Source organism: Python bivittatus, unplaced genomic scaffold, assembly GCF_059951505.1.
Source record: "Python bivittatus isolate LINGU-HERP-01145 unplaced genomic scaffold, Pbiv_v1 ctg000850_np1212, whole genome shotgun sequence".
In the NCBI taxonomy this organism is placed as follows: domain Eukaryota; kingdom Metazoa; phylum Chordata; class Lepidosauria; order Squamata; family Pythonidae; genus Python; species Python bivittatus.
This window is the reverse complement of record NW_028277112.1, coordinates 26246765-26535122: the sequence shown is the minus strand read 5'-3', so window position 1 is coordinate 26535122 and position 288358 is coordinate 26246765. Positions and strand designations below refer to the sequence as shown.

The 288358-nt window shown below is 39.1% G+C and overlaps 1 protein-coding gene, 1 long non-coding RNA gene and 1 pseudogene across 3 annotated transcripts; 2 read left to right on the top strand and 1 right to left on the bottom strand.

Moving 5' to 3' along the window:
* The first annotated feature begins 61466 nt into the window (after positions 1 to 61466).
* LOC148213794 (uncharacterized) lies at positions 61467 to 62600 on the top strand (annotated as a pseudogene).
* Positions 62601 to 80622: 18022 nt separating this feature from the next.
* On the bottom strand, positions 80623 to 270342 carry LOC148213792 (uncharacterized). Of its 2 annotated transcripts, XR_015793817.1 has the most exons (6): positions 270137 to 270342; positions 266178 to 266301; positions 142040 to 142160; positions 134811 to 134904; positions 133814 to 133981; positions 80623 to 85902 (listed from the first exon to the last, which is right to left on the bottom strand). It is a non-coding gene; the product is annotated as an uncharacterized LOC148213792 (long non-coding RNA). The 2 variants fall into 2 exon arrangements; XR_015793818.1 differs by lacking the exons at positions 266178 to 266301; positions 270137 to 270342 and adding an exon at positions 154757 to 157048.
* LOC148213793 (uncharacterized) lies at positions 89234 to 99475 on the top strand. Its single transcript, XM_088130164.1, is given in 3 exon segments — positions 89234 to 90071; positions 90074 to 90982; positions 99378 to 99475. Coding segments are annotated over 3 exon segments (1845 nt in total).
* Positions 270343 to 288358: the final 18016 nt, after the last annotated feature.

Genomic DNA, 288358 nt, shown 5'->3' with positions numbered 1-288358 from the left:
TTTAGTCATGCACATTCTTTTCTTCTAGCATCTGTTACAAGAAACATTTTAAAAACACAAAAACATCGTGTGAACGTTACAGTTCAATAGTCCTTTAGAATTGAGCTACTCAACAAGCAGGACCACATGGTATAGTTTTTGAACGTTCCCCAAGGAAAAATACCTTGTGCATATAGAAATCTTGACATCAGGAATGAAACTAGAATTATTACTGGATAGTTTTTACGGGATTGTTAAAACAGAGCATGAGTTTCTCCATCAGCACTGGAGATCAGATACTTCTCCAATGGAATTGGATGATGTGATTCTACAGATGTGAGGTTTGATGCTTATATATAAACTTACAAAACAATGATCAAAACACCTGTGTGTGTTGATTAGAGGTGCAAAGTTTACTTGATTAATTACTTAGCACAAGTATACCTTTTCACCAGCAAAAAAGGTGTCCTAATTAATCTGGCAGAAGATTTTAAAGAAACACTGTTAACTATGTCAAAGTAACAATATTCCAAAAGTGGTATGCAGTTTAAACATTTCTCCTTCGAAAGATACTAATGGAACAAACATGAGTAGTTTTCTTCACTATTGTTTTCAATAGTGTTACTGTGTGCAAAGTTATGACCCAGGTTCTGCCCTTTATGTATTTGTGTGTGACATTGTGTGACATTGTGATGCAAGAACAGAAAAGCAGAGCTTGCATCGTGATGTCAGAATGCACATTTTGTCATTTTGATCAATCATGCTTAGGAACAGACATTATGTGTATATATAGTATGACACGAGTATTTTGTCACCAAGACAATTGTAGATGTAGATTTTGTATTTGGCAGAGCAAATGGTCCACTGATGGAAGATGGATGTTATGGATTAAACAGTTCAGTACAGGAATCTCTTCTATGCATCAAATCTAACCCCTCTCACAGAAACTCAGGTACATTCAAAACTAAATGACAAATACCCCAATGCACTTACCATTGCACTCACAACCAATTTACAAGTGAAGTTTCTCTGGATTCTTTATTCTTGCAAGATAATTTAAGTAGATTTAATGTGCTTATTATTCTTCCTCCTTGACATGATTTATTTAAACTGTTTCATGAAAACACTTGTTCAGCCTTAGTTTATTAATAACAAGAAGAAGAACCACAGTAATCTATAATTAGAATGCTTGACATTGGTATGAAAATGGCAGCTATAATCAAGAAATAAATTGCTGCTAAACAAATGTAACTTGAGATATTGATTAACTGTCACTAAAAAATAAAATTAGGAATTTTAAAACACTGGGTTAGATTACTGATTCAGTTAGAGCTGTTTATGTTGCTGAATCAGTTAACAGAACTGGTTTATGTATGTGAGTTTATGTGTGGAACAGAGGAATCTTGGTGTCTTCAGAAATGACAGAACTACAGCTTTCGGTATTCTTCATCAGTCACTGTGCTGGCTAGGGTATTAAGGTGCTGGGTATTGAAGTTCAACAGCATCTGGAGGACTTCATGTTGCTTAGCCCTAATTGAAACAAAGACAAGATGTAGCCACTTCCCCCAAATAAAGCAAAGCTTATCATTCATCAAATTGAATGTGTAACCAATAGAGAACAGGTAGTCCTCACTTAACAACTACCCTGTTAGTGACCATTCAAAGTTATGACGGCACTGAAAAAGTAACTTTACAATTGGTCCTTGCACTTACAACCATTGTAGCATCCCATGTCACATGAAATTGCAAGTTACGGTCATGTGATGTCTCAATTATCTTGTTGCTTAGTGATGGAGTGGCCATCAAGCAAGAACAACCTGTACTGGGAATAATTTTAGTGCTACTAATTCATCTCTTTAAATTCTCATCTTCCTGAATATTTCATGTGGTTAATATATATATATATATATATATATACTTTAATGACCAAGTATAAAATACATACAAGGAATTTGTCTTCGGTGACAAACAGCAAGATCAACGGTTTTCATTTGTTTGTTGATCTAATGCTAATCATACCATTAGAGTTTGCATCATCTCTCTCACCTCTACACCTATCAGACCAGAGAGCAAATGGCAGAAGAGAGAGAAGTGGAAGGGACTTCACTCCCTGTCTCTCACTTGGCCTATTCTTAGTTAAATAACTCTGTGTTTTTAAGAAACAAAGGGAATTTCCTCTATTTCTCATGCTGCAGTTTCATTACAGTCTTCCTGCTTTTCAAGATGTAAAGCATTAAGATTAAAATAGAAGTAAAGCTTTTCTATTTTCATGCATTTCTTAATACATTTAATTTTTATTTCAAAGACAATGAAGTTCTGCTAGCATTCATTGATAGCTGGGCAAAATCTATATCTTGCATCCAAGAAAACCAGGTGATGTTTGTTCTTTTCATGAGATGTCCTGTTACCTGATTATTCAGTATTCTTTCAGCACTCTGCTTATATTCAGGAGCATATCTTCTCACAAGGGCTCTTTCTGATTTCAGATTGACAACATATGGGTTACTATGCAAGCAGGTCATTTAGCCAAAAGCAAACATATCACACGGAGACCTGCACACACAGAGACACATACAGATACTCATTAGTTCTTGCCGGTTTGTTTACCTTCTCAGTATTTCTACTCTCTCTTAAACAAATGCATAAAATGGCAGGGGCACGTTTTGTATTTTATCTGTTCCAAGATTATCTGTGAAAGTGCCTGCCAAGGGCCATTAATCTGTTCCTGTGCCAAAAGGAAGGTAAGTCATTCACATAGTATGACTTTACAGTGTAAATGTCTGGACCGTGAATTATAACCATGTACCCAAAGAAATAGCTTTTCTTACACATTCTCCAGTTCTGTCTGTAGCAAAGTGACCTGTCATCCCTTTTCTTTTTCTGTGTATGTTTTATTTCTGGCCTTCTCACCAGAACAAATGTTATCTCTTCAAAAGCGATGCATACCTTCCTCCAATGTATTAGAATACGCATCTTGCACTTTCCAACATCCTGATCATTGTTCTGCCCATCTTCTTTTTACTTTATTATCTATGGTACATTCTTTCCCTAGCTGGCTACGATGTTTTATAGAGCAGAATAGCTTTCAGCCATATGAACTGGAGCTTATCAGGGAATTGCGAGGCATGCCTTCATGCCTCAGAAGGGTCCAGATTTTGCTATGTAATACTCAGTTAATCCATGTGCTTCACAGCAGGATATTCTAGTGTCTTTTCTTTAAAATAAAATAGCATCTGCTGGCCTCATAATGAACAACACAATTTCTTGCAAGCTTTGCCATATTGTATAAAACACAGTGACAGATGGGTGATTCTTATGGAATATTCTGTGATTATTCTCTTGCTTGAAATGTCAAATGTAAATAATAAGGCCTTTTTCAATAATATGTTTTTGAGAATTAAATCAGCGTGAGACATACATCTAACAGAGTTCCTGGATGATTTTTCTTTGCCATTCACAGATCTCAGACTGAGAATTTTCTCAGGATTTTTTTAACCTGTTAACAAAGATGTGATCATTTAGTGGCACTCCCTAACAAACGCCTTCAAATAATAACAAAGGAAGAAGCCTGTATCCATGATTGTTCACACTCTTAATGTAAAAATTCAATCAATGCTGAAGTGCCTATGTTCATGCTGACTGAGAGCAGCAATATCACCAAAAGGATTAGTAGCACCTAAAGACTGATAAATGAGGGCCAGTTTGGTGTTAAGGCATCAGGCTAGAAACTGGAAGACTGGGAGTTCTAGTCCCACCTTAGGCACAAAGCCAGCTGAGTAACCTTGGGCCAGTCACTGTCCCTCAGCCCTAGGAAGCAGGCAATGGCAAGCCACTTCTAAAATATTGCCAAGAAAACTGCAAGGAGTTGGCCAGACAGTCACCAGGAATCAACACTGACTCAAAGGCACATCATCACCATCATCATCATCATCATCATCATCATCATCATCATCATCATCATCACCATCAATTAATAAATTTATAATACCAGAAACTTCCCCCCTACCTCACCAGCTTTTTGACTACAATTGGTATTAAAATGGCTGCAGTGCCAGAATGTTGCTTTGCTTGACTGTCTGTCTGGATTGGATTATGCTTATGCTACCAGATAACTGGAAAACATTAAATATAAGGGCTGGAAGGGATCTTATGTATCATCTAGCCTAATTTCCTGTCTAGTTCAGGAATTTACTACTACAGTACTGCATTCTGACAAATGGCCATTTTTGGTTAGAAATATTCAATAAAAGGAAAGTCCATCACCACTCAAGGTAATCTTATCAAATCTTAAGAAATTTTCTCTGATGTCGAACCAAAATCTATTTTTTGTAGGTTAAATCCTTTGTATCTTTCCATATGTTTTGAACAAGTGGACAATTCTGCCCCATTTTCTGTATGGTAGCCTTTAAGTTACATGAAGGTAGCTCTCATATCTCCAGGAATCTTCTCTTCATCTAAATCTACCCAGTGCCTCCAAGCATTCCTCATAGTTTTTCTTTCCAAAACCTTATATTTCTGATTGCTCATTTCTGGACATTCTCCATTAGGCAATACCATTCCTAAAATATATTGCCTAGAAGTGGACACAATATTCTAGTTATAGTCTGGCCAATGTAGAATAGAGAGGAACAATGACCACTCCTGATCCTGACACTATACTTCTGTTGATACAGCCTAGGATTGCATTTGCTTATTTCAGAATGCATCACACATTGGTCCAGGTCCAGGCTGAGATCCACCAAGATAGCCAGAACCTTTTCACATGTGTTTCTACCCAATGTGGTCTCTCTCATCCTATATTCTGGTCATTAGTTGTTACTATCCAAATGTAGGACTTTGCATTTCTCCCTGTTGACATTCTTCTTATTGGGTTCTGCCTTTTGTTTCATCTTGTGAAAGATCCTCCTAATCTTAATATTCTAAGATGTTTGCTTATCCCATATCTTTATGTTTGCTGATCTGATAATCATATTTTCTAACTCCTCAGCCAAATTGTTTTGTTTCAGTAGAGGCTAGGTGGCATCTGCTAGGGATGCTGCTATACTGTAGTGGATTTCTACTCTGAGCAGGGGGATAGACTAAATGATCTCAAAACTCCTTTCTAACCCTTATATTTATAATATTATAATAAAGTTGAGCCAACATTTTGCCATCTTCTCTACTAGATTCCAAAGGGAGACTTTGTCTAATGCTTCTTTGAAGTCAAAGTACAATATATCCACTACATTCTCATGTTCAGCTAAACTGATCACTTTACTGAAAAAGAAGATCAGCTTGGTTTGGGATGACTTGTTCTTGATAAATTTATGCTGGCTTCTGCCAAGCATTATTTTCATTTCTAAAAGCTGACAAACCAACTGCTTCATAACATTTTCCATAGCTTTGTGCAGTACTAATGTCAAGCTGACCATAGTTACCCAGGTCCTCTAGTTTCCTCTTTTCAAGGTTAAGAGTAACATTTGCTTTTATCCATTTCAAAGTCATGAAGTCCATCCTCCATGATTTCTCAAGGATCATTGAAAGAATCTCCAAGATGACATCAAACTCTGAAATGTGATTGGTCTTTTCTTGGAAATTTAACCTTGTTTGTGGTAGCTCTGTGCTTCCTAATTATATTGTTACTTACTTTGAGTGGCTAGTCTCTCCTTTTGTCAGTTACTTTGCTTGAATCCATTTGAACACAATTTCTCTTTGGGAAGAAGACTGAAGCAAAGTAAGAATCAAGGAGTTCTGCCTTCTCTTCATTACCTTTTACTATCCTACCTGTTATTACTGACACATTTTGATGCTTTAGCTTCTCTTGCAAGACTAAGTTCCTTTTGTGTCTTAGCTTTTTAAACTTTCTTTACGCAGACATTAGCTACTTGTTGATCTATCAGCCATATCTATATCTATTGTATCTGTCCTTACATATCCAATTTTCATTCCTTGGTAATTTCACTCATGTTCCATTTCCTACAAACATCCCTTTTAACTCTTAGTTCAGTCAAAAGGTCAATGTGCATTCTCAGGTTTCCTAAACTGCTCTCATTTTTTTCTTATTGGAATGCTACACAATTGTATTCCCAGTTTCTTATTTCTGAGCAGTTCCCAAGCCTTTAGAGGTGCCTGTGACCCAGTTATTTCTGTTCATGTGGTCCTACCTAGTACTTCTCTAAGTCTGAAGCTGGTGTTTTAGAAAGCTAGTATACCTACCATATTCCTTATCTAGCTATACATTCTGGATGGAGACTGCAGTGTGTGGTTTGTATCCATTATCAGTACTTCAGCCTTGCCTTGTGGCAGAAGAGATTATAGTCAGAGGGCTGCTGCTGAGACACCCCAGTGTTTTTTCCTCTTCTAGCTATAAAGAAGATCACAATACCTCTCCCATTTACCTGCTGTATACAATGCCATGTTTCTCAGCTGTCCATGTGTTCACTAATAGCAGAATTTAATGGGATGAAGGGACCGAAGGTTGATGAGTGAACCTGTTACAAATATGACACCCATGAGCTTCATGATATGGGATTATATGACTTGAATGTATGTACAATATCACTATAAACTTTGTGGACCAATGACTTGAGTTACTACAAGGCAGTTTCCAGTGTTTGATGTACTAAAATTGTATATTGGGTCATTGTTATTATTATCATATGCCCATATTGTATATGGAATAGATGATGAATGTTTTCCAAATGCAATCTAATATGTTCATGTTAGAGTTGTGGTTGGAGCTTCCATTACATCACACCAATGTTAATATCGTAGTGTAAGTTCCTCAGCTCAGCAATAGGATCCAACATGGAAATAACAAGTATGATAGAAAAACCACTCTTTCCACACATGTGGTGTGTTTCCCCTCATGAGATGGACAGATGGCAGAGAAGGGAGAGTGGGAATGGTACCCCACATTCCTCCCACAAAGGAAGACACAATTGCAACCATCTTAATCAACTAATATCAAGCTACTGCCCCTGCCAAAATTACCCACCCAGCTCCTGGTTCGCAGTGCTTAACATCCAAGTGACCAGCATAAGGTCACCCTTCTAACCTGGAATGTGGCTGGATGGTTTGCATCCACCAGAGATCCTTGTTTTACTGACTTCCTCTCCCACCATGACATCATATTGATTCAGGAAACATGGACTGCTGAAGAACTGTTATTAAATGGATTTCATTCATTCTCAGTTGGGGCAGAATCAGGGGTAAAGGATGGAAGAGCGAAAGGGGGCCTGGGGGTCCTAGTTTCCACCATGCTATGTGCTATATCAAGGCCCCTCCCCACATTCAAGTCATATGTCATGGCAGTGTTAATCCAATTCAGTCACTGTGCTCTGCTGATAATAAATGCTTATATGCCCCCAATGAGGCAGAAACCCCAGATCAGAATGTTGTGGGCTGAACTGGAAACTTATGCTGCTGACCTAATACTGCTGAATTCAAATGCATTTGTAGTCCTGGGAAGGGATCTCAATGCTAGATTGGGCCCCAATGACCACACCCTCTATGCACAGCACAAATGTCCCCCTCCCAATCCTGAAGACAACAGATTCCTCCTCACACATTGTTCAAAAGAATTCAAACTTTGCAGGTCTCTGCCTGGCTCAAATGGCCTTCAGGTTAAACCTCCACATTCTAAATGGTGCCCTTGAAAGTGAATATCCAGCTGAATTCACCTACCTATCTGGCTCCATAATGAGTGCAATTGATTATATAATTGTCTCTAGGGACCTTATCCCTTATGCCAAGGCTCTGGAAGTTATGCCTAAGTGTCAGTGATAATTTCCCAATCCTGCTCCAGTTAAATGTCTTCACTCAAGAAACACATACTGGGGACTATTACCAACCTGTTCTAATGCCAGCAGGAAGAACTTACTACTGAGCCAAGTGGACCCCCCACCCATCTCAATCAAATGATAACTGAGCTACTGGCCTCAGATCATCTACAGAGCTTTCAGTCTGCCCTTACATTAGCTGAGTCTCCTGATGCACTCTTGGAAAACTATAACTCCTTTACCCAAGAGCTCCACCAGCATCTAAATTGTAGTAACAGTGCATCCTTGAAGCAACAGCAGCACCACTCCAAGCCATGGTTTGACAACGACTGTGATAATGCCAAAAAAGCTCTTGCTACCACTTACCAGGCTTCTGCACAGCTGCAACAGCTGCACTGGATCTCTTCCAGCAGAAGAGATACTACAAACAACTGTTGGCATGCAAGAAAAGGGAAGCCATGAAAAACAACTGGACACAACTCATTCAAGCAGTCAAATCTAACGACTTGGCCTCTTTCTGGCATATCACATCAAGCTCCCAAAGCAATCATCCATCCATGGTGAACTGTCACATTCCCCCAGGAACCTGGGGGGCATACTTAAAGGCACTCTACATGGATACCTTTGTTGGAAATGGACGCCCTAGCCAAACTATAGAAAATCTGCCAATGTGGGCACCAGTGACAGTGACAGAGATCAAGAATCTTGTTGCTCAACTAAGACCAGGGAAGACCCCAGGAGAAGACCTAATCCCTTCAGAGGCCATTAAAAACAACTTGGGCTTCTGGGCCCCCACTCTGGCCTCACTCTTTACCTGCATCAACACCTATGGTCAGGTCCCTGAGGATTGGGGGCTTGCGATCATTGTCCCTATATATATAAAAAGGGGAAAAGTATGATCTTGCTAATTATAGACCGATCAGCCTCCTCAACACAATCAGCAGACTTAATGCAAACCACCTACAATGGAAATTCTAGGACTGGCTGGAACAGGAAAACTTACTTGCAGAGGAGCAAGCCAGCTTTAGAGAAGGCCAATCCACCATTGATCAGTGCCTAGTACTCCAACATCTCATGGAAAAATACTTCTCCTGCAACACAACCTCCCTTTATGATGCTTTCATAGACTTCAAAGCAGCTCTTGATTCCATATCCCGAGCTAAACTATGGGAAAAACTGGAGGCCTCCTCGATTGACTGGTGTTTACTTCATCTAATGCGTATGCTTCATGAAGGGACCTCACTCAAAGTAAGATGTAACCCCCAGGGCCATCTCACCAGTGCCACTGGAACTGAGAAAGGTGTCAAGCAGGGCTGCATATTACTTATTCAATTTCTGTATCAACTCCATAGTGGGCCATCTCAACACAAACTTTCACTCCCTAAAACTTGCTGTAAGACACTCTGTTCTACTCTACACAGACGATGCAGCAATACTTTCAAGAACACCTATTGGCCTTAAGAAAACACTGAGAGCACTAACACAGTACTGCAAGGAAGACCAGTTTGAACTCAGTTATCAGAAAACAAAAATCATGGCATTTTCCAAAAGGCCCAAGAGCCATTCCTGGAGCATAGATGGCCACATTTATGAGCAGGTCTCCTATTTCAAATACCTGGGAGTGGCCCTTTATTCTGCCAGCATTAGGAAAACTCATGGTGACTATATTGCTGAAATGCTCAAAGGAGCTCATTTGCCATCCTTAAATTTCTCAAGACAAGAGGTGGCCACTATATTCCTGCAGCACTCAAAATATTCAAGTCAAGCCAATCGCAAACTTTCTTATGGTGCCCAGCCGGGCCCCTTCTCCAATTTTGTACCATTAGAACTTGTACAATCCAAATTTTTCTAAACTCAGCCCTTCAGGTCCCAAATTGTGTCTCTAATGCCACCCTGTGACTAGAGACAGGCCTCATGAAACTGGAGGCAAGAGTGTGGGTGACCATACTTAACTATTGGCTCAAACTTTCTTTTTTTCCGCTTGGCCTTGCCCCATTAACTATAAGAGATGATTTTCAATTCATATGGAAACAGGCAGAGGCAACTAAAATCTCATTCTTGGGCTTCTCTCCAGGTCTTCTACTCAGCATGGAATATGACCAGGCCAAAGCACTAATTAAACAGCGTATAGCAGACATAGAGCACCAGTTGCATCTAGCCAGGACCCCAATCTTTGTTGCCAATGAATCCAACAGGTACTCTGCCTCCCCTATGACATACTTAATTAAACTCAAAGTACCTAACCACTGGAGGGCCTTTACTCTGGCACGAAGTCATGCCCTCCCCTCAGCTGCCCTTGAAGGCTGACAGAGGAAGATTCCTTATCCAGAGAGACAATGCCCCTGTGACTCTGGACAGACAGAAACCACAGAGCATGTGCTTCTCCAGTGCCTGTACTACAGAAACATTTGTACTAGCATCATTTCACCATTACTGCATAAATAACCAAGGTGCACAGGCAATTCTACACCACCCTGCTGCTTTCAGATACCAACCCTGCTACAACTTATAATGTTGCCAGGTTCTGAGCAGTAGCGATTAAAATTTGTTAGATGATGACCTGTGCCATATCCTAGTCTTAATGAGCATCTAATTCATCATACTAGAGTGCTCTGTAATTTGATAGATATAATCTGCTATATAGTAGCCTTTATGCTCCCCTATACCCATCTAATGCTCCTACCCCTCCTTTTTGATTTCTTTTAGATATATATACTTTCTGTTTTATATCTTTTAGCTTTTTATAATTGTTATGTATTTTCTGTGCTTTTTAACTGATTGTACTCCACCCTCCTTATGTTGGTCTTTGACTGTAATAAAGATTTGATTTGAACTGACATGTGACATGTACGAAGTCCTATTTCAATTTCCAGTTATGCTCCACTATGTTCACAGTTCTTGACTGATACAGTCTGATACAACACCAGAAGATGCTTTGCTCAAGAGAACATACTATAGGTGGCTGCACATTCATACTGAGCACTGGAAAGAGGAATTGCACTGGGTGCTTGAAGCTAAATGCAGAAGGAATAGCCCTATTTGTCTTTTCAAAAACAGGAAACAGACCTATGACACCTCTAATAAATGTATTATGCTACAAACTTGAAGCCCATGCAGCAGAGGAAATAATATGAATACAACAGGGGGGGTTTCCATTCAATTTTTGAAGTCTGTACTCTATAAAGAATAGCTGTAATAGATGTTGTCCAGCAATATTAAGTACCTCACATGGCAAGGTATCCTTTCAGTGCAAGCACAGCATGATTAGAGAAAGGGAGTGTGTGTGTCAAACTGGATTAGAGATGCTGTCCACTTTAAAAGGTTACCACAGCAAATGGGCAATTAGTGCTTCCCTCTGCAGATATGTTTTAGCTTATAGAAAGACTTCTTAGACATAACACAATAGATGAATAAACCATCTTTGTAACCCCACTTCTCACAAATCCAAAAGTCTCTGGTTTCTCCTGCATCATCCAAATATAAATAGCTAGGATGATAAAAGATTTAAAAAAGAGACAGAGTGGAAGAAAGAAAAAAAGACAAAAAATCAGTGTGATATATGTGATATTATACTTCTGTAGGCAACTGAATATGCAACGCATTGTGACCATCTATAGGGAGGGCGTCCTTGTAGGCAAGATTTCTATTCTCAAGGAATCCTTCTCAAGTATAAAAGAACATGCAAAAGATTCTCAGTGCAGCCATTTGTGCTGAATTCATGTATTGCTGAGGAAAGGTTTAATGTCAGAATATGGAATACTTGATATGGTTCCTCTCCTGATTCATGTATTGGCAGAAGTAATTTTCATAATGTCTATATGGGACTAAATAATGTAGCTTTCTATTTCATGAGAATAAAAAGAGTTTATTTTTGGCAGTAAACATCTCTATGGTACTTTCAGAATGAAACTTGTTGTACCCTCTTCAAAATATCCATCCTGACACTGTTGGAAAGACCACCATAGCCAAACTAATTCCATGTGAAGCCCTGGATGGCATGAAAACTGCCTTCCTTTGGTTTAGAGTAGAAATGAAAAGGCTTCCAAGATTATCAATTTAAAGGAATTAGGCAGTTGACGCTTTTCAACTTTTTCCAGCTTGGTGTGTGTGTCTGTGTGTGTGTCTGTGTGTGTGTATGAAAAGAAAAAAAAGATGGATAACCTGAAGGAATGCCACTTGAACTCTTCATAAAATTGAGTGAATGGAGTAGAATGAATGAATAATAAATAATTCTAGCTTCTTGTGGTGGTAACTCCTCAGGAAAACTAAGGATACAAAGAAGCTCCTTGAGTGTCAGCTTAAAACAAGACTCCTAGTCTTGTTAAAACAAGACTATTCTTCTCCCAGCCTTCATCAAAAGACTGGCTAAGCTCCAGTGAATAATTTGGGTCACTTTCAAATGGTGGCTCTCTGCTAGGTCTCTCCTTGCTCATCACCTTTCCTAACAGAGCGGATGAGCCACAGACAATGTCAGTTTCTCCGAGGACTGTCACCTGAAGCCTCCAGAGCACCTTCAAAATTCTGGATCTTGTAGCCTTCTGAGAAGCTGATTCCACAACAGAAAGCTTCAAAGAGCTACCACTGAAAAGTCATGGGCTATGATTATTTTAAGCCCCTTTATTTTATTATGAAAGCTGAAATTTAAGTCCTGACCCATTTCTGATTTTCTGGGTTTGTATCATATAATCACAAAATAATGGAAGTTACTCTCCCAGGGCCTGACCTTCCAAAGGATCAGTTGACTTCTTTTGCCAAAAGTAGTATTTTCTTGTCAGTCGTCAGTTTGGCAGCACCACATTAGTATCACTGTGTCAACAGAAACGACATTTAAAAGCGCATAATTACTGTTTAATTTTAATATTTGCTTAGTGCTTTCCAACTCTCAGAGCACTCCACAGGGGGAAAAAAATAGACAACAATACATCAAAGGAAAAATGAAAGCACAAGGCCCAATATAATCTGGCCGTATATTTCAGGAGAAATTAACCAGCTGCAAGATCTACAAACAGTATCTATTGTAAATACGGAACCACATTGCTCTAATGTAATAAGGGATACGGTGAATTGAAACATTGTCTAAAACCAAATTACATTCATTTTTCTAAGCAAACAAAGACAGCTGGCCCTTTCAAAGAGAATGATCAGTTGCCTTAGATCTTTTCCTTTTGTGACCCAAGGCATGAATCAACAATAATTAGACAAATTATCAACCTCAGAAGAAGCAGACTTAATTCAAATGAAAACCAATAAAAACAGTTAGTTTCATATGCGCCATGATAAAGCCACACAAGTGAAATGCTTGAAATAAGTGGTAATAGGGCAAACATGACAACTGTAAAAGAAAAATAGTAATCGGCATCTCTAATGGTTAACTTAAATTAAGAAAGAGCTATGCTTGATAGCAGAAGAGGAAGAAATTATTATTATTATTTCTTGTGGACAACAAAAATTATGAGCTGATAAGCTCTGTGTGAATTTTGTTCAGCAGCAGGTGACATTTCCCCAAAGTGGGGCTTCTAAAGTTCAACTGTATATGTTCCACCCCCACACTTAAACTCCTCCTTTTAATTGTGCTTGATTACTGTCTCATGGGGTGTTTATCCCAGGAACTATACACTAAACATATCACAAACATCTGATTTTCATTAAAATCTATTTTATAGAGAGGCCATTTAATTATGTGAAGGTAAGGGACACGTGTTTAAAACATGGTATCTTTTACAGTGTACATTCCCATCACTACCACATTTGCTTTCACAGCACTTTCTCAGATACAGTATTATTTCCAAGAATTCTAATAATTTTTATTATTGATTTGAATTATTATTAGTTGGTTCCTAGCAATTCCTTTACTTCTCTCTGTGTGTGTGTGTGTGTGTGTGTCTGTCTCTCTGGTGTGTGTGTGTGTGTGTGTGTGTGTATGTACACGACCTTTGAAGCATCTCTCTCATCTCTGTCATATATGTATTTCTGTACCACCAGTCTCCCAAGACTCCAGATGTTGGATCACCTGAGCTTCTTTTACCCTATTTATTTATTTAAAACAAAGATATAGCTCTAGAAAAGATATCAATACGTACACAAAGAAAATTTCCTAAATTAATGCTCAATATAACAATAAAGATAACCATACCAGAAAAAGTATATTAAGTTGCTTTTGTGATTTTTTTAAAAAAAGAATAAGTCCTTGAGCCTACTCTCAAATCTACACTGAATTATTAGGTATAAATACTGAAAAAAGGAAAATTACTAAAAATAATATAAATATTTAATTTCTGACTTCCCCGTTCTTTGTGCTCCAACTGATTTTCAACATTAACATTAACTTTAGAAACAATACTCTAAATGTTCATATTTGCCTCACCGTGTGATATATAGTATACATGGAAGTTTTCTTGCTTAAATTTAAATTTCTGTTATACACACACACACACACACACACACACACACACACACATATACATACTGTTAGTTTCACCATTGCTATGTATTCTCCAAGTTTAAGTTTCCAATCAGATATCATCAATACTACAAGTAGTCCACATTTAACAGGCGCAATTGGGACTGGCAAATCGGTCAATAAGCAAAATGGTCACTAAGTGAAAAATCACAATTGTGCTTATGATTTTACACAGGACAACACATACTGAGTAACTTTAATGGCAAATACATAACTCAGAGAGAGATGCTGCAAAGGTTGTAAATGCAGGTACTGGTTGCAAAGTTACTTTTTCAGCACTGTTATAACTTCAAAGGATCATTAAATGAGTCAGTCACTAACTGAGAACTACCTATATGTCTCTTTTCCAATTTGTGCAAAGTTTGTCCTTGCAGACATGAACATGTCTCTTATAAATTATGATATTTTATTTTATGTTCTGGAATTATACCTAATAAAAAGAATGGTGGTCTCAATGCAAATTTGATTTTTAAGATTCTTTGAATGGTGCTATGCATATTTTTCTAATACTTTTGAGGTTTTTTGCATGTCTACCACATGTGATAGAATGTCCCTTCTGTCTCATGGCATTTCCAACATTTATTGCTGTATGATTTGTCTATTTTGGCAATTATTGATGGAGTTATATGACATCTATAAAACATTTCTACTTTGACATCCATCCAGATTTAGTATCCAGCTGAGTTTCTTTTAATTATACTTTTATACTGGCCAATAATTGTTCTCTGAAGGGTACATAAGCCATTAATATGTATTATAAGCATGTAAACTAAATGCAAGCAATGTTTAAATGAAAATGGAAAAAAAAAACCAATATAAGTACTCTAAGTGTATACAAAACCTATTTCCAAGAACAGAATACATCATTTTATGAAAATGTTCTCTTAAATTATGACAAAGTATAAATTTAATACCAGTTACCCACATTCTTACCCAAGTGTCCACTGTAATATTAAAATTAATAGCCCATTTTGTCATGCAGTCTTTAACCTGTTCTTCTTCTGTTTCAAATCTTAACAGAAGTTTATACATTTTTGCTATTACATGTTCATAATATAATTGTACACAATTCAATTTCAAAATCCATTTTGTTTTTTTTTCAATTCCAATTATCTTTTTATCCATATTAAACCTTTCTTCTAAGTGAGCATATGAAAACCATTGAAAACTATGCCCCCTTGACTTCATCTTAAATTTTCATCCTCCTGTACTAAGTCTTGGTATGTTAACCATTTCTCACTATCTGCTGTTTGTCTTCTATAAAATGCTTCTTGTGCTTATAAAATGCTTATATTTATTCCATACTCTCAAGATGGCACTTCTCACATAATGATTTTTAAAATCTACATTAACTTTAACTTCATGGGAGCATAAAAACCCATGCCAACCAAACCTCAGGTTATGAACTTCCAATTCTAACATTCTTTTGTTTCTCAGCAAAACCCATTATTTCATCCAAACTAAATACCAGGCTGCAAAATACAACTTAAAGTCAGGCAGTCCTAGTCCTCCTCTATCTTTTGCATCTTGCAGAATTTTATATTTAATCTTTGGTTTATTGCCCTGCCAATCTGGATAAATCTTTTGCCATTGTTTAAAATGTGCATCATTTTTCAAAACTGGTATTGTTTGAAATAGAAGCATCATTCTACATAATACATTCATTTTTATCACAGAAATTCTTCCAAGCAATGATAATTGCAACTTTTCCCATCTTAGTAAATCTTTCTTAATTTCATTCCATACCTTAACATAATTATTTTAAAATAACAAACTTCATACTGGACATAATAATATCCAGATATTTTACTTTTTTCTCAATCTGAAAACCAGTTTTTTTCAATCAGTTTTTTTTTCATCACCTTCCTCATATTTTTTGTTAACATTTTCATTTTCTCTTTATTAATTTTAAATCTTGCTAATGCACCAAGTCAGAGTTTGAATATTTTTCTAATCAGCTGAAGAGCGAAGGTTTCACCCCCAGCTCCCAAGCGATCCTTAGGGTTTATAATCTAGCCGAGGCTATTGCATCTGGAATTCAGCAGCTTCTGAACATCCACAGATTCTACACAACCTGTTTTCTTATTACCTTTCTGACTAAACATGTGTAGAATTGCTCTTTAAATGTATCTCTTTTTAATATCTAATTATTGTAACATTATAAATGTTAAAATACCGTCAGTCTTATATGCAGGAGCACAGATTGTAGCACCTAGCTATGTTGTGGGTATGTATGTGTGCCAATTGTCTGATTGAATTACTGTGAAAATATAAATATGTTTCATTATTTATGATACATTGCTAGCCACCCAGAGAGGAAAATTACTGAAGGGGGTGAGGCATATAATTTAAAATACATAACATAAAATAAAATCCAAACATCTATTTCATCAAAGGGAATTTTCAGACTCATTTTATGCACATTTGGAGCAGAGCTTTCTTGGACATAAATAGAACAAAGCTTAAATGCTCATAATCATAATGGTGATGTTAGTTCACATTGCCATGACAAATGAAAGGCTAAGAATTCTGCCAGCATCACCAACCAAATGGGATGCTTCAGTAGTTGTGAAGTACAGTGAATCAGTGTTTACTGGGAAAAAACAAAACCAAACCAGGATATACAACAGCAATTAAGGTGGTGGGTGGCTTGCTGTTTAAACTACTAGTGTTCAGAAACCCTTCAGAGACTGTTATGCCTGAGAACTCTCAAGATTATGGGGTTTACTTCTGACCGTTTTAAAGAGCTTATACAACCATGTTCACTAGCAAAAGCTTGATAGTTTTTTCAAGACAATTTAACTGTTTGGACATGTCTTATCAAAGGACTCTGTCCCATCAAATTAAACTGGAAGTTCATGCAGAGGTTGAGCTTCTGGCTTCTGTCAGTGTTGAGAAAGTTTATCAAAGGGCTCAGTGTTGGTCTAAGTAGATGGTCTGAGGCAGATGCAGGAAACTATGCTTCTTGAAGTGTGTTAGATTACAAGAATCATAAAGCTAACTGAAGGTGTACATTGCAGTGGGCATCTTGGCAGTCATGGATTCCAGACCATCCATTGCTCCCTAAAAGTTGCCCATATTCTTAAAACTGAGTTGAAATAAAAAAATAATGGATATTTTTAAAAAATATATTGCAAGTTTGCCAAATTTGCCAAATGTTGGTGATCTCAGAATGTCTGTGATTCAGTGACTTAGAATGCTGAAATATTTTATGAGATCTCATGAGATCTTAGTATACCTGGACAAGATATCAACAGATCCTAGAATGAGATTGGCAAAACCTTGCAACACTTGGTGATCTCTACTTCAGGAGGATATATGGATTATAATACATGATCACAATGCCCTAGTCCTCAAAATGTTGTTGTTCATGCTGCTACCTGAATGAATTGAAAATTCATTCTTGTGTATTTCACAGGAAAAGTAAGCAAGCAATAGGAAAATGTAATAACACTTATTGTTGGACTGTATGAAGTTTGAATGAGTAATTCAGTTCAAAGAAAATTTAGTAAAATTACCCTTCAAACAAATTGTTGAATCAAATTAAGGCACTATATCAAATAAATCAGTTTCAGATTGCTTCAGAGAGATTTGAATGTGATTCAGAGATATGACAGAAATTCTGTTTTTTTAACAAGCACTTTCTTTCCATATATTGGTAAAGCTAAAGGGGTTGAGTGATCTGTTGGGCTATCTGATAGTCACATGAATATCCTATTGATAAGTTTTAGCTCCTTGGTAATCCAAGTGTTTGCAGGATTGTTGTTCATGACTCTCACTCTTCTGCTACAATTTGTTCAGACAGATTTTCATGAAGGGGGGGAGGACAGAGGGAGTGAAGGTGTGCTTGTGCGTGTGTGTGTGTATGAGAGAGACAGAGAGAGAGAGAGAGAGATTGTGCTATACATTATGCATTTGCTGTTTCTTGTGGGAATGTTTTTCCGTAGATTCATATCATTTTATCCTTGTCTTTAACTTTTAAACTATTTATCTGTCTGTGGTCTTTCTTTGTGTCCAGTCTGTCTGCAGTTTTCAACATTTTCAATTTCTTCCTTTTTTCCCACCCCTCCCCTTTTAAAACAACAGCAACACCCAACTGTTTCCTTTCTGGTACTTATCTGTTCTGACTTGACACTGAATGAGTTTTCTTTATTGGCTGTGTTCACATAACATATTTAACCTAATTACTGAATTAACCCATTTTCCGGGTTCATGAAATACATTGACTATAAAGTTACAAACAGGCCTAGCTAGTCTGCACAATTCCCAAGCCACAAATATCTAATGAAAATTAACATCAACCAATCTTAGCATGTTGGGTGAATGAAGCTACAAGGTTTGTAACCAAGCTTCTTGTTTGTACAGAACAATACTATGAGTTGGTTTGAGATAGTGTACTGGCTATTAGGCTATTTCATAAAATACAAACTATTTATATAATAGCATATTATAAACACAATAGCAATTACACTGTTGCACACAAACGGCTACAAGTTAAACTGAACGTAAAATTTAATGAAAGAGATTTAAAAAAATACAAACTATGTATTTAAAATAGTTTTATCCAGCTTGTAAAAGTCAACCATTGGCATGAAAATAACACAAGGTACCAGATACGCTTTCTCGGGACAGAGTTTCTTGATGCTTAGCCTGATGGCACGGTGGGCGTCTCCCTCCATCCTTGCAATTCTTGAAAGCAGTAAAGACACTTTTTTTAAGAAGGAGAATTTACACATATTTCAGTGGTGACTGGGTAACCACTCCATGTTGTTGGTTTTATACTAGGATGAGTTGCACTGATTTTTGTGGGAAGTTGATGGGTTTTATTTATTGATACTTTAGACCATATACTAACCAGGTTGTTGAGGTTTGTAGTATAGAAATGTGTAAAATAAAGAAATAAAGTGCTTCATAACCTGAACGCCACTACTGCTTTTTTTTCCACCAGTAGCATGTCCATTGGATTACTATGTTTTCAGTGAATTTCCAACAGTATAAGGAACGGCAAGGCAGAGGATATATTAATTAGCACACACTTTCACTTCCATGAACCTCCACATAAAGGAAGGGAAGAAATCCAGAATCACTACAGGCAGTATCTTTTTAGGAGTGCTGGAATTGCTGGAAACTTTTGAGTTTTGAGAACTGTTTATCCAACTGGTTGGTTGGGAGGGGGAACAGAGGAAAATGAAGCTGATCCTGGAGTTATGTCTCTATCAGGTTATGCTGAGAAAGCTATTGGTCCCAGAAAATAGATTTAAAAAACATTACGGGTACCGAGGAATGTTGTAGGATTAGATTATAATAAGGGCTCTCCCAAGTTTGCCAGTGAGACAAATCAACCAAATTTTTTTATGCTTTTCATTTTTGGAAAGATACACTCCATGCTGTTAGTCAAACCTTTTTCCATTCTGTTAAGATATGCAGAACTTGGTAGACTGAAAAAAGACCAAGTAGGAGAATGATCTACCCCTCTCCCTCATCCCCTTTTACCTGTTTTTGAGCTGATCAGCCTGAATGTAGAGGACCAAGACCGTAATTTAAGGAAGCATATGCCTTGAGAAAAAAATGGTTGCTGTTTACAAAATGTCCAAAAAATAATTCCAAGCTGAAAAATAATTTTTGCTTTCCCTCCCTTCTGATTGTGTGTGTGTGTGTGTATACACATGCACACATACATACATACTTGTCTTGATAGCTCCAGCAGTGCTCTGCTTGGCCCCCACCCCACTTGACCATGTAACAATCCTCAGCTTGATTGTCAAACACAATTATTGCTTCGGGTAACAATATGAAAGACAGCTGCAGCAAGGACGGCCGTCAAGCCAACCAGGCCACGTCTGCCGTGGCACCTGTCTTTCGCATGCAAAAGACAGAACAAATTACAACGTTTGTCGCCCAGGAGCTGAGCATCAGCCCCACATGCGATGGTCTTGCAAGCACCATTTTCATCCTGTGCCTGGGTTCTGCTTTTCAAATCTCAAGCAGGGAACAGATGTTTCATCAAAAGACACATTTAAAATAAAGATAATTATGCAGTAAGAAGCTTAATTACATAGGATTATTCAGGTCCACTTAATTGCTTGACAGCCTGAAAGCCTCCACGGATTGGTGACAGAGGAACACATCTTTTACCAAGATGCTCAAGTCTCTATGGCTGTGGGACAAATGTTGCTGCTTTATAATAATCCATCCCTGCTATAATCAGGCGGAAAAGAAGAGGAATAATTCTATCAAGAACCATAAGCCTTACATTTACATAGGCATTGTGTTTGCTTGCATCAAATATTAATTGCCTAAATTGCAAAATGGAAACAAAGTGGTTACTGAGAATGAGCATTAGCACTGCTTATAGTTTTTTAAGTATTCTTTGAGCAATAAAATATCAGCCATCATAGGAACCTTTAATGGCACAGAGCTGTGGTATTTTTTTCACCAAGGGTAGCTCGCATGTGATGGGTGGGGAGAAAAAAGATAGGTGGGATCCTGATTGAAAAGTGGCAGAAGGAAGCCTGCTTTTAACCAAGAAAGCCCCCCCCCAAAAAAAATAGAAAGGAAAAGAAAGGGTGCAGCCTGAAATACACTAAAAGAAAAATGTTTTTAAACCAGCAGATTACTACTGAATTTTGGGAGCAAAGTATTGCAGATTTTTACTGGCAAATTATGACAAAGTGGCAATTTGCAGAAGGACTATGAAACATTTCTGAGGGCACATTCTTGGTACACAGGTCATGGACTGAGAACCCCTGTCCACAAGTCTGCAGGGGCGGGGCTTGCTACAGAAAAGGGGTGGAGCTTTTCATGGTTCTGCATGGATTGCTGATGTGTTGCAACTTCTACTGCTGAGGTTGCCATGGCTGTCATACTTCTTTCTGTTACTCATTCAGACCATTTCTGCCTTTCAGCCCCTGTGTATATTATGCGGAAAGAGGAAAATTTAAAAGGATAAATGATTTATAAAGTCGTACAACTTTGATGAGGTCCAGAGGCTCCAGAAATCACCTGATTTTTTGTTTTATATAATTTGATTTAAAAAATCAAGAAAGAAGATAAAAACTAACAGAAACTAATATAGAGTAAGAAAAGGGGGGGGGGGAATCGAAAAAAATCAAAGAAAGAGCTAAAAGTGTGAAAGCAAAGAAAGAAAAAAGATACAAAGAAGTACAATTATAAATTTACCTCTTGCTCTATGATTACAAAATAATTCTATTTTTCTATAATCTATTTTGTTCTAATCATCCTAACCATAAATCGTAAGTTCATTTTTTTCTGTTTCATGCAAAAAGTCCATAAGGGGTTTTCAGTCAGCAATAAGCATAGATATTGTCTTTTCTCTGATCAGAGAAGTCAATCTGGCCATCTCAGCAAATACCATCATCTTCACCAACCATTCCTCCATTGTGGGTAGTACCGAATCTTTCCACCTTAGATATAATAATCTTGCTGCAGTTATCATATATAAAAGCAAAGTTCCATGACTTTTTTCCAACTGTTTGATCATCAGTCCCAAAAGAAAAGCCTCCAGTTTCAATTGTAATCTTTAAAATCCTCTGTATTAATATATCAAATATAGAGTCATTTGCTGAGATGAGTGGCTATAGAAATAAAAAAAATAAGTAAATAAATAAATGTGTATTTGAATCCAAAACTTTCTGGCTTTTTTACACATCCACCAAACATGATAAAATGTTCCTTTTTGTTGTTCACATTTCAGAAATCACCTGGTTTTGATTAAGTCTCATTCATAAAATGCAGGACTCAACAAGATAGGGCAGGTCAGAGTGGAGGAACTGGGATTCCATTTTTATTCTCACAACAGCAGTATGAAATGACTTACTCAATACAGGTGTCCTCGATAGTAACTGCCCCATTTAGCAACCATTTGCAGTTAGGACAGTGATGAAAAAGTAACTTTACAAATAATCCTCACAGGTCTGTAAAGCAAAGGAAAGCTGAAGTAAGATTGTAAGTACAGTCACAGTTTCACTTAGTGATCGCATTGCTTAATTACTAAGTTGCCAGAGCCAAATGTGGTCGCTAAATGAGGACCGCCTGTACCAATGCTGGGGAATTCTTGGAGTTGAAGTCCACACATCTTAAAGTTGCCAAGACTGAGAAACCCTGCCATATACTACACTACACTACACTACACTACACTACACTACACTACACTACCCTACACTACACATCACTTGCAGAGGTGAACAGGATGAATGGGATAGTTCATGTACATTATCTTTCCCTAACTCTGAGAAGCTTTTGTACTAGCAGCTAGCTTTACATATCTTGCTAGACTCCTTTACAGCATACAGGATCATGCCACCTAAATATATATTTCTTAGCTGGATAGCTCAGTTCACTTCAGTTGATTTTTTTGTTGTTCAGCAAAGGTTATAAATAAAGATTTATTTTCCATTTTAGTCATATTAATCATACAAGAAAGCATTTCTCACAAGCCCATCCTGGATGGGTTCTTTGCATGCATTTGTCAAAAAAAAAAAAAAAAAAAAAGGAATCAGACTCAGTAAGGATGAATATCAGAGGGAGAAGGAAATGGAGTGGAGAGGAAGCGTTTTATACATTATTATTTATTTTCTTTCTGCAAGCCCTTCTTTACATGAATTCTTATAGATAGGCTATCTTAGAGGGAAAAAATACTCATTTTTGTTAAAAAAATCTTAGTGGGCAATAAGAAAAGCCTCTGTTTTGGATACATGGATGCCTCATTGTTCAGCATTCCACAATCGCTTTAATGGCTCTGCATCCAGAGACAGAGATTATAGCAAAAGCTCTCCCACGCTTACATTTTTGGTGAGTGTTTCGTTTTCTCAACCAACACCTCCTGTATCTTAACCTCTCAATGGCAAACTACACAATACAGTCAACACATAGTGTGCAGCTGCTCTTCTAGTCTTTTTTTTTTTTTTTCTTTTTAACGTGGTAGGCTAGTTATGGTTATGAAGCTGGTTGGTCCTTGCAAACTCCGGGCACAAAGGGGGACTTGGCCCTTCCATATTGGTGTTTCTGTTCTATTGTACTATGTGTGTGTATCCTCTCTTTACTTTTAGGAGACCGCTGTGCTTAGTTTAGGGGAAAACAACCAACGTTGAGCTTTATTAAATAGTTATTTATTATTGTCACTTCATATTTTATATGTGCAATTTAGACAAGTGACCTTTATTTTCAACGACAGTATTTTGAAAATAATTTCTATTGCTATTTGCTCTTTCATGTAGAGAGCAGGTAAGACACATACGTAGATACAGTATATGCATTGTAACCTTTGGATTAGTAACAAGGGGAGACTGTGCTGGACAGCTTGGGAAAGTCAAAGCTTGCATTTTTCCGAATTCTAAAGCCACCTTTCTTTCTTACAGTAAGCTGCTACAGCACCAGACCTGCAATTGCAGACTTTAGTATTGGTGTTGGTTTGGCTTTTAGACTTCTTTCTCTCAAGCCTTGCAGACATCACTGGCATATGAAGTTGTGCCTTAAAAAATTAAGTATTTGTTTCTGCTTTGTTTTTGAATTGTTTTGTTGAGCAGCAATTAGCATCGAAGACAAAAGAGAGAGCGCCTCTAAAACCCATTTTCCCCTTCTTTCCCCAATTTGGAATCTCTGTCTGACTTATCTGGCTGCAGGGCAAGAGAAAGGAAAGAGTTCTGCATTTTTGTAAAAAAATTGAGGAATAAATGAAAGCATAGCAGTTCAAATTCATTAGCTGCTTGGGCATTCTTTTCCTAAGAATTTGTTTTCACTTGTAACAAAATGCACATTGAATTTAAAAATTATCCATTTGAAAAAAGGTGGCAGCTTTACTTGTCATTTTACCTTAAACAGTTTATTTATTTATAGGCTGCCTCACTCCTATCCTATTCTAGGCAGCTTATAACTAGGAACCTATCTCTCTCTCTCTCTCTCTCTCTCTCTCTCTTTCTTTCTCTCTCTCTCTCTCTCTATATATATCAAAAGATACAACAAACTGAAAGAGCAAGTAATCAAAACAAAACAATGCAAGCAAAAAACAAAAATGGGGCTCCATAACCCCAGCCTGGAGGATGTGAATGCTTCTCTGTTTCAGAGATACAGTATGGAAGCATACAATGTTGAACAAAATAAAAAGTAAGTTAAACCAAATGATCCACATTAGTATAAAGAGGCAAGCCATTCCCATCGGTAGTTTAGAACCATTGCCCCATAGGTGTCTGTCTGTCTTATGAAATCATATTCCAGACTAATTCTCCAAATAGATAATTACCTGCTGAGGAAAAATCAGTCTCTTTCTCTTAGTTATTGAACACTTGGAAAATGTATCATTCCAGATATGAAAGGACTCCCTTTGATTCTCTGGAGAAATAAACAGGAACGGGGTGTTTGTTGCTGAGTATATTAGTCATCTGCAATGTCTTTAATGAAACAGTTCTGTGACTTACTGGTTTTTTTATGCTGCATGCTTTATTTACTTATTTTGATAAAGTTGCTTGCCTGAAGAATTTTTGATGGGCATGAATTCATTCAATCAGCACTAAATAAACAAGATTTCCATTGATGTGTGTGTGTGTATGTAAGTATGTGTGTGTGTGTGTGTGTGTGTATGTATGTATGTATGTATATGTGTGTATGTGTGTGTGTGTACACACACACACACATACACATACATACATACATACATACATACATGTAATCCATTCAGCAGAGACAACAATGTCATGTTCAGGTTGATCTTTCAGATTTTTCTTGGCCAGTTAGAATTCCAAACAATAAGAGCCAGAATTCGCAATGCAGGGAAATTGATTTCAGAACAGTTATGGAGAAAAAAGATGTTTCTTTCATTATTTTGTATCATTTCGTATTGACATTTTTAAAGAGAACCAAAATCTTTCCCCAGGTCAGTTACTTGCTAAATACACGAAGGTGAAGGACTGTAATTCAGGAGGAATACAAAGAAACCTTTCATTTTCACCACTGCAAAATAAACCACAAATAACATTTTTAGCACATTACAGTTCAAGTCCCAAGTGGCGGTTTCTTTCTCAGCATCATCTTGTAATTCTCCTGTGTGCTACGGGGGAACAGTGATGCAGCTGAGAAAAGGGAGAAAGAATTGACACTTGTCTGAAGGTACTTAATACAAGATATTTTTCTTTTTCATGCAAGCACAACTAAATCAAATACTTGCCTTCTAGTTGCTACTGGAAGCTACAGGCTGCACAAGCATATTGCTTAGGTTCTGTTCAGAGGCTGAGCTATCTCAAAGAGCCCATGTAATCATGAATGATGACTATAAAGCACTTCTACGGGTAGATAGATTTTGATTGCAGGGCTTGGTGACAAAGCAAAATGTGATATCAAAACTGACAGTAAGTTATATTTTAAAGGTATTTCTCCAATTGATGCAATCTCAGCAAATCCAGGTATAACTGGGGAATTATGGTGGCAAAGACCTTGCTGTTGATAGCATTAGGCTGCATAATATTCACTAATGCCAATTTACATTTGATTTTCTTCTTATTATTATTATTATAATGCAGTTTCACTGCAGATACAAGCCAAAATGCGGCTACTACTAATGCTCTGTCAGTAATGTGATGCACACGCTTACATAACTATTTCAACAATTTCAACAATTAGTACATAGGAAAAAGTTATTCCATAAAAGGTTAAACCTATTATTAATGTTTCTTAAAATGTATAATTTGCTTTTTAAACAATGAATAAGGAAATGCAATTTTTTTTATTAAAAATGCATTTCTTGCTCAGTTCTTTTTGTACATACAAAGTTCACACTTAGGAAAATGTTTCTTTCAGCATTCTGATCTTAGCATATACTAGTTGGTGTTATTTTATAACAATTTTTAATACTGGCTATTTCCTGATTTTATAAATGCCAATTTTAATATTAAAGAATCAACATAATCCTATCCTAGTAATTTTATTAAATAGCAACATTTATTAGTAAATGAACAAATGCATCATAAATATGGACAGATCCTTACAGTTTATATGTTCTAAATATTATAAAAATGTGAGGATCTGCCTAGACAGAGATAGGTATCTAGAACAAACAATTATAAGTAACTGTAATAAAAATAAACTTACTTTGCTGACTTTCCCCACGCTTGTTAAGGGATGGATGGTGTAAGGGGTGGGCCTTCAAAGAGTGAAATCTTATTTTGTCTGAAGCCTCCCTTTCTGTCATCCTCCTCCTATTGCTGTTGTTGTTATTATTTTGTACATAGTCTTTGGAGAGTCTGCCTTTCAAAGTCTTTTATAAATATTTTAAACAGACAAGGAAACAAACATTAGCATAAAATTATAGTCTCCTTAACATGATATAACATTTTAAAATTGCATTAAACTTTCAAGTAAATCTTATTATACTTCAGTTCTATGATTTAAACCTCTCCTTAGACCATAGAAATTGATACTGTCTGTGTTCAATATTTAGCAGCTCTCCAGACCATACAATTTTAAAATGAGGAGTGTAATTGTTAGCACAATGCAAGCTGATGATTATGACCAGGAACCAGGCTAAACAATACAGTCAAAGTTTTCTTGTACTCAGGTTACCCTGTGCATCTGTCACTGTGTCCCACTTCACATCACTGCCAAGTCTCTCAAAATTGGGACCCATTTTTAATGAATGGGCAAAAAGAAAGAAGAAAACTTTCATTGGAACACATACACATACAACAAGCAAGAACTGGATAGAACCACCACTCTAGCTGGTGTTGACAGAATTTAGTGGGACAGAGGATGGAATCATGGTAAGTAGAGTCAAGAGGTTAACATAGATAAAGCTGATGAAGTCTAAATTTCTACTGTCCTCCTTTTTTACAAAGATCCTAAAGACAATTACCATTTTTCTCAAGAATTACCTTTTAACATGCCTTATACTTGAGTCAAAACTTGGCAGGAGTTACTGCATATAGGAACTGACAACAACCTTCCTTCCTTCCTTCCTTCCTTCCTTCCTTCCTTCCTTCCTTCCTTCCTTCCTTCCTTCCTTCCTTCCTTCCTTCCTTCCTTGCCGTAGAGAAGACTTTGTTCAAAATGCATTAAAGATATTATTCATATATCATATTTGGAGTTTTCTCCTTTCTTTTTGCCCAGTGTACCTTGTCTCACCATCTGAATACTGTTGACTGAAATGCCTTGTGTCCTGAGCTTGGCCAGATAAAACTGTGACATCCACAATATGAAGAATTCACCCTCTAGCTTGGCAAGGTCATTCTGAATGGCCCCTCTCAGAATCCCATTGGGAACCAGTCAATATGATCAAGCTGATGAGGAAGGTGGTGGGAAGAATGTAAGTGAATTGTGGATTATTATTCCATACCTACACAATAGAAGGCCAACTCAGCATTTGAATGATTTTGTTCAACATTGTTCTGTTTTGGGTTTATTTTTTGGGTTGTTTTGATTTGTCTTGCTTTGTTTTTTGTTTTATTTTGTTATTAATACCAACAAATGTATCAAGATAAAAAATATAGGGCTAAAATAAAAAAACAACAACATGAAAGCAAATGTAAGAAATACAATTCCCCACAAAATTTGGAAGAAGACAAGTAATTTTAAGAAGAGATACAGTAATGTTGAACATCCATGTCCAATCATCTCTATTTAGACATCCCTATATTTAGTTATGTCAATAAAGAAATCACTGAAGACCAAGTTAGAATAAGAGCTTTAGACTGTCTATTTAATATATTTATTTTCATATATTCACAAAGAATAGACATGATTTATGCCAGAATATGCACTCCCTTACCCCTGCCATCTATCCCTACCATTATGGAATTATTTTCTGGAATCAAGGCCACCTGTAAATGTTCAAAAAATGGCTGTAAAAAGAAGTAGGCTTGGGCTACAGTCCACTGGGAAATTTTTCTAAGCATGCTCTTGGAAAAGAAAGGAATCTGTGCCAAGTTTTTATTCAGTTTTGACCAAAGAGCTTCTTCAATGGACCCTGCTTTTCAATTTCAACTTTTATTCTTCATTTGACTCCCTCTCCCTCCCTCCCTCCCTCCCTCCCTCCCTCCCTCTCTCTCTCTCTCTAAGTTCACATGTAGAGGTTATTAAAGAACGGCTATCTGGTTAGCAGAAAACAGCTGCCTATTATAGAAAATAGGTGGATCTGTTTCCTAAAGCTCAGCAGAGTGTATATGTATGTCTACATTTACTTCTGCCTTTTCTTTGTGAACTGGCTTCTAGTAAATATGTTCCCTACAGAGATGATTTGGCAAACTGTCTATGCTGAGAAAACACATTCTTTTCTTTCTAACGTCACATGGGTATTGTCAAGCATCCATTTCCAATAACAACTGTAACATGGTCTCCCCCGTTATACATCTTATTCTTTTCTTTTTTAAAAGAACGGTAGTCTGTTTTACTCTAATATTTGGACACCTGAGACAGTAATTTTAAGTAAAGAAATACTTAGAATGAGGCAGTTTAAGATGACTTCTTATGTATCTGTATTGACAATATACATAATAAAGGCTCCTGAACCCCACTGAAATAAACAGGGTCTGCAAAAGGCCATCATTACATATTCCCCATTTGTTTCCATTGATTTTCTTTGAAAGAAGTTCTGATAGACTGCATTGTCATTTAGTTTAAAAGTCTACTGTGGTCTTTCAGTACATATTTTTAAATGTAAGTGACCAGCAGGGATGATTGCTACTTGAATAGCAAGGCAACTTGAAGAACATCAGGAAGAAGGCCCAATCACAACAGATTTCAGTGGGGTTCCAAGCTGAATAGAAGAAGAAGCCAGGATGGAATTAATGACATGAAAGAAGAGAGGAAGCAATGGTTCCACAATAGAAAAGGATCAGAGAAATATAAGGCTGAGATAGTCTGGGTACAGAATAAAATGTGGGCAGCATGGATTCAAGGGCAGTTAACTGGGTGACTTGGAAATGTATTACTTAGGGAACAGCTACCTTGGCCTTTGAGACACAGAAGAGGTAAGTCAGGCAAAGAATTCAATATCCCAGCTATAATGGGCAACAAAAATGCTATATCAATTAATATAGGCATGGTGGCCCATTACAAAAGTTTATAAAGGCAATGCAAAAAATAACTTTATTGTTACATGGATTGAGGGCCTGATAAATGGACTACTTTGGAATATGATGATATGGATCTGCCTGCAACTAGATCAGAACTGACCATAGATTTTATATACAGAAATTTACTTACTAGTATTGCACAATATGTTCAGCTAAGTGGCAGGACCTAGTTGGTCTTGACTGATCTTGTAAAGCTAAGCAGGGCTTGACTTAGGTCTGGAGAACATCCCAGAATTGTGGGTAGCTTGAGAACAAAGAGAAAAAAAAACCCAGAGGAAGGATGGCAAATGACTTCTATATTTTTCTCAAGAAAACTACATGCACATCGAGTTGAATGTAAAATCAATTTTTGCTTGAGAGACTTTACTTTTATAGCATCATACACTGAAGCCTGATGCTTCTAAACATTTTAGAAAATTCTCAATCAAACACTGATGCATAATTGTAAAGATTTGCATAGATTTATCCATTTACCATTTCTGTTCTGTTCTCTAATAGTTTTGATCCTTATTGTAAGGATGTATTATGTGAATAGAATGGCAAAATGAATGAATGGATGAATGAATGTGTGTGTGTGCATATATATATGGGTGGTACGTGTCTTCCTCAATCTTGGGTCCTCTACCAGAGGCCTGGGGGTCTGAGGGTTCTGCACAGTATCTTAGCTGTTCCTAGCCCTGCACTCTTCTGGACAGAGAGCTCTGATGTTGTTCCTGGGATCTGCTGGAGCCACTCTCCCAGCTTAGGAGTCACAGCCCTGAGTGCTCCTACCACCACTGGACCACTTTCCACATCCTTTCTATTTCCTCCTTCAGACCCTGGTACTTCTCCAGCTTCTCATACTCCTTCTTCCTGATGTTACTACCACTTGGTACCACCACATCTATCACTACCGCTGTCTTCTGGTCCTTGTCTACTACCACATTGTCTGGTTGATTGGCCAGTACCTCCCTGTCCATCTGGATCTGGAAGTCTAACAGAATTTTAGCCCTGTAATTCTCCACAATCTTCTGTGGAATCTCCCATCTGGACTTGGGAGGGTCTAGCCCATACACTGTGTAGATGTTCCTATATAGAATGCCAGCTACTTGGTTCTGCCGTTCAGTATATGCTGTTCCTGCTTGCATCTTACACCCAGCCACTATGTGTTGGACTGTCTCTGGGGCTCTTTTTATACAATCTGCAGCTTGGATCCCATCTACTGTGGTAGACCCTTGCTTTTATGGATCTGGTGCTTAGTGCCTGTTCTTGTGCAGCTATGATCAGTGCCTCAGTGCTGTCTTTCAGTCCATCCCTCTTCAGCCACTGGTAGGATTTCCCAATGTCAGCCACCTCAGCTATCTATCAATGGTACATCCCATGTAGGGTCTTGCCTTGCCATGGCACTTCCTCTGCTTGAACTCCCTTCCATGTCTGCTGCTGCCTCAGGCATTCTCTCAGCAGCTCATCTTTGGGTGCCATCTTGATGATGTACTCCTGGATGCTCTGAGTTTCATCCAGGACAGCAGCTTTGACACTCATCAGACCCTGCCCAACCTCTTTGCGGCTGGTGTACAATTTCTGGGTGTTGGACTTGGGGTGGAAACTTTAGTACACTGTGAGGAGCTTCTGGGTCTTCACATCAGCAGCCTATATGTCTTCCTTTGGCTAGCTCACTATACCGGCAGGGTATGTGATGACTGGCAGGGTGTACAGTAAGTGTTGATGGCATGGATCTTGTTCTTCCCATTGAACTGGCTCTTCAGGATCTGTCTTTTCCTTTGGTGGTACTTGGATGTTGCTGTCTTCCTGGTTCCCAGTGACTGTGGGATACCAAGTTACTTTAGCTGGTTTGTATGTCTATGTGCCCCACTAGTAGTTCCACCCCATTGGTCTTAACTACCTCCCCTCTCTTTACTGCCATCTGGCCATACTTCTCCACTCCAAATGACATCCCAATGTCCTCACTGTAGATCTGTGTCAAGTGGATCAGCGAGTTGATGTCTTGTTCACTTTTAGCATACAGCTTGATGTCATCCATGTAGAGGAGGTGGCTGATGGTAATTCCACTCTTGAACTTGTATCCATATCCAGTCCTTGTGATTATGTGGCTGAGGGAGTTCAAGCCTATGCAGAACAGCAGCAGGGACAGTGCATGACCTTGGTATATACCTCACTTGGTGGCCACTTGTGCGACCTGTCTTGAGTTGACTTCCAGTATTGTCTTCCACAGTTCTATTGAATTCTTGAGGAAGGTCCTTAGTGTCCTGTTGACTCTGTATAGCACCTGGCATTCACAGATCCATGTGTGTGGCATTGAGTCATAGGCTTTCCTGTAGTCAATCCAGGCTGTGGTCTGTCTAGACCTTGAGTCTCTGGTGACTGCTCTATCTATGAGCAACTGGTGTTTTGAGCCTCTGGTGTTGTTCCCAATGCCCTTCTGAGCTGTGCTCATGTACTGGTCCATATGGCCTTGTAACTTGGCGGCTATCATGCCTGATAGAACTTTACATGTTGTGGGGAGGCAGGTTATTGGCTGGTAGTTGGATGGTGCTGTTCCCTTGTGGGGCATCTTTCATGATCAGCACTGTCCTCCCTGTGTTAGCAAGTCTGGGTGGGAGCCTGCTGCTAGCAGCTGGTTCATCTGTGCTGCTAGGCGTTCACACATTGCTGTTAGTTTCTTTAGCCAGTAGGTGTGGAACATATTCAGGCCAGGTGCTGTCCAGCTCTTCATGTTCTTGACCCGCTGTTGGATGTCTGCTACTGTGATGGTGACTGGTTCCCATTCTAGGAGATTGCTATGGTCTGCTTTCAGGTCCTGCAGCCACTTTGCACTGGTGTTATGTGTCTTCTCTTTCTCCTATATGTTCTTCCAGTACTGTTCAGTTTCCGCTGTTGGTGGCTCTGCTGTTACTGTGTTGTTGCACTGCAGTTGGGAGTATACCTTGGCTGGTTCTTTGGAGAACAGGCATTTATCTTCTTGGCCTCTGCTTCTCTAGTGTGTCTCCTTAGCCCGGTAGTCAAGGCTGTGAGCTGTGCTTAGCAGTCTCTAGGGCTTCAGATGGAGTCAGGCCCTTGTATTTTTTCAGTAGCTGAGCCTTATCCTTAATCTCCACACCCTTCTGTAGTTCCACCAGCTGACCAACTTCTCTCTGAGTTGCCTTGATCTTAACCTCCAACCTCATTTTCCAGGGGAGGGGAATGTTCTTCTTGATCATGTAGCCAAGCATCTCCAGGATTACAGCAGATGTAGTGGTCTCAAGGGTTGACTGTAGCTAACTTATCCATGATTTTATACCTCATATCAGCTGCTGTGTTCTGTAATGGAGGGAGTGGCAGTGGCGTTCCAATTTAAGGTGTTGGCTGCACATTTAGTTGTTCTTCCAGGTCTTCTTGAGTCTGAGATGTAATGTATAGTTGGTCTATCTCAAGTTGTGATAGCAGCTTCCTCTTCACTATGTTGAAGTGTTGGGTAACTAGCTGTTTTTCAGTTAGTGTAGCTGTAGGTCTTCTGTCCATCCATAGTTCCCTCATAGGTTTCATATATCCCCTCTCATTAGGTCTACTGTTGTAGTAGCATTCCATCAGTTCCAGGTTCTCTTGCCTCGTCCATGTATGGTTTGTTCCAGTGACCCACTTATCGTCAGATTATCCTGGTTCCCCAACATCTGGCGTGGAGCTTTTTAATCCAGGCAATGTCCAAACTGGCATGACTCTCTTAGTTCGTGTCACTCTCATATTTGGGATAGGCAAGTGAAGTGTTAGGGGGTCTTTGCCCAAGGACCCCTAATGGTAAGGTAGGTACCAGCCAGGATTCAAACCCTGTCTCCCAGTCTCCCATGTCAAAGGGCAGCTGTAACTACTTTTCATCACCTCTAATTTATTTTCTGCCTTATTCTTTGCTATTTCTTCCTCCCTGCTCCCTTGGCTGTCTTTCTTTCCCTGCTCTCTCTGCTATCTTCTTAGCTTCTCCTCACTCCTTTGCCTTCTTGCCCATACCTCTTTTCTCATTTTTGCATTCATCTTTTTCTGCTTTCTTTTCCCAGTTGCACTTCCCTTCAATCTTCCTCTCTATTCTGAGCATGCATTTCCTCTCTCTAAAATGTCTTGATCCAATTCTGGTTCCATTATTCTTTTTTCTCCTTCCTCCTCAAATTGCCTCTGTTTTAGTCCCTTCATTCAGCTCCCTTCAGGACTCCAAGATCATCTACTGCTTTTCTTCCTGCCAGCAGCCAGGGACCTGGATAATTACTTTTGCATCCTGGATTCCTAAAAAGAAAGAACAAGGCAAGGCAGCACTCATGATTTTTTTACCCACTGGAACTCAAAAAATATAGATATTCTTCTTCCCAGTTTTGTTGTACTTCTACAAGTATCCATGGACCACCAAACAATCTGGCATCTCCCTCTTGTTTTTCATTTTAGTCTAATTTTGACTGGTTCTATGGTAAAAAAAAATATATTGTGGGTTTTTTTCCCTACTAGCTTGCATTGAGAAGTCACTAGGTGCCCTTGGCCCCAGTCTGTAGACACCCATAGCTGCCTACACCCAGGAAGGAGCCAAGGTGTGAAAAACTCATTCCTGTGGTATATTGTAGTCTAGCTCATGCTGATCAATGATGGATTACAGGATGGATGGTCCCACACATAACCATGTTTGGATAAAATAGATACTGAGACACTTTTCATATACTAGGAACTTGAGAAATTTCCATTTGCACAACACACAGTACAAGGATTTCTTCCTCTACCTTCCATTGGTTCGATGAAAGACAATTGGCTTTCAAACTTGTTCAAGGGGAAGGACATTTCATAGGTTGAATGTGGTATTTTTATACTCCTTTTAGTCAGGATGTGATTGCATTATAAGAGAATTTGACAGAACGTTTCAAGCAACTTAATAAAATAGAAAAACAGAAGCCTCTTTTGCAGTAGAAAACCTTTGAGAAACTGCAAAGCAATTTACAAAAAAGCATATGTTTACTAAAACCTGTCAGCCTGAGATAATTAGAAGGAATAGCATAAACATTTTTAAAAGCCACATGGATATTATTTATTGATATTTTATATTAATATTTAACTTCAACAGCTTCAGAAGAATTGCTCTGTAATACAACTGAGATCAGTTCCTCTAAACTATTATTAATGTAGTTAATTACATGTAAATTTCACTTAAGGTAGAAAGGAAACGCTGGACAACATTCTAAGCTTATGTCACAAAAGTACGTAAAATTAATTTAATATTTTACGAAGTGATAAATACAAGCATAATAATCAAATCAAAGTGTGGCCATTTTTAGTGCAGTGCTGTTTCAGATATAGTCCTTCAAAACAAGAAGGACTATTTCTGTAATGAACTTCTAAGTGTGTTTGCTGAGATTGTATGGAAAGCTTAAAACTTTGCTTAAAGAATAAAGGGTCCAGAATCAATTACAGTGCAGACCTTCCTATCTAAGCTAGACACAAGGAGACCACAATGCTATCTCATCAGGGAACACATTGCATCCAGGTGTGCCTTTTGGAAGAAAGATGTATGAACATGTTCTTTTGCTTTTGGGAAATGATTCAAGGGGGTATTTTTGAATGAGTAATTAAAAGGAATCAATCTTCTTTGCATTGCCACTGCCATGAAAAGCACTATAGCTGTGCAGTAATCGCATGCAATTATTCAACTATCCCTCTGGCAAGGACAACATAATTAGTCCTGGTGGTATCGAGAGATTCCCTTTTATATCCACAAATTGGCAGTTTTAATCAAGTGTTGCTGAAAATGTCTCATAACACAATGAAAACAATAAGTGAAGGTACAAGGACCCAAGCTGCATGACTCCTATCTACAATGATATAATTTTACAATGCTAACAACATAGTACCAGTCTCTGCATAAGCTGAGTATAATGGCATATCAGTATCAAGTCACTGTTGGGTTCCTGGTGTTCTCTGAGATTGGGCTTCTTGCAGACATTGCATTACAGCCCAGGTAACATTTTCAGTGCTCTGAGATGGGGAAAGTGAGGTGTGGTAGCTGTTTATATATGGCAGGTTGTCCTACCAACCTTGTGTGAGTTGGACAGAATAAGGGAAATATGCTCAGGCCTATTTGCCCCTTTCTTTGGCTGTTCCTTTTGAATGTTTTTTAAAAAAGGGGGGGGGAATTATTTCTATATATCTGTGGGTTGCTCATTTGTCAGAGTGCCAAGCTTCTAGGAATTCTCTTGCCTTCTTAGACCTGGCCTGGCCTAAAACGTCTACAGTTTCTCAACTGAAATTGTGACTGAATTTGTGCTGTGAAGTTCAGTAAGTTTTATTATGTCTTCTGACTGCCAGCTGAGGTTCATGGATGTGTTCTGACAATCTTCTACTTGTTTGTTCTACATAGTCATTTGCAAAATCTTTATATTGCATGTTGTAAATGATTTCTGCTTTGTCTTTTTTGGCTACTGGGTCTTTGGGTTTTCTTAGGAAGCTTTGGAAGGATTTATTGGTTTGTGGACTACAAGGATGCCAAGGAATTGCAGAAACCTGTTGGTGACTTTTGGTGTATGGAAGAGTTATTGTTTTCCTAGTTTCTGAATGTTGTGCTGTGATTGGTTATAGAGATAGACACTTTTTATGAAGTTGTGTGGATATCTATTACATCAGAAAATGTTATATAGATAGTTTATTTTTGCTAACTGGAGTTCTTACATAGTTTGTTTTGTGTGCTGTGGTAATTGAGTACTTGGTGAGCGTAGAATGGTTTACAACTCACTTCGGTTTCCAGTTTGCCATTGTTTTCTCTGCTAATGAGCATGTCCAAGAAGGGTAGTCTGTTATTGTTCTCTTCTTCTCATCTGAATCTGATTCCATTAAATATGGTCTTGATTGTTCTATATTATTATTATGGGTGGTTGCACTGTCAGCCAAACGTTTAGACTGGATTTGGTGTTCTTATCCACCTATCGAGTCCTTCCCAAGGTTGTTGTCTATGGTGTTAAAGGTATCATTGCAGGATGTAAGCTGTTCCAAGTAAAGCTGATTTTTGCAATTGACTGATGGTGATTTTGTCAGTGCTGATGGTGTTCAAGTAGTGTTCCAGTTGTTTTGGGATTGCACTCGAGGTGCCTATTACTATTGGTACTATCTTTGCTTCCTTTTGCCGCAATTTCTATTTCTATTATTTATTTCATGTTTTGAGTTATACATGTGGAAATACTATTGCTTGCAGATGTTACATCACTGTCTTTACTATGAGTCCTGAGATGGGTGGTCACATGGGTGTTCCTTCCTGATTTGTTTGTATATTTGTCCATCAGATTGGGCATATGTGGTGAGGCAAAGATCTATAAGCACTCCAACCAACACTTCCTGATCAAACCCACATAAGATTGGTAGGATAACCTGCTATATATATAACAGCCAACAAACCTCACTTTTACATGTCAGAGCACTGAAGATGTTACCTAGTCTGGTAATGGAATGTCTTCAAGAAGAAAACTAGCTCAGATAACAGCAAGAACCCAATACTGATACTTGATGCTGATATGCCATTATACTCAGCTTATGCAGAGACTGGTAGAAGAAATCCAAGCTCAGAGAACACCAGGAACCCAACAATTCAATTCTGAGCTATATCTATTTTCCATGATTGTACCAAGTCACCATAGTGCTTATGTGTGGAATCTGGGATGTCACCTTATTTATGTTTGGGCAGAAGAATTACTTTGAGATATTAGCTATCAGACATTGTTTCCAGATACCACTCTAAGCTAAGAATTAGAATAGGAGGGAAGAACAAGCCTGAAACTCTCTCCAAATATCTTGCTGGGCCATCAGGAAATGTCAAATAGCCCCAAACGTATTGCTGCTGAAAGCATATGGCAGAGTTAAAAGTGAGATCACTGTATAGTATTCTTTTGGCCAGGTGGAGGAAGAAATCCTTGTATGTTGCACACATAGGAAATTTCTCAAGTTCCGGGTATATGAAAAGTGTCTCAGTGCCTGTTTGATCCAAAAACAGTTATGTGTAGGACCATCTATCCTGCAATCCATCACTGATCAACTCACATGAACTAGACTGCAGTATGCCACTCAAATGAGTTTTTTCACACCTTGGCCACTCCCATGCAGCTATACGTTCTACAGAACATGACCATCTTTGTAAGTAGTTGTGTTCATTAACATTGGCTGATGGTTCAGTAACTTACTGTCCAAATCCCAATTATGCATGCAATTCTATTTATTAATTTCTATTTGACTATTTATAGTCAAAACTTCAGTCAGCCTATCATTGGTTCTACTACAATGCACTGATCCAACAAGTTAGCATTTATTAACCAATAAGCATGCAGGGGTCTTTTTGTAACAATGAGCACACTTACACACATTTCATTCCAAAGCCTAACTGGGAAAATGAATGGTTCAATAGGTGGATGAATAGTAGCTGGACAGATGTCCCAAATGACTACAAATGAAAGTTTGTATCATTTCCATATACAAGGGCAAAGTGTGATGGAATGGAATTATGAAGGCCAAGCTCAGGGAGATAAACATTTTCTTAGCTCACCAGAACTGTGTGAGAGGAACAAGAGGATGAGACTGGCACCTCCCTGAGGAATTCACACTGTTGTGGCTGGAGGACTTTGGGAACTGGGGTTTTAGTCTGGGAAGATTCTTGCTAGAGGTTGTAGCTAATAAACATAGCTGGACTGAATTGGCATTGTCTCTTGGAGTTCCTTGGGCTAGGCCTGACATCAATCTTCCCAGACTCTATTCTACCTTCAAGACGAAGGAGTTTGAATCATGGCAACGGATCCCCAGGGAGCTAATTTGACATCACAGTTATTGGCAGCAGCCCTGCTACAGCATCAACAGCAACTGGATGCACAAATTAATAACCTACAAGCAGCTATGTTTATTAGCTACAACCTCTAGCAAGAATCTTCCCAGACTAAAACCCCAGTTCCCAAAGTCCTCCAGCCACAACAGTGTGAATTCCTCAGGGAGGTGCCAGTCTCATCCTCTTGTTCCTTCCACGCAGTTCTGGTGAGCTAAGAAAATGTTTATCTCCCTGAGCTTGGCCTTCATAATTCCATTCCATCACACAAAGGTATCTGCAGAGCTATCCACATAGAAAAGAAGCGAAGTTTTGATTGTATAGTTGTGGACACTTTATTGAATTTTTTAACCTTCCTGTGGAGACCCCTGGACAAGGGAGGGGGAAAAGTCATGGATTATGTTGTGTTATAAAAGCTTTTCGTCTTGTGTTCTTTTTAAATATGAATGTCTTCCCATTTGAATTGTGCTCTGTATACTCAAAGTGTATTTGTTACCAAAAAGTGCCGAGGGGGGGGGGGCATTGCTATTAGGCAGAGTGAGCTGGATGCTTCAGGTGAAAAATACTAGATGATGGTAGCCAAGTGTAGTAGTGACTGGACACTGGCAAGGAAGGAGGAGACACAACTCTTTGAAGCACTGAATCTACCCTGTACTCTGAGGGGGAAAGGCTTCTTTGTGGTGCATTTGAAGAGACCTTCCCATCTCTAATACTGAAATATCTTGTCATTGGTTGAGACTAGAAAATGTCTTGGACTGTAAGTATGTAGATATGGAGTGTATTTATTTATGGGTGGGTGGGTGTGCACACATGTATCCATCCTGCATTTTATCTCCTGTATTATAGTACCTTCCATATGACTGTACAAAACAGAATAACACACTTAAAGATATACAGAACTTGATAGCAACAAAAACACAATTCTTATCATTTGTTAGCTGTTGAACCCTGACAATCACAAGTGGTTGGATCTTGTACATATTTTAAGATCTTCCTTCCTTCCTTCCTTCCTTCCTTCCTTCCTTCCTTCCTTCCTTCCTTCCTTCCTTCCTTCCTTCCTTCCTTCCTTCCTTCCTTCCTTCCTTTCCTAAACTAGCTAGGGCCTCTAAAATTATCTTTGAGTATAAAATGCAAAAATCTTTCCTTGGGCTGTATTCCCATTTTCAGTGTTTTATAACTGCAAGCAGAAGTGTTTTGCTTTTGTGCACTGACAGAAACATCCATTACTTGCGGCAAAGTGGTGATTTGTTACTTTTTCTTCTTCTGCCAGCAATTTGAGAGACCAAAATAGAATGGGGAGGGAAAGGAATAGAAGCCTTGCAGGATATATGCACAAGAGGTTTGGTGTATAATCTGAGTAACTTCCTTCCCTGCAGAGGTCTGTTATCTTAATGACTTTGCTTAAGAAGTTGTCTTGTCAAACACATTTAAAAGCTTTTGCCTTATATGAATAATGCACAAATGGAAGCAATTTGGCAATAGTCTGACTAGAGATTTTTTTTAAAAAAATTGCTCTCAGTTTGGCAGACACTTGGAAATATTAAAAACATATATAGTTATATACTAAAGAATTTCTTCTTTTTTAAATAGCCATTCATCAGTGTGATTCTTAATACCACCACTGCCCATGGAAAGCATGCAGGAACTGATTGGTGGTCATGTAATAAATGAGGCGCTGTCTGGCTTGGTAATCTGGGGGGAGTTTGATACTGTTGAGCCTGCTGAAGTGGGGTTCTTGGGACCTTTAGCCTGGCCACCTGTTTTAAATCCATGTCTCTTCTGGTTGGCTAAGGCCTCCTAGGAAGTGATGTGTGATTGGGGCTTGGCAGTGGTGAGTTCCTCTTTGAGAAAAGGGGTAGTTCCACTGTCCCTTAAGGAGGTGGTGGTCCACCCCATCCTCAAGAGGTTATTGCTGGATCCAACTGTTCTGGAAAATCTTTGTCCAGTTTCTAGCTTTCCCTTTTTGGGGAAGATTGGAGAAGGTGGTTGCACAGCAGCTTCAGAGCTCTGGAAGAAGTCGATTATCTGGACCCCTTTCAGTCAGGATTCAGACTTGAGAATGGACCTGATAGCACTCTTGGATTACTTCTGGTGGGAGTGGGATGGGGAGTGGTTCATCCATCCTTGCTCTTCTTGAACTCTCAGTGGCTTTTAATACCACAGTTATAGTATCCTTCTGGACCAGCTTTTGGGGGGGTGGGGGTGGCACTGTGTTGTGCTGGTTCTCTTCCTTCCACTGGGGCCAGTTCTAGTTAGCCTTGATAGTGGAGGAGAGGTCTATCCCACGGCGCCTGCTTTGTGGAGTGCCACAGGGCTTGGTACTCTTTCCTCTCCTGTTTAACATCTACAAGAAGCCCCTGGGTTATCCAAAGGTTCCAGAAGATATCATCAGTATGCGGTATTATATCTCCACCCCGAGTTATCTGAGTGACACTGGGGTGACCCTATCTTGGTGTCTGGATGCTGTGGGGGTCTGAATGGGGAAAAACAGGCTTCAACTCAACGCTAGCAACCCTAGCAAGATCATGTGCTTCTGGGTTTTAGGATCCCCTGCCTCTGGGTGCCTTCCATCTCTAGTTCTGGATGGGGTTGCATTACCCCAGACAGAACCTGTGCACAATCTGGGAGTCCTCCTGGACTTGCAGCTCCTGCTCCAAGAGCAGGTAGCAGCCATGGCCAAGAGGGCCTTTGCACAACTACATGTTGTATGCCAGTTGCACCTATTCCTGGACTAGGAAGCCCTGCTCACAGTCACTCATGTATTGGTCACCTTCCAATTGCACTACTACAATGTGCTTTGCATGGAGCTGCCTTTGAAAAGTATTTGGAAGCTTCAGCTGTTGCAAAATGCAGCAGAGTGGGCCTGCCATTTGGCACATGTGACATCTGTGCTCCATGAGTTGCATTGGTTGCCAGTATGCTTATGGCTTCAATTCAAGATAATGGTAGTTACCTTCAAAGCCATTAAGGACAAGGGGCTGGGTTACTTATGGGACTGTCTCTTCTCAGTTTATCTACCCATCCTGTTAGATCCAGCAGGAGAGGCATGCTCCAGGTCCTGTCCATTAGGGAGTGTCATGTGGCAGGACCCAAGAAGACACCCTTTTCTATTGGGGCACCCACCCTCTGGAACATCATTACCCAGGGGATCAGACTCACTCCAGCCCTGCTGGCCTTTCACAAGGCCTTGAACACCTGCTTTTGTCATGGAGCCTGGGACTCTGGATGTGTGATTAACTTGCATCACGGTAATATTAATTGTTGCTGTTGATTGGTTTTTTCTCAGCTGTTATACACATTATTCATAATTTTGTTATATTGTTTTTTATCTTGTTTAAGTATTGTTAGCCACCCAGAATCATTTATTTGAATGGGCAGCCATATAAATTCAAATAAAATAAAATAAAATAAATAACAGTCTTCACAATATGTGGCTGCTTTGTGCAGAAGATAGAAAAACTGCATAGGGTATATTCATTAGATAGTGTGTTGTTGTTTTTTAACCCTACAGATATGCCTGTTCCAAAGCTTAACATGCTTCTATTGGTATGGTGTTACTGTGAAATGGCTACACTGTAGAAATTAAAACAAAAATAGAAGGAAGTTAAGGAGATGGTAGCACTAAAGAAAAAAAAAACCAAGATGTATAATCTATTAATTTATTCAGGAACAATGCCTGCTGAATTCAGTAGGACATACTCTCACTTACTTGAAATTAGGACTTAATGAATTCAGGGAAAACATTTCTGATTAAACATGGATCGGATGGGTTTTCTAGGTGTTAAAAGTGACTTCTTTCATAAACATTTGCACAGGATTGGCTTGCATAAATAAGTATAGGCATATATACTACATATACACCTCCAGCCCTTTTAGTGGTGATGCAATTAAGTTGGACTTAATCCTGAGTAACTATGCACAGAATTGCATTGGAAACTTGGCTGTATTACAGGGCTGCACCACCTTGAGACTACATGTCTTCCAGAAGCTTTGTAAAATGCCCTTCAAATCGACGCTTGAGATAGTTAATGTGAGTAAAATACAAGTAAAATACATAATCATAAAAGTCAAGAAATAGAAACATTTCCCTAAGTTCAGCGGCCGAAACCAATGTACTTTAAAGCAGGGTTCCTCAATCTCAGCAACTTTAAGATGGGTGGACTTCAACTCCCAGAATTCCCCAGCCAGCCATGCTGGCTGGGGAATTCTGGGAGTTGAAGTCCACCCATCTTAAAGTTGCTGAGATTGAGGAACCCTGCTTTAGAGGTTTATCTAAATAAACTTGGTTTTGCCTATTGGTGGAATTATAACAAAAAAGGAAGTTATCTTGATCTTCTTGATGGATAGTTCCTAAGTATTGGAACAGCCCTATAGAAAGAAGTACAGTGACTGGTCTCACTCAGACCCCTCTGCCTTGTTCTCTGATTGTGCAAAAGCTATTTGTTTTACTACCCCAACTTGGAGCAACAAGGCATTCCCTGAAGTGGGAAAGAACAGTCCATTTTTAGCTGTTCTTGAGCTATATATTCCACACTTTCCTTTTTAAAAAGCCAATCTTGTTCTCCAGAGTTTCAACACAGTCCTCCACAGTTCTGCTTTTCAGTACATCCCACTGAATTCATCTGATGGTTTAAAAAATGTTTTGAAGGGCCTTTAAAAATAAGCTGAATATATATTTTAAAAAATAGATTACTAACCATACTAATCGAATCACAGATATTTAAAAGACTGAGTTTGAACATTAGGATTTTTTTTTCTTTTTTACTGATTTTTTTAATGATTACCAAATAGATGGTTTTTTTCCACCCTTTTATTGTTTTTATTACAAGATTACAAAAAATAGAGTACAAAAATATCAAATATAAACAATGAAAAAATGATGATGATGGTGATGATAATGATAATGATGTTGATGATATTTTTATCCCTCCTTTCTTTATATATATAACTCAACCTGGTGAACTTACCTAATACTCCTGTCTCCTATTTTTTTCCCCACAACAAAAATGATGAATATTAAAGTAAATTAATAAACAACAAATAAAAATAAACAGAACCAAGAAACAGAATAAAAAAGAAACCCCCAAAATTACCTCCCCCAAAATTAAGAATACCAGTACTAAAAATATATATTAATACCATATATACCATATACCATATATATTAATTAAGAATACCAATACTAAAAAATATATATTGAGCATGTCAAAATCACTGGTTTACAACCCTTCCCCCTTATAATAGCATATTAATTAGAAAATGATACTAAAAATTAAGTAACATTTTAGAATTTTAAAATATATTTCTAAATGCTATTTGTAAAACTGGTATTATTCCTCAAAATTGAAAAAAGATACAGAAGAATATATTTGGATTTTGACAAAAGTTTTAAAATATACTCACTTTTTGGCATTCTACCATTACAAAATTCAAATGCCGTTATAAAGGTAATATCATTTTCTCTGTCAAAATACATTTTGTGAAGGGAAGCTCCTTATGAAGTACACTAGCTATTACTAAAACTGAAAACAGATTGATTAACAGAAGTTTTAAAATGATGCCTGCAGGAGTTAAGAGGTTCTTCTTCTTTTTTAAAAAATCTAATTAATTCTTGCCAGAGAATAGTATATTGTAATACATTAAAGTGTTTGGAGGCTGGCTTCAAGCATACAAATGTTCTGCTGCCTGTGTCTTTCATTGGTCTGGCACAAAAATCACAGAGTTAATGAAGACTTTAGGCCAGTGTTGTCCAAACTTGGCCACTTTAAGATGAGTGGACTTCAACTCCCAGAATTCCCCAGCCAGCACTGGCTGGGGAATTCTGGGAGTTGAAGTCCACTCATCTTAAAGTGGCCAAGTTTGGACAACACTGCTTTAGGCCTTTGATTTCAAATCTCTGCCCTGTGCAGATACCCAAATCGAAACATCCCCAACAGACATCAATCCAGCTTCCCCTTTAACACATTCAGCAAACAGGACCCTGCCGCTCACTCTTGAACTGGACATCTTCCAGATTACTCTCTTTTTTCCCTGGCTTCGAAATGTCTTGCAGCTGGGACTGTGCATGCTTTGAACATGATTTCGTTCTTGCATGAGTGCAACACCTCTCTGCTGCTCATTAAAGTAGCCTGACTTTCTCCAGAGTTCTAAAAAAGCCCCGCTGATTTAAGAATCATTAATTTTAAGAGTTAATGCTAATGAGGAAGAGAAGGACAAGGAGGGGAGAAAAGGCCTGAAAATTATATTATAAACAGAACAACTTCAAAAACTTCAGCAAAGTACTTGAAAGTCTTTTTTTCCCCTTATGCTGAAAAAAGACTTATTCAAATGTCGGCAAACAGCATATATTGATAATCCTTTGTTTCCAATCAGGATTAGATTTCTCCTTCCTTGTTTTAGACAAACCCCATATCCAGAAAATCCAGATTCCTCAATACCTTTATAGGCTAGACCCAAATACTAGTGATACAACCAGGAAGACGAAATGCATATCCTCATCTATGTCTGTAAGAAAGATTTGATTTGATTTGAGAAAAAATGCATGCTTAACTTATAGCGATCGATCTAGGCTCAAGTTAATAATTCTGCTGATGTCAGCAAAAACTATCTGAAGGCTAAAGAAGGATTACTGGTTTAAGAGCCACATCTAATTCCTCCAGAATATCTAAACATGGTGGAGCTTCAGAAACAGCAACTGCATCTGGAGCAAATAAACCAAATAATAAGTGTTTAAATTGAATATACTGCCACAAAGCATTCTGAGGTAAATCAAACTCTTAAAAAAAAAAAACATGCAAAAGTTTTAAAAACAGCTTCCTCAGAGCTAAGTGGGCCCAAAGTAATGATAAGAGATCCAGTTTACCCACAAACCAATTTTTTAAATGTCTGTATTCCATAATTAAACTTTTCATGGTTAAACAGAACAATGATGTGATGGCCTTAATCCACATTATTTCCCCAAAGTAAGTTTTAGTATACCCTCCTTTATTTGAAAGGAACATAGACTGTTAGCACACATCCTGGTGGTTGCTGAGATATTCAGCTTCAGTATCTACAAGGCAGCAGTGGGCAACTGAGGCTCCAACGGCTATTTGCAGTGGCCAAACGCATCCCTTATTCTAGTTGTTGAAAACTGGTGGCATAGATTCCTTTCGGAGGTGGGAGGAAAAATTAATATTGGTGTGTAAGCTTTAAAGCAAGTTTAACACAGTTTTCAAACTAAGAAAAGTGCTTACTGAATCTTTCCCAGTCCAGCAGCTTGTTGTTCAATATTGATAGATTTATTTATTAGGTTATGAATAGATTTCTTATTCTCTAATTACTTTTAGATCACAAGTGATTAAATTATTGATATTTATTGTCATGCTTAAAACAAGGATTATGTAATATTGACATTAAATATTATATTGGTGTGACTAATTTAGATATCCCAAGATTCCAGGGTTTAAGCATAACAATCCAGAACTTAGACATATTATTTGAGATTGTTTCTGATCAGTGGAGAATGGAATTATTATTTCCTATATATGAAAACATGGTTGTATTTATCCTTTTTAGATACCTTTCTTAATTTATATCATATAGTGACCCACAATTTATAATCAACTATAATTCTGAAATCTTTCTCATGCTATCTGTATCCTAAATGTATACATTTGATTCCTTTTCCAATGATGAAAAAAGTAGTTATATAGATATTAGTCCATGCAGAGAGGGACTGAGCAGTTTATATAGCATATTTGAAGATACTTTATAGCTGGTTTAAAAAATCCAAGATTTCCTGTAATCTCAGAACTGTAACTAAAACAAGCAAGAACAATAACATTATCCTTAAAATTTGAGTGAAAATATTCAGCCCCTGGATCAAAATTAATAATTTAATGAATTAGAATTACATTATCACATTAAAAAAATGAAGACATTCTTCCTTTGGTATTTAAAATTTGGGGGGTTGCAGTTGGGATCAAGATATTTGATATTAAAGTTGAAGAAATGTTGAAATCAAAATTAAACTAGAGAAATACAGGCTCCTCTGAAAGTGATACTGGAATGTAATAAATGATTTCTTACACTGTACTGAATTTGCATGAAATATTTGTTTCCTGAGCTGAGTTTATTAAGTGATGCATAGCTTTTAGCATGTTCTGCAGCCGCTCCCAGGAATCATATCAAAAACCACTCTGAGACCTACAAAGGATACAAATAATCTCCTTTTGGCAGAAACAGAATACCTAGATGCACTATATCTGCTAAAACAAAAATTATGTTCTGTAATAGAAAGTCGATGTGCTAACACATAACAAAACAATGACATATATAATAAAAGTATTTTTTCCTAAACCAAATCTGTTTCTAAACTCAGAATATTTTCTGTACCAAGCAAATTCACATATGCATTTTAACAGAAAGCAAGCATGTAATTTTTATATCAGCCAGAAGATTTACTGGCCTATAGCTAGAAACATCAGATTTACTTCCTTTTTATGTCAATTTTATTAATAAAGAAAACAGACAAAGGTGACCATATGAAATTCAGAAGGAATAAAATCAACACAATGTGCTTTCCCAAATATTCAAGTATAAGATTAGATGGCAAGAAAGGCTTGAAAGGGATGCTTAAAATGGATTCTTGCACTGAGCAAGAATGGACTTAGTGGCCTACACGGCCCTTCCAGGCATTAACAATTTCCTGAGAGATTTTATTTATTTATTTATGTGCACCTTGAAGTTAGCATTGACTCCTGGACTAGTCCCTGCATTTTTATTGGCAAGATTTTAGAAGTGGTTTGCCATTGCCTGCTTCCTAGGGCTGAGAGAGAGTGACTGGCCCAAGGTCACCCAGCTGGCTTTGTGCCTAAGGCGAGACTAGAACTCATGGTCTCCTGGTTTCTATCCTGGTGTCTTAACCACTACATGAAGCTGGCTCTCTTCCTGAGAGATACCTGATGCATATTATGGAACCAATGGGCACCCTCTCTTGGACTTGGGGCTGACTGCCATAGCCTTCTAGCCAATTACATCTGTTCCCTTAGCAGATGGGGGGAGGTCTGGGGTGTTGGGGAGTATAAGGGAGCTGTTGTAGCAACCTGTCTTCCCTCCTTGGGCTGTCAAATGCCATGGGCAGATATAGCCTGAAGTAGGATTGTTGTGCTGCTGTGAAGGCCCAAAGTGAATGTGAGTAAAGGTATGAGTGAATATCAGGTGAATATAAGTGGGTGAGAGGAATAGATGCCTTGACTTGGGGGAGGAAAGCGAAGGGTGGAGGGACCTGAGGAGATGTGGGTGGGCAGGTTGAAATATCAGGACCATGACAGGTAGAGGGAGATCCTGGGAGAAGGCCACTATTGGCTCATTGTTTAACAGCAATCCATTGTCCAGGATCTCTCCTTGGGGCCAAGTTACCAGATCCTTGGTGGTCCTGGGTTCTGTCTGTTGCTGTTCATTGCCAGGCTGTGTGATGGAATGGACTTATGAAGGCCATGCTCAGGGAGATAAGCACGTTCTTAGCCCCCAACAGGAGCATGGAAAGTTCAAGAAGATGAAGCTGGCACCTCCCTAAGGAATTCACGGTGTTTTGGCTGGCTGGCTTGGGAACTTGGGTTCAGTCTGGTGAGATTCTGTCTTGAGGTAGAAGCTAATAAACATAACAGAACTGTATTTGCATTGTCCCTTGGAGTTCTTTGGGCTGAACCTGACAGGCTGGCCTGTAATAAAGGTGTCCTCATCCATCATATGTGTATGAGGTAGCCAACCTAGCTTGCATTACCAAAATCTGGGAGGACCACGTGGGGGGGGGGGTTTCCCTTCTTGGAGTTGTGCCCACCTGGGTTTTGGGTCTTCTGGGAAATAAAGAACAGGAAGAGATGCCTAGAGTACCCTTAGAGGAAGATGAAGAATGAATTCAATTCAGCATAAGTAAAAACCCATATTAGAAATAACATCATGGCAATAAGAGTAGCAAAACCTTCTTATTTCTCTGCCTTATCACATCTGCTGATAGCTGCCTGGAAGGCCTGCTTAGGTGACTTGGCCCCTGCTGGAGAGGGATGAGCCCCAGGACCATCTGCAGGGCCACTGTGAGGAACATTCTTGCTATCTAGTAGATAAAGTCACTTGGATTTGCTCAGAGTTGGACTCTGACTGGATAGCTCCAGTTGAGGCGCACAGGGCAGGGCCCTGGGTTTTGGAGCAAGTTTGATCCTTTGACTCCTGAGGAAGTGGAGAAGGTTCTCCAGTCTGTTAGCTCAGTGATTTGTTTGTTAGATACAGATCTGTCTAGATGATTAAAACTGCCCATGAGGTTGGGTTCATATGTTGGTGTCAGGTTCTTTGAGTGAGGTGGTGGTCCCCTTAGCACTGAAGGAGGCTATGGTACACCCTTTCCTCAAGAAGACATAGCTGCACTCAGTGGTCCTGGACAATTAACATCCAGTCTCCAACCTTCCCTTTCTAGGGAAGTGGAGAGTGTGACTGGGCTTCAGCTCTAGAGGACCTTGGAGGAAGTAGATTATTTTGGATCCTTTTCAGTCAAGTTTCAGGCCACAGTTTAGTATGGTTACAGGATTGGTCACCCTTATTGATGCATTTTGGCTGAGCTGGGATGGGAGTGGTACATGCATTGCTGTGCTCCTTGAATTCTCAGGAGCTTTTGATTCCATTGACCATGGTATCCTTTCAGACTGGCTTTGGGGGTTGGAGGTGGGAGGCACCATTTTACAGTGGTTCTTCTTTCTCTGTGGCTGGTTTCAGTCAATGTTGACAAGTGATAAGAGATCATGACCATGGCCTGTCGCTTGTAGGATACTGCAGAATTTGAAACTCTCTCCCCTTCTGTTAAACATGAAACTGCTGAATGAGGTCATTTGCTAGTTTGGGGTCAGATATCATCAATATGAGGATGATACCCAACAGTACATCTCAACCCAGGCTGGCTGAGTGATGTGGTCATAGTCCCAACCAAGTGACTAGAAGCTGTGAGGGTCTGGATGGAGGCACAGACTGAGACTCAATCCTGACAAGACTGAATGTCTATGTCTGTTTGCCCCCATCCCCACATCTGGAGGTATTCTATCACTGACTCACGGTGGTGCACTCTCCCATTTGAGACTTGTGTGCAATTTGGGAGTCTTCTTGGACTCTCTGTCAGAAGCCTCGCAATGCATTAAATAGTTAATCAGCTTGCTTGCTTCATTTCTGCCATTTTGAAAAGGGGGAGAGGGAGAAAGATCCGTTAGGCACAGGTGGACTGTTATCAGGTTCCTAGAGACCACCAAGGTTGTACCAGCCTGAGACCCAAGAGGAGCTGAGATCATCAACATGAAAGGGATGGACTGGGGAAAGGGGGGTGAAGGCAAGGGAAAGAAAATGAGGTTTGGCATGCGCGGGCTTTTAGTCTTGGCAATAACTTAGAACTGTAGACTGCTTTTCAATAAAGAAATTCTTCTTTGAATTATTCTCAAGATTCACTGAGATTTACTTTATTGGGGATTGAGTTTGGCAGAATCTTACAGTCTCATCTCCTGCTCATAGAACAAGTGAAAGTTGTAGCCAAGAGGGCCTTTGCACAGGTACATCTAGTGTGCCAGTTAAGGCCTTTCCTTGACGAGGAAGTCCCTTAGATAGTCACTTATGCCCTAGTCACTCAAGATTGGATTACTGCAATGTGCTGTAGATGGGGCTGCCCTTAAAGACCACCCTGAAGCTTCAACTGGCCCAGAAAACGGTGGCACAGACAGTGATGTGGGCACTGTGTTATGTGCATGTGACCCCACTGTTCACAAGCTGCACTGGTTGCTTGTTGGCTTCCAGGTGCAATTCAAGGTACTAGTTATCACCTTTAAAACTCTTCATGACATAAGGCCTAGCTATCTGAGGGCTGCTTATCTCCAGTTCTCTATGCCCATCCAGTTCAGTCCAGTAGGGTGGATGAGCTCTGGGTCCTGTCAGTTAAAGAATATCAACTTGAAGGACCCAGGAAGTACACCTACTCTGTTGTAATTCATGCCCTCTGGAATGATCTCCCTCCAGAGATTTACGTAGCTCCCACCTTTATTTCATTCAGGAAATTGCTGAAGATCTGATTGTTCTTCCAGGCTTAAGGATAGAGTGATTGTACAGCCCTTTTTATCCTTGTGTTTTGCTTTGTTTTGCTTCAATTTGTTTTTGTATTTTACTCTTCTGGTCTGTTGTATGCTTTTTATATGTTGGTTTGTTTAGTTGTAAGCCACCCAGAGTCATCTGGGAGTTGGGCAGCCTGTAAAACAAACAAACAAACAAACATGGGCATTCTCAAATATTTCCCTCTCTTTGATTCAGGAGTCTGCTTTTGTCATTATTGTAGATCGTTTAGAAATGTTTTTCTTTCACAAATGAAGGAGTTAAGTTTCAGAAAAGTCTCTCCCACAGAAACCATCTGACAGAAAGTTTGATTTTTCTTTGATAATTTCTACTTCATTGACTGTTGTTTCTAACAAGTAATTAGGGTTTTGTCTTTCTGTTTTTGGTAACTAAAACAATAATCTGATAATACTCTAACCATACATGGTTCACAGCTGAAAATCATCATTTCACTTTGGAAAAGAAAAATCCCACTAATGAAAGTCTGGTTCAAAAATGTAATTTCCATTTACAAATCCCAGTTTTGGAGCCTCCAGCTCACACATAAAGCAAGATGTGTCATTTTATACTTGATGATGCTATAAAACCTGATTTGAAACATTCCTCTCTATAGTAGACAAAACATCTTTTGTTATCTGGGGGGGGGGGGAAGCTAGAGAGAACAGCTCCAGTGAAATCTTTCCTATCTACATATTGCTTGATTGCAACTAGACTGTTGGAGCACAGGTCTTCCCCCCATCATAACAAAACTGAAGCTATGATTCTGATCCCGGAAAGTCCTACTTCATGGCCCTTCAATGTCTAAGATGCAGAACTAGTTTAAAGGGACTGAGGCATATGTAGCTGCATGCACCACAGAACAATGATGGCCCCCTGAACAGGCAGTAGCTAGCAATAGTGCATGCTTCTGTTTCATTCTCTGAATGTGCCAGACCAAGCAAGCCACAGGGGAGGCACAAGGTAGGGTTGTGAGTGACTATAGTGATAGAGAGAAAAGTGCTTTGCTCCAGCAGCTGCCTGTCACTGAGGGATTCAGAGGTGGTCCATTGACTTGCCTGCTGGACTGTGTGCCTACAGTGTGTTGTTCACTCATGAGGAAGCAAGGACACAAGAGGGGAACTGAATATATTCATTATGATCAGCTTGGACTCAGCTGTGAGCTACAATAAAAAGGAAATTCCCATATTTGGAAGAACATATTATTACTCCACATAACATGAAGAAGTTCAATTTTTGGTAAATGCCAACTTCCTAGAAACAATTTGGTATGCCTGCCCAGTGCCTGCTGCAGTCAAGGACAAAGAGAGACTCCTCTCTGTATGTCTTCTTGGGTACATCTTGGAGGTTGGGCTATCAGATCAAAGCAGGGATGAAATGTGGAAAATTGTAACTCATCCAGATTTCTATAGCCCACCCCTAATGAAAGAGCCAAAAGCTTATGTGTGTATGTCTATGTATGCCTATGTGTATGAATACTGTATGTGGGGAGATGGAAGGGAACCAATTGGGTATTGCATGTACATGTGAGGTGGCAGAGAAAAAGGAATAAGGAATATTGTGTGTCAAAGAAAATTGTGCTATTTCCTTAAATTGAATATAGAGGGAAATACATTGTGTCATTTGGTCCAAAGACCCAAGGGCAATTTTTGCTAGAAAACCACTGGTGAGTTACCTTATCCTAAATGCCAAAATGAAAGGCTTCATTTAATTCAGAATGGTCCAAAAAAAAAAAAAAAGCATGCATTTATAATATAGACCAGAAAGGACACATCTTTACCCTGTGTCACTGTGATGAAGGCATTATCAAAAAGGGAAAGGGAACTCTTCAAAATTTTGCTAGACAACTGAAAGCTGCTAAACATGTCAGGAAAGGGTTCAGGTATTGTTAAATTGCAGCTGCACTTAGCTCAGTTTTTATCAAGGTACCTCTTTCTTTCATTGTGTTCCCCTATCTGTCTTCCTTTCTTAGGTATTTTAATAGCCACTCTAGTCTTGTAGCTGACACCATCCCAGTCCATTCAGTGCTCAGCTAGGCCATGACTCACTACCCAAAACAGACCCAATAACTTGGAATGTCACTGTTTTAAGTATTTGTCCTTACCATTTTAAGAATTTTTTTTTTTTAATATAGTTACTGCTTCAGTTTAGTGAATTGATTGAAATCAATGTTTTGATTGAAATCAATACATTTTGCTTGATTCTTTTTAAAATAATATATCAAGGAAAAAAGTGCACTCAAGTTGAGGATGCGGTCATGGTTGACCTTGTCTGATTCTTTATTGTAAAGGTATTGCCTAAGATTGGACCAAAGAAGGCAATGTGGAGGAACTGAGATACTTTTTAATTAGGGGTACTTATGAATGGCATCACATAAGTTATAATAAAGTTAAAGAAATCTTCAACAGAAGCTAATTTGTAGAAGTAAACTTGTGGTCACACTACCACGCTCTGTGAAGAAAGACATCTTGCTTTAATAGACAATGTAGTAATGACAGAGATGGGTTACTAGCTAAACCATGTCTTTATTAGTAGCAAATTATTTGGCACTCTTACAGGACAGGGCTCATTTCAACCCATTTCATCCAACTTCAAAAACCTGGAAAAGCAACAGGACAACATGCCAGAATTCAGCTATTCAGCACCCTTGTAATTGCCTCAAGCTGGAAACTTGTTCTTGTATGTGTCTGTTATCCATTTAGATGGAATTGTTGACTCATGCATTTGATACCATTTGATACCTGGAATCAAATGCTTTTGTTGAAAATAAATTGATTTAGAGAACCTTTGTCTGTTTTGTTTTGCTTTTTATAACTCCTCTATGAGAAAGATCTCTACAAGAACTTCAACTTTAGCCCTTGCACTGCTTCTGAGAATCCAGAATGCCTTCAGAGTTGAGTGCCTGATGAGAGGAGCAAGTTGTTTATTGCAGGATCTCGATTTTTCCTAGCATTTTCATCATCTAATTGATGGGGAAAGAATTATCTCCCAAGTCTAAAAGAGCCTGTTAGACTTTACTACAGAGCCTTCCTCTAAGCCCTCCTATTGTGCTAAAGAATCAGGTCTGCAGGTCAGTATGAAACATAATAAATGCCTTCAAGTGTACTAGCAGGAATCCATTACAGGGTCTAATAAGGTTTCGTGGACAGATATATACGCAAGAGAATGAGGCTGAGAAGACCTCAGGTAGCATAAAGAATCCATATACTCAAAGGTTGTACCAAATGTAACCCTGTAAAATGCTGGATCTTGGTTTGACATAAATTAGAAGATATGTATGTGTGTGTTGTGTGTCAGAGGAGCTGATGCTGTGTCCTATACAGGATTATAATCAACCAGCCTTGTCCTTTCTCAGGATAGCTCCATTCCATTCTTTACCTACCCTTATGGTGGTTCTTATTTTTCCAGAGAGAGAGAGAGAAAGACTTCTGAAAACCTTGAGGCTTCCCAAGTCCTGATCTTGTTGTGTCTGTACAATGCTGGTTTCTTACAAACAATGCAATTTAGAATGCATAGCTAATAATATATGAATTATACAAACACACAAACCCAAGTAAGAACTTGCCTGGATAAGTGGATGCTTCTAAGAAGTCAATGTAAATGCATTAGTATTGCAGTCTTCCTCTTTCCCAACAGTGTCTGTTATGTTCCATAATTTGTCCTGAATCTTCCACTGTTTTGTTTCAGCAGGTTATGACACTGGGGGAAAAAATTTTTTTTTTTCCCAGAGAGTGCAGAGTTTAATATACCTTTACCATGTTCTCCTTTGCTAACTTAAAAAACAAGACAAAACAAAGCAAAAAAGCAAAACTGAGAAGTCCAAAACATTGAAAGCAGTCTTCATAGAGGAGTTGCTTCAGCCCTTCAACACCCTTTTTGAGATGCAGGGGCAAGCATGCCAAGTATGACTGCACTATAGGTTTATAGAAAACATACAAATATGAGCATATTGAACATCTTCTGTAACTTTTCTACTCACATATACAGTAATGTATGTGTATTTACAGAACATGCATATAATTAGAGACATTATGTACATATTTTTGGTGCTGTTTTCCACACAAACACAGAACCCGCCTCCTAACACACACGGTTACTAGTTCTAAAGCCTTTGGAATATGTGCTATTTCTTTCTTTCTTTGTTTTCTAAAAGTAAACCACAAAAACATATCTGGCAAATAAGTATCTGCTCAGAATAATATTTTTAAGAAGCTCGTTGACTGTCGGCTCTGCCAACAGATCATTGTTATGAAAAGATAACGTTTCAGTGGCAGGAATTCTTATGTGTAAATTACTCAAAGGAATTCTGCCATTGTTCAAGATTTATTATTAAGCAGATCTCTCACACTTTATCTGCAAGAGCACTTCAATACTGTATTCTGGTTTTCTTGGAATAATTTGACATATAGCTCTAGGTAACAAAATAATGGGCTGGGCCAACTTGTTATCTGTTCCTACTGCTTCAGGATGACTTTTAGGTTTTCCTTCTTGCTTCTTCTCTACTAGTGGCATTTTATGAATAAATGAACACATTACACATGACAATGTATTCTTCCCAATTGAAAGGCATCACTGAGAATGAAGGACAACCATCACTAACCAGCAATACATTTTTTAAGGAAAATGCTATAATTACTAAAGAAAGTATACCACATATTAGGCTAAACTTTTTTAGAAGAATAAAACTTTGGAATGCTTTGGGTTCATAATTAGTTCTGTACTATAGTCATTTGGACTTTGAATTGTCATTGAATTGACATATAACACCTTTGCTCCATGAGCTGCATTGGATGCCAGTTTGCTTCTGGGTCCAATTCAAGGTGTTAGTTATCACCTTTAAAGCCCTACATGGCATGGGACCAGGGTACCCAGGGTTCATAATTAGTTCTGTACTATAGTCATTTGGACTTTGAATTGTCATTTGGGACAACAGTAAAAGCATGTATTTTCATGTATTATGCAATTCAGTATTAAACCATTTGCTCATTATTCTATGAAGGAAGAATCATGTTTATTTTTTTTTAAATCTTTGTGAAAACTAATGTTTTGGACTTTGAAATTCATTTTTGTTAAGTAATAAGAAAAATTAAGAAAATGATTTTGAGTTTAAAGTAGAAACTGTTGTAGAATATCAATATGTCTGATCATTATAGTCTGGGCTGCCATTATGATACTGGGGCCCAGTACTACATTTACATTCTATCTTCCCACTCCTAACATGGAGGCTGACTCCCATGGAACTCTGGGAGGAAAAATCAGACAATCAATTAATAATTAAGTCACAGGGTGCATGTCATTGCCAAAAAAACTGGGTATCTTGTAGACTGGGTAAATGTCTTCCCAATGATTGCTGTCACAATAAAAATAAGTGACAAGAGAATTAAGCAGAAACAAATGTCTGTGTATGCACATAATTAACCTAAAACGCCTCTCTTCCATTATTAATATCTCTAATGATCATGAAGCAACTCCCCCAAATTTAATGATTAAACCTAGCTACTTTTTCTCTCTGAGGACTGAGCTATAATGGTTCAGCTGGTAGATTATAGCAAGAAGCCACTCAGTTCACTATAGTACCATACAGTATAAAGAGACCACCATGTAAAGAAGACAATCTTTCTTCAAAAGTATTCCAAAGACGGTGCATCCTTTAAAAAATATATATACTAATAATCCAAAAAAGAAGAGGACTTCGCTCCATTAGTGATCTGCATGTGTTCTTATATTTTAATGTGAAATGCGCAATATTCTAATAGGGTCTTCTGAGTATGTATTATGTATATTTCAGGCATGTCTTGTTTATCTTTCTATGCATAATAGGTTGCTTTTTAATTTGCTTAGTGAAACTATGCCCCATATTCTTTACTTTTCTTACATTCTTAATGTCAGTTCCTTGCTTTGAAACAGTTTTCTTATTCTGTCCCTTCCTTCCTTTCTTTTTTTTTAAATTGTGATTTCTGGCATGCCATTCATAAGACAAGTGTGGCTATTAAGTGGAAACACTTCATGACTCTTACATTGAAATACTAGGATGTAGAATAGATTTACCTTTACTAGATTCATTTGAAATCCTGACTAGTTGATAAGATAAAACACTATCACTGACCTAATATGCTATTATAATATTGCACATTTTAAAGACATTTATTTGTGGTGGAATTATACCATTTCTTAAAATAAAAATTGTGTTTTGCCTATACCAAAAGCTTCTTTAGTGCAGCTGGATTTAAATTTCATAACTTTAAGTCTCGTGCTTACTTAACAGTTGAATTACAAGAAATATAAGATCTTGCAATGACAAAGCTATTATCATAATATACTCCTGGATCAGTAGCATTCACTAGGCCATACTGATAGTTTATAGAAACCTTTTAGCCAGTCTGCAGAAGTAATAAAATATCACTGTTTCAGACATGGAACCCAGTGACCAAGAAAGTATACTTTTGTTTACCAATTGAGGACAAACCACAGGGGATGCCTATCATTCTTGTTTACATGGTTGCTCGATCATCTGAAAAGCAGAATGTTAGACTACTTGCGCCTTTGATCTGAAGTAGGACTGTAAGTATATTTATAAAAACAGAACAGCCATACTTCTGTTTAAAAAAAAGAACATATGCAAGAGACAGGTTGTTGACATAATAATGTCACTTGAGACATTGGAATCATTTTCTCCCTATGGGTTTTTATTTCAATGTAGGAATTAAGAACTTGTATAGATGCATTAGATTCAAGGAAGTTTAACATTCTCATCTGATTTGTTTTCCTGCTGAAAATTGGCAGGAAATCAAGTTACCATTATTTGACAGTTTGTGACTCAGTTTTAGATATGTGATCTTGAGGGTACTACGTGGGTAGCAAAAAAGGTTTAAGAAATATGTAAGTTCACACATCTTAAAGTTGCTGAGGTTGAGAAACACTGCCTTAGCATAAGAAACAAATAAAAGAGAATGGACTCTGAACAGGTCTCAGTATTACTTAAAAGATGATGGCAACAGAGCCCCTGAGTTGCCATCATCTTCTAAGCGACACTGAGACCTGCACAGAGTCCATTCTCTTTCACATGTATCTTATGCCAAGGCAGTGTTTCTCAACCTCAGCAACTTTAAGATGTGTGGACTTCAACTCCCAGAATTCCCAAATCCTGTCCATTCCAAGCCTCAGCTGGTGGTATTCAGATCCATCATAACTATTCCTATTTCCAACTTTTTTTATATAGCCTCTTGTCATCCAACTCCTGTTCCTATTTCAAGATAAATGTTTGTGTGCCATCATACATGGTTACTCAACAACAGATGTTAGTCCCAGAACTTAAAAAAAAAAAACCTTCACATTTAGGAGGCAACCAAATGAGGGTTGTTGTTGTTTATCATAGAATCATAAAATTGGAAGAGGCCATTTAGGTAATTAAATCCAATCCCTTGCTTAGTGCTAAAGTCCAAATTAAAGCCTTCCTGATGGATGAACGGACAATTGACTTCATCAGACAATTGCCTCGACTGTCAAATTGTTCTTACTGCTGGGAAGTTTTTTCTAACATTCAGCTGGAATATGCCTATCTCATTTAAATCTATTACTCCATGCCTTGTATTCTAGAACAATAAAGAATAGGTCTTTACCTCCTTCTGTGTGATGTGGCTTTAAATATTTGAGGTGCTATCATATTTTCTCTCTGTCTTCTCTTCATCCATGTCATTCATACAAATATTGAAGACCCCAGAATTGATCTTTGTTGTACTACATTAATATCTCTTCCCAGAAACCATTGAGGGGTACTCTTGAGCATGATTGTTAAGCCACTTGCATGCTCACTTAATTGTCATGTCACCAGCCCATCCTTAACTCGCTTACTAATTAGAATGGCATGGAATACTTTGTCAAATGCTTTGCAGAAATCAAGAGATAGTATGTCTTAGCATTCCCACAAGGAAATTGCACAATCAAAAAACAAGATTACAGGTAGAATAGCAAGACTGGTTTTTGACAGATCCACACTTGCAAGTAATTACCACATTGTTTCCAAGATGCTTATATAATTATTTATGAACAGTTTCTTATGAATTATTCTAGTATGTTCTCAGATATCAGTATTGGATTGATAGACCTGTAGTTTCCTGGATCCTCTCTTTTTGAAGGTAGGGAACAATTGCTTTCCTCCAGTCATCTGGTAGTTTATCAGTTCTCCAGGGTTTTTCAGAGATAATACAAAAAGGTTAAGCCAGACCATCGGGTAGTTCCCTCAGTACACTAGGAGGACATTCATCTAGCCCTTGAGAGTTAAACTTGTTCTAAGTAAATATTGATTCTCTGGAAATGTGTGCATCAATGCCAGATTTCAATTCTACCTTTTCATCTTCTCATGATTTTCTGAAAGAACACATGTTAGGAAGACTGATCCAAAATAGGAGAATAGCCCTGACTTTTCTTTTTTAAACTGATGCCTTTTTCACTGAGTCACTAATTCTGGCCTCCTCCTTTTATTTTGAACATATCTAAAGCAGCCGTTGTTATTGTTCTTGACATCCTTCTCCCACTTCAGCTGATTCTGAACTTTAGGTTTTCTGATACCATATATACAGTTTCAGGCTCCCTGGATATACTTTCCCTGGTGACCTGATCCTCTTTCCATCTCCTATATGAGGCCTTTCTTGTTTTCAGAAATTAATAGCTGACTTTGTGGAGATGGGGCAATCTTCATGGGGGTAGTCTCCACATCTACTTTTCTTTTCCATCCTCATCAGGTATGATCTTCTCCCTGATTGGTTTCTGCCTAACTAGTTTGCAGTGTAGATGAAGCATAATAGATTGAAATTGAATTCTGACAAGTCTGAGAGGATTGGGAACATGCTCAATCATTCTTTCCTATGCCAGATGGAGGTACATTTTTGCTAAAGTGCCAGGTATACCATTTGGGGTGCTTCTAGACTTTACATGGCACCTAAGGCTTTCAAAGAAAAATCTTGAAACACGTTTTTATTCTTTGGTTTCTCTCCATTGTAGCTTGGACTATTTTGCTGCTGTATTTTAATTGCTGATGTTACATATCCTTTGTGTTTGTATTTTTGTTTCTTTAATTGTTTTGATGTTGTAACTTTGTGATGCTTGTTCATGATTTTAGACAGTTTTATGATATTTTCATAATTTTAAGGTTATTTCATCTTTGATACTGATTTTTTTTCCTAGTGTTAACTACTAAGGACTGGAAGTAGGCATTTAGGTATCTGTGTCTCCCACTCCTAATCTTTCTTTTCTCTCCTGTTTCTTTCCTCCTTTTCTTCTTCTTTTCCACAATATAATCCATGCAAGAGCAAAAGATGATAGTTGTATAGCTATAACTGATAGTTCCAGCAGCCTTGCAACTGGGAATATCCTAAATTTCTGGGCGTATTTCTAGAACAGACATTTCACCCATGTCTTTTGTTCTACCTAATTCAGAGATTATATCATTGCATTTGGAATAGTAATTTGATAGAACCAACTCCTTTTTCTACTTATTTTAGGCAAGAGTGACCTTGTCAGCACCAATTTTGTGTTCAGCGAAACCAACTTTATTGTGGAGTCCTTGGTACTCTCGGAGCTTGGTTGCTTTCTTGCAGACATTTCATTACCCACTTAGGTAACATCATCAGTGCTGGTGAGTGTGGGTTTTGCTCTCTGTTTATACGCAGCAGCTTGCCCTGCCAGTGTTGGTGGGGGCGTGGTTTTCTCTTAGTAGTTTCTTGATTAGGGTATTGTTTTAGGGTATTGTAACAAAGAGCAAACCCCACACTCACCAGCACTGATGATGTTACCTAAGTGGGCAATGAAACGTCTGCAAGCTAATGTCTGCAAGCTAACATCTGCAAGCTAACAACAAAGCTCAGAGAGCACCAAGGACTCCACAGTTCATCCTGAGTTACATATATTCTCTTCTATTGGAACCAACTTTATTATTTTCACTGCCACAAACAATAATTTGTTGAGAAAACCTGTGAGATTAGCAAATTCCTAAATATAAGCTGATAACTGATACAGCAAGGGTACTGCTAGGCTTTAACTCCCCAGTCATGTTGATTATTTTTAATCATGTTGATTAAACATTCAAAATGGTGGCAGGGAGTGGGTGCCTAGTGCGTAGCTCCCAGCCATAACCACGAATTTACCAGCTTTTGACCATAGCCAGTATGGGGGTGAGGAGAATGGGAGGTGGCGAATTTATAGGTGAATGTAGGGTGAATGGAGAGAACCCCCAGCATTAACTCTGTCCGATGAGGACCATCGTGGTGGGGAGGAGAGTTGCTGTGGCAGCAGCTGGGATGAGGACGCAGAAGACGCCAAGGATGGAGAGGAGAGGATGTGGGCAGTAGGGGCGAGTGTGGCAGCAGGTGGCGCTTGGGCCCAGGAGGATGACAGAGGCTGCGACAGTGGCAGGAGAGTGTTGGTGGCAGCTACTGGGGCCACGCCATCTGGGCCAAGAATGATGCCGGGGCTCGAGTGCAGTGACACCAGAGCCAAGTGTCAGTCCAGCTGAGCTGAGAACATTTGCAGAGCTGGGGCCCAAGCCCAACGCTGTTAGTTTTGGCGGTAGCAGTGCTGGTGGTGAGAGCACCAGCGACGGCAACGAGACGGCGGCAACGAGAGCACCAGAGGTGAGGCTGAGGGGGACCCGATGGCGACAGCGGACTGGAGGCCAGAGCCCAGAGACCCACAGTACCTGGACCCACAGAGACATTGGGACCTTGGGGGGTGTGGGTTCTAGCCCCTACGTGGCAAGGGGCTCTACCCCTAGAGAAGAGGCCGGTGGGACTCAAGCGGTTGTGGGATGTGTGGGTGAAATATATGTGGTTGTGCGATGAATGTGCTAGTCTCTGCCTGGGTGGGAGATGGGGAGAGGGTAGGAGTGGATGTAGCCCTCCTCTCACCAGGCAGTGAGAGAAGTTGGTGGAGAGAGGGAGCATGTTTGAGAAGGGGGAATTGGGGTGACTGAGCTCCTGTTGGCACTAAGAGCAGATAGCTGAAGTGCCACAGGGGCTCACTTCCCTGCCCCCCTTCTTTCCCCTCTTGCCTATATGGTTTATGGTGTGGTAGGCCCCTTAAGTAGGAGCCCAGGAGGGTGGGGGGAAGAGCACCTCAGGCGGTTCAGGGTGGGTATTCAGGTGGTGACAGACATGGAACGTTATGATGGGAGCCAGAGGGCAGGCTGTTTCAGGGGAAGATGCCCCCGATGTGTTATACTGGTGGCGTGTTCCAGCCCTTGGGGCTCAAGCCCAGACCCTGGTCAGCAGGCCTACAGAGGCCTGGGCTTTCGGCTGCTGCTGATGAATGCCAGGTCGGTCAATAATAAGGCCCCCCTTATTCACAGCCTTATTGGGGAGGAGCAGGCTGACCTGGCATGCATTACCAAGACCTGGCTAACAACAAAAGGGGGTGTTGCCCTTTCGGAACTATGTCCAGACGGGTTTAGGGCTTGGCACCAGCCGAGACCCTAGGGGAGGGGAGGGGGTGTGGCAGTGGTCATCCGGGAATCTCTGTTGGCCTTCAGGGGCTCTGCTTCACAAGTTGCTGGATGTGAGGCCCTGTCCCTAAAGTTGGGCACACGGGATCAGTTGGGGGTGTTGCTTTTGTACCAGTCTCTCTGCTGCATCGCAACCTCCCTGCCTGAGCTGCTGAAGTTCTTCTTGGGTTTGGCAGTGGAGTTCCCCAGGCTTATGGTCTTGGGGGACTTTAATCTGCCATCCCTGGGGTTGGTCTCAGAGGCAGCTCAGGAGTTCATGGCTACCATGGCAGCCTTGGGCCTATCCCAGGTCATCCGTGGCCCGACTCGGGACAGTGGTCACACTCCAGACATGGTTTTCTTGTCAGAGCAGTGGCAGCGTGATCTGGTGGAGGATTTCATATTATCCCTTCTGTCATGGTCAGACCACTCCCTGGTGGCCGTCAGATTCTCCTATACTGCCCACCTCTGCATGGAGGCAAGACCTATTTAAACGGTCTGTCCTCAGTGACTAATGGACCCACAACGGTTCCAAAGGGAGCTAGGGGTTGTTCCTGAGGCCTTGCTGCATGGTCCAGCAGAGGTCCTGGCCACAGCCTGGAATAAGGAGGTGGCTGGGGCCTTGGACAGGATTACACCTGTACAGCCTGTCTTGCCCCATCACCCCCAGCACTCCCCGTGGTTTACGGAGGAGTTAAGGGAGCTGAAAAGGGCTAAGAGATGCCTAGAGTGCTGCTGGTGGAAAAATAAAGACAAGTCTGACTGAACATGGGTTAGAGCCGCTATTAAGGCCTACCTAGTGGCAATAAGGGCAGCGAAATATCAGTATTTCTCCGCTCTTATGGCATCCTCAGAATGTCGCCCAGTAGCCCTGTTCAGGGTCACTCTGTCCCTTCTGGGTAGGGAGGGCTCAGAGGACTATTTACAGGGCCATGCAGAGTAATTTGCAGAACACCTGATGGACAAAATCACTCAGATCCATTCTCAGTTGGAGGCCAAGCATGAGGCAGGTCCAGCGGAGTTGCCCGGGGAATGTTCTTACCCAGTTATCTAGGAATAGATTGACCCTGTTGGCCCTGAGGAAGTGGACAGGGTCCTTGGGGCTGTTAGTGCAGCTACCTCTATTCTAGATCCTTGTCCCTCCTGGTTAGTTAAAGCCACCAAGGAGGTGACTTTAGGGTGGATACTGGTGGTGGTCAATTCATCCTTGCAGGAGGGGGTGTTCCCGAAGCCTTTAAAGGAGGCTTTGGTCTGCCCCTCCTCAAGAAACCATCGCTAGATCCCACCCTTCTAGACAATTTTTGTCCAGTCTCCCACCTTCCCTTTCTAGGAAAGGTGGTGGAAAAGGTGATTGTGCGGCAGCTTCAGAGGATCCTGGAGGAAACAGATTATCTGGACCCCTATCAGTCAGGTTTCAGGCCCGGTTATGGGACAGAAACAGCATTGGTTGCGCTTTTGGGTGATCTCTGGCAAGAGCAGGATGAGGGTAATGCTCTTCTTGACCTCTTGGCAGCTTTCAATACCATCAACCATGGTATCCTTTTGGGTTGGCTGCAGGAGTTGGGGCTGGGTGGCACAGTGCTGTGCTGGTTCATCTCCTTTCTCCAAAGCCAAACCCAATCAGTGTTGATAGGAGTGAGAGGTCCAACCCACAGCCCCTAACCTGTGGGGTGCCTCAGGGTTCGGTGTTTTCGCCACTCCTATTTAACATCTACATGAAACCGTTGGGTGAGATCATCCAGCACCTTGGGATGAGGTATCATCAGTATGCTGATGACACCCAATTATACATCTCCATCCCGGGTAACCTAAGTGATGCTATGACTACCCTCTCGCGGTACCTGGAAGCTGTGGGGGCCTGGATGGAGGCCAACAAGCTTCAACTGAACCCTGGTAAGATGGAGTGGCTGTGGGTATGGGGAGCCTCAAGAACCAGTTTATCATCTTTGGTTCTTGATGGGGTTGCACTACCTCAGACAGACCCGGTGCGTAATCTGAGGATCCTCCTGGACTCACGACTCCTGTTCGAAGAGCAGGTGGCAGTCGTGGCTAGGAGGGCCTTTGTGCAACTTTGTATTGTGCAGCAGTTACACCCCTTCCTCAATCAGAAGGCCCTTCGCATGGTCACTCATGCCCTGGTCACCTCCCAGTTGGATTACTACAACATGCTCTACATGGGGCTACCCTTGAAGAATATCCAGAAGCTAGAGCTGGGGCAGAATGCAGCGGCGTGGACACTTCTGAATGCCCCTAGGAGGGTACATATAACACCACTGTTACGTGAGCTACATTGGTTGCCAGTTTGCTTCTGGGTCCAATTCAAGGTGTTGGTCATGACCTTTAAAGCCCTTCATGGCACAGGACCAGGTTATCTGAGGAGCTGTCTCACCCCGTTATCTCAGCCCGCCCCACTCGGTCTGGCAGAAGGGGCATGTTGCAGACCCCACCAGCCAAGGAATTTTGACTGGTGGGATCTAGGAAGAGGGGCTTTTCTGCTGTGGTCCCCGCTCTATGGAACAATCTACCTCCCAAGGTGCGGTGTGCCCCCACTCTCATGGCCCTTAGGAAAAGTGTGAAATCCTGGCTATGCCAGAAGGCCTGGGGGCTGGATGGGGGCTCACATCAGTGGAAGTGGCTTGTGGGGTAATTGATTTTACCCCCCCCCTCCCATCATCTTGAATGTCTTTAGTATTTATGTATAGGGTTTGTTTTTATAGTGGATTTTTATGGATTGAGTAATTTAATTATTTATGGGGTATTTTGTTTCTGGGCTTTTGATTTTTAATTGTGAGCCACCCAGAGTCATCCATTGGGGGAGATGGGGGGCATACAAATTTAATAATAAATAAAAAATAAAAAAATAAAAAATAAAAAAAAATAAAAAAATAAATTATCCTAGTCCTTTCCCTACTGTTCACATTCACAATGATCCTGCCCCTCTTCTTTTATTTACTTCTCAGGACTAATTAAGTATCAACATAGGCCATAGGGGGACCTATTGTCAGCCCTTCAAGGTAGGCTAGGTCAAAAACAGGCACAGGAGGGATTCCAAGAATGTTCTTTATTGTAGTCAGACAGAATAATAGAATCTTGCAAGTCTGTGCAAATTTCTCTCTGTCCTAAAATCAAGGCAGGGTTGTTTTGAATATCTTTCTTATGGTCTCAGGACTGTGTAATATTTTCTGTATGTTCTCCTTAATAGCTTGCTTCTACCTTCCCTATCCCTAAGGTTATCCCTGCATTCCTTTATTCTTATAGAATGTAGGTTAACTTTGGTTCTAAATTCAATATTCCTGAGACTGGCAACATAAGATGAGGCAATTAGCTTCTTCCTTTTCTTCTAAAGTATATCCTCTAGACTGGGATGACTACTCTGAGGAGATTCTAAGCATTCAGTTTGGCTTTGGAAGAAAGAAGCTTTTCCAGAAGGATTGGAAAGAAGAGTCAAGTAATTTGCTGATTAAAGACTTAATTTTGACATTCTGGCCTCTGTTGTGACCAGAGGATGTTACCTTCTAGAGTCAACAATGTGAATAAAACTCAAGAAATTATGAGCCATAATTATGAGTATCAAGTACCTTTCATTTGATTTTCCTCCCACACATATCCCTTAGGTGTACTGCAGATGCTGAGAAACAGTGGATTTTTGTTTAAAGCCAGTGAGCTTCTTGCTATAAAGCAATAGCAATCTATGTCTACAAGCCTGTCCAGTTACTGGGCCTGCTTACTTGCTCTAAGTATGTGAAAACATCTATTTAATAATATATGTATCTAGTTGTGTGCAGCTCACCAGGATCTCTTTTGTGGCACCCCAAACCCTCTCCCCAGACTGCACAGAACCACTAAAGGGGATCTTTTCTTAAAATGCATTTGAAAAGTTAGATATTTAAAGAACTCACTCATGTCAGCCTAACCAGGTAGATCAGACAGGAAACCTGACCACATAAGCTAATTCTATTTTATTGTAAATCTACATTAACAGAATCTTGCAAATTTGAAAGTACATTTCTCCCCCATCTCCTTTACAGCCCAAGAAACTAGGGAGGGTCTCTTCTGAGCCTCTTGCCCCACCCATTATCCAACTGCTGTCTCTTACCTGACTGTTCCCTAGGTGGTGTCTCTTCGCTCCATCTCCCAAGGTCTTTCCCACATACCATTACATCCATTCCTTAAAACTCCTCAATCCACCCACTAAGCCCTAGTCCACCCATTTTTCAAGTATTGCCCTTGATATGCTGAGCAAAGCCTAGTGAGACATTAAAAGAATAGAAGCTGTATGTGTAGTTCCCAGCTCCCAGTTTCCCCTCTTTTGGTGGGGGGGGGGGGCAACCTCAGAAACATATTACTAAATTCAGAGGCAAGTCACTTGAATTTGATGGCACACTGCAATTTTTTGGTGGAGGGATTTGTTTGTTCTTAACAAAATAATAAATAAAATGAGTTAAATCTCCAATCAGTGAGCCTCCTGTGGTACACAGAAGTGATTGTACAGCCCTGGCTGAGACTTTGTGAATATAAGTGTAGAGAATTGGCAGTAGAACCTCTGCTTATAGCATCATAAGGTCACAGAAGAAGTGGGAAAGGTCAATTTTCAAAAAAAAAAATTTGTTACAGACTTTTCTGTCTCAACAAGGTTTATTGATAAGAAGCCAGCGGAATCTTGGAATAGTTTTAATAATTTACAGACTTTTGTCAGGTTTTCATATTTAGCAAGCCAAACTCTGTTTCATGCATTTCACCTAGAAACAATAGGTGAATTGTTTCATGCCAGGCATTTTCTTTGGAAAACCAGCTTTTGAAAAACTAGCTTTAAGACATCTCTATATTTATTGAAATCTATTTTATTATCTAGTTTTAAGTCTCTGTTGCAAGAAAAATCTAAAATGTTTGGGCTACTGTTATCTACGATCACTTTTTAAAAAATGATCAGCTGTTTTTCTGTTTTAAAATTATGTTATAAACAGAATAAAAATAGATGAGAGTAATGATGGACTTCAAGCTATGGTAGAAAAAGTTGCATCTGGCAGAGGAATTACTACTTGCCTGAAGATATATTTCATATCCATTAGAACTGGCATCTTCCAAGAATGTAATACTGTACTATGCGGTACAAACTGGTCTTGGTAGGAATCTTCTTTCAGTGGGTGGAAATGTCTCACAAACAGCTCAAAGTAACACTAATCAAGGGATACACATTCTAATGTCTGAAGCTTCTGCAGGCTTCCTGTGCAGAATTTCTGTCATATGTTTCTTCCAAATTTAATTAGGCAAATTTTATATCAAAAGAACCTACTGTTCATAGAAACATAGCTTAGCCAAGTAAGATGTAAGGTTCATAAATTTCACACCAAAGGTGTGACAGAAGACATGACAGAAGTAAAAATACATGATTGTATTACATCTTTAAAAAGAAATGTCTTTATATCTCCACATGAATAATATACATATTGCTTGTATCCTCCATATGAATAATTAACCCAGGAACCTTATCCATTCCATGAAACATAGATGGATATAAAATAGCATATATCTTTTATGGTTAACTGCAAAAAAAAGGACAATCTGAAATGTCAACTTTCAATAGACAGAATGTTTCCAAAAGATGTGCCTATATTGTTAGGAGGTACATTTTGTTTAATAGACAATTTCACAGAAAATGGGAATTCCTGAGCTGCAAAATAATAATAATAATAATAATAATAATAATAATAATGATGATGATGATGATGATGATGATGATGATGATGATGATGATGATACAAGTAGCTAGAAATAAGAGGAGTCAGTAGGAACATCAGAGGCTTTGTGCAAAGATCAAAGGCACAATGGAAGACACAGTTGCTGGTCAATGGCGATAGACTGGGAGAGGTTAACATCAAGAGAGGAATCTTTCAAGGAGACTCACTGTCACCACTACTGTTTGTCATTCCATTGATTCCTCTGTCAACAATACTGAACAAGTCAGGACATGGCTATCAAGCATCAAAAACATCTGCTAGGTTGTCCTGCCTCCTTTACATGGATGATCTGAAGCTCTATGGAAGAGCACCATCTGAAATGGAACTGCTGCTCAACACTGTCCAAATATACAGCCAAAATATTGCAGCGGAGTTTGAACTGGAGAAATGTGCCACCCTGACCATCAACAGGGGAAAAACAGTAAAAACTGAAGGAATCAAGATGCCCAATGGAAATAACATCAAGAGTCTGAATGAAGAAGATCACTACAAATACCTGGGCATCCTTCAGGCTGACAACATCAAGCACATTGAATCAAGAAGAAGATTAGTAGTGAATACATGAGAAGAGTGAAGAAGATCTTAAAGTCCAAACTCAGTGGAGGAAATACCATCAAGGCGATTAACACCTGGGCAATTCCAGTCATTAGATACAAAGCTGGAATAGTGGACTGGACTCAAGCTGAATTAAAATCCCTGGATAGGAAGACCAGAAAAATAATGACAATCAATCATGCCCTTCATCCCTGCAGTGATATTGATAGACTCTACTTACCAAGGAGCATAGGTGGGAGTGGAATGTTGGAAATACACCAGACAGTTGAAGAAGAAAAAAAGGGCATTGGAAGAATATCTGAAGGACAGTGAAGAAGATGTACTGAAGCTAGTACATCATGAAGGCATACTGAATACCAAAGAGTCCAAACTGGCCTCTAAGAAAGACTAAATGAAGAATAGAGAAGAGACATGACAAGGCAAAGTATTACATGGCCAGTACACCAAAAAAACTAGCAGGCAAAGCAGATATCAACAAGACCTGGCAATGGCGAAGGGCAGGAAAGTTGAAGAAAGAGACAGAGGGGCTAATTTCAGCTGCACAAGACCAAGCCTTAAGAATAAATGCATACAAAGCCAAAATAGAGACAGCAACAGACAGCAAATGCTGCCTCTACAAAGAAGCTGAAGAAACAGTGGACCACCTAGTCAGCTGCTGCAAGAAGATTGCACAGACTGACTACAAGCAATGGCATGACAAAGTAGCAACAATGATGCATTGGAATATCTGCAAGAAATATGCTGCATTTGCCTGCAAGCAAAAACTGGTGGAACCACAAAACAGACAAAGTAATAGAAAATGAAGAAGCTAAAGTGCTCTGGGACTTTAGAATTCAGACAGACAAGCACCTGTCACATAACACTCCAGATTTAACAATTGTTGATAAGAAAGACAAAAACGTCTGGATAGTGGACATTGCAATACCTGGAGACAGCAGAATAAAAGAGAAAGAACTGGAGAAAATCACAAAATACAAAGACCTGCAAATAGAACTAAAATGACTATGGCAAAAGAAAGCAAAGATAGTACCAATAGTAATAGGTGCCTTGGGTGCAATCCCAAAACATCTGGAGTATCACTTGAACACCATTGGCACTGACAAAATCAGTCAACTGCAAAAGGCAGCTTTACTTGGAACAGCTTACATCCTGTGACAATACCTTTAACACCATCAAACAACATCTGCCTATCCTAGGTCCTTGGGAAGGACTTGGTAGGAGAATAAAAATGCCAAATACAGTCTAAACATCTGGCTGACTGTGCAACCAACCATAATAACAACAGCAGCAATAACGGCGTGGGAGAACACAAGTGGAGCATATTTGAGCAACTATGAATACAATAGAAGCTTTTCAAACACTGATAGAAATAACCTTGTGTTTTTAGATGTATGGCCTTTGTCTCATTAGGTATACCTTTAGCTGTGATAAACATGCACTTAAATGAATATCATTTCTGTACAATTATGGCAGAATCATACATAATACACTAAGTTCCCCTGGCAGCATATGTGTTAGTCATGCATATTTCATGAGCCATTTTATTCCCAGAGTCAGCTTTAAATAGACCTCAGTCCAATGGCTTTGGTATGTAGGAAATAAAGGTCTTGTCCATAAAAAGATCCCACGGCAATTGTAGTCACTCTGCACTTTATCAAGAAGTTTAACACAATGACCCTGCTTGTGATATTAGTCCAGTACCAGTATTAATTTTCCTCTTAATATATATGTAATTGCTCCTGTTATTTATCAGTGGAAAAGGAAGGAAGGAAGGAAGGAAGGAAGGAAGGAAGGAAGGAAGGAAGGAAGGAAGGAAGGAAGGAAGGAAGGAAGGAAGGAAGGAAGGAAGGAAGGAAGGAAGGAAGACTTTCTAAGGCCGTTTTGCTTGAATGCAAATACCTTGACTGATAATGAGCAATGTTAGGGCAAGCATCCCTAAGGAAAATACTTTCAGTTACATAATAAGGGAGCACAAATCCACACATACTCCCATATCAAGCATTTTGAGGAGTAGACTGCAAAAAGTATATATCATGGGCCATGGAGCATGATTTAAGCAAACCAACATCTGTTATTACAATCTGATTGCTTTTCCTGCTGTGTGTACATTGGGAGGAAATAAAGTCATGCATTAGTATTAAGAATAAAGGAAGGTTGCAACCACAGAGAAATCCAAAACAGTTCCACCGTCTCAATAAAAGCAATGTGATCATACAAGACCATGCAATCTGGCTAAACAAATTAAGTGCAACATAACAACACTTTAAATATGACGAGATTCTGTTAGTAGAAAGCACTTCTGATTAGGAAAATGCACAAAAACTGTATGGTGGTTATCATGCATGAGGTCCATCCATTCCACTGTGCGTCCATGCAGTAGGTATTATAGTCAGCAAGTTCTTGTGTTTGCATGATACCAAGCAAAAATGTGGGCCATTATCGTTCCTGAAATACTTTGCACAATAAGAAATGTATAATGTTTAGAATGGCCATAGCTCCTTACGAAGTGAGCGGAAGAAGTCAGGCAGCATTTAGGAATGCAGCTCAGTGGAGTTCTAAGGAAGCATTGCATCCTTAAGGACATAAAATATGGGATCACTTCAAATATGTTTAATCTGGCATTTAAATAAAGAACTAGAAGCAAGCCTGAGATATCCAAATCACATTTCAGTTAATGGGGGATTTCTTCTTAGGGCAAAAAGCAATTTAGAAATTAGGATTTTGCTTGCTACAAAAGAGATAGAGGTTAAATCCCCCTTCTGAACAATACACACACAGACATAGACACTATATTTCTGATAATTATTCAATTACCCATTTCCAATGTCAAGCTATTTTCATTTTTTAAACTTGCACATTAAATGCAAATACACAATTCTTTGGCTTGCAATTTTGCTATAATGTATTTCTCTCTTTCTCTCTCTCTCCCTCCCTCTCTCTCTCTCACACACACACATATACACAGAGAGAGACATATATTCTACTGACTTCAATATGTGCTCCTAACAATGTAGTGTTAGGTTCAAGGCAATCCTTCCTTACCATGATAAATGACATTATTGTCATCCCCAGCAACTTGGCTGACATGTTCTATTGGATCTGAAATTCATTTTCCAAACTACTAATCCCAGAAAACGTAGAATTAGACTCTGAAGAAAAAAGCTTTTTATGTGGATATTGCTCTGAGATTCTGATAGCATGTTTGATGCCATCTGGATGTGGGCTTTCTTTAAAAAAAGAAAAAAGAAAAAAAAAGAACAGATTTTTATTCAAGCCATTTCCCTTGAAGAAAGCTTGTGTTCTTCCTGATGTACTAAATTAATATTTATGTTGCTAAAATATCAGAGCAGCCATGGAGAAAAAAATATATTAATATAAAAGGTTATAATTATCTTTTTAAAAATGTGGCAGCAATTGAAATGTAAATCTTAGCGCATGGGGAGACATACTTGTTTGGATGGTGCCTCAGGCCCCCCGCCTGGCTGCCACAGCTGCAATTGATCATTTCAAATCAAAGGAAACTGGAGATGCCTCTGGTGGCTGAACTGGGAGGACAGGAAGAGGGAAAGCCGAGAAGGATGTGCTGTTTGGCTGAACCCTTATCAAAAAACGAGCTGGAATGTGTTTCAAATCTTCCCTCTGTTGAATTTGCAGCCCTTCAAAGCATTGCCATAGTAAATAAAGTTTTCAAAACACATAGACTCTAAAAGGCATGCTGGAAATTCCCAGAGCATTTTCTCTCTCCTTCCCTGTCCCCACTTTTCCTGGTTAGTGCTTATCATGAAAAGTGAACAAAGGGATTGAAGGACAGGGATATTCCACGCACCCTCAGATCTGGGTTTTGTGGGGTCCTTTTTAAATACTGGAACAACGCACTCCACCCCCGGTCGTACACACAGACATTTATTGCTATGGAAGGAGAAGGAAGATAAGAAGGGAACAACTGAGTAATCTAGGTTGTTACCTTTCTATCTTCTTCTCCTCTCACAACAAGGAACGTGTGAGGTTTGTGGAATCGATTGCAAGGGTGAAACAAGTGAGGCTTTTGAAATCAACACTCTTAAGTTCAGAAACATGAAATATGGAAACACTGGCACTGAAGGCAAGGCTCAAGACCTATTAAATTCCGTTTGGCATTCATGAAAAAAAAAATTAATCACAGATGCTCACCCGAAAACTAATCCATTAATCTGGCTCTTTCTCTTATAAACACTGTGTTTTTAAAAGCCTCCCCCCATCCCTCTCGTTTCTCAATTAATTTAGTCATCCATTTCAGTTTCATGTATTTATCATGTAAATGTTACTTATTTGCAACAGAAAAGCTCAGGACTCAATGAAATAAATAGTTATTTCATTAAAATGGATACAAAAACCCCTGTGATTAGGGTAATTAATCTGCACAGTAAAAGCAATCTTCCCAGTTTAGATCATTAATATTGATGGTGTTCAATTTTTTTGTTCTCTGTAACATTCCTTGAAATGCACTCAAAGAGCAAAAAGCCCCTGAATGGAGGTGTCAAGGAACACCTGGTTATCTCCTTTTTCATCTGGGCAGAAGTCCTAAGAGAAGCCTTTGATACAGATAGCCCCATCTTAAACTGGGTTACTTGAATCAGGCTGGATTGTGTGGTTGTCACGAGCGTGACTGATTTATCTATGCTGCTCTTGCTTCCTTTGATTGGGTTTCATTTCTGTTATTTTTTATTTAAATTGGAAGATTGTTAACATTACTGGAGATTATGCTGCAGTACCTCATGCTGGCCTACACATCAGTGCTAGATAACAAGCAGCCCCTGCCAATATACCTATTCTTATTAGGTTTTCATCTGCATAATATGCAAATAGCATCGTATACTTCCCCAGACACCTTTCTTAACACAACTTTTATTCAAGACATGTAATTTGTTCCCTCTCTGTAGAACAGATGTATTCCACCAAAGATCTTGCAGCAGAGGTGTCAACTTACTTCACCTCACTCTCAGTTTATGATGGAAGGCAAACCACCATGAGAAATAAGGAGAGGGGAAAACTCCTTCTGGAATAATGTTAGAAGGCTTTCAGCAAGCTCACTATTTTTCTACAAACATTTGCACTGCTGGAATAAGTTCTGACAGGGTGGCCATGCCCTAGGTCCCATCATTTAAACAGTATCATTTGGTGGGACCCAGAAGACATGTCTTCTCTGTTGTTCTGCCTGCCAGTGGAACAACATTCCCTCTGAGATTTTGATGACCCCAATCCTGCCTGACTTTCAGAAGACTTGATTTTTCCCATAGGTACTGGTTCAGAAAGTTTTATGCTCATCTTGTTTACTTGTTTCTGTTTGGTTTTGGTTGTTTGAAGTTGCCTCTAGTACATTATGTTTTATTATATTATTAATTTTTGTATTACTATCGGTTGTTTTTGACTCTGTACACTGCTGTGAGTGGCACATCACCTATACAAATTAATTTAATAAATAATCAGCAGTTCTGTACTATTCTGAAGGAAATATAACAACAATATAGTGAAGAAAGAGTTAAGATCTGAGGGAGGGGACCTTTTCTGCTGTAGCACCTGTCCTCTGGAACATCCTCCCTCCTGAAATTAGGATGGCCCCAACCCTGATGGCCTTTTGGAAAGTCTTGAAGACCTGGCTATGTGCCCAAGCTTCGGGTTTTGACTGCGTGAAGGGCCCCATTTCCTGGTTATATTGACACCAACAGATTACAATATCTCTTGGCTGCTATTTGTATTTAATTTCTTTTTTGTATTGTTTTAATGGTTTAATGGTTTTTAAGATTGTTCGCTGCCCAGAGTCACTGGTTTGAGATGGGCAGCTTTGCAAATTAAATGAATAAATAAATAAATCTGCCATTCCTGAGAGAAGAGTGAAAGAACAATCTCTTAAAGGGTTGGAGTCCCATGCTACACATTACTGTCATATGTTACCTTTAAAGATTAGTTATGTCCTCCCATGTAGAGTAGATGGAAATAAAATGCTGGTTCATCTGTGGGAGATAGTGCTGCAGAGGGGCCCTTCACTTCTGTGTGTTAGAGGCTATAAGGCTTCTGCTTGTCTGTCACCATACATTGATAGGAGTCCCTATGGCCAGAAGAGAAGCCAGCATGGTTTAGACTCTTAAGACATGGCTGGGAACTCAGAATTGAGTCATATCCCCAAACTCAGAAGCATTTTGACTTTCAGGGTACAATCAGTTCAAAATAACTAAACTAGATGTTGATTTATCATAATAGTTTTGTTTACGGTCTGGTAAATGGGTTCCATGAATGCCCATGTCCATCATGGCAATCTTTGTATGATAGCATTAATGATATTCTCTTTAAATTCAGAATGTGCCACCCAGGGACCCCTATACTATGATAATACCAGATGAAAAAGGTTACCGCTACACTCCCATCTTTGCTCCCTGAAATGCCTTAATTTTATTTCCTTTGGTGAGTCATATATTTCAATCTTCTTCTATGAATACTTCCTTTAAATCCCTTCTGAAAGCTCACATTTTCCATGAAGCTTTCATTTAAAATAACCTCTCCTCCATTGTAATTAATCTATTTATGATAGTTTATGATAGAAAAATATTTATCCAGTTGAGGAAAGTGGTGTACACAGAACCAAAGTGTACATACCAGCAACATTTCATTGGTATTAGTCTTTGCAAAATGTATAATTCTCAAAAGCTTGACTGAGCACTTGTATATGATAAACAATTAGTTCAACTAGTGTATACCAATCCATACTTTTCTGCTCAGCACTTATGATGCACACACATTAAATAAGCATCCATATGATGAACTGCCTAAAATTAGGGATTCATTTATCAGCACTACAGCATCCCAGATCTCATAAGTCTTATTTCTATATTTCTACTGATGTTTAAATCTTGAATTGTTACCAAATTGTCTGGATATCTTTAACTTAAAATCTACACATGCATGCACGCACACAGACACCCACACACATACACACATCAGACATTCATGCACACTTTAGAAGTTTACTAAATAGTGAAATCTAGGTCAAAAGGTTCAACAATGTTTTTCTAGCAACATTTCTAGATAAGGTTTAAGATTAATCAATATTTCTTGGTGCATGATATATTTGCCATGATGTCTAAGTTTATTTGTTTTGCCCATCCAAAAATTATGCTCTCTACAGGTATTTGACTATAACTCTCAGAAATCTGTCAGCATGTGAGTTAAAACCTAACACATTTAAAGGATGATGGGTTGGAGGAGTCTGTTTCAAACAATGCCAGGATTATTTTGTGGACTGGGTCAAGAAAAATACAGAGAAACTAAATTCAGAAAAGGCAGAGTTTATGATGGCTGGTAAACACAGTGACTTAAAGAAAGAGAATCTTACATGCTTGATGGAGCATACTCCTCCTAGGGATGCTGATTTACAAACAGTATCATGGATCCATTTTGTTCCTTTACTCCCATTTGACAGTGGTAACCAAGACTGACAAACTGGTTGTAACTTTCAGTAATTGGGACACAGAGTGATCTGTACCTTGGTATCTTAGGTGGGTCTTGGGTAAGAAACAAAGAATTATAGTTTATTGGTGGTGAGTAACAGATTATTTTGACCAGCCATAAATGGAAGTGCTGACATAAACTGAATGCAGTGCTTTGATACAATGGGATGTTAAATGAAAGAGTAACGATCATTTGCAGAATATTTTGGGATATTTTTATCTATTAATGCACTGATTTAATTTATAAACTAGCTAAGCTTCCAGTGTTTGTGTATTTTATTATTTCCTCCTGAATCTTCTGTTCCTAACTATATATCACACCTTTCTTTTCTCTACAGTTTGAATGCTATGGACTATCATGCCCTATTGATTATCAGAGGAGAAAGAGGAGAAAAACCTCTTATCAGAATCTAGTTTCAAGCATTTTGTGATTAAGCTTATGTTTCTTCTGCATACCTTAGAGACCTTTTGTTTTTGGAAGGGAGGCTTTACCTCCCTAAATATAATATTTGATGGAAAACTGATTTCCATTCCCTAGTTATCTAAATTTTCCTTGGCTGTTCAATATTGATGATGATAATGATGATGATGGTAATGATAACAGTAAATTTGAACTATAGTTATATTTGATCATTTTTGGTTGTATCATCAATTCACTTCATAAGGTATCATTTGGATGTTTTAGAACAAAAAAAAAAAAAAGATGAGTATCAGGTTACAATAATTAAAACAGGCCAGATGCTTACTTTTAAATCTCATTTAGAAATATATTCCTGGATTAAAATGTTTTAAATTTGTGAGCAAAATTGGTAACAAAATTGGATCTCCTATACCAATGATGAAATTCTCTCTTTGCCCTTGGACTTAAATATATTCTAATGGTTGGAATCCAAGATGGCGGCCACCAGCAGACTCCGGTTACTGCCGCTTCAGTAGGGGGAATTTTGTGGTTTTGATCCCTCTCGCCCCCCAAAAAAGATTTTACCATCTTCAGGGGTAGATTGAGGGCGAGGAGACTGTGCGGGGTTTTCATCCCTTTGACTTGGATGCAACCCCTGGACAAAATGGCAGAACAGTAACAGAGCATGGCTATGAGTGCCAATGAGCAGCAGCCTAGAGGAGCCTCTTGACAAGCCGGAACGGCGTGGTGAACCCGGCATGGCGAACCTGGGCCGGTCTTTGGAGCAAAACCGGTCAAGACGGTGGGAACAATGGGCAGCGCTCTGGATGGCAATGTGGGGACCCGCAAGAATAGCCTCGGCAGTAGGATGGACTTTGGAGGCACGGCAAACCCCGATACATGCGGGCGTGTTTCAGAGGGTGTGGTCGAGTGACAGACTGATGCCCAGGAGAATCCACACCACCAAACAAGCCCAGCGACTGGAGTTTTGCCTTGGCAAGCCCTAATATAGCGGCAAGCCCCAATACAACTGGGGGTGAACCCCAATACAGCTGGGGTGAACTTCTGAGGGTGTGGTGTGGGGCAAGTGGCAAGCAGTGGATTTTTAGGATCCCTACAAGGTGAATGGGGGCTCCCCCACATGTGAGAGATGAAGGGGAGAGCCCAGATGTGAATGTTGTGGGTTAGTACACTTGCCCCCTGAGTGACAGACAGGGAATGAGGGGTAGTGACTGTAAAAGAAGTTGGAGAGGGCATAGTGAGAGTATGGGTGATGTGTGGGTGATGGTTGGGTCTACCAGCACTGAGAGCGATAGCTGGTGTGCTGGGGGCCCTCTATCCCCTTGTGGTTGTTTGCGTGTGTGTGTATGATGGGATGGGAGAATGGAGGGATCCCTATCCCCAACCAGGAGCCTCAGAAGTCTAGGATCAGGGGCGAATGGACTGAAAAACCCTGGGGGATATAGGGCAGGGCTTTCTATCAAGGTGGTGACAGGGAGGGGATGTTATGACGGAAGCTGGAGGGGATGTCATCTTAGAGGAAGGCACCCTAGGTGTTTATTACCTGTGGTGCACTCCAACCCTCCACGCTTGATCCCAGGCCCTGGACGGCAGACCTTCAGAGGCCCTGGTCTCCAGCTGCTGCTGCTCAACGCCAGGTCAGTTAATAATAAAGCCCCCCTCATATGTGATTTGATCATGGAGGAAGGGACAGAACTGGCGTGTATTATCAAAATCTGGCTGGGCCTGGAAGGTGTAGCAGCTTTGTCGGAAATGTGCCTGAGGGGTTTCGGGTATGGCACCAGCCGAGATGCCAGGGCAGGAGAGATGGGTGGCTGTGATCATCCGAGAATCTCTTGTGACCTTCAGGGGCCCTGCTCCACAAGTAACTGGTTGTGAGACCCTGTTTTTCAAGTTGGGGGCCTGTGATCAGTTGGGGGTATTCCTGCTGTACCAGCCTCCCTGCTGTGTAGCAACCTCCCTGCCTGAGCTGCTGGAGCCCGTCTCAGGGGTGGTGGTGGAGTGCCTCAGGCTTATGGTTCTGGGGGACTTCAATCTGCCATCCCTGGGACGAACCTCGGAGGCAACCCAGGAGTTCATGGCCACCATGACGGCCATGGGCCTGACTCAGATTATTTGGGACCTGACTCGAGACAGTGGACTCACACCGGATTTAATTTTCTTGTCAGAGCGGTGGTAATGTGACCTGAGGGGAGAGTTACATCTTTCCCCATTGCCATAGATCACGCCCTGGTGGCCTTGAGGTTCTCGCATGTCATCCGCCTCCACAGGGAGGCAGGACCTATTCAATTGGTCTGCCCCTGGCAACTGATGGACCCATTAGGGTTTCAAAAAGAGCTGGGGATTATCCCTGAGGACTTGCTGCACGGTCCAGCGAAGGCTCTGGCTGCTGCCTGGAATAGGGAGGCAGCCGGGGCCTTGGACAGGATCACGCCTGTGTGGCCTCTCTTGCCCATTCGAGCCTGTCATTCCCCATGGTTTACAGAGGAACTGAGGGTTCTGAAGAGGGTTAAGAGATGCCTGGAGTGCCACTGGAAGAAGACAAGGACCGAGCCTGACAAAACACAAGCTAGAGCTGCGGTTAAGACCTACCTTGTAGTGGTAAGAGTGGTGAAACATCAGTATTTCTCTGCTCTTATTGCATCCACAGAATGCCACCCAGCAGCCCTGTTTAGAATCACCCGATTCTTGTTGGGGAGAGGGGGTTCAGAAAATCATTTACAGGGCCATGCTGAGGAATTTTCTGAGCATCTGCAGGATAAAGTCGGTCGGATCCATTCTAAGTTGGATGCCGAGTGTGAGGCATGGTCTGATGAGATGCCCAGGGAATGTCTTTGCCAAGTTATCTGGGACCAGTTTGATCCTGTTGGTCCTGAGGAAGTGGACAGGACTGTAAATGCCACCACATGCCCTTTAGATCCATGTCCCTCCTGGCTGGTGAGGGCAGCCAGGGAGGGGACGTGTGGCTGGGTCCTGGAGATGGTTAATACATCCTTGAGAGAGGGGGTGTTCCCAGCAACCTTTAAGGAGCACTGGTGTGCCCCCTCCTCAAGAAATCATCATTGGACCCTACTGTTCTGGATAATTTTCATCCAGTCTCCCACCTCCCCTTTATGGGAAAGATGGTTGAGATGGTGGTGGCACTGCAGCTCCAGAGGATTCTGGATGATACAGATTAACTGGACACCTTTCAGTCAGGTTTCAGGCCCAGATATAGAACAGAAACAGCATTGGTCGTACTTATGATCTCTGGTGGGAGCAAGATGGAGGTGGTGCATCCATCCTGGCTCTCCTTGACCTCTCAGTGGCTTTCAATACCATCGACCATGGTATCCTTCTGGACCGACTCAGGAGTTGGGGGTGGGTGGCATAGTCTTGTGTTGGTTCGCCTCCTTCCTCCAGGGCCGGTCCCAGTCGGTGTTGATAAGGGAGGAGAGATTGGACCCATGGCCCCTCCTTTATGGGGTGCAGCAGGGTTTGATACTCTCTCCTCTCCTTTTTAACATCTACATGAAACTGCTGGGTGAGATCATCCATCTCCATGGGATGAGGTATCATTAATATGCCGATGATACTCGGTTATACATCTCCATCCCGGGGGAAGTAAGTGATGCTGTGGCTGCCCTTTTCAGGTGCCTGAAGGCTGTGGGGGACTGGATGGGGAACAACAGACTTCAGCTGAACCCTGGCAAGACGGAGTGGCTGTGGGTTAATGGCCCCTTAGTCCCTAGGAATTTGCCATCTTTGATTCTGGATGGGGTTGCACTGCCACAGACAGACCCGGTGCATAACCTAGGATTCCTCTTGGACTCTCAACTCCTGTTTGAAGAGCAGGTGGCAGTCGTGGCCAGGAGGGCCTTTGCACAACTTTGTGTTGTCCGCCAGTTACGCCCTTTCCTGGACTGAGAGGCCCTTCAAACAGTCACTCATGCCCTGGTCATCTCCCATATAGCCTATTGTAATGCACTCTACATGGAGCTACCCTTGAAGAGTATCCAGAAGCTTCAACTGGTCCAGAATGCAGCCACACAGGTGATTTTAGGTGCATCAAGATCAGCACATATAACAGCTTTGCTCCATGAGCTGCATTGGGTGCCAGTTTGCTTCCAGGTCCAATTCATGGTGTTGGTTATCACCTTTAAAGCCCTACATGGCATGGGTCCAGGGTACCTGAAGGACCATCTCATCCCTGTCACATCAACCCATCCCATCAGGTCATGCAGAGAGGGCATGCTACAGACCCCGTTTGCAAGAGAATTTCATCTGATGGGGTCCAGGAGGTGAGCCTTCTCTGCAGCAGCCCCTGCCATTTGGAACACTCTTCCCCCAGAAGTGAGGTTGGCCCCCTCCCTTTTAGACTTCAGAAAAAAAACTGAAGACCTGGTTTTTGTCATCACACATGGGGTGGGGATGGGAATAGTCAGTTTTGGGGATGGCTGGTTCCCTAGTCTTACCTTTGACCAATATTATCTGGTCACAGGCTAAAATAATATCACCATCTCTTGGATTTTATTGTATTTAATAACTGTATTTTATATTTGTATTATTTATGTTTTTACTGATTGTAAATTGTTTTGTTGTGAACCACCCAGAGTCCCTCCTTGTTGGGGGGTTGGGCGGTGATATAAATTTGACACAGAAATAAAAATAAATAAAAACTCTCCTTCCTTCCTTCCTTCCTTCCTTCCTTCCTTCCTTCCTTCCTTCCTTCCTTCCTTCCATCCATCCGTTATTCAGCTGAATTTATTCTTTCAGTAAAAGCTATGAGCTACCATATTCAGGCAGAATAACTTAAATTTCCCATAAACATTATTTATATCTATGGCAGAACTTGTAAAGGTAGGAAAAACAATGATGTAAAGGCTCTACAATTTATTATAACTCCCTAAAGGACACTTTGCAACAGAATTCGCCCATAAATGGAACATGCGTTCCAGGTAACAGTACATCTGTTGTTTTATAACATGATGCTATAAAAAAACTGAACAAAACTAAATAAATGAATTCAATTTTGTTGTCTTCCACTTTATTCAGAACACATGCTGTATTGGTATCCATCAGAAAAACCTGGAGCAAAGCAAAAAACATGATGTCATTATGAACTCACTTTCTATCTGCAAAACCATTACATGAAATTAGATCCATGTTGAGAGGGTAAAAAGAGAGAGAGAATGAACAATTATAAAGGTGTTTTTCACCTTTTGCAAATAACCAGAAAGAAAGAATGAGTAGAGCTCTAAAAGCCAATACTTTGGAATACCTAACAGTAATATAATTCAAGTCTCTTCAGACCTGATTTATTAATTTCAATAGAAACTAAGTAAAAAAATACAGGATTATAGCCATCACAGCACAGTCTTAAGACATTTCTGTTCAAAAGTAGCAATGAACTCAGTGGGCCTTCTCCCAGGTAAAAATATAAATTTGTACCCCAAAGTATCTTTTTTATGATATTTTCTCTTCTCTAAAATGTTCTACATACTAGGGCTATGAAGCATTTCAGATTTGTTTCCAAAAAGGTAGTTCATACCACACAGGGTATAATGCAGCACCAGTAGGAAACTCTTTAGAGCAGCCACAGATTTTCCTGTGATCAGTTGTCAAGAAAGCTCCAGGCTGGGCGGGACTTTGGCAAGTGATGCAAGATTGCCCATGGCGTGCGGTGGAGCATCCAGATTGGAATATCTGTTGGTAAGTGGACATATTGCTGGCCTCCTCTCGACAGCAGTCAGGAGAAGGCAAGCAGTGCCACTTCTACAGCACTGCTGAAACCTTTTTGACCACAGATGGTCAAAATTTTGGTAAGTGATTTTGAGGAGGCTTCAGGCTCCAGCATAGCTTTGGCACATGCTTTGTACAACATCAAATCACTCGTCAAAACCAAACTCATCATACTGAATCAGCCTCATTTTTGAGAATTTTAAATCTGGGAATTTTGACAGTTTCTGGTGCTTATGGCTTTGCTGAGTCTCACTGTTGTGCTTTTTTTTTTTATGTGACAAAACTAAGGAGAGGTATTGAGCAGTGGGTGCTGAGTGAAGTGACAGCCTCGCTAATACTCAGACGGCAGCTAGCCCATGCTACTGCATTTGCAAATCTGGCCCATCAGAGCATTTTCTGAGGGAAAAGCTGCCCTCTTGTTTGTGTCCGCATTTTCCTGCTGGAATTTGTTTAGCTAGACTGACGTACAGCATGCTTCTTAATTTTTTTTCCTCTCAAGATCCCTTTTCACTTTTAAAAATTATGGAGGACCCCAAAAGAGATTTCGTTTGTATGCATTCTATTTATTGATATTTACCATATTAAAAACTAAATCAATGCATTGGTAGAATATTTATTTATTGACTCATGTAAAAATAACAATATTAAATCCATTAGATATTAACATAAAATATTTTTCATGAAAAAAACTATTTTTTAACAAATAAAAATAATGATGAGAAGAATGACATGGTTCTAAATTTTTGGAAGTATCTTCAATATCTGGCAAATAATTTTGATTTTGCAGACCTCTGAGAGGGTCTTGGGAGATCCCCAGGGTTCCTCAGACCTGTCAGCCCTTCAAGGTAGTCAAGACAAGAAGCACAAACCGTGAGTATTAACACTACCTTTATTGTATGGTTATGGTAACATAATCTTGCAAATCTGAAAGCATTTCTCCCCTCCTTTACTTTTACTTTCCAGAAAACTAGGAAAGGTCCCTTCTGAGATGTTTTCCACATCCCTCTTGCTTCTGTGGCCTGAGATACCTTGTGCATGATGGTTGTCTGGTCTGTGGCTCTTCCTCCTGTCTCCCAAAGTCATTCCCTCATACCATTATAGGACAACACTTTAAGAAACACTGGCACAGAGGGACAAAGAGAGAAAGGTTTATACTGATCCTCTTGTAAATATTTCTTATTCTTTCTCATGTGATCTTTTACTTTTGTTATATGATTTTTCCTTCCTTGATCAGTGCCTTCCTGAATTATTTTAAAGAAAAATATGTATTAATCATTTGCATGGCATTTGACTCAACACCTGATAAGGTTGCATACCAGTGGCCCTCCTTTTTAATTATTAAATTTTATATTAGCTAGTACAACAGCCAATTAAATCTGAATTTCACTCATTCCGCTTCACAACAGATCTGTTTCATTATTTTTATATGCTGACAATACTGCAATTCTGTCCTTAATGGAGGGAGGCCTGAGGCATGGCTTTTGTGTTCTTGGCCATGCTGCGTGGAGGATCAAGTCATCATTGATTACAATAAACCTGAAAGTAGTCACTGTCTTCACTACCATTCGTAGAATTTTCATGCCTTTGACATTGACCAAATTAGGGCATTCAGATATCTGGGTCTCTCCTTCCAAGCCTTGGTGACCAGGAATTTATTTATTTTATAAGGCCACCCACTCCAGCAGACTCAGAACAATGAAAGGCTATCACTGTCCAGGCTATAAGCTGTCAAATGCCACCCTCCATTTTGCCAACAGAATGGCAACAACCATGTCCCCACTGCTACAAAAATATTTGGAGCCTATGCCACTGCCATGACTCAACCTCCACTGAGACAGTCCAATCTAAACTTCAAAGGGGTTTGCTCCAAGTACCCTACTTTGTATGATAGAGTCTGGGATAACCTCTTTGGAGATTTGTATGCAACTTTGCTGGTTGACATTAAACCTCTTCGGTATCACCTAGTCTCTCATTTGCAGGACAATTTCATGCACACATGGAAGATAAGGATTGCAGCAAACTAAAATAATACATGCTATCAGCTCATTACCTGAGCCTGCTTGGTCAGAGAGACATAGGTTGGAACTGAAACACTGAGCCCTGGGTACTGATATTGAGTAGGATTTATCCAGAACCCCAGCTTGCTGACTTTCATGGGAAATTGATCTCTTTCATTATGTATATAGCAAACATACTTTGACCCCCAGAAGAGCCTTTATCTTCAATATTCCTGTTAGAAGATCTGTGGAAAAAATGACTTTATTCATGTCCATTATTAGAAACAGAAATAGTCTCACTTACCCTTTTGTGATGTCTCTTTTCTATGATTTGACTGGCTGAATTAACAATACCTTTCTTACACCCAGTCATTCAAAATCAGAGAAGGGACTATTTCTTTCTACTTAGCTGATAGATCACCAAATATGTCCAGAAAGGTAACTACTTTTGTTGAAACTGCTACATATTTAACTGCCTAGGAATCTGACTAAGGAGACATCTTTATTATATGAGCAAATCTTAGGTGCTATCCTTGCTGTTATACTACAGTACATGCTGTATTGTACAGAGTATTTATTTGCATCATGGTTATTATATATGCAGTAGTGATATACCTTCTCAGACATTTTTGCTGCTCTTTATTTAAAAAAAGTTGCACAAGAGGATCTTGTAGAAAATGGATTATCTGGACCCATTTCAATCTGGTTTCAGACCAGGGTACGGTACAAAGATAATGTTGGTTGCACTTGGTGATGCCCTTTGGCAGAGCTGGGATGGGGATGGTGCATCCGTCCTAGTGTTCCTTGATCTCTCATCTGCTTTTGATATTGTCAACCACAGTATCCTTCTGGATCAGCTGCAGTGGGAGGTACTGTGCTCCAGTGGTTCACATCTTTCCTCAGTGTTCAGTTCCATTCAGTGGAAATTTTGGGGGGGGGGTGCAGGAGAGAGAAATGACATCCACGGTGCCTCATGAGTGGGGTGCCTCAGGGTTTAATGCTCTACCCTCTAACATCTACATGAAACCACTGGGTGATGTCATCTGCCAGTTTGGGGTTCAATATCATCAGTATGCTGATGATACCCAGCTGTACATCTCAATCCCAAACTGTATAGGTGAAGCTGTCAACGTATTGACCCAGTGTCTGGAGGCTGTTTGGGTCTGGGTGGGGCAGAATAGACTTTGGCTCAATCCTGACAAGACTGAGTGGCTGTGGCTGTTTGGCCCCACGGAGTCAGGGATATAACCATTGCTGGTCTTAAATGGGGTTATATTCCCAGCTACTGCTTGAAGAGCAGGTGGTAGCTGTGGCCAGGAGGGCCTTTGCACAGGTATACCTGCTGTGCCAGTTGTACCCTTTTCTTAATCGGGAAGCCCTTCAGACAGTTACTCATGCCCCAGTAATTTCACAACTGGAGTATTGCAATGTGCTCTACATGGGGTTATCCTTGAAAACCACCCAGAAGCTACAGCTGCTTCAAAATGCAGTGGTGCGAGCAGTCTTGGGCATCTGTTGGCATGCCCATGTGTCATCACTGCTACATGAGTTGCATTGGTTGCCAGTCAGTTTCCAAGTGCAATTCAAGGTGCCGGCTATTACCTATAAAGCCCCGTATGGCATAGGGCCTGGATATCTAAAGGACCGCTTGCCTCCAACCGTTTCTCCCCATCCAGTACATTCTGGCAGAGTGGGTGCACTGCAGGTCCTGTCTATTAAATGGTGTCATCTTGTGGGACCAAGGAAGCATGCCTTCTCCAGTGTGGCCCCCACCGTCTGGAACAGTGTCCCCCCAGAGATACGGATTGTGCCCTCTCTTCTAGGGTTCTGGAAAGCTCTTACAACCTGGCTTTGGTCCCGGATTGGGGCTGATGTATTTTTGTACATCAAAACTTTTGTACAACTATTATTGTATTTGGGGGGTGGGGGGTTATTTGTGTTGTTATAAGATCATATTAGCTATCATGTTTTATTTGTTTTTATGGATTTTTGGTTTTGTACACCACCCAGAGTCCATTACAGTTGGGCAACTATAATGAATTTGGATACATAAAATAAAATAATAAAACAAAATAAACGAGGAACATACAATCCTTACCCATGAGTCATGCCAACAAACCTGCCAGCCCAGAAAAGTAAAGGGCAAAGGATGATGGCAGACTGTTTAATCTTTAGTAAGAGCTTACTTTCAAAGGAGTTTTTGAAAGTGTTTACTTTTAAGATGCAGTAAAATACTTGCCATTTTGTATTCAGCCCAACTTCTCCATCGGCAATTTGTTGGACAGTCTGAAGGCTGCTGTACAGTATTGTTCTTTCCTCAGACTTGCTCCTTCTGTATTAAAAGACACACATCACAAATATTTCAACAATTTATTGTATTGAACTCTTGGAGTTATTTGGCTGAGACCTTGTGAATTAAAAGTCCTGCTATTTTCAATGTCTTCTTTAAAAATAGGAAGTACCTGCAATTATTCTGATTCTTTCCATTACAACATTATTCCTTTATCAGATCTTGAATTGAAACTTTTTGCCTTCACATCTTGAAGCTCAAATTTGAATTGGACTTTACCATCTTTGTACGCTGAATTTAAATTGTATCACGGCTGAGTTCCATATCCCTATTGTTTACTGTGCAGTAGTGACTCTAAGTTCTTTGGTATGTAAGATCCTTTCAAGGGTATGCTAGAGATGGGACCCCAGACCTTATACGTAAGTGCAAGCATATGGACTGTCTCCAAAACACAGCCTTTCTTTTTGGCAGGGATTTTATACAAGGGATCTAAACTGACAGTTGCAAAAGCAGGTGGTGGGTCAGGATGTCAAAAGAAATGGATATAAAAAGACAAATTAATGGGTTTAATGTATACACAATTGTTCAGTTTTATTTCTATTTTTTAAAATTGCAGCTGAATTATTGATAGCTTTAATTTACTCAACAATAGATGTTTTCAGAGTTGGATGTAAATACAAACAAGTGTATAATAATATTGATGATGATGATGATGATAATTATGGTGATGGTGATGATATATAACCCATCCTCCCAATAAAATGTGATCATTTCAATTTTTTTAGAGAAGAGATTTATTTTAGCCTGGTGCTAGAAATATAACAATAATGTTTGAAACAGGTTAGGTCTGAACTATCTGAAAATCAGCATTTAGAAGTACATCTACATCTCATCACCATACTGAGACTGACAAAGCATCTTAAATCTTTGGATCACATAGCTTGTTTGATAGTTGAGTCAGCTGTACTTTCTGTTGATGGCTTTCTAATCATGATTTAATGTCTATTTTATTAATTTTTTTCTACCTTTGTAAAGTATAAGAAGTCTGCATTTTACATTTTTGTATTTGAAACAGTGTTCCATTTATGAATTTTACAGTAAATGTGTTAATTAAAAACATCTCAGGAATCTTGTTATCATCCATAATTTGTTACAATGAAAAGGTGCCAGTCCATAGAAAGAATGCCTATTTTTGTTCTATGTTCTATATTTCCAGTGAAGCTTCTCCAGGTGTCTATACTATCACTGACTATTTCCTAACACAGAATGCTTGTAAGGCTGTGCTTAACATGGTGCACACTGAGAAGAAAATTCTCATATTTGGCCTTCATGATATAATTACATTTGTATAGGCAGGATTAATGAGCCAATTATTTTTTACAAGATAACAGACACATACGACTGTTTGCTTTCTTTGTCATTTTGTATTTCTAACAAATGAGAAATGTCCCTAGTGCTAGTTTGGAATTTGATTGGCTTTTATATCCATATTCTATTCTTGGGGAATTAGCAGCACATTGGGATTTTTCTCCACCATGTAGAAAAGAAAAAGAAATCAGAAAAATTGTACTGTGGTTTCTACGAAAGGTGATCATGCTCAGTGCAATCCCTATCTTTGATTTATGTCTCAAGAAAAAAAGGATTGTTGTAAAACAATTCAAGACCAACCGTTTTGTGAGCACAGTGATTTTGGAGAGAATTGCATCGCTATTATACTGACAAACCTTGACAGGGGTAGTACATTGCCTCAGCAAGACACAAAAATAAGGTGCAATGGAGTGTATGTGATTAAAAAAAAATGCCTGCCATTTTCCCCATTTTTGTCGTATATCAACCTGCCAAATATTTGTTTGATGGGTTATGGGGAACATAATTAACACTTTAGATTTGAAAGCAAAAACATGCCTTAGGGTGTGCAAGGGCTGAAACATAACATCTGATTGCCATAGTTGTGAATCCCCCCCCCCCCAAAAAAAGACATAGCTGCTTTAGGGAATTCAAGATGCGATGTACAAACTCCTGTGTGCTTTGAAACCCAAAATAATCATAATATGAAGAACAGAGTGTGGGAGTGTGCCCACAAATTTGATAGAGAATTTCAAAAGATATTTGTGTCCAGCTCCACCTGATACTGACAGCTGTTTAGCAAGCTGGAAGGAATGTGATTGGGCAGTTGCACTTCCACAACAATCAAATATTGAATAGCAACAAAATTTGGTTCAGTAGTGGGTCATTCACCAGTGGCAACTTGTATTAGAAGACTTGGAAGCCTATGGTTTCCTCTACTGTACACTAAGCAGAATCTCCTGGTCTCAGATAGTTCCCCAACATCCACTTCCAAAACATAAAAAGAATCTCTCCAAGATGGCAGCAGGGACCGGACGCCTAGTGCGTAGCTCCCAGCCATAACCTCCTTTTAGCCTTTACCATAACCAACATGGGGTTGAGGAGAGTTGGAGGTGTGGGACACTTGTATGAATGGGGGGTGAATGAGGAGAACCCCTGGTGTTACCTCTGTCCGAGGCAGGCCTTGGCTGTGGGGAGAGGAGTTGTGGCAGTGGCGGCTGGAGCAAAGACAGAGAGGAGAGGACGTGGGCAGGTGCGGCAGCAGGCAGCGCTCAGACCCAGGGGGTCGACAGAGGCGACGGCGGCAGCAACGGCAGGAGAGTGTTAGTGGTGGCTGCCGTGGCGACACCGGTTGAGCCGAGAGTGACACCCGGGCTCGAGGGGAGCGATGCCAGAGTTGAGATTGGGCCCTGCAGGGCCGGGAGTGCTGGCGGAGCTGGGGCCCAGGCCCGGGGCTGCTGGTTTCGGCGGTGGGAGCGCCGGCGGTTGAGAGTGTCGGCGCTGACGGCAGGACAGCGGCGGCGAGGGCGAGGCTGAGGTGGGCCTGGTGGCGACAGTGGAGCGGAGGCCAGAGCCCGAGGGCCCACAGTGACATTGGGACCTTGGGGGTTGGGGGATTAGCTCCTATGTGGTAAGGGGCTCCCCCTCCCCCTAGAGAAGACACTGGGGGACTCAAGTGGGTATGGGGAGTGTGAGTGGATGGTGTGGCTGGGGGAGGTGAATGTGCTGCTGTCTGGGTGGGAGACAGGCAGAGGGTAGGAGTGAGTGGGGCCCTTCTCTCCCCAGCCAGTGAGAGAAGTCGGTGGAGAGAGGGCGAGTGTTTGGAAGGGAATTGGGGTGTTGGAGCCCCTGTTGGTGTTGAGAGCAGCTAGCTGAAGTGCCACAGGGGCTCGCTGCCCCACCCCTTTGTTTGTCTCCTCTTCCCTGTATGGTGGGTGGTATGGCGGGCCCCTTAAGTTGGAGGCCTGGAGGGGGAGGGGAGGAGTACCTCACGTGGTTTAGGGCGGGCATTCAGGTGCTGATAGGCATGGGGCAGTATGACGGGAGCCAGAGGGCAGGCCATTTCAGGGGAAGATGCCTCCAATGCATTATACCAGTGGCGTGTTCCAGCCCTCGGAGCTCAAGCCCAGACCCTGGTCAGCAGGCCTACAGAGGCCCAGGCTTTCAGCTGTTGCTGTTGAACTCCAGGTCAGTCAATAATAAGGCCCCCCTTATTCACCACCTTATTGGTGAGGAGCAGGCTGACCTGGCATGCATTACCGAGACCTGGCTGGCACCAGAGGGGGGAGTAGCCCTTTTGGAATTGTGTCCAGCCGGGTTTAGGGTTTGGCACCAGCCGAGACCCCAGGGCAGGGAAGGGGGAGTGGCAGTGGTCATCAGGGAATCCCTGCTGGCCTTCAGGGGTCCTGCTCCACAAGTTGCTGGTTGTGAGACCCTGTTTCTGAGGTTGGGCACACAGGATCAGTTGGGAGTGCTGCTAGTTTACCAGCCTCCCTGCTGCATAGCATCCTCCTTGCCTGAGCTGCTGGAGGCCATCTCAGGGTTGGCAGTGGAGTTCCCCAGACTTATGGTCTTGGGGGACTTTAATCTGCTGTCCCTGGGGTTGGCCTCAGAGGCAGCTCGGAAGTTCATGGCTACCATGGCAGCCATGGGCCTATCCCAGGTCATCTGTGGCCTGACCCGGGACAGTGGTCACACTCCAGACATGGTTTTCTTGTCAGAGCAGTGGCAGTGTGATCTGGTGGGGGATTTTATATTATCCCCCCTGTCATGGTCAGATCACTCCCTGGTGGTGGTGGGATTCTCCTATGCTGCCCTCCTCCGCAGGGAGGTGGGACCTATTCGAATGGTCCACCCCCGGCGACTGGAACCCCACACGGGTTCCAAAGGGAGCTGGGGGTTGTTCCTGAGGCCTTGCTGCACGGCCCAGCGGAGACTCTGGCCGCAGCCTGGAATGAGGAGGTGGCTGGGGCCTTGGACAGGATCGCGCCTGTGCGTCCTCTCTTGGCCCATCACCCCTGGCACTCACCGTGGTTCACGGAGGAGCTGAGGGAGCTGAAAAGGGCTAAGAGACATCTAGAGCGCCGCTGGCGGAAAACTAAGGACGAATCTGACTGAACACAGGTTAGAGCTGCTATTAAGGCCTACCTAGTGGCAGTAAGGGCAGCGAAACGACAACATTTCTCTGCTCTTATTGCATCCTCAGAGTGTTGCCCTGCAGCCCTGTTTAGGGTCACTCGGTCCCTCCTGGGAAAAGGGGGGGCAGAGGACTATTTGCAGGGTCGTGCAGAGGGATTTGCTGAACACCTGATGGATAAAATCTCTCAGATCCATTCTCAGTTGAAAGCCAAGCGTGGAGCACTTTCACGGGAGTTGGCCAGGGAGCGTTCTTACCCAGTTATCTGGGAACGGTTTGATCCTGCTGCCCCTAAGGAAGTGGACAGGGTCCTCGGGTCTGTCAGTGCGACTACCTGTGGTTTAAATCCTTGTCCCTCCTGGCTAGTTAAAGCTACCAAGGAGGTGACCTTAGGGTGGGTTCTGGTGGTGATCACTTCATCCTTGCAGGAGGGGGTGTTTCTGAAGCCTTTTAAAGAGGCTTTGGTCAGCCCACTCCTCAAGAAACCATCTCTAGACCCCACCCTTCTGGACAATTTTCGTCCAGTCTCCCACCTCCCCTTTTTAGGGAAGGTGGTGAAAAAGGTGGTCGCACAGTACCTTCAGAGGATCCTGGAGGAAACGGATTATCTGGACCCCTATCAGTCAGGGTTCAGGCCTGGTTACGGGACAGAAACATCATTGGTCGTACTTTTGGATGATCTCTGGCGAGAGTGGGATGGGGGGAGTGTATCCATCCTTGCTCTTTTTGACCGCTCGGCGGCTTTCGATACCATTGACAATGGTATCCTTTTGGGTTGACTGCAGGAGTTGGGGCTGGGTGGCACAATGTTGTGCTGGTTCAGCTCCTTTCTCCAAAGCCAAACCCAATTGGTGTTGATGGGGAGCGAGAGGTCCAGCCCCCGGCCCCTACTTTGTGGGATACCTCAGGGTTCAGTGCTTTCACCGCTCCTATTTAACATCTACATGAAACCGCTGGGTGAGATCATCTGGCACCATGGGATGAGGTATCATCAGTATGCTGATGACACCCAATTATACATCTCCATCCCAGGTGTCTTAAGTGACGCTGTGACTGCCCTCTTGCGGTGCCTGGAGGCTGTGGGGGCCTGGATGGGGGACAACAGGCTTCGACTGAACCCTGGTAAGATGGAGTGGCTGTGGGTACGGGGAGCCTCAAGATCTAGGAGTTTATCATCTTTGGTTCTTGACAGGGTCGCACTACCCCAGACAGACCCGGTGCGTAATCTGGGGGTCCTCCTGGACTCACAACTCCTGCTCGAAGAGCAGGTGGCAGTCGTGGCTAGGAGGGCCTTTGCACGACTTCGTGTTGTGTGGCAGTTATGCCCCTTCCTGGATCAGGAGGCCCTCTGCACGGTCACTCATGCCCTGGTCACCTCCGGGTTGGACTACTGTAACGGGCTTTACATGGGGCTACCCTTGAAGAGTATCCGGAAGCTACAGCTGGTGCAGAATGCGGCGGCGTGGACAGTTATCAATGCCCCTAGGAGGGCACGTATAACACCGCTGTTGCGTGAGCTGCATTGGTTGCCAGTTTGTTTCCGGGTCCAATTCAAGGTGTTGGTCATCACCTTTAAAGCCCTTTATGGCACAGGACCAGGTTATCTGAGGAACCGTCTCACCCCGGTTATTTCAGCCCGCCCCACTCGGTCCAGCAGAAGGGGCAGGTTGCAGACCCCACTGGTCAAGGAATTTCGATTGGTGGGATCTAGGCAGAGGGCCTTTTCTGCTGTGGCTCCCGCCCTATGGAACATCTTGCCTCCCAAGGTCCAGTGTGCCCCCTCCCTCATAGCCTTCAGAAAAGGGGTTAAATCCTGGCTCTGCCAGAAGGCCTGGGGGCCGGATGGGGGTTCGCATCTGTGGAGATGGTTGGTGGGTTGATGGATTTGGTCCCCCCCCCCCAGCATCTTGAAGGTTTTAGGGCTAAAATTTACAGGGGGGGGTTAGGACATTTTTAACATATGTTTCTATTTTAATTATTCATGGATTTTAGCCATTGTTGGAGGGATTGGTGTTTTTTTCCTTTTTTGTTATTGTGAGCCGCCCGTTGGGGGAAATGGGCAGCATACAAGTTTAACAATAAAATAAATAAATAAATAAATAAATAAATAAATAAATAAATAAATAAATAGTATTTTGTACAGGAAAAGATCCTAAGTCATTCTGGACATAGAAATAGACTTGAGTATGAGATGCTGTAAATAAAACTAGGATGGCATCTAGTCAAGACTTGCAAGGTTAAAAGAAAGCCAATTTGCATAAACAAATTAAAATAGTATTAATAATGATACTGTTATAATGCTTAGTCCTTCTGCTTCAAATAAGGAATAACGTTTTCTACCAACTGACCAATTAAAAGTAAATAGATCATCCTGGCATGTTACTTCTTTATGATTTTTTTTTTTTTAATCTTGTGGAAATCTCCCATTGTATGTAGAAAAAGTAAATGGATATTTGCTGTTGTCAAACAAAAATGATGGAAGGAAATAGGAACTTCTAAGGTTGCAGCCTAGGCCTATCTTTTGCAGAGGAAGCCATTGAACTTTCACTTTTTGAAATCATGCATAATTAAGTCAGATTTTAAGCATCATTTGCTGAAGAAGCTATAGTAGCCTAGTTAAAATATAATAACAGCCCAAGGAAGGTGTTCACACCTCACAAAATCAAAGTGAACCTTATTATAATTTAGCATGATGTGTGAACCTGGACCTATTCTAAAAGTATAATGCATACATGTCTCAAATCTACATACTTGTATATCAGGGAATTTAGATTTAAATTGACATCAGCACTTTATCTAGTGCCACATACATTTTATGAACAAGCAATTCACGAAAGGTTTCTAGAAATATGTGACATAACCAGATTAAATATTCACTGTTAATGAGAAAGTACAAATATATTGGATGAATATATGTATGTACTTTAAGGCTTGCTGAATTCATTGAAACTTATTTCTGAGAAATTATATGTTCAGTTGCATTATAAGACACTTGCAGAATATAAACATCCTGTATCAGTCTTGTGGGATGTTGTGGACAATAAAACTACATCACAAATTAAGAGAGAGATGTTTGTCCTACTTTTAATAGCAGCAGAGTTCCAAACTGCAGCAAAATGAAACCCCAAAACATTACTATTATTGAAGGTTAGCATAACATGAAATGGATAAGAACTCACATCAGTGAAAGACCATAACTAATAGCAGATTTTATACACACACAGCATATACAGTGTATCGCCCCTCCAAGGTAGATTAGACTAGGAATCAAATGCCATGTAGATCAGTACTATTTTTATTGTAACTGCTATAGTAACAGAATCTTGCAAGTCTGAATGTGTCCCCCCCTCCTTCCCTTTATCTTCATGAGAACTAGGGAAGGGCTTATCTGACATGTTTACTGTGGTTACGTTCCTGCCCCAAACTCAATCCTCTTTTATCTGACCATTTGTCTTGGTAGTGGCTCTTCCTCCTGGCCCTCAAAGCCAATCCCTCTGTACTCTACATAAGGAGAGTTAACTGGAAATGTTCACATTTAATTTGCTTAAATTTGACCACTCCAGTTCAATCTGACAGTGTTTTACTGATTTTGGTTATACTCTACTATGCAGTATCCAAGCAAACTTTCAGTATACCTTTCAGTATTTTTAAATGTTCGTTTCTTTTTCTGGTATTTATTTCATAATTTATAAATTCTTATTCTAAATTACATAACGCAGACCAGATACTTTAGTCAATTATTAAAAAAAATTAACATTAAAAAAAATCTCATAAGATGTTTATATGTAGAATCACCACTGTAGGAAGATAAATAGGAAACTGGTAATGTGATATGGCCTTATGCATTTGGGAGTTTATGCAAATTCACTTGTTACCCTTATGCATACCTGTAGACAGAGATGGAAGAAATACTTCAGATCCATGTATAGGAAACAATTTGGGACAGAACATAATCAGACTAGGCCATTAAACAAGCATGTTAGAATTAGGAAGGTAAATTTAGAAATCCTGTCAAGTTTATAAATAAATGTTCCTTTAAACATCTGGAAAATATGTTTAAATATCCTTAGCTTAGCTTTAGCAACCAATCAATCAATCAATAAATATGGTTTTTGTGAGCTAACCTGCAAGGAACAATTCAGCATTTAATGCACTCCATGAACTAGAAAATGAAAGTTACTTTGTATACTGTGCAACAAATTCATTCATTATTATCTGCCAAATCCTAATTCTTTTCATGGCAGTTACTTGTCAGATTATGGATATTTGTAGACAGGACGTGTGTGTGTGTGTGTGTGTGTGCAATGCATATTCTTTTTTGTTTCTTCTACTCCTACAACTAATCTAGCCTGCTGGCAAAATTGTTTGACACTAAACAACTTCAGGCAAATCTTCTTAACCCCTAAATTGCATTCAGATCCTTTCTGTCATAGTTGAAGGGGGGAAATGTTCAGTCCTTATCATAGGCTTTGCAATTTGCAGGGTTAATGCAACCTATTTGTGGGGTTAATGCAAACTATTAACCCCATAGTGATATGTTCTAGCAGCCTAGCTTATTAGGAAAACTAACTTGCTTTAATTGAATACTGAAGTTAGCATGTTTCAGATATCAGATAGGGAAATATTTACTATACAGTGTAATAGGAAGAGAAATAGAATAGAACTGCATGCCATTTTGTTATGTCTCAAGATGGTATCATAAAGTTAATACCTAACTATTTCAAACACTTTGACCATATTGTAGTTACCAGTTTGGTTCATGCCATTTTGGTGTATTCTTAGAATAGTGCTCTGTGTGTTGATGACTCACCAGTTTAGTTTAAGAGGTTATTTTCCTAACTCTCCTTTTTCCTTCTCTCTCTTGACTTCTTTTGTGACCACCTAGAACTCAGCTTATCTAATATGATTTATCTATCTTTGGTTCAGCTTATACATATCTTTGCCCACAATTAGCTGCTGAGTTCAGCCTCACCAATTACTATCAGGAAGATTACCACTAAAATTCAAAATCAGATATGGTTCACTTTTGTTTTCATGAAAATGACTCTGCAGGTCTCAAAGCTCTAGCTACTGGAAAGCAGAGAAAAGCTTTTGCAAAGTGTTGCACAATAGTCAATCAATCAATAGCCAATCAATCCGTAAATTCTATTTATTATAGCTTTTAACCAGCAAATAAAACAGAACTAAAAAGGAAAAAAAAGAGACCCAAAATAAACAAACACAAGTAAGCATACACAGCAATCCATCTTAAATCTTACTATGGATCCCCTGCTGAAGCTTTGATGCTAGATAACAGAACTGTGCAACATTGTAGGTTGTATAAAAAAACCTTATCAGCAAGCAGAAAATCAACATAGAAGCTGTCTGATTATCTGGGGATTGCTGCTAGAAGGGGAAGAATAAGATTTTGATGCTATGTCATATAAAACCTGCAATATGAAAGAACGCGTACTATCGATTCTACCTACCTCTTGGGTGCCACAAAGGCAGAGACAATGGGGAGTCTGCAATATTTACCCATACCAGTGCTGAAGGAAGGGAGGAAGGGTGTTACACTGAACCCTGGTGAAAGCCCAAGGGTAGTTTGAGTAGGTCAGGGAGAAAATATAGACAGCCATGCCTCTTCGATTAATTGCCTTTGGGAACCTGCAGAAACTGGGCAGTTGCTTCAGATTATACTACTGCTCAATTTTGAGTTTGGCAATCAGATTTTTAGGCTGAGACCAATCAAGGTTACATAAAATGGTCTGAGAAAGGCCATGTGAAAGGAGCTTGTGCTTTTCCTAAGTGGATTGGAAACTATCACTGAACACAGAGTGGAGCAGTCCAGTGGACTGATAAAATAATTTTAAGTCGATAATTAAATATTACTAGCCAAATTTTACTTGTCTCTACTCTGATCAGCCTGATTTTTCATTTTTCTGGCTCAGCACTTCATCACAGTGTTAGAAACAGACCTTCTGTGAACCACAAATACTTCACAGGCATATTTTTTTTCCTTCTCAAAAATTTGACTGATGTCTTTTTGTCTTTGCCAAGACCTAGCTTTCAAATATCTTATCAGGAAAACCAAAGAATATATTTAATTCCAAAGGAAGCCTTTTCAGTAGCCTGATAAATCCTTTTGTTCAAAACTAATCAGCTTCTGCTTTGTGCACAAAAGTAAAATGCCTTGTCAAGTTCTCAGGAGAAACCTTTTAGCTATCATTAGAGGGGGGGGGGGGATGTTTAGGCAGACAATGCTGATTTCTCTTAGACAGGAAAAAAAAAATTACTTTGTCAAATTATATCCTTCCCAAAGCCTTTGCAGCTGCCTTTAAAATCCATTTTGTGCAAAACAATGATCATGCATCAGCTCAGAGTGACTGTGCAGGAGTAACTTAGCTAGGCAAATGGCAGCAGAATGTCAGCTGAAATGACACACAGCCCTGGGCTTATCAGAGAAAATACAGATGATTCACGTAGCACCATAAATAAATAACACAGATCATGTTAAGGTAAGCTTAATAGCAACAGTTCACTTACCACCACCAGTTTGTTCCAAAGTACATGTAATAGGAGCTTTATTTGGTGACAGCAACAAGCAGAAAGATAAGATATTCCATTGTTAACACTCATATTTCAAGGTCACCAAATGCTGACTCCCTTAAGTGAACAAACAAACAAATAAATAAATAACTATTCTGATAGAGGCTATATTGATGTATCATCCTAATGGTCTAAAGAAATGGACTTCAGAGTTTGAAATATTGAATGGCTAACACTTTGGGAAATAAATGAGACTTGAGTAGTAACCATACCAGGAAGGGAAAAAATAATGGCACTTGGCTCAGGGCAACAAAGACACCACCACTGGGTTTGAAGGGTTTGTTTTGTTTAAAAAGATATGAAACCCAGTATAAATGTTCTAGGACAGCTTCCCCAATTTCTTCAAAATGAAATAAATACATCAAGATAATGACAACATTAAAAAGATAAAACAATGTTTTTTTTAAAAAAACTGATAGCAATAAAGATAGCACTTTGTAAGACATGAAAGCTCAGAGAAGTTACAAAACCTTTGCCTGTTATGAAAATAGAGAAAAATAGGAACCAGGCTGGCATTTCTGGATAGAAAGTCTATGAAGGGTGCCAGCAGCAAGAAAGATCCTTTAAAACTAAGATGTTACAGATAGCTGAAATATATTTGTGACAGTGAAAAAAGATGCAACTTCAGTTAGTTTCCTATAGAGGCTTAAGTCTTTGGCACACCTCCTTTTATATTTCTCCAGTATATAGGCAAAACATTTACTGTGGGGAATGTTATCGTATTCTTGATATATATGCTCTTCCCATGTATTTTATTTACTTATTTATTTAAATTATTTATATGGCCACCCATCACACAACAGTCCCTCTGGCTGGCAAACAATATCAAACAATATTTAACTATCTAAACCATGATGCTCAAGGTCAAAACAATAAAATCAACTCATAAAAGTAACATAACCAGCATCATTCTCCTAACCTCCTGGCCCAAACACGTGGGGGAACATCCAGGTCTTCAGTGGCTTACAAAAGGCTAACAGGATTGGGGCCATCTGTATCTCTGGGGGCAGGTACTGCTGTTCCACAGGGCAGGTACTGCCCCAGAGAAGGCACGACTCCTGAGTCCAACAGGATGACATTGTGTGACTGAAGGGACCCAGAGTGTGCTCTTCCTGCTTGTGATGGACTGGAATGGAGGAAGGGGGGTGAAAATGGTGCTCTCGTCTCCAGAGCAACGCTCTGGAGATAAGCGGAGAAAGCTGGCGCATTCCTAAACATTCCAGAATATAGTAGAGACGTGTGCCTGGGAACTGCTGGTCAGTCTGAGAAGATTTCTGTAAACAGGTGCTGGCAAATAAACCTTGCTGATTGAACCTGCATGGTCTCCAGGAGTTCTTTGGGCTAGGCCTGACACTGCTAGATCTAGTGACACAAACAGGAACATACTATTTGTGGGAAACGGGCAGTCCCACAAATAGCCTGGCCCTATGCCATGCCATAGGTGATAACCAGCATCTTGAATCGCACCCAGAAGCCTACTGGGAGCCAATACACCATGCAGAGCAGCAGTGTTATAAGGGAGCAATTGGAAATGCTAAAACCTGCCCCCAGTGCTGCACTCTGGATGAGCTGCAGCTTCTGATGCTCTTCAAGGGCAGCCCCATGCAGCCCATGTTATGGTAATCCAAACAGGAGATGACTAAGCCATGCATCACTGTGAACAAGGCCTCCTGGTCCAGGAACAAGCCCAGTTGCTGCACAAGATGAACCTGTGCAAAGGTCCTCCTAGCTATGGCTGCCACCTGCTCTTTGAGCAGGAGCCATGAGTCCAAGTACAGACGCAATTTGAGTTCTGTAAGGATAACGCTGGACAATTAGAATCTTTGAATTCTTATGTAATGACTAAGGGACAGGACTTTCTTATAGGACCACCATCTTGCCTCCTTTAACCCACCTCCTGTTCCCCCAAAAAGATGCAGCTGTGTTGAACCAAGTTTGGCAATCTTTTTCTTTTTGGGTTTTCTGCTTATTCAGAAAATTAGAACATGCAGTATATTGGAAGATTGTTCATTTTCATGTGCCACAGAGCTGCACACGGGAAGAGGAGGAGGGTCACTCTGCAAGTAAACACTCTATCTCAATTCTTCTAAGGAACAGTGCAAACAAATATATACAAATAGAATATGTTTATCTTATCCTCCAGCCATTCCCTATAGTAGCTTTCTTCATTCCATTGTTTCTGTTTTTTTCTTCCCTAGAGATGTAAATATGAGTTTTGTATGAATAAAAGCATTTCAGGAATATTGATCTGATGTGAAAGAATGAGGAGGAAGTATTAGAGTGGAATCTAATGGTTTCTTTCAAGCTATAGACACTTTAGAAGTCGCCTGTAATGCTGCTACATTATGTTCTCTGTAGCTGAAGTATTACAGGCACAGTAGGAAGGAACAGACCTTGGGATTTAGATAATTTGCCTACATTTAGCTCTATTAATATCATTAAACAGGAAAATCAGTGAAAGGGCAGCTAAAAGCTGGAGATGAACTAACCAGCACTTTATCTTCTGTTGCCAAGGACTACATGATGAACTCTACTGTGAACTAAATTTATCACAGAATAGTGCTCATTGCTATTCCCAGCACTCTGCCACAATTATGCCACATTACGCAAAAAAGCAAGTTTCAGGAAGAGATGTCTCTTCTTTTAGTCAAGAAGTAGAAAAATCCCAGTGAACAAAACAATAAAAGAAAACCCCAGCATAGCCCCAGGTAGATTTCAGAGATATATCCCATAGCAAATTTAGAATCCAAACATTTTTTGCTTGATTTCTTCTGAGATAGTCCTTAGCTCAACCCATTCTAACTTTCATTCCTTAAGAAATTGTATTTGCAACTGTCATGAAAATTGGGTTTACTCCTAAACTGAAATGCTCTGAGTATTCTTATAGTATGCCTACTGTTATTAACATCCCAAACAAGGCATTCTTTTAATTTGTTGGCACGGCTTTAAATCACCAAACCCAAATCTCTCTCCTCTCCCAACAATCACACATCCAAAAAGCAACCCTAGTTGGTTTCTCTCCAGATGGTACAAAAGGGAAGAGCACAGAGGAAAAATGTTTAGGTAGGGGTAGTATGCCACACACCTCCAACTCTGCAGTAGTGAAAAAAAAGTAACACCACTAAACCTACTAGAGATTGTATCCTCCCGCATCTCCGCAGGATTGCTTTGTTAGTGAATTGGAATTCAAACTGAAATCAATGAAACAAGTTAGTTATAGTTAAATGTCACTGGTTTCTATGGAAAGTAAGTTTAATACTGTATCTGAATTGAACTCTATGTTTTATCAAAGATTAAGAATGATGAATGCAGAGTCACATCCATTGTGATTTGCTGGTCATTCAGCTATAATTATCAATATAAACGTTTCTGAACTTGGTAGCCATTCACATGGCTTTGTTCTTCCTTTGCCCATAGCAGTAATCCTGCTGTTGAGATGCAAGTTACACCCCTCTTATACTTCTGTGTTTACAAAAGCTTTCACCATGATGGTACAGTACTTCTTTCATCCTTTGCCCCACTCTGAAATGGAACTACGCCACCACCTTACATGATCCATCTATGGAACTGTAAAGAACATCAGAAGCTAAGTTATTTATGGAGTATTTAGAGAAGACCTTGAAATGAAGGAATTTAGGGGGGGAAAAAATAGATATTCAGCCAAGAAGCACTTGGAAGAGCAATTCAGAAGAAATTATAAAAGCGCACACAGTAAGATGAGGCAAAGTCAAATTCTTGGAATGATCCTATCATTAGACTGTTGTTATAGAAATTGAAGAGCTATACACCAATTCATGACACTCAAAACTACAGAGCTTACACTGTACTTTTTCAAAGTTCAGAATGCTTATTTTCCAGTTAAGTGACCTATGAAAGATTGACAGAGCACTGCAGTGTTCCAGGGTCCTTTACTATTAATATAGAAGGTGAGCTGGTTAATCAGAGTTAGGGCCATCACTGTGTTATGGCAAACTGTACGTAAAATATTTTTCACCAGATGGAGTTTCTGATTATTAGTCCAATATGAAAAGTACATATGGGAACTGAAGGGCCAGGATTTGTTCTTTCTCTCTCTCTCTCTCTCTCTCCACAAATATCTACTAAGAATATTTTAATTAAGGATGCAACTAGGAAAAGCAATAGAAAATCCTCTTGAGTGGACAAGCTGAAAATGGTGAGAAAAAACAGCACAAGATTCTCAAGACAGAAATACTAAAATGCATTAAGAACATCAGATCTATACATCAGAGGATCCTAATTCAATTATAGAAATTCTTGGAGATTCACAAGATTTCTCTGTGTAAAATATATTAAAATCCAAGGTCGATTCCAACTCTGTGATTCTATGATTCTTTAAATCATATTAGTGCCACTACCACTAAACCTGTGAACCTTGCTTTGGATTACCCATTTTCACAGAGCTTTCACACCACCATTTCCATTCTTCATTTCTCAAAAGGGGTTTGGAAATAATTCACAATCATCTTCACTACTGCCACCTCACAGTGTTGAAAATGAGAAACAAAGAATCACAACCACACTTGAATTGCCTGAAGTCTTGGAAAAATAATAATTCCTTCACCCAATTCCATGCAAAATGAAAAATAAATAAATTGTTTGGACACTCTTCATCTCCATCCTTACTTCAAAATGTTTCACATTTTTTGCCTATAGAAAAAAAATCTGACAGGTTCCTATGAAACGGTGCTGAAACATCATCAAATCATCTTTCCTCCTAAAAGACCTGAAGCCCAGGAAATGGAAAGAATTCCTACAAATGGGAAAATAGGCTGCCTACAAACTCAGCAGAGTGACAATCTTGCAAATGTAATATCTTTGTCCACTTTTAAATAAACTGGAATAGCAGGCTATAATCCTGAAGTTTAAAAAAAAAAATCCTGAAAGATGATTATGACAAATTACTTATGCACTCTTGACAAGAAAACAGCATGGATATCTCCATAAGGTCACCAGAAATCAAGCATGAATTGAAGAAGACTATACAGGTGATGCCAAATCAATCAATCAATCAATCAGTGGCAGTTGCAGTACTATAATATAGCTCCAACATGAGCAAGAAACTAAACTGCTGAATAAAAACATATCCTTAACCATTAATAAAGCCAGAAATTTTGTGGACAAAACATACTTTCAACATGGATTGAAACTAGGTTGTCATTGGCCTGGAATGAGTACTTCTTTTAAAAAACACTCCACCACAGTTCACTTTAAAGGAATATATAAAGCAACTGTATGGATCTTCTTTCTGTGGCCTAAACAAATTCTTTTTTCTCTGATTTAGCAGTATGCTTTGCCATCAGGACTTCTTACCTTACTACTAGTGGAATGCTTTTTACATCCTCTTACTTTAGCTCAGGATTAATCAACATTTAGGGGGTGGAGCAACAGTGACATGATATTGTCAGAAGGATGTACACCCAAACTTTTCAGATTTGAAGGTTAATATGTGCATTAACCTGCAGAAGCTTAGCATAGCATAGCTATTTCCCATGTTTTGGATCATAACCCTGAGTTTTTGCATTTTGCCACTGAAATTCAGAAGAAAGTTCTAGCATGGTTTTGGATGTCCTAAAAGGAGGTGAAGGCTATGTGTCATCCAGAGTTGGTGGACTGCCCATCCCTGGCTTATATGACAAAAATCTGAGGTCATCACAGGGGTGAGAGGGAATTTTTTTATATATAATTTTATTAAAACATTTTAAATACGAAGATAAAAACTAATGCAAACTAATATAGAGTAAGAAAAAGAAGATAAAAAAATGAAATCAAAGAGAAAACTAAAAGTGCAAGAAAGGAAAAAAGTAAAAAAATATATAGAAAAGAAAGAAAAAAAGATGCAAAGAAGTGGCTTCCGATCTTTACAGCAGTTATACAGTATGTACAATTATAAATTTACCTATTACTCTATGGTTACAACATAACTCTCTTCTTTCTATAGTCTATCCTGTCTATTCATCAAAACCATAAATCATAAGTCCCTTTTTTTCCTGTTTTATGCAAAAAGCCCATAAAGGGTTTCCAGTCAGCAGTAAACATAGATATTGTCAAAGAAGTCAATTTAGCCATCTCAGCAAGTTCCATCATCTTGACCAACCATTCATCCATTGTAGGTAATGCTGAATCTTTCCATTTTTGTACATATAATAATCTTGCTGCAGTTACCATATACAAAAATAAAGTTCCATGACTTTTTTCCAACTATTTGTCCATCAGTCCCAAAAGAAAAACCTTTGGTCTCACTTCTATATTAATCTTTAAAATCCTCTGAATTAGTGTGTATATTCAAATCCAAAAATTTCTGGCTTTTTTACATATCCATCAAACATGATAAAATATCCCTTCTTGTTCACATTTCCAACATAAGTTTGAAGTGCCTTTATACATTCTAGACAATTTCTCTGGTGACATATATGAATGGTACATCATTTTATAAAAATTCTCTTTAAGATTATAACAATGTAAATTTCAATCCTTTCAACCACATATTTCTCATTGTTCCATCTGTATATTATAACCATTTTTTTTAGTCCACTTTATCATACATTCTTTCACTTGTTCTTCTGTTTCAAATTTCAGTAAAAGTTTATACATTTTAGCAGTTACATGTTCATCATTTGTACGCAATTCTATTTCAAACTCAGTCTTACAATGTTTAAAACCATAACGTGTTTTGTCTACTTTAAATCTTTCTGATAACTGCAAATAAGAAAACTATTGACAACTATCTCTCTCTGCTATCAGTTCTTCTCTTGATTTTATTTTACATTCCCCTTGACAAAATTCTGGTATCTCACAATAAGTTAGCCATTTGTATTTGTCTATTATTTCTCATCTATAAAATGCTTCTTATGCTGAGAGCCACAAAGGTTTTTTTCGGGCACAACCTGGGTTTGTATCTATTCCATATTCTCAGTAAAGCACCTCTAACATAATGATTTTTAAAATCCACATTAACCCTGACTTTGCTGAACCACAAATATCCATGCCACCCAAATCTCAGGTCATGTCCTTCTAATTCCAAAAGCCTTCTGCTTCTCAGCAGCACCCACTCTTTCATCCAAACCAAATAGCAAGCTGCAAAATATAATTTCAAATCAGGTAGACCCAGTCCTCCTCTTTACTCTGCATCTTGTAATACCTTATATTTAACTCGTGGTTTTTTCCCCTGCCACAGAAATTTAGATATATCCTTCTCCTACTGTTTAAATGGCGCATCAAATGTCAGAACAGGTATTGTTGGAAACAAAAACATCATTCTAGATAAGACATTCATTTTTATCACAGAAATTCTCCCCAGCAATGACAGTTGTAGTTTCTCCCATATTAACATGTCTTTTTTAAATTCATTCCATGTCTTAACATAGTTGTTTTGAAATAACATACAGTTCATATTTGTCATAGTGATACCCAGATATTTTACCTTCTTCTCAATCTTAAAACCCATTTTATTCATCAATTCTGTTTGATCTTCTATTTTCATATTTTTAACATCTTTGTCTTCTGTTCATTAATATTGAAACCTGCTAACACACCAAATTCTTTTAATTTGCGCATTAATGTTTCAATTCCCTTTAAAGGATCTTCCATAATCAGCACCAAGTCATCTGCAAAAGCCCTTCACTTATAAGTTTCTTTTTTAATCTTTACTGCCACAATCCTCTCATCATGTCTTATATCTCTATTCAATATTTCAACCACAATAAACAAGAGATGACACAGTGGGCATCTCTGTCTTTTCCCTTTTTGTATCTCACAGGGTTTTGTTAGATCTCCATTAACAATTAACATTAACCACAGTTCTAATATTCTTAATAATATCATTTCTTCTAGAATTTTGCTTGAAAAAGAAAACAGGAAAGAAATTTCTACTAGTACAAGAAGCTTTCTTCTCCATATTGGCATGATAGCACAGAAAATAAATCCTAACATTTCAGAGATCTTAGCATGATTTATTGATATTTGTGTGCATGGTAAGTGATTGGTGAAGACACATTTTGTTCCTACCAATATATGTGCATGTGTTTGTGGACATGCTTTTACTGCATTCTGCACTCTAAAATGATTATAAAAACTCAATTTCAGTACTTGATAGAATCCTTTCAGCAAAAGAGAAATTTCCCTATCATTATCTAAAGTGTTTAATTATTTGTATGAAGGTTATGTGCTACAAAGGATTTAGAAAGTAAGCAAGCATCTAAATAAACCTACATATGGGAAAAATAAACCAATATTGAAGCAGATAGGGGAAAAATTTCAAGCATTTGTTTAGCATCCCTATTGTAGGTAGAATGTAACTAATTTTGTGGGAAATATATTTTAATAGTAAACATTAAAGTTCTCTTTTTTATGATGCACTGCTTCTAATGATGGGACATAGGGAACAATCACTTTAGGTCTTAATACTCTAGCAGATGTGTACATGAAGACCTGTTCCCATGGATATAATGAACCCTAAGCAGTTAATACTTTGAACTCAGACTAGAAGGGGATTCCAAGTGTAGCCATATTAGCTTCTACTCACTTGGCTATTTTATGTCTATAGGACAATGAAAAACAGCGTATGGCTATTATGTACTATTGCATAATGATTACTTGTTACAGATAGCTGAAATTGCTTTCTTTTTGTTATAGATCTTTTATCCTTGGATTATATATTTTTTTATCAACCACCTTTGGAAAGTATAATAAAAATGAAAAGCAATGAGACGTATTCTTTAAAAGCATCAGATAGCTAAGTTACCCCTACTTTGAATACCTTTCATCAGTCATAATTTGCTTTTATCACTGATCAGAATTCCAAAACAAGGAAAAAAATCTTTAAACCCATCACAAAACAATTAAGATGTATTCAGAAATAATGATATAGACATTTTCTCAGAAGTATATGAAAAAGAAAACTGTTTTTGCTAGGTTAGACAGGAACAAGGACTGCATGAAAATACATGGCTGAGCACATTCTGTACATCTGACCCAAGGTCCCATTTAATAAGATTCTCCCATAATGGTTCTTTATTCATTTATAAATTTCTATCTCATCTTTTAATAATCTACAAATATCAAGAATGACCTTCAATTTACCCTGTTTTGGTATGATCACATTTCCAAGGCTTGGTGTTCAAAGATTAGAATATCAATTACATGACATTAAAGAGCTGCCACAGTCAAACATGTCATATTGAGCTTTCACAGGATCTCACATCACTTCAGTGATAATACTACTTCATTGGAGATGGTTCTCACGTTGAGATGATAGTTATTGCAGTTTGCAATTGGCATTTTAAATTTTTTATCTTGCAATGCACCTTGATAATCTCTAGGAAGCAACAGATTCACTTGTTATTAGCATCGTTGAAAAACAGAACAGAAATGTCAAAAATAAAATAAATGCAATTAATAGAAAGATTTGGCTGCAATGAAGAATATGTTAGCCCCAGGTAAACCTAATAATGATGAATTAGCAGTTGCTTATAATGGCAAACAATCATTTTTATATATTTAATCTTTTAAGTGAAAATTGGAAACTGGAAACTGAAACATGTATCTACATCATCTGTAATATAGAGTTGGCCCTCATTATCCACAGTCTCATTATCTGCAGTTTTGTGTATAATTTGCTGATAAATAGAGACTAAACCTCAGCATATGCACAAAGGTTTTTACATGTCTATTTGGGCTTGTTTTTGGCATGTGCAAAATGGCCAACTATTGGGGTAAACTAAAGTACTTTTCTAAGAGTTTGGTTGTCTGTGCTTCCTTGCAACAACTACTTCTTCAGAGCAACTCACACTGGCTTCTCCGCTTTTCATGGGTCTTTTACAATTTCAGCAAAGGGGTGTCTCATTTGTGTCACTGGGCACAATCTGCCCACAAATCACTTACAATTAGTGGAGTAAGCTGCAAATGGCCGGTGTGCAGCGCTGGCATGTAAAGAGAGGTCCATTCCCCAAGATCTTGAAAACCATGAGGTGAGGAGTAGTGAGCTGTGAGTGGTCTCCAGGCAGCACCAGCATCCAGTGAATAGGTGTGACATAATGTAAGTAGGACAATTCTCTCATTCACAGCTGAAGAATGGAAGAAGCCACACAAGGAAAAGGAGGGGCCAATTTAGTTCCTTATGCAGATAACTTCTATGAAAGAAAATACTTCTGGCAATGACAACCCTAACCTTCACAGCAGTTCTCATCTGCAGTTTCATTATTCATGGTATAATGCTGGAACAACCTTGTCCCATACCTCAAACAACAAAGGCTACATGTATTTATATTTTCCAAGATTTGGTGAGATACACATTTATTGATAATATTGTCTTTTATCCAAGACAGCAGGGGTGATGTTCTTATTACATGTTGTATCTTTGTTACAAACTCTAACCAGCATTTTATAGTCTTTGTGAAAGGGTTACAGAGCTTAGATTAAGATACATAAACATGTTCTAAATGAGTTAGAAAAAATAAAATGGATCAAACCAAAATACACTATAAATACAAGTAATAGAATACTAAAAAAATTAAGTAGTTAAGACTAATTCACTAAAATATAACACTATTTTGGAAATAAAATAATAAAATACCAAAGTCCTAAACTACTAAACTACCAAGTAAATATTTATAACAGAAAAACATATTGTAAAGGAGTATGGAGATAGCCTTGAAAAAATTATGTGACAACCATTAGTAAAACATGAGCTTAGCCTGGGAAAACAGGAAAGTGTGAGAAATAAACTCAATATTACCTTGCCATGACTCTGTTTGGTATAAGAGGGAGGGAAAGGGAGCCACTTTCAGACTTCCAAGATTCTGTTATTAAAGCTCATATCAAAAAAGTAGAGTTCTATCAGTTTCCTGAGCTGGCCTATCTCAAAGGCCTTACCCATAGACATAAAAACCACATCAAAAGAGTAAGAAAAGTATGCATATTTATAAAATCATAAAATTAGGATAGTGTTTTCCCACGTAAAGCAATGGCAGTTGGAAGACATTTTGTGACTCTTGTGGAAATGTTAAGAATCTGGTACAACAGTAAAAAGCAAATAAAATTATCCTCAGAATACATGGAACTCCCATTAGGAAATACATTTATATATACATTAGCAGGGAAGGGCAACAATATTCAAGAATTAATGTTTATCTTAGTTTGTAGTGCAACCTCTCAAGGACTATGCTGGTAGAGGCCCTATTCTTTTCTCCATGAAGTCCAGTGAGTAAACCTGTACTGATCACAACCTCTCACCTACTGCAGAGGTTGTTATGACACATTTTGGAAAGAGAATTTTTTTTTAGTTTTCTTCTTGATCACCATTTAAAAGAAAATGTAATTTTAACATATAATGATCCTAAAATATATAATATCTTCTACTTCAAAGCAAAGCATATTTTCTTAATTTTCTTTTTCTTTGTTTTTCCACTTTAAAATAAATCTCACATCCAAGTTTATACCAATAATAACTCTTGTTATGTTATACTCATTCCTTGTTCTCCAAAGAACAAGTGTTTATCTTAGTAAATTGGTCCAGAAAAATGAGCTGATTCTTAGACTTTGGAACACATTAAGAAAATGCTTTTCCTTCATTTTAAAATATTTTAAGTTTGCTCAGAAAAACTATACTTAACATGCAGCGATATTAGTTGGCTTCGGGACAAAGTTAGCTAATCTATGCTTTTATGAAACTTCAATTGTTTGTGAAGTATTAAGCATGCATTTCTCTCTATGGAGCTACTGGATTCTAAAATAAGCACATTTCCAAAGCTATAGGTCAGTGTTCAGATGCTGTATTTCACTGAATAATCTATAGAACATGCTTAAAGCTATGAAACATAATGGCCCAGTATTCTTGCAAGTATAACTTCTTAAAGAATTCTATATAGCGGCAAAGCAATATATGGTGAATAATTGAAAGTCTCAAAAGCAATGATTTTTAGAATTGACAATGAAAATACTGAAATGGTAGATAACTTCTACATTTTAAGATCAATTATTAACAGTCACGAAGTAAGCCACACACTAGCACTTGGCAAAGTAGCCATCAAGACCTTTGGAAAAGATATTCAGATATTAGAATGTGGTTATACTTACGAAGATCAGAACCATGCAGACAATTGTTTTCTCTGTGACATTGTATGGAAATGAAAGTTGGACTTTGAATGATACATGTGTTCTTTCTTGTTTCTAATATTATATTAAAAAATAAAATAAAATTTTGGAGAAAAAGAAGAGCCTTCTGGCTTTGCCTACTAATATTCTGGAATTATCTGACTAGCCAATACTGAAAACAGTACGCTGAACTATGTTGAATCAATAGTCTGTTCCAAAAAGTTTCATTTTATTTTCTTATATGACTAAGACCATGTTTAAATTAGGGAGCATGTGTTAGCCAAAAACTGCATAAAGGGAAGACTGCACCTGTGGCTTATAATGGTACCCTGCCTTTAATAAGTGGTGATTAAGAAATGCTTCCACCGTAGTAGTGCAGCTGAGGACTAAGGAGACAGATGTGTATCATTTGATAGTGCAGACACATTTTATATCCCTTGTGAACTTCTTGTTAGTCTTTGGGGAATCTATATTGTTCCAGATTTTTTTAAAAAAAATATCTATCCCAGATGCTTCTTAAAAACAGGCAATATTGACAATTAAAGTGATATCCTCGCTAAGCATAATGTAGTCTTGGAAGCTCTACTAAAGTTAAAATGCAGACCACCTCATTAAATGTGCCAGGAAGCCCAAAAGATGTTGCTTAAATGGGCAAGTCTTCCAAGAGAATAAGAAAGGAGAAGAGGAAACGGGCCAGGCTAATGTTTTCTTTATTGTATCATCCCACTTTTAACTGTCATGAAATCAGCTTGCCGCTAATCCCACCAGCCCAGATAAAAATGGAGAAATCTAAAGGACAGAAATGGAAAGACTATTTTCTTTCTCAAACTCACTTTCTTCCCTCTTCATTCTCCATAGTATCATTTAAAGCTTGCTTTTTGAAACAGAAGTTGAACAAATGAATCCGTCTGTCCTTACTTTCTGTTGTCAGCAGTGCTTCAGCGTAAGATGAAATAAATTGCCAGACCCTTTCATCTTCCATAATCAGCCCTGCACAGCTGAGTACACCCACAATCCTGCGAGCTGTCACTGCCAGCGCTAATTCTATGTGGGGTGGGAAAGACTTTGTTAGTGCTACAATTCAAATGTTCTACACAGAAAGGATTTTATTCTTCTATGTATTTCTTTATTTTCCTCTTCTATACACTGTTTTCCCCTTTTCCCTGATAAGCTATTACACAAGCTATATTTTCTCACAGAAGACAAGCTTCTGGATAGGACTATTATTTATGAAATACTGAAGCTAGATACTTTCTTTTTCAACATGCACACTGCAGTATTGATGGCAGTGCTCGTTTGGAAACGTAATACTTCTAAATTGAAACCAATTCTGAAAAGCTGTTGAGCCAGTTCTACAGCAACACACCTACTCCAGTAGAAATTAATCTTGAAAGGCACAAACATTTAAGCAAAAAAAACCCCAAAATGTTGTCACAGTTGTTGTAATCTTTCCAGTAATCTTCCAGTTTGGAAGAAAAAAATTAAAAGAACCAAATTTTGGAAGTCATATAGTATGTTTTTATCTAAAAAAAAAATAATATATCTTGTCAAATTAATTCTTCATGAGATGAGAGGCAAATCGAAAGAAAATTTTCATTTCTCAAGATGGGCAGAAAGTAGCAAAAGCCATTCCAAATCAAGCTGTTGATCAAAAAATGATGAATGGATATAAAATTTAGCTATAAAAATATGTGTCAATTTGATCTGGATCTGGTCTTCAATGAGATGCAAAGAATTGAAACTATGCACCAAACATTTTGAATTTGAAACTCTGTTTCAAGTGTAGAACAGCTGTTTTGCATTCAAAATTAGCTGGTTTGATCATTCAGAAATGTTTCAAGCCTGGTTTTGAGCTGGGTTCATGCTCAGAATGGAACATTTCAAATCTGAAATGGTTCAAATTTGAAATGATTTGCACACTCTTAATTAAAGGCATTTAAATTCCATGCTAGATTCTAATACAGAGTGCCTACCCTGTGCTTATAGAGTAATGCATACAGTAGTTTATTCCACCATAGAATGAAAGTCACCTTTTCTGTTAACATGATCCTGGAAATCCAAATATAGTTATAGTAGGTCTTCACTAAATGAAAAACAATGTAATGAACATTCACATTTCCTGATGTGGCCTTAGAGTTATAAAGAATCAAATGTTCAGCGCAAACACCATTTCTTCTCTGTCTTTAGGAGGTTCAGAATCAACATGATATGGATTCTTATTCTCACTAGTGCACCGTAGGCTACTCAGAGACATCTGATTAGTATTGAATGCTTGACTAGACAGCTTTTTGAAACCACCTTAATTTCAACTCCTATAACTACCTTACCACCAAGTTATGGCAACATATATTTTGAAATTGAGATAGTTACAATGCTTAGAGTTTAACCTATGCCCTTATTTTAAATGGAAAAAAAAATTGCCAAGTAATCTTGCAAAACACAACACCTTTCCTAATAGGAACGCCACCGATTTTATGTGACAATTTTTTAAAATCTAAAATGAATAATGGAGACTTCAGTTAAGATCAACAGTTTATCTTCACAGTAAAGTCAACCATTGTCTGTGGAATTTGTCACTTTCTGTCAGATGTTAAAATATTTTCTATCCTTGACCCATCAACAACCTTGGGTGAAAAGTGCAGTGATTTGTGAACACAACACTAACAAAATGAGTCATAAGTGCTTGCAATTCAAGTCCCTTAGCAGCAAAAATACAAGATTTTTCCAAAAAGTTTTTTCAAAAAATCACACTATGAAAACAATCTCCCTACAAAAACTGTCTCTCCAAAGCCAACAAGTTCCAACAACTGTTAATTTTGTCTCACTTCTTGGTGGAGTGTTTATATTACAAACATGTTATGAGTTATGCTATAATCCATCTTTTAAAAAGGCAATAATATCAGCACTCTAGCAGTTGTGGCCAATTCGTGTGGAGAAGAGGGAGGGAGAAAGACCACAGTTGAGGCCTCCTGAGAGAAGAAAAAAAAATGTCTCCTTTAATTCAAAGAACCCCCTCTTAAACTGCTGAGATTTTATCTTCTCCCTTTCTCCATTGCTCTCTCTCTCTCTCTCTTTCTTTCTTTTAAAGAAAACTTGACATGAGGTTGTTTGTGTCTGTTTGGATTCTGCCAGATGGAAAGGTTTGCTCATTAGAGGCAGCTGTTTTAGCAAATTACCTCACTCAGTATAATGACAGAGTTCTAACAGGCTATTGAAGAAAATCCTTTCATTTCCCAGTGAGATCATGATAAGTAGAAACAAGTTCAATGAGATGTTTGATTTACTTTGGAAGGTAATCAGTCAGACACATGGGATGCAGTGGGAGACAATGAGATATTTCTTTTATTTTGCTTTGCTTTATGCATGCACCTCTCTATATGGCTGGCATTTGGCTGTATGTGAAAAACTTGCAGTCCAATCTAATGCTTTATGGATGGGACTTGCCACTTAGGAAAGTATCATAGTCTTATATTAGTATTTGTTTCCGACAGATACATGTGATTGTTTAAACATTATATTTCAAATCTAGAATGGCAGAAGTTACCTTATATACCAAGCTGCATGCTGGGAAGAAAAGTGTTTCAGAAACATACAAACATATTTCCTTTATTAAATGTAAAAATAGAACATGCATTTGGTGTGTTTCAAATGGGTCCATTCATGAAGTTTGTGTGTGTGCATGCAGATGTGCACACACCTTCCAGTCAGTTTTTGACTCCTGGCAACTGCCTGGAGAAGTCCCTGCAGTTTACTTGGCAAGATTTCAGAAGCGGTTTGCCATTGCCTGCTTCCTAGGGCTGAGAGAGAGCAACCCAGCTGACTCTGTGCCTAAGACTGGAACTCACAGTCTCCTGGTTTTTAGCTTGATGTCTTAACCTCTACACTAAACTGGCTCATTCATGAAAGGAGAGGGTTAAATTCAAACTGGATGGAACAGAAAAATGGTAGGATGGAATTCCAGTTACATTTTGTGGGAAAGGGAGGAAATATTAATCTTCCTTGGATTGCATTTTTTAAAAAAAACACTATTCACAGTCAGAAGCAGTACAGCATAGTATGATATGAGGTACCTTTTTTAAGCAGTACAAAAAAGTAAAGGACAGGACTCTATTCATGAAATAATACCCACACATTATATGCAGAACCTTTTGGAAGGGGGCAATTATAGAAACAATTATCCTGGTCTTCATATATGGAAGGAGACCTGTCCCAACTGATGTGATCAAATGAGTCAATACTTTTCACTCAAGGCAGCTGAATGTGCCCTAGGTTTCTTTAAAACTAAAATATGCCATCTTTCTGTGCCTTCATTGGGTGGGTTAATGGGGAGGTACAGTCCATCAAGAACTTCTCTTGGGCAAACTCAACCAAACTCTAGGAGGTGGCTATGCAAAAGTATAATAAAGATAGAGACCTGGCAGGATGATTAGGAAACCTCTCTGGAAAGGTTTGCTGAACCAGATCACCAGACAGCCAGATCTGCTCCAGACGTGGCTGTGGTCAATGGTTAGAGGACACACACTTTCAGAGTTGATCCATACTTCTTGCTTGTCCCAGAATAAGGACAGGTCACCTACCATTTTGAGAGGACAGGACAGATGATGTTATATTCTTACTCTGCTGGGAAGAAGGCCTCCACCTCAAGTGTTCTTGTTCCACAACAGAAATAGTGTTTTCCCTTCCTTTGGCTCACGTAGAGCAGTCTGATCATCCTCCTGTGCTTCATTCCATCTTACCTCATTCCAATGGGCTGGTATGAATTCTGGTGGACATGGCCCTCCCCCATCCCTGCTGTCTGCCTTCAATGGCCATTTTGTACTAGGCTGCCTGCCAAGAAAGGTTGGACTTTTGGGGTTTGGGGGGTCTTTCTTGACAGGTTCAGTAGTGAAATTCTAAAATAGTGGCTTTTTGTTTGTTTTAAGCTGGGTGAAAGTGATAAGACTTCTGGCAAGTTTTCCTTTCTAGCCCAAGTGACAAGAAGAAATGTTTTTAAAAAGTGCCTTTTTTAAAAAACTAGACCTCAGATGGCCTACCCACAAAAAGGAAAGCAATTTACCACTTGCTTTCCCAGCATGGGTGGGAGGAGAAAAGAACCAAATGACATTTTTTAAAAAACCTGATAAATATGTGTGTTATCTCTATCATATAAATACATTGTTCTATAGGTTGACTATACTCTGTTTTGATTCCATCTGCCACAAGTTGCAAGCTCAGTCACAGAATGCACATTTCCTCTTCTCCGTCAAAATCAATATCCTCATAAGGAAGAGATGCACTTTGTCACTTACACAGAGTTAGAACTACTACCCTTCCTTTCCTGGATATAGAATGTTTTGGTCCTTTTAAAACAGGAACAGAAGTTGTGAACTAGGACTGGAAAAAACAGAAGACTAGCTTCTGATCAAAGTTTGAAATCTCCAAGAATCTGGGGGAAACCCATGTCACTTTATACAGAGGCAATATCTATATAAAGTCTTCTGTTTCTGCAGGTGTAGGTTAAAAATATTAGCTATGATGCTGTGGTAGACTGTTAATTTGTTTCTGCATGGTGCTAATGGTCAATATTTCTCTGACCAAATTATGAGTGTGGGCTTTATATTTCCTTTGAATCAAAAGTCAGGAATGTGCAAGGATATGAATTACATGTAGAAACTTCTTGTTATCCGTGATAATTTGAATCCCACTCCAAGTGCCTTATGGAAGACTTTATAGCAGGCCATGTGGTGAATTGCAGTATGGAGCAAGGCTATCAGGAAGGGGGTACATTCCAGGAAGGGCGAGGAGAAAAAGACAACACAGTTGACAGGGGGAGCATGGGAAGCATAAGAGGTTCAGGATAGCCACTTCCCAGAATCTCCCAGGGTATATCCACCAGTTTCAGGAGTACAGATTTAGTCTGGCGAGATTCTGTCTATATGGTGTAAGTAAATAAAGGAACTGAACTCAACTGGAAAGTTTCATCATTGTTCTTGGGCTGGGCCTGACAGGCCAACATAATTTTGAGGTCTAGCTGGAGCACTGCATTCTCCTTTTGTCATTTATCTTTATCAACACTATTTGCATTTTAATATTTAAACATGGGTTTTGGGGGGTTTTTTGGTATTATCTCTGTCTTTTTCTCTCTTTAATACAGTTTGATTTTTCTTACTTCTTATGAGACTGATTTATGTCACTAAGATTGAATCCCCTAGTCACCTGCTACATGGCCAGGCAGGTGCATTATACATATTATTTACTTATTTATTTATGTTTACTTTTTAGTCACCAGAAGGGCTGCACAGGGTGTAAGAATCCTATTTTCCTCAACATAGGGAGGATATGGAGAAGTGAAGAAATATTGGATATGAAAACTGAAAGAGAATATATATAGTTCAGACAAATTTGCCTGTCTCTTTATTGTGAATAAAATCCTCTTGCAGTGGATTTGAGGCAACACACAAAACAGAACAAGCTAGATTAAAAAAAACACACAGAGAGAATAAATCTTTATCTCTCTTTCTTTCTCTCTTTCTCCCTTTATGCAAGTCTGCCTAAACAACTGTTCTAGCAAAACAGTTAGAGACAATGGTCTCCAAGCAGGATATGGGAAGGAGATGAAACATGGCCATCTTCTTATGACAATAGTAAAAAAGATCACACAACTGAGTGCCCCCATCCCAGGGTCCATATGCAGAAGAAAGAAAAAAGAAAATCCTACAATAGGATTTGAAACTCTATAAATCTAGAGAGTCCCTATTTGGCAGAACTGTCAGCTCTTTCCCTTTTTGATCTCTCAGTTTGTGTAACAATGAAATTGTACTCTTCACATGTCAGACAACAGTGTTACAATGGCTAGTGAGAAAAAAACTCTCTTTGTAGAATTACCAGCATAAGCATTGTTTGGTTGTAGTTCATTAGGAGTCCACTGAACTGCATGTTAGAAGTGGATCCATCTTCCCCTGCCTAAATTCAAACAGGTTTTCAAATTTTCCTTCCAAATACCCTTCCTATTCTTTCACCTTGACAGTCCACTGTCAAGCTCCTTCCGTTTCTATTCTACACTCCATTGAGCAACCTGTATGGTATATTTCATTGACTCCACAGCTCACCCAACCATAGGATGGAAGGGAAAAAAGTGAAACTTATAGTTCCCTTCTCATGTTCAAATCAATTTTTTATGGCACCTAGCTTAAAAGTCATTTTCTGAAATTTGGCAAGATTCAATGAAAATGGCTGCTGCTTTAATACAATTTACCAACCAAATGATATTGTGGAAATTTACAAAACTGATTGTGCCACTCCAAAAGCTATGGAGGCTGGTCTGCACAAGTCTGTGTGAAATTTACTAGGTTTATCCACACAAAAGAGGAATGTTGCTTGCATATATCACTTCAGGGCATATACAAATAAAAACCACTTCCCTTTTTAAAAACATCACCGCTTAAAAACCTGGTCACCAAAACTCTTGTAATAGATTTCTAAAATCTAACAGGCTTCTTTCCCTCAGAAAACTACCATACCTGGGAAATGAAATTAAAACATTTAAACTTTGCAGCTGTTTGTGGATTTTCCACAATAGTCCATAGGAGATACAAAGCTTCAAATTTCCCAGTCTTGCTCTAGATTCAGCTCTGTGTCAAACTGGGTGGCCTGTGAGTCATACCTGGTTGTTTTCTAAATTGTTATTGAAACCAAATATTGTGTTGGTACATAACTTTGGTTGAAACTTGCTGGACATTCCATCTACCATAATAATCTTTTATTTCTGAGAACCATTTGCTTTCCCACTTTTTTCCGCCTAAACTATTTCCCCTCTTTCCCTGTTCAGCCTTGGCTCTTAGGCAAGCTGTGTTTCTGCAGCTAAGTTATAATGCTGCCAGCCTCCCTTAAGGTCATGATGCCTTTGTACATTATTTAATTATTTATTTTTTACAACTTATATGCTGCTTCATTACCAGGGACTCTGAGCAACATACAGTATTAATATAATAAGATTAAAAACAAAAATCAATTCCTATAATTATGATTAATCAATCTGATGCACCTCCATTTAGAAGAAGCATGATCTTACTTATCCCAAAGACCTTTTGAAGAGCCATGCTTTTATGACTTTTTAAAAATCTAGTGAGGAGGAGGTAGTCTGGATATCTGGAGACAAGCCAGGGCCATCACAAAGAAGGCTTCAGCCCAAAATCCCTCATCATGGATAGCTGATGCCATGAAGTTTTGTTAATTGTTGTTGATGATGTTGTTGATCCTCAGTTGCCATTCTTTGCTTGCTTGCTTATATGCTTTTAACTATTTTTGTTACCTCTTATGTATATTGATGTTTTTAAATCATGCTTGGCATCCAGGGTTGCTTGGGTGTGATGGGCACCTATACAAATCAAATCAGTCAATCAATCAGTCAATTCCCTTAGTAATAGGACATTCAGCAAGATGTGTCTCCCAGATCTTACTGAATGGGCAGATTGAACTCAGAGAAGGTGGTCACAGTAAATATTGAAGTAACAAAATACCTATGTCAAAACATATATTCCAGTGAATAAAATATATAGGTCAAAGCCAAATGTATGAGTATCAGCATGATTTCAATCCTATGCAAATTTTGGGATAAATAAAAGGTCTTTCTCTATGATCTCTAAATGGACAGGTCATGTGCAAAGAAACCAAGGCAATAAATGAATAGGCATGATTCATGCTCCACCCTATTCTATCTTTTCCAGATAATAGTAACGTTCTATTATCGTTTCATTTGCATCACTGCTTTGGGTCTGAAAACAATCTTGGAGCAGCAGTTCGCGAATTACACCACTGTGCTAAACAGCTGCTGAAATGGTTCCAAGGCCCCTTCCACACATGGGGGTAAGCTCCCATGTTGGTGTAGGGCTTATGCAGAGTTTGGGAAGCCAAGCGAATTAATTATTGGCTCAGCTTCTGCTCCACATGATGAACGTTGCCAAGACAGTTCTGCAGCATTTCCTCTGGAGCTGCAGGGCAAGCATATCCCATTGGTTGGAACTTCCATCTTATTCAGCCTCCCTCCTTCAGCCCAGGTGCTGGGGTGCCTTGTCACACTTCTCCACCCTCTTCACCTGGGGTGAGGGATTGCTTTGTTAATCTCCCTGCACAGAATTTGGCATCTGGCTTTAAACTGATTTCCTTCTCCCTGAGAAAATGTGGTGAAGGAAGAATGGATGCAGGGTTTGTGCAGCAGCTGACTACCATTTTTTGCACCTTCCCTACAGCCAGTAGAGGAAGTATTGAATAGCATGGAAGGATGGAGGGCCAGGAGTAGGGAGACTCACACAGTAGCATTAGTCTTTAGAGAGAGTAGGAGGGACATTAAATTCTGTCATGTTGAACTGGTCCTTTATGGCGATACTTTAACTTTTTTACCATTCAAAATTAATACCAGTATTAAATAAAGCTATTTTGAATTTGTCTATGATGTCTTGAAAATTGTTTAAACTATATGGTGCATTTTATCATTTTAAATGCATGCAAGTGTATGTCTATTTCCATAAACCTTTAGGATTAGATTAGAAAGCAAATGTGACAATAAGAAAGTAATTCAATAGATGAAGGGACAATCTCAGCTGTTAACCGTAGCCTATTTTTAGACAATCTGCTAAGGTCTCCAGAGCATTATTTTAGTTTTGTACACGTTGGACATGGCTTATATAAGGAAGAAAATCACTGTCTATTTTGAAAGGTCATTACAGCCATGTTACATTATACAAAGTGTATGTTTTATAATAAATTCTGAAGCACCACCTACTTAGAGAATCAGTAAACAGATTTGACTGAACTGAGCATATTTTTTGAAAACTGTCACAACCTTTTATCATGGCCATCATTAAAAAAAAATTACTGAGACAATATTTAGGGAGTGCATTGCTTTTTTAATCTTCAAGTATTCCACAGGGTGACTTATATTTCCATTCTCTCCAAGTCTCTTTTAAAAATAGCTCTGTGTCAATCATTGTACAAACAAACCATTTATGCAGAAAACCCATCCCAATATATGGCATTTAATCTATAAAAAAGGTGAGTCCTTTAAAAACCTGCTTGATCTCTCTGTTTTCTATGCCATTCGTTGTTCCGGACAGCCTTCTAAAGCATGACCCCGTCTCTTAGGGTTCACTGTGACTAAAATGGTATTTCATAACTAAACTATTTCAGAAAAAACAGGGTCATGAATCCATAACAACACCCCTTTGTGCAAGGCAGTGCTATTTTCATCACATATTATAGGTCGCTGTATACTTCCTTGAAGCTAGAATTTCATGTGCCTTTTTTGCCTTGAGAAATCCTGCTGGTGAGACAATGGATATCTATAAAGCTAATGGCTTCTCTCACTTTGGAGGAAGAACTGAAGGGACAAATCACACATTGCGACTTCCAGCCAGTCCTTGTTCTCAATCTCTCCCCCTCTCTCTCAGGGTAGGGGGTGAAAAATGCAAAGATAAAAATGATTTTTAAAGAAAGAAATCCTGATGTGCTGGGTGGCCTTCATTAATATTTATTCCAAGATTAATATTGATAAGCAAACAGCACAGCTTGCTCTGTTGTCTCTCCTTTCAGTTCCTTGTAATTCAAGCGGCTTGCCATTAGCACGCCTCTTCCTCTGCCTCCCCAGCTTTAGAAAGCTCTGGCACAGCTCCAGCTCACTTACGCTTAAATGGACACTCAAGCTTCGACGGACACACAGCTAAATAGAGGCCAATAATTCAATACAGTATGACTGTGCTGGGGCTGCTAGTAAATCCATCAAGCAGTAAATATCATCTGAAGCCAATGCAAGCTTTTATCTTTCCAATTTTGTGTATGTCTGTGTGAAGCCCAGGCATTCAGCGAATCATGTAATTTATTCTACAGTGCAAAGCCTGGCCTGTCTCAGATACATCATATTGACTTTTTCCCCCCATCTGTCAGGAGCAGTCAGTACCCTTCTTGCTTCCCCAGCACCACCCTTCAAGCCAGCACATCACATTTCATTGCAGTTCATTTCCTTATTTTTTTATTTCCACTCTCCGGCACAACTGGGCAAGGACACAAATGCTAAAGGGAAGGGAAGGAAAGGGGGGAGCAGGGGGGAAGAGGGAAACATCTGAATGTCATTACAGCAAGCATGTTAAACATTTGTCCAAGCCAGTTTGTTAAATCAGCAAAGGCGCTTCCAAGCAACTAAGTGTAATGGTTCAGGAAGGGCTCCCTACTGCAATGTTTTTATTAAGCTGCAAATATGCCCTGTTATTTTCTTTTGCTCTTTGGGTCAGCCTGGATGGCAGTGTAATGTAAATAATACCGAACAGCTGGGCTTATTGAATTATGATGTGTGTTGGGGTGGATAATACACATACACAGAAGATGAAATCGATCCAGGTTAGAGGGGCACATTCCCCCCTATTTAGTATGTGCGAGGTGCGTGTGGGTGTCACATATGCACACAGATACAAGGTAAGGTAGCTGAAATGTGGGTCACACCCATAAGAGAGGCCATATCCATAGCAAGGACAGATCCTCCTATTTCTGATCTCATTTGTAGGGGGGCTAAACACAGGGCTGAAATAAACTGTACCTTTCAAATTTGCAAATCCAATTCATCCCACCCCTTCACAGAATTCGAATTCACATGCTATAGAAAATCATTTTTGGATTAATCTTTTAAATGTATGCAACGGTTACAGAATATGTACCCCAAATGCATTGTCGTCACTTCTGCCTTTGGGCTGGACATACAGGTTGCACACTTCAGCAAAACCAGAACTTGCTTCTATATTTAATTAGGGAGGACTGCTAAAAGGTTGCATGCGCATTCTCTCATGTTGATTCTTCAGTAACGCCTTCTTTAATCTTATACAGATGCTTCATTGTAGTTTCCTTTCATAAACTCACATGTGCCTATCACTGTTTTTTTCAGCAAAAAAATAATAAAAGCAACTCCTACTTATAGAAAGATTTATAGTCACAAACACCAGTTATCACTGACAATCCTATCATTCCTGCCCCTTGCTACCTACAAAATGTATATTCTTCATTCATTGCTGGGAGTAAGAATAGTGTATAACAATGCAACAAGAAGACCTTAAAATGATAAAATCCTGCCCTGATATGACGGCTAGCCTAGTTTCATTTATTTTTGCTTATGAAGTACATGAGCTCATTCTACATAAGTGCTCATGCAGAAGTATAGAGCTGTATTCATCCTACCACTTGCGGTAGATAGATAGATAGATAGAGAGAGAGAGAGAGAGAGAGAGAGAGATGGAGTGATGAAATCATAGGCAAAAAAATATAAGTATGATGTCACTACAAGGGGGAGGAAATGGAAAAACACATATGATGATGTCCATGACCCATCTCTTTCTCTCTCTCACACACAGTTTCTCTGTATAGCCCCAACAGAATACAGAGTATACAGAAAAGGTCTAATTATGCATGATGTTTAGTGCTTGTCTTCCTGGCAGCCCTACAGCCTTTAGCTGTATTTCCCACAACTGAGGAGTTCAAACAGTGAAAACCATTGTTAATAATTTTGTTTCTTGGGTCTCATCCTCATTACCTCCTTAATCCACTATAAATATGTCAGAGCAACTTTTTTTATATGACATATCCTCAGGTCACTATTTCTATCTTATCCCTACCTCATAGCTGAAGCAACTTAAAGTCAGCATTTTCTAATCTTAAAGTAATGTTTTCCCTCTTGTCCCAGTATAATTATTGCTAGGAATACAATCTAAGTTGCTTCATCAACAGTGTGATTTATGATGTGGTCAGGGACTGGGATATTCCCAGTTGCTTTAGGCTGATGCAGGTCCATGACCATGCTTTTGTCAGTGGGAAAGTCTGCTTCTTTGAAACCAGCCCCTATTCCTGTACTCACAAGGTCTCGCCCCTTGTTCAAAGGACCTAGATCACCTTGAACAGCAGCTGACTACCAGTAGTGGTGGCAGGTGGAGGGCCAGCATGGTGCAGTGGTAGAGAGAAAACAGGTGTGGCATGGGCAGAAGGGACTGAATCATAGAATCATAGGGTAGGAAGGGACCTAGTCCAACCCCTGCACCAGGCATGTATCCTCAGATCATCCCAGACAAATGGCTGTTCAGCCTTAGTTTGAAAACTTCCACTGAGTATCCATGAGTCCAGAAGACAGACTGATTCATAGCTCTCAGAGTCAGGAAATTCCTTCTTATTTCAAGTTTGGAACTCTATATCTATTAAGCTTCTACTCGCTGATTCTTATTCTCCCTTCCAGTACTATGGAAAATAAATCCAGACCCTCTTCTCTGTGAAAGTTCTTCAAGTATTGGAAGACTGCTGTCATGTCTCCCCTTAGCTTTTCCTCTTTAGGGTAAATATACTCAATTCTTTTAACTCATAGCATTTAGCTCCCACACCCCTAACCATTTTTGTTGTTCTCCTCTGCACTCTTTCTAGTTCATGAGCATCCTTTTTGCATTGTGGCAACCAAAACTGGACACAGTGTTTTAGACGGCTCTCCCTGCTGTTTGAGAGAATATCCCCCATGACCATTGTTAACTATTAAGATTATTAATAGTTCAGCTCTGTGGAATTAGAGACCTGGCAGGAAAAAAAAATGTCTGGCCACTTGCCCCATTTCTCTTACAATGGGAGGTCTGGCTGATAAAGAAGCAGGGAGAGATGGCAGACACATCTTGACATTCCAATCCTACAATCACATGGAACTGATGTCTCATTGCTTTTTTCACCAATCCTCATGGCCCTCAACCTAGCAGTGCCTGTCACCCATCCTAAAAGGCAGCCAATAGGCCTGGAAGGGTGGTGGTTATGAACTGAAATGGGAAGGAAATCGTCCACTGCACAAAACAAGCCCTCTTCTGCCAGCTGTTTGTCAAATTACTTTTAAATGTGAGTTCAGCATTCTGCTGAATAAGCACTAAGCACATATTTCAAAGTATCCCCCAAAATCTGACAGGTACTGGGGGGCATGTGGCAAGCCAGGGTCTTTCTTATTCCACCAAGCTATCTCCTCCAGTGTCTATCAGACTTTCTTCAAGTGGGCTGGCAGATGCTAGGAGGTTATCTTCCCATTTTTTCCTGCTTCTGTTGCCATGGGTTGGAGAATAATCTGAGATAAATTATTCTTTACACACCCAGTCTTTGATCTGTGGATTTAGAGTCCTGGAGCACAAAAAGCCTCTTGGTCTGCCATTCTCACCAGCTTAATCAGACAGTTTCACCACCAAGGTATCAGCTTTACAGGACCAGTATCAGATCTGTAGGTTATGGGAAAACTGCCTGGTCAAGCAGGAGAGATTCTCCTGCTTTAAAGACAGCCTCCTCCCAGGTGTGTCCACAGGATTCACCACTTTTCCAAGAGGATGAAAGCTGTGTCACAATGTCACAATGCATGCTCTGGCACTTGATATGTGCACATGACATCACAACACATATACAGAAAGGGTGGAGCTTGCATCATGTTGCTCCAATGCTGCTTTTATCATGTGACCACTTGCTCCCCCCTCCCCCCCCCCACACACATAGATGTCACAGCCCCACCCACTCCCAGGAGCATCTGTCTTTTACCAAGTTTTGACAGGTGGCTAAACTCTTGGGTCTAGTCATCTGTCAAAGCTTACCTCCTTCCCTAACTCCAGCCCCTATTATAGAGAGTGATTGGGTCCGTCCTTCCTTCCGTCCGTCCGTCCTTCCTTCCTTCCTTCCTTCCCTCCTTCCTTCCTTCCCTCCTTCCTTCCCTTCCTTCCCTTCCTTCCTTCCCTTCCTTCCTTCCTTCCTTCCTCCCTGACATGTGAACCTCAGGAAGAAAAAGCAAGCCAGAGGTTTTTCATCCCCAACTAAAAATGGCCCATGAGAAAAATGAGCAAAGAAAGTAACCATCTCTAGTTGATACACAGTAGAGATATGTGGGAATGACCTTGGGAGACAGGGGAAAGAGCCACAGCCAGGGAACAGTCAGATAAGAGGCAGCTTAGCTCACAGCAGGAACGTAGGCATGGCAAATGGCTCAGAAGGGACCCTTCCTAATTTCTTGGGCTGAAAGGTGATGGGGGAGAAATGTACTTTCAGAGTTGCAAGATTGATATCAGACTTGTGAAGTAGTTCTGACAGGAAGCACACCTAAATGAACTAATTCTACTTTATTGAAAGGTTACATTAACAGAATCTTGCAAATCTGAAGGTAGATTTGTCCCCCATTGCCTTTACATCCCAAGAAACTAGGAAGGGTCCATTCTGAGACATTTGCCATGCCCACATTCCTGCTGCAGGCTAAGCTGCCTCTTATCCAACCGCTCCCCTGGCTGTGGCTCTTCCCCCTGTCTCCCAAAGTCATTCCCACATACCATTACATGTACTGAGGCAAAGAGAACTGAGTACCTCACTAGAGTGTTTCTTCAAATCTGGGACTAGTGTAGCTTCTGAAAGTTTTGGATTTGGGACCCAAGATATATTCAGACAATATGCTACACTAGTTAGCTGCCATTCATTAATTGGAAGTATGTTTTCATTTGGGCTTAGGAGAAATATGGTCCCTGGAACAAGCAGTGCTTCAGCCCCAGTTAGCTCTATCTCATTATTTTACTATTATAACCATTAAAAAATGTTGCCACCAGTATTGGTGAACTTTTTATGACCTGCTAAATGTAATACCTGGATGACTGTAAACATATACGTGACCTGGAAAGTGAACTTAAGACCCAGGTCTTTAATACAGTGATTGGTGGAACTTAAGATCTAAAAGTTGAGAACCACTGATATAAAGGGCTACCTGTCTTACTTATGAGTCTTTCCAGTAGGAGCTTAATATCCCTCACGGGTGAAAGATCCATTTGCTGGTTATGTATGAAAAGCTTTTGTCTATAACACTCTGAAACTGGAAAAGTCTCTTGGCATTTTAAAGAGGTTAAATCATGGCTGTTCAATTTGATCTTTTGAATTGCTTTTAGAAGTTTTCATGCTTTAAAGTTTATTTTGTGTTTATATATGTTCATTGTTTTAATGTAATTTGTTGAGCACATCTTGGTAATGCTTATAGAAATACAGTATTGATGATGATGATGATGATGATGATGATGATGATGATGATGATGATATAATAATATCCATAAAGCATTTCTACGGTCTGTAGTCATCAGATTATATACATACTTCATGGTTCAACCAACCACCTTGTGGTTCAATTTCAGTGACTGCTTGAAGTTTTTCAAATGGCTATGTGGGAGTTACATTATAAAACACTCTAACTCCTAAAAGTGATCTTTACATGAATATCTATCATGGTCCAGGCTGTTGAAAAAGAAATCCTTCAGGTTCCTCGATTTTGGATCAGAAAACTTGTTTTGTGAATAGCAAACCAAATAAGCAGTTTTTAAAAAATGGTCTCTTTCCATTTTTGTTTCTTCTTCTTTTGAGGAGCAGAAGAGAGTGAAGTGCACTGATGATGGTACCTAGTCAGGAAGTGAAACATCTGCAAGCAAATACCAAGCTCAGAGAGCACCAAGGACTCCACAGGTCAACCCTGAGCTACAGATATTCTTTTCATTGGAGAAGAAGGTGAGTGTAAAAAGATAGCGCTGTTAAAAAGTGACTTACATCCTTTCTTTGCATTCAACCATCATCCTTAGTTTGCAAAATCCTGATTTATACATCAGTGAATCCAGCTCTGTTTCCCCACTCACTTCTATTCCTGTGCTCTTACCGTATTGTTAATCTGGATTGTCACTTACTAGGATATTCTTCCTACATGGACTTGTGCGGGTACCCTCAACAGAAGTCAGAGCCACTGTGTGCCATGTCATCCTGAGCCTCCTATCCATGACAGACACCCAAATCTGGCACAGGACATTGTTCTCACTTGCCACAGTCATCAGCCCAATGCAATACCTTCCTCTGCTCATTCATTACAGTTCCCAAGCATTACTGTGGAAACCTGCATTTGTTTCAATTTGTTTCAATTTGAATTTGAATTTTTTTAAAAAAATCACATGTAATACTTTCAGCTCCTTGCAGAATTCTAAAGAGAAAAGATAACTTATTAGAGATGTTGTAAGAGGAAAGCTGGGTTAGTCTATAGTAGCCAAACATCATAAGTCTGGTTGCTCCTTTTCGGATTGACACATTTTATTAAAAGGTAAAGCTTTCATCAGTTACATGCATGCATCTGATGAAGTGAGCTGTAGTTCATGAAGGCTTATACCTTTTACTAAAATGAGCTAGCCTGAAAAAGTGCTACAAACTCCTCCTGATTTTTAGATACCTTCATGGAGAAAGTGTAGATGCTGCTTGAAATAACAGATGTATCATTTGTGGTTCAGATAGGTATACATGTAAGTAGATGTGATTCATCTTAATTAAAAATGTCCTTTTTTCTATTTAATGTGGTTAACATCCACCCATCCCCATTCACACACAGTCCTTTGTATACTATTCTTTAAAACTCTACTTTTCGAACCAAACAAGCCTTTATATGTTGTTGCTCACTATACTAGCATTTCCATTTGGGTCCATACTTTGAAATGGAACTGACTAGCCCTGCTGCCCTTCCTCCTTTGTGTACACAGGTAATTTATTCAACTTTGGACCAAACCATAATTATTTAAATCAAATAAAGAATAGATGGCTTTCTTAAAATTTAAAGTTGCCAAATTACGAGTATAGTGTACAAAGTATTAAAGATAAACTTGCTTCTCTATAGCTTTAATAATATATCTATACACACACATCTCAATATACATATACTCATGTATATATGCACACACAAACCCTCTGCAATCCATACTGCATGTTTTGGATGTCCTTCTTCCTGCTATATGCATCTCTCATCATTCAGTGCACACACTGGAATGAACAAACTCTTGTTCGGGTCACCTTTGCTCACCTCCATTTAAAAAGAGTCTCACTGCTGGATTTTATATTCAGCACTGGGCAAATCTATATGCTGCTTTGGAGGTGGGGAGGGGGCAGGAGAAACAGCAGCAAATTAAAAAGCAGGACTCCCAACATTTTCCCAACACCTGACAGCAATTAAGGTGGTCATAGTGAAGAACCATCATCCATTTTTTAAAAATGAAATGAATATATAACAATGATCTTCTCCAATAGGCATTAGCTTTTGACTTGTACCTGAATAAATTCAAGGGGAATAAAATCACAAGAGACTGTCTGGCTACTACCACAAAACACACAAACAAGCATGGAGCAGAACCAAATTATGTCTGCCCTTTGCAAGTTCTTTATTCTGAAATCTCAGCATTAGCTGGTGAATTGACAGTTGTTATACATGCACTCTAGCCCTTCCTATTTGTAAACCCTCTCTCCCTTTTTGCCAAGCCTGTTCTCTCTTATCAACTGAAGCAGGAGGAGCTGTGATGATTATGATTATGATGAAGATGATGATAAATCTCATGGACCTTTGCTTTTATATATAACAGCTGCAGCGAGACTTCTATATGCTCAAAGGTGGAAAGACTCAATATTACCTACAGTGGAAGAATGGATGGTAAAGTTCATGGAGTTAGCTGAGATGGCGAAATGGCCAGTTTTGATTAAAGAAAAGACATTGACTAATTTTAATGCTAACTGGAAGCCCCTTTTGGACTTTTTGTGGGAAACAGAAAAAAATGATATTATGATATATGGATCTGATGATTAGTAAAGTTAATAGATTATAGAAAAAATGGATGTTAAGCTGTAATTTTAGAGTAAGAGTTTAATGTATATTTTACTTATATCTGCTGTTAAAAGAAATTGGAAGTCATTCTTTTTTTGTATTTCTGTTTCTTTTTCTTTCTTCTTCTGCACTTTTGCATTCCTTCTTTCTCTTTATTCTTTCTTTTTCTTCTATACTTTTTCTTGCTAATTAGTTCTTGTTAGTTTTTATCTTTCTGTTTTTAAAATTTAATAAAGTTATAAAAATGATGATGATGATGATGATGATGATGATAAACATAGTAATTCCATTGAGAAATGATCTAAGAACCTTTGTTTTTAATGAATAACATGTGGCATTAATGTTAGGGCTGTAGCATTTTGGGTTGGAAGGGCAAAATGTGATTTCATGCACACAGCACCTGCCAAGGACACCTGAAAGCAAATGGGTCTTTTCCAGAGGTCATATGGCAGCTGCAGAGGTCAACCATGTGAGCCCAGGAGAGGATGCAGCTGTTTTCAGGCGTTCCCAGCCGATGATGCTTCTACACTCACACATGCTCCAAACCACATTTTGCCCTTCAAATCCAGAGCGCTAGCCAGTCCTAATTCATATGTTATTTGAGCTGGATTGCATAGGAAAAAAATACAGCCAACTGTTCTGCAGATTTCAGGGCAATATGAAGGTGTTTCTATATTATATAATTTAGTACTGCCACTGGAGATCTTTTACACTGGATATCCGAAATTACCTTAAAAGGGAAATTACAATATTTTGGCTAGAAAAAACACAGAAAAGGATATACAACTCTCCTTCTGAGTCCCCTTTCGAAGGCCTTGAGAGGACTCTGAATATTTGCTGAAAAGTGACAGTACAATTTCTCACCCTTTTAATGGTAAAACACATTAACACTGTCATAATCAAATAAGCCCTAAAACAGCCATATGACAGTTTAAAAAAAGAAATCCAATTTCCCTCCTACACACCCACAGCTCAGTCCTGCTGACATGTGTGATGTGAACATACTCACCCTGTTAGCCTCAGCCAACATAATGTTAAGTGGCCCTCAAAAGACTCCCCCCACATCCCCAAGAGCTAAAAAATGCAGAAAATATATAGAGGGAGCAAAATGATTAGTCAACTTGAACGGTTCCCTCACATGGAAAAATTACACATTTTGGAGAGGTTGGCATGGCATAATTTTTTTTTTCTTCCTTTCTTAGAAACTTAAAATCTAGAATAATCCATTAAAGCTAAATTCCAAGAAGTTCAAGATCGTATACTTCTATATAATACATATTTAGAGTATTTAACAGAGGACTAGAAAAATTTATGGACGATAAGTTTATGAGTGTTTCTTAGCCTTATATGCCACTTCCAGAATCAGAGGCAGTTTGGCCCCAATAAATTAGCTGGGGCAGGGCGCTAACATTCAGTCTTGCTTGTAACCTTCCTGGATACAGGGCCATTGTGTGACACAAGCACTCAAGATTTGGGAAGCCATGAAGAAATCTGGGGGGATAAGGGAAATTGGTAAAAATATACCTTTCTGGAAAAATATCACAGAAAGAAGGAAAAAACAGCCATTGTGAATTGCCCTGATGCTTGAATCATTGCAATCATCTTGCAGTATGCTCTACATGGTGCTGCCCTTGAAAAGTGTTCAGAACTGCAGCTGGTCCAAAATGCAGCAGTGCAGGCAATTTTGGGTACACCCAGTATGCCCACATAACACCACTGCTTTGCAAGCTATATTGGCTCCCAGTAAATTTCCTGAGATAATTTAAGGTACTGGTGGTCACCCATAAAACCTTACATGTCACAGGACTAGGTTATTTGCACTATTTGTCCTCAATTGTGTATGGGCCTCCCATCAGATCCAAAAAGGTGGGCAAGCCCCAGGTACCTTCTGTGAAACAATGCCATCTAGTAGGACCAGGAAGCAAACCTTCTATGTTGCAGTACCTTCCCTATGGAACAGCCTCTCCCCTGAGATCTGGGCATCACCAATCCTCTTGGCCTTCTGGAAAACCTTGAAAACGTGGCTTTCCCCCCAGATGTTGGGGCCAAGTTGTTACTTGGGCATTGAATGTATGGGATTTTGACTGTGTGGACAGTTTTTAGGGGCTTTGGGTACATTGTAATTTGCTTTTATGATATCTTTGGTTTCATGTTTTTTGTATGGTGAGCTACAGTAACAAGGCTGAGCTGGGTGGCTATATAAATTCAATAAATAAACAAACAGACCTTCACCTTTCTTCTGAAGGAAATTATACCTCTTTCCTCTCTTTTATTACTGGAATTTCTATCCAACATTTATCTATCCAGTATTTCTTTACTCCTGGAATTGCATAATCTAATTTTGTGAATGTTCATAATAAAGCTAGAGGTAATCATTCATATTTGATGCAAAGACATGCTAGCCCCAACCAGTTTGAAAGTCAGGAAAGCTATCAAGACCTGTTTATTGCAGGAAGTCTTCAAGGACTTAAGTGGAAATGGCCCTCCTGCAGATAGTAATCATTTATATGGGAAATGTTTTTCACATCATATTAGGATATTGTTTATTAATATTGTTCTTGTTCATTGTTTTAATTGGTTCATTGCTACATAATTGGAAAATTAGCCACCAGTTAAAGTTGGCTACAACTGATGTGGTCCACAAGACCACAGAGAAATTGATGACACAAGACCACTAAAGAAATAAATAAGTAATAAAATGGAAAACAATCCCCAATTGCTACATTTATTTCCATGGACAGAATGAGTAGGAATGGAGAAAAAAGAATTTCAAATTAGTTTTTTTTAATCCATAACTCTTTTTTTTAAAAAAATTGGTTCCCATTTCTTTAAGAATGACATGTAAGCCTCTAAAGGTCATAGGAAGGCACCTTGTGAGGGGATGGAGTGGAGAACAGTAAAAGCAATACATTGGGATTAATACCAACATCTCCAAGAAAGCCTCTCATGTTTGAATGGGAACCACTGGCATTAAAAGTAGAAGATGAATTGCCTATCCCAATGAAATTAATGGCAAATGAAAATGTATGCAAATTATGAAGAGAATGAGGTGATCAATAATTAAGTAACTGCAATTCTAACTAATGAATGAAAGCTTAATAATGGAAATGAATGGAGTAATGAATAGAAAACAATTCTTGCATATCCCAAAGCAAGACATGCACAAAAGCAAATGCTAACCGTGAGACTTGAAAAGCAGCAGTCCGTACCCATCAGAAAAACCCTTCTGGAATTAAAGAGGCTTGCAGGCACTCCCTCCAAAGCAAATGCACCCCCTTCCCTACTCACAGACTATTTTAACTATCTCTCTATTAAACACTGCAGAAGATTAAGAGATAAACCCTTTCTTTTGTTTTCACAATGGAAAAGAATATAAAGTAATGTTGAGATGCCACAATATGTATAATGCCACCAATGTTATATTTCCTGTTACATCTTAACATTGCTTCACGCTCAGAAATACTTTGAAATTAAATCTTCTGGTACTAAAAATCAAGCAAAGTGAACTGACATTTGTTACCGCCTGATTGTTCTTGCTGAGTTTCTCTACTAAACTAGAATTTATACATATTTTATCACACCAAAAACACTAAATGGGAAACAGCTACTTGGCAAAAGCTTAAATATCTAAAGTGGTTGATTATTTAAAGATATTCTTGCCAATAGCCCATTGTAGAGTCTCACTGTCTGCCTGGCCAGATATTTTGGAAAGAGGCAAAAGTGTGTAGGGAAACCCTCCTGTCTCTCTCTTCACTCTGGATTCTTTAAATTAAACAAGCATGCCATTTGTCAGCATGTTTTACAAGTCTGTTACCTCTCATTTCATGAACCATCATTTAAAGAGTTACACTGCATTTGTGGAAAGGTCACTTCGCTTTGGAGAAGCAAAACTGGTATTTAAAATGATTTGTGTTTGGATTCAAAAGCTACTTGATACATTTCCCTAATAGTTATCATATGATGATACTGCTCTATACACAGCAAGTATATAGACACTGTATAAATGTTTGTATCTGAATGTTCTAATATGGCTTGACAAATGAAAAAGGTTCAATCTAAGCCATGCTCTAAAAAGCTTATAAAGCAGAATCCAAGGTTGCATTGCATAAAGAATGTCCCTGATGCTTCCTTTGTTTTAAAAACCACAGAGAGGCTGCATGGATAGTAAGACTGATCAGAGGGAGGGCTATGAACTCTTTTCCCTTTGGCTATTTTTACCAAAAATATCCCCCTCAGCTGCTTGCTCAACTCCCCCCCCCCCCCCCCCGATAGCTACATCTTATTCCTTGCAGACCAAATAGCAAACAAACAAAAAAGCAGCAGCCAGGGATTTTTAATGGAGAAACAACACAAGATGAAAAAGTTCTACAGAAGTAAGCCTTCCCTTTAATTTATAGTCTACCCAGCTGCATTTTGTTAAAAATACAAAATAGAAACACATTGGGGGTAGTCTATGCATGACTAAGTTAGTTTGTGTAAAATATAGTCTTCCTATTCCATTCCAAATCACACAGATCTACTGTTTCTAGTAAGTGCTGGTCTCTGTAATCTTTTGAAAAACATCCTTTTTGTCCTGATCCATGGTAAAAACAAATATCGCATTTGGATGGAAGCAAGAGGAAGAAGGGAAAGCAGGATCTAGAAAATAACCTAGCATAGGGAGAGATCAAGGAAAAGGAAATAGCCATCCATAAGCTCAGAGATACACATGGAGCTACTTCCACTGCAAGTAGATTGTATGGGAAAAATTAAAACAATAAATCAGTCCATAAGCTATTGGTTAATCATCAAGAAAGAGAATCCTAATATTGGGGTTGATTTTGAATATTTCATGCCTTCTCCTTCAAGTCTCTCAGATCTCTTGTTTGCCAGATTCCAATCTTCTTTCTATTTTTGGAGAAGTCAGTTATGGTCATTCTTGAAGAAATGCTGTCTTAGTAGTCCACTCTATATTTACACTGAAAATTAAATTTTAGCCCAGTTAGGTCCTAGGAGCTAGTTCTCTCCCTTTCTAGATTCATATGTAGCAGGAAAGCAGCCCCATATCCCAATGCATATTCTAGACCTCTTTTAAGTTTCCTCTTTTTCAAAATAGCTAATCCAGGTCTTCCATGCATCTGTGTTCAAGACATAGATGGAAGACCACAGAATAAAATAACCAAGAATCTATGCACTCAGCATGAACAATACTTTTTGTTACTTGTTGAACTTAATGTAGGACAGGGCTGTGTTTCCACAGCAACACACTTGCACTGCTATTATTTAGCATTGCATAGTTAGATTATTTATTAGCAAAAATTATATACTTTTTTTTTCTTTTTGTGGCCACACCACACACTGCAAAACTCTGAGTACTTCCACAGCACTGTTTTCACTCATCCAATGCCTTCAAAGTATTTCAAAACAATCATCTTCCCTCCAGCTGATCTTGGAACACTAAAAACAGGTAGAGAACATCAGGCACCAATTGGTTCCCACCTGATCAATAGGAGAGTGCAAAATGTTCACTGAGTCAGTAACCTGCCCCTTGAGCTACAGCAGCTCCTGGAATAATGACATTCCATTCACCCACACTCCACTCTACCAAGAAAATGGGGAGTCATTTCCGTCCTCCCCAACATGCTTTCAGAATATGCCTTACTCATTTGGCCATTCCCACTCCCCACATCTGAGCTGCTGGTTTGACAGGAAAGCAATTTGTCCATCAATATGTAATATTTCCTGCCTAAACTTTCCCACTAGAAATACTGCTGATGGAATGAAACTGTAGTATTGCAGCCAGGCACTTCCCTGGCACTCCTACCATGACTGCACATTGCACTGTAGAGTCTCTATGTGTATGTATGCTGGGTGTTGCGGGGGGGGGGGAGGAACAATGTCTCGAGCTAGTAAACTGGGAAATATGGTGAAGAAAGAGTTCAGTGCACACTTCTTATAACAGAAATAGAGAAAATGAAGCCAGGAATTTCTTTTCCCTAGGATTGTGAAATTGACTAGAAACTGACTAGAAGGATTAAGATTGGGGTGGTTGATAAGGCTGCCTGTGAAATCTTGCTAGAGAGCTTTTCAGAGACAGGGCAAGCCAAGAATTATTTAGTTTGAGAAAACAGACTGACCTCAAGGCCCACAGAAGTTCAGAGTTGAGATGTGCCACTGTCAAAAGAGAGGAAAATCAGCTTGCCAGCCCAAGAAAGATAACCAATGCTGTGGAAAGGATGCCCACATTTTGTAACAATAATTGTAGTCACCATCAGCAGCAGCAGCAGCAGCAATGTTAAAATATCCTAGTAGATTACAAAGATAATCAAAAGTATTAATTACTCAGGCACACAATATTTAAATAATAGTAATATAAATATACATTTTGTTCCAGTAGGTAACATTGGATAATTAATGTTTGGATGTTACTCCATGAATAAAACTGATTTATACCATCTCAGAGCAGAGGCAATCAGATATTTTTTCAAAAGCATCCAAATTCTGCTCCTTTCTGCTTGATCAATAACCTCTGGCTGAATAGTTTGGCATTTGCGGGGGGGGGGGGGGCAACCAAAAGGAAAAAAAACTGAGGAGAGAAACTGGGCAAAGGCAAAATGAATGATACATTTACTGCAGTGTCAGATTAATGACCCTTAAGTGCTAGTGGGGGAAAAATGAACTGTGGAGGTTGTTTGCCTTTTATAAAGACACTGTCTGGCTCATGCATCAAGAAGAAACCACTTGTATGGATTACAGTTGTGCGCTGGGGTAAATGCTGTATGTAGCATCTAATTTTATGATTATGGCCAGCAAGTAGCAGTCATCTGCTAATCCTTTTTCTCATACACTTGCATCCAGGTATGTTTAAGTGTATTTGGTCTCATGTCCTTCCATTCCCCCTCAGCTTGTGTGTGTGTGTGTGTGTGTGAGAGAGAGAGAGAGAGAAAGAGAGAGAGTGTGTATAATAATCATCCCTATCTTTTCTCCTGCTGTTTTTCCAGAGTTCATTCTGTCATCAAAAAGACATTGATCAAATGCTGACAGGTAGGACAGAAAGCTATTTACTTTGAAACGGTAGGAGGGATTCACCGGGCAGAGACGCACAGTTGAAAATCTGCATCGGATGGTACTTACATTATCAGAGCTATTCATAACTCCACTTGAGCAAGTCCCTAAACAGCCTGAAGAGCAGGTTTAGATTTCCTTTCAGAAATTTCTTTCTTTTAATCTGCAATGTAAAGCAGTAAAAAGAAGACCAAAACACAATTTAACGTTTCTCAAAGGAATAAAAGGAGGATTATTCAACAATAATTAAGAAGAAATATAAAACCAGGAACCTCATTATTCAGGATTATTTGCTGTCATTTTAGATCAGTTCCTTTTAAGACTTTTTTAAAGCACAACTTCAATTAATGTTGAATCAACCTTTTTTTCATTAAGCTTCCTTTCCCAAATATAAGAAGGGAATATTGGGAATATTGAGATGACTCACTAAGGATATTAGTATAGTCACAATTACAATCATTGTGGGCAGAAGACTATAAATGCAGCTCTTTTTTGAGAAAGTACTTATTTGCAAGCCAGACTAGGGCCAAGCAAATAATTCATTGTTTATTAATTATTTTATTTAAGCAGCCTTTCCCCATCTGATGTCCTTCAAATGTCATAATGACTGGAAGTTCAAGAAATCCAGAAGACCTGAGAAGCACCCTATTGGGAAACACAAAATAGAAGTATCAAAACCAGAAATCTTGTTAGGTCCAAAATATCAAGACCTTCCTTCCCCAGCATTCATTCACGATGCCAATGCTTGCTTCTCAGCTTTCATTTCCCACTACCTCTATCACCACCAATCCTGCCTGCTCTCCCATGCTTCATATTTGATGGAGGGATTGGAAATCAAATCTTTGATGCCACTGCTTTGCTTTCATTATGTCGCTGTCCTATCTTTGGAAAAAATAAATTTCATATTACATCTTCTTATCTCCCATACTAAAAGTTTTTTAAAAAGAAAAATCATTCTAAATTAAATAGATCCAGTATGATTTTTTTTTAAAAAAATAAAATAAAAGGTTGGGAGAAACATTATTATCTGAATAATTTTCAAGAAAATCAACATTGACAATGAAACACTCATATCCCTGAAGTCAAAGCAAAGACCCTAGTGTGTATGATCTCAGCTGCTGTCATTAACAAGGACCTACCTTTAGAATCTTGACAATGCTTTTGGGAGTCACTTGGGAGTTGCCCTACTCTATCACATGAATAAGGTTGAAAAATACATTTATTTAGTTATAACTTGTTCTGTTTTTTTTTTCCTTTTCAGAATGCTACTCAATGGCTTCTTAGAATCACTCCTTGGACATGAATGAGGCAAATCTATTATAAAGCATTCAAATGGAGAGATAACAAAGCCCTGCAGCTGATTAGTAACACAGTAACAAGCACATAACTTTCTATAGAAACATATACATTGGCTCTTACACCTGTTTCCAACCTCCACATCCCACTTAATTTGCCTCAAATAATTTGATGATGGGGCCAGAGAGATAACCTTTTGAAAAGGTTAAGCACATATTATTTGTAATAGAGCTTTCAGAAGAAAAACTACAGGCCCTTATGAGATTCAGCTGTATACTCTTGCCTTTGCATATAACAAATGATTTCTGTTTCTTTCTTGACAGGAATAGTGAGTAACAAGGCAGCCAAAAAATATTTTAAACCTGGTTATTTTTGAGAACAGAAGAAAAATCCTGTCAGATCAAACTAAAAGCACATCAAATCCAAAACTCTATAGGAAGATCACAAGCCTGAGATGTGGGCAGTAACGCAAGATATTTACTCCATCAGCCTTTTATGGTCACCACTTGACACAACATGGTCTCATTTGCTGTTCCACAATAAACCTAAAATCACCTATTATTATCAATATCACAAATAGCCATATCAATCCATATGCTGCTGGGCATATTCATTGGAAATGTGAAACACTACTTTTTTCATGGAAGAGAAGCTAAAAATCAAGCCCGTAGCTGCCAGAACCAAGAGAGAAAGCAAAGCCAATTACCATGTATTCAGAGAGCAGAAAAAGACATTCTGATTGCACCAATTTGGCTTCCCATCTCCTGAATGTGAAGGCAATGTGCACTTAACAGGGAGTAGCCACAGAAAATGCCAGTCCTGTTGAGAAATGCTATTTCTTCTGCCCAGCTGCAAAATGAAATTGTTCTGCCTTCATCTCCAAGGATTAAAACAATATGATTTGGAGCTTTTCTACAAGTTGACCACTAACAGCGGGAAAGGGGGTGGGAAGAAGGGGGACGAAACAGAACGTTTCTGTTTAAACATTCTGAGTGTGTATGGAGAGAGAGGATATTACATTTTTATTAAAACAGATAACAGGGACGGTATCAGGACAGCAGCTTTCTATTGCCCGCTGAGTCCAGTAATGAGGATTCAAGGCTTGGTAAATGATAGTGTCAGAATAAGCCTATGGATACACAGTGAGAGCCACAAAGCAGATTTGTTCTCCTGCAGAATGTAATCTTATGAAACATTTATTTAAGAAACACCTACCAATTAAAAATGCCAGGCTTTTTTCAAAACAGACCAGATGCCAGTGTTTTCCCTGCCCCCTTGTAGCTATGCTAAGCACATTCTGAAATTAATTAGAAATATATGGCCATCTCCCAAAAGGGAGGGATATATCTTCGGTCGATAATGAGTTGCCATTTCTAGTTAACTGAATATGTTGTGAAGAACAGAGCGGCTTAGGGCCAGCCTTCTTTGGCAAGCTGAGGCTGTAATGCTAAACATGCGCATTCAGTGGGGCTGATTCCCAGTTCAGTGCCTTTAGGGGACAGGGCTGGAAAAAATGATTTTGGCAATTGCATATAATTGGGAAAAGGGACTCCTTTGCAGGGTCCACCGCCAGTTCTATTCGCTTTTGGCTCAACCCTTTCGGTAAATTTCTACTTGGTGCCCTGTTTTTTCTCTGCATTTCTTCTCAGAGTCCCAGCAGCAGCCACCCCCACCCCACCAAAAGACTGGATGGTGGCATCAGTTTCCCCTTACTTTTGAAGGAGACAAGCTGATTCATCTTGGGGGAGGAAGGAGCAGCCCGACCTTTCTAACAGGGCCATCAGTAAAGTGGAAGAGCTCTAGCTAAAATCAGAGCATTAAAGAATTCTGACAGTGAAGTATGCTCAGGATGAGTTGAAGCAGCGAGCATGAAAAATGTAAAATATATTAGCTTCCTTTTAGAGGTAGGGCAGGCTTGCTTCGAATATTTTATTTTGTAATTTTCTCTGCCTTCATTTCTGAAAAGTAATTATTTTTGTATGACTACGTTTGCCAATAAAGTGTCACATAAGTGAAGATGAGGATAGTAAAACACATCATGCTACATTTTTTTCCTCACATGAAATGGCAAGAGTAACACCATGTAATTACAGAGGCCCAGAGAGAAATACAATGTAATGTTATGCATTACACCCGAATATGAAAGCCCTTATATGGCTCTTCATTCATATGCTGTCATTGTGCTTCTAAAGGCCAATGTTTGAAAAGCTAAGAGTTGGTGGGATGCATAATAAACTTAGGTATTTCTGCTTTCCTCACAAAATGGCTGTAAGGGGTAGGAGGAAGAGAGAGAAAGACAAAAAATATGTATCAGTTGGAGATTTGGCAAATGCACACAAAATGTCTACTTTGGCAGGCAATTATCCATGCTGAAAAGGTAGATATTTCTCAAAGGACTAGGATGGTGGGGGCGGGGGGGGGGGAAGATTGCCTCTCAATTTATTCTTATTCATAACATGGCTTTTCTTAGGATGTGCTGTGAAATTACATTGGTAATTCCCAGTATGAGCAAAATGTTTTAAAAATGAATCATGTTTTCTGAAACTTGTCTGTGTTCCTATGACAATGTATGGAAAATCTGCTTAAATAAGCACATGCAGGCATGAAAGAAAAATTCCATATGAAATGTCAAGCAAGAAGTATGATGCTCCTTCTAGGGCAATGAAATTAAATTCCAACCCCTTCCTTCAGGGATTATATAAAGACATTAACTGAATGTAAAGAGAAGTGCAATTCTCCAGACTCAGAACTTCACAAATGTTTCACTGAAATTATGAGGGTCAAGTCCTGAATCCTCTCAACTTCAGGTTTTTAGTCTTCAGCAGTTTTCTTCTGATATTTACAATCCAACTTTGGACAGGAGCTTCAACCAGAGTTCACAACCATGAAATCATTCATTTTAAACTATGAATGATTTTGCTGAGCAAGAGCTGAAATGCAAAGCTCAGTTCTGAAGAACTGAATGTTTCTTATAAGAAAGAACCTGTATGAAGGATCAGCCAGAGAAAAGAAGAAAAAAAATCAGGAGTCTGGTAGAACCTTTTCAGAGTAACAAAATTTATTGAAAGGCATGAGCTCAAGCTCAATTCTTGACATCATGAAATGGTTCTTTTAAGCTTTTTTTGTATATATTTGGACAAATGACCTGGTATCACATTTTTAAATATCTTTACTCAGAATATGACCCACTAGTTTCTATTTTAATATACTGTTTGAATGAGTAACCCACTTACTTACCAGTTTATTTCTGGCTTTTCATATAATTTCTAAAGCCTCTTCTGGTGTTTTATCTGGAATGTGGAACACCTGACTCTCCCCACTAGTATTACTTTTATGGTTCTGGCTGCTGTAAGCATGTTGAGTGTGAACATCTACAGCGGTAAAATCTTCACCCATATGGCCATCTGTATATTAACCTCCATGCCACCTACAGCTATTTCACATGTGGTTTAATGACTATAGACATTTGCACAGTACTATAAATGGGGTCTGACCAGGGCAGGGTTGAGTGCTCCTGTTAATGTACCCCAAAATAGCATTTGCTTTTTTAGCAGCTCCATTGCAGTGTTGACATGTTTTACTGTGGTCAGTGACAACACTAGATCCCCTTCACATCTATTACTGCCAAACCAGATCTCTTCTGTCCTGTATTTGTTCCCCACCAACTGGTTTCATGCTTGAACAGATCTTTATGTAAGATTTAACATCTTCCCTCTTAATGCACAGTGCTTCTAACCATTTCCTGTAATTAGAAGACAACGCTATGAGTCATCCAACTCCACTTCTTCTATTGTGCCATTTTCCATGTAGAAAAAGGACAGAACAAAATAATGTTGTGGTTGTTGTTTTGTTGTTATAGTTGTATTTTGCAGCCCTACAAAGCTTAACATTCTGTGAAGGTTTCTTATTGTTTCAGGGAGAATGGTCCTCCTTTCTCAGAGAGCCACAGATCTCTCTGAAACAACCTAATTAGAGTCAACACACATCCCAGATCCAAAATGAAATAGTAATATGCATTCCATTCATTCTTTTCCTCTAACCAGAATGTCCAGTAAACAACACAAGACTGCTGGAGTTCCTTCTTTTTCTTAATAATGAATTTTTTTTTTTCCTGAAATGTACTGCAATTCATCATTAGAACTAACCATATTTCTCTGAATAACAGTGTGATGGTCTCCTATTGCCAATTGATATGTGGAAAACCTCTTAATAAATGTTCGTCATTTACAGTGAAGCATTCTTTGAAGAAAATGTAATTTGTCAACCTTTAGTCTAAGAGTGCAATTTCTGTTAACATGCTGGAGAAAAGAAAGCTATTTTGTACCCAATGAGCTTTATGCTTGTCATGTTTGGTTTGTGCCAGCAATCAGCTATGGATGAGCTAGATACGTATTTACACACTTAAAATGTTGATATTATGAAAAGTTAGACGTGTTTGGAGGAAGCCTATGTCTTACAGGCTACTTCTTAGAAAAGCCTCAAGGCAATTTGGGTTGGTGCTGATGGCCCTGGGACATCTCTTTTTAAGAGTATCAATTGGAATCTGAAACTATCTTTTTAATTATATATGTGCTGTTTAAAAGCTACTTCCAGGTATTACTTTAAACGTGTGCACATACATTGTATGTATGTATGTATATGTATACATGTACACACACACACACACACACATATTTTAAGGATTTACACACAGGATTCTCAATCACTTCAAGAGCCTTCCTAGAAACAAGAGCCTTTCCACTATAGATACTGTCTTTACATGGAGGTCAACTCAAAGGGCAGTCCTACAATCTCATTCTTGTTTCCTCTGTTCATGTATGGATCAATCTTTTTTTTTTTAACTGATAGGCAATGAAAACATGCATAAAAATTGCTTACAGTGTGAGTAGTGAACCCATCATTTTGTTCCTTATCATTAAAATAAATGTTAAGGATGCTTATCACAACTCTCCCATTGTTTTGAAAAATCTCTCAGATCTCATCTCTGTGAGTATCTCTGTGATATATATTGTTTTTGTCCTAGTTGCCCATAAAAATCCAGAGGGAAGAGGGAAGTAAGTAAAATATTTAAACCTAAAGTACCTAAACCTAAAGTAAAATATTTAAGCATTTTTTAGAGTCCTGAACATCCCAATAACATTCAGAAGTAGCTGAGAGAGATACCTCCCTAATTCACCAAACTTATAGGAGGAGGAGGAGATACAGGACAATCAGACTTACAAGATGTTGTTATTATAGCTATCTCAATAAAAGTAGTTTTAGCCTTCCTGTGGAGAAGATTTCTTGGTGTGGTCTATTTAGTAGGTCTGACAGGTGGGAACATATGAATATGGGTGTGTTAGGTAGGTAGGTAGATAGGCTATTCTTCATTATTTATTTATTTTAATGAAATTTAAAGCTTAATTCATTGGTAGACCTGAAAGATCAGGTTAGGGACAGATCATTGTGGAAAAAAATCTATATGGTTGCTAAGAGTTGACACTGACTTGATGGCACATAATCAAAACTTAATTGCATAATAACTTCTATATGTACTTATCTTAAATTTGGAAAGATGAATAATGCTCAAGGAGAGCTTCTGTGCCCTCAAAAGTATGAAACTCCATTGAAAAGCAAAAGCACTTCAGTTATTTGTTGAAAGTTAGAGTGGATGGATTTTCTGAAGTGCTATTCTAATTCTAACCAGAGTTGAACTGGACGACCTCTGAAAAAAATCTGAGCTGGATCAAATAGAAGTTTGGACTGTCAGAGCATGTTCCCTGCATGTACAGCCTACAAACTGCCCAATTTTCCCATTCTTATAGTAGTACTTGGATCCATTGTTTTTCCTTGATCGTAAAGAGCTACTTTTCATAGAATGCCATAGTAGTACAAAAATCTTTTTCTACCGTATTTTCAGTGTACATGTCTACTGACAAAAATTACATTTTTAGAACAGTTTGCACTTCAGCTTCTCAAACTCCCTATAATGGAATTGTCTGAAAGAATAAATCACACCTTACCTTCAGCCTTTCCTTTCTTATGTTTTACAGGATAATTGAGTGCTTTAAATATTTATGGTCCTCATTTTTAGACAGTGGGCACCCAACTGTGTATAAAAATGCAGATTACACTGGAGGGTGCCTGAATGTAAAAAGAGAGAGAGAGAGAGAGAGAGAGAGATCATTATTAGTAATAGTAGGCTTTATAGGTAGAAAGATGTCAGAGAAATTATTAGAAATGAGGAAGAAGAGACCACCCAGAAATTGCAGTCTCAATATTCTCACTTCAGTAGTAGCAGTAATCAACAGAGTTGTGCAAAGCTTTGAAGAGCTGCTTTACAAACCATCCTTGAGGATGCTTCATGAAGGAATGTGGCCACCTTGTTTTTTTAAAAGGAAAGTGGTCACATTGTTTCATTTCACTCTGCTCCCTTTACTCCTTCCATAGTTTTCTCCATGACTCTGAGCATCTTCCAGCACTTGCAAGATCTACAGGAGGCTTATGCTCAACGCTGTACATATCAGATATCAATTCTGGTGTTCCAGTCAAATGGAAGCATCAGAAGAGGCTTTGGTGCAAACATAGTACATTTTGGTGTCTGCAGGTGTTGGAAGAGATTGCATGGAAGAGGGAAGAGGCAGTGAGAATGTAAGGCAATTTTAAGTGCATAATCTCTTTGCCTTGACAAAGAGAATGGTATTGCTTTTGCAGCACAAGAATCTTAATTAAGGTGCATCTGAGCCACTTTGCACAAGCCTGGTCATCAATGCTAGACACATCAATTGCAATTATTCATAGATGTGAATGGATAACTAGCTTGTAAAAATATGAACTTCAGACCAGTAATGGGTTATTTTTAGTGTATGTATTGGTACCTTAAATGTCTTGTAGAGCTCCTTTACAAAACCAAAACATGTTTCTGCGGGCTAAACTGCACGATGTGTTAAATAAGTACCACATGTAAACATAGAGCAGCCCAGTCCTGATTAAGGCCATTATATGTCATTCCTGATTTAAACCATTATGGATGAAGGAAACTTAAATCTTTTCCAGCAACGTTCACCGTGACATGCATGGAAGTTTTAAAAAGGATAGAAAATATTGTTGACACCAATATATTCAAGTTGTCAAATGACCCTGTTGTTTTGCTCAAGATAACATCCTTTGAGGATGTTTTCATTCCTCTCTACATCACATGTAGTTTCAACTTTAGTCTCACTGGCTATAGGGCTCACTTCATGATTTAACAAGTTTTACTTCATATTTTTTATTATGCTGTCACTATCAAGAACAGTTCACAAGCAGTAAATAGTGCTATCAAGCCAAACCACATAGTTACCATCATAACTTTCATCACCACTGCAAAATGAGTTTCAGGAGATAAAAGAGTTGGGGGGGAAAAAAAGGCAAAACAGTGTGTATGAAACCATCATGTAGCAAAAGATGTGGACCTAAAACTCTTTTATTGTAGAATATCATATAAGGCTGAGTCTTATAAGAAAAAAGCATGTGTTGGAATATAATTTCCAGCTGCCATTATCCACACTACAAGTTTCAAAATTCCCAGCCAGAGTAGTTAAAGAGGGCTAGGAATTTGGAGTGTTGTAACCAAAGATATTTCAAGGACATCAAGAAGGGGAAAAGAGGTTAAGATTCTCTTCTATTCTGGAGATTATTGTTAAAAGTTCTAGTACTTTTTAGACTATTGAGGAAAAATATAAACCTCTGCTAAAATGTTGCTTTGATCCCTCTAACCCCTAAAGAAACTCACAAAAATATTTTAGACTTTCCAACACTAATCCTGAGTTATGGATGTTCACATTGACAATAATCAGACAATAGCAGTCATATATTTCCTACAATAATTTTTATACTAGAAATTCCATAAACATATATAGCATAATATTCCACCTCTAATGATGCCTAACAATCAGCGCTGTACACGGATTGATGATTATCTCTTCTTTTCCTTCCTTCCACCTTTCCCAGAAGCTGGATCTTTACATAATATATAGAAACATGTTATGTTTCTATATACCCACTATATAGAAAAAGATTAGTAGACATGAATGTGTCACTGAAACAAAAATGAAATAATGACCATTACATACAGTACATATCAAACCTCATGAAAAGTACTGTGATATACCCATATATGATGTGCTAGGCCTTACAGAGAAGTAATTGTTAAGTGGTTGTGTGTATGTATACAGAGCTCTATTGATAATTAATGGAGTTGAATCACATACAGGAATCTGTTTTAGGCTTAGACTGAGAAAGATCCAGATGGATTGATTAGGGGCCAAGTTAATGAAGTTCATCCTTCAAATGTGTCAAGTTCTACATGCATTTTATACTGAAACCAAAGATACTTGTGCGTCTGTTTAAGTTTTACTGGTGACAATAGTGAATAGTCAATTGTCCACAGGTAATCATGACTGTAATCACTACAGGCAATCATACATTTTATTTTTATTTTACCACATACCATATCTATACGAAACCTATATATTACATTTACCCATCTACTGCCTATTAATACCAGATGTATACAGGTTATCTCTAATATAATAGCTTAAACACATAGCCTGTACTATATTTTCTTTACACAGATTGTCTTTTAAAATATCTAAAGGGGGGGGGGGTTAAAAAAATGCTTCACCTGGATAGCATACTGTTTACTGATAATGTTATGCGCTCTAGAAAAACAAGAGCAGAGTTATACCTGAAGGATAAAAGACAGTTCTTGGGAATTTAAAAATCAAGAAAAAGGAAACAATGTTTTAAGTATATTGTAAAAGGAAAGAAGAAAGTGTGATACATTCATTTTGAGATGGAGAGGTGCCCTTGTATTCATAGATAAAATGTATCTTCACCATTATTTCTTGCTGTAGTTTCAGATAAACAATATCTGTTATCAGTTTTGAATGGGCCTCAGATTTATTGATTTAGAACTATATAAGGGAAAGGTGATATATTCATTGGGGCAGATTGTAAATACAAAGGTGAAGAGATGATGCAAATTTTAGACAACCAATAAGATTTTTTCCTTTTTATCTGCAGAAGGGAATGTTTCACACTTCCTCTAACATGGTTGAGTTAGCTTACATCTAATTCATGCTCCAAGCAGAAATTCTGTCAACAAAACCTGACTTATTGATTCACCTACTGATGCATTTCTCTAAATGCACTTAAATTGCGTACTGGAAAACAGACCTAAATCTGTAATTTTTTGCCAGCTGCCCTTGGGAGTTTAAGGAGTTTTCATATTTTCAATATATTTGGCCCAATTAAAATTGATTCTTTTTTCCAGCTTCATCTCAGCATATTGGAATCCTGGTATCAGGTAGCATAAATGCTTACCTGGGCAATAGCAGCCTTTGCATGACAGAGAACTGGATGCATGATATTCTCCCTACGAGGCTCCACTACATAAAGGTCCATTTCACGCAATATTTTTCTTCTTGTTAGTTTGGAGACATTATCTAAGTAGGACAGTAGCATACACAGGTGTCTGTGTGAAAGACCTGCATTAAAGTTATATTATTTATATTAGACTTCACCAATCTTAGCAACCTCCAGATATGTGTACTTCAACTCTCAGAATTCTTAGCTCTAGACATGTTGAGTGAGAAACTCAAGGTTGAAGACGACTGATTTAGATTTGAGAAGGAAAAGAATATCCATTCCTCCACACAAAGTCTGTTCTTACCCCAAATATGTGTCATAGTTTCAAGAAGGCTCATGCATGTTTTAATTCACATTCAGTGTACTAGTGATAGTTTGCTGTCATGTAACACACAATTGGCCTCCAGATGTTTTTGGACTCTGGTATCAATAGCCTTGGTCCGTAGAGTCAATGGTAAGGATAATTAGCACAGAAGTCTAGCAAAACTAGAAAGCCAGCGGCTCCCACATTTGATATAATGAAAAATCTACCACAGATTTTAATACTACTTTCTTATCATTTATTTTGTACTACAGAATCCCCAATCAATCACTTTAAAAAAAAATCACAGGGACATGATACTTGAATGTTTCTTTAATTTCCAAAACTGTTGCCATTGGTACTCAGTCAAGAATTGAATATGGAATTTTGTTTGTATTTTATAACTCAGTGGACAAGACAACCCATTTGCTATTTTCGGGTTTGCTATCAAACCACACATAGCTGGACAACATCAGGGAAGCAAGATTTCAATGAGGTATATTTAATGCTAGGCTGGGGTAAAGAAAGAATCTTGGGAACTTTAATGGGAATTTCTCCATCTCATTTATAGGGAGTTAAGTAAGGCAAAGACTGTTTGAGCATCCTGAAATGCTTCTTCCCAGGTTTCTCTTCACCTGGTCTGAATTGTCCTTTATGAGATAAGTTGTCAATTAATCTACCCACTTCCATCTCTTCATTGTTTATGTCTATGTTCTTATTCATTTCTTTCCCAACTTCTCCACTGTCACATTTATTTTCCTTTGACAGCATTCTAAGTATTACTAGGAATAAGATCCACTCTGAATAACTTTGCATCCTTCCATATTTATTCATGCTACATGGTTACTCAAAAAGGTTTATTTCAGGTAAACAACTCAGCAGTAGCTGTAGGCTGTGTCTTTATTTTCCTTTTTGTATAACAAAATAGCATGTGTGTACATGCATGTGTGCACATTCTCTCCTGGGAATAATCATGTGTGTGCATACAAGTTGCCTGCACATGTGTGTATCTGTTTGTGAAGATTTAATTAGGGTAGGTGTCTACATGTTGGGTCTATGTGTGTTTGCCTCTCTACTATTCCAGTGTGTTAAAAATGTGCTTGTTTCAGAAAAGCTTATGTTCATTTAATTGTGTTAGTCTACTGCACTGTAGCAAAGTATACATTTTTTTTTTGTTGATGGAAGAAGGTTTGTCACTGTCATAGTTCACAAATAAATATGGAAGAAGTTTGGGGCAAAGAGGAAGAGGAGGAGGAGGAGAAGCAGAAGCAGGAGGAGGAGGGGAAGAGGAAGAGGAAGAAGAAAGTGGAACTCATTTTATTTTCAAAAGTTAATATAAATTGCCCAGGGATTGTAAAGGTCTGCACTTTTCAGATACTACAAACTCTACATAAGCCCAGGGATAAGTAATGATTCATAGGAGATATCTTGGGAACCATTAGAGATTTCTACAAACAACATACTGGGATTTGAGGATCCTTATTTTTTAGCATGTAATTGCTGTGAAAACCCTGAGGGCATAACCTCATGATGGATCATCTCCTCAATTTGTAATAGAAGTATCAGCTGTTTTGTTTTATAAAAAAAGAATTGGGATTTGCCACTCTCTCAGGTGATTGCTTTCTTTTTTCTTTTTCCTTCCTCAGAATACAGGATATTATTCATTATCACACTGATATCTTTTTATGAGACTTTGAATGAAAAGAAGCCTATAGAATTATGAAGTCATCATCAGAGTAACCCTCAGAAGGTTGGGATTCACATTTGTTATCTTTAAAGATTTGCTGCTTGTGCATGTCTAAATGGAAATTACTTAAAAGTGATATTTTAGATCATCAAGATACCTACTGTACATTTTAATCTGAACATTCTTGCAGTTTAGGTGGTTTAGACAATGTGAAGGCTTCAAAAATATAGGAATGAACAGCTTCTATGTAAAGAATTCTAATCAATCACCTCTTCAATGAAAAGTTAAAGTGCAAACTAATTGCCCCAATAAGGGACTACGCGCTACTCTGTTCAGTTCTCTGGAGAGCATGGGAGCTTTAAAGTAGATAGCATGGCAGGGCTGAGCATGTCAGTTTTGTTCCCAGTATTGTCTACCCTCCCCCCTGCCTTACAATTTTATTTATGGTCTATCTGTGCAGACTCTGTCCCTTCTGTTTTGGACCTTGCTGCATTGACTGGCAAAGTCTGGAAAGAGTTTGATTCATGTTCACTGGACAGCAAAAGAACTCTTTCTCACTGTATGAAAGCCATAGCATTGTACATTAGAGCAGTTAGCAATTAGCGATTGCTGATTTCAGGGTCAGCCCAGGCTCTCTTCTCAAGTTCAGAACTTAGAAGAGTTTTATTGTTTGTCTGAACTGTGTGCAGTGTTGGGTTCTCTATATTTTTTCAAGAAACTGAACTGTTTTGCTCATCTACAACTGTTGCAGTTTGTTTCTGAAGAACAGATAGGATGCTCATCTCACATGACTACCTATGGACTTTAAACTAACCTGCCGTGGAGTTCCATATTTTTACTTCAGTAGTTGGCAGCAACTAACAATCTATTTGGGCTAATCTATTTTAGATTTAATTTGCCACCACAAATGGAGTGGTTGAATGCCCAGTGTCTCCAGAATAGAATATTGGCTCTTCTTTCCAAGCCTGGGCAGCACTGCACAATCTCACAGAGTGGCCCCGTCAGTTCCACCCCCACAGCGCTAAACTTTTCTGAAATTGTGCTAAAAGTTTCACACAAGATTTCCTGAGATTATTCATTAAGGGGGGAGATCAGAGATACTTCTGAAGGGTCCATCAAGTTTACTGGCGCATTACCAACTCTTACCTAGTATGCAGCCCAGTATGAAAGGTAAGGACTCTTGAAGGATCCCAACTGTTCGATATTTGCTAGAAATCCAGAGAGTGGATTGAGTTGAGCAATGGGGTGGGGGGGAGGTGACACTGCACACTACAAGCATTACCACACATAAGCAGCGCAATGAAAGCCATTCCCCCACTTAGTCAAATGCATCAAAAGTTGCCTGGATTTTAAGACAATTTGGATCAGTGTTTTATCAAAGGAAATGTCTGTCATGTATATATAGGGAAGTGAAATTCATCCAGAGAAAGAAAAAACAGTTGAAGACCTTTGTTAGGGATGTGCGAGGCCTTGGATTTGAAAGCAAAAAAGTGCTTTGGAATATTCAAAGGGCACTTGTTCAATCTCTGGAAAAGATACAGCTGCTTTAGGAAATTGCAGTTCAGGGGCTATGTTGAATCCAAAGCACTGCCTACCCCAATATTGCTTAAAAATAGTTATTTGAAAATAAGGCCTATTAAATGTACATAGAATTGTGAGCTAGTAGTTAATGATTATCGTATGCTTCTTTCAGAATTAGGTATTTGAATGATCCATATGAATCTCTCCTTACATGACTGCTGTTAAGTTGTACTATACAGACAGTATGGAAATTGAAGATCTATTGCTCAGTTTCCAGAGTAACTTCTTGAAGGAGGCCATTTCTGCATGGCCACCAGCTCCAACCCCAAAAGTCTCCAGAACAGGGTTACATCCTCATCACTTCCATCCTAACAATAGTGTGGATTCCTCCTACACTGATCAATACACCCTCCAGTTGACTGATGGGAGTATGTGGAAATTGATAGCCATATACCACCTCCTCTGCAGGCTGTCAGCACTTCCTTGCCTCATCACATTTATTTTTGTAGCAAGGAAAAAACAAAAATAATCTGTCAACAAAAGTCTGACATCAGATGCCGAAATACTGTGGCTATATGGATGCCTCATAGCTGAAGGGAGAGAAATGAGGCATGTTGTTTGTAAGCAGGGCAAGGACAGCTGATAAATATTTGGAATATTCTGTCCGAGAACGTAGATTGGGTTCTGACTTTCAAAACCTATCTTTTCAGGCAGGATTTTATGCGGGTTAGAGTTACTGGATTTTTGTGGTTGTGTGCACTGCCCAGATTGGGCAGTGATTGGGGTGGTATAAAAATACTGTTAGATGCAGGCATACATACATAGGCCATGTTAGAGACAGCTTCGATGTTTGTCATACTTTCACTGGGTTGGTTTTAGCATATCTAGCCTGTGAAATATGTAGGAAACTCAGCTGTGTCTCAACTCCTGAAATAGACTCACTGCTCTGTCCACTAATAAATCAACTCTCCATTATTAACTGTTGATAATGACACCTATAAGGAAAGTGTGGGGCACTAACACATTTCTCTCTCCCTTTCTTTTCCAAAAGTAGCTGGTGGCAACGGCGACAGCCATGGCGGTGGTGGTGGGGGCGGGGGCTATTTTTGTTTCTTTTTTAAAAGCATACATTGAAGTCTGAAAGAGAGCTATGATTTAAATAGCTCCCTGTCTCCAGTTTGACAGACTACAATTAGTCTATTGTAAAAGTAATGATATGTTTCATTTATTTTCATGTGTTATTTTAATAGAACATTTGGAGAGGAGGGATTTCACAGAGGAAACTACAGGATACAGCTGAAAAGCCGCTCTGCCATGGCAGCGAGCTGAGAACATTTCAGAGACATCTGTGATGTTTAATGGTGGTAACAATGAAAGTAATGGCTCCCTTTTGTTTCTGAGGTACACACATGCCTGCATTCTGAGCAGCCTCAAGTATTCCCAAGTGTACCTGTAACATCCTTATCCTCCTTTTAATTCTAAATGTCCCCCAGCATAGCAGTAATGCCTACAGTCAATTCCTGGGCACATTTTATAGCTGCTCTGGGAAAATATGCTGAAGATTTTACTCCTAGATTTTTTAAAGAACACCCGTGTAGTTTCACTCATGTTCATAAAGGTTCTCTGCCCAATTGCAACATTTGACCCACCAAGTTTTCCAGCTCAGTGGCCCTGCTGCACTTTCACTGAGTCCCTTTAATGGTTCCGATTCCTTAACGTGGGGAAAGTTCTTAGGTACGTCTTAGTAATCTGAAAAGGTCACCATCTTAGAATCTTCGAATCATGTGTGTCTAGGTTCCCAGTGTAAACTCAATAGAAAAATAGAAGATAGGAAGACAAGGACTTTTTCCCTAAATTATTTCCCTAAATGACTTGCTGGAGTGGGGGAGTTTTCTTAAACACTGATAAGAATAGAAGAAACTGTAGATCATCCAGGAACAGGTAAGAGGTACAAATACTTGCAATCATTGCTGCTGAAAAGCACGGCTGCCTTCGAAGATTAATCAGGGGCTGCTTACAGGGGTAAATATAACCCTTCTTGTAATGCCTTTCTCTGTCTCTCTTCCTGTCCATTTGCCTCTTCCCTCACTTCATTTTTAGTTTTCCACTTCCTCTTTCTTTACTGCAGTTACCTCTTACCCCAGCTTTATCTCTTCCCCCCGCCCCACCTTATTTTATGTATTTTTGCTGTTTCTTTGGCAGAAGGGAGGGAAATGTGGGTTTGTGTATGGCATGCTTTTGTGCATGAGACAGAGTGGTTGGTACTTGCAGATGGAAGATCAAATAATTTTATAAACAGATGTCTTATTTTGCATACACATGGGTAGATGGATGAGAGATTAGAGATAGCAATAGAGATAGTGATATAGAGATTTTTCCTGGCAGTCCCCCCCCATTCCCCCCCCCCATGGCTTCTGACAGGCATCTATACATACATACATACATACATACATACATGCATACATAATACATTAACATATATAAGTGTGTTAACATTTGAGGACGACGGAATCTTCAGGATTGGTTTTAACTGGAATTGTCAACCCTAGACAAATCAGGGAAGCTGGGCATTGCACAAGATATGTGGTTGTGTATATATTTCTTTTTCTGCCTATTTTTCCTTTTGGGGTGGGGGTGAGGAAGTCATCTTAAATGCATAGTCATCTTCTTTTCAAGAAAATGTATCAGATTTAATAGAATGATAGTTGTCAGAGTAGACCTGTGCTTTAGGCCAAATAATTGCACATTTGGACAGGGAGTTGTAGCAAGAGGACCAGTTGTTGGCTTATTTTAAAATTTTAAGATCTTAAAACAATGCAAGGGCCAAATGAGATTTGAGAAGCAGGCAAATGTGTGGAAAGGGCTATCATATTTCTAGAGAGTTTCACTTCAACCGTTGGTCAATTGATACCAAAGTGGTAAAGAAACAATGTGGAAAACAACATTGTCAGTAACATTGACCAATCAAAGCGGCCATCTTGTTGTTGTTGTTATCCTCCCTGTAGATGCCTTTGACTACCCTTTCAAGTGTTTTTGACCCTGTTTATTCTGGTAATGTCAACACACCACAGCTGTGGCTCCTTTAGCCCTTGGAGGCCCAGAAAAAGAAATGCAAAAATGTGCCCGCTGGCCAGAAAAAGATTGCGCATCCTAGATGATACCATCAGACATATCTAGTAGAATGGACCTCTTTTCATTATTGCAAGGGATTATAACTGCATCTGTATTTGAGGAAACCAAATGAGATAATGTGCAAGTAGGATATATCTAATTTCTTATACAGAAATATTTGCTGTGTGTACTGCAGTTCCAAGGTACTTCACATTAAAGGATTTTTGACAAAGAGTTCTGACTTTCATTGGACACTGCAAAGAATCCAATGGCTATTTTTGTTCTAAGTATAACAGCTGGCTATTTCTCAGATTAGCTTAATCAAAACTGCCTTACAGTTTTCTCTGGCAAAGGAACAATAAAAGCGTATGTCTCATTTTTGGTAGTTATAATTTTAAGTTTATCCACCTCCCTTTGTGAGACCTAGCTCTTGACCTGAAGGTGCCCTGCCAGTACATGTGCATGTCCAGATAGCTGTGAAACGTGATCTGCATTGTCTTTAGCTTTAGAAACATGAATCAAGATAATCTGTGTAATACAGTCCAGGCTAATAGCAGTTTGGCTTTGTGTTATGAAAAGCAGTTCTGAGGTCAGACCTCTCCTCTGTTCTGCACCATGAAAGAAACAATTTGGTGGACAGAGATGATGTATCCAAAAGTTCTCCAATATTGTTGTGTTTTATGAAAAAATAATAAATCACCATCCTAATGATGATGATTAAACTTGCATCTCTGCTCTCAGGTAGCTTTGAAACAATTGCCACAGAGGGCAAGGTTGTTATATCTCAAATAGTTATAGTGAGAGGGATTCCTTAAAATTGCAAATTTGACCCAAATATGAGAAAGTGAATCTGCTGAGCTTGTTTCTTCTACAGACTTTTGTAAGGAAACTTGTCTGGTCTTCATTTGCAACCGATACTCAGTTTCCTGTCTGAAAGACTGGACTCCTGAAATCACTAGGATTTCTGAATAAGCCAAAGGATTGGATTTTAAATCAATAATTAAAATGAATTATTCAACTAAAACATATCTATACATAGATTCTATTTGGCATTCTATTTATATTTCACTGTGCAAGCAATCCACTTAATTCCTTTACTAGCAACCCATGAGAATGGTGAGTCTACACTCTCAACCTTCAGAATTGCCTCTCTCTCAGCAGTCTTCTCCCATCATCAAGAAAGTTATAGTCTTTCTTCCATAAAACTTGCACATGCTCTGAACCGAAGTTAGCTTTGGGCCAGTGGAAAGTTCTTGTTTTTCCAGACTGGGCCTGAATCTGATCCTGAAGGTAATCTTGAATGTTTAATTGTAGCCCATGACTTTCACACACACTTCACAGGAGTGGAGTCTTCCACACACAATCAAGCCAAAGAAAACTATCAATATTTAGTTTCAATTGACAAGCTCCACTAGCAGTGAATGACTAATTTAAATTTTAGAATATATTCCACTGCAGATTCAAAGACATGCAATGTATGTTAGAATGAGTTTGGGTCTGTTTCAGGGTGGACCATTAAAAGAAACTTGCCCAACTTGCTGCCTTCAGATGTTTCGGATTACAACCCACATTACAGCTAAATATCATCCAGGATGCCTGGGCTCCTGGACGCCTTAATTCAAAACATTTATAAAGCACCAGTTTAGAAACAGCTGATCTGAGGTCTTTTTGTTAACCGTACATACACATCATGCTTTTTGCAGGGTAAACAGTTTTATTCAACATTTTGCAGCCATTCCCTTATATTCTTCAGTAAAGAAGATAAAGTATTTAATTGCAGTCTATGCATGTATGCATTTAAGCCAGCTTTTAATATTGGTTTTGCTCATTAATTTTAGTGCATGTGACTGAATGTATAGCCAAACATTTTAGCTGTGATCTCCACTACAAACTTATATAGTATTGCTGCTTTTTTTTTTTTTTTTTGGCCAACCTTACAAAAATATATAATGATATGCAGACACGAAGATTTTGAAAGAGCTTTGAAAATGTAAACATCTGGGATCTTGATGTGAATAACCATTAGGAAAAAAATGTATCTAAGACCCAGTGACAGGGAGAAAGAACTAAACTTGCTTAAAATGTAATTATACTAATAAAAATTATAAGAAAACTGACATTGTTTAAAATAATTTTCCCCACAGGGAAAAGGAAAATGAGGGACATTAATGCAAATTTATATTGGCTTCTAAGACAATCACCATATGAATTACAAAAATGGGCAATTCCAACTATTTCCATGTTGTTTTCCATCTGTGCTCCAAGAAGTCTGTCCAGTGTTTGTATTAGTCTGGAAGGTGTGTTTTGTTTTTCTTTTTAAGGCACAGGTGTTTTCATGTAAAGGCCTATTTTGGAGATCTTCTACTTCAAAACCCTTTTTCATACAGTATATTTGTATCACAATATTTAGAGAAATGTAAAATCTATGGGAAAGTTACATTAAGTGCAGATCAGATAATTTGGTGTAAGCATTACTAAACAACTCTGGGGACTTTGCTGTATGAATCCAGTACCAGTTCATGCATTAGTATTAACAAACAGTATCCTATCATTATGAAATGCTCCTTTCTAACGAAGGTTCATTTTGCCAGTGTATACCTCCTCCCAAAGCCATAGCTACTTGACCATGATTTGCTAAACAAAAAATTCCCTGCTTCACAGGCACACACACAGTATTAAACAAAACAAACAAAAAAAAAACCCTCTCACCTCTATGGGTGTATGTGTCTTCCTCAATCTCGGGTCCTCTACCAGAGGCCTGGGGATTTCAGGGTTCTGCAGAGTATCTCAGCTGTTCCTAGCACTGCACTCTTCTGGACAGAGAGCTCTGATGTCGTTCCTGGGATCTGCTGGAGCCACTCTGCTGGAGCTTAGGAGTCACAGTCCTGAGTGCTCCTACCACCACTGGGGCCACTTTAGCCTTTACTTTCCACATCCTCTCTAGTTCCTCCTTCAGGCCCTGGTACTTCTCCAGCTTCTCATACTCCTTCTTCCTGATGTTGCTGTCACTTGGGACTGATACATCTATCACCACCACTGGCTTCTGGTCCTTGACTACTACCAAGTCAAGTCTGGTTGATTGGCCAGGACCTGCCTGTCAATCTGGATTTGGAAGTCCCACAGGATCTTAGCCCTGTTATTCTCCGTGACCTTCAGTGAAACTCCCATCTGGACTTGGGAGGGTCAAGCCCATACACTGTGTAGATATTCCTGTACACAATGCCAGCTACTTGGTTGTGCCGTTCAGTGTATGCTGTTACGCCTGCATCTTACAACCTGCCACTATGTGTTGGACTGTCTCTGAGGCCTCTTTGCACAACCTGCACCTTGGGTCCTGTCTAGGGTGGTAGGCCCCTGCTTCTATGGTTCTGGTGCTTAGTGCCTGTTCTTGTGGTGCTATGATCAGTGCTTCAGTGGTGCTGTTTTTTAGTCCAACCCTTTCCAACCATTGGTAAAATTTCCCAATGTCAGACACTTCAGCTATCTGTCAATGGTACTTGTCTTGCCATGGCACTTCCTCCACTTGAACTTCCTCCCATGTCTGCTGCTGCCTCAGGCATTCTCTCGGCAGCTCATCTTTGGGTGCCATCTTGATGCTATACTCCTGGATGTTCTGGGTTTCATCCAGGACAGTGGCTTTGACACTCACCAGACCCCGGCTACCCTCTTTCTGGCTGGTGTACAGCCTTTGGGTGTTGGACTTGGGATGGAAACCTCTGTACATTGTGAGGAGCTTCTGAGTCTTCATATTGGCAGCCTCCATATCTTTCTTTGGCCAGCTCACTGTACCAACAGGGCATCTGATGCCTGGCAGGGCATAAGTATTGATGGTGTGGATCTTGTTCTTCCCATTGAGCTGGCTCTTCAGGACCTGTCTTATCCTTTGGTGGTACTTGGATGCTGCTGTCTTCCTTGCCTCCTCATTGTGGTTCCCATGTGACTGTGGGATACCAAGGTTCTTGTAGCTGGTCTGCACGTCTGGTCTGGCCACTTGTGCGACCTGTCTTGAGTTGACTGCCAGGGTTGTCCTCCATTACCCCAATGAGTTCTTAAGGAAGATCCTTAGTGTCCTGCTGACTTTTTATAGAGCCAGGCATTCACAGATCCATGTGTATGACATTGAGTTGCAGGCTCTCTGTAGTCAATCCAGGCTGTGCTCAGATTGGTCTGTCTAGTCCTTGAGTCTCAGACAACTGCTCTATCTATGAGCAACTGGTGTTTTGAACCTCTGTTGTTGTTCCCAATACCCTTCTGAGCTGTGCTCATGTACAGGCCCATATGGTCCTGTAGCTTGGTGGCTATGATGCCTGATAGGACTTTCCATGTTGCAGAGAGGCAGGGTATTAGCCAGTAGTTGGATGTTCCCTTGTGGGGGTCTTTCATGATCAGCACTGCCCCTCCTTGTGTTAGTCAGTCTGGGTGGGAGCCTTCTGGTAGCAGCTGGTTCATCTGTGCTGCTAGGCATTCATGCACTGTTGTTGGAGGTAAGTCATCTTACAGATTCGCATTAGTCTGTAAGTCTTCTTTTAAAAAAGACATGCACACACTTTTTTTCCCCCTGCAAACGTCTATTTTGGAACTCTATAAAAAAAGGGTTTTGAAATACTAAAGTTGTGTCACAATATTTGGAGAAGTAAAAAATCTATTGGAAATTTATGTTAAAGGCAGATTGTATAATATTGTAGAAAGAATATAAGAAGCTGATGAAAGCAGACAAATGGATAGCAGTGCAAATGGCTGTAGATATTGCAACTGAAAAACATGGGTAGTTCCAAAAATCGTCCTGAAGTACACAGGAGGGTCTGCTTACCCAGTGAATTTCAATCCTTTCCATAGTGCTTACATAGTCCGTCTGTTCGTCCGTCCGTCCATCCTTCCTTCCTTCCTCTTTCTCTTCCCTTCCTCCCCCGCTTTTCTTCTTCCCAGCTGCACTCTCTTCCTATTTACTTTTCTTCTCAGTGCAGTTACCTCCTTTACCCATCTCTATCTTGTTTGTCCATTCTCCTCCTCCTTTTTTTCTTTGCTGCTTCTGATGGAAGAAGGGGTAGGAATGTTTGTGAATGTCTGTAGTGTCCTTCTGTGTGTGAGAGATAAAATAGTTGCTATATGCCAACATGAGAACTATTAATTTGATAACTATGGTACCATATTTTACAGGCAATTTATAGTTATATAGTTCAGTAGTTATTAATTCAATTACTATAAATTTATCTTTTTTCTGCAGCCCCGGTCCTGTTTTTTTATCATTGAGGATTGGCAAATAGAAAAGCATTCCATCCTCATACATTTATTGGAGAGCGGAACCTCCAACATGAGTTTCAGCTGAAGCTAAGTAACTTGAGACTGATAATATGTAGAAGGTGAATGTTGCACAGGATCTTTGTCTCTGATTATTTGTTTTTTATCTTTTCTCCTGGGGTGTGGATGTCATCTTAAATGTAGGGTCATCTTCATTTTGGATAAACACCATAATATAAAAAGACAGCTCATATCTAGCATTGCAGTGACAGACAGAACCAAAAGTTGACTTACAGACTTGCTGCTTTTCCAACTAGAGAAACACTGCCTATCTTTCTATATGTAAAGGAAACAAACAAAAACACACAACCCTTTTGTCTCTCAGGATAATTCAAATATAACATTTTAATAAAGTCCAAACTGGAAGATGGATAGCTTTGAAATGGTTGTTAAAAATGTTTCCATTTCAACTGTAATGATCTATTGAACATATTAGTTCCATCTGGCAGGTTGAATTTTCAATTGGCATCTGAAATATCCAGCATATCATTCTTGGCACTCCCTTTTTCAATGGAAATTTAACAACTATAATGGGGCTGTATCTGTAATAACTAATACGAGAAGCGTGAAATAACTGCATTAAGATTTGATTCCTCATTCAACTTCAAAAATTTCAAAACCTTAAACTTGGATGACAAGTGAACATGTGTCAGGCTTTAAAACACTGGTGTTAACTGGTTTTGTTCCTATTAGGCAGGATTCATACTTATCCACAGGGGTTTGTAAGCATTTTCAACAGGTGGATACATCTGGAATTTTGAGTTGATGTTGTGGACATTCATAAAGGAGCTACCAAGGGAACTCATGTATTCATAAATGGTTGCTATAGTGAGCATCCATGTACCAAAAAGCTAACTGGCCTTTCCATTCCAACAACTCCCAAGAATACCCCAGTCATCCCAGCTTACCTTTGCCTTTTTCTGACAGGTAAGCTGACTTCCAAAAAACCCCTCCAGCTATCCTTTATTTTTTATCTAAAACTGCATATCAGGCCAAAGTGAAGTTCAAAGACATTACTGAAAGAAAGATGGTGCTGGAAACCAAGGTCTTCCTTTATAACAGGTATCTGTCTCTCTTTTTTAATTAAAATAGTATTTCAAAAATTAATAATCAGAATTGCAAGGAATCTGAACAGTGCAAAGAGCCAAGAAACAGCAAGTTGGCATCTATGGGCACCATTATTATCTATTTGTGGCGTAAATTCATTTAAGTCAGTGGGATTTTACTAATGCAAATCCCCCTGATTCTAGTGGCTTATTTTTAAGCACAATTAAGCTATTAAATCTAAGCCATTAGATTTTGCATTGCTTACTACTGCCAATAACGATATGCAATAACAGTTAAATTTAATAATCTATGCAAGAATATAGTGTTCAGTTTTCATTTCAGTCCAAAATGAAAATGAATATGGAAAACCTAGACCTTGAACTTGATGGGTCCTGTTTTTCTGTAAAGGAGATTAACTTTTCATCCACTATTTAGTTCATTTCTTAAACTATGTACTATGGCAGAATATGGAGACATAACGTTTTAGGATGCCAAAAGAGTTCAATTACACTATGCACAGCATGCACTTTGGCTACATTATTTGTGCAGTTTCTGTAGGGAATTGTGAAAGGTCTTACATTTAACATGCCTGGCTATCTTCCATCTGGCCTTCACTCAAATCCATAGTCTGGCTGCTTACTGGATGCCGAGTGGGAAATTGGTCATTATATTAAGAACTGATGGCAAATTATTCCAATGCACTTTATTTTTCAGTCGGTCTGTTTTTAATTTGGAGCCAGTCCAAATTTAAAATTTCTGAGGTTCAACAAGTGGGACTTTAAATCTGTGCTTCAGACTAAAAAATGCTCTTTGTTTCCAAAGCAGACTTTTTTCTTTACGGCCTGTCTAGCTTCTATGCCATCTGCTGATACTACAGAAGATCCATGACATCTTCATCACCTTCTATTACGATCTTTTTGTTTCTAACTAGAGGCAGCTAATATTTTATTATTGCTCAAGGTTCCCAAAATTTAAAGCAGCTTGGACTGAACAAAAGCACTTTCCCACAGCTAAAATATCCCTTTGGATGAAATTATTCAATATGTCTCTGCAAAATGATACTTTTGCTCAAGGTTTGTGTGTTTCATTTCTTAAGCTTTAAATGTCTTTGTGATAGCTGACCTCTTTTTACTTCTAAAATATTTTTTAAATAACTTCCTATCACAATGGATGTTTAGAAAAATGATGCTAAAGTAAACAATAGAATTATAATGTTGATCTAACTTTGGCCAACACACAACTAGTTGCACACAACAAGTAAGAGTCCTAAAGAACAGTATTTTTTATTTCCTTATTAGATTTACAGTATATCCCAAGTATTCTTCAGATTTTCAGCCAGCATCTATAATTTGCTTCCCTCATTTTATCATTTCAGTAATTCAGCCAGGTAGATGAGGCTGAGAGGGAATTATCACTAAATTCAACCAGTAAATTTCATACCTGAGCAGGGATTTGAATGTTCAGCCTGTCCAGTCATAGGCCAATCCTTTAACCCCATTAACTAGCATCTCATTAACTGAAATTTCACTCAGGATATATTTATTGTCAAAAGAAAGTGGTGATTTTCCATCTATTTTCTTCTCATCTTTAACCTTCATTGCTACTTCCCCATTGTTCTGGGAATTACTTTCTCATTTTTTCCCAGCTTGTCAAAGCAGAATTTGTGCTGGGATAAGGGACAGCAGAGGGAGGAAAAAATTCTTTCCAGTATAAATACACCCAGCATAAAATGATGTTTCTGTATAGGGGGCCATTCTACTTGCATAAGACAAACTTGGAATCCAACTCTTCCTTTTTGGTTTCATTTTTTAGTTCATACTGTTGTTAGTTTCATGAAGGCTGCCCCCAAAGATAAATATGTAAATATGTCAAGATGACAGTGAAATAATATCCATGCTATATGATGTAATTGTTAGGTGAGGGCTTATTTGCTTACATGTAGTGATCTTTTTACTTATTTTCATCTTTTTTTACATCTTGTGTTTTCAGTTGAGTTTCTCAAGGTGTTAATGCAATTGTTGATTATTTTCATACAAAGAATATCTATGGGACTGTGCTTAACATGAAGGGCATTGAGAAGTAAATTCTTGCATTTGACCTTGTAACATAATTACATTTGTATAACCAGGATTAATGAGCCAATTATTTTTGACAAGATAGCTGGTGCAAAACCCTGTTTGTTAAAAATACAAACTAGCAAAGAAAAGCAAACGAGAAACATCCCCAGTGTTAACTCTGAATTAGATTGGCTTTTATGCCTGCAGTAAGTTCTCAAGAAATTAGCAATGATTGTGATCTCACTCCTGCGTTCTTACACTGCAATGAATGTCATTATTCTTACTGTATTTTGTCTTGACATGACTGTTTGTAGGCATATTTATCGTATACCCCACTATTTCACATATGGATGAACAGCAGTTTACAGATTAACTGAATAAACAGTACAATTTAGAAAAAACTGTTTGTCAAGGACTTTCTTATAGAAAAGATACATGAATTGTCTTAGAAGTGTAAGTATTTTACTTAGGACCATCCTTGAGGACAAGGTAGCTTTGCCCATGTTTGCAATAGCTGTAGTTTCCATTGTCCTACCTAAGGTTCAGGAAATTACAGAGGAGACCAACAGAGAAGAAGCAAATTGTGCTTTCAGAATTCACCTAATCTAGAATACACACTAAGGTTACTATTGGCATGATGATGAAAATGATGATTAATCCCACCTTTTTCTATATTTATAACTCAAGGCAGTGAACATGCCTAATACTCCTTCCTCCTCCTATTTTCCCTACAACAACTCTATGAGGTGAGCTGGGCTGAGAGTGTGTGACTGGCCCAAAGTCACCCAGTCAGCTTTCATGCCTAAGGCAAGCCTAGAACTCATAGCCTCCTGCTTTGAGAATAAGCATCAAGACGATGGCATAATTTGAGTTGATTTTTTGGTGCTGCTTCCTGTATGAAAAGCCTTTAGAAGAAAGAAATATGTTATATCACTACATCAGACTGGCTCTGTATCTGTATCTTAATCACTACATCAGACTGGCTCTGTATCTGTCAGTCCTCTCTCCTCGCTCTGCCCTGACACTGAGTAGGACGGTTTGCATACCATGAAAATGGTGCAGAAGAATTAGACTTGATGTGAACACATTAGCGCTTTGCTGTTTACTAAAGCAGAGGGTCTTTTTTTCAGGCTTTCATACAACCCTGGAAAAAAGTTGCAGCTGCTTTAAGAGTTGCACTACGAGTTGATTCCTTCAAGTAGCAGCGTCTTTTTTCAGGTTTATGCAGAAGCCTTCAAAACAATGGCTTTGATGAATAGCAGAAAGCTGCAGTGCTCACCTTCTCTCAAGGTCCAAACATTTCTGCTGGATTATTTTTTGAAGGATGTCCAATCCTAGGCAGTAAAGCAGAAATAGCTATGAGATGGCATTCTTGTCTGCCAAGTTTTCCATGCTTATAGTTGCATTTGTTTCCTATGTTGCTCAACTGAAGAATGTGCATTGACCATTTCCGGCTTCATACAAAGGCTATTTCTGTGCAAACCCAGCCTCACTATATTTTCAAAGGGTGATTCTACTTTCTTCCAAGGCAAGTTTAAAGCAGCTATTGTAATGTGCGCAAACTAATAGACAAGCTATCATTTCAGAACATTACAAAAATCACTTTGGCACAGCAGCCAACTGCAATAGAAACTAGTTTCTTAACATTTCTTTGGATATAACATATTTATTTCTTCTAAAGGCTTTTCGTACAGGAAGCAGCACCAAAAATCAACGCAAATTATGCCATTGTCTTGATGCTTATTCTTAAAGTCATTGACAAATAGGCATAGGGAGAAAAAAGAATAACTTCTCTCCCTCTCCCTCTCTCTCTCTATATATATATAATTAACATTAACATTTAAAGATTATATATCCAGCTTTTATCTGAACAAGCAAAAGGTTTCATGGGTTGAACCAATATTTCAGCCAGATTAATTCATCTTTGAAATAAAATCTTTTTGAAACCATATTCTTAAAAAGATCAAAAACTTACATGGGGTTGGAAAAGGAGGGAGTGAAAGGGAAAAAGGCAAGGGAATGAAAGTATATTTAGTTAGCTAAAGAATAACTAAGAGGAGGCAGAGCATGGTTTCTGATTTTGAAAGAAGAATGTGGAATATATCCTTATGACTAAAGTTTATTATTTAAAATAATAACTGATTCAGATTTTACAAGTGCAGTATAGGTGTAGGAACAGACTTCTTTGTTCCTATGTCCCATAACATCTTTTAAAAAATGCTATCCAGATGATGCAAACTATACGGAAAGAGGGGTAGGAAATGATGAAGTTGGACTATACCATTCAGTATAATCACTTGACTTTTGATGATAACCCAATATTTATATTCCCTAACAAATAACATTGTCTGAAACTAGAAACAATATCTAGCCATTGTGAAGTTCCTTATTTTTAAAAAGAACAAAATTTACTCACTTTTTGGAAGACTCAAATTGTTATCTGTGCACTGGATATGCAAAAAGATAGGAAATTAGGAAAAATCCAAGATGGCAACCGGGAGTGAACACTAGGTGGGAGCTATGGTTACCAGTTCTTACCTGAGCACCCTGGAGGGTTTCTTCTTCTTTCCCGCACTAGACTGTGGACTTTGGGGGTGCCCAAATCTGGTTGTGTGCGACAGAGCCCATGGCTAGTGGAGGCTGGGTGGATGCAGCAGACAGCCTGGAGAGTGGCCGGGGAGAGACCTGGATTGTGGCACCCTAGGAGGCAGCTGAGTTGGTGCTTAGGCAACTGGGACAGCAGCGATAGCATGAACAGCTCCAAAATCAGCCAAATTTACACCCTGATGGTGGCAACGGCCAAAGGACTGAGGGCGATGGCCCAAAGAGGGATTTGGGCGGCAGTGGCAACAGTGCTGAGAGCAGGAGCTGAAGTGCTGTGGAGCCCATCACCCCTTAGTTGATTGGGTGTGTCTGATGGTGTTTGGCTGAATGGAGGGGCCCCTGACCAGGGAAACCAGAGGACTGGGTTGGGGGGGGGGAATGGAAGCTCTGGGGAGGTTAGGGCGGGTTATACCATTCAGGTGGTGATGGGGAAGGGATGTTATGATGGGAGTTGGAGGGTGGGCTGCTCTTGGGGAAGATGCCCCCAGTGTTTATTATTGGTGGCTTGTTCCGGCCCTCTGGACTCAGGCTCAGGCTCTGGACAGCAGATCCATGGAGGCCATGGCTTTTGGCTGCTGCTTCTTAATGCCAGGTCAGTCAGCAAACCCCCCCCCCCTTATATATGATTTGATCACTGAGGAGCAGGCCAACCTGGCATGTATCACCAAGACCTGGCTGGGCCCTGAAGAGTGGGGGTGCCCTTTTCAGAAATGTGCCCAGCTGGGTTTACAGTTTGGCACCAACCGAGACTCCAGGGCAGGGGAGAAGGGGTAGTGGTTGTCATCCAAGAATCTCTGTTGGCCTCCAGGGGCACTGCTTCACAAGTGACTGGTTGTGAGACCCTGTTCCTGAAGTTGGGCTTGCAAGCACAATTGGGACTGTTGTTACTGTACCAGCCTCCCTGCTGCATAGCAACTTCCCTGCCTGAGTTGCTAGAGGCCATTGCAGGGCTGGCAGTGGAGTTCCTCAGACTTATGGTCTTGGGGGACTTCAGTCTGCTGTCCCTAGCCCTCAGAGACAGCTCAGGAGTTCATGGCCACCATGGCAGCCATGGTCCTGTCCCAGATTATCCATGACCCAATTCAGGATAGTGGTCTCACATGGGTCTTGGTTTTCTTGTCAGAGCAGTGGCAATGTGATCTGAAGGAGGAATTACATCTGTCCCCCTTGTCAGATCATGTCCTGGTGGCCTTGAGATTCTCCTATGCTACCCCCTTCCACAGAGAGGCAGGATACATTCAATTGGTCCACCCCTGGTGACTGATGGACCAGTTGGGTTCCAAAGGGAGCTGGGGGTTGTATCTGAGATCTACTGCACATCCAGCAGAGGCCTTGGCCAGTACATGGAATAGGAAAATGGCCAAGGCCTTGGACAAGATCATGCCTGTTTCACCTCTCTTGACCCATCGAGCCTGACACTCCTTATGGTTTACAGAGGAACTGAGGGTCTTGAAAAGGGTTAAGAGACATCTAGAGTGCTGCTGGAGGGATATAAGGACTGAACCCAACAGAACACAAGCTAAAGCCACTATTAAGGCCTACCTTGTGGTAGTAAGAGTGGCAAAACGCCAATATTTCTTTGCTCTTATTGCATCTGCAGAATGCTGCCCAACAGCCCTGTTTAAGATCACCCAATCCCTTTTGGGAAAGGGTAGCCCATCTACAGGGCCACACAAAGGAGTTTTCTGAGCATCCAGAGGATAAAATCACTCAGATCCAGTTCCAGTTGGATGCTAAGCGTGAGGCATGGTGTGTAGAGATGCCCATTCTTACCTGTTATCTGGGAAAGTTTGATCCTATTGAACCTAAGGAAGTGGACAGGGTCCTCTGGATGGTCAGTGCCACCACTTGTCAAGTAGATCCATGTCCCTCCTGGCTGGTCAAGGCTACTCAGAAGGTGACATGTGGGTGGGTCCAGGCGATGGTGAATTCATCCTTGAAGGAGGGAGTGTTTCAAGCTGCCTTTAAAGAGGTGCTGGTGCATCCCCTCCTCAAGAAACCATCACTGGATCCCACATACTGGACAATTTTCATCCAGTCTCCCACCTCCCCTTTTTAGGGAAGGTGGTTGAGAAGGTGGTGGCATTCCAGCTGCAGAGGATCCTGGAGGAAATGGCTTATCTGGACTCTTTTCAGTCAGGTTTCAGGCCTGGATATGGGATGGAAATGGCATTGGCTGCACTCATGGATGATCTCTAGTAGGAGCGGGATGGCGGTAGCACATCCATCCTTGCTCTTCTTGACCTCTCAGCGGCTTTTGATACCATCGACTAATATCCTTTTGGGTTGACTTAGAGAGTTGGGAATGGGCAGCAGTGTTTTGGGCTGGTTCTCTTCCTTCCTCCAAGGTCAATCTCAATTGGTGTTGATTGGGAGCAAGAGGTCCAGCCCACAGCCCCTCCTCTGTGGGGTGACACAGGGTTCAGTATTCTCTTTGCTCCTTTTTAACATGTACATGAAACCACTGAGTGAGATCATCCGCCACCATGGGATGAGGTATCATCAATATGTAGAGGATACTCAGTTATACATCTCCATCCTGCGTGACGTGAGTGATGCTGTGACCACCTTTTGCAGTGCCTGGAGGCATGGGGGTCTGGATGGGGGTAACAGGCTTCAGCTGAACCTTGGTAAGATGGAGTGGCTATGGATTGGAGGTCCCTCTGTATCTGAGGATTTACCATCCTTGGTTTTGAATGGGGTTGCACAGCCCCGGACAGAGCCAGTGCATAATCTGGGGGTCCTCTTGGACTCACAACTCCTACTCAAGGAGCAGGTGGCAGTCGTGGCCAGGAGGGCCTTTGCCCAACTTCATGTGGTGTGCCAGTTATGCCCTTTCCTGGATCAGGAGGCTCTCTGGTCAGTCACTCATGCCCTGGTCACCTCTCGGCTAGACTATTGCAATGTGCTCTACATGGGGCTACCCTTGAAGAGCATCCGGAAGCTACAGCTGGTTCAAAATGCAGCTATGCAGACAATCTTAGGTACCCCAAGAATGGCACATATAATGCTTTTACTGTGAGAGCTGCATTGGGTCCCAGTTTGCTTCCAGGTCCAATTCAAATTGTTGGTTATTGCCTTTAAAGCCCTACATGGCATGGGTCCAGGTTACCTGAGGGACTGTCTCACCCCCATCACATCAACCTGTCCCACCTGGTCAGGAAGAAAGAGCATGCTGCAGACTCCATCAGCAAGAGAATGTCAGCTGGCGAGGCCCAGGAGGACAGCCTTCTCTGCCATTGCTCCCACCCTTTGGAATATTCTCCCCCCAGAGGTGCAGCAGGCCCCTACCCTCCCAGCTTTCCAGAACGGATTAAAGACCTGGCTCTGCTAGCTTGTGCAGGGTGACAAGAATCCTATCCAGTCCTGGGGGTGGCTGGCGCCTTGATGACGGTCCCCAAGTTACTGCCTATTTTAGTTACTGACTTGGATTATATTTATTTTCTATTTATTTAGGATTGTTTCATATTGTAATTTTAATTTATTTCAATTGTTCTGTGAACCACCCAGAGTCATTTTTTAATGAGATAGGCAGTGACAAATTTGATAAATAAATAAATAAATAAATAAATAAATAAATAAATAAAGTAAAAGTAATACACCAATGTGATCTAACCCCTTTGTGGTAGGCCAGATCAGGAAACAGACATCTGAAGAAATACTAGAACTTAACTTTATTGACGCAGGCTATAACAGCAGAATCTCGAACACCTGACACTATTTCCCCTTCCCAGCCTTTTATAACAGAGTTGAGGTGGGACAATTTTAAGTTTCTTTTTCACACTTTCGTGATTTCCTGGACTGAGCTCATATTTGGCTAGTGATCTGAGCTCATGTTTCCCTAATGGTCTCCACATATCTTCTCCAAGGTCATCTCTGTGCTCCTCTACAGATGGTGAATCCAATGCAATAACATTGACTCTTGAAATTTAATCCCATCTTTTCCTATTGCTATTGTCTTCATAAATAGTAGCCATTGATAATCATGATCTTGCATTGGGAAAGAACAGAGACATAGGGCACATGATGGCATGGTCTGGGGGCTACTACTATTTACAGTTAAAAAAATATTATTACTTTTACAGTTCATATTTCCTGTAAGATATCAATGGAAACACACATGGCAGTCTTGTTTTAACCTTATAATGTTATTGGAGAGATAGTAACAGACCATATGTCACTCAAGACATGGTCAACTGGAGATCTGAACCAATTCCCCATTCCAATCCAATCCTTGTACCTCTACATTATAGCAGATCTCATAGCTTTGATTTGAATTTATAAACAGTGAAATCCATAAAAAAAAAAAAAAAAGGAACAGATAAATCAGAAACCAAGGAAGTCAAAACATTAATTCTTTGACTAATTATAATAAGTTTTGCTTCTTTAAGTTTTTTGGGAAATCATTTTACTGAGATGAATCTAGAATCAGCCATTCTGGAAACATCTAAGGCAGCTTTCCTCATCTTGTGCTTTCCAGATTGGTGGACTGCCTTTAGTAGGATGGCGAAGACTTCTGGGAATTATAGGCATAGCAAAATTCAGAATTAAAAGGATACCATGGGAACATTGTTTGAAATACAAGAAAATTTCTGGAAACTGAATATATATGTATAGTAAGGGATTGTGGTTTTACCTCAGGTGCAAACCATTACTCTTAAAACCAAAATAAAAAAAAAAAATTCCAAGTATGCTAGCAGATTATTTACAGTTGCATTGAACTATCTATGCATTCAAAAACAGAATCATCAGTTCAAAAGCAAATTATGGGGAACAGCTCATTAGATATTTTCAGCTACAAACACACATTCAAATAAAAATCAAACCTAATGCAGCAATAATATTAAAAACCCAATCATTATATCTAATAAACAGTGAGTTACAATATAGTGGTCTCCATTAAAGAACAACAGTTTCAAAAATAATGGAAATGATATTGTTGAGGGTTTTTTTATTTAAAAGGAATCTTATATTTTGGTGTATTGGAAGCAGAACTATCCCCAGCAAAGACTGTTAGAAAGTCCATATGGTTTCTGATGAACCTCTCTCTCTGATGCACATTCTACTGAGAGAATTCCTTGCCTGATTTGCAATAGTTAACCTGAATAAATTTATCTGTTTAACTTTGCAAAATGAATATATGGGTAACTTTACACTAACAAAGAACAAGATTCATGTCAAACAAATAGAACACAATGTGCAGAGGAGTTAAAAATACGCATGTAGATTACAGAACAAACAACCTTTCATAGACTTGAAGAATGTTCTGTTTGTCATTTGAAGGCAAGCACAATCTAGTCCAAACCTTGATCATGTGTAATGGAATCTTTCTGACTAGCTGTCAGCCTTAAAATTGAAATGCCACATTGAGAAAGCATACCAGTAGCTGTACTAAAGGAAGATTAATCATGTGCAATAACTAATGAAGACATCATCATCCACGTAAATCAAACCTATCTGAGATCATTAATAACTGAATTTTCTTTAGAAATCAAAATGCCTTTATCCATCTATGCAAAAATATCAGCATGCAAATTATGGCACATCTTTTTCCTCATGTTGTGTGCTCTCCACTCCTCGCCCCCCCCCCGGCCTCCTCCAGCACCTTTAATAATCCTGAAACTATCCGATAAACAGCTCATTTTTATGAGATGCACGAGATGGAAAATACTCAAAGAAAAAAGCACTATATTTACAAATGCTAAGTTATTCAGATATTTCAATTAATTACACCATGACAGAATAATTGCTTATTTTTATCCCAAACTAAGCCAATGCAGGAAAAAGATATCAAGGAGCAGAGCTGAGTTTTCACAAATTTTCATCTTTCCCTTATTATTAAACCTTAATCAGCTTCAGAGACTTGATTCCTGTCCCATCTAGTTAGTTCACTAATTTTTAGGCATACATAAATTACTGATAACATTTGTTTTGGAACAAGAGATGTTTCTGAGCAACAAGAAAAGTAATGCATGTCAGTATTAGCAGGACTACCACAACCCTAGTGCAAATTGTGCACTACATAAGCGTGCTGCTTGGGGGTGGGGGGGGCACCAGTTGCAAGTAGGGGGAGAGAGAGAGAGAGAGAGAGAGAGAGTCAACAACAGAAGTTCACCAAGTTCATGCATGAGGTGATGAAATCTATATCCATGACCCATCGGGCCTTTGCATAACTGTAATTATATTGAATATATTTTGAATGCTAAAAACAATGTTTTAGGGGGAACATTAAGTGGAATTCTGCACAAGGACACCTTATGTGCCAGCAGTGACCCCAAGTGTTAATAAATAAGAAGACTCTAAATTTAACCAGTTTGAGCTCTTTAATATGTTACCTAGGCTGATAGTTGCCTTCTGTTGCCACACCCACATATTTTTCAGGAAAGTTCAATTAGATGCAATGCAAGTCATACAGAATAAAAATATGTTGCTGAAATTTCTCTAATTTTCTCTTTTTGAACTGTCTCCCAAATCCCATTACTTCACAGCAATGTCTATGTTGTTATAATAAATCTGATCATCCAAAGTAAACACATAGAAGAATTAGAACTTCATCCCCTTTCTTCCAAAGCAAACAGAAATGTAAGAAGTTGGCTTCTTTAATATCACCATAATTAGCAGCTAACAGCTTACTAAGAATTCTCAGAATTAAACAAGGAATCGATGATTTATTTCTATCCTTCTATGTCTCTTCCCACTGTTACAGGAATCTTCTACTGTCATTTAAATAATTTGTACAATCTATCATCCTAAATCCCTTGATTGTTCCAGTTATTCCTGCAATACAGCACTCCTCTACCAATAATATGCCTTATGAGTACAGCCTACAGAATCTGCTGGATCTGTGCCTTAGAAATATATAAATGAGCTTTTAAATATATTAGGACAAATTCTAGAAAAAGTTAGCTGAACGTATTTCCTAGGGAAATCAACAGGGCAAGTTATAACTAGTTTATTCCACTGATTGCGGAGGAATTTAAGTGCAACCAATTTGGTGTGGAAATAAACCCAACAGTTGTAGCACTGGTATGAGTGTGGGTTGTCTCCTAGTCCATGCTCAGGATAGGCATAAATGTTCAAGCAATCAGCCCAATTAATCAGATACTATACTTGCCACCTTAAATGTCAATTCACAAACAGCTAAGCAGTAAAGAGAAACCAAACCTTGCAACAAGCCCTGAAGAAACTGCCCTTGTTGTATCTATTTAAACAACACTATTTCAGGAACAGACAACCAAAGCATGTTCATACACCTGTACAGCTTCCAAAAATACAGTGGTACCTCGGGTCACGAACGCTTCTGTTCACGACCAATTTGGGTCACGAACAGCACCGTTCGCAAAATTTTGCTTCCATTCGCGAACACCGGATTGGGTGATGAACAGGATCCGCAGCCATTTTCCCTGCCGTGACACATGGTCGTGGCTTCCTGTAGGGAGGGGGACTCTCCCTCCAAGCAATAACCACCTCCCCACCCGCCTTCCTGTCCTCCACACCAGAAGTCGCATCGAGCAAGGTTAGCGTTCTCTCTTCGTACTGTACTTTGTGTCATATTTTTGTGGTTTTTAAAAAAAAAATACATATGGTTCAGAACGGATTAATTGTAATTACATTGAACCTTATGGGAAAATTTGATTCGGGTCGCGACCAATTTGGGTCGCGACCAGAGTCGCGGAACGAATTAAGTTCGTGACCCAAGGTACCACTGTACCTAACATCACAATCTGCTAACTGCACGTTAAGCAAGATAGAGTTTATTAGGGATGTGGCTTAAAGTGGATTTAAAGGGAATGGATGACTGGAAGTATATATGGATGCACACACCATGCTTGTCATCACATCCTTCAATCAAACACATCTTATCCTGCGATCACATGGCAGCTCTGCACAAGAGCAGGAAAAGATGCAGCTTCTTTAAGAAATCTGAAACTGGCATGACACATGTACCCGTGCACATTCCAGATCATCTTTTCCCCTTTCAATTCAATTCACTGCACAGCTCTAGTATTTATGCAACAAAAATAGATACAAATAAAAGTTCAGATTGGCAGCATTAAGATATTACTTAGGTATAAGTACATTTCATTCCCTAAGCATTAATATGAATGACACAAACTTAATGAATTAGAATTCTTAAATTTGATATCATACCTTATGCAAACTTTGAGAACAACGGTTGTGTAGTGGTTAAGGTGACAGACTAGACAGGAGACTGTGAATTCTAGTTCTCCCACAGGCATAGAAGCTGGCTGGATGTCTTTCAGCTAAGCACACTATTTCAGCCCAAACCACCTCATGGGATTGTTGTTGTTGTGAGGAAAATAGAATGAGAAGCATTATGTAGGTCCCCATGAGTTGAAAAAAATAAATAAAAGTGGGTCGTAAATCTGATAAAATAAATAAGTATTTAGCTCATCCTAATTTTATTTTATTCATTTATTTATTAAATTTGTATGCCACCGATCTCCCCCAGACACCCATAATTCACACATGTATCTTAATACAGGTAGTCTCATTTAGCCACTGACTTGGATAGCAACCATGTGCAAATGCAAAGGTAATAAATGGTAATAAATCATTTTATGACCAATGCAGCATTTACAACAACAAAAGCCTTCAATGTGAAACTGATTAAGGTCTGGTCAGTTTCAGGTAGCAGCTGCCAGCAGGCTGGAGGGTTCTAATCAACTAATTAAGGTCACAAAGCTGAGCTTGCAGTTAGCACTCTTTTAGGGAAGCACTGGGCTGGGGAGAAAAGCAACTCAGGAAGAGATAGCTTATTGAAACAATCTCTCCGAGGCAGCAAAAAAAAAAAAAAGTGGTGTGGGGGGAAACCAGGTCAGCACAGGACACTGTAGGAGAGAACTTTATCTGAATGAGATGGCAACAACCAGTGATCTTTGCAGGGTTGCATGCTCTCTCTCTCTCTGTAATGTGGTTCACTTAGCAACCACTTTGCTGGAACCAATGGCAGTCACTAAACAAGCACTATCTGTATACGGTCACAAACAGCTAATTTATACTTACAGGTATGTGTGGACTTCATCAAAGTGGGGAATAACTACTTTTAAATGGTAGATTAAGGCACTCAAACCATCATTTGAGTCCAATTACACTATACTGACCACTTGTTCCATGGCTCAGTATACAATTTCTGGTAGCCCTTTCTGATAGAGATGGGAAAATGTTAAAAGTTTGTCAAATAAAGGAGCAGAAGGAAGCAGATGTAGCTATATCAGAAAAACTTGTGTACTGGTGAAATGCAGCAATGAAAATGGATAATTTACAGGGAAAAAAGGCAAAAGAATATGTTTTATTAATTATTTATTCCAGAAAAAGAAAACCCAAAGCACTGTCATGAATGCAGGCTACAGAAGTCTTAATTATGAATTTAAAAGATATAGGAATCGTGTCATTGAAAAAAAGACAATGGACTATATATCCAAATATGACTCTGGCACCACAAATACTTAGGGCGATGATAAAAGAAAGACTTGATCACAGACTCCCAAGGCCCAGTAATTTGATACTAAAATAGATGTTGAAAAGATACTAAATGGTAGCTCTGGCTACCAAATTCTGTAAATCCTATGTTTCACTATCATAACAGTAGCCAAAATGAGCAAACCTTATGTTCAGCATTACTCTATCAAAAGTAAGTGTGAATTACCTAGTGACTACATGAACATCTTCATGTACTTTAATAAGCAACAGTATGGAAGTGGTTTGTACTTGCCTTCTTCCAGTTTTCTTTTCAACTTCCTAATCTAGATTACGGCGTGGGATTTTCTGTGGGCTCCCTCCCAGTACTACCTGAAGCCAACCCTGTTTATTTTTTGAGATCATCGGAGGTGAGCCAGATCCTGCCATCTACCATCAGACCTCAAGATTGGAAATAAGGAAGTCGTAGGTTGCCCCAAATCACTTGCTTGCTTGCTTGGTTATTCTGCTTCCATGTTGTTTCAACAGAATTGAATTGAATTAAAGTAGATTACAACCACAGAAATATATAACAACCTTATATATTTATCTATGCAAAATATATAACCCAACTATATCCCAGTATAACAGTATTTACTACCTGTACACATCACTCCCAGATACAGCTGTTTTTTTCAACTCCTCAGCCAGGTCCTGAGTGAGTACCTGAACATCAGAAGGGCCAGCACTGCTCTTATTTCCAGAATAAGTTATTTCATAGGAGGGGAGCCTCAGAGCAGAAATGTTGCCTCTGTATACCTTTTACTTCTTCAGGAGGAGCACAGCCTTATTTACAGTCAAGGTTGATATTATCCTGGAGTCAGTCAGCTTCTGAATGAACAGCCTTTTTGTCTTGCTTGGGCTGACAAAATGTCAGCCTGTATCTCTTCATCCAGACTCTTTGAGCCTTTAAACACCAGATCAAGACTTCTACTCCATCTCCAATATGTTCTGGGGTAGATATATACAACTGGGTATGACCCATATTGATGATGCATACTGATGATGCCATACTCAAAATTACTTCATGAAGGTGTTAAATAAGATTGGGGGAGGGTTAAGCCCTATGGCATCCCATATTGTCCACTCAGGAAGGAAGGGAACTACCCTAAGACAGTGATCCTGAATCCCAAACCTTGCAGAGAGTCCAGAAGTACACCAAGTAACCAAGAGATCCAGAAAACAAGTAGGGTCATGCTCCCCTGTCTAAGTCCTATCATAGGTAATGGATAAGAGCAAGCAATGCTTATGACCGAACCCTGACTGGAAAGCATTAAATAATCCAATTCTTCCAGAGAATTCTGTAACTGCCGCTGAACACCTTCTCAAATATTTTCAGATAATTTCTCCAGAAACAGGAGATTGGAGACTGGATGATAGTGTTCCAGTGTAGCTAGGCACAAAGCTGGCCCCTTAAAAGGGGGGCATGTTAATGCCCTTTTTAGGGACCATGGCAACTTCCCATGGCACAGTGAGGATTCTTTGCATGTAGAACAAAGCTTGACTTTAATAGCTATAAAAATATTTGTCTGGGTATACAAAGTGAGCTGACAAAGTTAGAAAGCAATTATGGAAAAAGATGGCATGACTTTGGCTCAGGAACATAGATTGGTACCAGAGTGGAGAAGAGACAGGCTGGGAAATTTTTACAAAGAATAGTTGTGGAGACCAAAGTTAATCACAGAACTGAGTTAAATTCAAGCAATAAAAGAGCAACAGCTTCATGGACACATTCAACATAGGCATATATAAGGTTCTGAAAAAATGTATACAAAAATTTCAGTAGCTTTGAGCCTATACCAAAGTAAGGGCAACATAGTGGAATCAGTACTGCATCCAGAAGAATTAAGGGAAATTTCAGGAACATCCTAACCAAGTGGGATTGAGTTATATCTGACTGACACAATAGGGAAGAAGAGACATGCCAGAATGCAGAAAGTATCAAAAGGGATTTCCCATTAAATTCTGGTTTTCTTTAATGTAGCACAGAATTGTACTGTTGTTGTTCTTTTACTACAGTAGGCTGATATAACTTTACTTATGTGTGAATTGCATGATATAGAAACAACTTTAAATTTAATCTGGGTTTGCTTTCTTCTTGCCTTCATCCCCTCCTCTCTCCTCTATTCCTAGTCCAAAACTGCAAACTGATATACACCAACGTGGGACTAAATCCTATTAAGCTCAGTGGGGCTTACTTATTTCTTACTAGACTTACACAGGACTTCCCTCTAAATAAACTGAATAGCTCTCCTTGGACTTGTTTAGCTAATTTGATTTGTTTTACGGCATACATGTCACTGGTTCACAGTCCATAGGGTCCAGTGTTCCCTTTGATAAATAATTCCCCTTTTAAAGTATAATTAGGATTTCATCTTCATCTTTTATTTTCTAGAGACAAGTGTGAAAAATGATCAGGGATAAGAAGGTTTGCTGCCTACCTTCCACAAAGAAATCTATGTACAGATGAAGGACAGCTATCAAACAAACAGAAATTAAAGAGTGTTAGGTAATAAAGCATTAAGAAAAGGTCAACAATGAGATGGCAACTAGAGGGCAAGTAAATAAGTGGATATTCAAATTGTAAAGATGGTAATTTCTTAGATTAAATTAAAGAATTATAGTTTAATTTTTTTTAAAGAATCCATCTTTAAAGTCTGAAAAGAAATTTACATTAAGCACAAAACCAATGAAGAAAAGATATGACAATCAGAAAGTGTGTGTCAAAACAACTTGTCTTTTGAGAGTATGTCATGATAGCAGAGTATATAGAAGAGTTTGCAAAGATAATAGGACTTCATTTTTGTTATGAGAAAACCTGTGTGTGTAGTGTATCCTTCTCCAGAGTCTCATTTTATCTGTTGCTCCACTGCAGCTGTTACATTTGACTACCATTGTCACTGTGATCCTCAACCCACTTAATCCAGAACACAAACATAAAGCCAATCAATTTTATTAACCTAACAGTCAGTTATTAACCTGTTTATAGGCGCAACCTGTTAATGAAAACATTCCTTTCTGTGTTTGTTTCCCACTTCAGTTAATAGAAGTGTATATGAAAATCCAAGGTCTTCTTAAAGTGAATAGAGAAACTACACATGGAAGAAATTTCTCTGTTTGTGCATGTGCCATATGCCCATTAAAGTCAATCATGTGCCTATTTAAAGGCAGCACTACCCATTTTCAGACATTCTGGAAAGTTTGTAGGCCTACACACAAACAGGAAGAGAAGCTGCACTGAAAAGTTTCAACCTCATACATTTTACATAGCTCCTGTTCTGACATCTACAAATACAGATGTGCAAAGATGGAACTTTCAGCATCTGTATAAAACTTCTGCAGCATGAACATCTGTGGATATATACAGCTATATGAACAGATGTTCCACAGGAGTTGAAGTAGTTTCAATCTGCATAGAGACCTTTGGATTTACAACTGTTCTTGCCATTATTGATAAAAGTATTGGACACTGACCATGGAAAATGGTCTACTGGAATGGGCAGCTATAATGAATTCAATAATACATAAATAAATTCATAAGTTGGAAGTTCATCCTCAGCCATGACAGTTCCCTGGGTGATTTTGGGCGAATCACCATCTCTCATCTAAACCTGCTCTGCTTCTCCTACTATGAGAAAAATTGGAGGAGGAAGTGCTGTGTATGGAGGAAAGGCAAATATAATTGTAACAAGTGTAAATAAATTAATAACAGTTCAGAGGTCTCTAATATGCCTTTCCTCTTCAGGCAACACTTCCTGGAATACCCAAATGATCACAGATTGAGGTGGAAATTCTAGAAGGCAATGGTCCAGAGAAACAATATATCCTGATCAGCACAATGGGGAGGTTAAAAGATAGAGATAAACAGCATCTACACACTATTCAAAAAGGAAAATAGAAAAAAAAAAGACCAGAACATCTCCTCACCAGCAATCATCACCCAGATAAGCAGAGATTAACACCAAGATTATCACTAGACATACAATCAAGCAGTAAACAATACCCTAATCAAGGAACTACCAGAGGGAAAAATAAAATAAAACAAAACCCACCCCCCCACCCCCACCAACACTGGCACAGTATATAAACCATGCCACAGTATATAAACAGAGAGCAAACCCCGTTCCAATCTAGCACTGAAGATGTTACCTAGCCAGGTAAGGAAACATTTGCAAGAAAACAACCAAGCTCAGAGAACCCCAAGGACTCCACAGTTCAACCCTGAGCTAGACATATTTGCCTCTATTGGTATGGCAAATATGTCCATGCCTTAACGTAGTTGTTACATCAGCTGTTGCAGGATCTACGTCTGTGTTTATTTTGAGCTAATAAAGAGACATGACTCTTCTACTTTTTTCCTTTATATCATAACAAGGCATTTGATAAATAACACTGCAAAAAGAATTAACTTTAATGCATTGTCCAACCATGCCTGAGTGAAATCTTTTCTCAAATCTATTGGTCTCACATACCTGAATCATGATGTCAGACACAATTGTTCTGGAATACTGGAATTCTTCAAGATTCTTTTAATTTAGCACATGGCTTTCTAAACTTTCCACAATGCCTAATAGTGGCATTGGGAAGAATGTCCAGAACAGCAAATGGGAGTCTCCTCTCTCTCTGTCTTTTTAATGAATCAGTATATGGAATAGGTTGTCTTGCTTTTAGATGGCCTTTAAATCCCAGGTATAGTTTGCTATAAAATTATTCTTATAAAGTAGAACGGCATAAAGCTTCAGAGGAGTGTTTTGCTTCAGTATGGTTTGAAATGAAGCACTGCTTTGATGCTGCTTCACAAACAATTATGACTCACACTTATTTCTAAAAATGTACCAAAAGAGCTACTTTGCTTTGTGTTGCTCAAAGCCCCTTGTGTGATACATCCAGTGTTAGTCAAGGTCTGCTACTTGCTTCCAACTGTTGAGACAAACAATGGGTAGGCCCTGACAAATACTGAAGAGGATTTCATTTTATATACATCCATATAGTTGTCTTTGTCTGTGTGCATCAGCAAAGCAGAAGTGGGTCTGGATCATATGTAGACTGGTCATGGAAAGCATAAAAAGAAAAAATTCAGAAGCAGGCAATGCTGTTGCCAAGAAAACTGTATGGATGTGTCCATGAAGTCCCAGGAATTGCCTCAAAGGAGAGCTTATCTTTTAAAATTAAGTAACATTTATAGAAGTATTATCCATGATTTTAAATAATTTTTCACCAAAACTATTAATTTGGTGTCAATTTTTGGAGGCTCTTGGGCTTTGGTGGGGACACATGTGATCTTAGTGTCTTAGGTTGTACACCCCTACCTTAGAGGGAAAGAAAGTTGATAAACTCTGTGGAACAACTGTTGCACATAAATTTGTTTCTTGAAATAATATTTACTTAAACCTGGTGCAGAGTTAGACTTAAGCGGGTATGGGATATTGACTATGTTCAACTCTTGATGCTAACCATTTTCATATTATCCATATTAAAAATTAATTGAGATTAGATGTTCTTAATAAGCAGTTATGATAATATGCTAGGAAAGGCATCAATATGTTCATGCCCAAATTTATTCTACGATTCAAGTTGCTTACCTGCAAATATTAATTATCCAAATTGCATAGTCTAGGAAAATCATTAGCATTGATTTCTCTGACAAAATATATAGTTTACCCTGAACCTTTTCATGCTTTATTTGACCTGGATATACAAAATGCTCTGTCTTGCCTTCAGGACTTCACTTCCCCTTGCCTGTCATTTCTCTCCAGACTCTTTATTATGATGTGTGATAGACGGATATATATTGGCAGATTCTAGTTAAAATTCATTTCACATAGCTTGCTGACTGCCTCAAAGGAGCAAAGGTTCTAAGAACTGAAAAACCAAGATCTTTGAGCTGTTAACATGAAAAATAGGCCTTTGTTTGATAAGTAACATACAAGTTTCCTTTCTTTTCCATTCAACAACTAGCAGCTCCTGAGAAACCTTGAGTTTTGATTTTGTCATCTCTAGATTCCTCTGACAGTTAAACTAGCATGACAAGCACCACTTACCCTCACCAAATTTCTGAAACCCACAAAGAAGTAGGTGTAGTAGGTGATATTCTGCATCACTCAGCTCATTTCAGTTTTTGAAAAGAAAACAGCCTCATTTTAATGCTACATATGCCTTTCCATACCGTTAAATGTCCTCTCCCTTCTCCCTTCTCCACTCATCAGCTTCATAGCTATTCTATTCTATTCTATTCTATTCTATTCTATTCTATTCTATTCTATTCTATTCTATTCTATTCTATTCTATTCTATTCTATTCTATTCCTATTCCTATTCCTATTCCTATTCCTATTCCTCTATTCTATTCTATTCTATTCTATTCTATTCTATTCTATTCTATTCTATTCTATTCTATTCTATTCTTCAGCTCCCCTGACAAATAACAGCTTCAAAGCAGATCTGTGTTACTGAAGTTTACCTTATAAAAATATAGTAACCAAAGTATTTAGCAAGAAGATTATTGGATAGTACTGTGTCCCACAGCTGTTCACTCCACTGCCTTGAAAAAGAGGAGGTGAACTTAAATTGCAGCAATACAGATTAGATAGCATTTAATTTTTTTTCAGGATTTGGGGAAAAGAGGGGATTTACCTTTTTTTTCCCCCATATGAAAATGATTTCTGCCCTCAGTTGTCAGGGGTGTGAAGATTCACAATAAATAATACTACTTTCTCTCTTCTGTTCTTCTGTTTACAATGGTCACCTGGCCATCCACTGCTCACGAGATTACATAATGTTGTATAGTTAGCTAATCATCATGCAGAGAAGAAAAAAAGAGAGAGTGGACAGGTGATGAGGTCAGGTGTTACAGATATATAAACTGTAATCAGAATTCCAGAATTCTTGTACTCCACTGAAAAGGAGGAAGGAACAAAATCTTTCAAACAGACTAAAAAATCCTTCAGATGCCAAGCCCATGTTTCAGCCTGGTATTAATAAGATTCAGATAGCAGTTCAACCATGAAGTACTCTGGAAGAACTTAATCTAATCTCATCCTTCCTTCATAGAATTTACCCTAGGACAAATAGGATAACTCTAAAGAGATGAATATCTTATAGTAAATTATTTGAATTTGTTTTCTGCTAATTCAAGGTCTAGTGGATAGCAATTTAGTGTGACTTGAAAATATAGTGGTGCTTAAAAGTTTGTGAACCCTTTTGAACATTCAGTATTTCACACACACGTTTATTACAGCCCTAAGGCCAGATACAATCAAAATATACAATAGTAACCACCTTACATTTATGTATATATATAAAACAAAACAATTGATATTATTTAATCTAAAAATTAAAATAAAAATGCTAAAATATATCAAAGTAAAATACTATGTTATGAAGTTTTAAATCTGAATAATCGTGTGTGGTAACAGAGGTATTTCTGCATAAATGTGACCTAAAATGTTATCTGTTCTCCACATGTCTTAAAACTAGATAAAGAGAACCTGACTCTAATTTCTGCTTCAAATTAACTGATAATCCTAGAGGTTCACATACTTTCGCCACACACAAATATGTAGCTTTGGATCATTTTCCTCAAAAAATAAACAAGTATAATGTTTTTGACTCCTTTGTTTAATTGGGTTATCTTTATCTAGTTTTAGGACTTAGCAGGAGAACAGATCATGTTTTAGGTCATATTTATGCAGAAATGTTGAACATTCAAAAGGATTCACAAACTTTTAAGCATCAACGTATAACTGCCAAAACTGGCTCAGATCATGAAATATTGAAAACCTGTACTGTTTTTTTCTTTTCCTGATTTGAAATAGTTGATTACCTTGAACTGTTCTTTACAGATTATCTGCTTTTCCAGTTTTAAAAGAACTAGAAAAGGTAATAAACTGTTGATGGAATAGCTATAATGGTAGACACTTTTATTTTAATTAGTAAAAAGATTATTTCTATTAATAATCCATTCAGGCACAAGCCAGTTTTACCTTAGTTGGGATTTATTCAGCCTTGCTCCGCAATTAATTTGCTAAAGTATAAATTGGCATAGCCCAATAATCAAACACAAAACAACAATTATCTATCTAACATACCCAATACTACATTTCACTGGGAGAACTGCTATTTAAATTGGGCTACCATCACTTTCTTTTATCTAGAATTTTATCCAAATTCTGATACAGAAAATACAGAACAGTTGTCTGTTTAGCCAAGCAAGTACAAGATTGAAAGTGTAAAACTCACTCTGGTTCAGCACTGTAGGATCAGTTTCTAAGACCAAAGGATATGTATAGACCATATGATGCTATACATTCACAACACATGCTCTCAATCCATGGCTTTTGTTACTGATTTTCATCTAGCCAAATGGGACCGACCAGATTTGCTACCAGATGTAGCAAACACATCTTCAGGAGAGGACAAATGCATCTTTTGAGGAATATCGGTACTCCTCAAGAAACCCCTATGAAGGGTCTTAACACTAGCAGCCAGTTGATAATACCCACTTGAGTGGAGCATGACTATAAGAGCCAGATTTATTTATTTATTTATTATTAAATTTTTATGCCGTCCATCTCCTCCCAGTAGGTGACTCTGGGTGGCTCACAATTAAAATCAGAAACCCCATCAATAATTAAAAATACCCTCATAAATACTTAAATAAATAATCCATTAAAAATCAAATTTAAACAACAAACCCTGTACATAAATACTAAAAACATTCAAGATGATGGGGCGGTAAGGTCAATCACCCACAAGCCACCTCCACTGGTGCGAGCCCCCATCTGGCCCCTGGGCCTTCTGGCACAGCCAGCATTTCACCCCTTTCCTGAAGGCCATGAGAGTGGGGGCACACCAGACCTCAGGAGGCAGATTGTTGGATAGGGGAGGGGCAACAGCCAAAAAGGCCCTCTGCCTAAACCCCACCAGTCAAAATTCCTTGACCAGTGGGATCTGCAACATGCCCTTCTGCCGGACCAAGTGGGATGGGTTGAGATAACGGGCGAGACAGCTCCTCAGATAACCTGGTCCTGTGCCATAAAGGGCTTTAAAGGTGATAACCAACACCTTGAACTGGACCCAGAAGCTAACTGGCAACCAATGCAGCTCACGTAACAGTGGTGTTATATGTGCCCTCCTAGGGGCATTCAGAACTGTCCATGCCACCACATTCTGCATCAGCTGTAGCTTCCAGATACTCTTCAAGGGTAGCCCCATGTAAAGCGCATTACAGTAATCCAACTGGGAGGTGACCAGGGCATGAGTGACTATGCGAAGGGCCTCCTGATCAAGGAAGGGGCGTAACTGCCGCACAACACAAAGTTGTGCAAAGGCCCTCCTAGCCACAACTGCCACCTGCTCTTCGAATAGGAGTCATGAGTCCAGGTCTATCTGGTGTAGTGCGACCCCATCAAGAACCAAAGATGATAAACTCCTGGATCTTGAGGCTCCCCGTACTCACAGCCACTCCATCTTGCCAGGACTCAGTTGATGCTTGTTGGCCCCCATCCAGGCCCCCACAGCCTCCAGGCACTGGTAGAGAGTAGTCACAGCATCACTTAGGTCACCCGGGATGAAGATATATAATGGTGCCAGATGATCTCACCCAGGGGTTTCATGTAGATGTTAAATAGGAGTGGCAAAAGCACCAAACCCTGAGGCACCCCACAAAGTAGGGGCCGTGGGTTGGACCTCTTGCTCCCTATCAACACCAAATGGGTTCAGCCTTGGAGAAAGGAGCTGAACCAGCACAACACTGTGCCACCCAGCCCTAACTCCTGCAGCCAACCCAAAAGGATACCATGGTCAATGGTATCTAAAGCCACTGAGAAATCAAGAGCAAGGATGGATGCACTCCCCCTATCCCGCTCTCGCCAGAGATCACCTAAAAGTGCGACCAATGCTGTTTCTGTCCCATAATCAGGCCTGATCCCTGTCTGATAGGGGTCCAGATAATCTGTTTCCTCCAGGATCCTCTGAAGTTGCCACGCAACCACCTTTTCCACCACCTTTCCTAAAAAGGGAAGGTGGGAAACTGGACGAAAATTGTCCAGAAGGGTGGGATCTAGCGATGGTTTCTTGGGGCAGACCAAAGCCTCCTTGAAAGGCTTCGGGAACACTCCCTCCTGCAAGGATGAATTAACCACCACCAGTACCCACCCTAAGGTGTCCTTGGTGGCTTTAACTGACCAGGAGGGACAAGGATCTAAAATACAGGTAGCCGCACTAACAGCCCTGTGGACCCTGTCCACTTCCTCAGGGCCAACTGGATCAAACCATTCCCAGATAACTAGGTAAGAACGTTCCCTGGGCAATTCCACTGGACCCGCCACACGCTTGGCCTCCAACTGAGAATGGATCTGAGTGATTTTATCCATCAGGTGTTCAGCAAATTCCTCTGTGTGGCCCTGTAAATAGTCCTCCGAGCCCTCCCTACCCAGGAGGGACCGGGTGACCCTAAACAGGGCTGCCGGGCAACACTCTGAGGATGCAATAAGAGTGGAGAAATACTGGTGTTTCGCCACCCTTACCGCCACTAGGTAGACCTTAACAGCTCTAACCCGTGTTCGGTCGGACTCATCTTTAGTTTTCCGCCAGTGGCGCTCTAGACATCTTAGCTCTTTTCAGCTCCCTTAACTCCTCCGTAAACCATGGGGAGTGCCAGGGGCGATGGGCCAAGAGAGGCTGCACAGGCGCGATCCTGTCCAAGGCTCCAGCCACCTCTCTATTCCAGGGCCTCCGCTGGACCGTGCAGCAAGGCCTCAGGAACAACCCCCAGCTCCCTTTGGGACCATTGTGGGTCCATTAGTCATCAGGGGCAGACCGTTCGAATAGGTCCCAGCTCCCTGAAGAGGGGGGTTGCATAGGAGAATCTCAGTGCCACCAGATGCACTTGGACTAAAGAAATAATTTGAAGCCATTCCAAATGGGATTTCGGACTGGGTAGAGTTAGCAATAAAAATGGCTGGATTACTTTTACTGAAGACAGACAAGAGCTTGTTAGTCCTTTGTGATCTCCCTGCAGATTTTAATACTTAAGACAAAAGTATCTCTGTGGGTTGAACTCGGTGAAAGAGGGTTCTTTCTTATACGCAGGATATATGCAGTTCAGACAATAGCTTTGGTTAGCCCCACTCTGACCCAATGGCAAGCTGGGGTGATGCAGAGTTTCTTTCTGACTGAAATGACATGTAACATTTATATAAGCCACTAGGAACAGCCATAAAGAAATTTGTAGTAAAGAATAATTGGTGTACTGATAACCTCCAGCCCTATATCTCTGTATTTTCTGTATTGAGTGAGACTTTGCTGGTCCTCAGCTGATGTCTAGATACTGAATAAGGGTCAAGAAGTGGAAGCTGTATCCCAGTATGATAAGCAGCATGAAGAGGGGGTTTCCTACTTCAGGAATTAGGTGGACTGGTCTGCCTGGGACAACGTTCCATCAGAAGGAGCTGGATTTATAGTATGCGGTACTCCTGGATCCATCACTATCAGAGAAAACACAAGTGAACTCCATGGCAAGGAGCGGTGTTATCCAGATTTGGATCTTGTGCCAAATATAGCCTGGCTATAATAAACCATGCACTACTTGGAAAATGATGGATTATCTTCTTACTAAGCTCTCAACGGGTGGCAGCATCTGGCCAACTGCCTGGCTTTTGAAGCTAAGCAGAGTGGAATCTGACTTTTATTTGAATGGGACCCTGCTGGGAAATCCCAGGTCTATAAGCTAGTATAAGATAGCATAAACTAGTATGAGTAACTGAGAAACATCCTGGAAGAAGGTTATGGCAAATCACTTCTATATTCTGACAAGAAAATAGTACTTGGCCTATGTGTCTCTACAGCATGCTGGCTGAGGAATTCTGGGAGTTGAAGTCCACACATTAAAGTGCCCAAGGTTGACAAGCACTGCTATAGAGGCACGGGAATCAAACACAACTCAAAGGTATCTTTATGATTTCACTTCTTGCTAACCTACCATTCTGGCCATTAAGATCTAATGAGATTGAGATCTTGATGGTACCATGTATCTATTTAACAAGGTTAAAATAGCGAACACAATCAACAATTAACAATATATATAATAAAATATTCCTAGACTGAGGAGTCATAACCCCATAAAAACATATTCTTCCACAAGGTGAATCCCTCCTCAGATCATCTCCCACTCAAAAGCCTGTTAACTATGCCCAGAATTTATTATATGGCACCCTGAGAATATGTGTCCTTGATTATAGAATTTCTTTCCTTTTTAATTACTGAATCTTATGAATTTCTGGCATAAGTTGATAGCCTACTCTCGGGCTCATTTTTTGTCTGTATAGAGGGGTGGCTGCAGAGGGGATCGAAAAAGTCAAGATGGTGGCCACAAGCATGTGATCAAAGGTCCATAACTTTTTAATGTATCACTGTACACATTAAACAAAGGCAGGGCTCCAACTTGACTTTTTTGATGTCTCTGTCAGACCCGTCTCTGTGTGCATGCACTGTAGTTTCTTTTGTTCATTGCTGTAACTGCTGCTGTTCTTGCTGCCCTTTTGTTGTTTTTGTGTTGTTTTGAATGTTGAAAATTCATATAGTATTAGTGCCTTCTATAATTTTATGATCCATATTTTACTGTGACCCTCCTTAGGATTTTAGCTGGTAAGAAAAATCAGGATAGTGGCCATGACAGTGCAACTACACCATAATTATCTTGATTTTTTCGACTATTCCTGGCAGACACCCCTATTTTGATCACTAACAGGGCATGTTGACTCAGAAGTCCAATAATGTTCAGTCTGGCAACCTTAAAATGTCATTATGTTTATGAGTCAAAGTTTACTCCAATATACAAGTAAGTAAAAGGCAGATGTACACCTCAAAATACATAAAATAATGAATGCACTTAACTGTGATTCTAAAGTTATTGGTTCATGAAGCAATGCATGGCATTCTGCTAGAAGCCATAAAATACCTCCAGCTGTTTGACACAAGGAAGAAAATATATTGGATTTTACATTTTATAATTTCCAACTCTCTTGTCCACAGGCACCGTATGTTACTTTATATTCTACTCATTGTAAGTCACCATAATTCCTCGTAGCATAGCCAAATAAAATATAGCCCTCTGTGCTGACACTACTTATTGTTTTTTGTCTCCTATAAATGATTTGTGTTTATGTTTTGAATTTTAGAAGATGAGAGGGAGAGCATTTCCATAAGTTTTCCAAGAAAAGTACACGTTCAATGAAACACCCAATTCAGTGCCTTAGGAAATAGAACTGAGGTGGGAGAAATCCTGCTTTGATTGCTTTTTGGTTATGCCAAAATACCTCAGCTCACTCTTTTGTGTGTGTGTATATGTGTACTTTTGAAAAATTCTCTCACAAAGCTAAAATAGTCCAACATGGGGTCATAAGGGTTAATTTAATGGTGTTCCACATCAGGCATGTATTAGAACAGGCTTAAGCATATCTAACTGTGAAATGAAGGCAATTAACTTTTGTTCATTTTTTAAAAGAAATCTCAATTAAGGCTTAGAAGGAATAGGAGAAAAAATTCAGCTTCAAATGTGCTTAATAGAAAAATTAGCAATATTCAGGAATTCTAGATTCATTTCACCCATTACTTTAGAGATTAGCCTGTGATGTAAATGATATTTATAGCCATCTTTTCACATGCCCACAGTCAATGTCATCAGCTAATTGGAGAAGGTGTAACCTTGCCCTTGTTGCTGACAAATAAGACCAGCAATTTTGCTGAGAACACTAGACACATCATCAGTGTCATGATCTTTAGCCTGTGACACTTTCAAGAGTTTGTCCCCAAAGACATCTTCTATTGGAATGTTAATCTGTTACCTCTTTAATCTTCTTCACTGTGCCGTATTCTTGCTACAGTCCACGTGTTACACACTCTCCTTCAGCAGATATAGTGAGTGACAGTTCAGCTCTAACTAGGACATAGAGCATAAATAATTGTAAAATGGAAGACAAGAGTAAAGGAGAGGATTAACATGGGGCAGGATCAAAAGTCTGCAATCCTTAAATAGACCACCTCCTTTATTCATAGGAAGTTGTGATGGAATGGAATTATGAAGGCCAGGCTCAGGGAGAAAAACATTTTCTTAGCTCGCCAGAGGAGCGTGGGAGATACAAGAGGATGAGACTGGCACCTCCCTGAGGAATTCACAATGTTGTGGCTGGCTGACTTGGGGTTTCAGTCTGGGAAGATTCTTGCTAGAGGTTGTAGCTAATAAACATAGCTGAACTGAATTTGCATTGTCTCTTGGAGTTCCTTGGGCTAGGCCTGACAGAAGTATATGATAGCTGGATCTAGCTGGCAGAAAGAAAGGGAGATCATATTCCCAGAGAAGACCGTAGAAGAGGTTGTCTGTAGAAGGGGTCAAAAAGCTAAGATGGCAGTTGCAAATGCACAGTTGAGGCTCTGTTCCTTTTTACATGTGTCACCCAATAAAAAAAGGAGCAGGGCTTTGATTGCGACCACTACTGTGACTTTTTCACCCTTTCCCCTCCACAGACAAACTGTACGCAGCCTCCCTCCTCAGCAACTTGAGCTATTGAGAGTTGCAGCAGGAGAAGATGTCAGCAAAACCTTTCCCATATCTTCACCAGAAGCCTAACAGAGTTGTGCAAGAGAGAGAAGCAAAGTCCTGATCCAGTCAGTCTGGTACACACATACAGTACATACACACACATATTTCACTGATTTATAAATTGATGATACGGTGTAATTTATCACAATAGTAAAAATGATACATAAGATCTTGATCAAAATCCAAGCATGTTAGTTTCAAATAGTGATCTATTGACTGCCATTTATATCCTGCCTTTTAATGAAAAAACTCTAAGGGTGAGCAATAACAATGTAAAACAACTGACAAAACATCAATAGAAATATTAATTTAAAACATCTGCCTTCTTCTGAATTCTGTTGAGGCCGCAACTACCTTTTCTCTCCGAGAGGCTGGGAGGCTCAGAAAGCCAAAAATAAAAGTAATTAATCTGTATTTATAACTTAAGTTTTGGGGGGAAAGATATATGGATTGGGGGGATGGGAGTCACAGTTCTGGAAAGAGCAAATGCAGATTTATATTTCCTTGCGAGATAAAAGATATTCTTTAGTATTGCAGCAATCATTGCTGACATCACTAAAGAATATGGAAAACTTTTATTCCTTTCACTGGAAGGAAAGGGAAAATAATGAGGCTTCCCTTTGCTTTCTGGCAAAAAAGAAGCCATTGGCAGTGAAATCAGTGACTTTGACTGCTAACTGTCCATGTAGCAGCATCAAAATTTGAAAATAAGATGACAAGGGTTTTCCATGGCTACACTGAACTCTGGAGGCAATCTGTGTGCTATTGGCTGTTCCCTACCCACCTGGCTTGACTGGATGGACTTTCGGTCTGACTCAGCAGTTTTTGTTTTCCCCCAAAAATGGGGCTAAAATGTGAAGAGGAAACATAGAAAGCTGCATCTTCAGGAAGCAGGAGAAGGCATGCCATCTGATGCTGCTCATGCTACAGGAGTGGTGCAAAGCATCATTTGGGGGATTGTTTCTTTTTGTTTGGTTTGTTTGTTTCCCTTAAGGTAGAATCATATTGCTCAAGCAGGAAAAAGAAAACCTTAGCATTTTGTTAAAAGAAATATGCTGAAGGATAGCTGTAGAGCTTGTTAAGCCACTAGACATGTGGAAAAGTGCAATGGTGCAAAGCAGCCAAGACCCTGTTCAGAACTGCAATTTGATCTGAAGAATCAGTCCAATCGCTTTGAAGCTGTGAAGTATCAGCCCAATTTAAATCACTGGTCTGAATCATCAAATTCAAAGATTCAATTCAGTTTGATAAAAGTGCATCAGTGTGTGCATGTGCAACAGTCAAATTGATTGAGAGGCACTGATTTAATCTGACACTTCAGATTAGTCAGGTGACTTACAGTATTTTAAATATTCTATTCAAAGAGATGATCCAATCCAATCGCCTTTAAAGTTGTTCTTTGAATCAAAGCATTGCAGAACCCCTGTCGAAAGCAGTTACGAGAAAGTTAGGAAGTACTCTCAGAGACTTGCTTTAAAATAAATGCAGATCTCTAATGAAGCAAAATATTGATCATATTCAAGCATACTCAAGTATCTCTAAAGAACTGTGGGAGATCTGATGGTCACAGTGTATCTGCGTAATGTATCTCAGGAGGAATTCTTAAAGCAGCAAATGTTAAAAGACACTAAAAAGGGACTAGATTGTTCTGATGAGAAATAAATGGCCAAGAAGGTATTTCTCAAGTCTCATTTATATTATGGTAAAATGAAATGTGAGATTCAATGTTGCTTCGAATAATAGAGAATAACAAAGTGAATGCTAAACCAGTGCATTAGCTGGCTGAATGTCATAACTCTTAAATAAAGAATATCAATACAATTGTCTCATGCTGCAAAGCAAAGCATTAACTTCTAGCATCATTCTATCTAGGATCTAGCTTCTAGGTCCTAGATAGCCCCCAATAGCAATCTTAGAAAATAAAAATGATGGCTGGCTACAGCCCAGTGCTTTGGCAGTATATCCACTTCCCCACAAAATGGAAAAGACCAAGCTAGGAGGCTCTGGTAAATGAATAGTTTGAGTCAGATCACACCCATCAGTGCAACTGTTTATAAATGGATATGGCTTCACTCTATGACAGCCATTTTTTTAGGGCATCCAAGACTTGCAGTCAAGTTTGAAATGTGCCCATTAACTGCCTAGTAAATGTTTATTGTGCACACACTGCTGCAAAAAGCTTTCTCAGTGGATTGGTATTTGCTTGGGTGTGTATATATACATACATACACACACACACACACACACACAGGCTGAAGAAATAGCAAGGGACAACAAAAATGAGAAAAGACCTGCACTGTGAATGTAACTTTCTTTTAAACTGAGTGTTGTACACCGCCCAGAGTCACTCTCTTGTGAGATGGGCAGCTATACAAATATAATTAATAAATAAATAAATTCCTTGACAGGTTCAGCTATTCAGTTGCTTAGACATCTGCCATAAAAATCCATGAGGGAGGGATGTTCTTTGATCATTTATGCATCTAGTGATACTCCAGCTCAGTCTGCTCCTTGATATAGAAAGTATTTGGGGGGTTTTTTGGGGAGAAACCTGAAAAGAGATGCTGAACAAGAGTAGGGTTTATCATCACCTCAACAGCCATTGATTAAGATAAATGAAGCAGAGCAGCTTTTGTTTTAGAAGATTTCTGTTTTCTATAGAGATAGTTAAGATCTAGCTAAGAACCTGAGTTAGTTTTTTTTCCTTTCTATTTTCTGTATTGAGCTAAGTTTAATGTTCTTATTTCTTGTACTAATTAGGATATTGAATGTTTACCTCAGCCTCGTTTTCCATCTTTCAGACTGGGTAAGAAGAAATTCCCCTTCATGGATCACTGCCTTGTCGTGGCGAAGGGGCTTGCGTAACTCAGTGAAGCCATGAGCTATACTGTGCAGGGCCACCCAAGACGGACAGGTCATGACAGAGAGTTCTGACAAAATGTGGTCCACTGGAGAAGGAAATGGCAACCCACTCCAGTATCCTTGCCAAGAAAACCCCATGGACAATGTTAAAAGGCTAAAAGATATGATGCCGGAAGATGAGCCCCTCAGGTCGGAAGGTGTCCAACATGCTACTGGGGAAGAGCGGAGGGCATTTCCAAGTAGCTCCAGAAAGAGTGAAGCGGCTGGGCCAAACCCGAAAGGACGTTCAGCTGTGGATGTATCTGGAAGCGAAAAGAAGGTCCGATGCTATAAAGAACAATATTGTATAGGTACCTGGAATGTAAGATCTATGAACCAAGGCAAGCTGGATGTGGTCAAACATGAGATAACAAGATTGAACATCGACATCTTGGGAATCAGCGAACTGAAATGGACGGGAATGGGTGAATTTAATTTGGGTGACCATTATATCTACTACTGTGGGCAAGAAACCCTTAGAAGAAATGGAGTTGCACTCATAGTCAATAAGAGAGTGGGAAAGGCAGTAATGGGGTACAACCTCAAAAATGACAGAATGATCTCAGTGCGTATCCAAGGCAAACCATTCAATATCACAGTCATCCAAGTCTATGCCCCAACCACTGATGCTGAAGAAGCTGAAGTTGACCGCTTCTATGAAGACCTAGAACACCTTCTAGAACTAGCACCAAAAAGATGTCCTTTTCATCATAGGGGATTGGAATGCTAAAGTAGGAAGTCAAGGAGTAATCGGAATAACAGGCAAGTTTGGCCTTGGAGTACAAAATGAAGCAGGGCAAAGGCTAATAGAGTTCTGTCAAGAGAACAAGCTAGTCATAGCAAACACTCTTTTCCAACAACACAAGAGACGACTCTACACATGGACGTCACCAGATGGTCAATACCGAAACCAGATAGATTATATACTTTGCAGCCAAAGATGGAGAAGCTCTATACAGACAGCAAAAACAAGACCAGGAGCCGACTGTGGCTCAGATCATGAGCTTCTTACTGCAAAATTTAGGCTTAAATTGAAGAATGTAGGGAAAACCACTAGACCACTCAGGTATGACTTAGATCATATTCCTTGTGAGTACATAGTGAAGGTGATGAATAGATTTAGAGGATTAGATTTGGTAGACAGAGTGCCTGAAGAACTTTGGACGGAGGTCCGTAACATTGTACAGGAGGCAGCAACTAAAACCATCCCAAAGAAAAAGAAATGCAAGAAAGCAAAATGGCTGTCTGATGAGGCTTTACAAATAGCTGTGGAAAGAAGGAATGCGAAAAGCAAGGGTGAAAGGAAAAGATATAAGCAACTGAATGCAGATTTCCAGAGAATAGCAAGGAGAGATAAGAAGGCCTTCTTAAATGAACAATGCAAAGAAATCGAGGAAAACAATAGAATGGGGAAGACTAGAGATCTCTACAAGAAAATTGGAGATATCAAAGGAATGTTTAGTGCGAAGATGGGCATGATAAAGGACAAAAAAGGCAGGGACCTAACAGAAGCAGAAGAGATTAAGAAGAGGTGGCAAGAATACACAGAAGAACTATACAAGAAAGATCTTAATGTCCCTGATGTCCATGCTGGTGTGTTCACTGACCTTGAGCCAGACATCCTAGAGAGTGAAGTCAAGTGGGCCTTAGGAAGCATTGCTAACAACAAAGCTAGTGGAGATGACAGTATTCCAGCTGAGTTATTTAAAATACTACAAGATGATGGTGTTAAAGTGCTGCACTCAATATGCCAGCAAGTTTGGAAAACGCAACAGTGGCCACGGGATTGGAAAAGGTCAGTTTATGTTCCAATTCCAAAGAAGGGCAATGCCAAAGAATGCTCAAACTATCGCACAATTGCACTCATTTCACATGCTAGCAAGGTTATGCTCAAAATCCTACAAGCTAGGCTTCAGCAATACATGAACCGAGAACTACCGGATGTACAAGCTGGGTTTCGAAGAGGCAGAGGAACTAGAGATCAAATGGCCAACATTCGCTGGATCATGGAGAAAGCACGGGAGTTCCAGAAAAATATCTACTTCTGCTTCATTGACTATGCAAAAGCCTTTGATTGTGTGGATCACAACAAACTGTGGCAAGTTCTTAAAGAGATGGGAGTACCAGACCACCTTACCTGTCTCCTGAGAAATCTGTATGCGGGCCAAGAAGCAACAGTTAGAACCGGTCATGGAACAACCGATTGGTTCAAAATAGGAAAAGGTATACAACAAGGCTGTATACTGTCACCCTGCTTATTTAACCTATATGCAGAGTACATCATGAGAAATGCCAGGCTGGAAGAATCACAAGCCGGAATTAAGATTGCAGGGAGAATCATCAACAACCTCAGATATGCAGACGATACCACCCTAATGGCAGAAAGTGAAGAAGAACTAAAGAGCCTCTTGATGAGGGTGAAAGAGGAGAGTGCAAAAGCTGGCTTGAAACTCAACATTAAAAAAACTAAGATCATGGCATCTGGACCCATCAATTCCTGGCAAATAGAAGGGGTAGAAATGGAAGCAGTAACAGACTTCATTTATTTGGGCTCCAAGATCACCGCAGACGGAGACTGCAGCCATGAAATTAAAAGACGCTTGCTCCTTGGGAGGAAAGCTATGGCAAGCCTAGATAGCATATTAAAAAGCAGAGACGTCACCTTGCCGACAAAGATCCGCATAGTCAAAGCTATGGTTTTTCCAGTAGTAATGTATGGCTGTGAGAGCTGGACCATAAAGAAGGCTGAGCGCCGAAGAATTGATGCCTTTGAACTGTGGTGCTGGAGAAGACTCTTGAGAGTCCCCTGGACTGCTAGGAGGTCAAACCAGTCAATCTTAAAGGAAATCAACCCTGATTGCTCATTGGAAGGATCGATAATGAAGCTCAAGCTCAGATACTTTGGTCACCTAATGCGAAGAGAGGTCTCTTTGGAGAAGACCCTGATGCTGGGAAAGATTGAAGGCAAAAGGAGAAGAGGACGGCAGAGGATGAGATGGTTAGATAGCATCACTGAAGCAATGAGCATGAAACTGATCAAACTCAGGGAGGCAGTGAAGGACAGGAAGGCCTGGCGCAATATGGTTCATGGGGTCACGAAGAGTCGGACACGACTTAACGACTAAACAACAACAACAACAAGAAATTAATATTATGTATAATTTTATGGTATTCTATATTAAACTGCAACCTCTTCCAAGAAAAAAAGAAAGTACATGGGTAGCAGACCTGCAGAACTTGTGGAACATTGCATATATTTTTGTAATTTTCTTTTAAAGTAAAATGGATCTCATATATAGTTTTTTTCTTTTTAAAAATTAAATTTTATTTTACTTACTTGTGAAATCAATCCATCCCACAAGGATTGGCTGAAGCTTCTAGCCACAGACCTCTGATCTTAATGGCTAGCAGGTTACATTATAGCAGTGTGAATGAATGTAGATCCGGCATAGGAAAGGGGAAGAGATCAATGAACAATTAAGGGAAGGGAAAAGTCCTGACATGCTTTCAAGTTTCTATTGTGTTACCTACAATAATAGAGCATTCCTGGAATCTCTCTGCTTCTCTATGTTTCTTGACCTTGCCTATTTCAAGAGTTTGACATCAGCCTTGAAAGCCTAACTAATCTCTCACCACAGAAGCATTAGATCTTGCCTTCTAGATCTTGAATAGATGCTTGAGACTCCTCTGTCTGCAGCACAAGTAGTTAAGGTGTTATTGCAAGATAGGCAGCAGCTAGATACATAGATAATGAACCCACATGTCATAATACAACTAGCACAGCATGCGGGACAGGTCTTACCTAAACTGGGAGCATCCCCACAAGTCACTGCACAGCTAATGCTACTCATTCATCTGGAAGTCTACCAGAGGAGTTTGGGGGAGCTCAAAATCAATTCTTCACTCTGTGGAATTTGATATAGATCAGACCAAGGTCAACTTTGTTTTTAGTTTGTTGAAAGAAGGGGCAGCCCTCATACAAAGATTAAAAGCTCCTTTGATGATTCAGCCAGAAGAGTGATAACAAATTTGGAGACTCACAAGATGAAATAAGGAAATCGCCAAGTTTGTGGATGCATAGCTAATTTCCAGTTGTATGCCAAAGATGTGAATTGGAATGATTTTGCCTTGGTGGACCAATTTTGGCATGGAAGGAATAATAGAAGGAATGGGTCATGTTGAGTACAGTGTACATGAGGGAAAATAACATAGGCTTGTACTGTTAGAGATATTTCAATTACAATAAATAGTCTTTCATTTAAAACCACCCTGCTTTTTTTCCCTGAAGTTAAGCACTTTATGTTAGTTGTGCCAGTTGACAGATGTTTTATTGTTTTGCTGGATCAAATCACTCCAAAAATGTGCCGTAGTACTGTCTTTCTTTTATATGTATCCTGACACACTTTGTCCTTTAGAAGCATTATATTTCCATCCCTGGAAAAGGTCATTGTACAATAGATGATTCATGCAAATAATTAAGAAAAATAAAAGTGATTTTTTTTCAGCATGCATTTTAAGGTTTCCCAATTGATTAAAAAAAATAGGTATCCATAAAAATGCATTGTTCCAAGAAATGTGTGTGTCCCATCAATAAAATTTTACATTTCTGTAATTATTTTTACTTACAGAAAATCTTTATTGACTTTCTATTCATAAAATGAATGCCTTCTTTTAGATGACATTTTAAGAGCTCTCACTTATATTTACAGAAGGAAACATTTGGTGGCTAATTTTACCTCTTTGGATTGCATCTGGAAGTACAGTAACACTGAAATACACCAGAAATTGTGATCATTTCAGAGGAACTGAGAACTCTGCTTTTCTTTGTCCAGTAATGTCAAAGGATTTAAGTGGAAAGCCTGCATAACTAACAGTAAGGCATCTTTTGCCCTCATCACTTCAGAAAGAAAGGGAAGATTCAACCTTGCTTCAGCTCTGAGTAAACCTGGCATACATAGCATGCTAAATGGTATATTTACTCGCATTGGTTGTATTAGATCACCTTTTTTTTGAATTGTCATGTCAGTCAGGATGCATTCAAATTAAACAGTTGCTTTAATTCAAATTTCTGAATTGAATTGACCAAGGGAATGAATCTGATTCAGAAAGTCAGTCTGATTTGAGAAAAAGCCTGGAGAAAATCCATTGACTATGCAATGTAGAAATCTGTTTGGAGATTTGATTGAACCGCTTTTGAATCAATTCTTCAAATAAAATATTCATATAGCCCCAGTATTAGCTCCAAACCCAATTCTTTTTCTTCCTACCAGTTACTTTAGAGCAGCTTGAGATCCAGCCTCAAGATGACTAAGATGTAGTCCTATAAACCAGGAGGGATTCTGTTAGAGAATAAAGTCATGGGGTAATTTAGAGGATCAGGTTTGCTCTTTCTTGTACTAACTGCAAGGGGAAAATAATTGTTTATCACATGAACTATGTGATAAGTCACCTTTGTGGACTATTTTCAAATTAAGTATCAAGTATGGGGCCTGATTGCAACCACTGGCCTAGTACCTGGGGAGGGAAGGTTTATGCTCGATTAAATCCCACTCAACCTCTTCCTATAAGGCAATTAGCATGATGGGGAAAACTTCCCACTGCAGCCATTCAGACCTTTTTAGTAGTGCTGCCTTAACTTGTAGTGCTCCTTCATCCTAAGTTTGGTCACCTGACTCCCAATTTGTCTAGTTTTCATGGAAGCATTGTTTTATCATCAGTGATTCTACTCCTCTTAGTTTTTGCTTTGTTTTGTGTTTATGCCTTCTGCTACTGTTCTGTTTAGGTAATACTTTTATCTCTAAAGATGACCAAGCTGCCTCTTAAAACATTTTTGGGAAGACAAGATGCAAAGACATGAATTCTGTTACATCCCTCCCAACCTGCTCTTCTGGGAAAATATAGCTTTCCTGACAGAAAATGTTCACATAATAGATGATATGTAGGCCTTGTATGTATTACATTGGGTACATTTTCAAAAGGACATGCTTAAACTTAGAATTTTTATTGAAAAGAAAAGTAGATCTAGAGCACTGATCTTGAGCAAATATGTGATCTGGATTGCTGGCCAATTGGAGGAAGATTTTTATTTTTTGTCAGCAGGCTGCTCTCTTGAAATATCTAAGAAGGTTAAGTTTTACTCAGTGATATACGCTGTAATGGGGAGTTAGGTTTAATGCCAGAATTATTCACTCCAATTTATGTGTTATATATTATTTATACAAACAGCAGTTTGGTAATGACTTTGCTAACAATAATTCTAATCATCTTAAACTTTCTCTCCAATGCCTGAGTACAGTGTTTTTTTAATCACAGTTCAAAGAAATGAGACTCTGTACCATACTTTTGGTTTTTTTTATCTTTAAATCCTTATTCTGTACATGTAAAATGTCACCTTTATACATGCACATGTGCATTGTAAAATCTGAAGCCATTTCTTTCTGTGGGAAATAGACAGGTGTCAAATCAAAAGATACTAAATGATAACTATATGAAAATGAATAATACTCTGCCTGAATAGCCTTCTATATAAATAATAATAAACATCTTAAAATGTCAAGAACTCATATTCTTTTAGATTTCCTTCAAAGGGAGCTCATTACTACTGTGTCTTGAAACAGAACCTTCAAAAAAGTAACTAACAAAAAGATATTTAAAGATCGAGAGATATGGCAAAACCCTTGTTATATATAGTGAAATAATAGTGAATTACCTGTCCACACTAATAAGTGAGACAATGTATCTTTTAAAAAATAACTATCTCTTTGGCATATTGCATAGGCATATAGCTTACTTCTCTTATTAGCAGCTGAAATTAAAATTATTCCAGGAAATTTAAATTAATGCATTATTCTTGTCTCTAACTCAATATGACACTTCTACTCAGCTCTGTGAGCAGTATTAGACTTCATATTATTATTATGCTCCATTGTTATTTTAAAGGGAGATCACAAAATCAAATCCTCACCAGAAAGCATGTTAAAGGACTAAACATAAATAATTTCCTTAGCCTTGTCAAATGGAACAAATCAAATTAATATTCAAGTGAGAGGAAAATGTTCTCATGGAACAATCTGAAAGAGCCTAGTGCTTTGATAGTGGGGGCAGGGAGAGGGAATAACAGAGAAGAAGGACCTGTTATGGTCTGGCCAGGGCATGACATCAATATATGTTTTAGCAGCATACAGTAGGCATTAAATAAGTAGAATTAAGTAGAATGTGATTAGAAGTAAACTAATTGCATCCAAATTCAATATACATGGATATGATACAGTGAATAGGAAAAGAGAAGTGTCATTATGATCCATTTTCATTTTGTTAAGGAGGGTGGCTAGCTTTCTAGAGATATTGGACGAAAAACAGATTTTCATACAAACACAAATCTTCCGTTTGTCTTCAGGCCTTCATGAGGATTTAAGTAGTAGCTGTGGCATCACCTATGCAGGGGGAATAATGCAAGGTTTACTAACCCTACCAAACTTATGGGATGGCACCAAGAGGCAGAGAGTTTTCCAACCAAAAGACTTCTTGCTCTTCATTCTGGCTGTCTAACTGTCCACTAGTAGAAACTTATAGCAAAATATCAGACAACACAGTTAGAAAAAGTTAGGGTCTTTTCTGTAATGTGAGTCAATTTTAAAAGGCTATTTTCAAGAAGCCTCCAACAAGAGAAACCAGGTAAAGATGAGACTTTTACAATATTTCAAGAGTTCATAGACAGAATATAGCCTCTATAGCCTGGTGGATTAAAAAACAGAAATTGTTTTAAATACTGACTGCAGTCACACTGTTGTTCTAAAAATTTTAATCCTGCATGAAAAAATAAGTATAAAATGAAGTTTAGTGGTAAATCTTGATAACTTACTTACTGGGGCTTTGCCAGAAACTTGAAATAACTTACAGAATTCGTTTTTAAGAAAAGAATGCAAGGCATGTAAATTGCTAATTTTTTTTACTACATATGAATAAAGTGATGCAAACACAGTTCTCATGTGTAAAAATATAGAATGGCATTTGCATTTTTCCCCCTCATGTTAAATTATAAGATGGAAAAGAAATTGTCATAACTGGATGTTCCTCACATGCTCACGCAATGCCTTCCTACACACCACAAAGAATAGAATTAAGAAGTTGTGCTGATGTTCAAGCAAATATGAGTACAGCTCCTTTTCACTTATCTTTGTTCAGTATAAGGAGGTGAAGGAAGGGAGAATGGACAAAACATGAATAGGAAAGAGATGGGGGAGAGATAAAATGAAAAAAAACATGAATTTGTGAAGATATACTGCTACTGAATTTAGCCCTCATGTATTCTGGGAAACATTTGAAGAAGCCTCAAATGTCCAGAAACCCACTTTGTCAATGTTCTCCCCAGTATATATTCAGGGCAGGATTGGCAATCTCACATGCCCTGTGGAGCCAGAGCCAGACCCAGAGCTATTTTCCCCAGCCATGTCCCAGAAGAGATTACTGTTCAGAGATAGAGGAAGCGTGGGCTTCATGTCCCCTACAAAGATAGCTAACCTGGCAATCTAAATATTTAAATGATGGAAGACCAAAGCAGATAGCAGGTAGGTAGGTGAGTGGGTGGGTGGATAGAGAGGGAAAGAGAGAGAGAGAGAGATAATAGGCAGGCAAGAAGGCACATACACACATACAGTTCTTTACTGTACAATAATAAGTACTTCAACTTATGATGATGATGATCTTTTTTCTTACATTATAGTCACATTATTATGTCTTTGCATCTGCATTTTGTCTTGCTTACACAGTTGTATGCTACACTAGAAGGAAACAGGTGGTGCCTTAGTAGATGTCTTTGCTAATTAAACATATGGTTTCAGTAGAGCTTTTATAAGGTGGATGTTTAATTTACCAAAAGGCATTGTGTGTCATATGCCCCTCAAAATCATTTAATTTTACTTAAAATATTCTTTAGGATCTCCAGTGCTATTATTCCTTTTGTCATTCTTTCAAGTACAGAAATAAAAGATAATCTTCAATAAAATGAACTTTTAGATATTTGCTTTCATATTACCACCAGTGACATTCTGAAGCAGCATAATGCAGTATAGAATTGTACAATAATCTAGCGAAAATTAAAAAGTCAAATGAACCAAAGGTTAATACAGGAGGACCTGAGAGTTTTGCAGCATATTTAACTTAGGGCCTTTCCCCACTGCCGCATGAAAGTGCTATCCCTCCATACTTGAGTCAGCAGAAAATTCTATTGGTGTGACATTGCTGATCCCCATGCTGTGCTTATTGCCTTTGTTCTTGTGTACTTCTGAATGGTGCTGTTATGGTTTTGTGTGTGCAGAGCATGATGAGCAAAGCAACTAGTTGATTCCTCCAGTTTTACTGTTGTCCCTCTTCTCTGCATCACCAACCGGTAGGAAAAGAATAACAAATTTCTCCCCTGTCTACCTATCTGGTTTGAAAGAACAAGAGTTAGGGCTACTTTTCATCATGTATTTTGATATATGAGATGCTAATCTCATTGCAGAAATTGCAAATACAGTGCTTGGTATAAAGGATACATGTATGTATCTAAATTCTAAATACAATTTCCATTTTTTCAAGACAAGATGGATGGATGGATGGATAGATAGATAGATAGATAGATAGATAGATAGATAGATAGATAGATAGATAGACAGATATAAAGTTATTTACCCTCTTGACTTTACCATTTAATTTCCTTTTTCCCAAAAACTTTAAAAGTTTTCAAAATAGACATGACTATGTCAGACTTTGACAACTGCCCACATACATTTCCATTTATTTTGATAGTACTGTGAATTCCATGACTGAATAACATTTACAATTCAAGCTTATCCCCTTGGATTAATTCCATGTCTGTTTATAACAGAGCATAGTCATATCTAAAATTATTATTTCTTTCCCATGAGTGGAGTATATATTTGTCCAAGTTGGGTGTCCATAACTAAAGGGAGTAATTTCTTTTACCATGTTGTATCTTCTATATATGCCCTTAACATATTTATTTGATATACATCCTATTTTTAATTCTGGAGCTTAAGGTGGCATACATAGTGTTGTGTCTTCTTATTTTTCCCACAACAACTCTGCAAGATAGTTTGAGCTGAGGGAGAATAACTGGCACAAAGTCACCAAATGTAGAGGAAAGAGGGAATGGCCTTGAAGGACAGGAGAAAGAGCCGCTCCCAAGGCAAGAGTCAGATAAAAGAGGTCTGAACCTGGCCAAGAATATAAGATAAGTAGACATCTCAGACAAGCCTCTCCCTACTTCACACAAAGATAAACAGAGGGAGGGGGAGTGCATTCTTGCCAAATTCTGTTACTGTAGCTTTACAATGAACATACTACTGACCTACATGGCATTGGTTTCCTAATCTGGTTTATCTTGAATGAACGACCTTGGCTGAGGATAAGGTAGAACCTGGGTCTTCTCATTCCTAGTCCAACTCCCTATCAATTTCTTGCACTGATAATTCTCCATCTCAAGATCACCCCAAGCATTTACATTGAAAGAGTCTATTCCCTTTGAAGAGTTTTTTGGGCACTGTGTTCTCTTGGATGTACGGAATAGTACTAGCATATTTATACTGTGTATAGCCACAGCATGCCCATCCTTATCCTGTGTGCAGTTTGTAACACAGATTATTAAACCTCACTGAATCACTCATGTTTCTGCAACGTTGCCATGTTTCTCTAATGGCTAACGTATGTGTGTCCTCTACTGAAACCAAGTATTTCAATCACCCATTTTGGCTCAGGGTTTCTAGGAATAGCATGTGTCCCTCTCCAAACATATACATGTACATTTTCCCCCTTGTTTTCTTTGTCACTCTATAATATTCTACTGCTGTCATCCCCAGCAGGATGCCTGCAGACTTCACTGTACCTGCAGACATCTCATTTAATGATCAGACTCTCTGCCTACCTGACTTTTTACCTTTTTAAAAGAAAGCTATTTTCAATAAAAATAAAAAAGGGAAGTTGGCATGCTACAAAGTAAAGCATCAGCTCTGGCATTATCTTTGTTTCCAAGACTGGATTCTTTCTTAGAAAATAGTAATGATTGGTAGGTACAATTCAGTGACTATTTGAAAATGTGGCCAGTCCCAGTAAAAGGACAAAGGTAAGCAGAACAGTAGATAGTGTCCTGTATGATTATGTTTAAAGGGATGGCAGTAGCATTCTGATGAATTAGTTCTTTGTTACAGGTTATACTCCCAATTATGGCCATTTTGTGGATAGGCAAGCTCCAGGAGCCATTTTGTGTAACAATGTGCTTGGAAAACAACATCTGCAAAATTCTAAATGTGCACCTCAATCCAAAATGTTTTGAGAACACTGTTCTCCTGTGTGTGTGTATCTTTTGGTCCTAGTAGCTCATTTTGTTCATCCTACTGTCCTCTGATTTTGTATCATTAACTACACATGCTATACTTGCAAAGGTTTTGATGACTTCCCTCTGTCTGAATGTGCTACCCTTGCTTATGAAGGGAGACCCATGGTCCTTTTTTGCAGTGAGGCTAGGCTATTGGTCTCCTAAGGCTAATTTTTATCTTTGGAGAATGTAGGTGTCATGAATCCAGGTTGAGTCAAAGAGAGAAGAGATGGACAAAATGAAGATCTCACAAAAGAGTAGTAAAGAAGAAAAGGAAAGTAGATGAGAAAAGATCATGGGAGTGTGTTAGACTATCAAGAAGTCAATTCAGAATGGAACAACTCAGTACAGATAATATGAGCTTTGACTGGGAAAGATAAATATTATTACTGGAGAGAGGTAGAAAGCTAGGAAAATTTGGAAACCAGCTAGAGATGATTATCCTGAATGTTTTCCCTCTCTTGTAAAAAAAAATACATTTTTTCTGCTTTGGAAAAAATGGGACACAATTGTTTTTGTAGGGCCATTGTGTGAAGCAGCCAGTTAAGTCTCCTCACTCCATGCTCAATCTTAATCCAGACCACATTCTTCCACAGTTCCTTTTACTAAGGAAAAAAGGATTGTAGCTGTGTTTACATATGCAAAGCAACATTTAGTTTGACTGCTGGATGTTATTTTGAAAAGTTGACTATAAATGCAAGTCCTGCATTCTTAAACCCAGTGTAAATTATTTTGGATTGAAGAACAGAGCCATTGTCATAGTTCACACTAATCACTTTTAGTCCATGAGAAACCAGAAAGATAGGCTAGAAACAACAGAACTACTCTCCATTGGTTATTTATGCTTTTGTAACCAATGGAATTTCAAAAGCAAATTGTAGTGCAGAATGATTGATAGTTTCTAAACATTCTTTTTAAAAATCATAAATCTCATTCACTTAACTGAAGCCTAGACATACCTAAAGTATCTTATCAAGACCTTCCTATACAAGAGAAATCTAAGGTTTGAAGGTGGGGGGGACATTAATCAGGAAGGGGTTCCTTTTGGCATACCATACTTAGCATCTGATGTTTACAAAGTCTTCTTGTTGGGGAATCAAACATCTCATATCTTTATATTATACTCCTGCTGTTGTTTGCCCAAATATATATTAATGACAGTAAGAGACAATAATAATAGTAATGGTAATAATAAATATTGTGGGAGAATCAGCTGCTACAGCAAAAACAAGAAAGGGAGGGAAGAAAAAGCTTTTAAATACATACTATGCTCCTGAAATAGCTATTATAAACATTTGTGCTTGCTATGGCTTGCAGTTAAACTTTAAAAACAGCACTTAAATATGCATATTAATAACATCCACAAGGCATTTCTTTCAAGCCTGCTTGGGCTGTCGAAGGGTTTAATTTAACCGCAGTATTCATTTACGTCTAGCAGAATATTCCTTTAACCCCCTCAAAGGAACTGGGGGGTTGGACTATGATCTAATTGGTGAGGAATGAAGAATGTTTTTCATGTTTTATAGACAACATGAAGCCTGATCATTTTACATCCATAAATTATAGACCACTCCAGTCACTCCATCTCCCTGTGGCTGCCAAGACCCATCTCTCATTAAGCTATAAAAAGAAGTTGCAGTATTTAGAGATCCTACTAAAGCTCCTTGCTAGACAATGTTATTTTTGTGTTGCTAATGCACGTTTGCTAGTCAGTTCAGAGCACGTTAGACTCTTTATTGGCTCTAAGTAAATTAATTTATAGTTTCACCTACATGTCAGAGGGGACCTATGAGGAATCCAGCTTGCTAGAGTGAAGGATAATTTATTATTGATTTCTCACACACACCCCCACTGGCTTCTTTTTAAAAGCAGCTACAACTCACCAGCCCTTCAGTTCTGTCTTCAACATCACAAATTATCTACATGACATAGCTGGTGTGACAAAGCAGCTCCAGTGGGTAAGGAAAGGATATAAAAGTCATCACTGCATTATTTCCTCGTGGCTTAAGACAAACTGCATGTCACTGGAACATGAATCACATTTAAACACACACACACACACACACAATATGATTGCAAATTATGTCCTTTAAATGGATAATCTGCCTTACAAAGAAAACTCAAGGATCACTTTACTGTTTTTTAAAGCATAGTATTTATATATTAATCTACCCATAGTCAAGCAGAAATTTACTTCAGTAGGATTAGGTTGGGGCTTTTTTGTTGTTGTTTTTATAAATTACAATATTTTAAACTGAACTTCAAAGTGTTTTAATTACACAGACAGGAAATGGAGTAGCTACTTAAGTCCCTGATTTAAGGTACCATAGAAAATATTTCCCTTACATATCTTTTTCTCAGAAACAGCCATAAGAAATATACACATAAAAGCCTACAGTCATGACTGGATAAAAAACAAATATAATGTGGCTTGTAGCACAGGAAAAAAGTACTGATACTCCAGCCTTTTGTTCAGCGTGAAGAAACACCCCAAATAACTACAGAGGCTGAATTGTAAGCCATATTGCAAATGTTAGCAGAGAGATGATTGGAACTAAAAAGAAGGCACGAACCATCTGCCAGTAAAACTCATGACTTCTATGTTATGAAGATATGCTACAGTCATCGACTTATGCTGTTGGGCTAGGACATTTTTTAAAAAAATCTCATATTATCTTTCTGCAGTCAGAAACAAGAACAAATGAAAATAGGTGGTGTTAAGGATTTTTTTAAAATCTGAAATTAGGGGCCCTGTGTTTTATCTTATGTCCTCTGTTTCTTAAGGGACCTGAGAATTTGGTTAATGCTTGAAACAATTGTCTATAGGTTGAATTTTGCATTTTTAAGAGGAACATTTTCTTGTCCTTTCTTTTTTTCTTCTTTTGCATTAAATTCTGTTCTAACTAATAATTAGTTTTAACTACAGTTCCACCTGCTAACACTTTGAACAGTGAAGGATGTCTCGGGGAATGGATGTTTTTTTCCAGGAGAAAAATTATGAACAGGGTTGCTTACCTATTCATTGTAAAGATGGGAAGCATTTCTCTCATGCTGAACTTTCTCCTTAGCATCGTTACATACAGTGCATTCAGAAAGTATTCAGACCCCCTTCACTTTTTTCAATTTTGTTATGTTGCAGCCTGATACTACAATTGTTCAAATTCATTTTTTTCTCATTAATCTACACTCAGTACCCCATAATGACAAAGTGAAAACAGGATTTTAGAAATGTCTGTAAATTTATTAAAAAGGAAAAACTGAAATATCACATATACTTACTGTATGTATTCAGACCCTTTACTCAGTACTTTGTTGAAGCACCTTTGGCAGCAGTTACAGCCTCAAGTCTTTTTCAGTATGAAGTGACAAGCTTTGCACACCTGGATTGGGAGATTTTCTGCCATTCTTCTTTGCAAATCCTCTCAAGCTCAGCTAGGTTGGATGGGGACCATCAGTGGACAGCCATTTTCAGGTCTCACCAGAGACGTTCAGTAAGGTTCAAGTCTGGGCTCTGGCTGGGCCACTCTAGGACATTCACAGAGTTGTCCCTAAGCCATTCCTGTGTTGTCTTGGCTGTGTGCTTAGGATCTTTGTCATGTTGGAAGGTGAACCTTTGGCCCAGTCTGAGGTCCTGAGCACTGTGGAACAGGTTTTCATTGAGGATATCTCTGCACTTTGCTCCATTCAGCTTTCCCTCAACCCTAACCAGTCTCCCTGCTGCTGAAAAACACCCCCACAGCATGATGCTGCCACCACCATGCTTCACTGTTGGGATGGTATTGGGCAGATGATGAGCAGTGCCTGGTTTCCTCCAGACATAACATTTAGAATTGAGGCCAAACAGTTCAATCTTGGTTGCATCAGACCAGAGAATCTTCTTCCTCACAGTCTGAGAGTCCTTCAGGTGCTTTTTTGCAAACTCCAAGCAGGCTTTCATGTGTTCTGCACTGAGGAGAGGCTTCTGTCTAGCCACTCTGCCATAAAGCCCAGATCGGTGGAGGGCTGCAGTGATGGTTGTCCTTCTGGAACTTTGTCCCATCTCCCCACGGGATCTCTGGAGCTCAATCAGAGTGACCCTCAGGTTCTTGGTCACCTCTCTTACTATGGCTCTTCTCCCCCAATTGCTCAGTTTGGCCAGGCGACCAGCTCTTGGAAGAGTCCTGGTTGTGCCAAACATCTTCCATTTGAGAATTATGAAGGCCACTGTGCTCTTGGGAACCTTCAGTGCAGCAGAAATGTTTTTGTAGCCTTCCCCAGATCTGTGCCTTGCAATAATCCTGCCTCTGAGCTCTGCAGGCAGTTCCTTTGACCTCATGGCTTTTGCTCTGGTACAGTGTGCATTGTCAGCTGTGAGGCCTTCTGTAGAGAGGTGTGTGCCTTTCCAAATCATGTCCAATCAATTTAATTTACTACAGGTGGACTCCAGTCAAGGTGTAGAAACAGCTCAGCAACAATCAAGAGAAATGGGAGGCACCTGAGCTAAATGTCAAGTGTTGTTGCAAAGGGTCTGAATACTTATGCCAGATTTTCCTTTTTAATAAATTTACAGACATTTCTAAAATTCTGTTTTCACTTTGTCATTATGGGGTACTAAGTGTAGATTAATGAGGAAAAAAGTGAATTTGAACAATTGTATCAGGCTGCGATATAACAAAATTGAAAAAAGTGAAGGGGGTCTGAATACTTTCCTAATGCACTGTAGATAGAATGAAATTGTTACACGGTATTCCCTCTAGAGTGATAGCAAAAAGTATCATTATTTGAATTGCCTTTATGACTTCATCACCAAATCTAATCAATGTTATGTGCATTGCAATAGTGCATTAAACTCCTATGTAACCCCTTCCATTCTCCAAACTGAGTGTTGAATTACATATTTATCAGGCAATGAAACAAAAGAACAGGTGTTGCATTGGCATTTCTTTTCCTTTTTAAAAGCCTAAATTGATACCAAAATTGTTTATGTAAAAAACTCTAATGCACCCAATGTCTAGCCTGCTCTTCAAAATCTCCTCCACTGTTTGTGTCTCACCTAATCTTCCTTCCTTCTTGGGTTTTTATGTGCATAAGAATGATGTGTTTTGTTGTGGAGCTGTTACAGAAAGAATAAATTCTTTGTTAAAACTCAAAGTTTAACCAACTTTAGACCATGAAAATACTATTTCTCATTTCTTTTCCTTAAAAAAGAAAACTATCAACATTTTATAGAGTATACTGACATTGATTGATCCATGGAAATGGTAATATTTTTATTGTGATTATTAACATGTTACTTTTGTTGGAATCTCTCACTGTGGAAGACATTCTGTCTTTTATGATGGTCTTTTTTTTCCCCCTGCTTTTCAGTTAGAAAATACAATTTAAACATAAAAAACTGTTTATAGCAAGCAATGGGGTTTATTATTATTATAAAAAATACTTGGTATCTGAGGATTTACTTAACAAAAATCAATAAATAATTTAAGAATATTTACTTCCAGACTTGGAAAATATAATGGCAGATGAAGGTGAAGTATGTTGAAACTCTCTTGGTTAGAAAGAATTGTAGCAGTATAAATGAACAAATTGCCAAGGCTCAACTTATTTCAAATTATTCCAGTAAGCTTTGATGATAAGATGCTTAAAGACTATCAGAGACAAATAAATAACTTTACACAGTCTAATAAAAGATTGAGATTGAAACTCAAGATTCTACAAGAATGCAAAAGGGCAAGACAGACTGGCAGTACTAAACTTCAAACTGTATTACCAAGCAACATGCTTAACATGGGCTACAGAATGGATTATCTCATTTTATGGTTAGATTTCTTCTATGGAAAGAGGAGAGCTTCCAAATGATTTACACAAATATCTTTAGTCTGATAGAAATAGAAAAATACAGCTAAAAATAAATCATTCAATAATAAAAAGCATACTGATATTTTGGATAAATACAGAGAAATACTTGGTACAGATTTGTCACTTCTTGCTTTAGTATTCAATATTATTTAGGTATTTATTTTATTTTCATGAAGGTGGATGCACAGAGAAATTTGGGCAAGCAGAGAATTAATAATTTGTACATATTGCAAGATTTAACTATTAATAAGAAGACAATGATTAAATCTTTGAAGATTCTTTCTTCAGAAATGTCAGAATCACTCTACAGATATCCAATATCTTCAGATAAATAGTATGGTCTCAAAGGAATTTCAAAAGCAAGGTAGAACACTTGGAGACTTCATTGAATTTGAAAAACTTAGAACACAAAATTCAGGTCATTTCTGAGGACTTAATTATAAGTTGCAAGTAAAATATGACTTAGAAACCGAACAAGTCAATGATTGTATGATCACATGGATGCCACATTTGAATAGTAAAAACAGTATGCAACAATGGGAATAGCAGAGGAAGAAAAATATTAAATTTATAATTAATATTACTCTTAGATAAAATTGGTGTAAGATGTTTTACCAATGGTGTATCATTCCATTCCAGTTTAGCAATTTAGCAACCCTGGATTTAGCTAATTGCTAAAACGGATCCCCCCCGCCCCCCAGGGAAATCAGGAGCATAACTGAAATTATCCCTCTACATTTAAAAAAGGCAGTGCCCAACTGGCACAGTGGCTACCAGGCAGAAACATCCACATATACACTTCCTGAAGGCATGCTGGAAAAAAACAGCCAGCTTGCTTCTTCCCCCACTGCCCCCAAAAATAAGTTCTGCCTCTTCCAGGGAACCCAGTGAAGCAGCTGTTCAATCCTCATATCTGCTGAGAGAAGACAACTAACCAGCACAATCCCAACTCATCTGCATCCACACCAGCATTCTCAACCAACCAGTTGGTCACACCCAGTTCCTTGATGGGTGTAACAGCATCCACAGATGGCTAGTTTAGCCACCCCCTGGCCTTTTCAAGGATGAACCAAATCCATAGCCAGCCAGGTTTGCCCACCTTGCTCCTCCCATGCTCTCAGCATAAGAAAGGAAAAGCTAATCCAGAAGGTGAGTGGGCAAATGGGAGGAAGAGAGGAGAAGTAAAGATTGTCATGAAATGAAGAAGTGAGAACTGACATCTAGGTACCTTTAGTAGACAACTAGACAACCCATGACCCATTGAATCATCGTTTCAGAGATATTTCCTTACCTGAACAGAGAAACAGAATGACCAAGGACAAAAAAGCAGTGGAAGGGTGAGCAAAATCCTCCTTCCTTCCTTCCTTCCTTCCTTGATGGGACAGACAGATGTAACCAGAAAGAGGCAGTCCCTCAAATAACCTGGTCCCACACCATGTGGAGCTTTATAGATCATTACCAGCACCTTGGACTGAACCCAGAAGCAAACTGGTAACCAATGCAGCAATGCAGAAAAGCCTAAAAGTTCTGGAAAATGATTTACAATAGAATAAAACTAATTCTAAAGGCAGAATTTTCAATCTGCTTTTTTTTTTTTAAATTAAATATCAGCAAACCCCCCTGCTGAACTGGCCTTATATGTGCTGAACTGCAGGATACTCCATGTTTCTCATTGGAAATTACATACAATCCCTTCTAGAGAAGAATGGCAAATTCAGTTGTGAGAGTGTGCATCAATGTTAAAATTAATCTCATGTCTGAAAAATAAATTGCATAAACTTAATTCAACCTGGGAAGTATAATATATTAAAATTCATAATGATTTGTTAAGTAAGTATAGAATTTTCAGATTACACAAACTATTGCAATCTTTTTTCCTGGTTTATAATTTGACATTTATATTATATTGGCTATTGCCATTTATTTATAGAACTTATATGGCTGCCTATTTCATATAATGATCCTTAGTTATTATATAATAATTCAATGTTAATATTGATTTAAAGATTGAAATTAATGAATAGAGTTGAACCTTCGTTATTTAGAAATATTTTATCTATTCTAATGTTTATAAGTCCTTCATTCTCTCTCTCTCTCTCTTTTTTTTTATTCAAGGACTGCAAAGCATCAGTTCAGAATTATAGCATGCCAGATTGTCCATGGAATCACAGTAGTGCTTTATTTTATTGTTTATTTATTTATTAGATTACTAATTCACTGCAATCAGGCAACTCTTGGTGGTGTACAAGATATACCAGCTTTATTCTTCTTAAATACATGCATATAAAATCTGTAGGACATACATTCAAAGAAATTCAGCCAGGCACACAAAGATGCAGTTGGGTGAAATCCCCATGATTACAAGGACACTTCTAAAGCCAAAGCAATCATGAAAATTGTTTTTGACAGAGTCCAGTATATTCCAGTTTATATTTCATAAGAAGATTCATACATTGATCCATTTGTATGAAACTTCCACAATGATTGTGATTGTTCTTATACAGATTAGGACTGTGTGAACTGTGTGAACCTTCTCTCAGACTTCAGTATAAAAAAGATCTGAAACAAACCATTCCTTAAAAGTTTCGTGATGAAGACATTATATTAGCAGTGTCTGCATGTAAAGACATTGCTGTGAAGCACAGCAAATGTTTGGATTCCATAAAATATGAAAGGCTTAAGTTCCTGGAGTGGCATCCAATCACACAATAAAATGTTATAGATTACTGTAATTATCTGAAGCATATAAGAGCCCATATGACATAGGAAAAATGAACCATAATTAAGGGGAAACTTGATTAATATTGGCTTGGCATTACAAAGCACAGCCATCCAGTATAACAGAATGTAATTATGGTGCATAAAACTATAATTTAGCCAAATTTGAAAAGGTGATGATACCGTGTGTCATAAAAATATATTGAAGCTGCCATCAAAATAATCTCAATGGTTCAGCTCCTTAACTTTTTTTTTTAATTTAATGTGCAAAATGAATTGAAAACTAGTACAAACTAGTTTTGTCTGCCTAGATATACTTTGCACAGGAGGCTGAAATAAGTCCTGCACCAGCTGAGCTGAATGCTTATTGAATTTTAATATGCTCTATTGTCTCTTTTAATGTTTTTTCTGCAAACTGATTATGCTAAAATGAGCTATAATTAAATTATTTCTAGAATATTATTTGGGATTATTTGTTTTTTATTAGCTTTCTGGGTACATTTTTATAATTTCTCAATATTTAAAATAACATGGTTTGAGCCAAAAATAATTTAAACAAGTAGCAAATTGCAGACCATTATTGTTACATTATAAATTTGAAACTATATTGGTTGCTATTTATTGTTTTTCCCCTCTTGTGCATTTTAAATAGTTTCTGAGCAAAGCAAAACAAAAGTTAAAGCTATTTAAAATAATATGATCCACTAAAACACATCGGCCACCTTTAATTTCAATTACATATCTCAAAGACTGTGCTTATTGCAAAGCTGGCTATGTTACAAAACCTTCAATTGATAGGTTGTATTCTCACAGACAAGTGGATCTGAGTTTGGCTTCATACTCCTGTTTGAAGACATGAATAGATACTAGATCAAAACATGTTTGCATTATCAAGAAGAGAGGGAGGAAAGAAGAGAAGGGCAAAGTCATCTGGCTGCCTTGCAAACTAGGCTGAGTTTCTGAGTGTAACATGTAGGATTTCATACAAGCTCTGCCATCTGACTGTGCATCAACAGCAGATCAGGTAGGCTGTGCCTGATCAGCCATATCACTCCAAAGCAAGGGCTTCATTCTGAACAATTTCATTTGTTGCAATAAAAGCATGCCTTTCTACATTGAGCTAAACCATGGATCCTTCTAATAATTGATCACTTCTTTTGAAACTTGATTCTTACCTAAATTGGATCTGATTGTACTCATCTTCCCTGGCTCTAGAATCCTGAGGCTGAAGTCATTTTAAAATTGAGTAATCTTAACTTTTCTAAGAGTAAAATTCAAAGCAGCATCTTGGATCAGGTCCAAATGATATGCTACAGATACTACTGAAGGGTTTCATCCCTGTAATATGCAGTAAGTTACAAATTGTAACTTCATTCTCTGGGCTTACTGCAAATGCCATCTAATGAAGGAGAGTGGTGAATAGAAAAAAATTTAGTCTGATTATATTATATTATATTATATTATATTATATTATATTATATTATGCATTTGGACCAATCCCATGATGATGTGGAGGGAAAACACAGAAGGAATTGTATTTCCTTATATGCTGCAGTTATGATCAGGGCATGGATTACTTTCCTAAAATTATTTTGACTCCTGACAACTCCTGGCACATCTGAACAGTAGCCATGCTAGCAGAAGTTGATGGATGTTACAGAGAAACCACATTGGGAACTGTTGACGAAATACAATGGAGAGCTGGTTAAGACCTACATAGTACTACATTTCTTGAAAAAGTAGTTATTTTCCCTGTATTGTGCACTGATTCTGAGACAGGTTGGCTTCTGTATACCTATTAAAAGTAGGCTACAACTTTCATTAAAGTTACGTTAGAAGGTATTAAAATTGTGTTGCCACAATCAATCTTATGGCACTCCCAACATATTTTAAAAGTGTACTGGCAAAGTGTAAGATTGGTAAGCAGTTAGTGGTGTAGACCTCTTTTTCCCTTTGCAGATACAAGAAATGCAGATGAGGAAATGCGTGTGTTCTCTCACCTGTGTGCTTAGGAGAAATTATTTAAGCAAGCTTTGTGGATTGCATCATTGCTATTGTTAATCACTCTTGTTTGCCTCTTATCTGTATTCCTACTTGTAATCATTAAGATAAAGAGGACAACACCAACTCCCTAATCTAACTCCTGCCAAGGGGAGGGGAAACAATAAGCTGCCTAAGAGAAATGTTCTCATAACCAAAGGGTCATTAATCTGGCGTTCCAGATATGTTTTTTAATTAATTTTTACTGACTTTAGAAATTATGTAGTTTCCTTTTTTAAAAAAAGTGAGCAAAACACAGTCAATAAGCATGTCATTTTTAGAGGATAATAATTATTGCTTAAAATAAAAAGCAAATCATGATTTTGTCTCAGTTTTGGTTCTAAACTTGACAAGATCCTATGGCAGAGATAATATCTTCTATGGAAACTATATTTCCATTACCATACACTTATCTTAATGATGGGTTATATCCAAAATCCTGAGTAATCAGACTTGCCAAGGATTGACCAGCTGAATCTGTGGTGAATCAATTCACTACAGCTCAGAAAAATGGAGGGTTCATTTTTTTTCTTTTTTTTTAAACCCTCCCATTGTATTCAATGTGATGGAATACACATTAGGCTTGGCCACATTTTGTATCTCCCTGGTTTGGCTAGAATGTATATATGATATACTTTGGCTCCGCCCTTGTTCCAACTATTCTCAACCCTCTCTTCTGCCTCTGCTGGCATAGTTTTCTACTCTACAGGCTGATCATTGAACCAGTTGGCAGAAACTGCTTGCAGCCTGCAAACATTGCATTTAGCTGGCAGAAGTAGATTTCAGCTGGCAGGAATCACTTCCAAAAATAGTCTGGCACAATGATAAAAATGCAATTAGGCATTAAATTTGTTGCTTCAAAATTTTAATAATCAAACATATGGAAAGTTCAACCAATGCTTATAATTGTAAAGAATTCTAGTAATGAGCAAAATAATCCATATCTTTTCATAATATCCTATATTTTATCTTGTATGAGACTTATGCACTTAAGATCCCAGCAATTTCTGCCATTTTCAGACAGCAACTTTGTCATTTTGTTAGAGGAAGTGGTCTAAAATGATACCTATTTAAAGATTCCAATCTAATATAAATTGCAACTGAACAGTATGCAAAGTAAGGTATGTACAAAAGGTATTCAAGAGAGCACGATAGACACAACATAAATGGTGTGCCCAGGGAAGCATAGAGGGTCAGACCAACATCAGCAGCATTGTGGCATGACAAGGTAAGCCCCACCACATTTCTGCATACGTTGCTCACCCACTTGCCCACCCAGTAAGAAGTGCCTTCATCATTCTGACAGAAGTGGCAAGCTTCTTCGGATGCTGCTGCCCAACTGATCTCTGAAATAGTTCGCTTCCATAAGATGTTATTTTATTATTTTTCTGCAGCTATCATATACACATATATGCATTAAATTGACTTTATGAAAACCAAGTTCATAACAGGTGCTTGTCTCACAAGTATTACTGCAAGTGCTCATGACAACCAGAAGTTTAACAAACTTGTGACTGAATTGTCTCCTAACTTCGCAGAGCTGACTAGAATTTTATTTTCATTGCTTCTTGTAAATTATCAGTTCCACCTCCAGTAAAACTGTATGAAAAGCTTTCGAGGCACTGTGATACAACCAGTCTCACATTTTTTTTTTCTTTTTAGGTAATTCAGACCAACTCACAAGGAATACTTGAAAACAACCTAATCCTAGATTGCTACTTACTGTAAGTTATACATGTAATGATTCCTAACATTAAAGTGGTCTAAACTGTAAAGTCAATAACTTCCTGCAAATGAATTTCTATCAAAACACATAATCACAGTTTCTCAGCAGAGGTGATCAGATTTCAGTGTCATGAGAGCCCCAGAAAGAAAGGAGTGAATGAAATTGCCCAGCCTCAGGTTCAGCCTCCTTTTTTAAGGATCTTTGCTATGCAGTTATGAATATACTAGAAAATTGCTTCCTTTGAAGCCAAGATAATGATATGATGATAATAAATGGAAGTACTCCTCTTTCCATTCTCATAAGCTTTTGAAGTCTTTTCCATTTGCATGAAATGTAATTGGCATCCCTGAAACCAGCTTAGAGGCAGTGTGTTTAAAATCAGGAGCAAGTAGTCAGAACGTGTGTGAACAGTGGAGCAAATCAAAGTAGTAATTTCAAACATTTCAATTAATCAGCACCTAGTTCCCCTCTGAATCACTTTAGGACTGAAAGCAAAATAGTTTTCGAATTCTGTTTGGCTCTTCTACATTTAGGATACATCTTCAGGATAGATGTTCTCACAGTTGATCTCCAGTGGAAGTTGGATGCAAATATTCTTATCTATTCATTTTTACAAATTTTATATCTCAGCTGTCCAGGAGGTACTTGGTAATTTAAGAAAATTATTAACATTGGAAAAAAAGAATTAAAATCACTTTAATTAAAATCCAGAAGTCTGGTAAAAGTGAAAGGTCTAAACTCCTTTCCTAAAAATTGAAAGAACAAGGAATGTACAGAACAGCTTGGGAGCAACATACTGTAGATAAAGAATCTCTCTTGTATGTCCAAGCAAAAAGAACTTAGAAAGTGAGGACATCCTTAAGAAGGCCACTCCTGCTGACTTTATGTCTAGACAGGTTCATACTCACCTAGGCAGACCCTCAGAGAAGTGGGCCGCAAGTTGTTAGTGTTTTAAAAGTCAAGGCCAATACATTAAATTGTGCTAGAGAATTGTGCTGGATAATCCTTTTCAACACAGGGGTCATATGTTCCTGCTCATATGCATTCTTTTATATCCTGATTGCTTTATTTTACACCAACTAAAGCAACTGGATGTTTCTCAAAGGTAGTCATACCTAAAGTAATTTTAAAATGCAAATGTAATTCATTTCCCACTAAAGAACTGTGCAGAAGTATATGTATTACTGCTCAATCCTTCCATTTTTTTTTTCTAGATGCTTTATCCATGTTCCAAGTCAAGGCCTTTCGCATGAGGATATCATTTGTAGCCAAACTAGATCTCTCAGTATGGTTATCAAGTATCTTTGATTTGGTGCAAATTGCCTGTTATTAGGTAATAATACAACAGCTGCTGCACATATAGCACAGTGCTCTGGTATTAATATACAGTTGAGGGATATTCAATTACCAGAATAATTTAGTAAAGGCTCTTTAAACTATGAATAGTGAAACTATTCATTTGATGGTATTTTCTCCCATTTTAACACACAGTGGTATATCCTATTAAGTGTCCGTAAGTGCCAAGTAAGGAAGCAAACCTTTATGGTTTACTGATTGATTCTTAAAGGGCAAGTGATTCAGACAAGCAGAATGCAGGATTTTTTATTTTATTTTTTTTACCTTGCACTCAAACTATGATTCTCCTTCAGTAATAAGCTATTGAAATCTATTGAAGAAAACTACTATCAATTCAGCCCATAGCATTATCCCTTTGTTATGAGACATCTGTCCGTGAAACCCTATAAAAATCTAAATTTGTAGATTACAAAACTACACACACAGAAATACACAACATAATTAGTTGGTATTTTGAGTCAAAAATCTCATTTGTTGTTTGGATTCCACTGCAAAGAAGCACTTTAAATAATACTGTAAAATATCCTGCTACTTTTTGTAATACTACACAGGTTTTAACACTTTTACACTTTTTATGCTTTGCATTTAGCTAAAGTTCACTACACTCAATTTACATAGAAGGAACAATAATTCATCATTTCAGGAATTAAACGTTTAATCTACTAAATATTAAGGAAATATATAGCATGAATCTATAACAGACCCAAGGATGTGCAACTTTTTTCAGGCCATATGTTGTGCTTGGCTTTTGAGGGTAGAGTAGGTAGGATGAGGAGAAAAAATATATTTTCATTTAATTTAAACATAAATATTATATGAATTAAATGAATTAAACACAGTTTATATGTTTACCTATGCATTTGATGATTTTCCCTTCTATCATGTTAAAAATTACAATTGGTGGAAAATTTGGAAGGGGTCATGAGCATGGGTATCCATGGGGGAGGTCAAAAAAGTCAGTATGGAGGCCACAACAGCACAGAAAAAGCCCTGTTCCCTTTTATGTGCTTCAGGCTTCCCACTTATCCTCAGATCTACAGTGCATTAGGAAAGTATTCAGACCCCCTTCACTTTTTTCAATTTTGTTATATCGCAGCCTGATACTACAATCATTCAAATTCACTTTTTTCCTCATTAATCTACACTTAGTACCCCATAATGACAAAGTGAAAACAGAATTTTAAAAATGTCTGTAAATGTATTAAAAAGGAAAAACTGAACTATCACATTGGCATAAGTATTCAGACCCTTTGCAACAACAATTGACATTTAGCTCAGGGGCCTCCCATTTCTCTTGATTGTTGCTGAGCTGTTTCTACATCTTGACTGGAGTCCACCTGTGGTAAATTAAATTGATTGGACATGATTTGGAAAGGCACACACCTCTCTACAGAAGGCCTCACAGCTGACAATGCACACTGTGCCAGAGCAAAAGCCATGAGGTCAAAGGAACTGCCTGCAGAGCTCAGAGGCAGGATTATTGCAAGGCACAGATCTGGGGAAGGCTACAAAAACATTTCTGCTGCACTGAAGGTTCCCAAGAGCACAGTGGCCTTCATAATTCTCAAATGGAAGATGTTTGGCACAACCAGGACTCTTCCAAGAGCTGGTCGCCTGGCCAAACTGAGCAATTGGGGGAGAAGAGCCATAGTAAGAGAGGTGACCAAGAACCTGAGGGTCACTCTGATTGAGCTCCAGAGATCCCGTGGGGAGATGGGACAAAGTTCCAGAAGGACAACCATCACTGCAGCCCTCCACCGATCTGGGCTTTATGGCAGAGTGGCTAGACAGAAGCCTCTCCTCAGTGCAGAACACATGAAAGCCTGCTTGGAGTTTGCAAAAAAGCACCTGAAGGACTCTCAGACTGTGAGGAAGAAGATTCTCTGGTCTGATGCAACCAAGATTGAACTGTTTGGCCTCAATTCTAAATGTTATGTCTGGAGGAAACCAGGCACTGCTCATCATCTGCCCAATACCATCCCAACAGTGAAGCATGGTGGTGGCAGCATCATGCTGTGGGGGTGTTTTTCAGCAGCAGGGAGACTGGTTAGGGTTGGGGGAAAGCTGAATGGAGCAAAGTGCAGAGATATCCTCAATAAAAACCTGTTCCACAGTGCTCAGGACCTCAGACTGGGCCGAAGGTTCACCTTCCAACATGACAAAGATCCTAAGCACACAGCCAAGACAACACAGGAATGGCTTAGGGACAACTCTGTGAATGTCCTAGAGTGGCCCAGCCAGAGCCCAGACTTGAACCTTACTGAACGTCTCTGGAGAGACCTGAAAATGGCTGTCCACTGATAGTCCCCATCCAACCTAGCTGATCTTGAGAGGATTTGCAAAGAAGAATGGCAGAAAATCTCCCAATCCAGGTGTGCAAAGCTTGTCATGTCATACTGAAAAAGACTTGAGGCTGTAATTGCTGCCAAAGGTGCTTCAACAAAGTACTGAGTAAAGGGTCTGAATACTTACAGTAAGTATATGTGATATTTCAGTTTTTCCTTTTTAATAAATTTACAGACATTTCTAAAATCCTGTTTTTACTTTGTCATTATGGGGTACTGAGTGTAGATTAATGAAAAAAAATGAATTTGAACGATTGTAGTATCAGGCTGCAACATAACAAAATTGAAAAAAGTGAAGGGGGTCTGAATACTTTCAGTGAATGCACTGTAGATCTAGAGGTTTCAGAACAAAAATTCTGTAAGTGATTCCTCCATTATATAAAAGCAGTAAAAATAATGTGCCATAAGAAGAAGAATGCAAGCTGAGGAGCTGATATATTAGCTTCAGCTCTTCTATAGATTGAAAACTTTGATGTGTGAATTTGTGACTTGGAAGGAATTGAAAAGATTGACTTGTCAAAGAGGGTAGAAATGCTGTGCCTACAATAATTACAGAGAAAAGGAATATTTCATTAGGGGTAGTTTCCATGACAAATTGCCTCTGTTGAAATTCCATGCAGGATAAAAGATGGAGGAGCCTTGTCTTCTTCTACATCTAGACTGTTTCTCTAAAATAGGAAGATGTTCTGAACTAGGCTTGCATTGGCTTGATCTTCGTTCTCCTCCTCCTCCTCCCTGTTTTGTTTGAGATAAAATGTGTGGTAAAAATGAAGATTTTTTTAATACTTAGAGGAAGAATTTGAGATGAGCAGCAATCATTAGTTCTGCCAATCATTTGCTTCCTTCGAAAGTAACAATCAAATTCCTCTTGGAAAGGCAGAAATGTTGGGATTAGAGACAGAGGAATAATTAAAATATATTCTGTTTTAAGGAGAGGCTTAGCAAATAGGGCTATGCAAAGTCTTTGAAAGTACTGCTTTGTAAAATGTATTGGTGCAAGCAAAACCCCTTTCAATCATTAATGCAGCTGTATCCTCCAGAAGGCTCATGCAGCTGCTTTGAAGGTTTTCCCTGGTTGTCTCTGTCAACATGTGAATGCACAGACAACATTTCTACTGACATCATACAAAGTACCCCAAACTCAATTTTAACTGTTTTTACAGAGGGAGAAAGAAACTAAGAGGAAGGAATAAGGTAACCCATGCTGACTGATAGATGAGCACCAGTTGGCTGAATATTCTCTTTCCAAATGTTTTGGGAAGAAATAACATGCTATGATTGGCAGTCTGTTTTCTGCAAGCACTGTTGATTCAGGAAGAAGATTCGGTAGGTGCAATTTCACCCCCTTCAAGTCCTGCTTCATATTCATTCAAAGATCATTGGTCATCTGTAAGTGCCAGCAGAACCATAGAGTTGGAAGGGGCCTTTTAGACTATCATGTCCAGTGCTTTGTTGAATGCAGGAATCCAAATCAAAGCCCCTCAAACTGACTCAGTTGCCATATTATTCTTACTGCTGGGGAGTTTTTCCTAACATTTAGCCCAGAATTTGCCTTCAGAATTAAGACCTTTATTCTTTCTCCTGTATTCTGGGATGATAGAGATCAGGGCATTCTTCTATATGACCACCTTTCAGATCTTTGAAAAACACTATCATATTCCCATGTGTTTTCCTCAGATACCCCAGTCTCTTCATAGGAATTAGTTTCTAATCTCCTAATCAACAATATTGTCCTTCTCTGTACCTGTTCCAGTTACTCTCATCTTTTTTTTTTAACCTTCAAACATGATGCCATTAAAATATGAACTGGACACTATCCTTTAATGGGGTCTGACCAATACAGAATATAGTGGCAATGTTACTTTCCATAATTTGGAAACTCTACTACCAAAAGTTATGTTTGCCTTTTTAACAATTATGTCATATTACTGACTCATACTCAGCTTCTATCAATTAGTTCCAAGATCTTTTTCACATATGTACCCCACTTACTATCTTTGTATTTGATTTATTTTTTTCCTAAGAAAATAAATTTGTCTTTGTTAAATTTTGTTCTATTATTTTTAGCCCACTTTTCTAACTTATCAAAGATTGTAACTGCCACCCCATCACCCAAGTATTAGTGAAATGTCAAAGAATACCAGACCCATGATTCAAACTTGCAGAATATTATTTGAATCTTTTCTCAATTTGATTACCATTAATGAGCACTGTTTGGATACAATGAATATCTACTTCATTGTCACACTGCCCAATCCACATTCAGCTAGCTTGTTAATCAGCATGTCATGGAGTATTTTTCAAATATTTTTCTGAACATAAAATGTGTTTATTTTGGTCATAGACCAGCTTAAAACTAGCAACATAACAGTAACTCTAAAATAGAAGTAAAAATAAAAAATCATATTGATAGAATAGAATAAAATAAAGTTATTAATGTAAAATTACAAAGTACAGGAATTAAAACCTGTGATAGACCTATAAAATAACAATAGAATGTTGTAGATAATTAGGTCTTTATTTGTAGCTATCTAACTTAAGAAGTACTAGAATTTGTAAAACACTGCAAGAATGTAAAGCTATGCTAACTGGAGATCAACAAGCTGCTATCAGCAAAGGAGTGAGTGAACAATCCAAATGATCATAAAATATGTCCATAGCTTCCCACAATCTTTTCCCCATCAAAAAAATGAAATAAGGATAGGCTGACAAGACTTGTTGACAAATCCATGTTAAACTCCAGTACACTGCATTGTTTCAAAGTGCTCGCCGATTGATTGCTTTATGATCTATTCCCTGGATCTTCCTTTCCCCCCTTTTTGAAGATACAGACATTTGCTCTCTTCTAGCCATCAGGTACTTCATCTATTCTCCAGGATTTCTCAAAGGTAATGAATAGAGGGTTCAGCCAGACTGTCATCATTTTCCCTCAGTACTCCAGGAGACAACCCATTTCACCCCAGACAACTGAACTCATTTGAAGTCAGTAGGAATTTCCTAGGTTTCTATCATGCTCAAACTGAAGTCTTGCTCCTTCAATCAGCTCTTCACAATTGTCAAGTAGAGCACATATCCTCTTCTCAGAGACGGGTGAGTGAAAATGGTAGTTCTGCTTTTTCTTTGTAAATCTGTCATTCCTTTGCCATCTTCACTGAACATCTACTATACTGGTGCTTTTCCACTCCTTTTATTTTTCCTTTCCCTTCTCTATCAAAGGCATAATACCTGGGTTATAGATCTTGTTGTCTGTTTTATCATAAGAGCCTCAGGCCATGACCAAATCTTAAGTGACTATCATGGATTTTAGATACATGCAAAATCCACTGTTCCAGGACTGGGATCTTCTGGAGAATTCTGGAAAGTTCTGTTCATGGTGTTCTAGATAGACGTGTCCATAAGTGGGGGAAACAAATGATAAAACATGTGCCACAATATAATAATGTAGACTCCATCTTTTATGTACTTGTGTGTGAAGGTGTGATGCAAGTACAAAAGGCTGGTGCTTGTGACATCACAATGCAGATTTCATCATTTTGTTCTCATCATGGTTAGGAATGGACAACTAGGGTTCTGGACAAGGTGATCCAGATGAAACAGGTTTGGAACTCCACAAAGTACTTCCACTTCTAGAAAACCACCTTCATAATGTCTGTATTTGTGTGGTCTAGAAGAGAAACTGGATGTTCTGGTGTTCTCTAGACTCTAATTCCTGGAAAGGAACATTTGCACATCCCTAGAAGACTCAGATTCACAGCTAAATTACTCCAGTTGGGTCCCCATTCATCCATGGTCAATTAGCGGAGACTCATATCATTTCCTTTTTGTGGAGAATCAACATTTTGTTTAAACTATTGTCCTTTGAATAAATAATTTTTCTTTAGCAGTGTCCATGCAACAAAAATATGTTAGCACTAGAAATAAATTATACAACAGTAATAATGTTTTGTAAAAGTTATAGATAGGAAATATTTGTTTTTTGAAACTCTTTTCTGTTCTACATCCATTGTTTTGCCCAAATCTTTCTCTACATCAGAATTCTACATCAGAATGTACTTATGACTGGTCGATTAAATATGTATTTATCTGTTTTGCAACACTGTGTTAACCCTTTCTAACAATATTGTATATTAATCTTGACACTAAAGTTAGTGCTAAAAAAAGCTGTCCCTGTGGTCCCCAGACATTTGTGGATTGTATTTGATGCAGTGAAGGTTTGTTTGAAAAAGTATAGCATTTGCTAAAGACAATCACAAGAGAGAAACCCTTGATTTAACCTCAGGCTTGCAGCATTTCCCCTAGGAGACAGATGACTGAGAACTTGGCAACAGTTAAGGAAGGTACAAAGTTATTGAGAAAGAAATCAGCAAATCTGTGGTGTTGGTTTGCATTCTGTAAATCATTATTTATTCATATGGTCATCCATGTCTGACTCAGAGTGGCAACATTAAGAAGCTACTTCATAGCACCTTCTAAAATACATTGCTTTTTCCAGAAGCCAGTGCCAAAATACAAGGAATGCCATACCTTCATTAATGGAGCCATGCTATAACTGGTTATTCTACTCTTCCTATTTTATTTATTTGTGAGACTTATACTTACTACAATCAAAAGAAACTCTCGGCAGTTTATCAAACATCCTTAAAAATACAGTAAAACATCCATGATATAATTATTAAAATAAAAACCAGCCAACCCCCAATAACATATAAACCAATCAATTACCAATGCTCAAAGTCTCTCCAGAGTAACTCAGCTTTTTGTTACTTACAAAAAGCCAATAGTGCAGGAGCTGATCGAAATCTCAAGTAGTGAAGTGTTAAAGAACATCCAAATTCTTAAAGAACTGCATTTTTATTTTGAGTCTTTGAGGATAAATTGAGCGGCCAAATTAACAGGAAAAAAAACACAGAAATTTAAAACATGGACAGGTAATTAAAGGAAGATGTTGACTGAATGTGCCATGAAATTACAATAATAAACCATTTCCAGTGTGTTTTAGAAGATCATCTGGAAGCAACCTGTATTCCATTTAAAATGCAAATGCTTTCACACTACACAGGGTCAAGTTACACAATTTTTTTATATAATTTGCCTCCCTTTGTAACATGCAAGGTGATGTAACCAGCAATATCATTTTACCCCTCTTGTATTTCTGTGTGCAGAGTCGACCAACAAATGCTAATGTAAAAGAAATAAATCTTTAACAGACACTATGATAACTTTTCCCTTGGGAACATTAAAGAGTGGTGTTAATGAGCACTCTAATAGTTTGCTTCTTAAGTAGTTTAGGTAAACAGATCTTTATTAACAAAGATTACACCTGATATTTTTCTGTGTAATAGGACTGAGACTCATATGTTTCCTTTTTTAAAAAAAAAATCTATTTGCAATACTAAGCTTCTCCTTTGGGGAGACTGTCCCTGATTCTATTGATCTAAAAAGCTCCATGAAACTAACAAAATAAAAAGTAGAATGTCCTTTTATTGGTTGAGAGTGAATGTTCATAATCCAGGGTCAAAATTTGATCTATGGATCTCTAGTGTCTTGGATGCTATCAGAACTGAATGTTGGATCCATTCAAACTGTAGGCACAGTCAGTCGCCAGAGCTCTATTTCTCAGGAAGGCAAACTGATGAAGCTACAGGTAACACAAACACACCTATACTGAAGCTGTCTTGATTTGCTCCCTCTCTGTTTGAATACCCTATAGGCCTCTCTAACTCTTGCCAACTCTCTCCTCCCTAATCCAGCCTTGATATTCCCACATTATTCTCTTCATATCACAACTCCCATCCCTGTCCCACACTTTTAAGTCCCCTCCCATTAGACCAGACAAAAACCATATCTTCCCATTATACCGGTCATAAACTATATCTTCTCTCCCTTTCTGTCAGGTCATCCTCAGCCCAGATATGGGCTATAAGCTTTCTCTACCCACTTAATTTACTCTTCCTTCCCCTAGTCATGTTCCTATCATCCTCAAATCTTTTTCATTCTGAGACAATAGTGATGCTGGGGATCTTCCTAGTGTGCTGGAGCTGAAGGCCCACTATCTTTGCATCCTAAGAATACTTTAGTCTCTGTAGGGAACAAGGGTGGCAGCTATCCATTTTGCTGATGAAAGTGATGTGTAGAGACTATGCTGCTAAAGGGCATCCCTGTGCCTGTAATTGGGTAAATTTTAAAAGTGCTAATTGATATATAATGTTTTCACATAAACATCTTTAGTATATAATAAAAGAGTATACCATAACCACTTATTTGTCTTCAGTGTGGCTTCCAGACTCTTTACTGCAAGAGGTTTGGGAAATCAGATATGGCATCATACAGTGGCTGGGTAACACGCTAAATTATAAACCCTATTTTAAAATCTGCGTTTGCACAATATATTGACCTCAAATGAAGTCAATCATATTCATTTGACCCTCTCATCACTGCTACCAATTTTATTTTTTACACAACCATATTTGAAAATCACAGAATTGGAAGGAGCAATTTAGGACCAGTCCAATTTTCTCCTAGCAAGGGAATCCAGTTAAAGTATCCTGCACAGATCTTCAGGCTTTATCTGAACAATCTAATGGAGGGAAGGAGGTATTTACCTTCCAAGATAATTAAATCCATAGTCTAACTTTTCTCACGTTTTTCTAATACTCAACCTGCATCTGCTGTCTTCTATCTTAAACAGTCTGGATTATTGTTGCACCAAGACAGGAGTTGGATTTAATGGCTAACTGTCCCTTTCCCACAGTATGATTCTATGATCCTTGAAAGCCTCTCTCCCCTTGCCCCCAACAAGTTAGTGGGAAATGTTGAAAACAGTTTTTACGGTTTTAAAATCACTTCTACCCAGCAATCGGTCAGAGAAAGAGTATTAAAGAGTATTAAAGTCACTATATGTACTAGGTCATCAGTGCACAGATGACTTAGTAGCAGAGGAAACTATATTCAATAGGCTTTTGTGAAGTACCTCTTCTCTGCCTCAGAGACTTATCTCATCCAGACCATTACAGTTATACTGTCCTAATTAAGAAAATGGAGTTACTTCTCAACACCTCAGTTCAAAGTATAGAAGTAGGCCCACATGATTCAGTCAGCTGGTTTGCTCCAGTGAAAAGGGCCCTTTAAACATCTGAAATACATTCATCATTACTGCAAATACACACTTGAGCACTTTTGGTACTTCACATACTAAAAGCACTACAGATGCTGAACACTTTCTTATGATATAATAAAGATACATGCCTTAACCAATGGTTATATCTTAAAGATTTAACATGCTTGAGGAAGCAGTACAAGTATAGCCAAGGAACTAGTGAAACGTGTGCCTTATTCTAAAAGGCACAAAATAATGTTAATCAGATATAATGGACTCTATTACCCTTATGGCAGGGGTGCACATATTGTGGCCTAGGTATACAGGCAGTGATTCAAAGCCAGAGATGCAGCCTAGACTCTCTCCATCCATGTCAAATTTTAATGGAAAAGGTAGAAAATATTAAATACCCAGGGAATAGTTATATTAACTATAATTGATTTTAATTCAGATTGATTGAGAATAAATTATATTAGTTTTCCTCCTGGGTCTATTCATTTTCTTATCCTCAACTTACCCATTTTGGGGAACATAGCCTTTGGCACAACAATAGTGCTCCTTTATCTGAAAAAAGTGGCCCTCTCTAAATAGTCCATGCACATGGGCAATTTATTAAATGAACAAATTCCTCAACAAATGCAATCAAATACACAGAAGAAGAATTCTACTGAAGTCTAACATGCACAAGGTCAACATCTGAAGCTTTGGATTATAAAAATAAAGCATTTATGTTCCAAAGGCATCAGCTTTCTCCTTCACCTTTCAAATCATTACAGGAAAGATTTGATCTCATTTTTCTCTTGACTTCAATTAATGTATGCAGGTGTTAAATATGGTTCTAAATTATCTCACAGATGGCAGCATGTTACATTTTATTTTTTTAAACAATATAATGTGCTAAGGAAACCTCTGCCAAGGCATCCATTGACTAGTGAAATATGAGCTTGGCTTGGTCGTGCTTCAATCAAAGCAAAAGTACTAAACTGGCTGAAAATTAAAATTGGGTTTCTTCAGTAAGGGAACCTTTGTTTGTACTTCCAATGCACAGAGATAAGTTAAATCTGCTACTGTCTGCTGAGCGTCAGAAGTGTCTAACTGCTTTGAAGACAAATGCTTAGTGCTGCAGAAGAAGCTTAAATAAACTCTGTAGATAAATGAAACAAAAAAAAATATACACAAACACTAAATCATAGAAGACAGTAAACATGGCTTATCAGCTAGCTGGCAAACTTTTTTTTTTTTAGTCTGTAACATGTAAATCAGCTTGGAGATGGAATATACTGATCAGATGATGGATGGAATGCCCATATCAGTTTAATTAACTTCAGTTTCCTACATGTTAAAGGTTGCTCCAGTCCAGTGGCTCATGTAACAAACCCTCTTAGGATTTCATTAGTTCTCACTCATAGCAATGATGTAACTTCTTAAGGGTTTCATTTTGGCTTGGACTTCTGCTGAGTTAAAGTCCGTAACAAAATACTCCCTCATGTTTTCTCTTTCTGGACATTTGAGTTTCAGAGCTGAAGCTCTTTTAGTTATTTATTATAATCAAGGTTAAAGTGGAATACAAAGAAAGTATCTTCATCTGACATGAATTTCTACTAAGCAGCTAGCTTTGTAAACATTTTCTTAAATGCATTCTAGACAGGGTATCAACATTATGAAACATTTTTACTAGATATAAAATGAAATAGAGCAGATATGTTATAGCACTTCTTTTCAGAATAATGGAGGGAAATTAAGTTTATTTATTAATTTATCAATCATATTTATATATACATTTATGTTATATATATATATAAAATAAATTATTTATTAATAAATAAATAAATGTATAATAAATATACATAAATATATAAACATATAAATATTTATATACATAAATATATTTGTTTGGGCAAGTGTGCATATTATTTAAACCATATAAAAGTCTCTGAAAATTTAGCCACCTGGTACCTTATAGTCTGCCACTACTATATGAGTACACAATTTAAAGATTTCATGGTATCACCAATAGCCAAGAAAGTTTATCTCAAGGCAATCTTGTGTTGCTAGAGATAATTAATCTCAAGTTTGCATGATGTTATGGAGAACGAGGAACTGGTCTAAGTGATAATTTAATTGAGCATGATATGTACATAGCAAATTTACATACTGTTGATTTTACTCTTTGGACATAACTAAGTTTTCCCAAAATTACTGTGTTAGAAAATAGCTATTTCTGATTTAGTAATTTGGGAAAAAGCTAATGCCCAGAAATCACAAACAATGGGTAAACTATTAGATCAACAACACTCACACAATGAAGAAATAATTAGCTCTGTCAAGTATTGAGTTAAAACAGATTAACAAATTTATTGTATACTCACACAGAGAAAGCAAGAAATTATCATGGCTAGGTTAACATGCTCATTTTATAGCATGTCACCTGACACTCAGATTCTAACTGTCTCACCCTAAAGATAGAAAATACAGAGGAAAACACATCAGGGGAAACTTAAATTCAGAACCAAAATTTAGATGCAATGCTTCAAACCAATGTAGCACAATTGTTGTCTCAAAACAGACAGAGAATATTCTCATGATTGAAATGTAACAACTGAAGGAACTAACTTGTTCAAAAGGAATAGAAGCAATAAAAAGGGAGATGGAGTCAAATTATATGTTTAAAATAACAGCACAAAACTTCAAGGAAATTAACATGGGGGCACTGTTGAGAACATCTGAGTAAAAATAAGTGAAAGAACAAAGCAATACTATTTATAGTATCTATTTCTATCACCTAATCAAGGAGAGATCGGAATGATACTTTCCAAAAGCCAGTTGCTGATCATTCAGAAGGCATGAGAAGCACTGTCTTTTCAGGAAACTCTTGACTTGTGTGGATAATTTTCTCCTTCCGGGGGTAGAAGATCACTCACAAGTATTTGTGATTTGATCTTAACCAATAGAGAAGACTTAGACAATAAACTGAAAGAAGAAACAACCATGTACTACTGAAATTCTTGAAGTCAAGGGAAATTAAAATTGAGGGGGGTTAAAAACCTGGATTCCAGAGAAGCAGGGCAGACTTTAATAAACTTAGAATAATGGCAGGTAAGTTTCTATGGCAGGAGCCCAAAACTGGTGGATATTCTAAGAAGGAGGAAAGCTAACATTCAGAATTAGCTGAGGTCAGTAAAGGATGCAAAGAACAAAAACAACAAGCTTCTTGTAATATATTTAATATAATAGGAAGAGAACAGAACTGCAATAGTTTGCAGTTGCTCATTGAAGATGGCAAAAGAAGCAAACAATTCTTACTATGATTCAGACTCCTCCAAGAAAAGAGTGCTTTTTTTACTTTTTAGGTATGAAGAATAGGTTGAAGAGATAGGACTGCAGCTTGACTAATAGAAACAAGGTCAGGGAATGTCTGTTGACCTTGAATAAGTGCCAGCCTCTAGGACTTGATGAACTACATCCTATGATCTCCCTTTCATTTCTTTTGTCAATGTGATTATTTTCTATCAAAGTCAATAGTCCAGTCATGGGGAAAGTGTATGTGTAGAAGAGACACGTAAAATATTGAAATGCCTCTTGATATTATATTTTAACTGTTCAGTTTTACTGCCTTGAAGGAAAAGTATCAATCCATCTGATCATTTTAAATGTTGAACCATACTTTGAATGGGTCACCTCTGTCTGTGAAGCCTTGTGTATGTAGTACTAAATTATGTTTAAAATATGGTGGATAATGTTCTGCATTCATTAACATTTGAATGTCAAGCAGCAATTGCATTTGTTAGAAATACTGGTTCAGCAGCTTCAAAAACAAAAGGGCTCCTCTATAGATTCTAACCAAGTCAGTATAGAAATTATTCTGTAGGGCTGGTGCAAGGATAAAATTAGTGCAAAATGCATGGCATTCTACATTCTACAATTTAGTAGAACGATACAACATTTTTGTGGAGTATAAATTTACCCTTTGTGGGCTAAAAGGTTCAGATCTTCTTCTTCCTCTGTCTCCCCACCTAATCCCAAAATGATGAGGCATAAATGATCTTTTAGCCCTAGGAATGCTGCAAGAGTTTAGGGCTCCTACCAAGTCTCTTCAAACTATACTGATTTTGGTTACTTATTAAATAAAATGTAATAATGAGCTACTGGAAAATGAATGCCATATAAGCTGCAATTATAAAAGCAAACACATTGGCACCAAGATCAGAAATGCTGGATTCCAAGAGGAACCAGACTTTGTGTACATGGTAATGATTGCCATGGGTTAGGAACTATATGTAAAAAGACTACAGGATTTGTTGTATTTAGGAAATTGCAACTTAGCTCAGCACTTCCTGTTTCATGTCAAGCCTCCTTTAATCCCATGCATTCAATTAAAGCATTAAAGAAGTGACTTCATAGTACTATTACCTGTTTCACTTGTTGAAATAAGTAATTAAATTTCCATCCATACCTTTCATTAGATGTTTTCCAATGTACATCTAAGTTAACTTTTTTTTCCCGGTCTACAAACTTCCCTGTTATTATTTTCCCATCCTATAGGGTTGAATCTGTACCCTTCTTTGCAAGACAGAGAAAAACACCATTCTGATGTGCTCAGATAATTCACACAGACTAAATAGATCTCCCTTTTTCATAGGATGCTTACCTTGGAATTAAACTTTTGAAATCAGAAGATTCTGCATGATTTTGTAACTATTCATTATGGTAAATATTAGTAGGTCTATATAAGCAAATATTGAAATGGTATTTATTTATATTGCTATCCACTCATTTTATATGCATACTCAAAGGAGCTTCAAGATAATGCTTTTTCCCCATCCCGAGTCCACCACCACTGCTGGTATCTTCACTGCTACTAGATATGTGGAGTGGAAAAACCTGCTTGCATAAATCTTTGAGCAAACCATTCATGCCAGAAAGGAAGAACATGGTCGCACTTTTGGATGATCTCTGGCGAGAGCGGGATGGGGGGAGTGCATCCATCCTTGCTCTTCTTGTCCTCTTGGTGGCTTTCGATACCATTGACAATGGTATCCTTTTGGGTCGGCTGCAGGAGTTCGGGCTGGGTGGCACAGTGTTGTGCTGGTTCAGCTCCTTTCTCCAAGGCCAAACCCAATCGGTGTTGATAGGGAGCGAGAGGTCCAGCCCCCGGCCCCTACTTTGTGGGGTGCCTCAGGGTTCAGTGCTTTCACCGCTCCTATTTAACATCTACATGAAACCATTGGGTGAGATCATCCGGCACCATGGGATGAGCTATCATCAGTATGCTGATGATACCCAATTATACATCTCCATCCCAGGTGTCTTAAGTGATACTGTGACTGCCCTCTCTCGGTACCTGGATGGGGGACAACAGGCTTCGACTGAACCCTGGTAAGACGGAGTGGCTGTGGGTATGGGGAGCCTCAAGATCTAGGAGTTTCTCATCTTTTGTTCTTGATGGGGTCGCACTACACCAGACATACCCGGTGCGTAATCTGGGGGTCCTCCTGGACTCACGACTCCTGCTCAAAGAGCAGGTGGCAGGCGTGGCTAGGAGGGCCTTTGCACAATTTCGTGTTGTGCGGCAGTTATGCCCCTTCCTGGATCAGGAGGCCCTCCGCACAGTCACTCATGCCCTGGTCACCTCCGGGTTGGACTACTGTAATGCGCTCTACATGGGGCTACCCTTGAAGAGTATCCGGAAGCTACAGCTGGTGCAGAATGCAGTGGTGCAGACAGTTCTCAATGCCCCTAGGAGGGCACATATAACACCACTGTTGCATGAGCTGCATTGGTTGCCAGTTTGTTTCCAGGTCCAATTCAAGGTGTTGGTCATCACCTTTAAAGCCCTTTATGGCACAGGACCAGGTTATCTGAGGAACTGTCTCGCCCCAGTTATTTCAGCCCACCCCACTCGGTCCAGCAGAAGGGGCAGGTTGCAGACCCCACTGGTCAAGGAATTTCAATTGGTGGGGTCTAGGCAGAGGGCCTTTTCTGCTGTGGCTCCCGCCCTATGGAACATCTTGCCTCCTGAGGTCCGGTGTGCCCCCTCCCTCATGGCCTTCAGAAAAGGGGTGAAATGCTGGCTGTGCCAGAAGGCCTGGGGGCCAGATGGGGGCTCGCATCTGTGGAGATGGCTGGTGGGGTGATGGGTTTGGTTCTCCCCCAGCATCTTGAAGGTTTTAAGGCTAAAAATTACAGGGTTTTTTTAGGATTTTTAATGTATGTTTCTATTTTAATTATTTATGGATTTTAGCCATTGTTGGAGAGATTGATGTTTTTTCCTTTTTTGTTATTGTGAACCGCCCAGAGTCACCCATTGGGGGAGATGGCGGCATACAAGTTTAACAAGAAAGAAAGAAAGAGAGAGAGAGAGAGAGAGAGAGAGAGAGAGAGCGAGAGCGCACCACCAATACCATTGATCAGTATAGAAGGGTCAGTGGGTCAAGAAGACAACAGGATAGGACAGTGACAAGTCACTCTGGCCCCACTATGTCACCCTACTTCTTCTACTGCCTGAATCTAATCCTTCCCCACTGCTGTTATTCAATCATTCTACTAAATAACAAGGTTGGCACTCAGTCCTAATTCTATGCATGGAGGTTTTAAATAAAGCTTTCACTGGCACCAACAACATTTTTAAATCATGAACCTGAAGGAAAGGGTTAAGCTTCACCCTGCTCACATATGGTGGCCTTAACCTGGATCATGTCTCCAATGTGCTTATACTATAGTAAATAAGATAAGAAGTGAGTCTGTATAGTGTATATTTTCCATATCATATAATTTAGCCTTAACAGTCAAGGATCTGGGGAAATTTCCATATAGAAAGTTCTCCATGTAAAACTTCTCTCCACCCCACAGATTTACATGAAAAGCCAAAAGGAACCCCACAATATCAGAAGCCAAGTTAAAGCCCTGGCCAAGCAGCCTCCTACCCCATTTCTTTGCTACTTCAGACAAGTAACCTGTGAAAGGACTTTTTCTCTGTGTAATATTATAGATCAAGATTCACAAAAATTCCAGTGTGATGTACAAGAAACTATCCCATCTGAAATTTACTTTGCAAGTCTGCTTGGGGGATTTGCTAGCCTGAAAATTAATTACATGTCAAAGGCTACCTAATACTTGTTTCATAATTGGAACAGAAGGTGATATTGGCTTCATAGCCACAAATAGGAAATGGCAATTTGTAAATTATATCAATTTCCAATAAGAATAAAAAAGCACTAATTAAGGAAAACAATAACCATGAAATAAAAATTGTTAGAAAAAGCAATAAATAAAGCATTAATAGGCAAATACAAGAGCCAGCACATAGCAATAATTTAAGTTGCTATTAAAAGTTGCTTGGATACTGTTTTCAGCTGCCTGTGGTGTGCATCCTCTTATTGCTGGAACCCTCCTGTACATCCAAGGCCAGGACTAAGCCTCGTTTCTTTGGCTGAGAGCTGCATTCTTTGAGGGTTAATCAGCATCATTGATACATAGAGCTCAGACAAGCTGTGGGTAATGGCCAGGAACAAAGGCAAGCAGAGCCATCCATTCTTCTGTTATCTCCTCTTCTCTCTTTCTTTTCTGTGTTCTCTTTTCCTTGATTCTCTCTCTCTTCCCACTTAGCAGGCTGAGTCAGATTCCTCTTACCATGTACCTGAAAGGCGTACTGGCAGAGTCCTTTTAGTGTTAGGCCACATGCTGCCTGTTGCATTAAAGCCACATAAGCAAATCCTTCTCCTGGATGCAGCTTCCACATTGACTTAAGACTGTTGGCTTCATGGATGAAGCATTGGGTTATTTTTATTTTTTTTAATATTCTTGCTTCTTCCCTATCCTCTGATTTTGGAAATGTCTAGTGAAAGACTCTGGAGAATTGGAAAATTTACATACTTCAGTGATATTTTGCTTTGTCTGAGTAATACCAGCTATGGAGATTGCTTTGTAGCTCAAATCTGTTCACTGGATTGACAGATTTATACTGTAGACAGTATGATGATTCTCTGTCTATGACTTCCTAAGGCAGTTATGTGCAGAAATGAACCAGTAACCTGTGTCTAAAAGTCTGGCATTGGTCAATGTCCTTAACCCACAATTTTCTACTAGTTTCCAAAGACAACTTAGTGGTGATTATGGTTATTTTTGTCAATTGTAGCTAAAATAATTGTCATAATTTGATGGTCTGTACTGTATCTCAGGTGTACCTTTGTCCAGTATTGTGTTCTAGAGATTTAGAAATAAGAATCATTGCTAGGAGGTTAAAGCTTTACACCATTACAACACAACTTTGGCTCCTTTTCTACGTATTTTATGATATCTCATATGCATATACAAAAGGAGCAGAAATTGCTTTACAATGCACTATGCTGCTTTGGTCATTTGGTCCTCCTTGACCTCCCCATCCATGGATGCCTGTGATAACTAGTATACTTTAAATAACTTATGCCTCAGAAATTATCTAGGCTTTTAAGCTGCTTTATCATACTAGTGTGGTTTAGTGGGTAAGGTATTGATCTAGGACCAGAGAGATTAAGGGGCAAGTCCACTGTTATCCATGTAAGAATTGCAGCTGTGGGGATAAAAATGAAGAGATATGAGCTACTTTGAGTTCCCAGAGGAATGGTGGGATATATATCTTAACATCAACAAGAAGAAGAAGATAGGTCTAGTACTCCAAAGTAGTTGTGGCTTCTCACCATATATTTTGTACTTTTAGCCCCAAGTGTGACATTTTGGACTGGACAGATTTGCTCTTCCCACCCACCCCACTTTTTTGTCTTATTGTTTATACATCTGATCATAAAATACATGGCTGGCTAGAAATTCTAGAAATTGTTATAGAGTGCTGCAAGAAGAAAACTGAGGTAGGGCTCATCCTCACATCCCCCTAATAGTGCTTTTAAGAAGTCTTGTTAATCACTTTTAGAAGACATGTCTTCATGACACAACCTTCATGTCATCTTCAGCCCATCATGGAAACAGCCTATAGTCATCTTAACTGTTCTGGTACTAGCATTTTTCCTCTTCTCTTGATACAAATCTTGCAGCCATAAGTTGCCATACAAACATTCAATGATTGGTGCTATTGGTGATGACATACACAGGAGGGGTGTGATCTGTCAGCTCCTCTTGTACACTTTTGGTTGGTGCAGGCACCACCCCCTCCCGTTGGTTGCTGTGGAGTGCATTCCATGGCCATTTGGCTTGGGTTCAGGAGAGATCAGGCACTTAGTTTCCACACTTCAGTACTGATGTCAGCTTAACTGTCTGTGAACCCCTAGGCCTCCCTTCCAACTAGAGCCTCCTTATCAGGGGCCTTGAACTGGTCCTAGAAGTCTTAGCATTCCACTTTTCCAGTTATGGACCACTGGACACATGGTCTGTCTAGAGGTCTTTTGTAAAACCACTTTTCATGTGGGAAAGAAGGGAGGGAGAGAGAGAGAGAGAGAGAGAGAGAGAAAGAAAGAAAACACAGGGCATGCAGTGAGGCAGGCTTCATCTCTTCCCCACTGAGAGGGATTGTTTTTCAAAATGGAAATATAACATTGCCCTAGACACATGTTTTAGAAAAAGCCCAGGCCACCCATGTGGATCACACACACACACACACACACACACATATGCACACACCATGGGCAACCTGTTACTCTGTCAGCTTGAAAGCTAGGAAATTTCTCATCCTGGGCACCCACCCACACTTAGTCAACTTTGTCTCACTAGGTGTTAACAACAACAAATAGCAGTTGTTTTTGTTTTTCTCTGTCTATTGATGCTGTGGGAGGGAGAACACAGGCAATTATTGACCTTAATTTATCCCTCATTAAAGCTATAAGGACAAGACCTTTTGCAAGCTTTGCTACGGAGGCAGATCAAACCTGGGGCAACACAATTTATGCTGGCGTACTTTTCTGATGACTCAAGGACTAGAATAATGCATGTTAACATGGCTGTGAGGAAAAGCTTTTAAGACTTTACTTCCTTCCTTTCCAATATACCCTCCAAAGTATTCCTTTGCAAATCTTGCAAAAAATCCCTCAGAATCATATATGCTTGTTTTTTAGATTAGCCAAGCATATGAAAACATGTATGTATATAAAATGTAAAGCAATATCCCAGTTACATGCAATATATGTATCTGCTTTAATATTGAAGTGCCTTCCTGTTATTTGCACTTTTTTAATTTTAATGTGGGATCCCTGATACTTGTGCTGATTTATAAAATAAGTTTAATTCACTGTAAAAACGTTTCTCTCATATTTATGATCCAAGTATATTTCTTGTTATTTTGCAAGTGCTATCGCTCAGAATTGATTTTTGATAAATTCAAGCTGGTGCCTCAACATACGAGCATTATCTTTAAATATTTATATTGTGCTGCTGGTGGTAATTATTATTCCAGCTTAGTACAGTTCTAATGCATTTAAATGTCAAATGTTTCACAGTTTAATTTATCATGCATATGCTCAGGTGCTTGTATACATATATTCATTATGTCTCTTAAAGGATCAGAAAAGGATTCTATTTATATTTTGGTAGCTGTATGTTTAGGAATATCATTTCCCATATATTTAAATGATAAACATTAATGAAATCTTTGGGCATTTTTAATCCAAATTTCATTTATTTTTAACTTATTTTGTTGATGTTCTAATCAGAAAAATATGATTAAAATATCTTCTATCAGGAAAATTAAACAAAATGAGATAAAATAAAAATCTGCCTATTTATGCAGTTTTCTGGGCAGCGGGGGAAGGGAACAACTCTGTAGAAAGACCTAGGAAATGTCATGCCTTATTATGTGTATTCTGATGTTAAAGAGCAATTATGCTAATGTCTGTTTTCTCAGGCAATCTACTGACTAAGCCACTGTGGAAAAAGGGGAGTACAAAAATATAACAGACTAGTTGGCATTTGTCTATATTCCCCCAAATACCTCTTTACAGTTATATTTTTTTTAAAAAATAATCATTTATTTTCTTATATTTGCCCTTTCTGTTTTCACAATTCAGTTTTACTACACACATAAGTATTTTCTCGCTTCATCATCTGAAGAGGGTGGAGAGCAATCAAATGAAACATTTCTCTCCCCTGAGACCAGGCAAAGGATTTCCAAGGTCAAGTATAATACACAAAGAAAAACTGAGATCTTGCAACTGCCTTGCCCCTGCTACCTGTAGCAGCCAGTCTGTCTGGTCCCCTTTCAGTGCGTGGCAGTTGTTACACCAGGACGGTTTGCTCCCCCCAAAACAATGCTCAAAAAGGGCCAGTTACTTAGTATGAAACATATACATGCAAGCTATGACTCCTGTATTGATTTTATTGGTGTTCAGCCAGCCAGACTGTTTTGTTCAGCCTAATGTAGTAACTCCATGATGTGTAATTGTAATTGACCAGAACAGGATGTCAGGATTAATTATCGCTATTGTCTGTGAGTGTATGTGTTTTTATACCAAGAAAGATATTGTCGTCATTTTTGGCATTTATTTATCCTGACATTTAAAAGACACAATAATTTCTAAGCAATTGTCACAATTTGCAAAATGCAACATAGTGCAGCTAGTTTGAAAACCAAGTAAATTTTGCACATGTATATAGCCACATACTCGCATCCACACATAGCTTTTGAAAGTTCTGAAATTAATGAGAAATTTGGCTGTTTAGGAATTTGTCCAAGGAATATTAAAACATTCTATGCCCACTAAATGGATTTACTCTTGCTGTCTAATTCATTATGCTAAAACCATGAAGCAATTTCCTGTTCAAAGCCCAGCTCACAGACTCTCTGTTGTCAAGTATTTGAATTTCAGATTATAAATGGGTTCATTTGGATAGCATGAAAGAAAACCTTTGTTGTCAGCTTTGCTTTATGTTCTGCCAGGAGCAAAATCTCTCTTCTTCTGCAGTCACCAGCCAAATGCCAGACCTTCCGTTCTGGCCTCCCCTATCTTGAAAGCCAACCTCAATGCTTTCTGGCCCTGAAGGCAAGGCACCAATTGAAGGTTTACCTACAGGCTAATAACATATTTTAAAGGATAGCTTCTGAATGATATTAGTAGATGTGTAGCTTATTAGGTGAGAAACATAAAGAGAAAGGATGGGGGGAAAGGGACAGCAGACTTTCCTGCTATAAAAATCCAAAACAAAGAGAAAAGTTTTAGTGTTGCAATCTGGAAATGGATGAGTAAATTAAGAAATTCTGGGATTGTCACTTCCGGGAATTTTCTAAGCAATATCAAGAACTGAGGATGGGGCCGTGGGGAAATGTATGTCTCCCTGAGTAGACTCGCTGCCTTGTTCATTATTTATATTTGGTTGCCTTCTTACTTTGGGTTCATGCTCAGCATAATCCTAAAGGAGAAAATCAGCAGGAGTGGGAGCTGCCTTTTCCTACTTCTCACCTCACAGCTTATATACCCAACAAAGGTAGGTGATAGGAACAACCCTACATGATCCAAGGGACATCCTTGCTAAGTGTTTGACTTAGCCAGAGTCAGTCACTGTACCAGCCTCTGATGCAGGCTGAACTACTCCACATTTACCAGTTTCAACATGACCATTTTCAGTTCCTACAAAGTTCCTTGGTTTGTGGCTTGGTCTCTGAAAGCTCAACTCAGATCACATGAGCTTGCTCCCATTCTAGATTCATTATCAGAGGACCTGTTCTAAATCCCTCCTTCCACTCAGAAATTAGGCAAGTGGTAGAAAGGAAGATTTGCAGATCTTGACACAAATACTGTTCTTGTTTCAACATCAGGCTTTATCTATATACCTGTATCTGTATTTATATATAGGGGTCCTACCTCAGCAAGTAATAGCACTAGACTGATCTTAACTACTGTTAGCAGCTAAGCACAGTTGGAGCTGGTTAGCACTTGGATGGGAGACCAATAGGAAATTCCAGAGCTATAGCTAGGCTGGGAAGCTGAAAAACACCCCAAAAGAAGACAGTGGCAAAACACTTCTGTATTGCCAAGAAAAATACAAGGCTATATTTATTAAGTCACCAAAAGTTGTACTCAATTCAAGTGTATCTTTACTGTTTCATCTGTATCTAATCTCTCTCTGTTTCTCTTTCTCTATAATATTATATATGTTTTCACACACACACACACATCTTTCTTGACAATGCATTTGAATTTATTCAGAAGTTGGTTTTAGTAATGCCTTCTGTTGACTTTCACTGCCTGTTACGACCGCCTAGTTTTATCATTTCTCATCTTTAAATTTGTGCATTATATTAATACATAATACATCTTTACCTGTGTGCATTATATTAATACATTATTTTGAGGGTATTTTATTCTGTCAGCTTTATTTTGATGGTTAGCTTATCAATATACCAAATCAGATTTTTAAATAAATGAGACAGTGCATATGAAGAAAGATCTGGGAGATGGTATTTCCCCTCCTCCTCCACTCCCCCCCCACCGAAGTTCTCTTCAGTTTCAAAACTGGGAAAGATTTGGCATATCCCTCACTACTAATACTGAATAAACTATAACAAGATTAAACTAGTATGCACTTAAAGAATTCTGAACTCAGAAATGTATGATGAATAGCAAAGCCATACAGAGCTCACAGGTCTCTTTCTTAAGTATCTATTCCTGGGTTACCCTTATAAGCAAAGATAACATAGTGACTCCCAAAGCTGGCCTTAAGGGTTTCTGCACTCATGCAAGTGACAAGGTGTAACTAGTGCATTCATGATCCACCATGAGAAGAAGGTTTACAAAAGAAAGCCTTCAGTTACATTTAGAACAATGGTCTAAAATGCCACTGAATTTTAGGCAGTGTTAAAATTCTTACCACCTCTGATTGTTCAACATTGTGCAATGAAAAATTCCAGAAGCTCTGGAAACGAGCAACTGTTTTCCCTGAATGGAGGTTTTAATTTGGCAGAAGGACAATATATCTTTTCCCACCCCCACCCCTTTTACAGATGTAGTTGCCAAGCAACCATTTCATTTCTGCAACTCAGACACTGTGTCATTACTGCTTAAGCAACAGAGGGTTTAACCCATTCAGTACTCAATTAATTCCCCAATTACAACATATTGAAAGGTACAGTTATTTTGATCAGGACCCTGTGGATTTTAGAGGAATTGGTTTTTCTGCCTCTGGACCATCTGACTCTTTCTGTAATAAAAACCAAGCTTTTTTTTTTATTATTATTAAGGAAAGGATATGTACTCAATCATGCAATGGAGTTTCCCTCTCATTCCTTCAGCCCCTCCCCCCCCCCATTCTCATCTTCATTCATCTCCAGCTGATCCACAAAAAAAAAAAACCTATGGAAAACCATAATTCCAGTGATGCCCAAACAAATACAAGTGCTGGAGGAATTTTTTAAAAATGTCATCACCTATACTCCACACAGAAGGAATTAAATATATTGCTAGCACCCCATGCCACCCATATTTTTAGTACATGGGGGATGTGTGTGTGTTTATTTGGATACTTGGGGGAACAAAATCTAAGCATTTGTAACAGGATGAATCTACTTGGTTACCAAGCCATCATTCCTTCTGTATTAGAAATCCCATTGAGAGTGGTGAAAGTGGCATGATACCTTATCATCCATTTTGCAACCAGACATTTTTTCAAACACCTCTGACCATGATCATAACCTGCAACAGTGGATGAAGTGAGGGAAAGAGTGTGATAAGTTCTAAATAAAATGCACTCTTTAGATTGAAGAAACTTGAAATCATTGTCAGAGCATCCCTCCATTGCCACTATTACCATTCTACAGTATTAAGCAAAGCCTTTTTCACAAAGCCCCTCCCCGTAAAAGAGAAATAAAAGAAATGAAAACTTCTGGTGCTCTAATATGGAAAAGAAAGAGAAAACTGCATTTATACAAATGTCACCTAGAATTTCCCTTAAAGGACTTCTTAGGGTGGCTGAAGCAAAGGAGCCAACCGGAAGAGTGAGGCTAGAATCCTACAGCCTGTCCAGAAATTCTACTGAACTCCATCAGAAACATACATTTTGAGCTATTATCCAGTGAGGCAGAAATAAATAAGCTTAGCTTAGAGGTCCATGGCTGTTTTTGAACTGGAGCAACCCATGATTTGGCTGGAATATGCATAATGCTAGGGTGACAGCTGTTAGACTGTACCAGTTGGGTCACTCCTGGAGCTGCATTTAATCAGGTTTACATACCTATGTTGCAAAAGACCCCAGTAGAACTAAGGACTTTTGGACTAGGATAGATACAGTACTACACAATGTTTGTGTATCTGTTTCTTTCAAGACACACCTAAGATGAGCTGCTAAGGATTTTGTTTGAAAGCACTTTTTTTCCTTTTTCTTCCTTCTGTAAATACAGTTTTATTTCTGAACCAAGTCAAGTCTGACAAATTCCTAACTCACTGGATTCACTCTATTTGTTCAGAGGCACTCTGCTAACAGTATAGCCATTTTTCTTGAATACAGTGTGATGGCACTTTTATAGTATTAAATGTACTTGTGTGTATTTAATGTAGACCCTTTGCAGGAAAATGGATCACTGTCGTGAATCTGATATGTAACTGTTGTGAATCTGCTATTTCCCTTAGCACGTAAACAAATAAGACTGAACTATTATTGTTATTGTTGACATTGTCATTATTTTAATTTATATCACATCCTTCCTTTTAGAAAATGCTCAAATGAAGATACAAAAGTTAACCAAAACAATAGATGGGAAATCAGTAATTCCAATGCTAGAACCCTTTTTTGCTTTCCAGAGCATTAAGATGAATCTGCATTAGCTGATATGTGAATAGATATATAAGGAATATACTTAAAAATTGCCATTCCCAGGTGTGCAGTTCTTTTCTTATAGTTTAAGTATACACAGTGGTGTGCTGATGAATGTATAACAACTGGCTCTGCCAGAAAATTGCTGCCACCACGCCATACCACTAGCCATCAAAGACCAGATCAGCACACTAAGTATTGCGGCTCGGCTCTGCTCTCAGCTGGCTCAGAAAATGTCAGAAATGGTAAGAGCTGGCTCCAGCACACCACTAAGTGTGCATCTACTTTAAAAGATATTATCATTACAGAATATAGAACTATTTCATGTTAGTGTTAAATGACTAAAGGCTGTAGCTAGGGGCACCCACAGCATCATGCCCTTATTATGAAAGCTGTGCCCCTTTTCTCTGGCAGGGCTTGAATTGTGACATCATAACGTTACTGATATCATTTTGACGAAAGCATTGCATCCTGTGGATGCCTCTTTCTGTGGCCAAGATTGCCTCTGATAGTAAATGCCAGCCCACCTAGGTCACCCTGAAGCAAACTGTTTGCCCTGCAAAATTAACAAAGCCATCAGATACAGAGATGCAGCTCCTAAGCACAGCAAGCTTGGCTTGTGGTTTACTGCTCTGCATGTTAAATGGCAGAAAGATAAAGGGACCCTGAAGGATTTTCATCACCAAATGGATACAAAATTTATTAAATAAATATAAATCCTACCTTGTGAAATGTTCATTTAATTATTAGAGGGAATGAAAAGAACCCTAGTTTTAATATGGCATAACAGTGCCCCTTAAAACCTCTGATCAATTGACCTAAATAGGTGGAATTCAGCTTTTTATTTCCCCAAAGAGCCTATTCCATTTAAACAAAGAACTTCTGAAAACCAGTCTCAGCTTTATAATTCCATCAAGAGAATGGTCATTAAGAAGATGGGTTTAGCCCCTAAATAATTTCTGTGCTCAGAGCAAAAGAGTGAGAAGGAACAAGACTGGATTGTCTATGAAGATCTGAATAGGAGGCTCAGATGGTGTCTCTCCAACCACCCTACGCAATGAGCATGTGCTAAAACCCTTTTCTTTCCCTTTTCTCAGGAAATTTTTTATTTGGCTCAGTTGGTTTTATGAATGAATATCTCATTAAAATCTTCAGGTAAGATTGTACAGATACTTAGATACCCCTCATATTTCACAATTGGTAAAATAAGTGAAACAAATATGATCTCTGAAATTTTAACAACGATTGGCTGAGAATTACAGATACTGAATCTATGAATTTTTTTTTTCAGTTCTATAAACAGTTATACAAACTTGATGATATGGATCAGCAACAAAGGGGTAATTTTTTGAGTGAGACTGGTATTCAAGCATTATTAGACAATTGTGTGAGTATTTTGGAAGCATTTTTGAAATCATAAGAGATATTAGAGACAATTAAATTGATGAAAAACAGGAAAATCCCTGGCCCGGATGGCTTTCCGGAGAAGAGAGGTATTAATTCTTTATACAGCAGATTTGTTGGTCCCAGTACTATTAAAGGTTTCCAATGATAAACTGTATTTATCATGTTATGAGACTTATAAAACATTGATTTTACAAATGGTAAAGATTCTAAATTCTACACAAGTTATAGACCTATTTTATTAAATAATGTAAATACCAAGATATTAACTGCTTTGTTGGCTAGGCAATTGCAGAGAGTCTTATCATACATTACTCAGCCATCTTATTCTGGATTTATTAAAAACAGATAACCATTGGATAACTTCTTTATTAATATATATTTCACATATTGCTCAAGATAGGTTCTACTTCATTGCCTAACTAGATATAGGCAATACAAAAATTTGGCAAACATTCAGGTTATAAGATTATAAAATCTAATTTAATTCCTTTGAGAACTGATATATCAATAGATCAATGTAAGATATTGGTCTTTGTAATGTAATGTAATATATTAAATATTTAAGATTGATTGATTGATTATGTGCCATCAAGATGTTTTCAACTCCTAGCAACCACATAGATAGATTTTCTCCAAGTCGATCTATCCCTAACCTGTTCTTTCATGTCTCCCAACAGCACACTCATCACTTCTGTAGCTGAGCCCATCCACCATGCGGTTGGTCATCCTCTTCTACTGTTTCCTTCTCCTTTCCCAACATGAAAGCCTTTTCCAGAGAGCTGGGTCTTCGTATAATGTGTCCGAAGTAGGATAATTTAAGCCTGGTCATTTGTGCCTCGAGTGAGAACTCTGGGTTGATTTGTTCAATGATCCATTGGTTTGTTTTCTTAGCTGACCACGATATTCTCAGGAGTCTTCTCCAACACCAAAGTTCAAAAGCATCAATACTCTTCCTATCCTGCTTCTTTAAAGTCCAACTTTCACTTCCATAGAATACCATGGCTTGCACAGTTCTGATCTTTGTAGATATAGACACATCACGACATCTGAATATCTTTTCCAAGTTTTTTATGGCTGCTCTACTGAGTGTTAGTCTGCGGCATATTTCTTGACTGCTTGTTCCTTTACTGTTGATGATTGATCCTAAAAAGCAGAAGCTATCCACCACTTCAATATCTTCATTGTCAATTCTAAGGCTGTTGTCATTAATTTGGCCTTCTTTATATTTAATTTTAGTCACTGTGCTCTTTGATTTTTAGTACAAGGGCTTGCAAGTCCTTTGCATTTTCAGCTATCAGGTTAGTGTCATCAGCATAGCGCAGGTTATTGATGTTTCTTCCTCCAGTTTTAAAACCATGCTCATCTTCCAGTCCAGCTTCCCTTAATATATATTCCACATATACGTTGAATAAATAAGGGAAGAGTATGCAGCCTTCTTGCACTCCTCTGCCAACCTGGAGCCAGTCTGTTTCACCATGTTCTGTCTGGATTGTGGCTTCCTGACCTATATTTAAGTTTCTCATGAGGACAATGGGATGTTCTGGGATTCCCATCTTCCTGAGCACATTCTACAGCTTGACATGATCAACACAATCAAAGGCTTTTCTATAATCATTGAAGCACATGCTGACTTCTTTTTAGTATTGTTTGGCTTTTTCAATTAGCCAGCAGTGATCAGCAATAATGTCTCATGTTCCTCCACCTTTTCTAAAGCTAGCTTAAACATCTGGCATCTCTTTTTCCATGTAGGGCTTTAATCTGTGTTGGATGATCCTAAGCATTATTTTGCTAGCATGAGAAATTAAGGATATTGTACAATAGCTGCACACTCTGTTAAGTCTCTCTCTCTCTCTCTCTCTCTCTCTCTCTCTCTCTCTTTTTGTATTGGAATGTAGATTGTTCCCTTCCAATCAGTTGGCCACTATGTCATTCTCCAGATTTGCTGGCATAGATTGGTTAGAACCTTGACTGATTTTTTTTTTTTCCTGTTGCTTGCTATATTTCAGTGGGTATTCAATCAATTCCTGTAGCTTTCCAATTTGGTAATGACTGGAGTGCTGATGTTACTTCATCTTCTAGTAATAGAGATTCTTGTAAGTAAGGATTATCTTCTAAAGTATCTTGGATGTTGAGATCTCTACCGTATAGTGTTTCAGTATAATCCTTCCATCTTCCTTTGATCTCCTTTGAATTGGTTATTATCTGTCCATTGGTATCCTTTAGCATACCATCTCAAGATTGGAACCTCCTTCTGAGTTCAGAGACCTTTTGAAAGACTATCCTTGTTTTTCCATGTTGTTTCCATCTTCAATATCTTTACAGATTTTGTAATACTGCTTCTTGTCTCTTCTAATAGCTCTCTGAAACTCTTTGTAAGTTTGTATCTGAGATTTTTGTCTTTTTTGTCTTTGGCTTCTCTTCTCTTCTTGGTAATTTCCAGTTTGTTCTGACTTCCAGTTTGCTTTTTTCTCTTTCTTCATTTTTAGCAGTCCTTTTTCACATTCATCCTTAATGACTTCTTTAAGTTCATTCTATAATTCTTCTGGGTCTCTATCAATGAGGTTCAGGACTTCCTGATGCTGTCCTTGAAAATGGTGGGTATATGTTCAAGATCATATCATAGAAACTGATTGGCTTTCTTTTTCTTCTTTAGCTTAACTTGGAACTTGCACATGATCAGTTTCTGATCTGTTCCACAGTCAGCATCTGGCCATGTCTTTGATGCTATAATTGAGCTCCTCCACTTCCTTTTAGCAATAATATAGTCAATTTGATTTCTATATACTCCATCTGGTGATGTCCATATATAGAGATGTCATTTTGGTTGTTTGAAGATGGTATTAGCTATGAAAAAATCATTGGAGTGGCAGAAATTAATAAGTCAGTCTCCTGCTCCATTTCAGTTTCATAAGCCATACAATCCAACTATATTTTCCTCTTTCATGTTTCCAACTTTGGCATTCCAGTCACCAATCACAAGCAGTACATCTTGGTTGCATGTTCTGTCAATTTTGAATTGAACTTGATCATCAACCTCCTCTTCTGCATCAGTGGTTGGAGCATAAACTAAAATGATCATCTTATTAAAGGTTTGTCCATGAAGCCTAATCGATTCTATCCGGTCGTTGATTGCATTGTAGCCAAGTACAATTCTTGCTATACCCTTTCTAACTATAAAAGCAACATTATTTCTTCTTTGTTTTTCACATCCTGCGTAATAAACAGTGTGATCTCCTGATTGAAAGTGTTCGATCCCAGTCCATCTGAATTCGCTGATGCCTAAGATGTCAATGTGTAGTTGTTTCATTTCATCTTTCACTGTGTTGAACTTTCCTGTGTTCATACTTCTTATGCTCCATGTTCTTACTGTAATTCTACCTTTGCAGCTTTGGATATTCTTTTCCTTTATAGCAACATCATCAACTAGACATCCCGAAAGCTTTAATCTAGCCACATCACAAACACCATTAGCACTCCAAAAGATCCTCAGCTCTTCCTCAATAGCAAGTTGAGTGCCATCCGACCTGAGGGGCCCATCATCTGGCACTATATCATCAATTATTTTATATTTCCTATCCATGTGGTTTTCTTGGTAAAAATACAGGAGTGGTTTACCATTGCCTTCTCTTGCACAGTATGAATTGATCCCTTTGCTGTTGTCACTGAAGTGATCATCTGCCTCTGGCATCTTCCTATATTGCTGCTGCCCAATATAGGTGCCTGCTTGCTTTAGCTGGGCAGCTGGGATGACCTTTATGCCTTGGGTGAGCCTGCTGAGAGTATATACTCTTGGCATCCACTCCCAACATTCTTCACTCATTCCCCCCAGGAACACCCACCACCATAATACAAAAATCTCAAAATGTATAGAAATTAATATATTAAATGCTATGGATAAAATTGCAATGGATATTAATAGATGGATAAAAATTTCATTACACTGGTGGGGTAACATTAAGATTAGTTTTATTAAAATAAATACTACCCACGATGTGTATTTTGAAAGTATTTCCTCAACAAGCTATTGAGGAAATTTATATAGGAAGATAGGCCACCAAGAATTTTATTGGCTAAATTTAAATTATCTTTTGTGAATGAGTTTTTAATTTACCAACCTTTCAAAAATATTGCTGGACATTTATGACATCATCCATGTTTTTGTGGAATGAGAATTTAACTGAAGAGCAAGCACTGTGGGCTTTATTGGAAAGTTATTTATTTCCATTAAGATCTTGGCAATTACTTGGATTAAATAAGGCAAAAAGAGTCTTTTATTTACTGATTTAGAGCAGCTAGATATTTTTGAGCCCTATTGGGACGTAGATTATTTTGATGCTGAGTCTCATGAATACTTAACTTTATGAAAGAATTCTATTCTTAAAATAGGCAGTAAGGCATTCTATTGAAAAATATTGGTCGAATCTGTAACAGTTACTTTAAATCAATAACTTTGTAATGATTATTTTAATCATTTCAATACTTCAGATAGAATTTATTTATTTATTTATTTATTTATTTATTTATTTATCTATCTAATACACAGGAATGGCAATATAATCAACCCAAGCATGTTCTGATCACTTAAAATAGACGCCTTAGCTATCTCATAAGCCTAACGTTATCATTTTTAATGGAGTTTGCTTTTGAAATCAAATCAACTTCGGGTCTATATCAGAAGTTTAAAAATATATTAAAACTTGAAATTAATGATATTTATGACTTATGAAATAAAGAATTGGAATATCCAATAATGAAAAATCAATGGGTGCAGGTCTTAAAAAAATATAAAGCTTGTTTCTTTGGACATGAGGTTGAAATTAATTCATCAAAATATTTTACTCCAAATTTATTGGATGTCTTAAGGAATGTGTTGGAAAGAATGGGCAGCAGATGTGTATTACTGCTGATGTAATAAATTTGAGCATATGAGCATTTAACTCTTATGAATTGGCCATATCAGTTATTGTGTTTCCTTTTCGGAATAATATTCCAATATACTATCAGGTTCGGTCAGCACGGGGCTTCAGGGAAGCACGGGGCTTCAGGGAAGCTCGCAGCCAGACCACGCGGAATCCACCGGCGGTAGCTAGCGGGGAAAAGAGGAACCGAAAGCGCCGCTAATTAACGGGCCACCTGCGCCCAGCCAAACAGGAAAACCGCAGCGGAAGCTTTTAACTATAAACTGATAACGGCGCGAGCCAGCAATGAACGGGGCCGCAGGCAGCGAAAAAAGATTGCAACGCAGCACAGAACCCGCGGGCTTGCACGTAACGGGGAGGAACCAACCCAGCCGGAGGGGGACTGGCAATCAAGGACAATAGACCCTGACCGATCCTGCCATCATGAACAATCAAGGGGGATTATTGGGGGCCCATAATCCGCAGCTGCAACGTGATCGCGGGGCGGGAAAAAGCGCGGGAAGGGGGGAATATAACAAGTGATGCAATTGTACCAAGCCAGTCCTGGCTTTGCTTGTGACTACTACGTTACGCATGAGTAAACCTTTGTGAACCACACGTGTCACGAGAGTTTCTCTGTCGAACGGGGCAAACCTTACATAAAGCCAGGACTCACCGTTAGCGCTACCCGGTACCACCGAGGAGCGTTTCCTTTTCCAATACAGGCATGACCAGCGACGAGGAATCCGTGGGTCAGCTGGAGCACGAGGAACCCAGGCTCGAGGAGGGACGGTCGGAGCCACCCGGGAGCGACAGGACAGCGGCCAGGACCGGGCGCCCTCCAGCCGAGCGGTGGTCGATGGGCGTGAACCAAGGGCCAGACGGTTCAGGCGTCACGATGACCCGAGGTTCAGGATCCCGGAACCGCGAGTGGGACGAGAAGTTCGCCCGACTAGAGGAGAGAGTCGAGCGGCGCCTAGACGCCATGGAGGCGATGCTCCAGACCCTGCTACAGAGAGTGGGACCACCTGCGGTGAGCAAGGGGGCGAGCAACAGGGGTGGCGGTCCGGCACCTCAGCCGGCACTGCCCACGACGCCCCGGTCGGTGGACCGACGGGCGGCAGACGCCCTGAGACTTCGAGGTATCACTGGGAAGTTCTCAGGAGACCCTGAACAGCTGCCGCACTTTTTGACGCACGTTAGGGGGTTCATGCAGAGGGGTGGTCACCTATTTGCTAGGGACGAGGATAGAGTATCCTACGTGGCCGAGCTGCTAGATGGTCAAGCAGCTAGCTGGGTGATCGGACTATACGATGCCAACGCGGCGGAACTACGGAGTTTCCCGGACTTCATGCAGGCGCTCCGGGACAGATTCGAGGACACATTGAGCACCAAGCGGGCGGAGGACGACATCCTGCAGTTCAGACAGCGGGGCAAGTCGGTATCAGAGTACGCCCTGGAGTTCCGGAGATTGGCAGAGAAGCTCACGGACTGGCCGGAGTCCCTGAGGGTGAAGTATTTTAAGAGGGGGCTCAATCCAAAGATCCTGGAGCGGGCACTGGGGCGGGACGACCCGTCCACAGTGAAAGATTGGATCTGGCTGGCCGGAACGGCGGAATCGGCGTGGCGGCAGATCCAACAGAGTGCGAGGCGACGGGACCAGACGAGGGACCAGCCGAGGGAGAGAACCCCCGAGGAAAGGCGGAGCAGTCGGCGGCAATCCACCGGGGTGCGAGAGGCGACCAGAGCCCCGAACCTGTGCTTCCAGTGCGAAGGCAGAGGCCACCGAGCGGCGCAGTGCCCGACGGAGCGGGAAGGAGCCCCACCACGGCCTGAAGTCAAGCCCCCGCGTGCGACCGGGAAAAGGGCCGGCGACCGACCACGGAAGGGGGCAGTGGCGGCGGTGACCGAGAAAGGACGCGGGGGGTGGTCGACCCCGGAGACGGCGTCCTCCGGAGAGGACTCGGAGCTGGCGGGAAACGAGGCGCGCTCGCACTGAACGGCGTCCCAGTGCGAGCAGAGGAGTCGAGGCGCGCGGACCCAATAGGAGATGAGGACTGCCCTCCGTTCCGGGTGAGAATACACATCCGGGGGGTGAGATCCGGAGGGGAGGCACAGCTGCGGGCGCTACTGGACTCAGGCTGCACCCACTGCTTGATGCACCCAGCTGTGGTCTCGGGGCTCGGACTACAGCTGAGGCGCCTCCGGGAGCCCATTGCATTCAGCCAGCTAGACGGCACGCTGGCAGGGGGGGGGCCAGCTCAGTATTACACCGAGCCGGTCCAGATGACGATCGGGAGTCACCGGGAAGAACTGAGATTTGTGGTGGTCCCAGTGGCCGACTACGCGGTGGTACTCGGCTTGGCGTGGCTACGACGATGGAACCCACGGGTCGACTGGACGGCGGAGGCAGTGCAGTTCGGGGTCGACAGGCCGGCGAAGTGCGAGAGCCGAGGGGACTGAGCCGTGGAGACGGGTGCGGCCGCAACCACAGACGGGCAAGTGGAGGATCCGGGACACCGGGAGACGGGGCGAGAGCAGACGGAGCCTGAGACCCGGCCGGCAGCAGCAGCAGCGCCGGGACCCCGGAGACCCGCAACGATCCCGAGGCGTGGGGAGGCAGCGGCGACTGGCGAGACAACCGCAAAGAGAGAGGCCGGGCCCGGGGAACCCACGACGGGCGGCGGAATCCCGAGGCAGTATCGAGACCTGGCGGCAGCGTTCGGGGAGAAGGAGTCCGACCAGCTCCCACCACACCGGCCCAGTGATTGCGCCATCGAGTTAGAGCCAGGGGCGACCCTGCCTAAGCCGAAAATGTACTCCCTGTCAAGGAGAGAAATGGGGGCTCTGCGGGAGTTCATAGACAAGAACCTGGCGCGGGGGTTCATCCAACCCGCGAAGTCGCCATTAGCGGCCCCGGTACTATTCCGGGAGAAGAAGGATGGCTCGCTTCGAATGTGCGTGGACTACCGGGGGCTGAACGCAATCAGCACGGAGTACAAATACCCCCTCCCCCGATGAAGGACTTGATGTCGCATCTGTCTAAGGGGAGGGTGTTCACAAAACTGGACTTGCGCGAAGCTTACTTCAGAGTCAGGATCCGCGCAAAAGATGAGTGGAAGACGGCGTTCAACACGCCGCTCGGAAGCTACCAGTTTTCCGTGATGCCGTTCGGATTAAAAGGGGCCCCGGGGGTATTTATGCAGCTAATAAATGAGGTGCTGCACGACCTACTCTATCGGGGCGTCCTGGTCTACCTGGACGACATCCTCATCTACACCGAAACCCTGGCGGAGCACGTGAGCCTGGTACGCACGGTGCTCCAGAGACTGCTGAAGGCACAGCTGTACGCGAAGCTATCGAAATGCGAGTTCCATCGAGAGCAACTAGACTACCTCGGCTACCGAATATCCAGCCGGGGAATTGAGATGGACCCGGCGAAAGTGAAGGATGTCCTGGGCTGGGAAGCGCCGCAAACCCGGAGGCAACTCCAAAGCTTCCTAGGGTTTGCGAACTTCTATAGACAGTTTATCCCGAACTTCGCCCAAATCGCCCTTCCCCTAACCGACCTGCTGAAGACCAAGGGCACTGGGAAACCCCCCAAGCCCAGCATGGCACTTGCGTGGACTGCAGAATGCCAGGGGGCGTTTGAGGAGCTAAAACGGCGGTTCACAGCGGAGCCGATCCTGCGCCATCCTGACCCAGATCGGCGGTTTATAATCCAAGTAGATGCATCAGACGTGGCAACGGGGGCAGTCCTGCTCCAGCCCAGCCCGGAGGGGGCCATCCACCCATGCGCCTACGCCTCCCGCAAATTCACCAAGACGGAGAGAAGGTGGATGGTGTGGGAGAAAGAGGCGTACGCAGTCAACTGGGCACTGGCCACGTGGAGGCATCTACTGGAGGGGGCAGCTGAACCGTTCGAGGTGTGGACGGACCATAAGAACCTCGAGGCCCTGAAGACCCCGCGTAAGCTATCCCCCAAACAGGCGCGGTGGTCCCAGTACTTCGGGAGGTTCAGGTTCACACTAAAACACATCCCCGGGAAGCGCAACTTCCTAGCAGATGGACTGTCTCGCATGCCCCAGCACGCCAGCCTACGGGAGGAGATCGTGGACTCCATCATCCCTGCCAGCAGACTGGCTGCAAAGGCGGTGACCCGAAGCCAGACCAAGGGGGAGCGATGGGACGCAGCGCCTGAAGTAAGGCGAGGGTTCGCGGAGGCGGCGGAGCGGGACGCTTGGCTCAAGCAGAACCGAGAGGCGCTAACCTGCCAAGAGGGGTTGTGGTGGCACGAAGGAAAGCTGTACGTGCCCGAGGGTTGCCAACGGGAGGTCATGGAAAGAGCCCACGACAGCCGGAGCGCGGGGCATTACGGCTTCGTAAAGATGCTCCACTTAATCCGGCGGCAATTTTGGTGGCCCACGCTCCATAAGGACGTGGAGGCGTACTCGGGGGGTTGCCCGGTGTGCGCGATGGCGAAAGGGGCCAAAGGCAAACCTAGAGGGCTACTCCAGTCGGTAGCGGAACCCGACGGCCCATGGCAAGAGGTCGCCATGGACTTCATAGTAGAGCTCCCGGAGAGTAAGGGGAAGACCGCCATTTGGGTGGTTACGGACTTATTCTCTAAACAAGCGCACTTTGTAGCGTGCCGGCGAGTCCCCACGGCAGAGGGGTTGGCAAGACTGTTCGTGCAACATGTTTACCGGCTCCACGGCGCGCCCTGACGGGTCGTCAGCGATCGGGGCGGCAACTTCATCGCGCGGTTCTGGAGGGAGTTCCTGAAGCGGGTGGGGACGAAACAAGCCCTTTCTTCCGCGGCGCATCCGCAGACGGACGGAGCCACGGAACGCCTGAACGGGGGGCTCGAACAGTACCTGCGCTGCTACGTGGGGCACCAACAGGACGATTGGGCAGAGCTACTACCATTCGCGGAAGTGGCATACAACAACGCCGTCCACAAGAGTAAGTTCTCTCCGTTCACAAAAGTTCTCTCCATTCAAAAGTAGCCACCGGGAGAGACTTCGTCCCCATGCCGGAGTTGCCTCAGCCGGAATCCCAGATCAACTCCCTGGACGCCTGGTTCGCCCAAATCGACGCGACCCGGCGAGCGGCGCACGCGGCATTGCAAAGAGCCAAAGCCGACTACAAGAAACACGCGGACCACAAGAGGCTCCCCGAGGAGCCGTGGAAAGTGGGGGACCAGGTGTATCTGTCAACCAAAAACCTAAAGACGCACCAGGCATCGAAAAAACTCAGCCCGAGGTTTGTGGGGCCGTTCCCCATTGCAGAGGTCATCAATCCAGTAACCGTCAGGCTGACGCTCCCGAAAAGCCTCGGAAGGATCCACCCGGTGTTTCATTGCAGCCTGCTAAAGCTGCACCAGCCGGGGAACGCCTGGCACAAGACAGAGGGAGTGCCACCACCCATCATGGTCGGGGGGGAGCAGCATTTCGAGATCAACCAGATACTGGACGCCCGGAGGCACAAGGGGCAGACCCAGCTCCTAGTGCAATGGAAACATTTTCCCAAGTCCCACAGCGAATGGGTGAGTAAAACCCACATAAGGGCACCGGACCTAGTGCGGGACTTTTACAAGAAATACCCCGGGAAGCCGAAATAGAGCCGGGGGGAAATTTGTCTTCAGGGGGGCGGTATGTCAGGTTCGGTCAGCACGGGGCTTCAGGGAAGCACGGGGCTTCAGGGAAGCTCGCAGCCAGACCACGCGGAATCCACCGGCGGTAGCTAGCGGGGAAAAGAGGAACCGAAAGCGCCGCTAATTAACGGGCCACCTGCGCCCAGCCAAACAGGAAAACCGCAGCGGAAGCTTTTAACTATAAACTGATAACGGCGCGAGCCAGCAATGAACGGGGCCGCAGGCAGCGAAAAAAGATTGCAACGCAGCACAGAACCCGCGGGCTTGCACGTAACGGGGAGGAACCAACCCAGCCGGAGGGGGACTGGCAATCAAGGACAATAGACCCTGACCGATCCTGCCATCATGAACAATCAAGGGGGATTATTGGGGGCCCATAATCCGCAGCTGCAACGTGATCGCGGGGCAGGAAAAAAGCGCGGGAAGGGGGGAATATAACAAGTGATGCAATTGTACCAAGCCAGTCCTGGCTTTGCTTGTGACTACTACGTTACGCATGAGTAAACCTTCTTTGTGAACCACACGTGTCACGAGAGTTTCTCTGTCGAACGGGGCAAACCTTACATATACATCAATAGATTTGTTGGTAAATGTTTTCATTTTAAAGACACAATATGTTTCCTTTTGTTATAGATTGCAGAATATTTTACAATAGACAAGTCTTTATAATTTGATATAGTTATAAAATATGTATGTGATATATTTTGGCAACTTATATCAATGTATATATTAATATATTGTCTATCTATGTTGTTATTTTGTTTGTTTTGATAATTAATTGTTAATTGGATTGTCTGTTGGACAGTATTTATTTCTGCTTTTTAATTTTTTGTTGTTGTTCATTGTTTTCTCAATTTTTTCTTAAAAATTACAATAATTAAATAGCTTTTCCACTTCTGAGATTCCTTTGATTCCACACACCCTGCCCCCTGAGGTTTCACTACCATGTTATGCTGCCAGGAGGGATCTGGCCAGTCTGAATCCTCAACTGGATGGGTCATTCATCTTACCTAGCAGAAAGATCAGTAGGTCTAGACAGAGAAGTAATATTTTTCCCTGCAATTCCACCATATTTTTCCTGCCCCTCGAAATAATTTCTATTTTTCCAGGTTTTCATATTTCTAATCCAATAGACTTCTTTTAGCTTTATATAGGTTCAGGTTTCAGGTTTCTGTAGCATGCATTCCAACATAAGATAATATGTGAAGCAAAAGTGATATACGGTATTCAATATCCTTTTCTAAGGAATGCATTTTTAGAGTCTACAAGCCAAGTAAAGTTTAATGGTTTAATCATAATAAGCACTTATCTATATTCAGAAAATCTAGCACATTTTTAAAAAGCTTCCTTTCAACAAGAAAGAGCATTTTACCCTCATACTGTGAGTTTAATTTATTCCTAGAATTAATATTGTTTTCTTTTGTTAAATTGTCAGGCTTTGCTGGATTTCCAACCATGGAATCCTATGACATAAATGCCATTCCTAAATCTTCATACCCTTTTGGAAGTACAAACCTAAAATGTAGTTGATCATTCTTTATTTGTGACTTCATCTGTAAAGTTCAACAGGATCATAAAGGAGAACTAGATAGTATTTACTCCACAGTTTTTATTTCCTTTTTCTTTTGAAGACAAAAAAGGGCAGACACAGAAGGAAATGTCAGAGAATGCAACTGATGCTATCTGCCTGCACATGACAAAAAGGAATCTTGGCTATTTCTGTTCATGCTTAAGTATTGAAGTCACTCCTAAATTACCAGAATTTAATTCCATTACAGTAGAAGTATAAACATTCAGGTGATGCAGTATCTATAAATAATTAATTACAAAGGATAAATGGTATATGTAAGTATAAATAAAAGTGAAATATCTTCTACCTTATTTTTTTTTTAATTCCTGAGTCTCAGTACTTAGACTCTGACACTCTACCAGTTAATACAGTAAGCATAATGTGTGCATTAAAATAATTTGTCTTAAATAACAAAGCCAGTAAATGTAATTATTTTATAGAATAATCACAGAATTTCAACCTCTTTATGTTTTCTTTGATTTGAACTCTGAGTCTGTAATTCTGTAGCCAATGTACAGTGTCCCTGGGGCTTTAGTAGGGTAGAATTTCTCTCTTTTCCCTTGGAGTCAGAGAGGGGACTCCAATTTCAGAAAGGGAATTCTCTCTCCTGCTTCTGCAGCATCCCACATGCTGGTTGTTTCTGATTTTAGGAAAGTCCAAAGTCAGAAGGGAGTTTTAGACGGAAGAGCATTCTAGCTTTCCATCACTCTTCCAACAAAGGGCAAGAATTAGATAAGCCCTGATGATGTTCAGTTTCATTTTACTCCTGTTGCTCCCAGTGGAATGGAAATTGTTCAGGTCCAAGCAAGAAAACCATAAAATAGTTGGGCTTTTCTGTGTTGTTCAGTTCCCACTGACCTTAACTCTTTTTGGCTGTCCAAACTTTGCAAACTGTATTACAAACATGCTTTTTTTGGAGCTCTAATTTCTATCTCAAGGAAAACTCTCATTTGACAACTGTCAAATCAAAAAGACTCCCCCCAACTCTGGTCTAAGGGTAGAAGAGTAAGAGGTAGCTAGCCAACCTTGGTTGATCTCAAAAAGCTAAGCAGGGTTACACCTGTTTATTGGAGGCCCATCATGAAATTCCACAAGTGGGAAGAACAACAAATCCTAGAAGAAAGCAATGAAAAACCATTTTCATGTTGTTGCCATGAAGTCTATAAAAACATGATGAACTCCACTGGAAAGAAACATTACTGTCTAATGGTAGAATTGAAAGAATTAAATTCTCCTCTGTATTTTCCTTATAGCTTCTATTGCATAGAAGAATATAAGTTAACTCACATCCAGGCAATTAAGGTCAAATTTAGTTTGAGAGAAAAAGGGCAATATATAGCCTGTGTGTGAATATATATAAAATGTGACCTGGCTTGGGAAACCAGAAGAAGATGTTGAAAGAGCAATACAAACAAGATAGAGGAACATAATACACCACAGAAGGGAGAATGTGTTACAAAACAGGGCTAACCGATAACATTGTGACCCTTAGCTTATATTCCATTGTACAGTTTTACTGGTTAATATCTTTTCACCAATGTCCACAACTACATGGATGCATCAATCCCACATTGCTCCCATTGTTGATTAACTTTCATTTAAAAATTCAGTTCAAATCTGCATTAATTCAAATATATACTGCCATTAATTATGAGGAAAAGATGACACTGTTTCCTCACAGACCTTTCTTCCTCATGAAGTTATGTCCACAATCCTGTTGTTTTTCCAGTTGTGCTAACAAAGCAATTAGCAAAATTTAGTTGTGCTATGTCTTAGGACCATTTAAACATTTCCTTTGTCCTTAATTTTTAGCAATTTGATTCTCCCTAACAGCTCTTTTTCTCCCTTGATTCCATTTGTCTGTGAGAAATTTACTCCTGGTTCTGCTAGAAGTCAGAAAAATGCAAACTCTTTCTTTTACAGTAACTTCATGGATTCCCCTCCTGACATTTTGCTCATTAAACTTTTATGTCTGTATCCTAGTTTTTGCATTTGCTGAGGATAATAAAAGGAAATAGAACTTTCCTTACCAACAGTAAATTTTATTCTGCCCTCTGCGCCCATATGTATACTCATCATATCCTTGATAGAAGAAATTATGTGAATTTTGCAAAACTGATTTAGTTAACAATAATTAAGACTTCTATAATTCCTGACAATAAGCAACTACTACGAAAGGCAGTGGCATTTTTAAAAGGTATATGATACTTTATATTAAAAACAAAAGTATTTATAAGTTTTTAAGTTTACTTAACAGCTTTAGATAGTATCTCTGGAGGTGGAATATATTGATAATGCATACTGTTAACCTGTTTGGGGATTTTAAAACACACAGACAGACTTCTACAGATGGTGAGGAGTAGAGTAGGGATTTCACTATTCTTTGATAACCTTAAAACAAAAATATACTGCCTCTAACATTGCTGGCCACTGGTGTGGAAACCTAATATTTGAATGAGATTTATAAGCATACAGTCCAAAGCAAGAAAGTTCAAACTATACTGTGAAATCAACTACATGATTTGATTCTACATAAACTGGACTTTACACGCTTAAACCACTACTGGATATTTACACTGGCCAGATGCTGGTGTGTCCCATGGACTTTCGAAGAAAGGTGGTTCTTGTTCCCATTTCTTACTGAGAAGCAGAGGATTAGTTAAATGTATATGTGCATATCTATCTTATTCGAACTGCCTCATAAACTCTTGTTCAAAAAGGATATAGACAAACAGTGGAAAAGTGAGAAGAAACAAACAAACAAATAAAAAGCTTAAGCTTACACTTGAAAAGGTTCAGTATAAGGCCAGGAGTCCCTTGTGTTTTCAACCCAATTTCCTTTTTTGTTGAATTATTCTTAGCATACCTTTTCTTTTTTTTAACAGAATGGATACTAGTACCTGATGATTCTTCCTTTAAATATATTTTAAATGGACAGAGCCAGAGATATTGGTGATATATATTCAATACTAGTATTTACTATATAAAGAATACAACTGTTCTTACTGCAGCTCTTGTAAGACAGGAAAGTATATATAGTTTTAGGCACCTTGGCTAGGATCTGTATTTGGTCATGCAAACTGCTTGATAAATACAAAAAGGTAGTCTATGCCAGACATAAAGAGCTACAAATCATAAAGGCAGGAGTGGGGAGGAAATGAAAGGAAACTGATGGTGGATTCCTTTGTGCTTAATGAAGGCAGCAATCATTAGTGTGAAGCATGGAGCCAAAAGGTCAAGAACTTTAAAAGAGAAAGGCTATAGCCTTGAAGATGATGCACACTGACATAAAATGAAAGCATAGAATGTTATGCTCATAGTGATAGAAAGGCCAGATCTAAATTTTAAGCCTATCCAGTTGTTAGGCACTGGTGTGGGAAGCTTAGATTAACTGCTAAGTGTTTGCCTTAGAAGGGTTTCTTATGATATGTGACATTTTACTTTTTACTTGATTTAAAATGTTCGTTTTTGTTACGTATGTTGTAAAATATATACCCTCAGGCATAGATAGTATTGAATAGATGTTTAAAATTTATATAACATTTGCCTTTAACTATAATGGCAGTCTACTTAAGTATATGAATTCATTCATTCATTCCATAGGCTTTTAAGTTTCTTCAATTTGTTGACTCTGAGTGGCTTACTTCATGCCAGTATTTTAACAGATGATCAAAGACAAAAAAAAAAAAGGCCATGTCATTACTATCCCAAAACTTTCAGTGAACAGATAACTTCATCCCAGATCACATTGCTTATTAAAGTCTATATATTTGGGGTTATAATTCCAATAACCCCTCACCATTGGTGATACTACTAGGAGCTGATAGAACCCAACGTCTGAAACAAAGTAGGAGATGACATTAACCCAACCTTGATGAGGAATCCTGAGGAAGAAAGTGGAACACTCAACACACTATCAGCACTAAGAGAAAAATCCAAGATAGCAAATGAAGATTTCCAAAATCGTAAGTTTAATATCATACATGACCTAAAACTATGCCGAAAGTACCCTGAATTAGTGGCAAAAGGAAGGTAAGAAGTTGTTACCTAGCCGGGTAATGAAACATTTGGAAGAAAAGAACCAAGCTCAGAGAACCCCAAGGACTCCACAGTTCAACCCTGAGCTACACATATTCACCTCTATTGATATTTCACTTTCCCGTTTCCTCTAATAGGGAGAAGTTTGTGGCTGTCCTCCATTTCCACTTTTCTGATGATAATATATTAGTCATCTTAAATGTAGGGTTTTAATGCATATTACAACTACCTATTTTGTTAAAAGAAATGTATACACTTCTGCACGTGCATTAACGACTCCCAAAAAGAAACTTGAAACTTTCATTTTTCAGTGCTATACTTGTGACTTTTTACATGTGTTCTATTTACCACACAAATGATAAAGCTCCAGTGATTTTTCACGTTTCCTTCTTACAATAGCATTGAAATATAATTGATGTCTGGATTTTGATCATGTTATGAACACAGCAATTACTGCATGATGTTCATTAACACATAATCACAGACTAGCAGAATGCCATTGTGTAGTGTCAGCAACTGAAGAATCTCCACCACTTCAGTACCAATTGGGCATTGGGGCTACACTTTTGTGGCTTCACTGTCCCTGCATAACGATATGATACTTGGTAATCATATTTTTATTAATTCAGAATTTGGAATTAACAAACTCCAAAATTCCAGTCTAGCATTCAAAAAAGATTTTGATAACAAGGAGAGTACAAATTTCAGTTGTAAAAAAAGCGGCAGCAGTCTCCTTTGCATCATCATACTACAAGCAAATATATTACAAAATGAGAAAAATCAGTGGATTCTGATTACATATAATTCTGCTTTTTCCTTCCTTCCTTCCTTCCTTCCATCCATCCATCCATTCATCCATCCATCCATCCTAGAAAAGCTCTACCATGATCTTTGACAGCAGGCTTAAAGGCATTTTACACCATGTGTTTTGTTCTTATCAAAGACAATCTCATCCTTTCCCAATATATGGATGCTTTTTCTTAGCTGGCCAGTTCTGTTGTATCAGTCCTTATTCTTTCTTCAAGAGGGCAAAATAGCAAAGGCAAGGTAAATTATTCCTTTTTTCATAATGATTTATGAACCCAAGTATGTCTAATTACCATGGAAGAACGAAACCACAAAACTAATTACATTTTAAACCAACACAGGTAGCCAAGAATTAGATTATATATTCAGCCATATGCAGGTAAACAACTTAAAAGAAGTATTACCTTGTGCACATACACTCTCTCTTTTCTACTGAGACAAAACACATAGGCAAAAAACAAAACCACACCAAGAAAACAAAAAGATTATTTTCAACCCTTTGCTCATGCCCACTGCATTTATAGTTAAACTTTGAACAATTTCTAAAATTCCAAGTGTTCCCATGAGTCTAAAAAGCCTGCTTTGAAAGCTTCTAAGGGTGCGGCTATTGACTATCACCTAGTTGAGGAAAGAAAGTGGGGACTCATTCATTTTGTCCTATGAAGACCGCATTGCTTCTCTGTCTGTACATACTTCTAAGCTCAGTGCAAGGATCTGTCTTTGGTTTGAAAAATGACCTCATTGCTTAGCATGTAAATATTGATCTCTGCTTCCAATCTCCATTAAATTAATCTGCAGAATATCTAAGAGAATCTTAGGCATGTTTACACAGATAATGTTCAGTGGGCTTGATCATGGAAAAGTATGCTTTGGACTTAAGACAAGATTTTTTTTAATGGTTCCAAATATATGGAATATTCTCTATGTGGATCAATATGAATCTATTCTTTATTTAGAAGATCTTAAATTTTCTTTGATTTATTTTTAATGGCTAGTTATTCAATTAGTGATCACTCTTTTTGTTCTATTGGTTACAGAATCTTTTGGATTCTGGGGCAGTTATAACAAATCTAAATAATGATAATACATTTATTATTTATTTTTTACCTTGGTCTACGTATGGTAATAATAGCAATATTAGTTAAAAAAAGCAAAATGGATCTAAATAAATGCAGCTCATTGGTACTGTCCTCACTAATGGGGCCTCTTAATGATATTATATCATTTTTATCTGAATTCTCCAGCATGTAGATAAATACATATCCTAAAACCATTTGGTTTAATTTCAGAGTTATTAGCAACCATGCAGAGATCTAACAGGCAAATCAGAAAAGGGCATTTTAAAAACAGGAAAGAGAATTACAGTTGCTAGCCAAATGCTGGACAGTTTTGAAGTCTTGCAACAACCCAGTGTTTTCAAGGAATCACAAGAATATTCACAAATAATGGTTTTAATGCAATCAAAGCAATGCTGGGGGTGGGGAAAACCGTGCATATTATGCAAACGTATTAGCAAATGTAAAATGATAAATTAGCAAGCAACTATTTAATTATTACTGTGACTAATTCTTGTAGATGGTGACACAACAAATGAACCTGAACTTGTTCTGGTTGACTGCAATGTTTTGCTGAAACATTTCCATTTGGTTTTTGTTTGCTGCTTGTGTGTAGTTTGCTAAAGGAGACAGCATCTGTTTAATGAGCTCCCACTTCATTACCGAGCCACTTTCCTCACTGAGTCATTCTCCTTAAGTATTCAGGCTGTGTAATCTGGTGTTGTTTTAAAGCAAATACTAATTTATGATTACCTGTCACATTAGGCCATTGAAAATTGTACTCACACTTCCTTGCATGAGCAGAATGCTAATGAGCCGATTATGGATTGTTGGAACAGGCTCTTATTATCTGTCCATGCGGGTAAATATAGAATACAAGTTTACTGGCTAGGCAATGTACTTGCTTTCCTGGAAAAGGATACAGATTCTTGATATGCAAAAAGGATAGGCTGATTCACTGACTAGGGATTACATGTAATAATCATTTGATTACAGCATCACTAGAAAAATGATTGAATATATTAAAAATGCAGTGATAGGCTACGGTCTGCAAAAGGTAGACAAATAGGTATCATATAGAATGGAAAACGGTGGCTTTTTAAAAAATCTACTTTCTCCAACCGTCACATGTTCACCTAGGAGTCTAAGGAAGGGTTTTTTAAAATTTATTCTAAAGCAAGATCCTGCTTCTTAGAGAGACTTGAGAACAGGTGACATCTCTCTAGGCTTGGTAGCTAAGCAAGGATGGGCCTGATGAGACATCCAGGGCTTTTGACTAGATTGGGAACTTGAAAAAACATCCTGGCAAAAGGCAAGAGGCAATCACAAATCACTTCTATACTGTTGTCAAGAAAATTGCAAAGTTGTGCCCATGAAGTCCCCAGAATTTTCCTCAACCCAAAGGAGATTTTACAGTTAGTAATCATTTGGGGAACCTGCTATTCAGAGCAAGGTGTGCATTTGGAATTATGTAAATTATATGTGTCTACTAATTACAGGGACCTATAATAGTAAAATTGCAACTCCTACAAAACTAAGATTTGATGGGATATAGAATATATCCAAGGATATCCCAAGCATAGCTTTTTTAATATGAACCAAACCCTGTACTTTTTTGTATTATAAACTATTTTATAAACAGTAATTAGCTGCCTTGGGGTATTTTATAGAGAAAGCAAAGGTAAGTTATCAACATTTTAAAGAGAAAATGCCACATATTAGCATGTTATTATTTACTCTTCACAAGTGCATTGTCTCTACAAGATCATTTCTTTTGTTTGGGGATATTAATCCCAAGAAGAAGTGCCACAGGCTTTTCAGGAGTGAATCTGGCTTCAGATACAAAAAGGATCAGGCTAAAGACAAACTGGTTTCCCCACCTCTTAAATGAGATGAAACAAATTGTGTACTTGCTGTGTTGCCTAGTGTCCTCCTGAGGTCGCCATGACTATCCAGTGGACACACTTCCTTGATGCTCTGGGCAGCTTGCTTATGGGCCCCTCTAGGATTTTGAGCTTCTGTGTCTTGCTCATTGATAAAAGGTTGCTACTGCCACATATTAGTACTGTGGGTGGCTGGGGAAAGGATTTTTGCTCTGGCTTTGTAAAGGCTACTACCATTTTAGATTTTCAATATCTTCACTATATTTCTATTCAAATTATCAAAAAAGTGAAGGATGTTAAAAGTATGAGGAGTGGCTGTGTTTTAAATGCCCCAGATGTATCAGCAGATATCAAATAGTTTTCTCTTTTCTCTTTTATTTAAAGACATTGGTACTTCTTAAGATTCCTACACTGATTTTTGTGGGGGGAAAAATTCCCATGGTGGCATATAATTAAATGATAAATTGATGCATGTGTGAAAGACAAAAGCAGTCAAAGTAGCAGTTAAAACATAACACTCAGAAGAAACATAATCTGGGCAACTTCCATAATATGTAGAAGCATCTGGACAAAAGGTCTGCTTGGTACTGAAGTCACTTTCAAGCTGGCTTGGGGCTAAACAAGCCTGTCTCAGCCTTGTACTTTGTAAGTAGTTAATACTCTGGCCCAGTTCATAATGCTTTACAATAGCAATTCAACTGTGAATTGCCCAGAGGTTCAGGTGTTCCTGATGAATAATCATACTTTCTAAAATAGTGATTGGTATCCAATATTCCTTCTCTGGATTTATCCTATAGTTGCCACTATTTACCTTTTTTTGAATAGGTTTTTGTTTTCCTTACTTAAGCAGCAAATGTAGCCATTTTGAAAGACAAATATATTTCACAAACATACTCACTGAAGCCTAAGTTCTGTTTAAAAATGTGATAAGTCAAGGATTTTAATATATATGGAGAGGAAGGGCACACAGCAGTCAGTTAGTACTTAGTGTATACAGTATTTATACTGACCAATATTTGTCAGTAAAATGAATAAAATCAAAGAGCTGTAAAATCTTTTAGAGAAAGCACCTTTGGACAAATGTAATTGCTGCTGCATCAAATCCCTTTTGTATTTTTTAACTATTCACATTCAGTCTGATGTGGAAAAAATTGGCAACCAAGGAATGATGAAGAGATCTGTAACCTGGGATGTACACAACAGTACCCTGTTTCATCTAACAACAGCAAAGTAAGTACAAATCATTGCCAAAAGAAAATTGGAAGAAATCCAAAGGCAACCTGAGATTGAGAGACAAAAGCCAGAAGCTTCTTTCTTAAGAAAGAAAAACTTTCAGGAAATTGGGAAATGAATTTTGGCACCATAGTGAATTTAACCACTATTAAGATTAGACTGCCAACCCACTATATCTTGATTTCCTGGCTAAAACATGAAGAATGTATTCTGATTCAATGTTCTTCTTGAATAAAAGAAGGATGAATCTAACTTTCCTGCCTGTGTTTTGATTTTAAAAGGACACTTTAAAACTCCAACTTTTCTCCCCTACAACTGTCACCAGCATAAAGTCTTTTTTAATCTTTTTCTGGAGAGCAAATTAGTGCAGAAAACAAAAAGGGTGGGAGAAAAAAGAAAAGGCACAGGAAAAAGTGTCCTGCAATTCTATTCTGTAAGGAAGGTTTTAAGGAGGCAATTGATAGAGTCAGTGACAGGCAAAACTAATTTGAAAAGAAAGTCAATGTACATCCTCCCATGGAAAAACCAACTAGAAGCATTTCATTTCACAGGGATTTTCAGAGTCATGTCAGGGCTGAGACACTGAATTTAAGAACCATTATCCACATAATTATTTTGCAAAGGTGCCTGAAGAAACAGTCCTCAAAATGCCTCAGGAAGATTGTCAATAAAATAATCCAGTTTTACTCTCTGATAAATAGTTGGTTCCCATGGTATTTATCCTGGTTGTTCCAGAGATTACTTTGAAGGGATCAAAAGTGGTTTTTTAAAAAAATCAGTCAAATTGCCCCAAAATAGATAAAAGCATTTCCACCCACTTTTTTCTTGCTTTCATGCAGGGGTATTCTGGATAGTTCATGCTGTTCAACAAAACTAATTGCTGGCAAGGACTAGTGCTAGTCACTGCACCTCTCACCAATATTCCTCATGGAAGTCTGAGGTGGTACCCATACCTGTTGCAGGCGGATGATCTGAGAGAATCAACAAGTGTCACAAGACTATTATGTTGCATATGCCCTTGTTAATTCATCAATGTAACAGTCATGTAACTTGATCAAATATAGATTCTAGATTGGAGCAGGTAACCTGGAACTCCTGATGATGGTGACGATGATGATGATGATGCAGTTCCTGATGCTTTTTTCAGCCACAAATGCCAAAAATTAAATGTGGCATCCTTTTTTTTTTTAAGGCAGGAAATAGACAAAATGATAATTCATATTCTCAAATTAAGTTGGTCTCTAATCTCATCTCATTTTAGATAGTCAGGGAAAAAAAGACTAGAAAATTTTAGCTCTGCCCCCATGTGTGATACCGCCATGAGACACTGTCTCCTGAACTACCCACTGTGGTCTTTAATCACTCTCAATTTATTAAGTGGGAGACATGGCCAGCAAAAGATTGTACACTCCATTCTATACAGGATTTTGCTAAGGAAAGCATTTGAGGATATGAAATATAAATGGCTGTTATTTTCTCAGCATTGTTCTCTTAGAGTCCAAAAAAAAAACAGAATGAAAACTTTCATTGGAAACTATAATTATCCCATACATTCTGGTGTATCAGCTGCTTCAGGGGATTTAGAATGATAAAAAACTAAGTTTTTTAAAATACAAACAATTTGGATATATATATATATGGATTCCATCTAGGGGTATCTTCATGGGGTAGTCAAAATGTCCTTTCTAACATGCGAGTTTTTGAACCTCCCCAGGGGCTGCACTTGATTCAGCCAGAGTAATAAGCATTTTAAAATCCAACAAAAACTTGAATAACTGTTCTAGTGGGCCTATGAATGCAGCTGCACTTCACATCAGTTAGATGCGTCATACCATAGAGGAGCACACTTTCCTTCACTGAGGTGACGACAATTCTTCTCATCAAGGTAATTTGTATTGCTTCAAGGCTCTGCCTGTAGTTGAACAGCCAAACAAGGCTTGAGACAACCCACAGTAAAACAACAAGGCAGGTTTCACATTTTAGAAGCAGGAAAAAGGAGCAGTACTCCATGAAGCAGCCCTTCAGAAGCCTATACAGCTCTAGGTTCTATCTAACATAGAACAAAAAGGTGCAATCTTTGCATGTTCTCTAAGTATTTGTAGAAATATTCTACCTATATTCATAAAACAGAATACAACTAGATGTTTGGAAGGATAGAAATCATATGCAAGCAAGCAATATGTTGTGTTTCGGTTGTGCCTAAAATGAGAACAGTTAATGACAAGAGGCATCCATGTTGCCACTGTTTTCATTCCCCATAGCTCAGAATAAATTTCAAGGCAATCTGTGATTGTCTTCACATTTGCCAACTTGAAATGCTGAGGATAAGATGAGCAAATCTCTAGGCTGGCCCAAGGTGCCACAGATTCTGCAGGAACAAAACTTCCTACACCCCATTCTATGCAGAAAGAAATGGAAAAGGAAGGGAGAAACGTTAGCAAGCTGGCACTTTGCAGGTCAGGAGTTGAAGCAAGTGAAGCCTATTGCAAGATGCAATCCATGCCCAGATCTTAGTATCATTGCCACAGGTATTGGGGTGGGGGAGTATCAAACAAGTCAAGATGGCAGGCATGACTGTGTGATCAAAACTCTGCCCTTTCTTTCCATGTGTTGCAGGCACCATCTTGAATTTTTCATCCTCCCCTGCTGCAGCCATCCCTGATTTTTTCTGTTTCAATTTCACCAAAGTGAACCAGAAATAAATTAACTCAGTTTTCCAGTGCTGCAGATGTTGTAGGAACATGAAGCTTTACAGCTGTTTTCATTCTTGCAATGAATTCTCATGGGGAAATGCCATTATTTATTCTAGTGTTACTATAATATTAAACAAAGAATGAAGATGGAACTAAACTCACCCTAAATAAAAGCTTATTTTTTTACTCACAACTTTTTTGTCTTTATTCAATTTGATGGGATTCCTCATTGAAAACATACATTTTGGACTAACTGGTCTGATGAAAAGGCTGCTGGATGATAGAAATATGTGACAGCCTCACTATTCTAAGGAAGGGGTCCCTTGTGTCACTGTGCTTTGCCTGATGCAAAGTAGACTCTTGTATCTTTTTTTTTTAATATCTTTTTATATTTTCTTCACCCCCACCCTAAAGGCATGGGTTTTTTCTCCAGTTGGGTAGACTTGCTGAAATAACGATCCCAGCAACATGTTAGTAAAGCCTTAGAAACCCTTTAGTAAGCAAATAATTTAATTACAGTCTTTGCTGAGGCAGCTTCTATGGCTCGCCCTCTGACCCTTTGTATTGTGGTACCTAGAGTCAGCGTGGGACTCACACTTCCTATTCCTGTCACAGAATCTCTCCATCTTGTACCATTTAATATAGTGTGCTCCAGGTGTTCTGTGGTGAATGAATAGTTATATTACTACCTGTCAGACACAATCACACTCTATTCATCATTCGCGGATGGCTGCGTGAAGCCCTGGTTCCAGCAGGCTCCCTCTCTATTTCCTTGTTCAAACGTCTGCAGTGCTTTCGGCCCATCTGTCAAGACTGTCATTTAGAGGGAAAACAGTATCAGCGCTTTAAATATATAGAGTTCTCTATTGAAACAGTGCTGTGATTGAACTGTCAGTGTTCTCAGTATCAGACAGTAATTCATGACTGGTCAGAGCTCCATTTAGGTTGCTATTACTATGTTGACCCCATTGGGTCAGGCTGACGGAGTTTTTTCTCTCCTGCCAGATCTATAAATAGTGCAATTAACCTTTCAGGAATTACAAAATGTTCATCTTCCCCCGCCCTGTTCAGTTGCTGCTTATGACATTTACAATAAAGAACAAATATCTTGAAATGTGAGAAGAAATTAGCGTGTGTTGAAATGTGTACCAGATGGCAGCACAAATAAAGACTATATTTATTCCTCTTCCGGTGTCCCTTTTGCTGGCAAGGCATGTCCACTCATTTCAGACTTAGTTCTCTTGGAAGTAGTTGACTCCCTACAGTTTCGACCAGGCATGGCTGGAAATGCCATTTTGGATAGTATGTATAAATAGACAAAGTGCTCATTTTGTGTGTATGTGTATATATGCATATATATGTGTGTATGCATACACACACACACACATATATACACACACATACACATATACACACACACTCAGAGTATATAGCCAAATAGCCAAGCAATGCTCTATTTAAATATAAGGCACCAATTGGGTTGTTCTTTTTAATTTCTTTTCCTTTCCTGAAGAGATTTATGTCTTGGATTTTAAGTATCATGTATTAAATATCACGCAATAGCTGTACTGTGGCACTAAACCAAACTCCCTTATATGATATCTCAGGGAAAGAAAAAATATACAGTATCTATTTTAAAAGAGCTTGCTATGTATCCTCTGTTGTGGTAGTCCTTTTCTGATTTTTCTTTCTTTCTTCAAAACTAAAGCATCTTTTTTTTCCCATCAGAATTAAACTTCTGATCTGGAAATTATTTAAATTCCCATGTGTGTGTGTATGTGTATGGATGTCTGTCTGTCTATCTGTCTGTTTATCTCAGGTCCAGGTTCTCTTGTCTCTTGTAGCTGGAGAAGTACCAGGGCCTGAAGGAGGAACTAGAGAGGATGTGGAAAGTAAAGGCCAAAGTGGTCCCAGTGGTGGTAGGAGCACTCGGGATGTGACTCCTAAGCTGGATGGGTGGCTCCAACAGATCCCAGGAATGACATCAGAGCTCTCTGTCCAGAAGAGCTCAATGCTAGGAACAGCTAAGATACTGCGCAGAACCCTCAAACTCCCAGGCCTCTGGTAGAGGACCCGAGATTGAAGAAGACACGTACCACCCACAGGGGTGAAAGGAGATAGATAGATAGATAGATAGATAGATAGATAGATAGATAGATAGATACGCACACACGCACGCACGCACAAGCATACACATACGCATACGCATGTATGAATAGGGGCAATGAGGGGAAGATGTACAATAGCACAGTCATTTTGTTAGGGAATTAATGTTAATTCCTTTGTTAACAGGCAATTAAATTATTTTTATTAAATAAATTAAATGGGCTGTAAATAATTTCTCTTAACATTACATCTACATGCTGTCAATCCTTGCCAGCCCTGGCACACCTGTATATTTACAAACCTGTCATTCTGGCAGATGCAGGTTCTCCTCGGGCTAGAACTCTGAGCTTCCTCCCACACCCACCTCCAAACCCCTCCCTCCTCAGTTCCCCCTCCCTCTGGAATATAAACTGGGAGGAGATGAGTTACCAGGCTTTGACTGACAGTTCTAATGCCCAATCATTACACAGCAATAACAAATAGCATGGACAAAGCATGATTTTATGTATGAATGTGCACACACACAAACACACACACACACACACAATGCTATGTACATCCAAAGTCAGAATTAGCTGATAAGTCTTATTGATCTATCAGAATTAGCTGATAATCATAATGGACTTAATTATGACTCTATATGATTTTTGCCTGGATTTTTATTTTTTTAATCTGTTTTTATTTCTTAAGGTAAAAACTTCCTCATACTGAGCTTTATTCTTGGTGATTATACAGACAGATCCATACTGTAATCTTGGCAACAATACAATAGTGATTTGCCTTTGCACTCTTCTGGGATTTTTTTTTTTTAACTTCCTAGTCCATCCTCAATCCAGGGACTTCCTGATGGTCTCTTATCCAAATGCTAGTAAACCCAACTCTGCTTAGCTTTTTTTTTTTTGGGGGGGGGGGAGATCAGTTGAGGCCTCTAGGTGCTACTGCTGATGTGACTTTGAGTTTTGTTTGTTTTTACAAAACCTCACATGTTGCAATTTTTTATATATATCACAGCAACATTTTCATAGGAGGAGGCTTTTATATAACCTACACTGGACATAGAGAGCCAGTTGATGTAGTGGTGAAGGCACCAGGCCAGAAACCGGGAGACTGTGAGCTCTAGTCCTGCCTTAGGCACAAAGCCAGCTGGGTGACCTTGGGCCAGTCACTCTCTCTCAGCCCTAGGAAGCAGGCAGTGGCAAACCACTTTTGAAAAACCTTGCCAAGAAAACTGCAGGGATTATTCCAAGCAGTTGCCAGGAGTCAAAAACTGACTCGAAGACACAACAACAAAACACTGGCCATACATTCTCTGAGAGTGCATGACTTCCAACCACTACTCTTTCTGGCTTTATTGTTTTTTATTACCTGGTAAAAGCTGCCTGGCTGATCCCTTTTTGTTGTTGTTGTTTTCTACTTATCAAAGGAGCTATATTTCCTGTGAAGGATGGGTATGGCTTTGACTTTAATAGCTCAGTTTTATATGTTCAAAAATGAAAGATCAATGATCACTTGCTGGATTTTTCATTTTTATTTAGAGTTTCATTTAGAATTTGTGGTTCAAGCTATTACCACTAATAATATACAGTCTCCATATCTGAATTGTCAAAAGCTTTTCCTAAAACTCCAAGATTATAAAGCCCCAGCACCATTTTCCCTTCCTCTCCTTTTTTCCTGATTTTTTTAACCATCTTGCCTTCTAAAAAGATTGTAGGGGGTCAAAAACTTGCAGCTGCTTTGCAGACTTTCATCTGGCCTAATAAAGGTCAATACAGATTCATGTGGCTTATAGTAGAAGAATAATGGTAGACAATGTTACAAATTACAGGTCTGGAAGCCTCACTCAGCAGATAAGTGTCAGCTTAATATTTTAGTGTATCACAATGGAAGAATAGCTATTCTCTGTCAGTTACAATGGTCTGAAGAACTGGCTATTTTTTCATATCTGAGTGTTTTATCACTAAGAGGAATGTGACTTATACTGTCCTCTGTATTTAATGTTCTATTTGCTATCTCCCTTTTTAAAAAGCAGACATACTGACTTATACGTAAATAGGTTAATTTTACCATATGAGAAAGAAATATAGAGATACCTAATTTAATAGTCTATGAGTAAGGAATAGTCATATGAATACATCCTTTTGCTTCTTTTTTATTACTTTATTTTATTTTTGCAAACAATAGGGCGGAAAAGTAAAACAGACAGCAACATATTTGCCTAAAAGCTAATGGAAGTTTTTAATATTAGTGAGAAAAAGGCAACATTGTAGAAGGCACTCAGACCATTTCTCCATTCTACCAGTCTACTCATGTAACAGAATTGATAGGAGGGTAAAAACTGAACAATCTGCTTAGAGAATAAAATTGCAGAGACAATGTCCTTATCCTGTGCGGTAGAATGGATCTGTGTGCGTATATTCAGATCCAGAGTTATACAGCTCCTTTTTTTTCCTTAGTGAAAATGGTTAGAGTCACTTTGGAAACTCTTATAAACCCTGCAACTTATAAATTTTTAATTAAGACATTTGAAATGTTCAATTCATACCTGAGAAGAAAGCTGGAGCAGGTCTCCCTGTTTCAGTGGTTTTAGTGGAGGCTGTTGTGCTGCCATTGTTGTACTGTAAAGGCAACCCCTGTGTGTAGAGCAGTCACTGAGAAGGAATAATGAAGGAAAAGTTTATCTAGAGACTCTATTGTCTTGGAGATCGTCACACAACAGAAAAGCATAAAAGAGCTTCTTGTCCGTGTGATAATTATTTACGGATGCACTTCAGGCTGCTCTCAGTACTGTATCTCAGCTAAAGGCTTTGGTCTGATTCCAAGGTAAAACTCACCCCGTTAGCTGTCATATTAGTAACTCTAAAACTATCCCCATTCAGGTTTCCCAGAGCATTCAGAATTGCTTAATTATTCACAGCAAAAGCAATCTGCCAAAACTGTACCTTTCCAATAAATACAGAGGCACGAGAGCAGAGGTTATCCCTCATGATCTAATGTTGCTGAAGGTGGCAAAACTGGAGACAAAACAGTAAAAATCTTTTGTCTCAAGCAAAGGAAATACATAGAAAATGGGGGGGGGGGAGGCAATAAGATGTTTACATCTAGAGATAACTGCTTTTGAATCTCCTAAGCTAACAATTGGTTCTTTCCCTCCTCCTCTTCCTTCATGGTGGAACTAAATCACACAGTACATTCTTTATAAATTATACCACCCTTTGTTAATTACAGGGTGTTGACACTGCTTGTCAGTACTAAGCTCCGTAAATGCTTTGTCTGCTTGGATTTTTAATAGCTGTTTGTTCTGCAGAATGTGACAGAGCTGTACAAGCCATTCGGATTGGACATTGCTCATATGCTTTTTTTAAAAGAAAAGCTTTTCACATTTTGTTCTATTTTTAACTCACACACATATGCGTGCATGCACACACGCACAATTTCCAGTTGCACAGTTTACATTCTCAAATGTCACTGTATTGATTCAGTCAAAATAGACTGTGCCTTACAAGCAAAGCTTGAGAGGCTAGAGAAGAATCCAGTAAATCCTCTGCACTTCCCAAGCCACATCTGAGTGCCACAGATCTACGATGCATTAGCATTCTCCTCCAGTGAAAAATGCATTGCCTGTCAGTTTGTTTCCAGAAGAATAACTTGGAAATGAACCAGACTGGCAGGCAAGCCAGTTAGTTACCATGTTCCATTTGAGACTAGACTACACAGGCATTAAAAAAAAAAAACCAACCCTTCAACACACACACACATAGACCACACAATCTGTGTTCAGAAATAGATTTTCTCCAGGCATCAGATGCTTCAACTGCAGAGTTTCAGTTTATACCAACTAGATCATTAAATGAACACCAGAGTAGTCTTTTTTTCACAAACAGAATGTTTGCAAGACAGTGTAAACCAAAAGTCTGGTTAATATGTACATGCACACCTCCATTTTAATCTCATCCAAGCTCACAGCCATCATCATTTTAAGTTTACAGAAACTGAAATTTGTAAAGGCTAAGGTTTCAAATTCCAGTTTGTTCAAACCCCAAATTGTGGCCATTTTGACCATGATTAACATAGTAAGCTTAAGATTTTGGTTAAAGAATTGTATATGATGGGAATATACTTATTAACCAGATTTTAGGCTCAGCCTACTGCACAAATATAGCCTAAACTGATGTAATTTGAGCATGTCACATTCTTGAAGCCTTCAAACTTCTCCACTTTCTTGCCGTGAAAGTTGGATTGGTAAGGTTGGCTCAGTCCAAACACTCTAAATGCTCCTGAGACATATAGTATACTTAATGTTGCATCACTTGGTGGCAGTGATATGGTCCATATAGAATGACCTCAGATGTGTCCATACATGCACCTGATCATTAGGTGTCTGAACTTTCTTTGACATTCCTGGTACAAATCAGGCCATCTCATTCCCAGATTATTCCACACAGTTAGCAAATATGGTAAGTGGCCCCAGTCTGTACCTGAAAGAAAACAGTATTAGAGGTTTATTAGATTGATTAGATTATTCTAGAGCTCCCAGATTAATGATTACTACATAGATTTCTGGGTTGTGGCATTCCATTTTCAAGAGACTTTCACTACAAGGGTGCATGCAAATAAATCACATATATGTTCTGCATATCTTTTATTTGTTCTGTGGTTAAATCCCACACTAGCACTTACTCAAGGTTCATTATGGTGGCAAAAAGGGCCCAAATCTTATCTTCTTATCCAGGCATTTATGTTGATATTACAGATTGGTGATCCCTGATGGGCCTCATAACTCATCTGTTCTCTTGGACCAATGATTAGTTTGAGAAAAGAAAAATAGTATACATAATCTTCATCCTTGATCTCTAGTGTATTGCATGAGTTAGGTGGCAAAGTGTGAAGCAAAATCAAATTAAGATACTACTGAAGGTTACTGACAATCTGCATCTTTCACTGTTTCTATATTCTGTGTCAGGATATCTAGAAAGCACAATAATGTACAGCAAACTTGCTTGAAATGCAACATTGTCCAATTTAGATATCCTGGTAACTAATTAGACTAGCTATAATCTACAGATTGGTTGACTATTTTATCTTAGTTAAATGTTTTCCCTTCTCTTCATTTTTCTGCTTTCTAAACAAGAGGGAAAAAGACCTCCAGATCTTTCAACTTCCTGATCTCTCCTTTTGTTGCCAAGTAAAAGTGATCTCCCTGAGATACGAATATTCCCTAACAAGGCAAGTCTCTGAGTATCCCAGAGCTGTGTTTGAGATGTAGGATTAATTACAGATGAAGGTGTCATATCTGTTTACACCAGACATACACAAATGAGAACTAGTTCCCTCACTTGGCTACACTGAGCATCGTAATGATTGGAATGGAACTTTGTTGAATAAAAATGATCAACTCACCCTAATCCCTACTGCTTTCTATTGGGCTATTCCAGCAGGCATGACAGAGACTAAAGCTTTTCATGGCAGCTATTAGACAACATACCTAAGATAAATGTCAGGCTTTTTTGGCTCATAGGCAACTAACAGCTTTCTGCTACAAAAAGAATTTTCTAATTGCAGGCCACCATCCACCAAATCAGGATAGAGTATGAACAACCCAGTGGACCATGATATGCTCCTAAAGTATGCTGATGGATCAGTCCACATTACAATGACCTCTTGTTGATTTTCATCTTGGCATAATGCAGACATTAGGAACTACCCTACCAAGGGGGTTTGTTGTTGTTGTTGTTGTTGTTGTTTTCTGACTTATATGATCTTGGTCCAGACTCTTTACCAACACACATATGTATGTAGCATGGAGCCTTATACTTCTTTTCATGCATTGATTTCCAAAATAGTTTACCATCTCTAAATTCTACATGGGCTTAGAAAAAGAAACAGATATGTTGAATAGAGCATTAAATTAGACTGCACTCTTGGTAACCATTCTCTAAGGCCTCCAGCACTGATGGCTCATCAACAAGATAAATTCATGTCTACACTTCAAGATATTAGTCTGAAAAGAAATCTTTTTTCATGTGAAAATAGTACAGTGAAGCTTGAGTCTCTTCTGGCTTTCTGTCTAGCATGATAAATATTAAGCTTTTCATGGGGGAATTTGGTGCTTAGAGCACCTTTAGATATTTAGTTTTCTAGTACTTGTGCTTATCTGACAGGCTGCCTGTTTCTATGAAGATATCTGAATGGATGGATGGATGGATGGATGGATGGATGGATGGATGGATGGATATGAGATTGGATGAGTGTGTGTGTTTGTGTACTTTATGTACATTTATGTACATGCCTATGTGCTTTAGTTGTTTTATTTTATTTTATTTTTATCCTGGACAAATACACCATTAGTCCTCTTTTTACTGTAACTCAAACATGATGCTATAATGAGCAATACTATATTCACTTATGCAATGCATGCAGTTATATGAAAAGTGACTGTTGGTTTAGACTTCTGTTCTTTGCTTGAAATGAACCAAAATTGTTCTCTCTTTACAACCACTTGTGGAATATTTGAGTTCTTATTTTCAGTTCCTCTCATTTTAAACTCTCACTATTTCCATTCAGTATGGACAATCTAAATGATTTTTATAGCCAATCTAGGCAAAAGAATATCTCTAAATGGTTTCTAATTAACAAATGTGGGAACTAAACAATGGGGAAAAGTCCACCAGTGCCAATTTGCGTGTTTGGCTAGGAAATGCATATATTGTGATTCCTTGTGTAGGTAGGTAGGTAGGTAGGTAGGTAGGTAGGTAGATAGATAGATAGATAGATAGATAGATAGATAGATAGATAGATAGATAGATAGATAGATAGATAGATAAAGTGAGCAAGCAAGCGAGCAAAGAAGCGAGCAGGCAAAACTGAACTGTCCTTTGCAGATATCAGAGCACAGAGTGAAAACAGAGATTCAAGTATATTGCAACTCTACTTACTCTCCCAAAACTTTGTGGGCTACTTTTATAGTGACTTTTGTGTGACCAAATATATCAGGTACTCCTACTTCAAACCCATTCTGCAGATGGAATTTTTCAGTTTTAATATTATCCTTTATCAAAATATCTTCAAAGTTTTCCAACACATCTTAGTTCCTGACTTTAAAATATTCATAACCTGAATTTTTTTACATGAAAATTTGTCCTTTATGCCTTTCTATTAGTTTAACAACTGAAATTGTGCAGGGTCTGAATTTGTAACCTGATTATATTTTCTACAAATGAGACTGGTTTTTAAAACATGAGTAGAATGTTTCGCATCTGTTTTGTAAATATGAAAAAGACATGCTGAACCCTACTGGAAACAGCAATTTTCTTCAAATGATATGAACAGGATTGAAGCATCCTGTCTAATGGAAATGTCCTTTTAAAAAAAAAAAGTTAATATGTTAATAAAACTTAACTGTTTTGTTTTGTATTTCACATATAAGAACAAGGCTGAAAAATGGTTTGTTGGATCTACTTCGGTATTGCTGGGGTCAGCCATGCTGGAGCTAGATGCAAAAATAGTGGATGTGGGTCATGTAAGAGGCAGGCTACCTCTGAACATGGAGTGCCCATTTAGACATCATGACTATTAACTGTTGATAGGTCTTAGGTTGAGTGTAGAATACTTGGGTTTGGGAAGCAGCAGATGCAAGGACTGATCAATCAGTATTCCAGAACATTACCAATTCTAGTAAACCTTTGACTGTTTTAAGAGTTTTTAAGAGGTTATTGGTCTTTAGGGTTATATTCTGGGAAGAAGAGGGTAAATGGTCAGAATGAACCTCCTTACTATGGTAGGCTTAAATAGGAAGTAATTCTAAATAGAAGTCATTCATAAGATTTCAGGGTAAAAGGGAATTCCTCAAACTGGCCTCTTAGCTTTGGGATCTATGGGTGGGGAATGAAAGTTTTTGGGCATGCAATATCCTTAGAATAGTCCTGAAATTTCAGGAGACCCTCCCTTAACAGCATAGCCTATTAAAAACAATGTTCTGAAAGCAAAATTTATAGTGGCTTTTGTAACCCTGGTCAAGCTAATACAAACTGTTTAATACTATGTAGGGAAACTTAGCCTCTGACTCGGTGAGAAACTCAACTTGCCTGGCTCAGCAGTTCTGTTCTAGCTTAAGTAAGATAAAGCAAGAAAGCCTGCAGGGGAAGTCACAAAAGATGGTGACTGTGACTGCACAATCAAAGTCCTGCATCTGTGATGCATGTAAAAAAGGGACAAGGTTTTGATCCTGCAAATCCCCCAGGATAAAATCATTAATGTTCATTTGGATTCTTTTCTTCTAAACTTTTGATGGATCTTTTCAGATGATTATCTTCAAAGTGTCCAATAACCCTTTGTAAGAAGTTGTTCCAGTAGAATTCACAAATAGTTTTAACTTTGGAAGGGCAATTATAAAAGAGAGAAAGAAGTTCTGGAAGAGCAAAAGCTTTAAATAGCCTGGTTCTGCTGAACTACCATATTTTTCCATTAATAAGACGCCCCCATGTATAAAACGACCCCCACTTTTCCAACCCAAAATTAAGAAATCAATATTTTAAAGATAAAGCAGAACACATTTTTATTTAGTAATTAGGTAATATTTACATGATACACTCAGTGGGAGGAGGTCCAAACTGTCTCTCTGCAGCTCTATTTCCATGCTCTTTTGCATAACTGATTACATTCAGTTTGAATTCTGCAGAGTAAGACATTCACTTATTTATTTTTTTATTTTCCAACATCTTTATGGGCTCAGAATGCTCTGACATTACAGGTCCCTGTCGCATCTGCCCACTGCCTACACACTCTCCACCTCCAACAGGATGTGTTCCAATTGGTTTGTTCAGCATCAGCTGACATCAGTTACATAAGGCTCGTGATTGGAGGAAGTCTGTTTGCAGAGACAAAGTATGGACAGTTTCACAACTGTCGGTTCTCTCCTCGGCTTACTTCCTTGTATAAGCCAACCTTCAATTTTTAGTGTAACGATTTTAGAAAAAAGTATCATCTTATACACGGAAAAATACAATACATTCCTTTCAGTGCTTCATGGAGGGGTTTTATTTACATATAATTATTAATCATAATTAATTCTCATGGCAACCCAAGAAATCCAGTATTAGGGCTATAATACCATCCTCAAGTTCTCCATTAGGATTATCATCTTGGTAAACTCACCTTGATAGGAAACCACACTAATACTTCAGACCATGCATGCAGATCACGTGAGCAGGAAACACAGAGAAAGTTTCCCCTTCACTTACTCGTATTTCATGTACTTGGGATGGAATACCCTGATTAAAACTTCAGTGCAAAGCACATTTTTTTAAAAATTTGATCAATACATTATACAAATGCATTAAACACTCCATATTGTACTATTGAGAAGGACAATTCATAGGAGCATGTCCTAGAACTGACAGCAGTACCATGGATTGGGGAGAATAATCTGGGTGTTATTCCACAAGTATTAAATTAACTATTTGCTACAAGGTCTTTTGAATTGCTTTTAGGGAAAGAAGGAACTATATGTAACAAATACAAAACACTAGTACTGGTGGGGTGGGAAGGGCAAATGTTCCTGAAGGAAAGAAGTGATAAAACAACCTGGGATGAAAACTGATCTTCTCTAAAAGCAAGCTATTTATGGGAAGCAGTAGTAACATAGCCTAATTCTCTTGTGCCTCAAGGGAAATATTTAAGCCTTTTGAGGAATGACGGAGAGAGAAAAATGAAGTCAGGGGTTTATTTATCAGGAAAAGAATGCTGTGGAAACAAATTTAGTGATTCAATTAAAAAAAAAAAAAGTTGATTGCCAAGAGTTGACAGGTGTACAGTTTCTTATTTTTCTGGATTATAGCCAGAAACCACAGTTTCAATATGCATCTACTGCTTTACTGTAAAGGAGAAAACAGCTGTCTCTCTGGCTCAGCATATAAGGAGACTAAAATATTAAGACAATCTGCACTTTATAACAGTATAGAAAAATCTGCATAATTTTGCTTTAATTTATAGCCAAATGGAGCTGAGGAATCCATGGATTCTCTCCTAAACCCATTTCATATCATAATTCACATCAGACATACTAAGACTAATATCTCCTTTAACTTCCGCATGAACATTTTTTTCAAAACACTAATCCTTCTAGCCATCTTCAAGAAAATTGAGGAATGATCTGAATGAGCAGAAGCAGGGGTCCAAAATTCAAGATGGCAAGCGTGGCTGCCCTCCTGACTTTTTTGACACCCCCCCCCCCCATGGAGAGCTAAATATGTATGCTAAGGTACCATATCCTTTGCTTTAAAAACAAGGGCAACTCTCTGATGCTCCTAAAATTGCTACTGTTAATATGCAATATAAAAAGTAGCTTCAAAATATGCTCTTAATATACTTTACTTTCTACTCATATTTAGAAAAGTTTCTAGCCTTGACCACTTCCATAATTAATATCCATAAGATAGTCCTGGATTAATGAGAGAATTGTTGTTGTTGTTCAGTCGTTAAGTCGTGTCCAACTCTGCGTGACCCCATGAACCATATTGCGCCAGGCCTTCCTGTCCTTCACTGCCTCCCTGAGTTTGCTCAGTTTCATGCTCATTGCTTCAGTGATGCTATCTAACCATCTCATCCTCTGCCGTCCTCTTCTCCTTTTGCCTTCAATCTTTCCCAGCATCAGGGTCTTTTCCAAAGACTCCTCTCTTCGCATTAGGTGACCAAAGTATCTGAGCTTGAGCTTCATTATCAGTCCTTCCAATGAGCAATCAGGGTTGATTTCCTTTAAGATTGACTGGTTTGACCTCCTAGCAGTCCAGGAGACTCTTAAGAGTCTTCTCCAGCACCACAGTTCAAAGGCATCAATTCTTCGGCGCTCAGCCTTCTTTATGGTCCAGCTCTCACAGCCATACATTACTACTCGAAAAACCATAGCTTTGACTATGCGGATCTTTGTCGGCAAGGTGACGTCTCTGCTTTTTAATATGCTATCTAGGTTTGCCATAGCTTTCCTCCCAAGGAGCAAGCGTCTTTTAATTTCATGGCTGCAGTCTCCGTCTGCGGTGATCTTGGAGCCCAAATAAATGAAGTCTGTTACTGCTTCCATTTCTACCCCTTCTATTTGCCAGGAATTGATGGGTCCAGATGCCATGATCTTAGTTTTTTTAATGTTCAGTTTCAAGCCAGCTTTCGCACTCTCCTCCTTCACCCTCATCAAGAGGCCCTTTAGTTCTTCTTCACTTTCTGCCATTAGGGTGGTATCGTCTGCATATCTGAGGTTATTGATGATTCTCCCTGCAATCTTAATTCCGGCTTGTGATTCTTCCAACCTGGCATTTCTCATGATGTACTCTGCATATAGGTTAAATAAGCAGGGTGACAGTATACAGCCTTGTCGTACTCCTTTCCCTATTTTGAACCAATCGGTTGTTCCGTGACTGGTTCTAACTGTTGCTTCTTGGCCCGCATACAGATTTCTCAGGAGACAGGTAAGATGGTCTGGTACCCCCATCTCTTTAAGAATTTGCCAGAGTTTGTTGTGATCCACACAATCGAAGGCTTTTGCATAGTCAATCAAGCAGAAGTAGATATTTTTCTGGAACTCTCGGGCTTTCTCCATGATCCAGCGAATGTTGGCAATTTGATCTCTAGTTCCTCTGCCTCTTCGAAACCCAGCTTGTACATCCGGTAGTTCTCGGTTCACGTACTGCTGAAGCCTAGCTTGTAGGATTTTGAGCATAACCTTGCTAGCATGTGAAATGAGTGCAATTGTGCGATAGTTTGAGCATTCTTTGGCATTGCCCTTCTTTGGAATTGGAACATAAACTGACCTTTTCCAATCCCGTGGCCACTGTTGCGTTTTCCAAACTTGCTGGCATATTGAGTGCAGCACTTTAACAGCATCATCTTTTAGTATTTTAAATAACTCAGCTGGAATACTGTCATCTCCACTAGCTTTGTTGTTAGCAATGCTTCCTAAGGCCCACTTGACTTCACTCTCTAGAATGTCTGGCTCAAGGTCAGTGACCACACCAGCATGGACATTAAGATCTTTCTTGTATAGTTCTTCTGTGTATTCTTGCCACCTCTTCTTAATCTCTTCTGCTTCTGTTAGGTCCCTGCCTTTTTTGTCCTTTATCATGCCCATCTTTGCACTAAACGTTCCTTTGATATCTCCAATTTTCTTGAAGAGATCTCTAGTCTTCCCCATTCTATTGTTTTCCTCAATTTCTTTGCACTGTTCATTTAAGAAGGCCTTCTTATCTCTCCTTGCTATTCTCTGGAAATCTGCATTCAGTTGCTTATATCTTTCCCTTTCACCCTTGCTTTTCACATTCCTTCTTTCCACAGCTATTTGTAATGCCTCGTCAGACAGCCATTTTGCTTTCTTGCATTTCTTTTTCCTTGGGATGGTTTTAGTTGCTGCCTCCTGTACAATGTTACAGACCTCCGTCCATAGTTCTTCAGGCACTCTGTCTACCAAATCTAACCCTCTAAATCTATTCATCACCTTCACTGTGTATTCACAAGGAATATGATCTAAGTCATATCTGAGTGGTCTAGTGGTTTTCCCTACATTCTTCAATTTAAGCCTAAATTTTGCAGTAAGAAGCTCATGATCTGAGCCACAGTCAGCTCCTGGTCTTGTTTTTGCTGTTTGTATAGAGCTTCTCCATCTTTGGCTGCAAAGTATGTAATCAATCTTGTTTCGGTATTGACCATCTGGTGATGTCCATGTTTAGAGTCATCTCTTGTGTTGTTGGAAAAGAGTGTTTGCTATGACTAGCTTGTTCTCTTGACAGAATTCTATTAGCCTTTGCCCTGCTTCATTTTGTGCTCCAAGGCCAAACTTGCCTGTTATTCCAATTACTCCTTGACTTCCTACTTTAGCATTCCAATTCCCTATGATGAAAAGGACATCTTTTTTTGGTGCTAGTTCTAGAAGGTGTTGTAGGTCTTCATAGAACCGGTCAACTTCAGCTTCTTCAGCATCTTTCTTGTATAGTTCTTTGGCTTCTTCGGTTGGGGCATAGACTTGGATTACTGTGATGTTGAATGGTTTGCCTTGGATACGCACTGAGATCATTCTGTCGTTTTTGAGGTTGTACCCCATTACTGCCTTTCCCACTCTCTTATTCACTATGAGTGCAACTCCATTTCTTCTAAGGGTTTCTTGGCCACAGTAGTAGATATAATGGTTACCTGAATTAAATTCACCCATTCCCATCCATTTCAATTCACTGATTCCCAAGATGTCGACGTTCAATCTTGTCATCTCATGTTTGACCACATCCAGCTTGCCTTGGTTCATAGATCTTACATTTCAGGTACCTATACAATATTGTTCTTTACAGCATCGGACCTTCTTTTCGCTTCCAGATCCATCCACAGCTGAACGTCCTTTCGGCTTTGGCCCAGCCGCTTCACTCTTTCTGGAGCTACTTGGAATTGCCCTCCGCTCTTCCCCAGTAGCATATTGGACACCTTCCGACCTGAGGGGCTCATCTTCCGGTGTCATATCTTTTAGCCTTCTAACATTGTCCATGGGGTTTTCTTGGCAAGGGTACTGGAGTGGGTTGCCATTTCCTTCTCCAGTGGACCACATTTTGCCAGAACTCTCTGTCATGACCTGTCCGTCTTGGGTGGCCCTACACGGTATAGCTCATGGCTTCACTGAGTTATGCAAGCCCCTTCGCCACGACAAGGCAGTGATCCATGAAGGAGAATGAGAGAATACAGAAGCCATTTTCTTTCTTTTTCTTCCTTCCTTCCCTCCCTCCCTCCCTCCCTCTCTCTCTCTCTCTCTCTCTCTCTCCAGTTTAAATTAAGGGAAAGCAAATGAGAAAACTTTCCAGGCTATATCCAGATAAACATGTGGTATTCATTTACAACCACATTCAACAAATGGACCTCCTAAATCCTTAAGTTTTCATAATGCTGAGAGATGTTTGCCATTAATAAACCCTTTGAACACAAAATGTTTCCTCACTCTTCAATTGTGAGTGTTTTTCTATGGTTCTTGGCAAAGGCTTCATTCTGAAGCCCAGTTCCCCTGAGGAGTTTTTTTTAAAAAAATCCCAATATACCAGATGTAATAGACTGTAAGAAATATTCAGCTGGGTTGTATTAAATTTCTTCTTTGGGTTGGACTTTGCTACATTATTAAAAGCTCCTGATAACCAGCTGGCAGGCCTTCATTGTGTGTGCATGTGCGTCTTTTTCTCTTCCAAATATAATATCCAAGGTATTAAAAGCCAGCTTACTAAATTTGAAATATTAATTCTAGATATCAGTAAGTCAACTAAAAGGTTAATATCTACGTAAGCATGTAAATGCCATTAGATGGATTAAAATCAGTTTCAGAAAATGACCTAAAAACTTTCACTGGTGAAGGGGATTGGATTCCAAATTTATATTCTCATTCTCTGCCAAAATTAGGGGGAAATAATTTGTAGGTGGCACATTCTGGTTTTATATATGTACAGATTTGTGTCTGCATGTCTGTGTCTGGGTTTCTGTGTGCTAAAAGCACTTATTTTCATCTAGTGGTGGACATATCCAAGGATTAGAAATTACTTTTGGAGCTTAGTATTTACAGAAATGGGTAAAATTATTAGTGAGAAAATAAAAAAGACCCACAATCAGCTTTGCTGGGAATATTCATTGCAAATAATAAAAATTATCTGATGACTTCTATGTGGATGGCAGCATCATATATAGTGATGGGAGAGAAATTATCCCATTTGTTACACTTTCAAACAGGATAGTCGAAACCATATTCCATTCATTCATTCATTGACTATAATATTTTTGCAATAGTTATCAACGATTAAAACAAAACTGTGACAAAGAACTCCCTGCTTGGTAAATTCCAATACAGAAAGATTCCCATTAGTTTGGCCTTAGTTTGGTCTGGATTAGAAATATAATTATAAGCAACCCTTTGAACGTTATGAAGTTACAATGTATGAACAGTTGTATATGCTCTGAAACCATATTATTCTGTCTTTAATTAATTTAAAAAATAAAACAATTAACAGCCTCCACCATTTCCGAGGGCTATATTCATCCTTCTCCTTCAGCCACAGAGGACTTGGACAGATTGCTCAGGAGGACTATCCAGGAGACTGCTCTTGCTGCAGCTTCTGACTTTCTGCCTAATGGTAGGACTGTGCCTGGATCTGAGCTCCTTTTTCATTGATGGCACCCTGCAGTCCCTTGGAACATTAATATATTATGGCAGTGTACATCTACATTGAAGGCTTTAGGAAATGGCAGCTGTGATGCACGTAGTAAGGAGTGGGAGAAGGCAACAAAACAATTTTGACTTCCTGATCAGTTTTTAAATGTTTTTTGAAAGCCTTTAAGTGTCCTTTCCTGAAGGTCACTAAGTACTGACTGGCTGCTCTGGCTATTTCATAAACTACAGAGTGACCACCTTCTGTCTCATATATTCTACCAGTGTAAACAGCAAACTTGTATCTTAAGGTGAGAACAGTAATTAACCATCTTCAAGTGACAAATCAAATAATCCCATCATCATTGCTTATAAATGTGTATGGACTGAATGAATTGTAAAACTAAAATGCTACAAAACCAAAAATAAAATCTGCCCTTGGGGATATTAGACTGATGTAAAAATAATTCTAGCAGCTCTTGCATCAAACAATGAAGTAAAGAATTTGATTCACAAAGACCATTAATAAGAAATAACAAGCATTTTCTTTTTGCAATTGAATTATTTCTAAGCAGTTGCAGATGTTTGTTTGCAAATAGATATTAAAATTCTATTAAAAGCATTATTTTAAATGCTTTAGTACAAGAAAGCAAATCTACACATGGGAGCAATTGCCTGTAAAATCAAGTGCCTTTCTGTAAGAGAATATGTTTGCAGTTTCAGAAAAAGAGCATCTGAAACAACTGAAGCTCAGATGTGTCTAACATGAGAAGCGGGAGCCACTGTAATCACAAAGTTCACATTGCTGCACTTTGAAAAGGCTGTTTATAACTCATCATGCTAATAGGCTGTTAATTCCAACAATCTCTCCAAGAGCTGTATAATAGGAATGACTTTTAATATCATGAAAAGGTGTTTAAAATACAGTTGTTTATTACACAAGTATTCTAGATGGCAGTACCATTTTGAAGTTTACTGGTTCACAAAGTATGCCCTTCTAAAAGCAGACAACTTTATGGGACACAGCAGATAGAACTTTCAGTCTTAGAATATGAAGACCACCTTGAAAATCATTTCAGTACAGAACGCCTTTTGTACTTAGGAAGGGAAAGAAGTCTTCGAGTGTTTCTAGTGTATTAAGAGGCACGTAGGCTAGATGGTGACTCTTGGTCCTTAGATTTAGGAAAACACTATCCCCTTCCCTGGGATAGGATTTAAACTGGGAGAACCAGCTGTGAGTTTTTTTTTCCCTAGTCTGCAGACCACAAGAACAGCAAAGACTTTAGGAGCAGCTTTCCTTGATATTCAGGCTCTTCACCCCCAAGCTCCAGAGAAATGGACCAACAGGGTAAAGCTGACAAGGAAAGTATAGGCACAGGCATCATGGATGTTTTATTCCTGATTTCTGCTTTGTATAGTTACATAGTTTAACCACATTTTCTGTCTCTCTATTTCTATACTTGTTTGTTTTACAAACTAATGATTGCAAGCACTTGGGTTAGAAGTCTGGTCAGACCTTTTCAGATTAACACATTTGATTAAAAATCATAAGCTTTTGTGAACGTTAATGAAAGGCTACCACTTTTTCATAAAATTTGTTAGTCTAAAAAGTTGCTACCAGACTGCTTCTGATATTTGGCCTAACACAGATCTCCTCCTACACTAGCATATGTGTAGACACATCACAATATGTGTCAAGAAACAGCAGGATTTTTTTTATTGGAATATTGTAGCAATTTTGAAATGAAAATCAGTAGAAGCAAGGTGGTAGAACCAAAGGCAAGTGACATAAGTATTAACTCTCCTGTAACTTTGACAAATACAACTATTGCAATTCACTCAGGAAACCAACTTAGTTATTGGATTGGATTGTCAATTCTATTTTTACCTGGCTTCAATGACCCTAGGATATCACTTACAGAAGCTGCCACTGATTCTGACTCTTCCTCATTCCCAAAATGTTGTGCAGAGTTCAGTGCTAGAAAGCATGACATGAGAAAATATAGTATTGCAATGGAATGTGACAGTAATTTGCAGTTCTGTTTAATGCTAGATGTTTGCAGTAGCTTATCAGACTGTGTAACTAAATCCCACAAGAGGGATTCTGTTGCTTTCTTATAACTGGGGGAAAATATAAAAAAGAAAAAGCTAAACTTCCTGATGGAAATATAATCATGATACAGCAAATAAAACCATGCATTTACCATTGGTCCCCTATCATATCTATTACATGTATTGTAAATATGAGAGAAGGAATTTGCATATCAGAGGATTAGAGGAACTTAACCTTGTCTCCTACAATTTCAGCCATTTCTTTTCCTGACAAGACAAAATATAAGCTCAGACAGAAGAATTTGACCTGAGAAGTATACTTGGGTAAAAGTTGCTCCTAATTTTTATCTTGTCTTTTTTTTTTACATTGCTCTTGCATTATTTTTATGATGTTTCCCATTGTCTTTATGTAGTTTGTATATAGTTTCACTTTGGTAATGTATTTTAGCAGTTTTATACCAGCCATAGACTTGTTATTGGGTAATATAAAAGTACAAGAAATGAAACAAGAAATTATTATTGTTTTATGATTACTTAATAAATTTAAAAACTTTCTGTTGGAAACTAAGGTTGGATTACACCGTGTGATCAACAGTGTTTATTTATTTATTCAAAAGTTCCCTTCTTCATCCTTCAATTTTCTATGTTTAGGATAGTTGATAATTGTAGTCCCAAATGGACATGCGCCTTCATCAACGGGATTATAAAGGGATTAGGTAAATTCAGAAAGATACACTTGTCAATGGCTACTAATTAGAGGTATCTATTCCCACAATACCAGAAGCAGAACAGGACTATTGCCTGCATGTCTCACTTGTGACTTTCTGGAAGAAATGATAAGGCACAATGGAAAATGGGATACAGAAATAAATATATCCTTGGCGTAATGCAACAGGATGATTTCTTCCAATGAACGACAAAATAAAAAGCCATTCCAATACATTGCCTTGTTGTAACTTGACTAGTTGGCCATTCCAGAAAATAACATAACCATCCAAAGCAACCAATAAACCATAAAACCATGTTATGAAATCGATTAGCATTTTCTGCTTGTTAACGCAAAAATCAATAATATTACAGCAGTGGAACCAAATCTTAATGATTTAGTGAAACTAATTTGCTACAGAAAGAGTGCTTGGCTATCAGTCTCTTAATGGAAAATATCATTAGAGAAACCTGGTTATTAAAAATGAACTCCCTATCTTTGTTTGAATGTAGGCACTGAATGGAAGGGAGATATAAAAAGATATGATCATATTACTCTTCTTTAATTAAAAAAAAACCCTAGTATCTTTTCAATCTAAATGTTTGGCATGATCTAGCGATAAAATTACCTGAGCCTTTCAGTTCAATAATATCCATATGTCTACAATTAATTCAATGTCCCAATCTTGCTTTTCTGTTGTTCATATGGGGAACAGAAATCACAGTGTCTTAACTCATTATTAATGAAACAGAAAGAACCTCATACCATAAATACCCCAGAATATTTTTTAAAAAGGATTGATTTTATCCAACATTTTATAAAAGAATGGAATATTATATATTTGCCTTGGGCCTGCTTCTCTCCTTCTATTGTTTTGCATTTTATCCTTACTGTAGTACAATATGGTGAAGATAAACAATGGTGGACAAATAGAAGATATATATGGTATCTTTTAATAAAAGTCAGAGGCTTATGCTTTGTCCAAGGGCAAGAGAGCTATTTTTCAGTCAGTGTTTGCTCTTTAAAAAGCAGCCTATGAAGGTCATTAAAGTGTCATGATAGTGAAGCATGATATCAAAGAAGGGGCAGAAGTCATTCAAGTAGGAACAAAATGATCAGAGCAATGCAATCAGGGTGGGGGTGGAGATGATACTCATGGCCTGCAGAAAAAGGTGCCATGGTCCATATGCACTTGTGGACCACAGGCTGTCCGTGCTTGTATTAGCACAAAGTATTTCAATTTATGTAAGCGAGCTAGAGCATCATTTTCCCCCTTGATCTATGCATAATGCAGCAAATTATGCTTCCTAAAAAACTGATCTTGAGGTTGTACAAAGCAGAGAGCTGCAATAGGCAGGGGAAGTAAAAAAAAAAAAAAAAAAAAAGGATGTTCCACCTCAGACAAATATAAATGTTTTTCTAGTAATGCAAGAACACCATTGCTAATAATATCAGAATATCTGATTCAACAGCAACATTTTCTTTGGCTTTTACCCTATGCACACTTATGAGATTTATGTTATGCTGAAGGCATCTTTCCAGGTAAATCTGTTTATAAACTGAAATTTACATTTCAGTTTATATTATATCATTTAACACTTTGTGACATTTGCTATTAAAATTAGAAATAAATTATTTGGGGACAGTTATAATTGTGTTTTAATTAGAACATGGCATGAGCATCTCTACAGGAGGCAAGAGCATTGGTCCATCCTATTGCCAGGTTCTCAGCTCACACACACACACACACACACACACACACACACACACAAATATATATATATTTCAGTTCATGGGGGAATTTTTCAAGGATGTGGAGCACACCCAGCAGACTTAGTCACCAGCCTAATTTATATGGGGAATTGATTGATTAAATACCATCAAGTTCACGTTGATTCTTAATGACCATATAGAGAAACTCTTTCCAGAATTATCTGTCTTCAACTTGGCATTTTATGTTTCTCAGTACTGTAACCACTGCTGTTATAATCAAGTCCATTCACACTGGTAATGGTCATCTTATTCTTCTCTTTCCTTCAAATTTTCCCAGTATTATGGACTTCTCAATGGAGCTGAGTCTTTCCATAATGTGTCCCACAGGTGATAGTTTGAGCCTGGTCATTCATTTCTCAAATGAAAATTCTGGATTGATTTGTTCTATGATCCATTTGTAGGTTTTCCTGGCTGTCTATGATATCCTTGAAGTTGTTTTCAGCACTAAAGTTCAAATGCGTTGATACTCTTTCTGTCCTGCTTCTTCCAATTCCTACTTTTGCATCCATGTCATAGGAAAAACCGTTTGCAGATCCTTCACATTTTCAGCTATCAAAGTAGTGTCATCAGCATACATAAGTCACAAGGATGCCCTGTGTGATGCACATAAAACATGGGTGAAGCTTCAATTACACTCCCATCTTGACTTTTCTGACCACGCCCTGTGGACACTCCTGACCAGAAGCAGGACTCCAGAGTCTTTCCAACCACATGGAATCTTCTGACTGCTCCTGGGAAGTTAGTTGACACTATCCCCATTTTACAAGTGGGGAAACTGAAGCTGAGAAATCAAAGGAAGGACAGTTTCCTTTCCACAGAACTTTCCACAGTTCATGCATTTATAATTTTTTTTCTCTGTATATATTCCATAAGGGGTTGCGGTGGCACAGGGCTTAATGACTTTGGAGTTTGCCAGTCAGAAATGGTCAGCGCTCCAGCGGTTCGGGCCCAGTCCCGCGTGACTGAGTGAGCTCCTGTCATTCGTCCCCAGCTTCTGCCAACCTAGCAGTTTGAAAGCAATTCCACCTGCAAGTAGATAAATAGGTACTCCCATTTCGGTGTGAGGAACCGGCAGTGCTGTGCAGGGAGCA